The sequence below is a fragment of the Rana temporaria genome, chromosome 1 (assembly GCF_905171775.1).
Source record: "Rana temporaria chromosome 1, aRanTem1.1, whole genome shotgun sequence".
NCBI classification, from domain to species: Eukaryota; Metazoa; Chordata; class Amphibia; order Anura; family Ranidae; genus Rana; species Rana temporaria.
The window spans coordinates 259,830,981-260,119,338 of record NC_053489.1 but is presented as its reverse complement, the minus strand read 5'-3'; the positions used below and the strand labels follow the sequence as shown (position 1 = coordinate 260,119,338).

The 288,358-nt window shown below is 43.8% G+C and overlaps 1 protein-coding gene across 7 annotated transcripts; it reads left to right on the top strand.

Annotated features, from left to right (window-relative positions):
- Window positions 1-107,101: 107,101 nt before the first annotated feature.
- Window positions 107,102-271,528, top strand: SYK (spleen associated tyrosine kinase). 7 transcript variants are annotated; one of them, XM_040354927.1, is made up of 15 exons: window positions 107,102-107,438; window positions 132,070-132,134; window positions 164,867-165,317; window positions 179,065-179,225; window positions 190,405-190,543; window positions 191,611-191,710; window positions 192,995-193,044; window positions 198,558-198,626; window positions 214,632-214,707; window positions 222,420-222,603; window positions 231,931-232,140; window positions 233,542-233,731; window positions 243,133-243,273; window positions 257,018-257,130; window positions 271,173-271,528. In XM_040354927.1, exons 3-15 carry the CDS (start codon window positions 164,916-164,918, stop codon window positions 271,243-271,245), a joined length of 1,908 nt encoding a protein of 635 aa, XP_040210861.1. In that variant the 5' UTR covers window positions 107,102-107,438; window positions 132,070-132,134; window positions 164,867-164,915; the 3' UTR covers window positions 271,246-271,528. The 7 variants fall into 7 exon arrangements, with proteins under 7 accessions (XP_040210861.1, XP_040210878.1, XP_040210843.1 ...); XM_040354944.1 differs by having other exon boundaries at window positions 107,102-107,474; window positions 193,013-193,044; XM_040354909.1 differs by having other exon boundaries at window positions 107,102-107,474.
- Window positions 271,529-288,358: the final 16,830 nt, after the last annotated feature.

Genomic DNA, 288,358 nt, shown 5'->3' with positions numbered 1-288,358 from the left:
AAAATTGACGCTGCTGCTCCATCATGGCTTCAAACCGGCCGGCTGGTCAGTCAAGAACACACTCAAACAGAAAGCACTCGCAAATCCAGCACTACCTGCGACAAACGCGTGACAAACAGATACGAGCGCACAGGATGCAACTGCTAAAGCAGAAACAACCTGCTAGCCTATAGCCGAATGACAACTACGTTACCGCAAGCACACGCACTGAACCCGTGAATACACGCTGTCAAAGCCTGGAGACCGAGAAGCGCGAATCAGCTCTAACCAAACCTTCACTAACACGAGCAAACCCGTAACTAGCAAAAGAGGAACAGAGGGCGGCGCCATTAAGTTTGGTCTTCCCCTTTATAGTGACGTCGTACGTAGTTTACGTGCACGCGTTCCGGTACGACGGTAATTTGGTCCGCTGGTGTGTACAAGCCAGCGGAACCAAACTAAAATCAGCCTTGTACGCCGGAAACTGTCGGGCAGACAGTTTCCAGCGCACAGATCCGGTCGTGAGTACAAGGCCTTACGCAAACAACGTAAAATTTTCACATTTCGACACGGGAAAGAATAATATGTTTCTTCATTTTAAATGAAACATAGCAACACAGCAACACAGGTATTGTCTAGCCTATGAGAACAAATATACACACATAGCCGGATTCAGGTAGGGGCGCGTATCTTTAAGGCGGCGCAGCGTATCGTATTTACGCTACGCCGCCTTAAGTCAGAGAGGCAAGTACTGTATTCACAAAGTACTTGCCTCCTAACTTACGGTGGTGTAGCGTAAATGGGGCCGGCGTAAGCGCGCCTAATTCAAATGAGGATGAGGGGGCGTGTTTTATCATAATGGGGGATGACCCGACGTGATTGACGTTTTTTACGAACGGCGCATGTGCCTTCCGTGTACATATCCCAGTGTGCATTGCTTCAAAGTATGCCGCAAGGACGTATTGGTTTCGACGTGAACATAAATTACGTCCAGTCCTATTCACGGACGACTTACGCAAACAACGTAAAATGTTCAAATTTCGACACGGGAACGACGGCCATACTTAACATTGACTACGCCTCCTAGGGGGCAACTTTATCTTTACGCGGTGCATCTCTTACGGAAACGGCGTATCTTTACTGCGACGGGCGCACGTACGTTCGCGAATCGGCGTTTCTAGTCATTTACATATTCTACGCCGAACTCAAAGGAAGCACCACCTAGCGGCCAGCCTAAAAATTACACTTTCAGATACGACGGCGTAGGAGACTTACGCCGCTCGTATCTTAGCCTAATTTAAGCGTATCTGGTTTCTTTGAATCTGGCTAACAGTATATATACAATATTAACAAAAGTATTGGGATGCCTGCCTTTACACGCACATGAACTTTAATAGGCATCCCAGTCTTAACCTGTAGGGTTCAAAATTGAGTTGTCCCACTCTTTGCAGCTATAACAGCTTCAACTCTTCTGGGAAGACTGTCCACAAGGTTTAGGAGTGTGTCTATGGAAATGTTTGACCATTCTTCCAAGGGTGCATTTGTGAGATCAAGCACTGATGTGAATGAGAAGGCCTGGCTCCACTACAATTCATTCCAAAGGTGTTCTGTCTGGTTGAGGTCAGGACTCTGTGCAGGCCAGTCAAGTTCCTTAACCCCAAACTCGCATCTATGTCTCTATGGACCTTGCTATGTGAACTGGTTCAAATCATTTGGTGGAGGGGGGATTATGGTGTGGGGTGGTTTTTCAGGGGTTGGGCTTGCCCCCTTAGTTCCAGTGAAGGGAACTCTTAAGGCGTCAGCATACCAAGACATTTTGGACAATTTCATGCTCCCAAATTTGTGGGAACAGTTTGGGGATGGCTCCTTCCTGTTCCAACATGACTGCGCACCAGTGCATACAGCAAGGTCCAAATGACATGGATGAGATGAGTTTGGGGTGGAGGAACTGGCCTGCACAGAGTCCTGACCTCAACCCGATACAACACCTTTTGGGTACACTGCGAGCCAGGCCTTTTTCGTCCACATCAGTGCCTGACCTCACAAATTCGCTTCTGGAAGAATGGTCAAACCTTCCCATATACATACATACTCCTAAACCTTGTGGACAGACTTCTCAGAAGAGTTGAAGCTGTTATAGCTGCAAAGCTTAATCCAACTCAATACTGAACCCTACAGACTAAGACTGGAATGCCATTAATGATCAAGTGCTCACCCCATGACCCATGTGTCCCTTTACCTGTTCAGAGGCTGTCAGGCCTAGACAGCAGTTCCAATCACAATGACAAACCCAGACTAGGCACAATGGGCCTGATTCCCAAAAAAGCTGCCTAACTTAACTTTCAGCAGTTAAGTTACACTGACTTAAAATCTCTACCTAAGTGCCTGATCCACAAAGCACTTACCTAGAAATTTCAGGCCGTGTAACTTAAGTGCCGCCGTCGCAAGGCGGTCCTCCTCTCCGGGGGGCGTTTAAAATTTAAATGAGGCGCGCTCCCGCGCCGGCCGTACTGCACATGCGTGTGACGTAATTTTCCCGACGTGCAGCGCGCGAACGTAATTGACGCCGGACGGCTTTGTGGATTGCGACGGGACACTAAAGTTGCGACGGGTGAAAAAAAATATACGCGCCGGGAAAACAAATAATTATAAAAAAAAATGACAGCGTCGCTCAGCATGCATTCCTGAGAGGGAGAACTCCATGCCAATTTTCAAAGAAAAAACCGGCATGGGTTCCCCCCCCCAGGAGCATACCAGGCCCTTAGGTCTGGTATGGGTTGTAAGGAGACCCCCCCCACGCCGAAAAATCGACGTAGGGGGACCCCCTACAATCCATACCAGACCCATATCCAAAGCACGCTACCCGGCCGGTCAGGAAGGGAGTGGGGACGAGCGAGCGCCCCCCCCCTCCTGAGCCGTGCCAGGCCGCATGCCCTCAACATGGGGGGGTTGGGTGCTCTGGGGCAGGGGGGCGCACTGCGGGCCCCCCCACCCCAGAGCACCCTGTCCCCATGTTGATGAGGACAGGACCTCTTCCCGACAACCCTTGCCGTTGGTTGTCGGGGTCTGCGGGCGGGGGCTTATCGGAATCTGGGAGTCCCCTCAAATAAGGGGGCCCCCAGATACCGGCCCCCCACCCTAAGTGAATGGATATGGGGTACATCGTACCCCTACCCATTCACCTGTAGGCAAAAAGTAAAAGTTAGTAAACACACAACACAAGGGTTTTTAAAATAATGTATTATTCTGCTCCGGAGGCCCCCCCTGTCTTCTTTATTAGCTCTATTACCAGGGGGGGCTTCTTCTTCCACTCTCCGGGGGTCTTCTTCCACTCTCCGGGGGTCTTCTTCCACTCTCCGGGGGGGGTTTCTTCTTCCGCTCTCCGGGGGGGGGGGCTTCTCCGCTCTCCGGGGGTCTTCTTCTCTCTTCGCCGCTCTCCGCTGTTGACTCGGCGAACCCTGGTTCTTCTCCAGCTGTCCGGTGCCTTCTTCTTCAGCGCTGGCTGCCTGCTATCTTCGTGTGTTAGCTCAATTAGTAACAGGCAGCCAGTCTTCTGTGACGTCAGGTTCTTCTCTTCCCTTCTTCCGATGTTGACTCATCGCCTCTTGTCGCTGTAATGATGGAAGCGAGCCTTGCATCCCATTTATATAGGCATCACCGTCCCATCATGCTCCGGTAGGTACCCACGTGGTGGGTGCACGTGGGTAGGCACCCACCACGTGGGTACCTGCTGGAGCATGATTTGAGGGGACTCCCAGATTCCGATAAGCCCCCGCCCGCAGACCCCGACAACCAACGGCAAGGGTTGTCGGGAAGAGGTCCTGTCCTCATCAACATGGGGACAGGGTGCTCTGGGGTGGGGGGTGCGCCCCCCTGCCCCAGAGCACCCAACCCCCCCATGTTGAGGGCATGCGGCCTGGCACGGCTCAGGAGGGGGGGGCACTCGCTCGTCCCCACTCCCTTCCTGACCGGCCGGGTAGCGTGCTTTGGATACGGGTCTGGTATGGATTGTAGGGGGACCCCCTACGTCGATTTTTCGGCGTGGGGGGGTCTCCTTACAACCCATACCAGACCTAAGGGCCTGGTATGCTCCTGGGGGGGGAACCCATGCCGGTTTTGAATTTAAAAATTGCCGTGGAGTTCTCCCTCGGGAATGTATACCAAATGCCGTCGCTTGAATGGGCCTTTACAAGGTGTGACTAACTTTCCACATTGTAAAACCAGCCCTAATTTTGCGCAGGCAAAATCGGAACTTACGCAGAAATCACAGTGCTGGAAAGCGTTGTGGATCTGCTTAAGTCCTCATTTGCATACTCAAAGCTGCATTTCCATGAGAAATGCCCCCAGTGGCGGATGCGGTACTGCATTCTAAGATCTGACCGTGTGAGGCCCCATACACACGAGAGGATTTATCCGCAGATACGGTCCAGCGGACCGTATCCACGGATAAATCCTCTCGAGGATTTCAGCAGATTTCTATGCGATGGCGTGTACACACCATCGCATTGAAATCCGCGCTGAAAATCCTCTGGCGATGACGTGTCGCGCCGTTGCCGCTATTATGACGCGACGACGGGCGCGACGCTGTCATATAAGGAATTCCACGCATGCGTCAAATCATTACGACGCGTGCGGGGAATCCCTTTGGACGGATGGATCCGGTGAGTCTGTACAGATGAGCGGATCCATCCGTGGGATCCGATTCCAGCAGATAGATATTCTGTGCATGTCGACAAATATTTATCTGCTGGAATTCGGAAATATCCGCGGATAAATATCCGCCGGAGTGTACACACCATAGAATCTATCCACAGAAACCCATTCGATGGGATTTATCTGCGGATAGATTCTATCGTGTGTACGGGGCCTAAGTGTCTTACACATGTCAGATTTTCTGCCTAACTTTGGAAAAAGCCTTTTGAGGATCGTTTCCAAAGTTAGGCACAGACTGAACAGCAGTTAAGTCTGCGTATCTCTTTTGGGAATCAGGCCCATTGTGTTTGTAAATGCATTGCAGTGCCTAAACAGGAGAGAGGGACAAGGGAACTGGATACTCCAAAATGCAAAATAGGTACAGGATGACAGGTTTTCAAACACACATGTCTTAGGAACAACCTTTGCTGGAAGTAGGGGGCATCCAGCTTATCCAAAACGTTGTCCAACTACTTAAAGCAACCGCTAGCATAAACACCCAAAAAACACGCACACCTGGAGCATTACCTCCCAACTTTTTGAGATGGGAACGAGAGACATCTATTAGCAAAAGTATGTAAGCATAGGACACCACCCTGCCATCCCCCCTTAAAGGAAAATTATACAAAAAAAAAAATGATTACCGTATTTATCGGTGTATAACACACACCCCAAGCTTAGAAGGGAAGTTTAAGGAAAAAAAATGTTTAGGAGGGAAGTTTAAGGAAAAAAAACTTACATTTTAAATGCCCATCAATGCAGCCTTATCAGTGTCCATCTGCTGTCTTGCCCAGCATCCATCAGCAGCCTTGTCCAGCATCCATCTGCAGCCTTGTCCAGCATCCATCTGCAGCCTTGTCCAGCATCCATCTGCAGCCTTGCACAGAGTCCATCCAGCCTTATCAGTGTCCATCTGCTGTCTTGCCCAGCATCCATCAGCAGCCTTGTCCAGCATCCATCTGCAGCCTTGTCCAGCATCCATCTGCAGCCTTGTCCAGCATCCATCTGCAGCCTTGCACAGAGTCCATCCAGCCTTATCAGTGTCCATCTGCTGTCTTGCCCAGCATCCATCAGCAGCCTTGTCCAGCATACATCTGCAGCCTTGTCCAGCATCCATCTGCAGCCTTGCACAGAGTCCATCCAGCCTTTTAAGTGTCCATCTGCAGCCTTATAAATGTCCATCTGCACCTTGCCGAAATTGCAGCATTGTGTATTTTTACATTTAGCGCCTCAGCTGAGCTATACAGAGCCGTATTTCCTGTGTATTCGGCTTCTCTCGGCGGGACAGGGCGTGACTGTGAGCGTAGCCGAGCCTAGCCGAGTACACAGTACACACAGCGGCACTCAGAAACAGCAGTACGATCGGCTCAGCTCCGTATATTTCGGCGGCGCTCAGAAACAGCGGGGATCGGCGTATAACACGCACCCAAGATTTTCCCCTGATTTTTTTTTTTTTTTCTTTTTTACTATTACTATTCCTTTATATTGGGTAGTGAGTTTTATAAATGCAGCAATTTAGAATTTGGATGAAGGGTTTAGCACTGGGAAACACTACTTTATTTGAAAGACAAATTTTATATACAACTATATAAATCAGACCAAAAAAAGGGACAAATGAGGAGGAGAGAGTGACAGAAGGGGCAGTCTCTCTAAAGAGGAAGTAAATCCTCTGAAACTTTTCCTAAAAACAAATAACCCTGCAAGAGAAAGGCATAATGAGCTAGTATTGATAGCATACTAGCTCATTATGAATTACTTACCTGAGACCGAAGCTCCAGCAGTGACCCCTGTTCCTCTCCTCCGTCGCCGCCGCCATGATACCCGAGTGCTTTCCGGTATCGCTGCTCCGGCGCTGTGACTGCCCGGAGCAGCGATGACGTCACTCCAGCGCATGCGTGCGGGAGCCGTCAGAGATGGCACAATCCCACTCTCATTGCGCCTGCAATGCAGTCTTTTCTGCAAATATCTCCTTAACCGTGTAGGTTAACCACTTAACCCCCAGACCATATTGCTGGTCAAAGACCAGAGCACTTTTTGCGATTCGGCACTGCTTCGCTTTAACTGACAATTGCGCGGTCGTGCAACGTGGCTCCCTAACAAAATTGGAGTCCTTTTTTCTCCACAAATAGAGCTTTCTTTTGGTGGTATTTGATCACCTCTGCGGTTTTTAGTTTTTGGGCTATAAACAAAAATAGAGCCCAAAAATATATAAAAAAAATTTTTTTTCCTCAGTTTAGGCCGAATTATACCCCAAGGTGAATGGGGCTGTGCTGCAACAGCATTGCACATGGTAGCAACATGTTGATGCTGCATTTAGGGGGTTAAAACAGAAGTGTGGGTATGTATGTCTTTTATTCTTGACCTCTAATCCGTATGATCAGAACTGCTTTTTTAGGGCTCTGTCATAATAACATGATAGGCAGTAAAAACAATTGTAAAAAAATGAAGAGCTTATTCACATACGCTTTGCTCTCTGAAGAACAATCGACATCTGGATCATTCTTTGGATAGCATTTAACAGGCAGTGAGGAGATATATTGCCTCCTCACCACCTGCTTTAACCCCTCACCAGCACGCTGTAACCGCATGCATAGCACGCAGTTGTGGGGTGCTTGCAGAACAATGCCATTCACTTGAATGAGTTGCATTTTGGCGGGGTATATAATTCCTGCACCAGCTGAGAAGTAAAGCATTGCAATACGCTGAATGTGTACACCCCAGCTGCAGCCCCTGCAGCTAAAGGTGGTAGCAGTTGGAGAGTCATAATAGCACAGGTCATCTTTGGGATCTTACCACCTCCCAACCCCATATCTGAATGGATCCTAAGGGCCTAAGGGCTCATTCACATAGGTACTCTCTGTCTGTGTCAAAGAGTGGTTTGTTCATGAGGCTGCAGATGACTGTTATTCTATAGGGGTGCAGCGGCTCTGCAAACACAGCCACAGGTCCTAATTTGACAGGTGTGGGTGAGTGGTCCCGCATGCACATTGTCTGTGTTTGGAGCCGTAACCCTGTACCCACACACCTGTCAAATTACAACCTGTGTTCCTACAGCTCCTGCATCCCCATAGTGTAACATAAGCTACTCTGGGCAGACACACATATATACAGTATATATACATGCAAACAGGTGAGGTGCATGTCCTGTAAAGCAGATGTAGGAGACCGACAGGCATCAATCTGTCATGCAAACATATACAACAAAGTTACTGCACTCCCAATGTTTCTTTTTCCTGTACAAAGTTAAAAATGCTTTCTTTTCCATGTAACATAGAGGAAGGCACACTCTTGAACATCTCGTTGATGTGTCCCAAAATACAACTTGTATGGCAGGAAGTTCACAAGATTATTATAACTCGTACAAGAGGCATGCTGGACTACTCTCCTGCAAAATACTTATTACACCATACGTCCTTTCCCAAAAAAAAACGACTTCAAATTGCTCGCTATGTACATGGTCAATGCTATCAGACAGTGTATGCCATTCAATTGGCATTCAGACTACATTTCAATGATGAAGGAATGGTTCCAAAGACTGAACCACATAGAGGAGATTGAAGAATTGATCCATATCTCACGGGACAGGCTTTTGAATTTTACAACTACAAGGTACTGCTGGACCTTTTTCAAAACTACTTAACTCTATAACACAGTGCTTCTCAACTCCAGTCCTCGAGGCTCCCCAATAGGTCATGTTTTCAGCATTTCCCTCGGATCAAATGGCTGTAGTAGTTGCTAAGGCAGTGAACTGTCCAAAATAAAGGAAAGCCTGAAAACATGACCTGTTGGGGCGCCTTGAGGACTGGAGTTGAGAAACACTTAGCTGTAACAGGTATTGGTCCCCCATTGTTGTTGATCTCTACACCACTATGCTCTGATTACTTTGCATCATGCTTGGTTATGCTTGGTTATGTCAAGCTAGCCAGCACTTCATCAGGTGAAATAATAGTCTACAAGAATTTCAATTTAATAAAAAACGTCATGCATTTACGGCCATCCTGTCACCTTCTTCTTATTTAATTCATTCATTATAATGGATGGAGTGAAATGCAAACCACAGAAGCACTCCACTTGACCAAGGCAGCCCATACATTCATCATTTTTTTTTTTTTTTTATTAACATTCAAGTTGGATGTGGGAATACTCCCAGTGTGCTATTGTGAAGGCTCCCTGTCACAAGAATACAACGATCAGTGCGTCCAGCTATAGCCAATGCAACTGCTCGGTCGGAAAACCGGCTAAATTTCGATCCATATATGACCAGCTTAAGTAATGATATGTTTAAGAAACTTCACTGATACATTGTGTGCATGAATTAATCACCCATGCAAAAGTAGGTAAGAACAGTATCACAGTATAAAACAAAACTCACTGTTGGAACAGATACAGGTTGTAATCCCTGTTTGGTCATTCTGGGAGTAATATTTTTAATCTGTTAAACCACCTCTAATTTTTTAAGAGCCAAGATTTGATTGTTTTTTTGTTTTTTTTTGTATATTCTTTATTTTCAGCAGTTTAATTACATAACAGGGTTTACAAGAATGCAGAAGTAAAGATATCCAGTATGTAATGATAACTGGATTTTACCAAGGTGTGACAACCAGATAGGTTTAGCAAGGATACACTTACACCAGTCAAGTAATAAAGTAATAGTATTCAACATGTCCATAACAAGACCTTAAACATTCTACAAAAACTGCACTGTGATCCTAAAGTTGAATGGGTGGGAAATTAGGGGTGAGGGGCAAGAGAATGAAATAAAATATGAATGTATTGAGAAAAAGAGGAGAAAACAGGGTGGAAGAAGGAATGGAAAGAGCCCATCACCCAAAAGCTTCCTTTGTAACACCCCTCCTCTGCAGGGCTGCCAAAATTGGAGGTGAGTGGGAAGGAGGAGGCTCCCACCACACTCATGGTGGTCTCACATTCCTGAACACAAACACAAACAAATAATGTTAAGCATTCCTGAACTCTTGTCCTTTGTTCTGTAAGAAGAGAGTCAGATCTTCCATGTGGCATATCTTATTCACGTCAGTCAGCCATATGGTAATAGTGGTTGGTTGGGTCTCTTTCCATAATGCTGGCACACAGGCCCTAGCTGTGTTGAGTAGGTGTACTGTATATGGAGTGTCTTTTTTTTAATTTTTCCTAGAGAAGTCGCAGAAATGAAGGCAGTATCAGGTCCAAATCAAAAATAGAGCGACAATTTTGAAAAAAATTCAGGGCCAGATTCTTAGAGGAGATACGACGGCGTATCTCCAGATACGCCATTGTATCTCTGCGTCCGGCCGGTCGTATCTATGCGCCTGATTCATAGAATCAGTTACGCATAGATATCTGTTAGATCCGACAGGCGTAAGTCTCTTACGCCGTCGGATCGTAACTGCATTTTTAAGCTGACCGCTAGGGGCGTGTATGCTGATTTACGCGTCTAAATATGTAAATCAGCAAGATACGCAAATTCCCGAACGTACGCCCGGCCGACGCAGTACATTTACACCGTTTACGTTAGGCTTTTCCCGGTGTATAGTTTCCCCTGCTATATGGTGGCATAAGAGCGGCGTATCAATGTTAAGTATGGCCGTCGTTCCCGCAACAAAATTTGAAAATTTTGCGTCGTTTGCGTAACTCGTCCGTGAATGGGGCTGGACTTAATTTACGTCCACGTCAAAACCAATACGTCCTTGCGGCGTATTAGGAACAATGCACACTGGGAGATTTCCACGGACGGCGCATGCGCTGTTTGTGAAAAACATCAATCACGTCGGGTCACAGAAGATTGACATAAAACACGCCCCCCTGTCCCACATTTGAATTAGGCGGGCTTACGCCGGCCGATTTACGATATGCCGCCGCAACAATTTACGGAGCAAGTGCTTTGAGAATACAGCACTTGCCCGTCTAAGTTGCGGTGGCGTAACGTAAATCGGATACGTTACGCCGCCGCAAAGATACGCGCTCCTACGAGAATCTGGCCCTCAATATTTTTTACTTTTTTCTTTTTTCTTTTTTCCTTTTCCTCGTCTGTGGCTTCGCTGACTCTTTGGTGCTACAAAAAAAAAAAACCCTATTGACAAGCTTGGAATATCAGGTTTCTCTGTCTGTAGACTCTAGGAGTAGCTTGGTTAACCGTGCGTCTGCTGGCTGTTAGAAGCCAAGGGAAAAAAGAATCACATAGTGTGAAGGTTTTTAAAAGACAGACTGGTGTATTGCAACTGTTTCTTTGATAGATAAATGTATGTGAGTTTTGAATATTTCACATTCATAGGAACTGACGGTAATATTAATATATAAGAAGGAGTTTTAGTAACTCACAATGCTTATCTTTGAAGCTTATTTTCTTATGTTGAGCTTGATTTAGATGTTAAATGGGGACCAGCCTTTACTGATTTTTATCATTTTATTGGGTAGATTGTGTGATCTGTGGGGACCTGCCTATATTTATCACTGGGTTCCGGCCAACCTTCCCTTTGCCTTCCCTGCCACCTTAGCTGAGACAGCCTTACCTACCTATCTACCCTGATGGTGGTATGTGACTCACGACCTGATACATAAAGGGCTTTTTGCCTGTTATACTGTTATAATGTGGTGCCCAAGGCCTGTTACTATGGTTATTGCCCCTTCAAGTCTGTGTGCCCCGGCTGCTTTCCCTGATGATCTGCCCAAGGTTTGAGCTGCTGTGTGAATGCTAAGAGCAACACCACTGCTATTGTGGAAGCATGGGCCCCGCCTGAATGCTGTTCTCAGGCTGGAGGCCTCTCCCCCTGCGAACAGGCCTTGCTCCAACCTGCCCTGTCCTGCCCCAACCCCATGTGCTCAGTATTGCACTATCCCCTGTGAATGCAGATGGTGTCCTCTCCTGCCCGCTGCCCATTGCCCATACCGGATTCTGTGCTCTGCGGCCCACCGGCCCTTCTTCTCTTCTTCCTCTTGTCCAAGGGGGGAATCATGACATGTCATTGGACAAGCACGGAAGGAAGAGAATGATGCAGACCTACCTATTCTTACCCTGGATGAACATGATTGTTCTGAACTCATGCAGGTAGAATCCGCTCATTTGTTGTCCTGTGTGCCCTGACCCCAATGCCTTGACTCACCTTGTATGTTGATGGCTCCATGGGGTATCTGAGTTGGTAGAGAGTGAGTAAGGCCTTGCGTTCACTGCTACAGTTACAAAAGAAATATGAAGGTTCTGGGTACCACATTTAAACTGTTTTTTTTTCACATACCATACCACCCTCAAGCATAGTGTACGGTATTCCCCAAGGGCATTTATTATCCTCTTTTGAAATCTTGTTTGAAACAGTTAGGTTGTTATAATCTATGACAGTTGCAATTACAGTCTGATACTTTGAGAAATTATGTGACCGCTCTAATTAACTAATATCCGTGTACACGTTTTTTCTCGCATTTCTGATGTAGATACCGATATTCACTGTATACTCCCTGGGTGATGGTTGAGAGGTTCCTTCGAAAACATTCTCTGGAGATGAGATATGATGGACTGTGCCACCCACATCAGAATGAAACTATATATCTTTTTTCATATACGTGTGATTGGGACCACTGGGAATTTGTGGGTTGGAATATACAGTAGTTGATATATGTGTGATATAGGCTCTGATATATATACAGGTGGTTCTCCAAAAATTAGCATATTGTGATAAAGTTCATTATTTTCTGTAATGTACTGATAAACATTAGACTTTCATATATTTTAGATTCATTACACACAACTGAAGTAGTTCAAGCCTTTTTATTGTTTTAATATTGATGATTTTGGCATACAGCTCATGAAAACCCCAAATTCCTATCTCAAAAAATTAGCATATTTCATCCGACCAATAAAAGAAAAGTGTTTTTAATAAAAAAAAAGTCAACCTTCAAATAATTCTGTTCAGTTATGCACTCAATACTTGGTCGGGAATCCTTTTGCAGAAATGACTGCTTCAATGCGGCGTGGCATGGAGGCAATCAGCCCGTGGCACTGCTGAGGTGTTATGGAGGCCCAGGATGCTTTGGTAGCGGCCTTAAGCTCATCCAGAGTGTTGGGTCTTGCGTCTCTCAACTTTCTCTTCCCAATATCCCACAGATTCTCTATGGGGTTCAGGTCAGGAGAGTTGGCAGGCCAATTGAGCACAGTAATACCATGGTCAGTAAACCATTTACCAGTGGTTTTGGCACTGTGAGCAGGTGCCAGGTCGTGCTGAAAAATGAAATCTTCATCTCCATACAGCTTTTCAGCAGATGGAAGCATGAAGTGCTCCAATATCTCCTGATAGCTAGCTGCATTCACCCTGCCCTTGATAAAACACAGTGGACCAACACCAGCAGCTGACATGGCACCCCAGACCATCACTGACTGTGGGTACTTGACACTGGACTTCAGACATTTTGGCATTTCCCTCTCCCCAGTCTTCCTCCAGACTCTGGCACCTTGATTACCGAATGACATGCAAAATTTGCTTTCATCCGAAAAAAGTACTTTGGACCACTGAGCAACAGTCCAGTGTTGCTTCTCTGTAGCCCAGGTCAGGCGCTTCTGCCGCTGTTTCTGGTTCAAAAGTGGCTTGACCTGGGGAATGCGGCACCTGTAGCCCATTTCCTGCACACGCCTGTACACGGTGGCTCTGGATGTTTCTACTTCAGACTCAGTCCACTGCTTCCGCAGGTCCCCCAAGGTCTGGAATCGGTCCTTCTCCACAATCTTCCTCAGGGTCTGGTCACCTCTTCTCGTTGTGCAGCGTTTTCTGCCACACTTTTTCCTTCCCACAGACTTCCCACTGAGGTGCCTTGATACAGCACTCTGGGAACAGCCTATTCGTTCAGAAATTTCTTTCTGTGTCTTACCCTCTTGCTTGAGGGTGTCAATGATGGCCTTCTGGACAGCAATCAGGTCGGCAGTCTTACCCATGATTGCGGTTTGGAGTAATGAACCAGGCTGGGAGTTTTTAAAAGCCTCAGGAATCTTTTGCAGGTGTTTAGAGTTAATTAGTTGATTCAGATGATTAGGTTAAGAGCTTGTTTAGAGAACCTGTTTATGATATGCTAATGTTTTGAGATAGGAATTTGGGGTTTTCATGAGCTGTATGCCAAAATCATCAATATTAAAACAATAAAAAGGCTTGAACTACTTCAGTTGTGTGTAATGAATCTAAAATATATGAAAGTCTAATGTTTATCAGTACATTACAGAAAATAATGAACTTTATCACAATATGCTAATTGTTTTAGAACCACCAGTAGATGCCAGGGGGGTCCCGGATGAGTTTAAAGCAAGAGACCAAGTAACTACAGGTTTTGAGTCCCATAATCACTGTGATATATTCCATATGATAATTAGTTAATTAATGTCAGAGTGTAAAGAAGTTCTTTAATGAGAAAATTAAGTTTAATATTGCCTGTAAATGTTTATGAATATTTTAGCCTAAACAACTGAACATGTGTTGTTATATGTCATTCAAAGCACAAACATGGGATCAGAACGAAGTTTTAAGAGAAAATTATTGATTGAGATTGTGTAAAGAACTGTATAAAATTCAGATAATGGTAAACAACATGGCATTTAGTATTTAACAGAAAATCCTACAGATCTGGTTGCAAGAATTAATAATAAGTTGAGGATTGAGCAATTTTTACAAAATATTCTAAACTGGGATTTGGTTGTTAAATTAAGGTAGTAGATTGTTCTAATTTGCTTAAGGTTCCCCAGGAAAAATATTAAAATATGAAAGTTATGTTCAATCTAAATTTTTTTTTTATAAAAATAGTAAAAACAAAACAAAAACAAACAAGTGTTAAAAGTCATTGTAATCTGATATTTCTGATAAAAGTGGAGATCTTGGTTGGGAAGAAGAGTTTCTCGTGAAAATGGCCAATTCACAGTTCATTAGGCTGGAGCTACAGTAGGTGTTTGTGATATTGTGTTTTTAGCACGACAGCATCGCGCTGATTCTCGGCGACATGGTGCCGAGATCTCGCACTCACTGGAATAGTGACAGCACATCCCAGCAAGCGCGTCATAGAAGCGACGGGAGATCCGACTTGGATTCCCGCCAATTCTACACGTGTGCGGCGTTTGTTATGAATCCTGAGGGGGAAGTCCCCGCCGGATTTTAAATAAAAATCCGGCATGGGTTCCCCCCTCAGGAGCATACCGGGCCCTTAGGTCTGTTATGGGTTGTAAGGAGAGCCCCCCTACGGCAAAAAAAACGGCGTAGGGGGTCCCCCTACAATCCATACCAGACCCGTATCCAAAGCACGCTACCCGGCCGGCCAGGAAAGGAGTGGGGACGAGCGAGCGCCCCCCCCCTCCTGAGCCGTACCAGGCTGCATGCCCTCAACATGGGGGGGTTGGGTGCTCTGGGGCAGGGGGGCGCACTGCGGCCCCCCCCACCTCAGAGCACCCTGTCCCCATGTTGATGAGGACAGGGCCCCTTCCCGACAACCCTGGTCGTTGGTTGTCGGGGTATGCGGGCGGGAGTCTTATCGGAATCTGGGAGCCCCCTTTAATAAGGGGGCCCCAGATACCGGCCCCCCACCCTAAGTGAATGGATATGGGGTACATCGTACCCCTAACCATTCACCTGTAGGAAAAATGTCAAAGTTAATAAACACACCACACAAGGGTTTTTAAAATAATTTATTTTTCTGCTCCGGAGACTCCCCCTGTCTTCTTTATTAGCTCTTTTACCAGGGGGAGCTTCTTCTTTGACGTCTTCGGGTGGGTGGGGGCCGCCGTCTGGTTCTCTTCCACCGCCGGGGGGGGTCACTTTTAAAAAAGCCCCCACCCCCCGGCAGGTTTCCTCCGGCGTCTTCGGCGGGGGGCTTCTTCTTCCGCTATCCCGACGGGTCTTCTCCGCTATCCGGGGGGTCTTCTCAACTCTCCGGGGGTCTCCTTCTATGTTCGCCGCTCTCCGCTGTTGACTCGGCGCACCCCGGTTCTTCCTCTCGCTGTCCGGTGCCTTCTTCCGTGCTGTACGTCTCTTCTTCTCCTTCCATGCTGTGAGTTCTTCTTCCGTGCTGTGACGTCATGTTCTTCACTTCTCTCCTTCTCCCGATGTTGACACGTCGCCTTTCCTCGCTAAAATGACCGGCGCGCAGCTTGCATCGGACCTATATAGGCCTCACAGTCCCATCATGCTCTGTACCTACCCATGTGATACCTACCCACGTGGGTAGGTATTAAAACCCCCTCAGGATTCATAACAAACGCCGCACACGTGTAGAATTGGCGGGAATCCAAGTCGGATCTCCCGTCGCTTCTATGACGGCTCTGTCTCCATCGCGGCAAGCCAGCTCGGCGCTGGCTCCCGCGATGGGGCTCGTAGGTGGTCAATCTCGCCGAGAAAGGGAGCGAGATTGACACAATATCGCGTTCACCTACTGTAGTCTGTGAATTTCACGAGTTTGTCTTCTAAACGATCTTTTGTCGCTGCTGCAGTCAAGAAATGTTATATTATAATGTAATGTATATGATTTTTGGCAGATGTACAAACCAAATATGTTTAAAATGTTTTAAAAAAGGGTTAAAAATGAGAAAAACGATAAAATTCGATTGTAGTCACATTGTATGGTGTATGGCATATAAAGGTTGTACGATCTGTTCGAAGCAGTAAGATTCGGTTTAAATAGCCAGCAGATGTTTCTCTCTCTGGAGACCAGGGAACGAAAGGCTCTCTCTCCTCTAGCAGAGACGCAGATCAGGTTACACAGCCTGACACGCTGAATGTTAGTGTTGAAACCAGAAACCAGAGAACATGTCACGGTTAAAAAAAAGCCTAAATTACTTTTTTTTGAGAGTTCATTAAGATTTTGAAGGCAAAAATATCTGAGTGTATGTTAGTGAACTATAAAGGTTTATTATAGGGCAAATCTTCATCTAAAAGAAAGCTCTTATTAATTTAGTAGTAGTTGGTAGTTTGTTTGATATAGAGATCTCTTTCTTTCTCTCTCTCTCTCTCTCTCTCTCTCTCTCTCTCTCTCTCTCTTTCTTTCTCTCTTTCTCTCTCTCTCTTGTATATTAATGAAATATGGTGACAATCTGCATAGCTTAAGAAATGTTGTTAAAATAGTGAAATTATAGATACAATATGAACAGATGATGCAGTATGATAGAGCCAAAGTGAATCAAAAAGTCACTTTCCAGGCTTCGGATTGACGAATGTGTTTATTGGGAAGGAAAATTGTGCTTTTATAACTGGATCCATGTAGAAGAACAATGAAACTTCCCGTATGTTCGTCCATACTGAAGACTGAACCAAGGGCTGCTATGTTTGTTTAAACAGTCATGGTGTGACAAGGGCACATGTGGTTCAGTTGATCATACTGTATGATTGGTTCTGAAAATTAGTGTTATTCAATATGAATAAGTTTCTTTAGGAAATAAAATATTTAGAAGAGCCCAACCTAAATTAATGTTCTCCTGCAAAATTAAAATGCTTATGATTGAAAGTATAGTAGGAAGAAAAAAACAGTAATCTGGTGAAACTGATGCTTTATGAGATTTAATTTAGTAATGTGATAAAGAGGGTTCTAATGGGAATATAGGTTGGATTAATTATATTTGCGATGGTCAACAGAGGTTTGTTAACTATAAACAGGGATGCACTCCAAGGTTTAACTGAACAATTAGGGGCCACTGCACAAATGACTTTGTAAAACATATGGCCCTAGTTAACAAGGGGGCGCATTTACAATGTTACCTGGGAACAGTACTGATAAAATAGTCATTTTAAGGGGGGACTGTGATGGATTATACAAGAACCCCTGTATATGAACATTGCGCAAAGGACATTACATGTGCTGTGGAATGTGTTCCATGTGCCAAGTACAGACGTCACAGGGGGGCATGTAATAAGGGGCTGAATTGTATGAAACTGACCAATCTGTATGCATATGTTTTGTGATGTCATGATGTTTATAAAGCTATAGGAAATAAAGGGTTTGGCCTCTTTGATGGCTGAACACTGAATGGTGAGGTTGTAGTTTGTCTCTCAGCTCTCTGCAAGCTCCCAGGATTTGGGTCAAACGGCAGAAATGGGTTTCCCCCTGAGAATTGTGTCAGGAAATCAATCATTATCACCACCACCACCGAAGGCCCAATTCTGTTTAACAGGGGCATGTAATTACAATTTTTTTAACTATATTTAACAACTGGGAGCTGCGGTGGCTCAGCACGATTGGCACTGCGCTGACAAGCCATTCACCTCTGCAGCTAGGGGTTCGGATCCCGGTCTCGGCTACATGTGAATTGAGTTTGGTGGTCTCAGCCCGGCTCCCGGTGGGTGTGGTAAGCCTGCGCTTAGTACGCCCACCCCCTTCCCACAAAAACCACCACACTTACACGCACTCAAAATTGGGTTAACATGCACGCACTTTGACCATGCGGTCTCTAAAAAGAGAGGCGAAGGACTAACGGGGCTGGTTGAGCGGGCAAATCCTCTCACTCCCTTATAGGGAGTCCCTCTGTCCCGTTGGGCTTCAAAGCGGAGCAGGTAGGGCGGGCTGTGTGGGAGGACCCCCTCACACACCCACCATTGCCACCCGGGGCATGGAGAAAGGTGGCAGATTGCCTATGGGGGAGGCCTGCCTACTCCCAACTCCTGCAGTCTGGCTCCTCTCTCGAGTACACGCACAAAATACACTTAAAAAAAATATATATATATTTAACAGCAGGGCCCATTCCTGCACCCAACAAGTGTAACTGTGAGGGTCGACAGTGTTCTGGCACCACCAACAACCAAGGCCCAATTTTTCAGCAGAGTATATAATGCAGTCTGTATAGTATATATACTGCAGTTCAGAGTAATATAGTGCAGTTCGTATAGTATAAATACTGCAGTTCAAAGTATGTAGTGCAGTCAGTGTAGTATATATAATACAGTGCAGGGTATATAGTGCAGTGTACAATAAATAATATAGTGTATTGAAGTGGTTAAGGGGAGCCCTGTGACAGAATTAAGAAAAAAACGGCATGGGTTCCCCTGTCCATACCAGACCCTTTGGTTCGGCTCATCCCTATTCCTCATAGGCCAAAACAACCATAAATTAGGCCAGCCTAAAGTGAGCCTGAGCTTTGACTATGCACGGCAAAGCAGCAGGTTCATTTAATTTCCAGCCGCTCCACTTTTCACATATTTGTTTTCCTTTTGCTTCCCTTCTACTCTGTTTGGTCATCAGGAGTGAGATTGTTCTCTGTCTGTCTGTCCCAACTTGCAATAGCCGTGTAATGGGTCCAATTTGTGACCTATACAAGGCTAGCAACACTTTTTCCTAAGTTCTATGGCCGCATTAAATGCTTGAGTGGTGAGTCACCAAGCATCACATTGTCATGTTGCAGGAAAGGAGGAAGGGGAGTTAATCTCATGCTTCTCATACCTGGAAGTACCAGGTATTTCTTATTGCTCCCATTGACTCAGCAGAGCAGAGGGTGAGTGAAGAAAAGGTATATATGTGAAGCTAGGGAATGCAACCCCTTTTGGAGCTTGGTTAGATTGCATAAGTTGTTGCGCCACAATACATCTCTGTTTTCAGTATCTCATAATGTGCTATTATAACCAATATGACTGAATAAGATATGGGGATCCAGGTTTCAGTATCCACAGTTTCTAATATGATTTTATTATTCTCTGAATGACTAGAATAAATTCATTATTCATGAAATACTACAATGTGTCAACTTAGCTAAACCAGTGGCATTTATTTATAATAGACTAAAACAAAAACCAAAGGGCAGAGAAAACTGCCCAGCAGCGCATAACCCTGGAGGGATTGTTGTAAAGCAAAGAAAGTGTTGTATAAAATGTGAACATGTTAAAATAGGCCACACAACATCTCCTCAATCTCTGTCAACTGCCCTCTGAACAGTGATCCACTGCAACGTGCTCTTCAGAGCGCAAAATCTGTATAAATGTGTCAAGTGTGGTGGCGATGATCTTCTTGGTGGGAATGAATGGGTCTCAAGGGAATATATGGGTGGCAATGTAACAAATCATAAAAGATGATTGCAAAGGTTGCAAAGAATATCTGAGAGACAAAATATAAACAATGGGGCGGGTGGCCCAATGGACAATAAACATTGCCACTGATTATTAGCTAGAAGATGCAGCTTCAAACAGCTATGGGTGATTGCTGGGACATTGTGAAAACAAAAGGGAAAAGGCAAGCGCAACCTCCATAGTGTAATAAACAAGGTGAACAATATTTATTAATGATTAAAAATATCACAAAAGGGGAACTTGAGCAAAGCGGTAAAACTCAAAGCTGCTGCCTCTGAAGCCCGGAGCCGTTGTGGAATTCCCCTGCTTCGGCCATCAGCAGGGGGAGAAGAGCACAGGCAGTGAGGGAGCCGCTGCTGCAGGAAGAACACCCAACCAGGAATGGAAGCCAGAGCCTGAATAGTGAGGATGCCTGAGACTATTGGGAGTGCGCTGGGAGATAGGGTCACGTTACAAAGCATGTCGCTTCTTCGTCAGCCTCCAGCCTTCTTCAGATAGGCTGAAGAAGAAGCGATATGCTATGTAATGCGTCCCTATCACCCAGCAGTGTTAGGCATCCTCTCCATACAGGCTCTGGCTTCCATTCCTGGTCGGGTTGTCTTCCTGCAGCAGCAGCTCCCTCCTGCCTGTGCTCTTTTCTCCCTGCTCACGGCCAAAGCAGGGGAATTCCACAGCGGCTTTGAATTTTACCTCTTTGCACAAGCTCCTCAATTGCGAATGTGTTTTTAATCATTAATAAATATTGTTCACCTTGTTTATTACACTATGGAGGTTGCGATTGTCTTTTCCTATTTATTTATAATAAACGAATACAACTGAAAAAAACTTTATTTGGTTGTATGCACTCACAAAGGTATATTGTGTATCCTATCTTAGGATAAAGCTAATGCATTCAGCGGTGAAAAATGTATAATTCTATACAATCTAGAAAACTAGCGGTGAGAAGTTGCCCCTGGCTGTCCAAGTAGTAGAAGTCATATTAGCAGTGAGTAAGTGTTTGTAGAATTGCAGTGTCACGTAGGGAAAGCTACAGTACATATCTATCTCCAGGCATCCCTTAGGAATGTTCCTCCGCATTTTTGGAAATGTCAAGATCCTGGCACTGGTATGCATTAATTAATTCCCCTTTACTGAATGTGTTTGCAGCGTTGGTTCGATTTGCTTCACTCATCCATGATTTCTGTGTTAATGTTAAATAGTATACAAAGCACTTTGAGCTGTTTATTTCTTCAATTATAATTTTAGGATATATAAATTGTATGTGATTGTATATATCAGTCACACATAGGCATGAATGCATACAATGTATATGAAAAAAGATAAAAAAATAAAAAATGTGTTACATTAAATTATGCCTTTAGGGTTTAGATGTGGTAAAAATGCAATTCAAGGCAACAAGCGAAAGCATTTAATGAGCTATAATGCTTTCTAGTCAACTCTGCAACTGTGTTAAGGTGATAAAGTAAAATTAATTTAACTTAATCTGAATTCTGTGTAATATACATGTAGGAGCATATGTGAAATGAAGATTTTAGAATCTAGGAAACTCTAAACTTTTAGAGAAGTTGAAGTGAAGTTGGTGAAGAGGGAAGTGAAACTTTTCCCCTCTCCTGCATGCAAACCACATAGCAAAATGTTTTGTTCCAGAGTGATTTGTGCGGGTCCGACCAGCACAGAATTTGCCTGGAACAACTCCTGGCAAGGTCCTACACCTACAGTACTGCACACACTGTGGATTCAGTCATTCCTATGGTTGGTCTCCATTCCTCTGGATGGCTAGGGTTGCCATAATAGGCATGGGTGTGCCAGGTGTGCCTAGGCACACCCTAATCACTCTGTGAAGTGACTACCGAATCCTCCTACCCCTGTGTTGCACCCCTCCCCCCCCCCAACGCAGGGCTGCTGGCTCCCCTCCTTTCCCCCAGCTGCAGGGGATGTTTCAGGATTGAGAGTGGGTGAAGGGGATAATCAATATGAAATTTACCAGACCCTTCCTTTTCTAAATGAATGACTTATATAGCGCAACTCATGCGAACTGAATCGCCTCTGGGCGCTTTTTCCAGCAAGAGTCTGCTTGGCTGGTGCGGTAATTTTACCCCGTAGGATCGTGACACGCATTGGGACACACAGTCATACATATATATAAATATAGTTCCAATGCGCTACTGTGAGTAGACCAAAGTGAAAAAATAGTGTAAAAGATATATATTTAAATGAATAAATATATATATAGGATACCCGGGGCAGCTATATCTAAAAGTGTTCACGTGACACAAAGAGGGATAAAATGGTAGAAAAGTGATAAGCGCTCCAGGTATGTGCAAAATCCAACCAAAGTGTATACATAAATGAATAAACGACTAACACGGAGATAAAGTGACCAAGCTCAAAAAGTGCAGTACGTGCCAATAAATGATAATAAAAAAGTATAAAATCTGATGTGATAATTAAAGAGGATATCCAGTCCTCTAAGAGTCCATAAGCTCTGTAGGACTAACACATAGATATATAAATAGCAATATACAGATGAACAAAGTGTATATAGAACGATTTAAAGGCGAGTGAGCAAATAAATAAAAGTGCAACAGTGATGTTAATAGGACAGTCTATAGGTAGAGATGATGAGATGCATCCAAAGAAGATATCTATGTAGAAGGTGGCAGTGTGACAATCCTCATTAGTCTTGTAGTGCCCTTACCATAAAGGTGCTATATGTGCGCATATAGAGATATCCCTCCGGGTCTACGATCGTTCCTGTTCTGGGGACAGTCTGTATATGTTGTTCCAGCAGCTGTGTTCAATTAGGCTCTCCTGGACGTGTGTCTCCCGATGTCCTCCGGATCTCCGGTCACCTTTCTCCTAGGGTCACTTGTTTCCAATGTCTAGAAACTGCTGCATACCTCCATAGTGCTCTCAATTATATTGTTCAATGGATAAGACAGTGGGGTGGGGAGAGAAGAAAATAGCCTCCAATGGTGTAGTAGGATTAAGCATCCACAGGTATTTATTAGGGTTAAAAAAGCGAGTGGCACACACAGTGCTTAAATAGCAAAAACAGCGTGTAAAAACAAAGTACAGACGTGGCGTTTTGAAGTTGCCGCCTTGCGTCTGATAGCCTCCGGCTTGTGTGAGTATAATCCTCGGTCTCGACTCAGCTCCCTACGGCGTTACGTCACGCACCTCGTGACTTCATCAGGGGATTCCTATTGGCTGTCGGGCCGCTGGCTAAATACGCCCAAACCGGAAGTAAACAGTCATCCATTTTCTTGAAGTCCATGTTCATGGACATAATGTATTACATGGGTGCTGATATTGGGACGTGGCTTACAGTAAAGGTGAACACCTTAGTTTGATGATTATCATCACGTTTCATGTGTAATCCAAGTGTTAGACTGGAAATAATATTTACAGAGGAAACTAAAAGGGTACATCTTATCGCAAATGGCGATGGGCAATAAGAAAAATCAGTCATATATAATTACACACACATATCATGTTAAAATAAACATTAAAATTATAATGCTAAAGGGTTAGCTTCTAAAAAAGGGGGTGATTGGTATGATCACAGTGTTTATTAAAAAGATAGTTAATAGGGATATTAAACATGATAGGTTAAAATTAAAGCCAAATAGCGCAATAAGTGACGTAGTGTAAGTGCATCAATGTCGTGGTTTATTAACCCTCAGTGGGCCGATGGACAGACATTGGCCTTCGTTGGTGCAAATGCAACTATTGGGTTTATAGTATTAAAAATGGACTAAGTGAATGGGAAGTGGCGGTGTGGATGAGACAGAGGTCCTAGGTAGTGGATATAGCCATAGCTAAATTAACATTTCTGCACATAAGGACTATGTCTCGTTGTGCAAAAGGACTTAGCTAAAGGGTTAAGTGGTAAAAGTAGTGATGAAGGGTCAGGTACGTTTCCACTAAATGGGATCAGTAGGAGACTGTATTACCCGTATATCTACTTGATAAAAAAGTAATAATATCCATGAGTATACCTATATAAAATTGTCTCAACCGATACTCCCACAAGCCCAAGTCCATCAGGGCAATTTAAGTATCATAATGACATACATTCACATTTAGTGATGACTGAAGTCAGAGAAAGATGAAAAATAAAAATGGTAAGAAACATTTAAAAAAATTTAAAAAATTGTTTAGAAGTTATTTAAAAAGCAATTCAGGTCGAAATCCACATTCATACCTCCTGGAGTGAGTGTGTTTAAAGTATGAATCCAGCGTGATTCTTTTTGGCTAATGACTCGTATTTTATGGCTACCTCTCCAAGATGCTTTGTATTTTTCTATGCCCCAAAATTGGAGCATAGTGGCGTCCTGGTTGTGCACTTTCGCAAAATGGCGTGACACGCTATGTTTGGGGTAGCCCTTAGTAATATTACGTACATGCTCTTCCATTCTGTATTTTAATTTTCTTTTAGTCCTTCCCACATATTGCAGATTACAACTGCATTGGAGCACATAGATAACGCCCTCAGTGTGACAACCAATGAAATCCCTTATTTGGTAAGTTTGTCCTGTCGTAGTGCCATTGAAGTCTAATCGTTTTCCTTGAAATGGTTTTGAATGTCTACACGCAAAGCAATTCCTGCACGGGTAGAATCCCTTTCCGGAGAAGAAGGAAAACATTGGTTTGGGAGGAGAGGCAATGACCGATTTGACCAATAGGTCTCTTAAAGTGGGAGCTCGTTTATATATTATATTGGGTTTCTTGGGGAGGATTGTCTGCAGATCTTTATCTCCCAATAGCACATGCCAGTGCCGTTGGATGAGTTTATTGATTTCTTTATGCTGAACATTGTAGTCTAGTATAAGACTTGGTGCTCCATTATTTGGCGGTACTTTATTGGCCGTCTTATTCTCCAGCATATGTTTTCTGTCCAATTTTTGTACATTAATTACTTGTTCCTTTAGCCAGGATATATCATATCCTTTATCCTCGAATCTTTTTCCGATAAATTGGGCCTGCTCGTTATAGTCTTCCTCCTTGGTGCAATTTCTCTTTAGTCTGACTAGTTGCCCTTTCGGGATGTTGTAAAGCCAGGGTTTGTGATGGCAGCTTTCGACTGACAAATAGCTATTAGTGTCAACCGTTTTGAAGTAGGTTTTGGTAATGATTCTATTGCCTTCAAGTGATACATTCAAATCCAAAAAGTCCACCTCTTTGGTGTCTATTTTCCACACAAGTTTAATGTTTTTTTCATTTTTGTTCAAAGTTTCCATAAAATGCTCCAGACTTGCTTTATTTCCATTCCATAGAATGATAACATCATCTATATAACGTTTGTACAGGATTAGCTCTGCCGGCATATGCTCGTAAATGGCTGATTCCTCCCATTGGGCCATAAAGGCATTGGCTATGCTAGGGGCGAATTTCGCGCCCATAGCTATGCCTATGGCCTGCTTGTAGTAGATCTGGTTATGCCAGAAATAGTTAAACTTGAGGCAGAACTCCAAGCATTTGGTCAGGTACTTACGTTGTTTGCACATCATGTTGCTATATTTGCGTAACAGCCACTTGATGGCATGGCATGCATCATGATGGCCCACTATAGTGTATAGTGACGTGACGTCAGCTGTGGCAAGTAAGGTGGTGCCTTCTGCCACAGGGACACTGTCTAGGAGTTGTAGAATGTGTTTGGTGTCTTTTAAATAGGCACGCGTATTTTGTACTGGTGGTTGAATAAAGAAGTCTATATATTGGCCCATTCTAGATGTCAGTGACTCAATGCCATTAACTATTGGCCTTCCAGGGGGTTGGTCTTTGGATTTGTGTATTTTTGGCACTGTATAGATTACTGGAATTCTACAACATTCAGGTACAAGGTATTTGGCCTCTTTTTTATTCAGGATGTTTCTTTTGACACCTAGGTTCACCACCAATTTCAATTCCTTTTTATATGTATTAGTGGGGTTACCTGGTAATTTAATATACGTATCCTCATCAGATAATTGGCGATCTATTTCTCCCAAATATTGTGTTTTAGTCTGAATGACTATTGCTCCCCCTTTATCCGCGGGGCGGATGACCACATCTTTCCTTTCTGTAAGGGATTTGATTCCTTTTTTGATGTGTGCCGGGTCATATTTCTTTTTAACTGTAAGTGTTTCAAGGTCTGCCAGGACCAATTTTTTAAAAACCTCTATATGATGGTTAGGACGGTACAACAGCAAATTGAAGATATAAAGACCAAACTGGACCCCTATAAAGAGTCCAGTGATTTTCAAAAACTCTCCACGTTACTAAACAAAAACCTAGTAACCAAAGATTTGGAGGTACAACAGCGTAAAATTAAAAAATTTCAAAGAGACGTGGCGGACTACAAAACCGATCGCGTTTTTAAATGGCAATTGAAAACAGAATCGGCTCAGTCTAATTCCACACAATCAACACCAGTTAAGGAAGTCAGAATCCAAGACCCTGCTGGACTACAAATGCGACCCCCACCAAGGTGGGAGGAACAAACAGGATATAGGGATAACATGAAACCACAGTATGAACAACATAATAGTGGGCAATATACATATCATACACCTAAAAAACAATGGAAAAAACCTTTTAAGAAGCCCAACAACAAAAAACCTTACAATAATGGTCAACATAATGAAAGAAATCCAAGAGACAATAGAGGTCCTCCCCCCCCAGCACAGGAACCATACGGAGGATACTATAGAGGACCCCCTCCACTACAAATGTATGACTATTATGGTAACCCAATTAGGGGACCCCCACAGATATCTGAATATTATGGAGGGTATACTAGAACCCCCACTGCAGTCCATAATAGATTTGAACCTCTTAGAGGACAACAAGACCAGCACTATGAAGATCCGAGACCAGGTCATGAATACCATCAACAAACAGCACCACGGTCCTCTTTTTTAGACAGGGAAAGGAGAGACCATTCCCCACGAAGATCGATGCAGGACCCCCACTGCTCTCCCAGGAGACGGACACAAGAAAACTCCGTAAGAGTAAGTCCAGAAATAAGAGGGGAAACAGAGCAGGAAAGGGACAACAAAAGAAAAAGAAAAGACGAGGAGAGAACGTGGTAAACCTAACCCCCACAGAACTGACACTTGAAGAGTTAGCAGTTTTGGATAGGGGGCTTAAACATGCACCGGTCAAAAACCTTAATAAATTTGACACCTATATTGGGATCCGTAAGTACATAAGAAAGCTCAATATGAAAAAATACTTTCTTAACGATAAATTTTCACATCCCACACAGCAGCCACCAAGTAACGATTTAATACATAGTACGCTGCGTAACAACTCTACCTTTAACCCACAAGTGTCGGATAACCATCATATAGAGGTTTTTAAAAAATTGGTCCTGGCAGACCTTGAAACACTTACAGTTAAAAAGAAATATGACCCGGCACACATCAAAAAAGGAATCAAATCCCTTACAGAAAGGAAAGATGTGGTCATCCGCCCCGCGGATAAAGGGGGAGCAATAGTCATTCAGACTAAAACACAATATTTGGGAGAAATAGATCGCCAATTATCTGATGAGGATACGTATATTAAATTACCAGGTAACCCCACTAATACATATAAAAAGGAATTGAAATTGGTGGTGAACCTAGGTGTCAAAAGAAACATCCTGAATAAAAAAGAGGCCAAATACCTTGTACCTGAATGTTGTAGAATTCCAGTAATCTATACAGTGCCAAAAATACACAAATCCAAAGACCAACCCCCTGGAAGGCCAATAGTTAATGGCATTGAGTCACTGACATCTAGAATGGGCCAATATATAGACTTCTTTATTCAACCACCAGTACAAAATACGCGTGCCTATTTAAAAGACACCAAACACATTCTACAACTCCTAGACAGTGTCCCTGTGGCAGAAGGCACCACCTTACTTGCCACAGCTGACGTCACGTCACTATACACTATAGTGGGCCATCATGATGCATGCCATGCCATCAAGTGGCTGTTACGCAAATATAGCAACATGATGTGCAAACAACGTAAGTACCTGACCAAATGCTTGGAGTTCTGCCTCAAGTTTAACTATTTCTGGCATAACCAGATCTACTACAAGCAGGCCATAGGCATAGCTATGGGCGCGAAATTCGCCCCTAGCATAGCCAATGCCTTTATGGCCCAATGGGAGGAATCAGCCATTTACGAGCATATGCCGGCAGAGCTAATCCTGTACAAACGTTATATAGATGATGTTATCATTCTATGGAATGGAAATAAAGCAAGTCTGGAGCATTTTATGGAAACTTTGAACAAAAATGAAAAAAACATTAAACTTGTGTGGAAAATAGACACCAAAGAGGTGGACTTTTTGGATTTGAATGTATCACTTGAAGGCAATAGAATCATTACCAAAACCTACTTCAAAACGGTTGACACTAATAGCTATTTGTCAGTCGAAAGCTGCCATCACAAACCCTGGCTTTACAACATCCCGAAAGGGCAACTAGTCAGACTAAAGAGAAATTGCACCAAGGAGGAAGACTATAACGAGCAGGCCCAATTTATCGGAAAAAGATTCGAGGATAAAGGATATGATATATCCTGGCTAAAGGAACAAGTAATTAATGTACAAAAATTGGACAGAAAACATATGCTGGAGAATAAGACGGCCAATAAAGTACCGCCAAATAATGGAGCACCAAGTCTTATACTAGACTACAATGTTCAGCATAAAGAAATCAATAAACTCATCCAACGGCACTGGCATGTGCTATTGGGAGATAAAGATCTGCAGACAATCCTCCCCAAGAAACCCAATATAATATATAAACGAGCTCCCACTTTAAGAGACCTATTGGTCAAATCGGTCATTGCCTCTCCTCCCAAACCAATGTTTTCCTTCTTCTCCGGAAAGGGATTCTACCCGTGCAGGAATTGCTTTGCGTGTAGACATTCAAAACCATTTCAAGGAAAACGATTAGACTTCAATGGCACTACGACAGGACAAACTTACCAAATAAGGGATTTCATTGGTTGTCACACTGAGGGCGTTATCTATGTGCTCCAATGCAGTTGTAATCTGCAATATGTGGGAAGGACTAAAAGAAAATTAAAATACAGAATGGAAGAGCATGTACGTAATATTACTAAGGGCTACCCCAAACATAGCGTGTCACGCCATTTTGCGAAAGTGCACAACCAGGACGCCACTATGCTCCAATTTTGGGGCATAGAAAAATACAAAGCATCTTGGAGAGGTAGCCATAAAATACGAGTCATTAGCCAAAAAGAATCACGCTGGATTCATACTTTAAACACACTCACTCCAGGAGGTATGAATGTGGATTTCGACCTGAATTGCTTTTTAAATAACTTCTAAACAATTTTTTAAATTTTTTTAAATGTTTCTTACCATTTTTATTTTTCATCTTTCTCTGACTTCAGTCATCACTAAATGTGAATGTATGTCATTATGATACTTAAATTGCCCTGATGGACTTGGGCTTGTGGGAGTATCGGTTGAGACAATTTTATATAGGTATACTCATGGATATTATTACTTTTTTATCAAGTAGATATACGGGTAATACAGTCTCCTACTGATCCCATTTAGTGGAAACGTACCTGACCCTTCATCACTACTTTTACCACTTAACCCTTTAGCTAAGTCCTTTTGCACAACGAGACATAGTCCTTATGTGCAGAAATGTTAATTTAGCTATGGCTATATCCACTACCTAGGACCTCTGTCTCATCCACACCGCCACTTCCCATTCACTTAGTCCATTTTTAATACTATAAACCCAATAGTTGCATTTGCACCAACGAAGGCCAATGTCTGTCCATCGGCCCACTGAGGGTTAATAAACCACGACATTGATGCACTTACACTACGTCACTTATTGCGCTATTTGGCTTTAATTTTAACCTATCATGTTTAATATCCCTATTAACTATCTTTTTAATAAACACTGTGATCATACCAATCACCCCCTTTTTTAGAAGCTAACCCTTTAGCATTATAATTTTAATGTTTATTTTAACATGATATGTGTGTGTAATTATATATGACTGATTTTTCTTATTGCCCATCGCCATTTGCGATAAGATGTACCCTTTTAGTTTCCTCTGTAAATATTATTTCCAGTCTAACACTTGGATTACACATGAAACGTGATGATAATCATCAAACTAAGGTGTTCACCTTTACTGTAAGCCACGTCCCAATATCAGCACCCATGTAATACATTATGTCCATGAACATGGACTTCAAGAAAATGGATGACTGTTTACTTCCGGTTTGGGCGTATTTAGCCAGCGGCCCGACAGCCAATAGGAATCCCCTGATGAAGTCACGAGGTGCGTGACGTAACGCCGTAGGGAGCTGAGTCGAGACCGAGGATTATACTCACACAAGCCGGAGGCTATCAGACGCAAGGCGGCAACTTCAAAACGCCACGTCTGTACTTTGTTTTTACACGCTGTTTTTGCTATTTAAGCACTGTGTGTGCCACTCGCTTTTTTAACCCTAATAAATACCTGTGGATGCTTAATCCTACTACACCATTGGAGGCTATTTTCTTCTCTCCCCACCCCACTGTCTTATCCATTGAACAATATAATTGAGAGCACTATGGAGGTATGCAGCAGTTTCTAGACATTGGAAACAAGTGACCCTAGGAGAAAGGTGACCGGAGATCCGGAGGACATCGGGAGACACACGTCCAGGAGAGCCTAATTGAACACAGCTGCTGGAACAACATATACAGACTGTCCCCAGAACAGGAACGATCGTAGACCCGGAGGGATATCTCTATATGCGCACATATAGCACCTTTATGGTAAGGGCACTACAAGACTAATGAGGATTGTCACACTGCCACCTTCTACATAGATATCTTCTTTGGATGCATCTCATCATCTCTACCTATAGACTGTCCTATTAACATCACTGTTGCACTTTTATTTATTTGCTCACTCGCCTTTAAATCGTTCTATATACACTTTGTTCATCTGTATATTGCTATTTATATATCTATGTGTTAGTCCTACAGAGCTTATGGACTCTTAGAGGACTGGATATCCTCTTTAATTATCACATCAGATTTTATACTTTTTTATTATCATTTATTGGCACGTACTGCACTTTTTGAGCTTGGTCACTTTATCTCCGTGTTAGTCGTTTATTCATTTATGTATACACTTTGGTTGGATTTTGCACATACCTGGAGCGCTTACCAGTCATACATATATACTGGGCCAATTTGTACAAGATCCAATTTACCTACCAGCATGTCTTTGGAGTGTGGGAGGAAACCGGAGTACCCGGAGGAAACCCACGCATGCACAGGGAGAACATGCAAACTCCAGGCAAATGGTGTCGTGGTCGGGATTCGAACCAGCGACCCTTTTGCTGCTAGGCGAAAGTGCTACTCACTGCACCACTGTGCTCATTCATAATTTTATTTACTATGCTTCAGTGAATGAACAGGAAGCCGCTAAGCACAGAGCACTTCCCATTTATTCACTGTGCAGTAGACATGTGCATTCATTTTCGTCCGAATGCATTTTCGTCCGAAAGATCAGACATAAACAAATGCTTTATTTTCATTTTCGTTTTCGTTGCGGTCGAATGTGCCTAACCTTAACTCTATTAGTCCAATATTATTCTACATAAAGAGAAAAGATTTGACATAGAGAGAAAAGATTCGACATTATAAAGACACGAAGAAGAGTCGACATAGAGAGAAAAGATTTGACATAGAGAGAAAAGATTCGACATAGAGAGACATGAAGATTCCACATAGAGAGACATGAAGATTCCACATAGAGAGACATGAAGAGTCGAAATTCTTTATTTTATTTTTTTTAAAGATTCTATCGAATCTTCTTATTTTTTTCTTAGAACATTCGACAGACACCATAAGCCTTCAATGACAGATTCGACCTTAATTTGGATTTTCGGACGAATGCATTTTTTTAACGAAAAAGAAAATAAATAAAAACGAATTTCAAGAGTAACTAAATACATTTATTTTTCGGATGAAAACGAAATTACGAAACAAAATATTTCAGTGTGCACATGTCTACTGTGCAGTAAGGCTGCAGAGAAAGGCATGTGTGTTTGAGCTTTGGGGTGCACATCCTAATGTATAGGCTGCGCACACCTATGGTCGCCATTGATACACACTATCCGTAGGAGTGTGGCACATATGTGCAGTAGGTTCGGTGCCTGGGCAGGAGTTTTTCAGGCAGAAGCTATGCAGCACTTAACGGGTCCACACAGTAAATATAGAGTAAAAACAGTTATGTATGTGTAGCACCCTCTAGAGTGTGCTAGTAGGTAGTGTACAAGGGGGTGCTGATAAGTATTGAGCCTTACCCATAAAAAATTTAGTTAGGAAGCTGTGAATTGCAGGGTGTACTGGCCAATTTGTCTATATCCAATGGTGCAAAAATCAACTACCTATGATTTTAACTTATCTTTCTTTTTTAGGTCCAAAGTGAACATGGCAGCACCTCCAGAAAAATTCTATCTGGAAGAGCATAGGGCCATAATCAAGTTCCTGTTTCTTCAAGGGAAGAATGATGAAATGTCACAAACTTTGGGTGACAGTGGCCCTTCATATGCAACAGTTAAACGCTGGGTTGTCAATTTTGAAAGTGGCCATTTTGGTGTTGAAAGTAAGAAACCCAGTGGAAGGCCTGTTTCTTTCTCAATATCAGCCAAAAGTATTGGTACATAGTATCTGGAAACATCACGTGAGAGAGTTGGTGTCATTATCCACAAAGCTATATTTGTATATTGGATAACTGCGTCAACCCCAAATTAATATTTGTATCTGTGACAGTGAACACTGTGTACATCCATCAGTGACATGCCATCCATTAAAATTAACACATAAAAATTTGTGATTCAAATATGCACATAAAATTTATATACCCATAAAAATTATAACCAAAAGGAAAAAATTATAAATGGTATATATAAAAAGAAAAGTCCCAGTTATGTTCCTTTTCAGACATAGTTTAGTCCACGTGCTCAAGGTTCAAATCCGTGTTCATATATTCCACCAATTCGTGATTCACCACCACATTTCAAAATTTGCACCTAGTAACAAAAATCAAAACTGGATCAGTTGTTTCTTTTGTAGAAATATGCCACGGGTTTCCTAAAAGTTGTAGCAATATTCATTCCATAAATCTCCACCTTTCAAAGATCTGAAATTCTCATAGAAAACAAACAGCCATCAGTGCGCAACATTACTTTATTTTTCTTTAAAAACATAAATTAAATGTGCACATGGTATGGTGACTTTAGACCAGCACTGAGTTATTCCAGCATTCCGAGTGAAGCCTACGCTCACTGGCGTGCGGTGCAAGCCTCGGTTTTGTGCGTGTTAGGGACAGGATGTGACTTTACTCATTAGCCTCTATGCATTTCCCATCACTTATGCATCAATCACTAATTCTTATGTGTTCATTTTATGTGTTCATTTTAACTACAATGTCACTGATGGATGTACACGTATTCACTGTCACAGATACAAATTTTAATTTGGGGTTGGCGCAGTGGAAGACAGTGTAAGTACAGCAGTACTACTGGGACTTACAAGGGGGGAAAATGTCATACGTAGCTAGTTCTCCTTGAAGACAGCATTGGGCCAAGTCTTCATCCCTTCCCTGGGAGATCTCCTGCCGGGTGGGCTGGTGTGAGACAGTATGGAGGAAAGCTAACCTGAACAACTAGTGAAAGGGGCAGCTGCAGCCAGGTGGGTTGGCAGTGCCAGTAGAGGTGTTGCTGGGATCGGTAGCCACACTAGCAAGAGTGCAAGCTGATCACTGTGTTCTGCTACACAACAAGGGGCCTTGAGTTCCTGCCTGTAAAAGACCATTGCTAAATCTGACTGTGCCTGTCAGATTATTTTTCAGTGATCCAGCTGGAGGAGTGTCAAGGAGGCTATATATAGACTGTATATGGACTGTGTATAGGAAGGTGTCCCTGAAGATATTGCTAAAGTGTTGTTGCTGAAGCCAAGTGAGCATCCCATCATTTCCCATCCCCATCCAAGTTGTTAACCCTGAATAAACCTCAAAAATAAAGTCATAGACTGTTCTTTGCCTGTGAAAATTCAGTGTACCTGGCTGTGCGGGGCAGGGGATCCCAATTAAACTGTGGCTCTTTGAAAACCAACCAACTATGGCCAGCTTTATTGTGAGAATGTCCTCTTTCATCCATATGTCATTTCTAAGTTCTTAATTTTTTTATGAAAACTCCTTCACACTATAACCCTTTATATCAGGGATCTGCAATTAGCGGACCTCCAGCTGTTGCAAAACTACAAGTCCCATCATGCCTCTGCCTCTGGGTGTCATGCTTGTGGCTGTCAGAGTCTTGCTATGCCTAATGGGACTTGTAGTTCTGCAACAGCTGGAGGTCCGCTAATTGAATATCCCTGCTCTATATTAAGATCAGTTCATGGCGAAGGCATTATGCCATGAGGCTTCAGGCACTTCTACTCAACTATTATGTCACTTTAACACAGAAGTTCAATTAAGTCAGGAATATGGAAGAAGACAGGCAGATACAGTATGTATCCATCATTTCATACCATCAGGGAGGCATGTGATTGGTCCCAAATTGATACAGCCAATGTCTTTAAGAACTATCTTCAGCGTAAAGAAGAATAAGGAGTCCTGGAAGTGATGGTTTGGCCCTCATATAGCCCTGATCTCACCATCTCAATGTCTGTCTGGAATTACAGGAAGATACAGAAGACTTTGAGGAAGCCTACATCTTCAGAACATCTGTAGTTAGTTCTCCAAAATGTTTGGAACAACCTACCTGCCGAGTTCCTTCAAAAACTGTGTGTAAGTGTACCTAAAATAATTTATACTGTTTTGAAGGCCAAGGGTGGTCACACCAAATATTGATTTGATTTGGAGTTATCTTCTGTTCATTTGCTTTCCATTTTGTTCACTGATAACAATTAAGTATTAACACATCTGTAGCGCTCACCCCCGAAGGAGCTGCTGGTTATAGATTGGGATGGCGTTTTACCTCTGTGAGCGTCTAGGGGCAGCTGACGATGAGAGCAGCAATGATGGAATGTCCAAACGGCAGGTGTCTTTTCTTGTGCTTTATTTTACCCAACACAGCAAACAGTAAAACTTGAGGTAGATAGTAGAGATGTAAAATAAGGAGAAGTAGCAGATTCAGGCTCAACAGTATGGAAGCAGTCCTGCTTCCAATGACACTTTACTTTCGTCGCCACTCCAGCCGGAGTGGGTATAGTGTACCTGGACAGGCCTCTCACACCGACCTGGCAGCCAGGGTATCACTCGAAACTTTGAGAGGGACAGGCCTCTGCCACAGGCCTGGCCTCAGAACTTAGGCTATGGAGACTGTTCTCCTCAGTAAACTTCTTCTTGTCTGGATCTTTCTCAGGTAGTTTCAACTTGGTCACCGACTGACAGGTGGCTAACATCCGCCCCCTCAGTGTCCGGTACCTCAATCCCTGGTGGATTGTCTAGGCCCTGTTGGACCGCCAGCCTCTCATTGGCGCTCCTCAGACGGACTCCCCACTGAACAGCTATCTTGCTTGGGATCTCCTCAGAGTTTTGGCCCAGTCGATTACTGGAGCCCCGCCACAGCTTTAAATGTTCCGGGCCAACATGGTCCCGGAACCAGGAACACCGCGTGACACCGCGTGATGTGTGGTCATCCTGAAGGTGGGTGCCTCACCAGGAACAAGAACCCCGCCTAATGGCGTCTGCTCCAGAAGTACCCTCTCCCAGCATACCCCGCGAGGGAAAACCCCTCCCGATTGGCTGCTGGCCATAGACACCCTAGCCTGGCCTACACTGGCGCCACCTGTCGCGGCCGGGTGGTATAACACCACAGCAACAACAAAATGAGCCGACAGTACAGCCCAGCTGAAGCAGAGACCCAATTTAGACAAATCAACTGGATGAGAGCTAACTAACTCTCTCATCCCCCTTAAATTTAAGATAGCACCTGTACCTGAAAGTACACAGGCGCTACACATCTATTTCTGAAAGCATTCCTAATTTACAAAATATTTTCACACCTGCCAGGAAATTTACAGTTTTAGTACTCTATATCACCCTCACTCACACATCAGGCATGTGCCCTCACATAAATCATGCTCCCATCTAATTTCCCTCACCTTCCTACTTCTCTACACATCTGGGCATATGTCTTGTAATATTGGCCTACCTAACACCTACCCCAAAAACAGGCACACTCCTTTTTCTGGCAGCAGGCACAAATCCACACTCTTTAATTTATATTCCCTGATTCCAAGAACCAGTAACAAGTCTATGACAAACTCCCCTTTGGCCATGATCATTCTCCAATTCTTAAAGCGGAGTTCCACCCAAAAGTGGAACTTCCGCTCATCGGATTCCTCCCCCCCTCCAATGCCACAATTAGCAACTTTCGGATGTAGGGGGAACAGGATACCTGTCTTTGACAGGTATCCTGTTCCCTCTTCTGGGAGTCCGGGCCGATACCTGCGACCTATGATGTCAGCACGGGGGTTCCCTCCTCCTTCCCCGGCCGCCGGGCCGCCAGTAAGAGAGGGGATCGGGCCTCGCGCATGAGCAGTAGGGTTCCCGGTGTGAAGCCGAAAGGCTACACTGCCAGATACCCTTACCCGCAATGGCGGCGGCAGTACCTGACAGCTGATGGAAACATCAGCTGTGGGTGCCGACATCGCTGGACTCCAGGACAGGTAAGTGTCCATTTATTAAAAGCCAGCAGCTGCAGTATGTGTATGTGTTTGAAAGTGATAGGCTGAACGGTGTAACTCCATTTTTGTGGGGGGAAAAAATTGCAAATAATAAAAAAATTATATAGTGTATACAATTACAACTCAAGTCATATTGTAATTAAATGTTATTAAAAATTACCTTTTTTTAAAAAAAATGCTGTAATTTTGTGCCCCTTAAAAATCTAATGTCCTGCTTGAGTGGTTTGCTTACTGATTTTCCCAGAAGTGTGCAAGTCAGATTTTTGGCATCCCTGCAACAAAAATATAATTTTTGGTGAGTAACTCCCAAAGGGAAATCATGTCTAAAGGGATGCAGACCCTGCAAATTCCCTCATTAAAGCCCTGCAGGTGCAGCAGCTGACTGTTAATTAGAAAACCACTCCCATACAGATTCACCTAAGCACATGGACACGGACAGACAAACAAACAGCTATTCCTTCAGAATAACAAAAGGTAGGAATCTGCAACAAAGTTTGTTAAAATCATTGCAATGTACATAGATCACTCAGAGGGGAATGTTTGTTTTTTTATAGACCAAAGTGGATATACTCTTTTTTTTTTAAATTTGTATTTTATTTGAAAGACAAATACAAGACAAAGAAAACGACAATACAACTGTACTGTTTGCAACTTCACAGTAGTGAATGGTGGGCATCTTAGCGCCCCCATAGACCTAAAACAACAAACGAATAACAGTACAATTCCCACCAAGATGTAGTTCACCGGCAATGACGCCAGCGGAGGGGGGCCAAATCGGCCTCCACCAAACCTCCGCTGGCGCCCCGCCCAGCACACGCAACACTTCATGATACATGCTCTTTGCCAGGAGGGAAAAAGGATGTCCACATACCTACGTGGGCTCTCTTCACGTTTGCTAAATAATATAACCATAGGTTCAATGAGAGCAAACAAAAAAGGGAAAAAACAGCTTCTTAAACCATGCTGCCATGAGGCTACACTTAGATGAAGAGAAACTCAATGAGAGAAAAAGTTAAGTGAAATAATAGTGAGAGAGCAGTGCTAAAAGAAAGAGGGGGAAAAGAAGGGAGGGATCAGAGCATACCTGCGAGTTAGGTAGAATCCACTAAATCTGCATTGAGCCGGGTCCAGGGCCGAGCCATCCTCGTCTCAGGGCATCAAAGTGTCCCCTCCACCTGGGATCTAAGGGCTGGTTCGGCTAGTTCTAATATTGCCAGGTCTAGGCTTGAGGATACCTCCCCAGAGTCAGTCACATGCGCCACCCAAGGTGCCCAAACCACATTAAAGCAATCCAAGGTACCCTTACATGTCGCTATCCAGTGTTCAGCCTCTCTAATATCATTTACCTTGGCCACCCAGTCCTCCCTTGTCGGAACCTGCAAGCGTTTCCAGTAGATGGGGACTAAACGTTTAGCTGCGTTTTCTTGTATCTACTAATTGGGATTTGAGGGACGTGAAGGAGGAAGTGCGCTTGGGTAAGAGGGATGTCCAAGTCCAAAATCTCTTTTATTTGGAGTTTAATGTCTTCCCAAAAGGGCTTGATTCGAGGGCAGTCCCACCATATGTGTAAAAGCGTGCCTCTATGACCGCATGCTCGCCAGCACTGGTCCGACACTGAAGGATAAATACGTGCTACGTCAGCCGGCACCCTATACCAGCGCGATAAAATTTAATAATTCGTTTCTTGAGTTTTAGACTCCACAGAACTGGAGTGAGTGAGCCGGTACAGGTGTGTCAGCTGAGTTTGGGAGAATTGAAGATTTAAGTCTCTCTCCCAGACCCGTATGTGTGCGGGCTTGGGGTCTAAGGTGGCGGAGCCTAACAGGCGGTACATTTCAGAGACCAGGTGAGGGAGCTGATCATCTTCCACAAAAAAGCGTTCAAATGGTGTAAGGGATGTAATATCTCTGATAGAGTGGCCATGAATCTCAAAAAAATTGTGAAGTTGCCTATACCTCCAAAAAAGTATCTGAGAGCCAGTATGTCTGGCCTGTAAAGCTTCAAAACTGAGAAGTTTTCCGTTACTCATAAGCCTCTCGCAACTAACGTTATCTTCCTCTACCCAAGGGCCAAAAAATCCCATTTGCTCACCCAGGGGAAACCAGAGAAATCCACCCAGCGGAGCCAGTGGGGACACTGGGGGGTGGATATACTATTTAACATCTATTATCTTATTAAATACCTTGCTAACTTCACTTCTCTGATCTCTTTGCTTAGAAGACTGAGGCTTTGTAGCTTCTTCTTCCTATACAGCAGAAGGACAACAGAGCCCACACATCCATGCTTCTGTCCAGCTGTACTTCCTTGAGCCTACTGATGCTGTTAAAAGTCTTGCCTCGTCACTGTTAACCACTTTGTTCTCCTTTCTGATATATGCAGCCCTATGCATTGCTGGCACTGGAGCTGGACACACACCTAAATGGCACTGATGCCTGTATTGTACCACCAAAGATTAGTTGATGACCAAGTGCTGCCGCTAACGTTCCTGTCTCCCTAGGCTGCAGCCTATTTGGCCTAGTCTCAAGTCCAACCCCGGAAACAGCGATAGCCTAAATATCTGAAATAGCTGAAGTTTTGTTATTCTTGATAGGTTATCACAATGTTTTGTTATCCCTAATAGGGAAATGCAAATTGCAAATTTGCAATGATGACAACCACGTACAAAAACTTGGAGTAGTTATTTGAAAATTCTATTGATTTATGTTGTATTGGTGAAATGTGCTGCATACTGTACATACTGACAATTCTTATACACACACAAGCACACAAAAAAGTCTATAATAACCATAGAAATGCACAGCAGAAAAAATGCTTTGTGTATGTCCAAAGCATTAAGTAGTTCATTTCATTTCCTAAGGGGATAGTAGAGGGTTTACTCACATATTCTTTAGAGCCATTTATATATAGCTTGTGTTGGCATCAATACACGACATAGACATTTCATTGTACAACAGATGGTTTATTTTTGTATTTTTTCTCCCTCTCTCTCTTTTAAAGCTCTGAAGAAAAGTGCCCTCTGTTTATATGTTTATTATTGCAAGTTAAAAGGCTGCTGGCAGCAAGCTGCTCAAGCCTTTTCAATTAGTGCAGCTATCACATGCATTGCTCCTCTGCTATACAGTGGGCTAAATATTTTCACATTTGTTATGAAAGGTCATAAATTACGCTTGTCAGTAACTTATGTATAAATATATATGGTCATTCCTCTGGTTATTAAAAGCAGTTTTGATTGTGGAGCTTTGTGAGCTATTTTATGCCTTTTCTTTTACGAGGGCTTTGTTGTTAATGGTCTTGGACATAGTCAACAAAGTCATAACAGACATTTACTGTGAAAAAATATTAATTGAATCATTCATGTTTCCAGTATCCAATGTACAAGGATGACACTAGAAATTACTAGAACAGCAGGGCATTTTTAAATTTTTAATGATTGCATTTAAAAAAAAGAACACTAATGAACAATCTCAAGGAATCACATGCGTGAGCTGTATGAAACAGGTCATCATTTTGGAAGAGATTAGGATCAATTCACTAAAATGCAGGGGTTTATTTTATTTGGGCCTATTATTTATTAGAAAATAGTTTTTACTTTAGGTTCAAGAAACATACCAAAATATTGCATAGGCGTAGACATGTAATTTTTCAACATTAAATATTTATTTAACCAATAAAATTATGTAAATCTGTAGTTCAACTTTGAAGTATTATTTAATCCTAATATCAATGTATCATTATTCCTATATAAACCCAACCTGGCTTATGGTAACAAACTTACATAGTTTACATTTTTTCCCTCGTTCACTAAAACATGGTCTTTCATTGCAATATCCTTGCTGGAATGTGCCCATACATGTCTTAAAATTTAGCTGGTCGTTGCTGAACCACCTGAATTTTTATCCATCTGTGGGCAGCTTTACATTCACTTCCTGTACTGGGGACCACACAGAAAGTGGGAATAAGGCATACTCTATTTAACCGGATGTGGCCTTATAGTGTGTTACAAACACAAAAAAAAACATAAAATTACATAGGATGGGTCAGTTCGCCTGTTATTCGGCCCTCCCCATCCCCATCAAATGAGCTTTGATCTGCATATGATGCCAGTTAAGGAAACCTGACAAGCAGGGCTTTTTTTAGCAGGAACGTGGGGGAATGCAGTTCCGGCACCTCTAGCTCTGAATGTATGTAATGGCAAGGGTTGCTGGGGTGTAGTGGAGGGTCTATTGATGCTGGCTGCTGGGGGATCTATTGTTGCTGGAGAGGATCTATTTTTTCAGTGGAAGGGTCTATTGTTGCTGGGGAGGTCAGTTGTTGCTGGTGGGGGATCTACTATTGCTGCTAGCTGTTCAGAGTCTATTGTTGCTGAGGGTGCTCCCTTGTTGCTGGCTACAGGGGATCTATTTTACTTCCTATCATTAATAAATTACATACCAATTACTTAGCACCACAAATTGATACTTGGTTCTGTATCCATTACTGAGAGGTGGGTAGGGGGGGGACAAGGAACAGTGCTTAGAGGTGGGTAGGGGGTGGAACCAAGGAATGGTGCTCAGAGGTGGGTAGGGGGTGGAACCAAGGAATGGTTCTCGGAGGTGGGTAGGGGGTGGACAGAAGAGGTGACTCGGAAGGAGGGAGTTCCTGCACCTATTTTCTGAGAAAAAAAGCTCTGCTGACAAGTAAAATAAAGTTTTACTTTTTAATTTAAATAAAAGATGTTCCTATATAGACATGTGCAATTTTTTTCGTTACGAATACGTTTTCCGTAAATTTTCGTTATTTTAGTTGATTCGTTAACATACGAATGAACGAACGGTTTAGCGCAATTAATAACGAATAACGATATTTTCAAAATAACGAATATGGAAAACAACGAAGATACGAAAGAAGAAAGAAACGAAAACATAGAAAATACCGAACCCAAAAAAAAATAATTATTACGAAAAACAAAATGAACGAAAATGCAAACTTACTAATATTCGAAGACCGAAAAGAAAACAACCGAAATGCCGAACAAAGAATAAAAAACGAAAATCAAAACTAACGAAAAATAAATTACGAATCTTCGGAAAACGGAAATAAAAACAACGAAAATACGAAATAATGTAAATTAGCTTTCGTTAGTACTGAAATATTTCTGGACATTGACCAATAGCCATATATATATAAAAAGTATAATCAGCGCAATAAAACACACATATAGCAAGCAGCTGAACACTAGGATTCAATTAATAAAATTCCTGATAATAAATACAAGTAGGTAGTGCAGCGCTAAAAAGTCCAATATTAGAAAGTCCATAAAAGAATCTTCTCTAAAGTGACTGGTGATAAGTAAAATCATGCAGGTGCTGTAGCGTGGAATAAAGCAGAAACACCTCCACCGATGGTAGCAATGGCCGCTCACCTCACAGATATGACCCTCTGTTAGATTAGGTCATATACAGCAATCCCAGCAATCCCCTAAGGGTATCTCCAATGGCAAGGAAAATCCAGCAATGACACAAAGATCTCCAAAAGGATGGTCAGCAGTGAAGAATCCAATCTTGGAGAGATGCAGACTAGAATACTGCAATCACTGAGGAGCAAATGATATCAGCTGTGATGTATTTCAGTTATCTTGCAAACCTGGCCTGCAGGGCCCACTAACAGGCCAGGTTTGCAAGATAACTGAAATACATCACAGCTGATATCATTTGCTCCTCAGTGATTGCAGTATTCTAGTCTGCATCTCTCCAAGATTGGATGCTTCACTGCTGACCATCCTTTTGGAGATCTTTGTGTCATTGCTGGATTTTCCTTGCCATTGGAGATACCCTTAGGGGATTGCTGTATATGACCTAATCTAACAGAGGGTCATATCTGTGAGGTGAGCGGCCATTGCTACCATCGGTGGAGGTGTTTCTGCTTTATTCCACGCTACAGCACCTGCATGATTTTACTTATCACCAGTCACTTTAGAGAAGATTCTTTTATGGACTTTCTAATATTGGACTTTTTAGCGCTGCACTACCTACTTGTATTGACCAATAGCCACTGAGCGCTGTCCCTTTCCTCTGAAGAGGTTTGTTCCTTCCCCCAATGAGCTTCTTTCTCATTACCTCCTGGCTCCTTGTGTCTTTTTCTGTGTTAGACTGCAGTGCATCTAATTTCTAGATTTGTATTTGTAATCTCTGACATATTTTAGTTTTCTTCTACGTCAGACTTCATTCTAAACAGGGTGTGTGTGCTAACTAAGACAGTCAAGTCAATCACAGTAAAGTACGAATTACAAAATTACGACGAGTAGTGTGTCGAATAAACGTAAAATGTATTCTAACAGAATTACGAATGCAATAAAATCTACAAAAGTAAGTTTTTACAATCAAAGGAAATTAGACACGAAAATACGAATGATCATAAAGCAACGAAGATATATTTCTTACGAAAATACAAACGCGGCATGATGGAAAATATAATGTAAATGCGAATAGCAAAAACGAAAATTAAACCAACGTAAAAACGAAGGAACGAATAAAATCATTTTAAAAATACGAACGCGGCAGAATACAAAATATAACGAAAATACGAATCGGAAAACGGAAAAAAAAGTGTTACGAAAATATTAAAGAGTACGAATACGATAACTAACGTCTTACGAAATTACGACTCGTTACGAATCACGATAAACGAACAGAAACGAAACAGAAATAAACGAAAATTTTTGCTGTGCACATGTCTATTCCTATATAACCCCCTTATTATCCATAGTTTTCCCTAATCAGTCCTAACCGACTTCCTCTCTAAAGAAACAAACTTTTTTAAACCAACACTAATCAAAGTAGAAAAAAAGTTTCTTTGTTTTTAGCTTTGTTACATTTTAGGTCTATAGATTGCCTAAAAATTAAATTAAATTAAAAGATAATAGCACTAAATGCATTGCTTGTTCTTAAAATAAATAAATACATAAATAAAGATATACTGGGCCGGATTCAGAAAGAAGATACGATGGCGTATCTCCTGAAACGCCGTCGTATCTCTGAGTCCGGCCGTCGTATCTATGCGCCTGATTCATAGAATCAGGTTACGCATAGATATGCCTAAGATCCGACAGGTGTAAGTGACTTACATTGTCGGATCTTAGGCTGCAATTCCAGGTCGGCCGCTAGGTGGCGCTTCCGTATCTTTTACGCGTCGAATATGCAAATGAGCATTTACGCCGATTCAGAAACGAACGACCGCCCGGCACTTTTACGTCGTTTGCATTCGGCTTTTTCCGGCGGAAAGTTACCCCTGCTATCGGAGGGGTAATTGCGGCGTATCCTATGTTAAGTATGGCCGTCGTTCCGTGCCGAGTTTTGAATTTTTACTTTGTTTGCGTAAGTCGTTTGTGAATACGGCCGGACGTCCTTGCGACGTCATTTGGAGCAATGCACGCTGGGAAAATTTGCGGAACGGCGCATGCGCTGTTCGATCGGCACAGGGACGCGCCTGATTTAAATTGTACACGCCCCCTAGCCGCGGAAGTTGAATTCCACTGGGGGATTTACGATACGCCGCCGCAACTTTAGAGGCAAGTGCTTTTTGAATAAAGCACTTGCCTCAAAAAATAGCGGCGGCGTAACGTAAATCAGATAGGTTACGCGGATCTAAAGATCCGCTAACCTATCTGAATCTAGCCCTCTGTGTTTTTATTTTTTAAATGATTGTAAAGTCTTTTTTTTTTTTCAGGAGACGTTGAACAACATCCGTGTACATGAAGCCTAGACATCAAGTCATTTAAAAAATGATGGAGTATTGTGGTTGTAATACTTCCTTTGGTTTAAGTTACACAGTAACGGTGAAGAGGAAACTCACTGTATAATTCCCATGCAGCCATTCCTTACAATGTTTTGCTCTTGTGGAGTCCTGTAGACTGTAGTTAGTAGACTAATTATTACCTGTATGTTGTATATATATACCAATAATAAAGAAATGTACCTTCAGCAGCAAAGACTGGTGTGTAAACTATATGTTTTATGCCATCTGTGTCCTTTTGGGGAGCTTTCTCTTCCCCTGTCTTGTAGACAAAGCAGAAAGTGAAAGGAAATCATCAGTGTGAGGGAAATTCCCTCATAGACAGTTGCCATCAAAACTCTCTATAAGAAGATTTTCTTTGTATTTCTGTTCTGGTGACAACTCAAATGTTTGAGTCTTCTTTTGTTTCTAGTCCCAGTGACAGTAGTTACCGGGACAAAAAAAAATGAGAATGAATCTCTCAAGGGGGAACAGATCCAGTAGTAAAAACCTGGCATGGGTTCTAACCCCATCACCACTCCTTCAAATATGACAAAAAAAGTACGTTTCTGTAATTGATATACTTATGCCCTGTACACACGATCGGTTCGTCTGATGAAAATGGACCGATGGACCGTTTCCATCGGATGAACCGATCGTTTGTGGGCCCCATCGGTTATTTTCCCATCAGCGAAAAATAATAGAACCTGTTTTAAAATGTTCTTATGGTTAAAAAAACGATCGTCTGTGGGAAAATCTATCGGTCAAAAATCCATGCATGCTCAGAATCAAGTCGACGCATGCTCGGAAGCATTGAACTTAATTTTTCTCAGCACGTTGTAGTGTTTTACGTCACCGCGTTTGGACGCGATCAGATTTTTAACCGACGGTGTGTAGGCAAGACTGATGAAAGTCAGTTTCATAGGATATCTGATGAAAAAATCCATCGGTCCGTTTTCATCAGACCAACCGATCGTGTGTACAGGGCATTAAAGTGCTGTCTGTACCTATATCTAAAGCAGTGGTGGAACTATGAGGGTCACAAAGGTTGCACTTGTGACTGGGCCCTGGCGTTCCACTATCGTGGGGAGGCCCCAAGACCCAGCATCTCCCCTGCACCTTCCAGCTAGCAGTTTACTATGAAGTGGACAGGGGATGGGGGGGGCATCGTCAGCTCTGTGGTGCCCACTATACAGTATAGTGGGGAGAAAACTAACTGCTGGCTGGAGGGGCAGAGAAAGATCCGAGGCATTACGGAGCTGCTGATCTGTATGTGCAGAAGAGGTGAGGGGCCATGGGATGACTGAAGCTGCTCTTTAAATAGGTTTCTGAGATGTGCTGGGGGAGGAGGAATACAGAGGATACTGAAAGTACACTGTTGTGTGTGTTTGGAGGGGGGTACAGGTATGGTCTGGGGGTTGCAGGTGCGCTGGGGGAGGGTGTTAGGGCTGTGGGAGGTGCAAAGATGTGTGGTGGACTACACAGATGTGCTGTGAGGTACAGCAGCATGCTGGTGGTTACAGAGGCTTGCTGCGGTGTACAAAGGTGTGCTTGAAGCGATACAGATGCTGGGAAGTGCAGAAGTGTGTGTGGAGGGGGGTTACGGCGGTTTAGGGGGTGCGGAGATGTGCGACAGAGTACATAGATTTGCAGGGAGGGGGTTAAGGTGTGCTGGGGAGGGGCAGAGACATGCTGGGAGTTTTTCTGAAATGGGGGATATGGAGATGTGCTAGGGAATACAGAGAATGCTGGGAGGTGCAGAGGTGAGTGTGGCCATGGAGGGGGGTGGAGAGGTGTGCTGGGGACTGCAGAGGTGTACTGGGGGGTACAAGGCTTGCTGGGCATATGGAGGCATGCTGGGTGATAAAGAGGATTCTAGAAGGTTCAGAGGAGTGTGTGGGGTGTAGAAGTGTGCTGAGGAGATATGGCGGTATGCTGGGGGGAACCAATGATGCTGGGAGGTACAGAGGTATGTATAAAGGGGTGCAGAAATGTGCAAGGGGTACAGAGGTGTTCTAGGGACTATTGAAGAGTGCTAGGGGTACATGGTTTATTTGGGAGGTATAGAGATGTGTGGGGTGTATGGAGGCCTGCCTGGGGGGTTAGGAGGCATTCAGGGGTGTAGAAATGTGCAAAAGAGTATTGCATTAGGTGGCTCTTGCAGAACCATGCCCATTTTAAATGCCCCGCTCCTAATTATGATACATTCTCTATGTACAATGCCTGGCTCAACAAATAGTTAAAAAAAATGTATCCCTGAAAGTTTTTGGGAAACTATGCAGGAAGAGGGTCCATTGCAGAAAATCTGAAAAGGTCCTGCTGTATCACCGTAGTAAAGGGCCCCAGAACCAGTGGAAAGGGCCCCTGGGACCAGTGACAAGGGTACTTGGAGAGATGGAAAGGGCCCGGGACAAGGTCTGGGGGGCCCATCGTGGTTTCTTGCACTGGGGCCCTGAAGGTTCTAGTTACACCTCTGGTCTAGATCAATGGATAATTTACAATACTGTTACAAATGAAAACATTTGATAATTGTTTTAAACCCTTCCCGCCTAGCCCCAGCAACCCTTTAACCACGTAAGGACCGCCTCCTGCACATATACATCGGCAGAATGGCACAGGTGGGTACAGGCACATACAGGTATGTCGCTTTTAAGAGCCCAGCCGTGGGTCGTGCGCAATGCTAGCACATTATGGCTTTACCTTGCAGGTTGCAAACAAAAACAAAGTGCTTTAATACCAATTTAATATCAAAGTGGAATTCCAGTCAAAATGTTTAATTTATCCATGATTACTTTGTTAAATATCTTTAATTGAGTTATTAGTAATTTTCAGACTTGCTGATTGTCTAGTTTAAAAAGACTAATCTGAGCAATCAGCAGTCTTCTGTTTCTTTCCTACAACGGTTTGCCTGCTCAGCTGAATTTGACAGCTCTCAGGCACTTCCGGAACCCATTAAATGGTCCACCACATCCATCCCAGCCATCTGCAGAATATGCAGTTTAGCAGGGAAGCTGGTGGTAAGACATGAGCCACTACAAAGCTAGCACAGTGGCTCACCTCTCACCACCAGCTTCCCTGCTAAACTCTGCTATTCCAGCCACTTACCTGCCAAACTCTGCAGCCTTACATAGTCTCAGTGCAGGATGACAAGCCTTATCTTCCCTTACAGTTTACTAACCCTTTACTGCTAATTCAATTTCCACACTTAGATGTTTGTAGATTTGCAACCACCATTATAGTGACTTTTTATTATCCACCCACCTATTTGTTTAGCATTAAAAGACACCTATCAGCACAGTTATATAATGAGCAAAAGTTACCGGCGCAAAAAAAAACAATGACTATTAAATCCTGACTTTTTGTTGTTTTTGTTTGCTGCAATCAAGACTGCATGTCACCCTCGAGTGAAAATGCCAAAAAAAGAACAATAAATGGATTGCCCTAACCTCCAGTTTAGTGTATCCCTATTAAATACATCCACTCTGTGTATACGTGCTGATTATGGAAAGATATGGATTAAATATATGAATATATATTATGTAAACAAACATTCCCCAAGCAACTACAATTAAGTGTGCTGTGCTAGCTCACACTTTACTGTGAAAAAGTGCAAGTGCTGACTATAACAATTTGTTTTAAATTGTATACAACACAGTAAATGACAAATAACATATAATAAGTGATATGATAAATCACTCGACTTATTCCAAAAAATCCATAAACATTATATTAGAAAAAAAAAAATGTGCTCTATTATGTTGAATAGTCCCAGTGAGGCCCCGTACACACGACCGGATCTATCCGCTGGGATTGATCCGCGGATCAGTTCCAGCAGACAGATCCGGTCGTGTGAAGGCCCAAGCGGACATTTTCCAGCGGATAAAAATCCAGCCGACGGATTTTCAGCGGATAAAAATTTCTTAGCATGCTAAGAAATCTATCCGCTGGAATCTGTCCTTCGGCCTTATCCGGTCGTCTGTACAGACTCACCGGATAAGTCCGCCCGATCCCCATCCCTCGCATGCGTCGAAGTGATTCGACGCATGCGAAGGAGTATTTACCTTCCACAGTTGCGCACATCGCCGCGTCATCGTTGCGGCGACGGCGCGGCACGTCACTGCGTATGTTTTCCGCGGGGATTTTGATCTGATGGTGTGTACAAGCCATCAGATCAAAATCCGGAGGAGGAATGTCCGCTGGAAACGGTCCGGCGGACCGGTTCCAGCGGATATCCTCTCGTCTGTACGAGGCCAGCAAGAGAAAGAAACGCCCATCTTGGCGCCACATCGGCAGAACCACCATTTTCCTTGTGCAGAACGGATCGCGTGAGTGATGTCTGCCTCAATGGAGAATCCTATTGCTCCCGCTGAGTTGAGACACCCCATAACCTCACCGGGGGTGCTCTCTGTGTCCATCCAAACTGGAGTGCCCGTGACAGATACGGGCATTCTGCTGTCTACGAGAAGACAGTTTGTACTGCTGTCCTCTGGAGTTACAGAAATGTTGGGCTTGGCCTTCTATCAATGCCGGGAGCTGGCTGTTTGCCTTTTACCCTTCGCCCGATGCCAGAGATGTCGGGCATATTTGTTTGAAGTGACACCATCTGTTGGTCTCCCGAGATAGTACCGGGTTGACCGCTCCTCGGGGTCGGTTATCACGGAGGAAGAGGCCCTGGGGCCTGAATTCTTTTCGTCCAAAGGAGTGGAAAAATCGGGGACCGTGACCGCAGAACTTGTCGCCGTCCCGCCTACCCCCGAGACTGTTATGGAGGATATCCCTGCTCACACCGCTTCCGCTCGATGTGTCGTTATCGGGGTGAGACCCCTTGAGCAACCTAGTTTCGGTGGATGGAAGCTACCGCATTGCCCGGGCTTGGCAGTTCCCCCGCCTTAGGGACGAAATTACCTCCCTGCCGGAGCGGAGGATTCCTCGGATTTCGAGTTCTGGTCGTTCGGTTCCCAGATGGATGGCGGCGATCTCCCCGACTATCTTTTTGAGCCTTGGTTCCCCGAGCAGCAGGGCTTTGGGGGATTTCGGGCCTCCAAAGGGAAGAAAAAGAAGAAGCGCTCTACCCGGCGCGCACCCTGTGAGTCTGGCGTAATATGCCCACCTTGAGGAGCTGGTGAGTCTGTTGCTGTGTTTTTTTTTCTCACCGCTCCTCCAACCTGTGATGTGCCAGTCCTATGCGGGCGCCCGATGTTTGCGTTGCCAGGCCCTTTTTGTGTGACTGAGTGGGTGTGTTGCCTGGCCTACTTACTTTGAAAGAAGTTTGGACAAGGGTTTGCCCTGTTCAGTTTGTTTTTCTCCAAGTTTCCCCTTTCCCCCTACTCCACCAGATCCACATTGACATTTTTGTGAAGAACTCTTGGGAGGGGTTGGGTTCAGTCAGTTAGAGGGGGTCCTTGCCAACTTCTATGCAGCCATACTGGAAGACTCCACAAGAAAGGAACTGTTCTACCTTTTTACTTCCCCTTTGCTGCTATTTCTTGCACTTGAACTGAACTGCCGCAGTATCAGCGCACAGACCGCTGTAAAAGTGTGCTTGTAAGACCGCTGGGTGAATACGGTGTGACAGAAAGTATTGCAACAACTGCCATTTTATTCTCTATGGGTGTTAGATTGGGGGTTCTAAGTAATTTTCTAGCAAAATAAATGATGAACTTGTAAACAACAAGATTGAAAAATAGGCCCGGTCTTAACCACTTGAGACCCGCGCTGTAGAAGAAAGACGTCCACAGCGCGGCTCTCAACTGCCGGATTGATGTCCCTGGACGTCCTTTTATTTTCATTGTGCCCGGCACATCGCTGAGATGCCGAAGCGCGTGCCTGGCGGCCGCGATGTCCGCCAGGTACCCGCGATCGACAGTGACAGAGCAAGGACGGGGAGATCTGTGTGTAAACACAGAGCTCCACGTTCTGTCAGGGAGAGAGGAGACCGATGCTGTGTCCCTTGTACATAGGGACACAGATCGGTCACCTCCCCCAGTCAGTCCCCTCCCCCCACAGTAAGAATCACTCCCAGGGAATACATTTAACCCCTTCCTCGCCCCATAGTGTTAACCCCTTCCCTGACAGTCACATTTATACAGTAATCAGTGCATTACTATAGCACTGTTCGCTGTATAAATGTGAATGGTTCCAAAATAGTGTCAAAAGTGTCCGATGTGTCCGCCGCAATATCGCAGGCCTGACAAAAATCGCAGATCGACGCCATTACTATTAAAAAAATAAAAAATAAATCATAAATCTATCCCCTATTTTGTAGGCGCTATAACTTTTTCGCAAACCAATCAATAAACGCTTATTGCGATTTCTTTTTTTACCAAAGAAATATAGAAGAATACGTATCGGTCTAAACTGAGGAAAAAAAATTTTTTTTTTTTTTTTAATTGGGATATTATTATAACAAAAAGTAACAAATTTTGTGTTTTTTTCAACATTTTCTGTCTTTTTTGTTTATAATAAAAACCGCAGAGGTGATCAAATACCACCAAAAGAAATCTCTATTTGTTGGGAAAAAATGATAAAAATATAATTTGGGTACAGTGTTGTATGACCGCGCAATTGTCATTCAAAATGCGTCAGCGCTGAAAGCTGAAAATTGGTCTGGGCAGAAAGGGGGTTTAAGTGCCCAGTAATGAAGTGGTTAAAGTAGTTAATGTTCTCATGAATGAAGATACACAAGCATACTTATTGATGAGAGAGCACTGAGCGGGGAACCTATGATTAGCTCCTCCCATCCTGTATACACCCACTGGCTACACAGGTACAGTGTCACTTATGGAAATGATGTCACTAGCCTTCAGTAACCACACCCACTTGCTGCTCTTTGACCCAGAAGGGAGAGGGATTAAAGACATGTAACAGGCAACTGATACTGCAGAATATAGGTATAAAAAATTGTATTTTTTTCATTTTGAGACATACTGTAAGGCTGAACTTAGCTTGAATTGCAAGAGAGAATTTAAGTATTAGGCCCCGTACACACGACAGAGTTTCTCGGCAGAATTCACCGAGAAACTCGGTCAAAACCCGGATTCTGCCGAGAAACTCTGTCGTCTGTACAGTTTTGGATCGATGGAGCCGCCGAGGAGCTCGACGAGAAAATAGAGAACATGTTCTCTATTTTCTCGTTGTTCTATGGGAGAAGGCGGCCCGCCGAGCTCCTCGGCGGCTTCATCCCAAAACTCGACGAGGAACTCGACGTGCCAAGCACGTCGAGTTCCTCTGTCGTGTGTACGGGGCCTCAGGCTTTCCTTCCACTTTAATGTTTTAATGTTTTAAAATAGTCATTTTAATAATGTGAAGAGAATAAACACATAAGGAAAAGATGGTACTTTACAACCAAACAAAGCAAATCAATACTGTCAGCATGTTTCCTAGAGCTAGCCAAAAATGGATAAATTGTGTAATTATATTTGACTCTGTTAATGAATGCACAGCAAGCAGAACGTGTGCCAAATTGTGATAAAAAAGAATAAAAATGTGTCGTGGCTGAAAAAGCACAGTTTATTGTAAGCCTCTTAAATTATACTGCTCCTGATAATAGCAATTGCATATCAATGAACACGTGAAGGAAGCTGGCTAAAAGACTGCAGGAATACTTAGGAAAAAAAGTCTTTTGATATGAAAATAATGTCCGCCAGACAGCGAAAAAAAAAAGGCTTAGGCTTGCATGAAACTGCTTTTTCTTTTGGTGTTTAGGATCACATGTGGTACTTTACTGAGTCTTAAAAGGTCTGTTGCATGGGTAAAAAGGTCATCCTTCCTAAAAGCCATATTCAATTTTGCATAGATATTAAAAAATGTATGTATATACTTTATAGGCAGGTTGCCTACTGTGTTAATGCTAGCTAGACTAGTGGAGCTGCCCAGGTTGAGGGGGGGGGGGGGGTTTACTCTGTTATGTTCACACTTTGTAAGCTTTTGGGGTTCAGTCTCCTGTCCTGTGAAATATAAAGGGCAGAGGTTTGGATCTCAAACAACGCTGTATCCTGGCTTAGGCCAACAAGACCCAGGCCTAGGGAAGCACCTTGCAGGGGGGCAGCACGGAAAGAGTCCCCGCCGGATTGCACTACACTGTTAGTGTAGCTCCAGTCTTATGGGCGATCTGGGCTGAGAGGCAAATTAATCTAGTGCCCCCATAAAGCGTCTGCACTGCTTCTGTTATGTAAGCGGCCGGCCCTCTGCAACTGTAGGGGGGGGGCGCTACTTCTGATTTTGACTGTCCTATCATCCTGGACCACAAACCTTCCTCACTGTGCTATATGTTTTCTGCTGCACCATTGGCATGGTTATATATTCTTAGTCCTCTCCATAAAATTATCAGAAATTTGTGCTTAACGTAGAACTATAGGCAAGTAAGAGAGGGTTTTAGCCTCTGTCAGTTTATTTTTTACCATCCCTGTCCCATTGCAGAGATTTCCCTTCACTTCCTGCCCCTTAGCCAAACAGGAAGTGAGAGGAAATCTATGCAAATTAAGGGAATTCAATGCCCCCCAGGCCCTAAGAACTAGTGTCCCCACTCAAAAATGTCAGGGCGGGTCTTAAACAGCAGGGGGTGTGGCCTTGACAGAAAGGGGTGGGTCATATTTAAATTAGGGGGTGCACGAGTTTAGTCAGGCCTAGGGCAGCACAAAACCAAAATACACTACTGATCTCAAGGACATTGGGTCAGTGAACAAAAAGGACAGGATTTTACCAGACACTTGTCCTGTGATACTGAGACTTGCAGTTCTTCTATGGAGCACTGGCTTTTGGAATTCACCCAAGTTTTGAACTTCTCCCACGAGTCTTGCTAGTTATGGCCTTCAACCACAAGGACTTTACCTATATAGTTACTCTAAGGCAGCCACTATTAGCATTAGATAGGTAAAGGACATGGGGGTCTGAGTCTACAACAGCCTGTAACAGGACACATAGGGGCTGATTTACGAAATGATTGTGGCGCATCGGCGTGCGCAACAGGCGTTTTGGTATTTACGAAAATATGTGCGCCGGTAACACATCGCTATTCCCCATTTACTATTAAGCACTCGGCGCACGGGAGGAGGCGCACAGTGCGCCACTATGGACATGGCGCACGGCATCTGCAAATCGAGATTAAAAGAAGCTGGAAGTGACAATATTATGGGGTGATGTGGGGTGATGTGAGAAAGTGTAGTAACAACTGCCCAAGTAACAAATATGGCCAAAATAGAATGAGAAAGTAACTTTTTTCAGAACCAGCCGCAGCGCCTGCAAGTACGTTTAGAACTGTGGGAGGTTTATTTGTGCACTGCGCATGCGCTAGTGGCATTTGCAGCCATTCAAGTGCGCCTTTTCACTACGCCGGCAAAATCTTGATAAATATCAAGTAGCGTAACTGCATTTGCATAGGTTGAAGAGGTGCACCTGTAAACCTGCCTTTTTTTTATGCTGATCATGAAGGGAAACTCTGCGCCAAATTTTAAGTAAAAAACCGGCATGAGTTCCCCTTCAGGAGCATACCAGGCCCTTAGGTCTGGTATGGATTTTAAGGGGAACACCTATCCCGAAAAAACGGTGTGGGGGTTCCCCCAAAATCTGGAGAGGAGACCATCCCTTGCTAGAGCCTGGAGACCATTCATCGCAGGATACCGACAGCGTTGGAGTGGAGACCGAGAGTGGATTACCACCGCTTGAATCTTTTTTTTATCTTTATTTTTAATAAAGGACTTATCCCAACGGTGTCTGTGTGTTTTTTTTTTACAATTTTTTAAATTTTCTTTGTGAAAAGGTAGGGGTGCAATGTACCCCTTACTAATTCACATAGTGGGGGGAGCCGGGATCTGGGGGTCCCCTTTGTTAAAAGGGGTCTTCCAGATTCCAATAAGCCCCCCTCCCGCAGACCCCCACAACCACCGGGCAAGGGTTGTGGGGATGAGGCCCTTGTCCCCATCAACATGGTGCTTTGAGGGGTCACAGACCCCCAAATCATCCTCCCCATGTTGAGGGCATGTGGCCTGGTACGGTTCAGGAGGGGGGGGCGCTCTCTCGTCCCCCCTCTTTTCTTGCAGCCTGCCAGGTTGCGTGCTCGGATAAAGGGTCTGGAATGGATTTTTGGGGGGAACTCCACGCCATTTTTTTTTTAATTTGCAGTGGAGTTCCCCCTATAATCCAAGACCTGAAGGACCTGGTAATTGAATTTGGGGGGAACCCCATGCATTTTTTTTTTTATCAATGACTTTCAATTACTTTTTTCTGTATTTCTGGGAGCCGACAATTCATTGTAGCCGTAAGTGCTTTTAAATAACTTTTTTTCCTTCAGAAATTACATTTTGTGCAGGGACAGTTCTAAGCACGGGAAACAAGCGCTACTTTACATACTATACACCCCCCCCCCCCCAGGTACGAAATTTAAAGGAATATTTCACTTTTATTGTTTCACTTTAAGCATTATTAAAATCACTGCTCTCGGAAAAAACGTCCGTTTTTAAAACTTTTTTTGCATTGATACATATCCCCTGGGGCAGGACCCAGGTCCCCAAACACTTTTGACACTTGACAATAACTTGCATATTAACCTTTAAAATTAACACTTTTGATTTCTCCCATAGACTTTTAAAGGGTGTTCCGCAGCTTCTACTGTTTACATATTTATTATTGCATTGCGCCCGTCTGCTGTGCCAGTTCACACGCTCAATTAATGATTTATCCGAGGCACCAATTAAGGTATGAATCGGCGCAGCGCATTGTTCATAGTAAATCTGTCCCTTAGTGTTCTAGTACCATCACAGCAACAAAAGGTTAACTGCAACCAGTCATTGGTGTGGTACTTGGTAAGGTGACAAGTTCTCTGGTATCAAGGGGACCTGGTGTTACAGCTCCCTCCTTAGCTGTCTGTCTCTGCCATTCCCTGGGAGCAGACTAACATTAGGGAGAGTTATAGCCTTATCAATGGGTATGGAGAAGCAAGGGTTAAGTGAGCATGCATAAGGACCACGCTCTGTGCTCGGCAGGACCCCATTCTGCTGCTGGGAGTAAGGTGGCAGGGTGGCAGGGTGGTAGAGCAATGGACAATGCACAGACTTATTGTTTTGCTACCTGTTTAATACAACCCATCCATTGCAATGAGCTGATAAGTTTATTCAGTAGGGGAAGTAGTGAAAGACCTTGTTCTCCTGGGACAGGTTTACAGCTTGAATAGCTACAACTGCTACGACTGCTTTATTGTTGCAGTGTAGTCTGTCATTTTGAGTATTATTGTTTACAGGTTCCTTTTATACACTTATATGACCAGACTTCTTGAAGTCAAACTCATGGTCACTTCAAGGATAGCCTGTAAATGCTCTCACTGCATGGTCCATGGTCCCTGGTGTGACGAGATCCTTCCTCGCCCAGGTCCTGCTCTCCCGACACTCCTCTGCTACCAGTGAGTCAGCTTGCAGATTGCAGCGTCTGATGGTCCAGTCATCCAAGGTTCCGGGGTCCGAACTACAGCTATGTGCCATTCAGACCCATTAAGAACAAACACCAGGCAGGCTGTATGTAAGTTCAAGCAGGACTCTTTATTTTCAAATACACAGCACACTTTTATACAGAATTTGGAACATCCCACTCCCAACAACCGCTTTCCTATTGGTCAATTGTAAAGTATCCAGTCTTCACTCAAGTCCTCCTTGACCATGCAAATGAGGACTTGAAATAGTCAACAGGGATTGGTTCAATAGCTTGGATAGAAAGACTTGTGTATTGAGACAGAAGCCCCAGGGGGTAATCAATGTACATAATAACCCGGTCTACTTAATTACTACCTCTGAGAGGTTACATTGCTTTAGACAATAGAATGCTAATTCAATGCTCCTGACAGGAGGCTTCTGACCTTTAGAACAGTACAAAGGCACTTAGCATAAACACTTACATCTTCAAACGGGCTGTCTCCGACAGAAGACACCCACACCTGATAATCACAAAGGCTTTAAACAGGCTTATCACATAATGGAAATGTCTCAATATAGCTCAGTAACCACTCCATTACTCCAAGGTCCATGACATTACTTCCCCTGGGAAACAGTCCAACAGCCGCAGTGGGACCCAAACGGGTCAACTCGAGGATGTTGGAAAAGTAGTCTTAAGGTTCCAGGACTGTCCGCTGGGATGACCCATCTGCCTTCCTGTTTTGAGGTCCTGGCCCATAATCGGATGGCAAGAGGCTCACATTCAGTCCTCTCCAAAAGCCCCTGTCCCGGCTAGGTCTGTCACACATCTCCCCCTTTGGCAGGAGACTAACACTGGGAGAGACCCCAATTCCGGTACCCACCCAGTACCCCAGATAACTTGTCCCAAACAGAGCATTACTCACCCAGCCAATCTCTGCCTCTCTCAGAGAACACGCCTGCCGCTGGGGAGAGGCCTGGACTGGCCCTTCTCCCTGGAGTCCTTTCAGCCGCTGGAGAGAAGACAGGGTGGCTGGGCTCAGTTCATCATGCCGTTGGGAATATGGGCCAACTGGCCACCATTCCTGGGGTATACCAGTGGAGACTGCAGTCCCATCCACTGATGCTAGGTAAAAATCCCCCGGTGCTTGCAAAGCAAAGCCGACATCCTCCTGTCTCAGTGCCGCACCATGTTCTGGGGTTGTGTCCGTGGAGATCGGAGTCCCATCCACTACCACAGGAACCCCCTCTTCTGTTAGTTGAGAGCAGAGGCCCAGGGCACTCTGCTCTGATGCCAGCTCTTCCGCTGGGCTGCTGTGAGTGGAGACCACAGTCCCATCCACCGATATCCGCTCAAGCTGTAGTGGGGTGTAGCCGCCAGTAGCATCCTGTCCTGCTGCCAGTGATTCAGCTGGGAGTACGAGCTTTACCACCTCAGTTTGTTGCTGGGGAGGGGGGCCAACCGCCCCGGCTCCCTGGAACTCCACAGTTGGTCCCGGTGCGGGGCAGAGATGGCTAGCACTCCGCCCTGTTGCCAGCACTTCTGCTGGAGGCTCCCCAGGTTGTTCTTCCTCAGCAGAAAAGTCTATCAAATCCCCTGTCTCTACAACTGGTGTCTGGGGATAGAGGTTCACCATCTTCTGTCCATGGAACCCAGAAGATGCTATAGGTACTGAGCAGAGGTTAGCAGAGCTCGGCCCTGCGGTCAGTACTTCAGCTTTGGGAATGGCCATCTCCAGATTTTCCACTGCCGATTCACTGGCATACTGCTGGACAGGCACAATCCTCCATTCAAAATCATCCCATGCAGAAACCGGATCATCAAGGTCAGTCAGCGCTTGCTGCATCCGCCATAAGACCTCCGGGTCCATAGCTACAGGGGCAGGTTGGCAAAGCCCACTGTTACTCTGCCACATTGCCGATTCTTCAGCCAGGATTTCATCACTGTCAGCTGATATTTCCTCAAAGTTCCATGTAAAGGGAACCTCACCCTGCTGCTGAGCGAAGTCTAGCAGCTGTTTGTAGGCGATTTCCAGTTCCCATTCCTGAGCGGCCAGGAATTCCAAATCTTCCTGTAACCAGTGCACTTCCGGGACATTCAGTCTTCGCTCTCTGTGCTCCATTATTTCCTCCCAACGCCACTCCCGATCGCTCCCAAAGTTGGGATCCCTGGACATCCTCCAATACAACAATCCCAGGCCATCATAGCCAAAGCCTTCCGTGGGGCTGTCATCCGCTGACCACGGGCACTCTTGGACTACATACCACCGGAGGGCTCTGTAGCTCTCGTCCAACCGCATCTCTGCCCGGATCAGCCTGCTTAACTCTGCTGTCAACTCCTGCTTCGGTTGTTCCCCTAATAACAGCATTCTTACTTCATACTGTGACCAGTACCTTACATGGATGGAGGGGAGAGCTTTTCCCTGGTGTCGCTGCTCACGGGCTAGCGCTTCTTTCCAGAGTTCGCAGCGGATCGAATCAGACCATCCAAGGAGGACCTCCTCTGATACTGGTCCTCTGCGCTGTATCTGCTTCTCTCGCAACCTCCTGCTGAATTCCTCTTCCATGGTTACTGGTATCTGTACCTCTCCTCTTCTTTCCTTTGGTGCTGCTTCTTTAGGCGTTGTCACCGATCGCCGTATTTCTGCAATTCTCAGCTCCTGTTGCCGCTCTCGTTCTCTCTGTTGTCGCTCTCGTTCTCTCTCATCCTGCCGCTGGAGGTCTCTAATGGTATTCTGTATGGCGGTCTCTGATGGGTTCGCACCATATAATGCCAACCGCTGTTGAACTCGCTGCTGGAACAAGTCTTCAACTGACCGGGGTCCTGCATCACCATCCCTCTGATCCATCTCGGCTAGCGCAATGATCAGGGTGGCCTTGTTCTTCCCACCGGTCCCTCCACGGCTCTCAAGCAAGTCTTTTAGCATGGTTCTCCTGCAGGCTGCATAGCTGGTCATTCATGGTGGTGGTTTGGAGTTGTCCCAGTAACTGGAGAGCAAATCCCACCGCTGCCAACCAATGTGACGAGATCCTTCCTCGCCCAGGTCCTGCTCTCCCGACACTCCCCTGCTACCAGTGAGTCAGCTTGCAGATTGCAGCGTCTGATGGTCCAGTCATCCAAGGTTCCGGGGTCCGAACTACAGCTATGTGCCATTCAGACCCATTAAGAACAAACACCAGGCAGGCTGTATGTAAGTTCAAGCAGGACTCTTTATTTTCAAATACACAGCACACTTTTATACAGAATTTGGAACATCCCACTCCCAACAACCGCTTTCCTATTGGTCAATTGTAAAGTATCCAGTCTTCACTCAAGTCCTCCTTGACCATGCAAATGAGGACTTGAAATAGTCAACAGGGATTGGTTCAATAGCTTGGATAGAAAGACTTGTGTATTGAGACAGAAGCCCCAGGGGGTAATCAATGTACATAATAACCCGGTCTACTTAATTACTACCTCTGAGAGGTTACATTGCTTTAGACAATAGAATGCTAATTCAATGCTCCTGACAGGAGGCTTCTGACCTTTAGAACAGTACAAAGGCACTTAGCATAAACACTTACATCTTCAGACGGGCTGTCTCCGACAGAAGACACCCACACCTGATAATCACAAAGGCTTTAAACAGGCTTATCACATAATGGAAATGTCTCAATATAGCTCAGTAACCACTCCATTACTCCAAGGTCCATGACACCTGGGATCTAAATTAACATTGGTGATCAACTGAAAAACAAAAGTCCACTCATTATAAAGGTATGTTACAGCTTAATAGGTGTCTATTTTAAAATGTTATAACTAAAATATTTATGTTTTTATGTTACTGGAAAATAATAATAGATATAAATGTAAATACATATTTCAATAGTAGCTGATTGCTCCTTCCTTTAGAACAGATGTCAGTTTACTTTTGTACAGAAAAGATTACAGAAAAGTTTACAGAAAAGATGTCAGTTTACTTTTTTTTTACAATTTTATTAAAACTACTTAATTAGTAAGCAATAAAAATATAACAATCACTATTTTCATTCATGTGACTGTAATTTTCAACTCTCACTGGCTGTGATTGTGGAAAATAGTTGTAATTTTAACAAATAATTGCCAATAATTCTTACTGAATAGACCTTAAAGCCTGTTATTGATGGCTGACTTACATTGATGTAGATGTGAGCATGAAAGTAATTGCATGCACATAAGCTTTAGCACTTAAAAATGTCTTGAGTACTCCCCATGGAAGCTATAGACCTTTTTTGTTAACATACTGTATTCAAACAGTGCCTACAGAAAAGGGTGATATACCTGTACTTACATAGTTACATAGTAGGTGAGATTGAAAAAAGACACAAGTCTATCAAGTCCAACCTATGTGTGTGATTATATGTCAGTATTACCTTGTATAGCCCTGTATCTTGTGGTCGTTTAAGTGCTTATCTAATAGTTTCTTGAAACCATAGAAGCCCCCCCCCCTCCGAGACCACAGCCTGTGGAAGGGAATTCCACATCCTTGCCGCTCTTACAGTAAAGAACCCTCGACGTAGAGTTAAACCTTTTTTCTTCTTACTTTAATGAGTGCCCACGTGTCTTGTTAAACTCCCTTCCACAAAAAAGTTTTATCCGTATTGTGGGGTATGGTATCTGTAAATTAAAATCATATCCCCTCTCAAGCGTCTCTTAAATAACAGTGTCAATTTGCTGTCCCCTCAAAATAACTTAACACAGCCATTAATGTCTAAACCTCTGGTAACAAAAGTGAGTATACCCCTAAGTGAAAATTTCCAAATTGGGCCCAATTTGACATTTCCCTCCCCAGTTGTGTTACAAGGTCTCAGGTGAGAATGGGGAGCAGGTGTGTTAAATGTGGTGTTATTGCTCTCACACTCTCATACTGGTCACTGGAAGTTCAACATGGCACCTCATAGCAAAGAACTCTCTGAGAATCTGAAAAAAAGAATTGTTGCTCTACATAAAGATGGCCTAGGCTAAAAGAAAATTGCCAATACCCTGAAATTGAACTGCAGAATGGTGGTCAAGACCTTACAGGACAGGTTTCACTCAGAACCTGATCGACCAAAGAAGTTGAGTGCACATGCTTAGAGTCATTTCCAGAGGTTGATTTGGGAAATAAACGTATGAGTGCTGCCAGCATTGCTGCAGAGATTGAAGGGGGGGGGGGGGGTCAGCCTGTCAGTGCTCAGACCATACACCGCACACTGCATCAAATTGGTCTATATGGCTGTCATCCCAGAAAGAAGCCTCTTCTAAATATGCACAAAAAAGCCCACAAACAGTTTGCTGAAGACAAGCAGACTAAGGACATAGATTACTAAAACCATCTCCTGTCTGATGAGACCAAGATAAACTTATTTGGTTCAGATGGTGTCAAGCCTGTTTGGTGGCAAGCAGGTGAAGAGTACAAAGACATGTGTGTCTTGCCTACTGTTTTCAGTGTTGTCACATGAAAAGATATCATAAAATATTTACAAAAATGTGAGAGGTGTACTCACTTTTGTGAGATACTGTGTATACCACTACTTCAGTTTCATGAGAATAGAATCAGGTGTTCCCGTTCAAGTACCATCGATTAGAATCTCCTTATGGCATATACCGGTGAACCTGCTTAAAGCAACACTTTTCCGCCGACTCCTTCAATTTTACAATGGGGAAAGCTTTTCTGTATTGTTTCCTCAGAAATTGGCCAACATTTGTACAGTGTTTGGCCAAATATATATAAACCTAATTTATAATTCTTAAACCTACACCATGCTGTGTATAATAGCACAAATTTGAAAATACAAAAATTGAAATTGAAAATATTTTATATATAGACCCCAATGGCACGTTGCTGCTGCATAAATGTGTTACAAATTATATTTGTAAGTATAAACATAGTTAAATAAAATGCCACAAATGAAATCCTGTGTAAAATAAATCTCAGTGAAATAAACCATGTGACACAGTGTAACCAAAATGTGTCAGATGATCTAATCCATGAGTCTTTGAGCAATCCACAAGTAAAAAATCAACACAAAAAATCCAAAGAGATTCTAGTGAGCCAATCCTTAATCCAGTGCTCAGTGCCTTCACCACCCTCCAGATAGACACTCATTACTATGATATGCCTCTCTCGATATTAGTAATTATTTATTTTTTTACTTCTGCAATTGTCCATTAGACAATTATTATTTACTTTTTTCTTTCTGTATATCTGCCAGATAGTTATATAAAACAAAATATTCCCAATAGTGTGATATAATCAAAATATATTATATTTAATAAAAATAAATGCACTTAAAGGGTCACTAAAGGAATTTCTTTTTAGCTAAATAGCTTCCTTTACCTTACTGCAGTCCTGGTTTCATGTCCTCATTGTTAGTTTTTGCTCTGATGTTGCTGTAATTCTTCTCTGTTCTGGACACTTCCTGGTTGTCTGTTTCCTGATGAAAAAAGTCATGGGAGCTTCTCTCTGTGGTCACTAACATGCTCGCCCCCGTCCTTTGGACTACAGCAATGCGTCAGGCTAGCTCTCTACGTGATCCAGAGACTTCAAGGAGGTGTGAGCAGTGTGTGCCTAAAACCCCACAGCGCCTCCTCCCTTTGTTGCTGCTGGCTTCTATGGCTCTGTATGGCTGTGTGGGTGGGTTTCAAAGCATGAATATTAATCGTTGGGCGGTATAGTGGGAGGTATAGTGGGCGGTTTATTCCAAAACTGTGAACGAGCTATCATGCCTGTTTTTTCAAACTGAGCATGCGCGATGCGCAAAGGATACTGGGAAATGTAGTTCAATGCACTACGGCGACGTCAATCACACGAACGAGCGCAGAGATACAGGAAATGAAAAGAAGAAACAAAACTCGAAACCACAGGTAGATTAGATGATAGAATTAAATAACTTTTTAAGCGGTTTTAAAAGGAATGATTAAACTATTCTGTCTGTATTCATTGCAGACAGACATTTTAGCCAAAAATTTTTTTTCCTTTACAACTCCTTTAAGCCGGCCAAGAGATACAAACCATGTACGGCAGGCTGAATGTATCCAAATTGATTGATTGTGCAACTTGGGTACAACCAGCCTGCCAGATTTTACATGCAATTATTGCAAGCTGTTATAGCCACTAACAATAATCACTGTCTTCTCCTAATGTTCCAATGCCCCCCCCCCCCACTAGGAGAACACAATAGATTGACAGGAGGTGTCCCTTGTCAACACTGTCTGTGTTGATAGGGGAATCAAGCAAGGTCGTCTATGGCCGGCTTTACATAAGAAAGGTAAATACAGAGCTTCTCACTGAATACCGCTCAGCCGATAGTGTGAGATGACTGTAATCCATTTGCATAGTATATAGCCAGCCACTCTGCAAGAGCTCATCTCCTAAAATCTCCTTAACCTCCCTGGCGGTAAACCCGAGCGTGACTCGGGGTTGGTTTTTCATGTTAGGATCGGTAACCCCGAGTCACGCTCGGGGTGGACGTGCAGAGTGTGCAGCGGCGCGGCTTACCTTCTCGCTGGATCCACAGGCAAGTTACTCACCTTGTCTCTGGATCCAGCGATGCCACCCCGCTGTGTGAGCGAGCGGGACCTTCTCGCTCGATTCACAGTCTCCCCATGTGCCGCCGATCTCTGTTCCCTGCGACGTTACGACGCACGGGAGCGGAGAACAGCGCCAAATTCAAAAAAGTAAACAAACACTTTACATACAGTATACTGTAATCTTATAGATTACAGTACTGTATGTAAAAAATACACACCCCCCTTGTCCCTAGTGGTCTGCCCAGTGCCCTACATGTACTTTTATAAAAATAAAAAATGAAATTTCTGCCTAAAAACTGTAGATTGTCCAAAAGTGTCCCTTTATGTCAAAAATGGTTTTAGATCAGTTAGAAAACAGCGATAATAAATTATAATCACTTGCAGAATTGTGTGATAGCGATTTGTGGGGAAATTCGTCATAAAAAAAAAAAAATAATGACAGTGACAATTCTGCAACTGAGCACATTTCAGTGATTTTGAGTTGATTACATTATTGAATAATTTTTATTAAAATTATATTATTATTTGTTATAATTATTTATAATTATTTATTATATTATAATTTATAATTTTGTTTTAAAAAAAAAATCATACCCGGGATGCCTACAAGACTCTTGCTTGGTCAGATTTAAGTGAGTTATTTCTAAAAATTACAGGCCAACAGTATAAAACGCCAAATTTCCTTGCAAAATAATTGTACCGCTTTTGGTACGTAATTCCAGACAGAATCATACCGCCAGGGAGGTTAAATCAGCAAGTAGCCAACACCACTAGCTCTACCCCTATAGATTTCATCAACACAAATTTTGTCAAGAGGATCCCCTTGGTGTTTATGGGAGAAATAATAAGCCAAACCAACTGTGAAAGATGCTGGTGGAAATTGTATGGTTTGGAGTTACTTTGTTCAGGACCTGTTGAGCTTACAGGCAAGTAAACTGGAAATCCTTCAATATGATTAGCAAATTTACCAAGCAAAGCTCAAAAAGAAAACATGGAGGATTATCAAGTGGCCTAGTAATGCCTTGATTTGAATATCATTGAAATGCTGTGTGGGGATATAAAGGGTTCATTCAAAAAACCCACAAACATCTTGCAACTGGAGACATTTTGCATGGAGAAAAGGTAAAAAATGTAACCAAGCCAAAGTCAAGCAGGTATCTAAAATGCCTAAAAAGTAATTTTGTGTAAAGGAGGCAATATCAGTTAGGCTGTACTTATTTTGCCACAGTACACAATTATATCAGTTAATATCTCTGTTGAATAAATAATTAGAATTACTTTTTTCCTTATGTTTTATTCACGTCACATGTACTGCTTTTATCTGTAGTCTTTCTTTAATTTAAGATCTAGGCCCAGATTCTCAAAGACTTACGACGGCGTATCTCCAGATACGCCGTCGTAAGTCCGAATGGCCGCCGTCGTATCTATGCGCCTGATTCATAGAATCAGTTACGCATAGATTTGGCCAAGATACGAGCGGCGTAAGTCTGCTACGCCGTCGTATCTTGGGGTGCATATTTACGCTGGCCGCTAGGAGTCGCTTCCGTTGATTTCCGCGTCGAATATGTAAATAAGCAAGTTACGCCCATTCTCGAACGTACGTTCGCCCGTCGCAATTAGTTACGCCATTTACGTAAGATATACGCCGGCGTAAAGATAAAGCTGGTCTCTAGGTGGAGCAGCCCATGCAAGGGACGTCGGAACAAGTGTATCTTTTTACGCCGTTTACGTAAGTCGTACGTGACTGGGGCTGTGCATAGTTACGTTCACGTCACAGGCATTGAGCCGGCGTATCTATGGGCGTAAATACGACGTGATACTGAGCACGCGCGCGCATGCACCGTTCGTTTGGCCATGCATCTACATGGGGTCACGCTTAATTTAAATACAACATGCCCACGACCTGCCTACTTTGAATTACGCGCGCTTACGCTGGCCGATTTACGCTACGCCGCCGTAACTTAGGACGCAAGTGCTTTGTGAATACAGCACTTGCCTCTCTAAGTAGCGGCGGCGTAGCATAAATAAGATACGCTACGCCCGCACAACGTTATGCCGCCCTACGTGAATCTAGGCCCTAATGTTTGTCTGTTCAAAAATGCTTTTAAAGTCAACAGTTTTCATGGGAATAGTTTTTAACATCTGCATATGTATCAACTGTATCTATTATCAATAATATATCACTTTTTGATTACATATATCCATATGTTTACAAATACAGGTATGTCAAGTGCCACTATACCTTTAAAACCAACGCACTCACTGATGCTTTGGTACACAGACAGAGCGGTGGTCTGCCAATGTAATCAAGGCAGATTGTCATTCTGTCAGTACAAAAGGCATAGATACTATAGTCTCTGCTAAGCAGGGGCGCCAATCCATGCCTTCCCCTAGTACAATCACCTCCCCCACAGTAGTAAAGCGCTGGTCAGGCACACATTTAACCCTTTGATCGCCCCTGGTGTAAATCCTTTCCAGCTAGTGTCATTAGTACAGTGATAGTGCATATTTTTTTAGTACTGATCACTGTATTAGTGTCACTGGCCACCAAAAATTGTCAGTCAGTGACTGTCAGTGACTGTCCGCCGCAATATCGCAGTCTTGCTGTAAGTCGCTGATCACCGATATACACTTTTTGGGATTTTCTTTTAACCAAGAATTTGTAGCAGAATACACATTGATTTTTTTCTTCAATATCGCAAAAAATAGTCTGGTCATGAAGAGGCGTAAATCTAAAAAGTCAAGTGGATAATTATCAATCAGGTTCTGCACCTGCAGGGCCTTGAAGAGGAACGTGGCAGGGTCTACCTTTATGTAGACATGATTTCCTTTTCGGAGTACCTCACCAAAAATGTAATTTTTGTTGCAGAGGATGCCAAAAATCTGACTTGTATCTGTTGTATCAGACTTCTGGGAAACTCAATAAGCCAATCACAGAAGCAGAAAATTACATTTTCAGGGGGTGTTCTGTACACCATGAGAACACCTCCTGGTAGCCATATTGCTTTGCATTTTACAGAAAATTACAGAGCTTCATAGTTACATAGCTGCAGATTGAAAAGGAAAGGTAACTTTCAATTACAATATGACTTGAGTCGCAATTGTATACGCTTTATATTCTGTATTTATTTTTTATTTGCTATTTTTTTCCCAGGAAAGTGGAGTTAACATTTAAGTAAAGAAAGTATGCTGTATATACAAAACACACTACATTTCCTTTAACAATACATTAACAGTTTTTCTGGATTTTATTAAATTTAGGGTCTAAAAGGCTTTTTTGACGAACAGCTAAGTGCAAAGTACAGTGACCCATAGCAATCATTCAGCTTTTAGCTTTCACTAATTTGACAATGACTGCTTGATATGGGTTGCTGCACTCTGTATACTTTCATTGCTCTTTGCATTGCCTTATTGAGTAAGCAGCCCCTGAAGCTAGGCATGCACAGTATGACCTTTTATCTGATTCAATGAAAAAATCTGATATTTGGTTGTTTTCCAAACAACTACAAATCACTGTATACATGCAGAGTTCAATTTCAGTCTACCCGGGATTCATTTTTTTCTCATCCTTTTCCAAGCAGACAGATTTTATATCTTATCTAAATTTTCCCGATTATGCTCTTGCAAACTGGGAGTCTTTTTATAGCTGCTGAGTTGATTGCCATTTACATGTATTATCTGAGTCATCTAAGGCTTTCCAACAGCAGAAATGTTCTAGTAGGATAAAAAAAAACTTTGTCAACCTCACAAATTCTTAAAAGTTGTAATTTCTGTAATTTTAAGTAGTGCTTAAACTGTCAAGACATATTGCTGTCAAACATTGTGGGAATGTTATAGGGGCAGAGTAATCAAGCACTATAATCCTATAACTGACATAATTTTGCCCCTTATGGTAAATGCTTCATTACAGTGTAATAATGTGCTTGTTCTATCAAACCTGATATTCTAAAGCATCAAAACGATGACCTTACTTTCTTATTTTATATGACTTTGGCATGGCTCAATTACAGTCATGCTTGAAGGAGACTTCATAATTTTATTTTATATGCCAGGTGACTCTATAAGAATGTCATGCAGGGACTGTATATAGTGTGGGCTGACCTTAAACAATAAGGCCTCGTACACACGACCGAGTTTCTCGGCAAAAACCAGCAAGGAACTTGCTGTGATTTTTTTTTTTGCTGAGGAAACCGGTCGTGTGTACATTTTTCGACGAGGAAACTGTTGAGGATCCCGTTGAGCCAAAAAGAGAGCATGTCTTCTTTTTCCTCGATGGGAATGGAGAAACTTGCCTTGTCGAGTTCCTCGACAGCCTAACAAGGAACTCGACGAGGAAAACTATGTGTTTCGCCCGTCGAGTTACTCGGTCGTGTGTACGAGGCTTCAGATTGTGTTCACAATATGACAGTCGTACAACTGTGGATTCGATTTTGCCCTACGACTTCATGTATGACTTCCATGAGCGGGATTCCGACTTTGATCCCGACAATACCAGGCCCTTTGAGTCTGGTATGAATCTTGAGAGGAAACCACAAGCCAAAATAAAAACTGTGTGGGGTTCCCCCCAAGACCTTGATCCCAACAATATCAGACCCTTCGGTCTGGTATGGATTTTAAAGGGAACCCCCACACCAAAATAAAAAACGGCTTGGGGTCCCCCTCAAAATCCATACCAGACCCATATCTGAGCACACAGCCCGGCAGGTCAGCAAAGGGGGGGTGAGCAAGTGAACCCCCCCTGGACCATACAAGGCCACATGCCCTCAACATGGTGGGGGTGGGTGATTTGGGGCAGGGTCATTAATTGGCCCCTGGAGTCACATGATCCCTGAAGGACGGCGTCCGGACACCGCTTCCTTTTCTTCTCTCTGTGACACAGCGGAGATCCCGCCCTCCCCTCCTTGCTTTGACTGACGCGGCGGCGCCATTGAGCTGGCTCGGCTGCTTCCATCCAGGATCTTCCCCGCTGCCCTACATCTCCGTCGCGAGGAGGTATCCCGCTCCCATCGGCCTCTCGTTTTGTATTTGGGTGAACAGCAATATCCCTCCCTGCATGCGAACAGTACCACCGTTTGCTCCCAGCGTGGATGTCACCCCTCCACTGCCTGTTTCCATCTCCTTGCATTGTGGCGTGTAAGCGGCTGCTGAGGTATCGTATCACCTCCCCATACCACTGTATGCACACTATTTGGAAGTACTCTCCACCATCTTCCCAGAGTGATTTTTGGTTTCCACCTTACCATCATCGTACAACTTCTGTGCATGTATTGTGGACTGTTCATCAGATTTTATCTGTCCATTAGTTTTTTGCTACTTTGCTGCTATTTTATAGTTCATGTATATGTTTTCTTGCTCTTTAATATTTGAAAGACTATAAAGTGATATCCACATTACCTCTGTGCGCTGTATTCTTTGTTTTACTGTTTTATTGCCCATGTCTCCTAGTGGTTGACAGCTGCACGGAAGGTTTTTCGTATTACTTTTACAACACAGAACACTGTGTATTACTGTTTCCATGGTGTAGCGCTACCAGTGGGATTTTTCTTGGGATACATTGTACACCTACCTATTCACCTCAAAAAAGCATAAAAAGAAATAAAACCAGCACACAGTTTTTGACAAAGTCTTTTATTAAAGCAGATTTCTTCTCCCTCCGGTGATGTCTTCATCCTCTGGTTCTTCTCACTGCGTTGGTGTCTTCTTCCTCTGCCAGTTAATCCTCTATTCCTCTGGTTCTTCTTCTCTTAGCTGTCTTCTTCCTCTGCCAGTTCTTCTCCGCTAGCTCTGGCTGTAAATGTTAGCTCCAGCATGTGCCTTCACTTATATAGCCATGGGGTGTGGCCATCCGGTAACATCATCCGGAGACTCTGCCCCCTTGTGACGTCACCACCCATGGCTATATATGTGAGGAAGTCCGGGCAGAGGAAGAAGACAGCAGTGAGAAGAAGAACCGGAGGAAGGGAGGAAGAACCAGCAGAGCAAGTCATCAGTGCAGCGAGAACAACTGGAGGAATACGCCAAATAAGTTTAAAATCGAAGTGCATTGTGTTGTCACATCTGTGCTTTGTAGTCTGTTAAATAGCATGTGCAGTGGGGTGCATTTGGGTACCATTCAAAAAAAGGAACTACAATACAGTACACAAAGGTTTTTTCTTTGGATAGTAATAAAAATTACATTTTTTGTCCAACTCTCAGTGGCTAGCTATGAGGCTGAGACAACTGCTGGTCCAAGCCTAAAAAAAACCTCTTTACTTTGCAAAGTTAATGTTCATTTAGCTTAGTAAATAAGGTGAACATGTGGTCACCTCAAGCATCCAATCTTATTTAGTAAACTATGTGCACATGCACTTTGTAAAGTGAACATTCATCTTGTTAACTGAACAGCCCCTACTATTAGGAAAATTAACCCCATTATCAAAAACATACAAATCCCACAAATCCATGCATTGGACTACATTTATATTTCAATGATTTTTATTGAGAAATTTTCACATAATCAAAAAGTAAATGTAGCGGCCTGCTACTTTTTAGCCGGCGCTGCTTTAAATTTAGAGGGTAGTCTGAGAGTTATGGAAAAAGGTGGAGTTGCGCTAACAAATATGATAAAGGTGTTTATCCCGTAAAAAAGGAAAATCCAGTGATGAAGAAAAAAAAATTTTTCTCAAAAAACTGAAGAGTCTTATGCCGCATACACACCATCGCTTTCTGCGATGGAAAAAAACGTCATTTTCAAAAACGTCAATTTAATTGACCGTGTGTGGGCAAAAACGTCGTTTTATGTCTTCTAAAAAACGACAGAAAAAAATTGAAGCATGCTTCAATTTTATGTGTCGTTTTTGGCCGACGTCGTTTTCTGTGTTCTAAACATTGACCGTGTGTACGTAAAAACGTCGATTTAAGCCCGCGCATGCTCAGAAGCAAGTTAGGAGACGGCAGCGCTCATTCATGTAAAACGACTGTTCAGAATGGAATCAGCACATTCGTTAAGGTGTTTTTCAGCTTATAGACAAGAAAAGAAAGCGCTTCTTTAACCCCTGCTTTTAACTGCTACCCAGAAATGGACGTTTGTTGCGGCTGATCTTGTTACATAGTTATGACAAGCTTTTAATTAGTTTCTTTCTTGTTTGATAATGTTTATGTTTGTGTTCTGTTATTTAGTTGTATCTTCCATCTTAAACATTTTAAATATATATATTGGTCCACCTTTTTTTTTTGTTTTTTAATTTTTGTCACCAATTTGATTAGTAATCTCTATTTTGTTTTTATTTAGGAGTGTGTGAAGTGTCTGCAACAACCTAATTTTTTAGTTAACTCACCCACAAGCATGTTTTTTTACCTTGTTAATGTTTGCATTATTTATTTTGTAATGGGTCTGCCCACTCAATACTGATCTCTCAAATCTACAATAAAGAAACATGTTGAAATTTGGCTGAAAAATTAATATTTATTTTAGTCTTCATAAAAATTTCAAAAAAAAAAGTGGCAACCCAAAAACACAACATAATAAAAACAAAGATGCCAAGGTAGGCAGCACTTTAGAGCATGCTTGATTTTTTCTGAAAACAAGGGTCCCCGAAGCCACAAATACAGCCTGTGAGTCCACATAAAAATTCCATCAGGGGCACCGTATTATTTCTTCGCCCTTTTCTTCCCAGCAGCCTTCCCTGCAGTCTTCCCTGCAGCCTTCCCGGTAGCCCGAGTCCTTGGGGGCTGGGTTCCTGGAGGAGATGAGGTGGCAGGAGCCATAGCAGCCTCATGAGGTGGAGAAGCAGGAGCAGGTGGAGGAGCAGGAGCAGGTGCAGGAGCAGGAGCAGGAGCAGGAGCAGGAGCAGGAGCAGGAGGAGCAGCAAGGACAGGAGGAGCAATCCGCACAATGTGGGTGTCGTCATCGAGCTGCCCCAGGGATGCCATGGTTATGGCTTGGAAGATGAGGAGTTCGCAGCGCACACGCTGGCTCTGCTCCAGATTGTACATCTTGGCTGCAATGAGCGCTGCGAACCCCTCAACTTCACTGGGTGGCTCTCGGATGGCTGCAGTAGCTTGGCGAAGCAGGCCCTGGGTCTCCTCCTCCATTTGTCGCATACTCCTGAGCCGTTTATTGGGATTGCGGAATGGAGGGATCCGGGAGATGGTATCCCGCCGGCGTGCCTCCTGGGTCCCACTGGGGCCTGCCACCTCCTGGCTCCCAGTGGGCTCTGCCACCTCCTGCCTTGCAGTTGGCCCTGGCTCCTCCTGGCTCCCTGTGGGCCCTGTCTCTTCCTGGCTCCCTGTGGGCCCTGGCTCTTCCTGGCTCCCTGTGGGCCCTGGCTCTTCCTGGCTTGGGTCTGCCTGTGTATCAAAAAAAGGAACATATGTTATTTGTGTTTGTCATTAATCACACACATTTTTACAATCATGAGTGATGCAAATTGAATGTCAATATATATTACACACAGGGTCGCCATCCTTAATTATGTGGCCCCTTAAACACCTTCAGACATGGTCCCCCTGGAATTATGTGGGTTGTTGCATGCCTAATTTAGTAAATAAGTGGCCTTTTCCCCAAAAATTAATTTATTCAATTTAGTGTCAACTAGATAGTACTCAAAAAGGGTGTCTTCCATCTGGGACCCCTTGCATGTGTATTGCGTTACTCCCCCCTACTGGCCTATCTGAAAATGCCACCCACTCCTTCATCAACATTATTAATTTGCCCATTTTGACCCCATCATGTTTTCCCACTACTGACTATTGATCCTATCCCTAAACTTACGAGATTCACATAGAATTTAGAACAATAGTAACATACATTTACCATTATTACTATACTTGTCATATACTAACTAAATTCATACAAAAAACACATACCATTCTCCATGGCTCACAATTGGGGTCCTCCAGGAACTCTTCCTCTTCCTCCGAGCTTGCCTGCTCTTGTCTGCAGGGAACACTGGAGGATTGGCTGCTGGGAAGCTGGGAGCTACCTCTTGGGGGAAGGGTAGACATGGATGTCCTGGTCTCAATGTGGTCGTCCAGGAACTGCAGCTGACTATAGTACCACAGGGTTGGTTTGTATATGGAGTCAGCTGCAGCCCCAGACCTCATTGAGGCCAGGACTTGGACCCGTTGGGCCCTGTAGGTGCCCCTGATGGAATTGATTTTGCTTTTCACAGTGGCTGTTGTGGCGTTGGGGACCCTTGTTTTCACAAAAACAAGCATGCTCTGTCTAGCTTTCTCCCTGGCATCTTTGTTTTTATTTATTGTGCTTTTGGTTTGCCACAGAACTGGATGTTCCTTCCATTTTTGGATGAATTCTGTCAGGAACTCCGCATCCTTGAAGGCATCCATTCTTTCTGCACATGAAACAGAAGCCAAAACATAATGTAATTAAAGGCACTAGCTTACTTCCCCTAACTAGCCCACAAACTCATTCCCTATTCACTATAATAAAGTCGGAATAAAAAACTTACGTCTCGTCGTTAGGAAAGATCGTGATTTACGCCTTCTTCCACAGACTATGCACGCCGTTTACAAACACGTCCCATCCCTTTTACACTACGCACGCGTGACGCTCCGCACGACACCCCGCCCCTGACGTTCGGTATCGTCCTTTCCACGCCCCTTCTCTGTCGTTTGGTGAGTGAGAAAAGATGGACAACATGGAGGTGTATTCTAGCTCAAGCCAGGAGGCAGGCCAGGCCCAACCACGCCGCAGATTCCGGTGCAGAGCCTCCAATATGAGTTTTCAGGAAATGGTGGAGATGGTCACCATATTGAGGAGGGAGGACTATGATGCCAAGCATGGCCCCTACATGCATCCCAATAAAGTAAAAGCCCAAATTATGGAGAAGGTCATCCGTAGGCTCCAGCGGAAGTTTGGGAAAACCAGGAGCAGAGAGCACCTGCGCAAAAGGTGGTCGGATTTAAAAAAAAGGGAACCCCACCAACTTTACAGAATTAATAGGGTGATTCGAAGAAGAAGTAAGTTTTTTCCATGTGTATTTAATTATTTTGGTGTGTTCTTTGTGCCATTTTTTTTTTTTGCCAGGTTGACCATAAAATGAATATTATGAATGTGGACGCATGATGCAGTCGTCGTAGTCGTCGTTCATTCGGTGACTTTCAATAATCCAAGACCATATTAATGAGAAATGGCATCATGCCTAGTTTGCATGTGCAAAGGGGAGTTGAAGCACTGTATCTGAACAAAAATCGTAAATTTATGAATTGTGGGCGAATGAACGACGACTCCTATGACCAATTAGTCGACACAAATATGAAAGTTGTGAAATTTTTGGGGCTTAAAAAAAAGGTGTATTCAATTCTGGAATAGATGGAAATGTGTTTCAGCTTATTTTAGAAGAAACGTAAATACCTTGAGATTCACAAAAAGGAGCGTTTGCTACTCCTTTTTTTATTGAACATGTGTACTCAGTAGCACAATTGTTTGTCACAATCACAACCTATGTTGGGTCACACACAGGGGTGAGCAGATCCAGGGGAGACTTGTTTAGCTTACATATCTAAAATTAAAAATTGGGTTAACAGATTTGACATTACTTTGTGAATGGATTAAATACTGGTCTATTTTCTTGATAATTGTTTAAAAATCAACAATAGTGACCTTTTGTTTATCATTTATTAATTTTTGGGTGTCATTTCATGCCGCTCGTAATGGTTGAACCTCATGTTTTCCCTTTCTTCAATCTTGTAGGGCACAATGAAGCAGAAAGGCAGGAGGCACAAGCCAATCAAGCCACACCCCCGAGGGATGTAGAGGAAGAGGAACCTGCCTCAACATCCGGTAAAGTAACATCTACCACATTTTCTGTGAATATAGATATAGGCATACAATCTTTTAACACATGTTTTGGTTCCACATTTCAGGAGGAAATCGGGCTGGTCAGGGACTGGACACGTATAGTGCCCAGCTCCTCATCGGCGAGGTTCTCACCTGCAGGGCCCAAGTCGAGGACATACGTCTGGCCTGCCGTGAAATACGCCACAAAGCAAAGACGCTGGAACGGCAGCTTAAAAATTTTATTAATGTTTTGGGGAGGGTTTAATTGTTTGTGTATTTTCTTTTTTCCTTGAATTTGAAAAAAAAAAAAAAAAAATTATATTTTGTACTAATCAAAAAAGACCAAAAAAAAAAAAAAAAAAATTATATTTTGTACTAATCAAAAAAGACCAAAAAAAAAAATAACTAAATTATATTTTGTACTAATCAAAAAAGACCAAAAAAAAAATAACTAAATTATATTTTGTACTAATCAAAAAAGACCAAAAAAAAAAAATAAAAAAATTATATTTTGTACTAATCAAAAAAGACCAAAAAAAAAAAAAAAAAATGATTTGTTGTACTAATCAAAAATAAAAAAGTAACAAATAAATAACATTTTGGACTCCAAACAATTTGTGTGTAGTTATTGGTATCAATGCAGACTCATTCAATTACTCAGGCATATTTGTAGAGTTATTAAGATTTCACACTCATGGGAATTTAGGACATCCCAAACACATGGCTGGATGAGAACCTAGGAAAAAGAAACATTACCCCCCAAAACTTAAAAATAACTAAAATCAAACAAATAAAGACTGTTTCATCAAACAAAAAGTAAAGTTAATTATTTATTCAAGATCAGGCATTGCAATGGCCCCCCTCCCCATAAAATAGTCCACATAGGATTGACGCACTGCACGTGCGGTTTGGGGGGCCAAGCCTCTATGGCTAGCCTGATGTCCCGGCTCCGGAGCCACAAGATCAGCCTCATCAGGCAATACCGTCAGGTAAGTTTGAGAATTTCGTTTCAAAAAATTGTGCAAAATGCAACAAGATAGGATGATGTAATTCCACTTGTATTCCGCCATGTTTATTGCTGTTAAAAACAATCTGAATCGGCTGGCCATGATTCCAAAGGCATTCTCTACCACACGTCTTGCTCTGGCCAGCCGATAATTAAAAACCCTCCTCTCATGGGTGAGGGTGCGTACGGGAAATGGCCTCATGAGGTGGGGACCCAAACCAAAAGCCTCATCTGCTACAAACACGAAGGGCAGACCCTCTTCGTTCTCCTCCGCAGGTGGCAATCCTAGGTCCTCCAACCGAAGCCGTTGGGCAAACTCCGTCTCCGCAAACACACCGCCGTCCGACATCCGGCCATTTTTCCCAACATCCACGTACAAGAACTCGTAATTTGCAGAGACCACCGCCATCAAAACAACGCTGTGGAACCCCTTGTAATTGAAGAAATGGGATCCACTATGGGGTGGGGGCACAATGCGGATGTGCTTGCCATCAATGGCTCCTCCGCAGTTCGGAAAGTTCCAACGCTGGGAGAAGTCCGCTGCCACAGTCTGCCATTCCTGTGGCGTGGTGGGGAATTGGATAGAAAGAAAATAAAAAATACATTAAAACCAAGATATTGAACAGAATATAGCTAAAATTACAAGGGATCCCACCAACAATTCCACAAAAAAGGTTAGTATTAAAAAATAACATGTGAACACTTAAGCATATTAATCACCCCCCTCTGATGTTGAAAAAATATATTTAGGGGGAGTGGGGCTCAAGATGAGTTTCTCACATGAGAAACAACCCCCCAAAAAAAATCTAACTAAGAAAAATAATTATTAGTATGTAGTTCAAAAATCTAGGGGGGGGGTTTGGACAATGGAGGCCACAAATAAACGGGGATATAGGGACACACAAAATGCAGCACTACAATGGAGGCCACAAATAAACGGGGATATAGGGACTATGCTAGGTGGGTTTGGCCACAACATAGAATGATGGACAGGTTGGCTAAATTAAATAAACATGTAGGACTTTACTAATTGTGTAGAACAGCATACATAGAGACAAAGTGAGCATTCTGAGCATATTAGAAAAGTTTTTTTTTTTTTTTTTTTTGGGACATAGTTTGACCATTGAAAGAACACCACTTACCTTAACATAGTCCTCCTGAAGAACCTGAATGATGGCCGAACAGGTCTCAGGGATTATGAGGCCCAGAGCCTGGGGGGAGATGCCCGTCGAGAACTTCAAGTCCTGCAGACTTCTCCCTGTTGCAAGGTAGCGCAACGTAGCAACTAGCCTCTGCTCAGCAGTGATGGCTTCCCGCATAACGGTGTCCTGCCTGGTGATATATGGCGACACCAAAGCCAAAAGCTGCTGAAATACGGGGTCAGACATCCTAAGAAAATTCCTGAAATCATCAGGGTTATTTTCTCGGATCTCCCGCAGCAGAGGCATATGAGAGAACTGGTCCCTGCGTAGCAACCAGTTCTTGGTCCACAACCTCCTCCTCACCCTGTTCATGGACCGTCGCTGGGATGCAGCACACATCCTAACAACAAGCACAGCACGATCTCGGCGACGAGTTCGTACCCGCAACATGGCTAGAAAACGGTCGTCAAATCAGATCAGACTAAAAATTACGCCCTGAAGTAAAGAATGGCCTTTGAAGAACGACCTGCTAAACAGCACCGTGCACACAAAACGTAATGCCTAAACAAATACGTCCTTAGTACAAGCACTGTATCACAGATCCGACAACAAATAGACAAACTGTACGACAGAAAACGAAATTTAAAGCACAGTCACTGAAAATCACGAATCGTATCTCACCAAACTTTTACTAACACGCAGCAACACGATATCAGCAAAAGAGGCCGTCTTCCGCATGGAAACGACCCTTTATAGTGACGTCGTGCGTGATTGACGGAACTGCGCTGTGCTAGAGCGTTGTGAAAATGCGATGGTGTGTATGCTACGTCGTTGTTCAAATTGAAGTTTGAAAAATGACGTTTTTTTAAAGCACATAAAGCGTCGCATTTTTCCATCGCAGAAAGCGATGGTGTGTACGCGGCATTAGGGTAAAAATGTGATGACTGAAATCATAAAATCATAAAGTCATTTCTGTGAACGATCAAGTACATAAACAACTTGTTCAGAAATGGTGAAGATCTGGAATGAAGACAAACAATGGACATGGATCCCAACTTTCTGGTATTGATGACCCTTACCAGATAAATAGATCCTTATGGATCAGGCCAAGCAAGTAGCCACACACCTGGACTGCACAGGGGATCAGAATCTTTAGGATCTTCCCAATGGTTCTCCAGCAGAGTGTCCAAGAAAAAAACAAATAGGCAGAAATAGTGTGATACTGTATGGAACACTTATAGGTAATTATCACCCAGTGACTGGCAGACCAACAGTGTAACAAAAAAGACCACCACCACAGCACACACTGCTCCTTACCAGAGCCCTAGGAATGGCTAACGCAAACAGCAAATGAAGTGTGTGCAGCAGGAGAGGGACTCGTCAGATCGATCCTCAAGCAGATATTCAGGTGGTAAATACGCATGTGGAAGAGAACTCACAATAGTGTGACATCATTTAGGGATTTTATGAATAAAAAAGTAATGCACTTACAGCATGGATGAAAACAATCAGCATAAAACAGTTCCGGCCGGTAATGGAACGAATTCCTCACTCGCGGTGACGTCAGCACGCCTCCTCCCAACGTTTCGTCCAATCAGACTTGTTCACGGGGTATCATACCCCGTGAACAAGTCTGATTGGACGAAACGTTGGGAGGAGGCGTGCTGACGTCACCGCGAGTGAGGAATTCGTTCCATTACCGGCCGGAACTGTTTTATGCTGATTGTTTTCATCCATGCTGTAAGTGCATTACTTTTTTATTCATTAAATCCCTAAATGATGTCACACTATTGTGAGTTCTCTTCCACATGTGTATTTACCACCTGAATATCTGCTTGAGGATCGATCTGACGAGTCCCTCTCCTGCTGCACACACTTCATTTGCTGTTTGCGTTAGCCATTCCTAGGGCTCTGGTAAGGAGCAGTGTGTGCTGTGGTGGTGGTCTTTTTTGTTACACTGTTGGTCTGCCAGTCACTGGGTGATAATTACCTATAAGTGTTCCATACAATATCACACTATTTCTGCCTATTTGTTTTTTTCTTGGACACTCTGCTGGAGAACCATTGGGAAGATCCTAAAGATTCTGATCCCCTGTGCAGTCCAGGTGTGTGGCTGCTTGCTTGGCCTGATCCATAAGGATCTATTTATCTGGTAAGGGTCATCAATACCAGAAAGTTGGGATCCATGTCCATTGTTTGTCTTCATTCCAGATCTTCACCATTTCTGAACAAGTTGTTTATGTACTTGATCGTTCACAGAAATGACTTCATGATTTTATGATTTCAGTCATCACATTTTTACCCTAAGACTCTTCAGTTTTTTGAGAAAAAATGTTTTTTCTTCATCACTGGATTTTCCTTTTTTACGGGATAAACACCTTTATCATATTTGTTAGCGCAACTCCACCTTTTTCCATTGTTCACTTTTGTTTGTATAAACATTTCAGTTTGCAGCTGTATATATTTTCACTTGATAAGCGCACTTTTTTTCCCTTTTGATAGTCTGAGAGTTAGTTGGCTCAGACTGTATGATTTTTCACAAAATTTGGGCTTAGAGTGGTCCTGAGCTGTCCGTCCTGAGGAAGGAAGCCACTCGATGAAGAACCTGTCTTGGAGAGCATCGAGCAAGAGGCTGGTATCTCAGGAGAGGCCTAGAACTTCATCGAAGGATGCACTATTACTGAAAGGCTGGATGATGATCGCCTGTCAGTTCTAATTTTATCAGAAGTTCTTTGGGAGAGACCTGGGTGCTTAATTCTGTGCTGAGAGGATTTTGGACTTTACCAAGTTTCCGTGCGACACCCTGGCTGCTAGGCTAGTGAGAGAGGAATATCCAGGTGCACAATACCCGCTCTGGCTAGAGTGGCGACGAAAGCAGCGTTGCTGGAAGCAGGAGTGTTTCCGAACAAAAGTTATACAACTGAACCTATTACCCTTCCAGCTCTTCAACTACTATTTTTATTCTTCTACCAAGTTTGGTAAATAAGCATAGAAAAAGAAGTCTAAAGCGTGGACATTGAACTTTTTATCAACTCTCATCTGATACCCTAGACGGTGAAGAAATAGGTAACATGCCGCCCAAAACAATCCAGCAGCACCTTCAGGGGGTGGTGCTACATAAATAAAACATTATGACAATCAAAGGTATTACAATACAGAGTGAACAGGACATACATTTATTAACCTCCTTGGCGGTATTTTCGAGTGTGGCTCTGGGTGAATTTTCAGTACCAAAAGCGGTAACCCCGAGTCACACTCGGGATCGCATCGCAGGATCCATGTACAGCTCTTACTTACCTTGTCCCCTGGATCCTGCGATGTCTCCCTGCTGTGTCTGCGAGCCGAGTCTCCGCTCGATTCACAGTGCCAAGCTCCGTTCCCTGCGAGTGTTGCGACGCGCGGGGATGGAGCACGGCGCTAAAGTGAAAAACACAGTATACAATCTTACAGATTACATTACTGTATCAAATAATTACACACCCCCTTTGTCCCTAGTGGTCTGCCCAGTGTCCTACATGCAGTTTTATATTATAAATACTGTTCTTTCTGCCTGGAAACTGGAGATTGTCCATAGCAACCAAAAAGCGTCCGTTTACGTCAAAAGTGCTTTTAGACCAGCTAAAAAACAGCGATAATAAATTAAAACCACTTACAGAATTGAGCAATTTGTGGGGAAATTCGTCATCAAACACTGAAAGTAATGACAGCGACAATTCTGCAACTGAGCAAATTTCGCCCGGGCGCCACCCCCCCCCCCCTACTGTAGTCATAAAAAAAAACGGGGCCTTTAAGAATTTATATTTTTCCTAAAATGTCGTTTTTACTCTTTACTAGCTGCAGTAATGGGGGCCGTCTATAGAGGGCGCTGCAGCGCCACCCCCTCTAGCAAATAACATACATTCATGCATTGTATTGCACGAATGTATGTTATTGTTGGTTGCCAGCTGCCTGGTCTATTCAGATAACCGGACATAGGGCGCCGATTACCTGAATAACGGCAGCTGGTTGGCTGAGCGGAAGTGCCTATCAGAGCCAGCTGCTCTGATAGGCTTTCCAAGAACAGCCCTCGTCTCCCGGAAGTCTATTCTCGGAACGCACGGTGTGTGCGTTCCTTGGATAAGACTGACAGGCGTCTCAGCCAATCAGGTAATCTGATTCTGGTAATCAGGTTACCGATTGGCTGAAGCGTCATCGAGGGCGGGACGAGGGACATCGAGGGACAGTAGAAGCACGCCTGGGCTGACCCCAGAAAGGTAAGTGCCATGGTGTAATCTCCTTTTCCTAGCTGCTGTTCATATGTGGAATGAATTGGATACTTGCTAGATGGTATGGACAGCAACCAGCCACGAGACTTGCGGGTCCCTCTGCTCTGCTGGGACTTATAGTGCTGTGGTATGTTCTGGATCTGATGGGACTTGTAGTGCTGTGGTATGTTCTGGATCTGATGGGACTTTGTAGTGCTGTGGACATTTAGATTATGTCTCTGCTGGGACTTGTAGTGCTGTGGTCATCTATGTTCTGTCTCTGCTGGGACTTGTAGTGCTGTGGTCATCTATGTTCTGGCTCTGGTGGGACTTGTAGTGCTGTGGTATGTTCTGGCTCTGCTTAGACTTGTAATGCTGTGGTCATCTATGTTCTGACTCTGCTGGGACTTGTAGTGCTGTGGTATGTTTTGGCTCTGCTTGGACTTGTAGTGCTGTGGACATCTATGCTCTGGCTCTGCTGGGACTTGTAGTGCTGTGGTCATCTATGTTCTGGCTCTGCTGGGGCTTGTAGTGCTGTGGTCATCTATGTTCTGGCTCTGCTGGGACTTGTAGTGCTGTGGTATGTTCTGGCTCTGCTTGGACTTGTAGTTCTGTGGTCATCTATGCTCTGGCTCTGCTGGGACTTGTAGTGTTGTGGTATGTTCTGGCTCTGCTGGGACTTGTAGTGCTGTGGCATGTTCTGGCTCTCTTGGGAGTTGTAGTGCTGTGGACATCTATGCTCTAGCTCTGCTGGGACTTGTAGTGCTGTGGACATCTATGCTCTAGCTCTGCTGGGACTTGTAGTGCTGTGGACATCTATGCTCTAGCTCTGATTGGACTTGTAGTGCTGTGGACATCTATGCTCTAGCTCTGCTGGGACTTGTAGTGCTGTGGTCATCTATGTTCTGGCTCTGCTGGGACTTGTAGTGCTGTGGACATCTATGCTCTGCCTCTGCTGGGACTTGTAGTGCTGTGGACATCTATGCTCTGCCTATGGCTCTGCTGGGACTTGTAGCTCTGTGGACATCTATGTTCTGGGCCTTGTGGTGCTGCCAATGCACAGTGACTGCATTTGATAGCACGGTACAGTGGTGCGAATTGATGGCACAGTGGCTGCATTTGATGGGCACAGTGAGGCTGCAATTTTTTTCTTTCTTATGTTTGCGCCCCCCCCCCAAAAAAAAATTGAGCACCAGCCGCCACTGTCCACCACCTATGGCTCAGACCCTTTGGTGCCTGCTCACCAAAATCACTTGTAAACACAGAAGTCCGGTTTTTGTGTTTACAAGTGACAGCTCTGCACTCTGCGCCATATTCTGAGTAAAGTTACGATGGAGTATCTCAGGATACTCCATCGTATCTCTCTTTTTTGGCCAGTGTATCTATGCGAGTGATTCTTAGAATCATTTTCGCATAGATACACTGAAGATCCGACATGTGTAAGTCACTTACACTGTCGGATCCTAAATGTAATTACTCCGCCGGCCGCTAGGTGGCGTTTACGTTCAGGTCTCATTTGCTTATGCAAATGAGCCTGATACGCCGATTCCCGAACGAATTTGCGTTGCGTAACCGTCGCTTACGTCGTTTGCGTAAGCGTAAACTTACCCCTGCTATATGAGGGGTAAGTTTACGCAAGTCCCACGTAGGCCATGTTAAGTATGGTGTCGGGTCCGCGTCGTGTTTTCCCGTCGGGTACGTTGTTTCACTAAGTCGTTCTTGAATACGACTTTACGTCAATGACGCACACGTCGGCGTCATTGACGTTTTACACCGAGAACTGGAGCATGCGCACTGGGCTATTTTAAGCCTGGCGCATGCGCAGTTCGTTAGAATCGGGGGCGCGCATAATTTAAATACAAGCCGCCTCCTTGGATATACGCGTGGATACGCCGGGCCATTTACACTCCGCCGCCCCAAACTACGGAGCAAGTGTTTGGGGAATACAGCACTTGCTCCTGTAGGTTGGGGCGGCGGAGTGTAAATGGCTTACGCGCCGCCCGCCTAGAATCTTAGAGAATATGGCCCTCTGTGTGTAGCCACCTGAACTCTGCACTCTGTACGTAATGCAATCCTGGTATTTTTTTTTGGGGGGGGGGGGGGGGGGGGGACGAAAAAAAAAAAATCGCAGCCTCACTGTGCCCATCAAATGCAGCCACTGTGCCATCAATTCGCACCACTGTGCCATGCCATCAAACGCAGCCACTGTGCCATGCCATCAAACGCAGCCACTGCCATGCCATCAAACGCAGCCACTGTGCCATGCCATCAAACGCAGCCACTGCCATGCCATCAAACGCAGCCACTGTGCCATGCCATCAAATGCAGTCACTGTGCCATGCCATCAAACGCAGCCACTGCCATGCCATCAAACGCAGCCACTGCCATGCCATCAAACGCAACCACTGTGCCATCAATTGTCACCACTATGCCATGCCATAAAATGCAGCCACTGTGCCATGCCATAAAATGCAGCCACTGTGCCATGCCATCAAACGCAGCCACTGCCATGCCATCAAACGCAGCCACTGTGCCATGCCATCAAACGCAGCCACTGCCATGCCATCAAACGCAGCCACTGTGCCATGCCATCAAACGCAGCCACTGCCATGCCATCAAACGCAGCCACTGTGCCATGCCATCAAACGCAGCCACTGCCATGCCATCAAATGCAACCACTGTGCCATCAATTGTCACCACTGTGCCATGCCATAAAATGCAGCCACTGTGCCATGCCATAAAATGCAGCCACTGTGCCATGCCATCAAACGCAGCCACTGTGCCATGCCATCAAACGCAGTCACTGTGCCATGCCATCAAACGCAGCCACTGCCATGCCATCAAACGCAGCCACTGTGCCATGCCATCAAACGCAGCCACTGCCATGCCATCAAACGCAACCACTGTGCCATTAATTGTCACCACTGTGCCATGCCATCAAATGCAGCCACTGTGCCATGCCATAAAATGCAGCCACTGTGCCATGCCATCAAACACAGCCACTGTGCCATCAATTGTCACCACTGTGCCATGCCATCAAACGCAGCCACTGTGCCATCAATTGTCACCACTGTGCCATGCCATCAAACGCAGCCACTGTGCCATCAATTGTCACCACTGTGCCATGCCATCAAACACAGCCACTGTGCCATGCCATCAAACACAGCCACTGTGCCCTTTAATTGTCGCCACTGAGCCCATTTATGCCGCTGTGCCAATTGTCCCCACTGTGTCACTGTCCAGACATCCATCCACCTCGGAGCTTTATATTATAACCTGCTGGGACTTGTAGTTCTCCATTGTCTCCTGGGGCTCAGGGGCATGCAATCCACCATCTTTGTTCAGTTTTTCTCACTGCTGGGACTTGTAGTCCCATAGATGGTGGATTGCATGCACCTGAGCCCCAGGAGACGATGGAGAACTACAAGTCCCAGCAGGTTATACATACAGTAAGGCTCTGAGGTGAATGGGTGTGGATTGCATGCACCTGAGCCCCAGGAGAAGATGGGGAACTACAAGTCCCAGCAGGTTATACTATAAGGCTCCGAGGTGGATGGGTGTCCGGACATCCATCCACCTCGGAGCCTTATATTATAACCTGCTGGGACTTGTAGTTCTCCATCTTCTCCTGGGCTCAGGTGCATGCAATCCACACCCATCCACCTCAGAGCCTTATTGTATGTATAACCTGCTGGGACTTGTAGTTCTCCAATCTCCATCTTCTCCATGAGCCCCAGGAGAAGATGGAGAACTACAAGTCCCAGCAGTCTTACTAAAATTACAGCCTCCGAGGTGGATGGGTGGGGGGATCAGGCAGTCCACTGCTGATTTTGAGTCGATTTAAAAAGAGGCGATGGGATGAGGCCATGCCGCAATGGCATGGCTTACCTTCCCAGCTCCGCTGGGGCAGTGTAAACGACAGGGCTTTCCCACGTGACTTCACTTTCGGTTTTCGTCTGTAACAACAATAGTAATGCTCCCGGCGCCCATAGTGGATACAGACGCACAGGAAGCTATTCATAATACATAATACACTCTTCAAATGTGCTTTAAAATGTTTTTTCGTTTTTATGAACAAGAAAATAATGACGTTATGCTGTGGGGCTGGTATGAAATTATTTCCAGGGCTGGTTTTCATTCCCAGTCCGGCCCTGCCTGTGTGCCGCCGATCTCCATTCCCTGCGATGTTACGACGCACGGGGGAGGAGAACGGCGCCAAATTCAAAAAAGGAAATAAACACATTACATACAGTATACTGTAATCCTGGAGATTACAGTACTGTATGTAAAAAATACACACCCCCTTTGTCCCTAGCGGTCTGCCCAGTGTCCTGCATGTACTTTTGTATAATAAAAACTGTTCTTTCTGCCTGCAAACTGGAGATTGTCCATAGCAACCAAAAAGTGTCCCTTTATGTCAAAAGTGGTTTTAGAGCAGCTAGAAAACAGCGATAATAAATTAGAATCACTTGCAGAATTGAGCGATAGCGATTTGTGGGGAAATTCGTCATAAAAAAATAAAAGTAATGACAGCGACAATTCTGCAACTGAGCAAATAATAATTTTTATTATAATTATAGTATTATTTGTTATAATTTTTTATATATATTTATTATATTATAATTTATGATTTTGTTTTTCAAACTTTATCATACCCGAGATGTCTACTAGACTCTTGTTTGGACAGATTTAAGTGAGTTATTCCTAAGAATTACAGGCCTACAATAAAAAACACCAAATTTCCATGCAAAATAATGGTACCACTTTCAGCACCTAAAACCAGAAAGAATCATACCGCCAGGGAGTTTAAAGGGGTTGTAAAGGTAAAAAATGTTTTCCATAAATAGCTTCCTTTACCTTAGTGCAGTCCTCCTTCACTTACCTCATCCTTCGATTTTGCTTTTAAATGTCCTTATTTCTTCTGTCTGTAACTCCACACAGTAATGCGAGGCTCTCTCCCTGGTGTGGAGAAAGCCTCTTGAGGGGGGAGGGGGCAAGCAGGAGTGCCAGGACGCCCACTAACACACAGCTCCTTTCTCTATCTGCAAAGTAGAGAGTGTCCTGACTTGGTTGCTCGCCCCCTCAAGAGGCTTTCTTCACACCAGGGAGAAAGCCTCGCACTAGGGTGTGTAGTTACAGACAGAAGAACAGGAAGTGAGGATTTCTCAGAAGAAATGAGGACATTTAAAAGCAAAATCGAAGGATGAGGTAAGTGAAGGAGGACTGCACTAAGGTAAAGGAAGCTATTTAGGGGGAAACCCTAAATAGCTTCCCCTTTAACTACTTGCCAACCAGCCGCCGTCATTTTACGGCAGCAGGTCGGCTCCCCTGCACGAGAGCCCGTAGCTATACGTCGGCTCTCGCGCAGGCCACTAGGGGCGCACGCGCCCCCCGCTTGCCCCCAACTCCCGTGCGCGTGTCCGGCAGGCACGATCACCGCCGGGCACACGCGATCGCTCATTTCAGAGTGGGGACCGGGAGCTGTGTGTGTAAACACACCCCTCCGGTCCTGTCAGGGAGAGAAATGCTGATCTTCTGTTCATACAATGTATGAACAGAAGATCGGTCATTTCCCCTAGTGAGGCCATCCCCCTACACACCCAGAGAACATACTTAACCCCTTCCCCGCCCCCTAGTGTTAACCCCTTCACTGCCAGTGGCATTTTTATAGTAATCCAATGCATTTTTATAGCACTGATCGCTATAAAAATGTCAATGGTCCCAAAAATGTGTCAAAAGTGTCCGAAGTGTCCGCCATAATGTCCGCCATCGCAAAGTGTCCGCCATCGCAGTACCGAAAAAAATCGATGATCGCCGCCATTACTAGTAAAAAAAAAATAATAATAAAAATGCCATCAAAATGCCCCCTATTTTGTAAACGCTATAACTTTTGCGCAAACCAATCTATAAACGCTTATTGCGATTTTTTTTACGAAAAATATGTAGAAGAATACGTATTGGCCTAAACCGAGGAAAACATTTTTTTTTTAATATATTTTTGGGAGATATTTATTATAGCAAAAAGTAAAAAATATAATTTTTTTTCAAAATTGTCGCTCTATTTTTGTTAATAGCGCAAAAACTAAAAACCGCAGAGGTGATCAAATACCACCAAAAGAAAGCTCTATTTGTGGGTAAAAAGGACGCCAATTTTGTTTGGGAGCCACGTCGCACTATCGCGCAATTGTCAGTTAAAGCGACGCAGTGCTGAATCGCAAAAAGTGCTCTGGTCTTTGACCAGCAATATGGTCCGGGGGTTAAGTGGTTAATCAGCCCCAGTACATCTCCAAAAAACATAGTTATTGTTCACTGTAAAGCATACAGTATAACCTTCTAGCCTCGGCAGCCTACATACAACAGACTTCTTTTTGCTCATTTATGCCATCTAGTGTATAAAATGTGGGATGTCGTAGGACATTTGCTTCACTGAGCTGTAAATCCTTCCTCTGCCTTCACCTAGCACGCATATTTGCTATCTTATTCACGCTAGAGCAACCTCACCTTTGGTGCTTGTGAAATGTGAACACATTTATTATAACTATAACCCACTGAGAATTTTTATTAGCACAAGTTGAATTTTTATTTCTATCAAAAATCTTGTTTTTAGTCCACAGAACATTTTGTCACATGCACAATAAATTAACAGTTTTTTTTTAGTATTGTGCATTTAAGTCAGTTCACAAAGGTTCTTGTATGGGATATAACTTCTAAGGATAGTGCTTAATGCTGGAAGGTTATAAATGTGAGGTTCAATGAAACGTGTATTAAGTAAAGCAAAGAAAAAGATATAAAGAGATAAAGGGCCATATCCTCAAAAGGGATACGCCGGCGTAAGCCGTCGTATCCCTGGTTCTAACTTTGGAACTGATCCACAGAATCGGTTTTCCAAAGTTAGGCAGAAGATCCGACATCTGTAAGGGACTTACACTGCCGCATCTTAGGATGCAGTACCGCATCCGCCGCTGGGGGCATTTCGAGTCGAAATGCCGCTTCTGGTATGCAAATTAGCACTTAGGGCGATCCACAAAGCTTTTCAGCTTCGTTTTTTCGCCGTAAGTTTTAGTTTGCAAGTGTAAAATTAGGGCTGCTTTTACAAAGTGTAAAGTTAGTAACACCATGTAAAAGCACATTCAAGCGACGGCATTTGGTATGCATTCCTGAGGGAGAACTCCACGGCAATTTGTAAAATCAAAACCGGCATGGGTTCCCCCCCAGGAGCATACCAGGCCCTTAGGTCTGGTATGGGTTGTAAGGAGACCCCCCTACGCCGAAAAATCGACGTAGGGGGTCCCCCTACAATCCATACCAGACCCGTATCCAAAGCACGCTACCTGGCCGGTCAGGAATGGAAGTGGGGACGAGCGAGCGCCCCCCCCCTCCTGAGCCGTGCCAGGCCGCATGCCCTCAACATGGGGGGGTTGGGTGCTCTGGGGCAGGGGGGCGCACTGCGGGCCCCCCCACCCCAGAGCACCCTGTCCCCATGTTGATGAGGACAGGACCTCTTCCCGACAACCCTTGCCGTTGGTTGTCGGGGTCTGCGGGCGGGGGGCTTATCGGAATCTGGGAGTCCCCTCAAATAAGGGGGCCCCCAGATACCGGCCCCCCACCCTAAGTGAATGGATATGGGGTACATCGTACCCCTACCCATTCACCTGGAGGCAAAAAGTTAAAGTTATTAAACACACAACACAAGGGTTTTTAAAATAATTTATTAGTCTGCTCCGGAGGCCCCCCCTGTCTTCTTTATTAGCTCTAATACCAGGGGGGCTTCTTCTTCCACTCTCCGGGGGGGCTTCTTCTTCCGCTCTCCAGGGGTCTTCTCCGCTCTCCGGGGGGGTTTCTTCTTCCACTCTCCGGGGGGGGGTCTTCTCCGCTCTCCGGGGGTCTTCTTCTATCTTCGCCGCTCTCCGCTGTTGACTCGGCGCACCCCGGTTCTTCTGCAGCTGTCCGGTGCCTTCTTCTTCAGCGCTGGCTGCCTGCTATCTTCATGTGTTAGCTCAATTACTAACAGGCAGCCAGCGCGGTCTTCTGTGACGTCACCTTCTTCTCTTCTGTTCTTCTCCCCTCTTCCGATGTTGACACATCGCCTCTTGTCACTGCAATGATGGAAGCGCGCCTTGCATCCCATTTATATAGGCCTCCCCGTCCCATCATGCTCCGGTAGGTACCCACGTGGTGGGTGCACGTGGGTAGGCACCCACCACGTGGGTACCTGCCGGAGCATGATGGGACGGTGAGGCCTATATAAATGGGATGCAAGGTGCGCTTCCATCATTGCAGTGACAAGAGGCGACGTGTCAACATCGGAAGAGGGGAGAAGAACAGAAGAGAAGAAGGTGACGTCACAGAAGACCGCGCTGGCTGCCTGTTAGTAATTGAGCTAACACACGAAGATAGCAGGCAGCCAGCGCTGAAGAAGAAGGCACCGGACAGCTGCAGAAGAACCGGGGTGCGCCGAGTCAACAGCGGAGAGCGGCGAAGATAGAAGAAGACCCCCGGAGAGCGGAGAAGACCCCCCCCGGAGAGCGGAAGAAGAAACCCCCCCGGAGAGCGGAAGAAGAAACCCCCCCCGGAGAGCGGAAAAGACCCCCGGAGAGCGGAAGAAGAAGCCCCCCCCGGAGAGTGGAAGAAGAAGCCCCCCCTGGTATTAGAGCTAATAAAGAAGACAGGGGGGGCCTCCGGAGCAGATTAATAAATTATTTTAAAAACCCTTGTGTTGTGTGTTTAATAACTTTAACTTTTTGCCTCCAGGTGAATGGGTAGGGGTACGATGTACCCCATATCCATTCACTAAGGGTGGGGGGCCGGTATCTGGGGGCCCCCTTATTTGAGGGGACTCCCAGATTCCGATAAGCCCCCCGCCCGCAGACCCCGACAACCAACGGCAAGGGTTGTCGGGAAGAGGTCCTGTCCTCATCAACATGGGGACAGGGTGCTCTGGGGTGGGGGGGCCCGCAGTGCGCCCCCCTGCCCCAGAGCACCCAACCCCCCCATGTTGAGGGCATGCGGCCTGGCACGGCTCAGGAGGGGGGGGGGGGGCGCTCGCTCGTCCCCACTCCCTTTCCTGACCGGCCGGGTAGCGTGCTTTGTCGATTTTTCGGCGTAGGGGGGTCTCCTTACAACCCATACCAGGCCTAAGGGCCTGGTATGCTCCTGGGGGGGGGAACCCATGCCGGTTTTTTCTTTGAAAATTGGCATGGAGTTCTCCCTCTCAGGAATGCATGCCGAGCGACGCTGTCAATTTTTTTTATAATTATTTGTTTTCCCGGCGCGTATATTTTTTTCACCCGTCGCAACTTTAGTGTCCCGTCGCAATCCACAAAGCCCGGCGTAAATTACGTTCGCGCGCTGCACGTCGGGAAAATTACGTCACACGCATGCGCAGTACGGCCGGCGCAGGAGCGCGCCTCATTTAAATTTTAAACGCCCCCCGGAGAGGAGGAACGCCTTGCGACGGAGGCACTTAAGTTACACGGCGTGTAATTTCTAGGTAAGTGCTTTGTGGATCAGGCACTTAGGTAGAAATTTTAAGTCAGTGTAACTTAACTGCTGAAAGTTAAGTTACGCCGCCTGGCTGAGGATTTGGCCCAAAATTCCTATTTACAAGAAATAGTTAAATAGTTTGATAGGTAAATACCTATGTTTCATAATAATTCCAAACCTACCTACAATAAATGTTATGGTGAAAAAATGATGATGAGATAAAACAAAGCCAACTACAGTACCTTAGCCTAGTGATTTGCCATACATTAGTCATTCTTTTTTTCATTCAACCAGCGGGTTCAAGGATTTTTTTTATAGAAAAACAATGACCTGATTCCACCAATCACATATACCATGTACTGTAGATGGGGAAATCCTCCTGCTCAGCTATTGTGTTCTGTTGGTGGAAGGTTGTCAAGATGGGAGCGGCAGAAGAATTAACCTGGGCTGGTAAAAATCGTCTATCTATCTATCTATCTATCTATCTATCTATCTATCTATCTATCTATCTATCTATCTATGGGCCATATTCTGAGTAAGGATACGATGGAGTATCTCAGGATACTCCATCGTATCTCTCTTTTTTGGCCCGTGTATCTATGCGACTGATTCTTAGAATCATTTTCGCATAGATACACTTAAGATCCGCCATGTGTAAGTCACTTACACTGTCGGATCTTAAATGTAATTACTCCGCCCGCCGCTAGATGGCGTTTACGTTCAGGTCTCATTTGTTTATGCAAATGAGCCTGATACGCCGATTCCCGAACGAATTCGCGTCGCGTAACCGTCGCTAACGTCGTTTGCGTAAGCGTAAACTTACCCCTGCTATATGAGGGGTAAGTTTACGCAAGTCCCACGTAGGCCATGTTAAGTATGGCGTCGGGTCCGCGTTGTGTTTTTCCGTCGGCTATGTCGTTTCCCTAAGTCGTTCTTGAATACGACTTTACGTCAATGACGCACACGTCGGCGTCATTGACGTTTCACGCCGAGAACTGGAGCATGCGCACTGGGCTATTTTAAGCCCGGCGCATGCGCAGTTTGTTAGAATCGGGGGCGCGCTTAATTTAAATAGAAGCCGCCCCCTTGGAGATACACGTGGCTACGCCGGGCCATTTACACTCCGCCGCCCCAAACTACGGAGCAAGTGTTTGGGGAATACAGCACTTGCTCCTGTAGGTTGGGGCGGCGGAGTGTAAATGGCTTACGCGCCGCCCACGGGAAATCTAGGAGAATATGGCCCTATGTATTTATTTATTCAACTATCTCCCTATTTATCTACCTATATAACATTTAGATTTCAGAAAACATTTATTATGCCTGCAGTGCCTTAGAAATCACTCAGCCTTAGGCACATCATGTACGTAATCCTCAATTTCAGATACAAGTGGGATGAGAAAAAGACCCTACGCAAGAATGCTTACAATACCACTTTCAGGAGACTAAAGGCTATGGCAAAATAGGATGGATGGAATACATTTCCATCAATTTTCTTTTGGGATAGGTGCTATTTTACAAAAAAAATCCTGTTTTATTGATCCTAACCTGTCTTAGAACATTAATAGGCAAAATACCTATACAGGAACAAGCTGCCTTTGCTTGAATGTTCGACTGGCCCATTCTTCATACCTGTAGCATTCACCCCTGAGGAGCTGCTGGCAAATAGTGGGTTATCCTACATTTTTTCAGCCACCCTGAGGGTTAACCAAACAACACAATAACAAATCAATGGGGATAATTAGACTTTATCAAAACTGATGTAGCACGGGGGCGCATGCGCGAGGCTCGTGATGGAAGACGTGTCCTTCTAGAGCTCTGCACTCCCCGCCACTACATCGGGATCTAACTGACGAACTGGACCGTCCAGCAACCCCATTTTTTCTGGCAATCCCCTCTGGTACACACCCAGCGCCTCCTGGGATGGTCCTGACCGGCCATCGAAGCAAAACGAAGCCTAAACCCATCAAGGAGGCTCTGGCCCGCGCCTCTTCCAAGATGGCGGCGAGGGCCTTAGCTAAGCAGCTCGCGGCCTCCCCGGACAGATCCATCCGAGCTGATAGCGAGGATGAGGAGGACATTGAAGCACACATCGGCGAATCCTCCACTCTACCGCCCTCAGGTATGTCCCAAGGAGACCTTTTTAAATATATGGAAGCCATGCTTCACAAAGCACTTAAAGCCACCTCGGATCAGATCACTAATAGGCTGTCCCGGGAAATCAGGGAGCTTGGTCAGCGTACAGCAGACCTGGAGACCCGGGTAGACGACATTGAGCTGACCCTCCAGGAACAGGCCCAAGAGCAGGCAGCTCTCCGCGAGGAGAATGCCACGCTTTTCTCCCGTTTAGAAGATGCCGAAAATCGCTCCCGCAGGTCCAATTTGCGTATACGCAGCATCCCTGAAACCATTGATGACCTGCAATCCTTCTCCACGGCCTTGTTCCAAGAGCTTGCACCCTCCATCCCAATTGAGCGCCTGGAGTTTGATAGGATCCACAGAGCCCTTACACATCGCCAGCAAGATGGCCCCCCGCGGGACATTATCATAAAGCTACACTTCTTTCGCACGAAAGAACATTTGCTTGCTGCTGCACGGAACAAAGACACCCTACTGTTCCAGGGTCATACTTACCAGCTTTTCTCTGACCTGGCCCCCCTTATTATCGCTAGGAGACGGGCGATGAAACCCCAGCTGCAAATTCTCATTCAACATCATTTGAAGTATACTTGGCGATTCCCCTTCGCTCTGCAATTCTCCTACCAGGGCCAGCAACATTCCTGCACGTCGCCTGAATCCTTGCAGCGCCTTTTGGAATCCCTCCACCTTGCCATCCCTGCACAATCATTAGAGACTAACTTGCCTCGCACCCCAGCCCGTGATGCAACCCATCCGTACTCCTTCACCCCAAGAAGGGCACAACAGGGTCCCTCCTCTGTTCGCAAAGGGACCCCTGCTCGCTCCCATAGGGATGGAGCTCCTGACCGTCAATTGTATTCGCCTCGCTGAAGAGGCCTGTTTAACTTTATTTTTTCTTGCAGGTCTCTCCTCTTTTGTTCATGTTTTCTTCCCCAGTGCCGGGCTGAACTTTTGGGCTGAAGCTTACTGTTACGCACTGCCCCACCTGAGGAAGACTTGTCTAACAAAGCTCGGAGAGACTGTCCGCCCTGGTTCTCCACTTTCCCGGAGGGAGACAACTGCAACCCTGTGAAGTCCATAGAGGTTGCTAAGGTCCAGTCCTTTATTCCTTGTTGTTTTCATTATCTGTTTTTTTTTTCCTTTTTTGCTACTCAAGTATATTTTCATTTTTTATTTAGTTTTAAGTCAATCTGCCTCGGGCCTCAGCCCTTTATGGCCCGTGGCAGTAAAGGCGCTCCTATGCACCTACCAACCAGGTTTATTTTTATGCTAAACGTATGCACTTTGTATGTTTAATGCCTAATTACACCCCCAAGGGTATAGTTTCATTTTTTACAGTTGCTAGTGGTTGTTTAGCTCACCCATGATTGTCTCTCGATTTCTATCATGCACCTTGGGGGGTACCCCCCCCCCCCGGGTTTATGACTCAGGAATGCTGTTCCCCCTTCTTCCCCTCCCTACCCTTCCCATTTATCCCTTAACTCCCCCCGGTCATCTTCCTGTCCCCACGGCACTATACCCGCCCTTCCTCCCCCTACCCCAGCATGTCCTTTGGTTTTCACCCCTGAGAGAGTGGGTTACTTTGACATCCGGGTTTAGGACCCGGTGCTTATCTTCTGAAATATAACGGTATACGCACTATAAATGGTAGTTATATGCACCACCGGTTTGGTTCGAAAATTATTATTTTTTCTTCTGTTACCATATTCATTTTTAGGAATGTGCTTGATTTACAATTACAGTTTGTTGATCTTTTTAAATTGTCGCGTAATAAGTAACCTTAATATTTCCCATCTGTGGCGGGGAGCGGTCATTGCTCCCCCTTTCTACGGTGCACCCACACCCGTGCTAGCTGGCTGGCCGGTGGTTGGTGCACTATTTGGTCGGGCGACAGAGTTTGACTCTCACCCTTCCTTATGCTCTTTTGTTTGCCCTACGAACCCTTCCCTTCCCTCTCTTCCTCCTTCTTGCCTGGCCTTTCCACTCTTTCTTTCCTCTTTTCTCTTTGTCGGCGTGGTTGTGGACCCCTGGCGTGGTCCCAAAATATTCCTTTTTTTAGCCTTAGATGGCCCCCTTGAATTTTCTTTCCCTAAATGTTAAGGGCCTGAACTCTCCTAATAAGAGAGTGAAGGCGTTTCAAACATTTGCCTCCTTGAAAGCAGACATAGTGGCCCTCCAGGAAACCCATTTCTCTGAACGCAATACTCCAAAATATTTCAGCCCTAAATATCCTCAGGTGTTTACTGCCTCGGCTAGTACAAAACACAGAGGTGTTCTAATTGCCTTACACCATTCTGTTCCCTTTACAGTGACCTCAGAAATAAAAGACCCTGAAGGCCGCTACATTATATTAGTGGGCCTGCTTCAAGAAGTTGAGGCTACTCTTGTCTCCTACTACGCCCCGAACACCAACCCAATCCCCTTTTTTTCACACCTGTTCCAGGTCTTACGCTCTCATTGCAAGGGCACTCTGTTTTTGTGCGGTGACTCAAATTTAATACTACAACCCCATATGGACAAATCTCCTTATGCTCCTGATCAGTACTCTCCCTCTCTACGCTTTCGGAAACTTCTCCAACAGGCTTCCTTACTCGATTCATGGCGGGAATGTAATCCGACTAAGAAAAACTACACATTCTATTCTTACCCCCATAAATCATTCTTTAGGATTGACCCTATCTTTGTATCGGTCTCCTCCTCTCCTATTTTGCTTAGCTCCACCATTCAGCCTATTACCTGGTCGGACCACTGTGCAGTGTTAACCTCAGTCTCGTCCTTAATTCCACGCTCTAGAGATCGTACTTGGTGTATGAATGAAGCCCACCTCACTAACCAGTCCTATTGCTTTGATATCCAAATTGCCCTGACAGACTATCTTAAACACAACTCCACACCTGATATTTCCCCAGTCCTTCTTTGGGAAGCGCATAAACCGGTAATTAGGGGTAAATGTATCTCGGTGTCGACTCATTTGAATCGCGACAAGAAACTACTGTTGGCCAAGCGAGAACATGACTTTCACCAATGTTTCCTTCGGTTTCAATCCTCCCCTTCTGAACCCCACAGGATATCTATGGAACGAGCTAAAGTAGAACTGGACCTGTTGTTGGCCGAATCAGCAGATAAGGCCATCCACAGGTCTGCCCACACCATCTATACTAAGGCCAACAAGCCTGACACCTTCCTGGCATTGCGCCTCCGTCGTCCGGATAGAGCTCATGTTCCCATCCGGCTTCGTGTAGACAAAAATTCATTCACCAGCAATCCTGTTAAAGTCTTGGCAATTTTCCGTCGGAAGTTAGAGGAGTTATATAAGGCCCAGTCTTCATTCTCCCCAGTTGAAGCAGAAGCTCTATTCCAAGATGTCCCCCTACCAGCTTTATCTGACTCCAATCGTGAGCTCCTGGAAAAGTCCATAACGGTAGAGGAGGTCATTTCGGCCATCAAAACTCTTAAGCCCCATAAGAGACCTGGCCCAGATGGGCTTTCGAGCAATTACTACAAGAAATTTGTTGTTACCCTAGCCCCACTCCTTTCCAAATCCTTCAATGCCATCCTGCAGCAGCATTCGTTTGGTCGAGACACATTGACAGCCATTATAGCCATGATACCCAAACCCAATTCAGATAATACCCTGTGGTCCAATTTTAGACCGATCTCGCTGCTCAACTTGGATATTAAAATTCTAGCCAAGATCATGGCCTTACGCCTCAATCCCATCATAGGGGGTATGGTACACAAAGACCAGGTGGGTTTTATTCCCCGCCGGCAGGCTAGTGATAACATTCGTAGGGTAGTCCTACTCCAACATATTGCCAGAAGCCGTAAAATCCCCATGCACCTGCTGTCTCTCGACATCAGGAAGGCATTTGACACAGTCTCATGGCCCTACCTAAATATTATACTTACCCGATGGGGCTTTGGTCCACATTTTTTGCAATGGATGGGCTCTCTTTATAGTCACCCGCAGGCATATGTTAAATATTCTGGATTTCGTTCTGATAGTTTCCAGATTGGTAGGGGCACTAGGCAAGGCTGTCCCCTATCCCCCTTGCTCTTTGCCTTGGCGATAGAGCCACTAGCTGCTTTGATTAGGTCCAGCCCCGAAATTAAAGGTCTAGAAATTGCTTCTACCTCCCACAGGATCTGTCTATTTGCAGATGACGCCCTTTTATTTGTAACTTCCCCGTCTAACCCTTCCAAACTTATTACAAATTCTTGATAAATTTGCTAAAATCTCTGGCCTAGAAGTAAATCAATCCAAATCGCGGGCCCTCAATGTGTCTCTTCCTGCCGATGAGGTTGCTCATCTCCAAGAATATTTCCCCTTAACTTGGTCCGCTGTTTCCCTACCATACCTAGGTATAAACCTGACCAGTGACCCAGCTTCTCTTTTTCGGTCTAATTATCTCCCCATGCTGACCCAGTTATCGTCTCTGTTAGACTCATGGAAACCATTATGTGTGTCGTGGCTGGGTAGAGTTGCTGCTGTCAAGATGTCCCTACTTCCTAAGTTACTTTATCTTTATAGAGTCCTCCCGATAGCTGTCCCGTCCTACTATCACAGGGTTATCCAATCTCGTGTGTTCCGATACATATGGGGCCCCATTAAACCTAGGGTTTCTAGATCTATCCTCCTCCGTAATAGACTTAATGGGGGACTTGGGATTCCCAATTTTCTTCGTTATTATCAGGCCTCTCAGCTTGCCCAGATCACCTTGCTTCACGCGTCTACTGAAATTCCTATATGGGTCGGCTTAGAGGCCATAGATATTTCTCCTCTATTGGTCCACAATTTGCTGTGGTTACCCCCGTCGGTCCGCACTTTTGTTACGAATCCGATCACACGTCACTCACTCAAGATATGGGACTCTTTACGTACCCCTTTCTACTTAGTCTCCACCCACGCCCCTTTGCTCTCATTTTTTGGCCACCCACATTTTTATCCTGCTTACACGGAACCGGAATCCTTCCGGTTTTGGTCCCAGGCTGGGCTACACCGGATTTGTGATATAGCAAATAAAACCACCCTGAAGACTTTTCTGGAGCTCCAGGCCCAGGTTAAATTACCCTCTGTTGAACACTTCCGCTACCTCCAAATAATCCACTTCACTCACACAGTGGTAGGTGTCTGTTCCTCATTTGATAGTATGTCCTTCTACGAGAATATATGTAACTCGGACCCACACGCCCCTGGTATTATTTCACGCTATCTATAGCCATCTCACGGCCCCTTCCTCTGATCTCCCCCTATACGCCGCACAGTGGTCCAAAGATTTGCAAGTAACGTTGGCACCGGAGGACTGGGCGGACATTTGGGCCCGCACTAAGACCTCCACTCAAAATGTGGTGGCCTTGGAGGCCAACTACAAAGTCCTCATGCGGTGGTACCTGGTCCCAGCCAGGATAGTTAAATTCTCACCTGCGTACTCACCATTATGTTTTGGAGGCTGTGGAGAGAGGGGTACTCATGAGCACATCTGGTGGTCATGCCCCATTGTAAAACAATTTTGGATGCTGATATTTTGTATGGCCTCGACTCTCTTACACGACACCCTCCTCCCTGATCCATCTTTGGCCTTGCTAAATTATAATACTGGTGACTACACCAGAGCTCAGGCTCGCCTCCTACTGCAACTAACCACGGCTGCTAAACAAACAATAGCTAAGGCCTGGAAAACCCCTAAACTCCATGTAGCCGAGGTAAAACACAGGGTGACCCAGGCAATGATCCATAGTAAGACTGAAGCAGTTGTTTTGGACAGAGTCCCACAACATGATAAGGTATGGTCTCCGTGGGTGGAATATTTTCTCCCTCCTGATTTTGATGCCACCTTCCCTACCCCGTGATCACCGTGATGATCTCACAACTTGACTCAATGACCCCTAGGAGGTTCACCCGTCCACGCCGACATTCTTTACTTCTTCTCTTCATTTTTTCCTCTTTTCTTCTTTCTTCCTTCTACCTCTTACTCCCACATTTCTCCTTCCCCGCCCTCATCTCTTAGGGCTCCTCTCCTCCCAAATTGAAACACTTTGTAATCACATAAGAGGGCGACGCGGAGTCGTGCGGCCCTTCATTAGCCTTTGGTTCTCTAATTTGGAACCTACAGAGTACGGATTATTGTTTTACACCACCTTTGGAAAGGAAACGTTTTCTATGTTATTTTGGTTTTATTTGTCCCTAATTATTATGTTCCCAATAGCCTCCGCTATAATATAATTTCCCAATATGTTGCACTTGATCTTAAGCCATGTAAACCCGGATAATTTTTTCCGGTACTGTTTGTAAACGCTGTAATCAAAATGTACCATTGTATCTCCGCTATTGTTTTATGCGGAAACGTTTATTTTTTACTCTGTACTCTTTATTTTTCAATAAAATATTTGAACAGAAAACTGATGTAGCACTAACCCCCGAAGGAGCTGCTGAATATTTCGGGCAGCATGTTACATCTATGCAGAGCTTTTTTTCTCAGAAAATAGGTGCAGGAACTCAACCCACGACCCCGTTCAGATTTCACAAACAGTAGAAGGGTCTTAAAGGGGCATTAAATACCAGTATTGCATTACATACAGAGTGCAAAGTTCAGGAGGGTTACACACAGAGTACAGAGCTGTCACTTGTAAACACAGAAACCAGACTTCTGTGTTTACAAGTGATTGTGGTGAGTGGGCACCAAAGGGTCTGAGCCAGAGGTGGTGGAACTGAGTTCCCCCAAGTTCCCCCTGAAAAAAAGCCCTGCATCTATGTCTTCGCCATCCAGGGTAGTAGAAGAGAGTTGAGAAAGTTCAAAGTCCACACTTTACACTTCTTTTTCTAAGATTTATTTTCAGAACTTGGTAAGGAAAGAAGAAGTGGTTGATGGGGTGGAAGGGTAAACAAGCAGATAGGTTCAGGTGCATAATCTCAGTTCGGAAACACTCCTGCTTCCAGCAAACAGTTCTCGTCGCCACTCTGGCCAGAGTGGGCACTGCTCACTCGGATAGGTCCCTCTCACTGGCCTAGCAGCCGGAATGGCACACGGAGTAAAGTTCAGTCTCTGCCACAGACCTTCCTTTACGATAAGACACTTTCACAGGATTCAGCACCCGGATCTCTCCAGATTCTAGTAGACATCTTGGTTATGAAATTATAAATAAACAAATAATAATATAACTATAATAGAAATTATTCGATAATGTAATCAACTCAAAATCACTGAAATTTGCTTAGTTGTAGAATTGTCGCTGTCATTACTTTTGTGTTTTTATGACGAATTTCCCCACAAATCGCTATCGCTCAATTCTGCAAGTGATTATAATTTATTATCGCTGTTTTCTAGCTGGTCTAAAACCACTTTTGACTTAAAGGGACACTTTTTGGTTGCTATGGACAATCTACAGTTTGCAGGCAGAAAGAACAGTTTTTATTATATAAAAGTGCATGTAGGACACTGGGTAGACCACTAGGGACAAAGGGTGTGTGTATTTTTTACATACAGTACTGTAATCTGTAAGATTACAGTATACTGTATGTATTGTGTTTATTTACTTTTTTTAATTTGGCGCCGTTCTCCTCCCCGTGCGTCGTAACGTCGCAGGGAACATAGCTCGGCGGCACACAGGGACACTGTGAATCGAGCGAGGAGACACCGCTCGATCACACAATGGAGAGGCATCGCAGGATCCAGGGACAAGGTAAGTAAACCATGCCTGTGGCTGCTGCGAGGCGATCCCGAGTCTGGCTCGGGGTTACCGCTTTTGGTACTGAAATTCCACCCCGAGTCAGACTCGGGAATACCGCCAGGGGGGTTAAGTACTCCTCCCCAGCATGCACAGCGGGACGATCACCCCCACTGATTGGCTGCCGAGGGGGACACCCAATACACCCTGACTCTGCTGCTGCCACCCTTGGCCTGGAGTGGTAATAACACCCCCAGGCGAACATTGGTGGTTACTTCCAGCACAGCCATGGCTAAAACAGAGGCAAAATGTTGTCAAAATTACACATGTCCGAGTCAACTAACACTCAGACCCCCTCTAAATTTAAAGCAGCACCTGCCCAATAGCAGCAGTTTGCGACACTGATAAAGTCCTAAAGTCCTTAAGTCCTAAAGAAAAGGGGTGCCAACTGGATTGACAATATTACCATATACTGTAGTTGTTCTAAAACACAGCAATACATTTGTTTATTGTATTATAGTTGTCAATAATACACATGTAGCAACCAAAACAAGGTATGAATACTTCTATTTCGTTATGTAGTCCTTAACTTCTTAAACTGCTTTGTTTTATATGCAATCTTTTTAACACTTATATATATATTTGTTTTAGAATTGGCCCTAAATTATCAGTAAACCCTTAAGCCTCATACACATGGTACAATTGCTGGAAGGGGATTGTCTGTTGACAGACTGTTGTCCTAAATTCTTACCGTCAGTACGCTCCTTTTGACAATTGTTGTCCAACTTTCAGCCAACAAATGTTGGATGACAGGCTAGTAAATTTTTGGCGGACAGCGGCTCCACTTCTGATTTTCGCATGGTCAGTACACAAATCCGTCACACAAAAGTCGAAAGTACAAACACACATGCTCGGAATGACTGCTCACCAAACATGAAATTAGCAGAAGGGACCCAAAGGGTGTCGATCAAGAGCTGAAATTCCTCGTAGTACGTCACTACATTCATGTTTGTGGCACGACAATTGTGTAACGTTAGTATGCAAGACAAGATCCTGGCACACGCCCTTTTGCCAAAAATCAGACGCTCGGTTGGCCAACAATCGTACCGTGTGTATGAAGCTTTACTTACATTGTACATTGTATGAATTTATATATACCTAATCATGTTGTTATTATATGCATTATGACATACATCTATCTGCCTTTTATGTTCCCCCCATTTATGCATTAAAAAAAAAAAAAAAAAAAAATATCAAATTTTAATGAAAAGTAAAAAGCAAAGAAAAGAAAAAGGGAAAACAAGGCAGGAAATCAACTGGCAATATGTATTTGGTCCTGTATCTCTTCTCAATGTTTAAATTTAGAATTCACATTTGAAAATTATGGTCTGAACAGATGGATGTTCTTCAGCAGATTGGGCTCTTGAACAGAATGGATCTGAATGAAAGAAAATCTCAAGTTTTAATAGGCACAGGCAAACAATTTAACCACACATGGAAATTCTTGAAGCATTACAGAAGATGAACCATTCTGCCTCCAAACTGTCACTTACTGAACTAGACTGCTGCTGTCAAATGCTGAATAAAAATAGACAAACATTTCAGGATGTTCATAATAAAAAAAGTCTTCTTATTCGCAAATCAGAATTTAAATGCATAGCAAAAACAATGTTCAAGGCAAGAATATGACCATATGCACTGTGGTCTGGATAGTACAAGGGGCACCTCCAGTAAACAACTTGCATGTTAAAGGTTTCCAGCCTTGTGAAGTCTATCTGTTGTTAAGGTGTGCAACACCTCATATGTATGGCATGTATGTAAAAGGCCTGGTTGAAGCAGTGACTTAGTAGTTGCCTTTGTCTGAGTACTTCTTAGTTGAGTGTACAGATAGATGCCAAAAAGGGACCCATCTAAATATGGGGCAAGAGGATTGCTTAGGAATGCAACAGTACACTTAATTACTTAAGGCCTTGTACTCACGAGCAGACATGTCCGATGAAACCAGTCCGCGGACCGTTTTCATCGGACATGTCTGCCCGGGGACTTCTGTTCGATGGCTGTACACACCATCGAACAGAAGTCCGCGCGTAAACAATACGCGGGGCGTGTCCGCGCCGTCGCCGCGACGATGACGCGGCGATGACACGGCGACGTGGGCGGGCCTGCCTTTTAAATGCTTCCACGCATGCGTCAAAGTCATTTGACGCATGCGAGGGACGGCGGGCGCTCGGACATGTACGGTAGGTCTGTACAGACGACCGTACATGTCCGGGCGCACACCTGTCCGATCCGCCCGAAAATGGTCCGCTCGTGCCTACACACGGCCAAACATGTCTGCTGAAACTGGTCCGCGGACCAGTTTCTACAGACATGTTCGGTCGTGTGTACGGGGCCTAAAGGTAATTTTAGGGAACACAGGTGCAACATATTACCCATTTTTTGCAAAATTTTAAAAGACGAGGTTGAGTAAATAGATATCCAACATGTCAAGCCAGCTTATCTTTATTTTTTTGCAGAAAGAAAGTAAGCTGCAGGGCACCGAGATGGTTTCCGTACACCAACAGACCCATGGAAAGCCATGCATCTTTTCTTCTAATTTTAGTGAGTGGCCACCTGTCTTATTAAACTTGCTTCAACAAAAAAAGTTTTATTCCTATTGTGGGGTCACCAGTATGGTATTTGTTAATTGAAATCATATCTTCTCTCAAGCCTCTATTCTCCAGGGAGAATAAGTTCAGTGCTTGCAACCTTTCTTCTCAACTAATATCCTCCAGACCCTTTATTAGCTTTGTTGCCCTTCTTTATACTCGTTCCATTTCCAGTACATCCTTCCTGAGGACTGTTGCCCAGAACTGGACAGCATACTCCAGGTGAGGCCAGACCAAAATCTTGTAAAGTAGGAGAATTATCATTTTATCTCTGGAGTTAATCCCCTTTTTAATGCATGCCAATATTCTGTTTGCTTTGTTAGCAGCAGCTTGGAATTGCACGCTATTGATGCTTACAGGGCTGGTGCAAGGAGTTTTGACACCCTAGGCGAAACCTAATTTTGCGCCCCCCCCCCCCCCCAAGCACGCACGCTCTGCCCCTCACTAAAAATTTTGCGGCGCCCATTTCTTCAGCCGTGGTCCACAGGCTTGCACATGTGCCTCTGGACCCGGCCCGAAGACAAATCGTGGATGGCACTAGCTCACTTCCTCACGCCAGTCGTGGTCCACAGTCCACTGTGTAACTGCCTGTCTGTACAAGCAGACAGATACACTGACAATGCTTTACAGGTTCTTACTAGAAACAATAATAAATGCACATTTTTGTATCTGCAAAAAGATCTGGATTTATTTTATTTTTTTTACAAAAGGTGGACTTGAACTGTTAGGGCACTTTCACACTGGTGCGTTTTTGCGGTAAAAATTGCGCTATTAAAATGCTCATAAAACGCTCCCCATGCCCCTCTCCATTGAAATGAATTAAAAACAGCTGTAAAAACGGAGCGTTAAAATCGCGGTAAGAAACAGCGATTTTACATCGTTTTTACGCGTTTTTAATTAATTTCAATGGATAGGGGCATGGGGAGCGTTTTAATAGCGCTATTTTTACCGCGAAAACGCGGCAAAAATGCACCAGTGTGGAAGGGCCCTAACACCTCAAATGGCCCCAATTCCTGTATTTTCAGGTCTGATCATCACCCCCTCTGTACCCCCCTGCACATCTGTTCCCCCCACACACATCTGCTACCCCTCTGTACCCCCTGCACATCTGTTCCCCCCACACACATCTGCTACCCCTCTGTACCCCCTGCACATCTGTTCCCCCCACACACATCTGCTACCCCTCTGTACCCCCTGCACATCTGCCCCCCCCACACACATCTGCTACCCCTCTGTACCCCCTGCACATCTGCCCCCCCCACACACATCTGCTACCCCTCTGTACCCCCTGCACATCTGCCCCCCCCACACACATCTGCTACCGCTCTGTACCCCCCTGCAATCTGTTCCCCCCACACACATCTGCTACCCCTCTGTACCCCCCTGCACACCTGTCCCCCCCATACACATATCTGTCCATCCGTCCCCCACACACACATATCAGTACCCCCCTGCACGTCTGTCCCCCACCCCACACATATGAGTACCCCCCCCTACACGTCTCCCCCCCCCACACACACATATATAAGTACCCCCCTGCACGTCTACCCCACCCCCACACACATCAGTACCCCCCCTGCACGTCTTTTCCCCCCACACACACACACATATATCAGTACCCCCCTGCACGTCTCCCCCCCCCCACACACACACACACATATCAGTACCCCCCTGCACGTCTCCCCCCCCCCCCACACACACACACACATCAGTACCCCCCTGCACGTCTCCCCCCCCCACACATACCATTACCCCCCCTGCACATACCATTACCCCCCTGCACATCTGTCCCCCCCCCTCCACACACATACCATTACCCCCTGCATGTCTCCCCCCCCCCACACACACACAACACACATCAGTACCCCCTGCAAGTCTGTCCCCCCCCCACACACATATCAGTACCCCCATGCACGTCTGCCCCCCCCCCACACACACACACACACACACATATCAGTACCCCCCTGCACGTCTCCCCCCCACACATACCATTACCCCCCCCTGCACATACCATTACCCCCCTGCACATCTGTCCCCCCCCCCCCACACACACATACCATTACCCCCTGCACGTCTCCCCCCCCCCCCCACACACACACACATCAGTACCCCCTGCAAGTCTGTCCCCCCCACACACACACACATCAGTACCCCCATGCACGTCTGCCCCCCCACACACACATATCAGTACCCCCATGCACGTCTGCCCCCCCCACACACACACATCAGTACCCCCATGCACGTCTGCCCCCCCACACACACACACATCAGTACCCCCTTGCACGTCTGCCCCCCCCACACACACACATCAGTACCCCCTTGCACGTCTGCCCCCCCCCCACACACACACACACAAATCAGTACCCCCTGCATGTGGCCCCCCCCCACACACACATATCTGTCCCCCCCTGCATATAGCAGTACCCCCTTGCACGTCTGTGTCCCCCCACACACATCAGTACCCCCTCTGTACACAGTGCAATGTGCTATTCACTAAAAGCAGTCAATATTTAATTTTTTGTGACTGGAGTGCTGCCTGTAGTGTTGCCACTATACCTGAGCCAGAGGTGGGGGATTACTTTACTCCGGTCTCCAGGAGAGTTGTGCTGCGCCTGTCTGTCCTTGCACACTAGATCCCGGGTGCCCAGGAGAAGGGGGGGGGAGCGGATATCGCGGCAAGCCCTCTGTAGTTAGTGCATGCAGGGCTTCCATCTCATCCTCCTCCACCGATCATGCGGCACTTCCGGCCGGCTCTCTCCCCACATCTCCTCACTGTCGGCGCTACTAGGGCGGCACTGCAGGTTGGGGATAGAGCGGTCCGTCCAGGATGTCACAGGCGCAACCGCCCCCTAGCCTGGCGGCTGGCGCCAATGCGCCATAAGGCATGTATTTAAAAAAAATGCCGGTACTTGAGGTATTTAAATAATTTGAATCCCCAGCAAGTGGCTGGGGATCCGGATTTTGCCGCTCCCCCTACCCTGGCGCTCTAGGCAGCCGCCTGACCCGCCTATTGCTAGCGCCGGCCCTGGATGCTTAGCCTATCATCTACTAGGACCCCCAGGTCCTTTCCCATCCTAGATTCCCCCAGAGGTTCACCCCCCAATGTATAGATGTCATTCATATTTTTGCCACCCAAATGCATTATTTAAAAAATTTACACATTAAACCTCATATGCCATGTAGTTGCCCACCACATTAATTTGTTCAGATCTTCCTGCAAGGTTTCCACATCCTGTGGATAAGTTATTGCCCTGCTTAGCTTAGTGTCATCCGCAAATACAGAGATTGAGCTGTTTACCCCATCCTCCAGTTCGTTTATGAACAAATTAAACATGATTGGTCCCAGCACAGAACCCTGGGGGACCCCCCTTCCCACCCATTCCGAGTATTCCCCATTTATCACCACCCTCTGAACTTTGATTTCAGTAAAATGCTTGCTTATAGCAAAGAACTGAATTGCTATAAGCAAGCATAATGCCTATAAAAAAAACTATTCTGATCACTTCCCGAGAGTAGTGCAATGTTACTATGGTAACATTATATTGCTCTGGTCAAAGTGTGTTAAAAAAAAAATTCATTTTATTTTTTGTCATACCAGTCAGTGTCCCTGATCTCCACCACACTAGTTATATGATGATGATGTACTGCACTGGTGACAGTATGTAAGAAAATTTGTTTACTTTACCATTTTCTCCAAAAAATTATGACAAAAAATGACAACTTTAAAAAACTCGCCATGCCCCTTACTAAATACTTTGGACTGTCTATGTTCCAAAAATAGGTCATTTGGGGGATATCTGTACTGTCCTGACATGTTTGGGCCTCAAGAAATTAAATAGGCTGTCAGTACATCAGGATTGATCAATTTTCAGATTAATACCATAGTTTGTGGACACTATAACTTTCCTACAGACAAAATAATATTCACTAATTTGGGTTATTTTCACCAAAGAAATGCAGAAATCATTTTGCCTAACTTTATGAAAAAAATATATAATTTATTTGCAAAATGTTATGACAGAAACTAAAAAAGCAAAAAACAAAACATGTTTCTTTTTTAATTTTCAGTCTTTTTTATAGCAAAAAATAAAAATAAAAACAGTGGTGATTAAATACCATCAAAAGAAAGCTTTAACTGTATGAAAATAATGATTACAAAAATGAATTTGGGTACAGTGTTGTATGACTGCATATCAATTGATTTTGTATTATTGTCATTCAAAATGTGACAAAGCTGAAAGTTAATTGCAGTTGTAAACCACATGTTGTCATTATTACCTACAGGTAAGCCTATAATAAGGCTTACCTGTAGGTAAAATAAATATCTCCTGAACATGCATCGTTTAGGAGATATTCACCCTGTATGTAGCTTTTCCTCCAGGCCAAACAGGAAGTGGGTCCTGAGACCCGATTGGCCAATTGAGTCTCAGGACCCGCTTCCTGATAGGTCAGGAGGAAAATCAGGAAGACAATTGAAATCCATGCATCCAATAGCCTGCATGTAGATTAGGGGCTGGGTGCATGGATTAGGGGAGCGGCCCTTATGGACGGGCCGCCACTGCTAGCAACTGTCATTAAATGGCACTCCACCTTAAAGGTTAATTGCACTATTAAGAGAGTGAGAACACAGAAAACTCAAAAAATGGACAGGAACATGATCAGGAATTATGACAGGGAGATCTTGCTGTTAGAGTTTTACAGACATATAAACAGTGAGTGGCTGACTCTTCTGAATAGGCTCAGCCTATAATTAAAGAATCACTTTTAGGTGGATTGCCACTTTAAGATGTTAATATGTTCAGGGCTAAATTTGAACTTCCCTTTGTCACATTGAACTATACGGACTTTCTGGAATCGTGCCATTATCTGGTTACTATTTATTAGTTACTCATAAAACAAAAATGTGGGCGTGTCTAGAAATGTACTCTGGCTTCTATGCTGAATGAACATTCGGTGTAATAGAGAGGCATGGAAAGTGTCAGGAAAGCAAACTGCAGATGGGAAGAGGAGCATATCTGTTATGGGGAGACAGAGAAGCATTGCTTGTGAACTGAAAGAAGAAAGGTACTGTACGAGCGCAACAGGAAATACAGTAAAGTCACTATGCGCAGCAACAACATTCCGAGCAAAGCAATAGGATGTGCCTGAAGTTTCTGGTTTCAACATGAAGCAACTTATTTCCTCTGTTTACCAGCATTGTGCCAGTCAACCATGCCCTGACTTCTCTCTCTGGGAGCACATCTGCTGTTTAGGTATGCATGTGAACATGTGAACCACAGCGTAAAACGGTATGACACCTTGTTTCCTTTCCTTACTATCGCTTCCCTTCTATTCTATCTTCTATTCTATCTGATCTACTATACCACAGCCTTGTGCCATATGCATTGCAAGGGGTAGAGCGTCACCTGTAAAAGTATATTATCCTAAAGCAACCTATCAGCAGAGCGTCACATGTAAAACTACAGTACTTTAACTTGGAAACAAATATATCAGAATGTTTTTTTTTTTTTTTGTTCTTAACTGGAAAAAATAACAGCTGATGTGGAAAATACAAGAACTCCAATACTTTTTAATGTTGTATAGAGTGAGTTAAAAAAAAAAAGCGGGGTTTAATGAGTTGGATCCTTTTTATTTTTTTACTTTTTTTTTTCTGCATATCTATGTATATTTTTTCCAAGCATCCATTTAAATTAACTTACTATTGATTGACTTACTACCTCTGCTGAAAGTCTGTTCCAAACATCAACTACTATTTGGATAAATTAATACTTTGAGTTATTTATGAACTTTCCTCCTTCTAGTTTGGGTCATGCCCCAGTGTTCTTGATCTTAGCTTCATATTGAAAATACTGTTCTCTTGTTCCTTATTCACAATCTTAAAGGGGTTGTAAACAGAGGCGTCCCTAGGGGGGGACCAGAGGGGGCCCTGACCCCCCCAACATCATGCTGTGCCCCACCATGTGCCCCCCCCAAAAAAAAAAAAAAAATATTTTTTTATTTTTTTTATTTTGCGATTTTTGTATTTTGCTCCCCGAGAGGGAGAGCGTCCCCAGTCAGCTCTGCGGGGGATTCCTCCCCCTCCCTGTGCTCGCCGACACTGCATAATGCGAGCGCTCACACAACCAGATATTCTAGCCTGGGCCGTGTTTAAGTGTGTGCACTGCAGACTGCAGTACACTGTAATCACTGAACTACATTATCTCCATCCCTTCTCTCCCCCCATCTGTCTCCCTCCCCCTCTCCTGTTCTTTCAAAACATTCACAATTTACTTTCACTTTCAGTTAGGCAGGTAATATACGGTGCAAATTTCTTTCCTGCATCCACAGATTGCAGGAAAGAAACTTGCATGATTCCCCCATCAACACAGACAGTGCTGACAGGGGAATATCCCTCCTGCCCAGCAATTATATTCTCCCGACAAACAGTGATTATCACTAGTGACTTTACAGCAACCACTAGTGATAATTATAAGAGAATCTGCTCATTAATGGTTCAAATCTCAGCCAGTTTCTACTGAGATTTAAACTGTCTATGGCTGGTCTTAGCTCTTAGGCAGCCCATACATTGATTAGCACTGTGGAGTGTCGGCTTCCTGGCGTGATCGGGCATGTGGGATTTCAAACACACCCGAGCCCATCTCTATTGGTTGTAGACAGTTGAGCTCCCTGCAGGTTGCTTAGCAGCAGTGGACCCTTCTCTGACATGCTGATCGGGATGCAATCCAGGTGATGCTCCCAGTCAAATCCTAGTCATAAATATCAGTGATTTTATTGATCAAAGCCCACACTTTACAGGCATAGAGCCCACACTTTACAGGCATAGAGCCCACATGGCTGCTGATCATACGGTTGATTATATTTATGTGGTTGTACTCTTGATGCTAATAAATACTGTGTTTATTAGATCTGACTGGGAGCATCACCTGGATCACATGCCGATCAGCATGTCAACAGAGAAGGTTATACAGCATTACTGCTGCTAGGTGACCAGCTGGGGGCTCGGCTCTCTATAACCAATAGTGCCAGCCTTCCCCTGCATGCACCCATAATGTCACCAGCACTAGGTCCTAATAGACTGCCATCGCTGCCAAGGAGCAGGGACAGGACAGCTGGGGATCCCCACTGTGGCAGAACACCAGGGCCCGGTGGCAAGACAACCTTTGCAACCCTGATATTTCTCCCACTGCTTTGGACCCTTATATTTTCTTGGTGTGCTGGTGACATATATCTCTTGTTTTCTGCCACCCTGGGGGGGCCCCAGTATAGTAGGAAGGGAGCTCACTGCAGAACATGTGAAAGGGCCCATAGTGGGATCGTAGTAAAGGGCCCCAGGATATATATATATATATATATATATATATATATATATATATATATATATATATATATATATATATATATATATATATATATATATATAAATAAAATTAATTGCATTTTATAGTTGGCCCCCCTACTTTTGTCCCTGTCCCCCCATGTGCCCCCCCTAAATATGAAATCTGGAGACGCCACTGGTTGTAAAGCCTCATGTTTTTCCCCCTAAATGGGTTGTAAAGAGAAACAGAAGGGAGATCCCCTAGTGGACTTTAAAGGCACCAAGATATATGAACTCAAAGAGTAAGGTATAAATATAATTTAATCTGCGTATACCAAAAAGTTTGTTTATACATTAAAATAGAATCGTATATGGAAAAGTTATAAAACCACATGAGAACAATGATAAAATGAAGCAAAAAAGTATACGGGAGATGATTGTCCAATTATAAACCCGACGTTTCGGAGAATTGTCTCTCTTTCCTCAGGGGAAAACGGACGGATCAGCCCGTGATCTACAACATGTACATAAAGTAGGGCTGTGCGTTAAACGCGATATTAACGGCGTTAACGCAAACCCATGTTAACGCCGTCAATATTTTTGTCGCGCGATTAACGCAGGAGCCCTCGGGTGGACATGCAGAGTGTGCAGCGGCGCGGCGCGGCCTACCTTTTCGCTGGATTCACAGACAAGTTACTCACCTTGTCCCTGGATCCAGCGATGCCACCCCGCTGTGTGATCGAGCGGGTCCTCCTTGCTTGGCGGGTCCTCCTCGCTTGGCGGGTCCTCCTCGCTCGGCGGGTCCTCGCTCGATTCACAGTGCCTGTGTGACGCCGAGCTCCGTTCCCTGCGACGCTACGACGCACGGGAGCGGAGAACGGCGCCAAATTTAAAAAAGTAAACAAACACAATGCATATAGTATACTGTAATCTTATAGATGACAGTACTGTATGTAAAAAATACACACCCCCCTTGTCCCTAGTGGTCTGCCCAGTGTCCTACATGTTCTTTTATAAAATAAAAACTATTCTTTCTGCCTGAAAAACTGTAGATTGTCCAAAAGTGTCCCTTTATGTCAAAAATGGTTTTAGATCAGCTAGAAAACAGCGATAATAAATTATAATCACTTGCAGAATTGTGCGATATTTGTGGGGAAATTCGTCATAAATTAGAGCGATTAATCGTGAGTTAACTATGACATTAATGCGATTAATCGCGATTAAAAAATTTAATCGTTTGACAGCACTAACATAAAGCATTAGCATATGCAGATATAATGCAAAGTAAATAAGGTTGGTAAATACAACAAATTTAATCATCGCAATACTCACAACTTAGTACATGTTCTCCATATATAACCTTCCATATAACGTGTTAAAAACAAAGAAATAAGCAATGTAGCTCCCTGGAGTTGCTGGTGAATTCGGAAAAATGGGTATATAGCAGTGATGGCGAACCTTGGCACTCCATATGTTTTGGAACTACATTTCCCATGATGCTCACCTACACCACAGAATGCATGAGCATCATGGGAAATGTAGTTCCAAAACATCTGGAGTGCCAAGGTTCGCCATCACTGGTATATAGGATTCAATTGGTGCTAGATGTCTGCTGGCATTTCTCATTCACCCATGCTGGAGTCGACACCACCAAAACCTGTAATTTGATGTAATAAATTCAATATAAAAAATTTGCTGACTTTCTAGTGACATTTTTTTCAATTTTAGAGGCAGACTGCCTGCAGCTGAATACAAATGGATATATGTTGGTAGCTAATAGCCATTGAATCCTGAAAAAACATGTGCGATGCAATGCTTGGTTCCACGACTAAGTGACTAGGATCTATGACTAAGTGACGTGTGGTGTCACGATACGCGCCAGGAAGTAGGAGGGTTGCTGGTGACATCATCCGCTCGCGGCCGCAGAGCGGAGACATTCTGTTTACACGCTGTACACGCTGGATATACAGCTCTGTCTGTAAGTGTTACATGTTTCTGTTTTAAATAAATTACATATGATTTTACACTATGGAGGCTTCCCTATTTCTCTGTTTGAGAGCCATCACTGGGATCCTGTGAGTCGTTTCTTTTGGGATTACTAACAGCAGGCTGGCTGTGGGATACTCCTGTATCAGCAATATTTTAGGCTTTATACAGTACAAGCCTCTTTAAGGTAAGGGGCTTGTGGAAACATTTATATCTACACTGCGGATTGCCTGGCGTTTATATTTGCAAGCACGTGTGCACACTTATCATTTTGCACTGAAGCAGTTTCTGCGGATTTGGATTTTCAGTGGAGCACTTATGCACTTTGATCATTTATGATTGATATTTTGCTTTATTCTGCACGATTGTGCACTGGACACGATTTTTAATTTTATTTTATGACACAAAATATATTTTGTTGTTGTTTAATCCCATGGTGGATTTTATGGGACACCTTCACTGCAGACATTTTATGGACTGTATTGCGTTCACTTATGCATGTTTAATTATTTATTTTTAAGTAACCATTGCATACAATAATTTATTGAATTTTATTCACTGTGTCTGTCACATATCATTGCACTATTGCACTTTTAATGGATGGAGCACTTTAGTGATTGTTTATTTTCGCATATTTATATATGTTTTATGGAGTAATTATTGCTAAGCATTATTTGAACACTTCAGGAATATTTTTACTGTGTATACTTCATCAACACTGTGCTTATGTTGGCACGTTTAGTTGAATAGGGACTATCTTATTATTATTTCACTCCCATCTTCCTCCACATTATTTTTATTGATGTTGGATGGTTTATACATCTGGAGTGGAACACCTTTAGACATATAGGAAGTGGTGGACTTTATCTTTAAGACATTTTTATCTGGTTGCACTATTTCTACTTTTTTATCATTAGGTATTGTTATTATCTAGTTTTAGTCATTAATTGCAAGCGCCATTACACCCCCTTATTTTTATTCTGTTATCAGTGTGAGAACACTACTAGTTGTGGCTGCTGCTTGTTAGTTATATATACTTTATTTAGTCTAGGTTTATGTACCCTGGTCAGGTTGGTTTTGCGCATTAGTTCCCCCCATTTTTATATATGTCGGATTTTAGGCGCTGAAAGCGGTACAATTATTTTGCATGGAAATTTGGCATTTTATATTGTAGGACTGTAATTCTTAGGAATAACTCACTTAAATCTGTCCAAACAAGAGTCTAGTAGACATCCCTGGTATGATAAAGTTTGAAACACAAAATCATAAATTATAATATAATAAATAACTTTAAATAATTATAACAAATAATAATATAATAATAATAAAAATTATTCAATAATGTAATCAAATCAAAAACACTGAAATTTGCTCAGTTGCAGAATTATCGCTGTCATTACTTTCAGGCCTCGTACACACGATCGAGTTTCTCTGCAAAAACCAGTTGTAACTTGCTGGGATTTTTTTTTTTTGCCGAGGAAACCGGTCGTGTGTGCATTTCTCGACGAGGAAACTGTCGAGGATCCTGTCGAGCCAAAAAGAGAGCATGTCTTCTTTTTCCTCGACGGGAATGGAGAAACTTGCCTTGTCGAGTTCCTCGACAGCCTAACAAGGAACTCGATGAGGAAAACGATGTGTTTCGCCCGTCGAGTTCCTCGGTCGTGTGTACGAGGCTTTAGTGTTTGATGCCGAATTTTCCCACAAATCGCTATCGCTCAATTCTGCAAGTGATTATAATTTATTATCGCTGTTTTCTAGCTGCTCTAAAACCACTTTTGACATAAAGGGACACTTTTTGGTTGCTATGGACAATCTCCAGTTTCCAAGCAGAAAGAACAGTTTTTATTATATAAAAGTACATGTAGGACACTTGGCAGACCACTAGGGACAAAGGGGGTGTGTATTTATTTCATACAGTACTGTAATCTGTAAGATTACAGTATACTGTATGTGTACTGTGTTTAAACTTTTTTGAATTTGGCGACGATCTCCGGCCCCCGTGCATCATAACGTTGCAGGGAACGGAGCTTGGCGGCACTCGGCATTGTGAATCGAGCGAGGAGGACACAGCTCGATCACACAGCAGGGACACATTGCAGGATCCAGGGGACAAGGTAAGTAATTCCTTGCCTGTATCCTGCGATGCAATCCCGAGTCTGGCTCAGGGTTACCGCTATTGGTGCTGAAATTCCACCCCGAGCCAGACTCGGCAATACCGCTCAGCATGTTAAGCTAATACATTCTTGGTTCACTTACCTTTTCCTTGGATTTCCCTTCTAAATGTTTTTTTTTCTTTGTCTGAATTTCTCACTTCCTGCTACTCCTCAGTAAGCTTCCCATCATCATCTGTGCGGTGTTTAGTCAGCCAAAACAGCTTACTGAGGAGGAACAGGAAGTGAGAAATTCAGACAAAGAAAACAAAGAAAAAAAACATTTAGAAGGGAAATCTAAGGAAAAGGTAAGTGAACCAACAATGCACTAGCTTAAAGGAACCTAATTAGAAAATAAAATACTAACCTTTTTTCAGCTTTTAGCACTGATGCATTTTGAATGACAATTGCGCGGTCATACAACACTGTGCCCAAATTAAATTTCTATATTTTTTTCCCCACAAATAGAACTTTCTTTTGGTGGTATTTAATCACCACTGCAGGTTTTATTTTTTGTTAAAAACATTTAAAAGACCAAATTTTTAAAACATTTTTTTTGTTTTTATATTTTGTTATAAAATTTTGCAAACAGGTAATTTTTCTCCTTCATTGATGTATGCTGATGAGGCTGCACTGATGGGCACCGATAGGCTGGACTGATGGGCACTGATGGGATGCACTGATGGGCACCGATGAGCTGCATTGATGGGCACCGATAAGGCGGCACTGGTGGGCACTGAAAGGCGGCACTGGTGTGCACTGACAGTGAGAGGTGGCACTGATTGGTGGCACTGAAGGGCATTGATAGGTGGCACTGGTGGGCACTGAGAAGTGGCACTAATAGGTGGCCAATAAAGGTGGTTCTAATAGGTGACAGTGATGGGCATTGATAGGTAGCAGTGATGGGCATTGATGGGTGGCAGTGATGGGCACTGATGGGTGGCAATAATGGGCACAGATTGGCACTGGTAGGTTACACTGATAGGCAGCACTGCTAGGTGGAACTGATGAGGCACTGATTAGCACCACTGGTGGGCATTGATAGGTGGACCTTGTGGGCATTGATAGGTGGCACTCATGGGCACTTTGGGCACTGGCAGGTGGCAATGGCAGGTGGCACTGGCAGGAGGTCTTGATTGGCACATATGAGGCAGAATTGCTTCTTCCTCTTCGGGACCGATGTCCATTGCAGCTAAGCCGATTATTTGCTTTTTTTTCTCCTCCTGCTATCAGCGGGAGGAGGAAAAAAAAGATTACCAAGCTTTTGTTTACATCACGTGATCATTGGCTGACAGGTGATCACGTGGTAAGGGGCCGGGATCGGATCTGTGATTACCCGAGTCTCAGTGACCCTGCAGGGGGCGCGGGGGCGAGCAAAGGGGAGGACGTTTATTGACGGCCTTCCGGCAATTCAGGTCCACGCTGTGGCCATGTTTCGGCTATAGTGCGGATCTCAAGTGGTTAAGGGCTGTTTCACACCACAAAAACGTTCCTGATACGTATCTGCATGCACGTTTTTAATGCATTCAAGCAGCGCATGCAGATACGTTTCCAGAAGCATTCCAGATGCTTTTTTCCTGTTTTTTCCCCACTGTACTGGGATCCAGTGCATTTTGGTGCTTTTTTTTAGGCGTTCTAGGCGCGATTTTGATTCGTTTTACCACATTCCAGTACAGTTCAGTGCAGGAATAATGCAGCATGTTCTACTTATTTTCTGGAACTGGAACTTTTATTTTTTTCTGGAACCTTGAAACTGATATGATATATGCTATTGGAACCAAATAACCTACTTTCCAATGCGTTTTTTGATGCAGAAAAAATAAATGCACTGGACTGCGTGTGGTGTGAACTCTCCTTAAAGGATAAGTTCACTTTTAAAAAAAATAAAAAAAATAAATACACATCTTTTTGCAGGTAAAATAAATGTCCATCTATTATTTTTTTACTCCGAGCCTGGAAAGCACTGCGCTCGCGATCAGCAGATCCCTGGTGCCATGCAGGATTCCTGCAGACTTGTCAGTGTATCTGTCTGCTCATACATTGTATGGCCAGACAGACAATATTGACAGGAAGAGACAGTGAACTACCACAGTGCTCAACAGCACCATGTTAGTTCAATGAGAACTACAAGCCAAAAGTCGCAAAGGCTATCAGTACTTGTAGTTTCCCATTCACAGAACTTTGTGGATGAATGAAATGGCCAGGCAGACTGAACCCCGCACCTCCATATTATATTCAAATGGTGACAGCGGGCACCCAGAGAAGATCCCTGCTCGCCGTCACTGGGAATGGGGGAGAGGCTGCAGCTGCTGAAACATGTTACATGTTCCACCCTAAATACGGGTGGAACATGTAACATGTTCCAAAAGGTGAACTTATCCATTAAAGGAAAAAAAAATCCATATGTCCAGCCTAAAGCTTGGCACACACATTACAATCTAGATGTTTAAGCTCTTTTAGCTCTACCAGCAACTATACCATATGTAGTATACAGTAAATGCCTATATATTTGGATACAAATTGAATACAAAATTTAGGTAGGTTCACTTATTACATAATCTTGGTAAATCTAAAGCCTCATACACACGATCAGACTTCCATCGGAATTTTCCGTGGATTTTGCCCTGAATGGGCGTTGGTCGTGAACTGGGTATGCATGCACACAGCAGGACATTTTCAGCCAACTTTCACCAAATCACATGTTTTTTTCAGCTCTCTACCGCCACCCTGTGGGCAACTTCTGCTATTGTTGTCTGATGTTTAACATTGGTTCTGAGCATGCGTGTTTGTACTTTGTACTTTAGTCCAATGGACTTGTGTACACACGATCAGATTAGCCTCCAGAAAGTTTGTCAGTTTGCACAGCGAACATTTGTCCGATGAAAAAGTGAAAAAAGTTTGTCTGATGGAACGTACACACAGTCGGATTGTCCGATCATACAGGTCCATCGGACATTTGTTGTCAAAAAGTCAGATCGTGTGTTCGGGCCTTTTGATTGTAAAATGTATGGTAAGATTAAGATTCTTTTTAATATTAATTATTAATAAAGCATTATTTATTTCTAATGCAGCGTACACACGACCGTTTTTCGCGATGTGAAAATTACATTTTCTTTTAGCCCAGGTTCACACTGGGTACGATTTGAGATGCGATTTCACATGTCAAATCGCATCTCAAATCGGCGGCATTTGCCGGCAATTGTCGGCAATGGCACTGTCCTAATCAGTGCGACGCCGCATCTGCGGTGCTGCACCGATTTCAAAAAGTAGTTCCTGTACTACTTTTTGCCTTTTCGGGCCACGATTTACATTGAACACTGCACAGATGTCTCTTAAATCGCGGCAAAATCGCAGCCGCGAAATCGCGGTAAAATCGCGATTTTACCGCGATTTTGAATTCGCAGCAGTGTGAACCTAGCCTGAATGTCATTAAAAACGATCGTGTGTGGGCTCCAGAGCATTTTTTGCCACGTTAAAAATGGGCATTAAAAATTTAGAACATGCTCTAAATTTTTGCGCATGCTCAGAAGCAAGTTATGAGACGGGAGCAATCGCTCTGGTAAAACTAGTGTTCGTAATGGAGATAGCACATTCATCACGCTGGAACAGACTGAAAAGCGCGAATCGCCTCTCCCCAAAGTTTTACTAACACAAAATCAGCAAAAGTAGCCCCAAGGGTGACGCCATCCAAATGGTACTTCCCCTTTATAGTGCCGTCGTACGTGTTGTACGTCACTGCGCTTTGCCAGAGCATTTTTTTCACTATCGTGTGTAGGCAAGGCCGGCTTAACAATAATCAGGTTGTAAAAAAACTTTGTTTTTTCAACACCATTAAAAATGGTCGTGTGTACGTGGCATAAGAGTTAAAGCTGCAAAATCACCCCTTCAATCCTGCCCCAATACACATACTAAAACTATGGCATAGCTGCAATTAGGAAAACTTGCAAACATGATTTTGTGTTCATCAGCCATGCTCTGCACCTTTTTTCTTATTACGAAAGACATTTCTGGCACTCCCATGGTTTTGAAATTTCAGATGATGTGCAAGACATGGTAACTCATCAAACGAAAGCATTACTAGCAACTGTATATACGCCTACATTGAACTAGCACCTTTCCAACTAATATCCATGTTCATAAAATGAAGATGTTTGCGTTTGCCTGGAGCTTTTATTTCACAAGCAAAACTAAAACTCTGCTACCTAGCTGCTACAATAAATGAACATTGTTCCATTACTAGCTATTTTAGGAATGGAACATGTGAGCAATGGTAATTTCTCATATTCAGCGATATGTATTTGGTTATTTGAACAACATTTTTTTTTTACTATATTTAAGAATGACCACAGCAATCATTTCCTCCCCTTCATAGCAAGCCTGGCAAGCTCTTCACTGAGTGTGTGTAACGCCCAAACATCTATTGAATCAGAAAGAAAAGTTGGAGACACATGATCTCAACAAACGTTGGCATATTCCTTAATGCTTGCCTATCTTGGTAAGAGGCCTCTTTATAATAATAATAATAATAATAATAATAATAATAATAATAATGTATTTCCAACTTCAAGGAGACCCTGTCATATCACAAAAATAATTACAGCCAGCTACACCTGCCAAATATTTACCTCCCCGACAGGCAGCAAGTAAAATCTTTACTGTCTTCTGCTGTCTCTGGGTGCTGCTGCTATTCAATGCTTCTGATTGTATCTCTTATCATGTTGCCTATTGGGCACCCTGGTTCCTCAGCTAGCCACAGTATTATGTAGTGAAGCAGCAGCCAGCAGGTGGAATCACTGCATCCAGTGGGGGGGTATCCTATCTGTCACACCCAGAAATGTTGGATAGCAGCGGTGTGTGGAGTCCATAAAGACAGAGAACATTTCATTCTCTGCCACCAGAGAACTTAGGGCCAGATTCACAGTGAGAGTACGCCGGCGTATCTACTGATACGCCGGCGTACTTTAAAATTTGCCGCATCGTATCTTTATTTTGAATTCTCAAACAAAGATACAACGGCATTTGGCTAAGATCCGACAGGCGTACGGCTTTGTACGCCTTCGGTTCTTAGGATGCAATACTTCGGCGCCCGCTGGGTGGAGTTTGCGTCGTTTTCCGCGTTGGGTATGCTAATTAGCTGTTTACGGCGATCCACGAAGCTACGCGCGCTCGTCGCATTCTCTTACTGTACGTAGTTTTTTCCCGTCGTAAAGTTACGCATGCTATTTCAATGGCTTATATTTAGACTAGCCATGTTAAAGAATGGCCGTCGTTCCCGCGTCGAATTTTGAATTTTTTTTTTTTTTGCGTAAGTCGTACGGGAATAGGAAAGGACGTAACGCACGTCGCCATTCAAAAAATTACGTCAGTGCGACGTCATTTCGAGCAAAGCGCGGCGGGAAATTACAAAACGGAGCATGCTACACGCCCCATTTGAATTAGGCGGGCTTGCGCCGGACGGATTTACGTTACGCCGCCGCAAGTTTACAGGCAAGTGCTTTGTGAATCAAGCACTTGCGCTGAAAACTTGCGGCGGTGTAACGTAAATGGGATACGTTACGCCGCCGGAGTTCTACGTGAATCTGGCCCTTAGCTTCTACTAATGCAGAAGGAAGCAAATTATTATTATTTTTTTTACAGACTTGACGCAATCTGTTTAAAGGGAAATTACAGTGGATTTCTAGACTTTGTTTTATTCATTAAATCCAGGGCTAAAACAAAATAATAAGATTTACTAAAAATGGTGCACCCAGAAACTGGTGCAGCTGTGCATAGCAACCAATCGGCTTCTAACGTCAGCTTGCTCAATTAAAGGGTCAAAAACATTTTTTAGCTAAATAGCTTCCTTTACCGTACTGCAGTCCTGGTTTCATGTCCTCATTGTTCGTTTTTGCTCTGATGTTGCTGTAATCCTTCTCTGTTCTGGACACTTCCTGGTTGTCTGTTTCCTGATGACCACAGCACTGGGAGATTATAGTTTCATTTTCCAAACCATCACTGCTCTATGGCTCTGTACATGCACAGAGGCAGGATAACATGCAAAAACGAAACGACAGGTACATTATATGATTGATTTTTATCTATTTTTTAATCAATTTTAAAAGGAATCAGTTAACTATTATGTCTCCATACCCTGTAAACAGCCATTTCAGCAAAAAAAAAAGATTTCCTTTACAACTCCTTTAAGCTTTGTCAATAAAACCTGGAAGCTGATTGGTTACTATGCACAGCTGCATCAGTCTGTGTGCACCAGTTTTAGTAAAGCTACCACAATGTGCCTTTATATTCTGGTGAATTGGAAAAAAAAATCAAAATAATAATTTGCAATATTCCATGTTAGCATGTGAATGTCTTGGCTCCTTTCAAGTGTTTACCCATTAATTTTTAACTTTGGTGTTAAAAAAAGCCTTTTGTTTACAGAGGGCGGTATCTCAGGTTGAAATTTAGGATTACAAAAGATTGAATCTGAGTGACTCACCATGCAGTATAATGTTCTGCTGCAACCCCCCCCCCCCCCTTTAGAAAGTTGATAAAGCTTGGTGAGCCATGTGTCATGGGTGCACTTTTTAGAAATGTGTTTTTGTAAAAACAAGGAAAAGCCTAATATTTAAAAAATATATATAAAATTTACGCAAACTATTCTCTTCTTTTAAAGCAACTCTTTCTCTGTATGATTTTTGTAACTAGAAACACTGGGTAAAAATTAGAAAGTGAATTCTAATCACGATGTACCCTGGATTATTTTGGTTTGAAATTAATGGCAGAGTCACATTTAAAACCTTGCTAACTCTTCTATCGCAAAAATATGTTTTAATGTCATTTTAAATAAAAAAAATGTAAGTTGGCAATTTATAACTTTTTAAATGGATGTTTTAAAGTGTTATTTTTTTTTACCCTTTTTGCTTTATATGTATGTAATTTTTGACATGAAAAAGGATTCCCAGAGCATTTGTTTTCTTTTAGACCATTTGGGGCTGATTTACTAGAGGCACATAGACTATTCACTTTGCAAGGGAAGTAAATTACCCCCAAGTTATATTTAGCTATATCGATGGAGAGACGTGGGGAGAAGAGTGAGGCCTCGTACACACGACCGTTTTCCTCGACAGAATCCATCAAGAAACTTGGTGGCAGAGCATTTTTGCTGAGGAAAACGGTCGTGTGTATGTTTTTCATCGAAAAAACTGTCGAGGAACTCAACGAGAAAAAAAGAGAACAAGTTCTCTTTTTCCTCGACGGGAGTCTCAATATCCTTGTCGTGTTCCTTGTCGGGCTGGTTTTCGACGAGAAACATGTTTGTGTGTATGCTAAGAAACCCGCGCATGCTCAGAATAAAGTATGAGATGGGAGCGCACCTTCGGTAAAAGTAACGTTTGTAATGGAGATAGCACATTTGTCACGCTGTAACAGTCTGAAAAGTGCAAATCGTCTCTTACCAAACTTTTACTTAACACGCAGTAACATGAGATTAGCAAAAGCAGCCCCAAGGGTTGTGCCAGTGGAATCGAACTTCCCCTGCCGTTGTATTTGTTGTACGTCACCGCGTTTGAGAACAAGGAGACTTGGTCTTGACAGTGTGTACGCAAAGAAAGCTTGTCAAGTTTCTCCACAAGCCTGAAAAGGAACTTGTCGAGGAAAACGATGTTTCATTTACGAGTTCCTCGGTCGTGTGTACGAGGCCTCACTGTTCTGACTTATAAAAGTTATGTATGCAAATTTAAGCTTAAGATGTTGAGCTCTGTTTACATGCTTTTTAGAGCTGGAAATAAAGAGAACTTAGAAAACACATGAAAAAGGAAACTTACCTACTGACTGAATTAAATAATACATCAATGCGATATTCCATTTTTACTTGATTAAAAAAAAAAATAGTGGCTCAACGATGTTAAGGTCAGGAGACTGAGATGGCCACTCCAGAACCTTCACTTTATTCTGCTGTAGCCAATGACAGGTCGACTTGGCCTTGTGTATTTTTTGATCATTGTCATGTTGGAATGTCCAAGTACGTCCTATGAGCTGCTTCCTGGCTGATGAATGCAAATGTTCCTCCTGTATTTTTTGATAACATACTGCATTCATCTTGCCATCAATTTTGACCTAATTTTCTGTGCCTTTGTAGCTCACACATCCCCAAAACATCAGCGATCCACCTCTGTGTTTCACAGTAGGAATGGTGTACCTTTCATCATAGGTCTTGTTGACTCCTCTCCAAATGTAGTGTTTATGGTTGTGGCCAAAAAGCATTTTGGTCTCATCACTCCAAATGACTTAGTGCCAGAAGTTTTGAGGCTTGTCTCTGTGCTGTTTGGCGTATTGTAAGTGGGATACTTTGCGTAGTAATGGCTTTCTTCTGGCGACTCAACCATGCAGCCCATGTTTCTTTAAGTGCCTCCTTAGAGCCGGTTCACAGGGGGGCCCCAGATCCCAGCCCCCCACCTGGTGGTAGAAAAAATGTCAATAAAAAAACACTACACAGGTTTTTAAAGTCGTTTATTAGGCAGCTCCGGAGGTCTTTTTCCGACTTCGGGGCCCTTTCGACTTCTCCCGGTCTTCTGTGTCGAGAAGAAGGCGACACAGAAGACCGGGCTCCCCGCTGGTGAAAGAGCTGAAAAAAGACAGCGGTGGTGCCCGGCAGAAGAGAAAAAGAACCCGGAGAGCGGGAGAAGAGAGCGGAGAAGTCGGAAGAAGACCCCCCGAAGTCGGAAGAAGGGAGAAGACCGGGCCGCCACTGGTCAAAAGAGCTGAAAGAAGACAACGGTTGTGCCCGGCAGAAGGGAGAAGTCGGAAGACCCCCGAAGTCGGAAGAAGACCCTCGGAGCTGCCTGATAAACTTCTTTAAAAACCTGTGTAGTGTTTTTTTATTGACATTTTTCTACTACCAGGTGAATTGGTGGGGGTACGATGTACCCCATACTCATTCACATAGGGTGGGGGTGCCGGGATCTCGGGCCCCCTTATTAAAGGGCGCTCCCAGATTTCGATAAGCCCCCCGCCGGCAGACCCCGACAACCAACGGCCAGGGTTGTTGGGAAGAGGCCCTTGTCCCCATCAACATGGGGACAAGGTGCTTTTGGGTGGGGGGCCACAGGGCGCCCCCTGCCCCAAAGCACCCCCCATGTTGAGGGCATGCTGCCTGGTACGGCTCAGGTCATCCCCACCCCCATTCCTGACCGACCGTCCGGTATGCATGCTGGGATAAGGGTCTGGTATGTATTTGGGGGAACCCCATGCCGTTTTTTCAGCATAGGGGGTTCCCCTTGAAATCCATACCAGACCTAGGGGCCTGGTATGCTCCTAGAGGGAAACCCATGCTGGTTTTTTATTTAAAATTTGGCGTGGAGTTTCTCTGTGGGAGGAAGCAGCCTGCCTTAGAACAGGTTCACCCTGGGGCGACTTCCTGTAAAGTTGCCTCACTGTGAACGGGGATCCGACTTGGGAGCGACTTCCATTGAAATCAATGGGTACAGGTCGCCTACAAGTCGGATTGAAGTAGTACAGGAACCTTTTCTGAAGTCGGAGCGACTTCAGTAGTGTACATTAAGATGGCTCCATTCACTTACATTCATTTTCTTGACCGCGCGACTTGGGGCGACCTGGGGCGACTTGAAGATGGATCCCAGGTCGCCCCAGTGTGAACCGGCTCTTATTGTGCATCTTGAAACAACCACACCAAATGTTTTCAGAGAGTCCTGTATTTCACCTGAAGTTATTTGGGTGTTTTTCCTTGCATCCCGAACAATTTTTCTGGCAGTTGTAGCTGAAATTCTAGTTGGTCTATCAGACTTTGGTTTGGTTTCAACAGAACCCCTCATTTTCCACTTCTTGGTTAGAGTTTGAACACTGCTTATTGGCATTCTCAATTCCTTGGATATTTTTTTATATCCCTTTCCTGTTTTATACAGTTCAACTACTTATCCTTTGACAATTCTTTTGCTTTCCCCATGACTCAGAATCCAGAAACATCAGTGCAGCACTGGATGAAAGATGCAAGGGCCTGTCAGAAGCTCAGAAACTTTTATACACACACACACTTAATACAAGAAAACAGAGGATGGGTACCTTTAATAGCAATTCAAACCCCCTTGTGTTAACCTCCCTGGCGGTATGATTCTTTCAGAAAAAAGGTGCTGAAAACAGTACCATTATTTGCAAGGAAATTTGGTGATTTGTACTGTAGGCCTGTAATTCTTAGGAATAACTCACTTAAATCTGACCAAACACGAGTCTTGTAGGCATCCCGGGTATGAATTTTTTTTAAAAACAAAATTATAAATTATAATATAATAAATAATTATAAATAATTATAACAAATAATAATATAATTATAATAAAAATTATTCAATAATGTAATCAACTCAAAATCACTGAAATTTGCTCAGTTGCAGAATTTTCTCTGTCATTACTTTTATTTTTTTATGACGAATTTCCCCACAAATCGCTATCACACAATTCTGCAAGTGATTATAATTTATTATCGCTGTTTTCTAGCTGCTCTAAAACCATTTTTGACATAAAAATACACTTTTGGTTGCTATGGACAATCTACAGTTTGCAGGCAGAAACAACAGTTTTTATTATATAAAAGTACATGTAGGGCACTGGGCAGACCACTAGGGACAAGGGGGGTGTGTATTTTTTACATACAGTACTGTAATCTATAAGATTACAGTATACTGTATGTAATGTGTTTGTTTACGTTTTTGAATTTGGCACCGTTCTCCGCTCCCGTGCGTCGTAACGTCGCAGGGAACGGAGATCGGCGGCACAGGAGGACGCTGTGTGAATCGAGCGAGGTCCCGCTCGCTCACACAGCGCGGTGGCATCGCTGGATCAAGGGACAAGGTAAGTAAGACAAGGCCAAAATCACCAGGGTATGTAAACTTTTGATCAGGCTCATTTGGGCAGTTTCTGTTGCCATTATGATTTAAAAAGAGTAAACACAGTTGATTAATAATAAATGGCTTCAGCCAAACACTAACCATGAGTGAAAGAAATGTTTTTGTGTTATCATTCATATTCTCTGAAAAATGGCCAATAAATCATAAATTCTGCCAGGGTATGTAAAATTATGAGAACAACTGTACATGGGGCTGCATGGGAGTTGCACTGATAAGATGACTGTTAACCACATTTTTTTTTCAGCTCATGTTTGTACATTTTATAATTAGCTGTTTAAAAGAAAAAAGAACAACTATACGAGTACATTAACTGTGACAGCTGTCATATTGTAGTGGACTAACAGGAAACTACCCTGAGACAAGAAGGTCTAAAAATATGTATTATGGCTGTCCTGCATTGTGACCTAATGGTCACATGATAGCCAATAACCACAAATTGAAGTAGCATTTTTTTTATTCTACTGAAAATGCAGAAATGCATTTAAATGGGCTAGTCAGCAAATGACACACTGTAAGTATAATCATTTGCAATAGCCTCATACCTGTTTCCCCATATGAGATGCAGAAGCAGAAAAACAAGTTATGCAACATAGACTTGAAAAAGTAATCCTTTAATTAAACTCTAATTATTGCTTTTCATGTTTAATCCTTCTGAGTCTTCAATGTCATTTATTAAATAGATACCAACATATAAATCTGCAAATTAAACTACCAAGAGCCACTGGTAAGTGTTTAATAAATAACTATGATTTCATTCAAACTACCGTATATACTCGAGTATAAGCCGAGTTTTTCAGTCCTTTTTTTGGGGCTGAAAATACCCATCTCGGCTTATACCCGAGTCAGTGTACCTTGGGCGTCCATTTTTTAAAACTTGCGGCTTCCTCCTGGTCCCGTCCCGTTCTGTGATAGGCGTTTGACAGTTTTACGCCTATCACAGACCTTCTCTTGTCCGAGGATGAAAGAACGTCCGTTATGGCGGAACACTGAACACAGTGGCCCAGATTCTCAAAAGAGATACGATGGCGCATCTCCAGATACGCCGTCGTATCTCTGCGTAGCGCCGTCGTATCTATGCGACTGATTCTTAGAATCAGTTACGCATAGATATTCATTAGATTCCCCCGGGTGATTTACGCTACGCCGCCGCAACTTTACAGGCAAGTGCTTTGTGAATAAAGCACTTGCCTGAAAAACTTGCTGCAGCGTAACGTAAATGAGATACGTTACGCCCGCACAATTTTGCGCCCATCTACGTGAATCTGGGCCAGTGTCTGCTGGGAAACTGAGCCTGAGGATGAAAAAATGTCCGTGATAGGCGGAACACTGAACACAGTGTCAAACGCCTATCACGGAACGGGACTGGACCAGGAGGAAGCCACGAGTTTTAAAAAATGGACGACCGCAGCGCAGCCTGTCAAGAATTTCAGGTACGCTGCAATGTGCACAGTGAGGTTGTAATGAGCACAGTGAGGTAATGGGCACAGTGAAATTGCAATGGGCACAGTGAGGATGGGCACAGTGAGGTAATGGGCACAGTTAGGTAATGGGCACAGTGATGTTGTAATGGGCACAGGGAGGTTGTAATGGGCACAGTGAGGATGGGCACAGTGAGGTTGCAAGGGCACAGTGAGGTTGGGCAAAGTAAGGCGTGCAAATGGGCACAGTGAGACGTTCCAATGGGCATTGTTGACCCTCTTTTCCACTTACAGTAGCTGCTGCATTCTCACCCTAGGCTTATACTCGAGTCAATACGTTTTCCCATTTTTTGTGGTAAAATTAGGTGCCTCGGCTTATACTTAGGTCGGCTTATACTCGAGTATATACAGTAGTAACAAGGGACACTTTTCAAAGTGGCTAGTTACTCATTGGGATGAGATCCCTTGAATATTATAACTGTTAAAGCAAGCCTTACCAGATGGTACCTCTTCGTTCAGTGTCCTTCTCTTCAAAGCAATGCCAAAGTGCGTTCAAACAGCCTTTAGAAAGTTAGTGTATCTGTAGGTGGAAATATCCCTTCAAAAAGGAGAACATGAAACATAAACTTAACATCAGACACCCTACATTTTATAAGAATTATTTTAAACTCTGGGAAAAGATTTTGTTGGACATTTGCAATATAAATGCCTATACACACGATCAAATTTTCTGACAACAACGGTCCGACGGATGTGTTTTATCGGACAATCCGACCATCTGTATGCTCCATCGGACAATTGTTGTCGGAATTTCCACGGACAAATGGTCGCTATGCATGCTCTTAAACTTTCTGACATTAAATGTGTTACGTCGGCTCATCCGATCATGTGTACACAAGTCCATCGGACTAAAATCCAAAGTACAAATACACATGCTCAGAACATGCTAGGTGCTGAAAGCGGTACCATTATTTTGCAAGGAAATTTGGCGTTTTACATTGTAGGCCTGTAATTCTTAGGAATAACTCACTTAAATCTGTCCAAACAAGAGTCTAGTAGACATCTCGGGTATGAAAAAGTTTGAAAAACAAAATCATAAATTATAATATAATAAATAATTATAAATAATTATAACAAATAATAATATAATTATAATAAAAATTATTCAATAATGTAATCTACTCAAAATCACTGAAATTTGCTCAGTTGCAGAATTGTCGCTGTCATTACTTTTATTTTTTTTATGACGAATTTCCCCACAAATCGCTATCGCTCAATTCTGCAAGTGATTATCATTTATTATCGCTGTTTTCTAGCTGGTCTAAAACCACTTTTGACATAAAGGGACACTTTTTGGTTGCTATGGACAATCTCCAGTTTGCAGGCAGAAAGAACAGTTTTTATTATATAAAAGTGCATGCAGGACACTGGGTAGACCACTAGGGACAAAGGGTGTGTGTATTTTTTTACATACAGTACTGTAATCTGTAAGGTTACAGTATACTGTATGTATTGTGTTTATTTACTTTTTTGAATTTTGCGCCGTTCTCCGCCCCCGTGTGTCGTAACGTCGCAGGGAACGGAGCTTGGCGGCACACAGGGACTGTGAATCGAGTCAGGAGACACCGCTTGATCACACAGCGCGGTGGCATCGCAGGATCCAGGGACAAGGTAAGCAAACCCCGCCTGTGGCTGCTGCGAGGCGATCCCGAGTCTGACTCAGGGTTACCGCTTTTGGTAATGAAATACCACCCCCGAGCCAGACTCGGGAATACCGCCAGGGGAGTTAATGGGGTTTGAATTCAGCACATGAACTTTAGTACCGAATCCAATAGTGCTCATGCCTTACATAGTGCCATGGATGAGGAAGGGAAGACAGCAGCCTATGGGATGCAGATGGAGGCCATGCTGGCTGAAAGGTACGTATTTATTTAGAGAAAGGGAGGGTAGAAATTTAAAGGGGGTGATGCATTTTAAAACTTGTAGTTTACTGAGTGATACAGATAGCAAGCTCTGTGCTGACCTATTGTGGAAAGATCATGTTTAAACATTTTCAAAGCAGGCACTGCAGGAGCTCAATTAAAAATAAATAAATAGTGGGCATAATCTATTTAAGCTTAATGGTGATTTTAGCAACTTTAATCACTAGGTTTACAATTATGTATCTATACACACATAGAGCTCTGAACCAAAAGATTTCTGTGTCTGTGTGGGCGGAACCTAATGGGTATTCAAAGACATTAGTCCCTAACAGGTTTGCTCCTCTTGTAAATTACACAAGGATGGATAGGCAAATCCTTAACCAGTTTAGAGCCTGGTATTGCCTATAGAATCTGCCCACTGTCTCCTATCATTTAGCGAGTGAACCTGATGTCGAACTAGTAACTCATCTTCCCCATTAGGCACCACCCACTGTCAGAGTGGGAAGCAGACAGTGCCCTTAACCAGTGCCGGGGTTGTAGGGGTTATGGCAGCTCAGAATTTATCATTTGCTACACAGCATAGAAAAACATGCACTCTGTCTGTCTATATGAGCCAACTTGAATTTGGTCTTAATTACCTTGAGATTCTTTATCTATAAACCTTAGGAAATTATTTTTGAATTGAGCACCTCCTTGCCCCAATGGTTTCCAAAACAGTCTCTTGACAGTTTGGCTTGAAGAGGAGCACCGCACACTTTCTCGCAGAGGCCTTGCATAATACTATGGTCCAAATGCAATTTTATTCAAAGCTCAGCTCAAGTTTAACAATTTTTCTCAGATTTTTTAGGAAAATTATCAAGGTTTGTTGCACATTGCAACCACTGGCAAAAAGTAAGGAATCACCACTCTTGAAAAATGTTAATTCAGATTTGTTTAATTGTGTAGAAACTAATCACAGACATGCCTCAAAACAATTTTCATGTACAATTCCAACCTTCTGGCTTTTAGAAACACTTTAAAAATAAATAAATAAGAAAACTCTAGTCAATTGCAACTGTTTTTGCAGATCAAGCAGAGGAAAAAAATATGAAATCACTAAATTCTGAGGAAAATATTATGGAATCATGAAACAAAAAAAAAAAAAAACACTACACTAGTACTTTGCTGCACCACCTCTGGCTTTTATAACAGCTTGAATTCTTTGAGGCATGGATTTAACTATCGACAAACAGTATTCTTCATCAATCCGGCTCCAAATTGCAGTTGCCAGATCAGCCTTGCAGGTTGGAGCCTTGTCATGGGTCATTTTCTTTCATTTCCACTATAGATTTTCAATTGGATTGAGGTCTGGATTATTTGCAAGCCATGTCATTGACATTATGAGGTTGATTTACTAAAGACTAATCCACTCTGCACTACAAGTGCACTACAAGTGCACTGCAATATTTCCCAAGAAGTGTATAGAAGAATAATGGAGATTTTTTTTTTGTTTGTTTTTTTAAAGTGGAACTTTACCCATAACAACCTGATAAATAATATTCTTTATCAAGGAACATACATTCCACATTAACCTCCCAGTACCATTAACGGTATCCCCGAACCAGACTCTGGATCGCATCGCAGTGTCCAGGCAGTTACTTACCTTGTCCCCTCGATCCTGCGATGCCTCCCCACTGTGTGAGCAAGCTGTCTCCTAGCTCGATTCACACAGCGCCCGTGTGTCGTCAAGCTCCGTTCCCTGCGACGCTAAGAAACACGGGGGCGGAGATCGGCGCCAAATTCAAAAAAGTAAAAACACATTACATACAGTATACTGTAATCTTACAGATTACAGTACTGTATAAAATAATTACACATCCCTTTTGTCCCTAGTGGTCTGTCCAGTGACCTGCATGCACTTTTATATAATAAAAACTGTTCTTTCTGCCTGGAAAAAGGAGATTGTCCATAGCAACCAAAATGTGTCCCTTTATGTCCAAAGTGGTTTTAGACCAGCTAGAAAACAGCGATAATAAATTTGAATCATTTGCAGAATTGAGCGATAACGATTTGTGGGGAAATTCGTCATCAAACATCAAAGTAATGACAGCGACAATTCTGCAGCTGGGCAAATTTCAGTGTTTTTGATTTGATTACATTATTGAATCATTTTTATTATTATTATATTATTATTTGTTATAATAAATAACTATAAATAATTATATTATAATTAATGATTTCGTGTTTCAAACTTTATCATACCCGGAATGTCTACTAGACTCTTGTTTGGACAGATTTAAGTGAGTTATTTTTAAGAATTACAGGTCTACAATATAAAACGCCAAATTTCCATGCAAAACAATTGTACTACTTTCAGCATCAAAAACCTGACATAATCATACCACCAGGGAGGTTAATAATTATGCTACCAAAATTTGTGTATGCTGTAAATTGCCTCCAGCATTGCTCCTGTTTCTTCTTGCTGGAGGCTGCCATTTTGCTGATGCCCAGAGCCCCAAAACAGCAGTATATCGTAAAGTGGAACTAAAAGCATCAATTTAATGGTTTTAAAAAACTGTTTCATTCCTGGCATGTTGGTATTGCTAACTGTCAGATTTGGTTGTGTTCTCAACCAAACTGTCGAACCATCAAATGGCTGGTGTCATAACTGATTACATGTGCAGCACCATGGCAGCTGCAGATAAAACAGAAACAGCTTCCTTGAGGATGGGAGGGTTTAATTCTGCTTTAAGGCTGTCAACAGATCAGCCTCTACAAACTCAGCAGTGCCTAAAAATGGAAAGCAACTGAGCATGTGCAGAGCAGGGTGACACGTATTCCTGGATTTTAAACAGTATAGACACTTATTTTTAATGTTTTATATAGCTATACCTGCAATAGGGGCCAGCCTGAAGCAATCTAGCAGAACTTAATTTTCTGACTAAAGTTCCACTTTAACCACATGCTGACTGCCCGCCGTCGTTTGTCGGCGGCAGAATGGCTCTCCTGCACAAATTGCCGTAGCTGTACAGCGACTTCTTTAAGGGGTATTGGGGGCACGCCATGATGTCCGCCGGGCACCCGTGATTGCTCGTGACAGAGCAGGAACGTGGATCTGTGTGTGTGTAAACACACAAATCCATGTCCTGTCAGGGGAGAGGAGACAGATTGTGTGTTTCTAGTATATAGGAACACCGATTGGTCTCCTCCCCAAGTCAGTCCCATCCCCCCCACAGTTAGAACACATTTAACCCCTTGACCGCCCCCTAGTGTTAACCCCTTCCCTGCCAGCGTAATTTATACAGTAATTAGTTGCTATTTATAGCACTGATCGCTGTATAAATGTCAAAAGTTTCAAAAAAGTGTCCAATTTGTCTGCTGCAATGTCGCAGTCCCAATGAAAATCGCAATACTAGTAAAAAAAAAAATGCCATAAATATATCCCCTATTTTGTAGACGCTATAACTTTTGCGCAAACCAATCAATATACACTTATTGCAATTTTTTTTACCAAAAATATGTAGAAGATTACATATCATCCTAAACTGTGGTAAACATTTTTTTTTAATTGCGATATGTATTTTAGCAAAAAGTAAAAAATATTGTGTTTTTTTTTTTAAATTTACGCCACTTCTTTGTTTATAGCGCAAAAAATAAAAACTGCAGAGGTGGTCAAATACCACCAAAAGACAGCTCTATTTGTGTAAAGAAAAGGACGTAGATTTTGTTTGAGTACAACCTTGTACGTCCACGCAATTGTCAGTTAAATCGCCTCAGTGCCTTATCAAAAAAAATGGCCTGGTCAGGAAGGGGGTAAATTATTTTGGGGCTGAAGTGGTTAAGTTCATGTTTATATCAGTATGGCTCATAAAACAAACAATGCTAACAGAGTATAAATTGCGTCACTATGTCAGTGTTCAGTGTCGACGTTCATGTAACATGCTTACTCTGCAATGCAATCCTTATATGATAGCAAAGTACGGAGAATGTAAAAGGAAGTAATGTGGCAAAGAGACGTTAAGGAAGTCCCTGCATGTGAGATGAGAAAATGAGGAAGCAGCCAGTCAGTTCCAGTCGATAGGTTTCTACTGTGCACTGCTGCGCCTGTTTTATGATCGCTTAGAATATTTCTTTTTTTATGAATGCTAAAAAGCCGCTATTTTTTGAGAGCCTCTAGACATGGATTTCTATAAAATTATGTTTCTAAACCTGTCCTAGATTTCAGAAGAAAAACCAACCCCTCAAGACTGAATTAAGGTCCAACCAACAGTGAGCTGTAACCAGTAAGTAAGGACATTTCTTGTTATAGTTGTGTATTTATGTGCATATTAGGCCAAAGGACATCGTGTGGCAATTCAGAACCTTGTATTACAAATTTAAAACATCCAAAAGGTTTTCTATTTTGTGATGCACATACATCTTTTTATTTTAAATAGGTGTTATTAGAATTAAATACACTGTGATTATGGATTTGTGAATTTACTATTTACCTAATGTATTTATATAAATAAACCGATCTAAACCGATTTGGAATGTAGACAGCTATGTACTTGAAAACAGTTATATAGTGTTGTGGCAACCAAGGGCAATCGAATGTGGCAACATATTTTTAGGTTGCAAGACAAGCTGAGATGACTTAGTGAGGGTTCATTATGAAAAAAAGGTGTGATGGGCCCTTTTGAACACTTTTCTGTTCACTGTGGCCATTTTTAATATCTGCAGGCTACTGTTTAACCTTTCAGAGGATTTGTCCTCATTACACTGACAAAAATGAACACCTCTCACCTTTTAAAAATGTCTTAGACACTGCACATTTTGCACAAGCTTTATTTAACCACTTGCCAACCAGCCATCGCAGTTTTACTGTGGCAGCATGGCACGGCTGGGCAAAACTTTATGTTACGTCGCATCCCCCTGTGGCCGCGATCGCTCTTGACACATTGAGAAGCGGGATCTGTGTGTGTAAAACACACAGATCCCAGTTTTTTCATCGGAGAAATGAACAGTGATCTGTCATTTCCCCTAGAAAAAGCATCCCCCCTTCAATTAGAACACAGAGAGGGAACACAGTTAACCCCTTGATCGCCCCCTAGTGTTAACCCCTTCCCTGCCAGTGAAATTTTTACAGTAATCAGTGCATTTTTTCAGCACTGATCTCTGTAAAATTGTCAATGGTCCCAAAAATGCGTCAAAAGTGTCCGATCTGTCCGCCATAATGTCGCAGTCCCCATAAAAATCTCAGATCGCCCCCATTACTAGTAAAAAAAAATAAATAATAGAAATCCCCTATTTTGTAGATGCTATAACTTTTTGCACAAACCAATTAATATACGCTTATTGCGATTTTTTTTACCAAAAATATGTAAAAGAATACATATCGGCCTAAACTGAGGAAAATTTATTTATTTATTTTTTAAATGTGGGATATTTATTTTAGCAAAAAGTAAAAGATATTGGGAATTATTTACAAAAGGCAAAGTGCACTTGAAATTTCACTGAAAGTGCACATGAAAGTGCAGTCGCTGTAAATCTGAGGGGTAGATCTGAAATGAGGGGAAGCTCTGCTCATTTTATTATTCGATCATGTGCAAGCTAAAATGCTGTTTTTTTTTTTTTCCTTGCATGTCCCCCTCGGATCTACAAGTGCACTTTCAGTGCAATTTCAAGTGCATTTTGTACTTGTAGTTTGCACTTGTAGTGCAAAGTGGTTTTGCCTTTTGTAAATAACCCCCATTGTGTTTTTTTAAAAATTGTTGCTGTTCTTTTGTTTATAGCACAAACAAATAAAAATCGCAGAGGTAATCAAATACCGCCAAAAGAAAACTGGGAAAAAAAGGACGCAAATTTTGTTTGGGTACATTGTGACCGCGCAATTGCCAAATTGTAAAAAGTGCTCTGGTCAGGAAGAGGGTAACATTTTCCAGGGCTGAAGTGGTTAAAAACAAACAACTACCAAGGCCTGTATTGCTATAAAAATCTACTTATGATAAATGTATAATATAAAGTATTTTTAGATTTCATTTATTTGGCAAATTTCCTTTAATGAATGTCCCACTTAAATAACTGAACTCGGTTTTCAACCCCCCCCCCCCCCCCCTCCTTCTGTGTCCCACTTCCCTACTGTTTTGCAATTAGAATTGTTAATTATATGTAAGCAGAAATGAGGACATGTTTAGCCAAATTTTCGTAGCAATAGTTTTCAAAAATGTTTTTCACATTTAAGCGATACTGTTGTCCGATGTTACCTCAAAAAAAGTGTTGGGTGACTAACTTTGAGTGAGGAGCGATGCCTCTGCCTGAGGGAGTCATGCTTGTATCTGTATTCTTGCAATGCCTCATGGGTAATGCATTGCTCACCAATGAATAGAATATTATTTTGCTATTCCCATTTGCACAACTGTTCAGAATGATATTTGCTTAAAGGTGAGTCATGACAATGGGTGTATTATTTATTTCATATAATGCTATCTATCCATTAGGCCCTGAAGCTGGTGACACCATAATGATTTGGCAGTAATATATCATTATGCTGTAACCATGATCTATACTCACTGTTCTTTTATACAGTAGTATTATGTAGTCCAGATAGATTGTAATGTTCTAACATTCATTTAGATAAAATTGTAGTCTGGGCTCCCTTCAGCTTCATAATCTTGTGACTAGTTAGTTGTACATAATTTATTTTGTAAGTTGTGCATATTACCTTTAAAATATATGATAAGCACGTCCTGTCTAAAAACTAGCTCCAACCAAAAATGTAAAACAAATAGGGAGACACCTTCAATATGGCCTTTTCCATTATGAAAAATCTCACCACTGGAGACTTTAAAAGATATAAGGCATAAAGATTGGGTTCAACCTACTGATGCCCAAACCCCATAATTATAATTTGTGTGCAGATTCTCTCGTTTTTATTCTAGCTGATATTATATATTTAGATATTTTTTTTTTTATTATTTGTATGCATCTGTGTTGCAGGAACATGTAGTGGTTGGAATTTTGACCCAAAGGTTGTAAGATTATAACTGCATTTGTGTTACGAGTTTATGTGGTGCAGCTGTAATGCAAGTTTAGTGTATTGTGTATTTCGTACTCTTTGTATCAGGTATATTTCATTGCATGCGTACCTCTATAAAAAAAATGATGGAGAATATGTGCTGCCTTCTTTGACCAATCGGTTTTGCTTCCTTACCAAATGATATGCATTGCACCAGCAAAAGTCATGACCACTGTTTTCTGTACTGCTTTTAGTCTGGCCTTTTAGTGCTCACACAGACAGTAGTCTTAAAGGAGACCCATGAAAATTACACACAGTTAATGGTATACAGGCATACTTTACCCCACTTTTAAGTGCACAATGGGGTTTATTTACTAAAGCTGGAAAGTGCAAAATCAGGCTCACTTCTGCATAGAAACCAATGAGCTTCTAACTCCAGAATGCAGACGTGAGCCTGATTTTGCACTTTCCAGCTTTAGTAAATCAACCCGATTGTGTACTTAAAAGTGGGGTATGCCTGTACTGAATATGGTAAAAATATACTTACCAATGTCTATTTTTTTTTTTTTTCTGAGTGCCTCATTTTAAATAAAAAAATAAAAAATTAACATAATATTTTAGATATGTATAAGAAAAAGAAACCTGAGTGCAAAAACATGAAAATGTTAGGGAACCTTCTGGAATTCATGTCAAACAAAACCAAAGAAAATTCTTAATATACAAAGAAAAAGAGCCGCTGCTCCAGGTGTATGATGATAACCTGAGGTGGAATATCTTGAGTGACAGCCCCGGCCCGCCTCCACATGATGATCCATCATGATGATTAAGCACAAGATGTATGTGTGAAACGCGTCTACGTGACCTCTTGTTGGTGTCTTTGGTGTTATCACTTTGAGCAATAAAAGGCAATTGGAATTTCTGGATGAGCAGCCATTTCTTTTTTACAAAGAAAATTCCCAGCTCAACATATCGACCAGCGTGCAACCGTCTAACTGTATTATCCCGTCTAACTGTATTACCTTTAAAAACAGGATTTTAGTTTGGACACATTTGCAAATACATGTGTAAGCTGCAGAGCCACTTCACAGCACCCCAGTATTATCTGCAGTCCTAACTCTACATTTTTAGAGCCTCCATAGTGGAAGCACATGCATTATAATAGATAGGCAGAGGGCAGGTGATCCTGGAAAAAGCCCACCCCTTCTTAAAGGCACAGGGGCGCACTGGACACCCAACATATAGCACAATCACAGCAAAGATTACTGCTAAGGCCAGTTATAGGCGGGGAAGCGGTTTGTACTATGGGAAAACTGATGAGGGGGCGCACTGTACACCTTTGCTGCCATTGTGCTAAATGCTGGGTGTCCGGTGCCTCCTGTGCCTTTAAGGAGGCAGCTGCACCTGGCACAGTGTGGAAAAGCAGAAGAGTGAGGTGAGCATGCAGAATAACTATCCACCGACTTCTGTTGTCACTAAATCCTCCCATAAATGGAGCTGAAGCTGCCTCCGGATCCATGGCCTGCCTCCAGGAAAAGAGAAACCCACCCTCTCCCTTGCTTAAGTCCAGTCAGCCCCCCCTCCCCCCTCCGGATCTGTACTGGCATAGTAAGGCCGGGTACACACGGTCGGACGAAACCGATGACAATGGACCGAGGTTCAGTTTCATCGGTCCAAACCGATGGTGTGTATAGCCCATCGGTCTGTTTTCCTTCGGTCCAAAATTTTAAAACGTGCTTCTAAATCGAACCGATGGACCGCTGCCCGATCGGTCCAAACCGATGGTTAGTACAGAAAAGCATCGCTTCAAAACCCGCGCATGCTCAGAATCAAGTCGACCATCAGGTCACTTCAGCGGTGAACCAATGGAAATGGCCCGTTGGACCATTCTCATCGGTTTGGAACAACCGTGTGTACGCGGCCTAAGAGTGTCAGTATAAGGTAAGCTGCAATATTTTAGTTTCTTGGGGAGTTATTACCACTTGTATGCTCTGCCCCTAGACTAAATGAGCAGCTAATCCATGCAGTATAGGGGGCAACTGCAAGGGTGGTCTTTTTTTATTTTCCTCGAGTTGAGATTTAAACCTTTATAAATAAAAAGAAAGTCAGAGAAGACATTTTGGTTAGACAGGTACAGAAATGGGTGGTTTTATGTATCTATGTGAGTGTTTGATGTATCTGTGTGTATATATGTAGGTGTGAAATGCCTCATAGCGGTACTGCTGTGCACTAAACTGTATGCTCTCATCTCTGCATTCTGCAGTATACCTTCTCTGCATATTGTATATTACATACACCTTACTCCTGCACTCTGTAATTTATCTGCTCCTGACTTCTGTACTCTGTACATTCGTTTGTGACCCTCCTGACACTTTCACTTTGTAATTTACCCATTCCTGACCTCTGAACTCTATATGTATGATGCAGTATAGTCATGGTCATAGTCATGCCAGGAAAAAGGACATCTAGAGCCCAGGACGAACATGTCTAACTGCACCCCCCCACAAGATGTAATGTATGAGTCTTATGTGTGTATGAGTGTATAAGTGTATGAGCCTTATGTGTCAGCAAAGATCCAACCCCCCCCCCTCCCCCAAAAACAAAAACAAAAAAAGCTGAGCACTAATTGGCATGCCTAAATTCCCCCTCCTCCCAGTACAAATCCTGACCCCCTCCCATCACCCAAATCCCCCAGCACAAAAGCCCCCCCCCCCCCCGGGTAGCATAAAGTGGTTGTAAAGGGTTTACAACCACTTTCATGGCTGTGTTTCAACCTACATAATAAAATTGATATTCATTGACCTCTGCTTGGTATAATTGGGTAATCATACACCTGACACAAAAATGTGATATATGTGATATATTGCAGATTACCAATCTTTAGATATAATGACTGCATTTGTTTTATTTTTTTAAGCTTTTTGAATTTGTGCTTTGTTTTTACTCCTCCTCCATACAGGCCAGTGTAAATGCACGGTAAAAGCATGGCAAATGTATGATAAATACATAGCAATATCAATATACCCTTGCCTTTACATTATAGCCCCTGCAGCTCTGTCCCCCCATTCACATTACAGCCTATGCAGCTCTGTTTCCCCCCCACCCATTCAGGTTACAGCCCCTGCAGCTCTGTCCCCCATCCTCATTCAAATTACAGCCCCTGCAGCTCTGCCCCCTACTCATTAACATTACAGCTCTGGATGGAGGGCGGCAGCTGCTGGAGTTAACGTTTCAAGGACCGCCATGCATTCTAGCAACCAATCATCGACTGGTTAACTTCAAAAGTTAACTCTGGCAGCCCTCCATCCTAAGCAGCTGTGCCTCCTGGTGATCTTGCCTGCCTCTTCGCTCTGCTGTGATTCTCACAACAGTGACGGCGGCTGAGGCAAAAAACTGGCTCCTAAATGGCAAGACCGCAGTTGGCTGAATGGGACAGTGTCCAGGTCCTGCCCGCTGGCTGCCTTTTAGGAATGCCTAGTGTATGGTGTATTTCCTGAACTCGGAAGTTTTGCATTCAGGAAAATATGTCATATGCATGTGTAGTACAAAGTGGATTTGCCTTTAGTAAATAGACTTCATTGTGTATTACCATTCCTTATTACTTCCAGGACACAGGGAGCTACATTCTCGTACCATTTTTTTGTGTAGTTTAGCAGGGAAAAGAACATGCTTGGCAAGCTTCTGCGCGTGGGAGACGTGTTTAAGTCTTATACTACAAAGAGCTGGTGAGGGCGAATCAGAAAAAAAAATTAAATACGTTCTATATAAGTTATAACAACTTCTCAGACCCTTGCATGTCCCGAAAGTGTGCAGCAGGTTGCCCATCAGGCCACAACCTCTCCAACACTGGTTAAAATCGGAACCCAAGAATTTTGCTAATTTCAATGAAGTGAGTACAAATAATTTTTTGGGTGATAACTCCTGAGAATGAACCAGGAGGTTTTGAGGTTGCATTTTATTGCATGGATTCATTGTGATGGATTTATTAAGATGTTAGTCATCTTCCCATCTTAATAGATGTCACCATTTAAAAAAGTTATTTTAGAGTAATGCCTTTAGTTTAGGGTTAATATAAGTAGGAAAGTGCCAGTCTAAGAATGGTACAGAAAGTTGTGGGTGTCCCATTGATGTACAAAGTAGACTAATCTTGAATATGAAAATTATTGGGTCCAGAAACCCCACAGACTTTCACACACACTATTGTCACTCCTCAGGATACGTGGTGGCCTAGGATTTCTTGACTCCCTGAAATACCACAGAGCAATCGGCCTAACACGGGTTTTAGACTGGTACACACGGGTTTTAGACTGGTGCATTCATGACGGGCGTAAACATTGGGTGTAATTAGATGAAGGACCTCTCCCCGTCCCATAATGTGGAATACCCTGGCTTAGAGAAGCTCTCCCGTCAACTATCAAATTCCATCCTATGTTGGGCTACACAGCCCAGCTTCTACTAACTGAAGTTTTCTTTCAGCTAATGTAATCACTCATGACTCTTTTTAGACTTTTGTACGAAATGGCCAATCCCACCTTGACTCCTTCTTATTTCTTTCTGGATTCAAGTCCTCAGTGGACATTCAGGGTATGGTTGACCATTCTTTAACCTTCTGGAAAGGACCCTATACAGCTAAGGCATTTCCTATTCAGAATGGGGAAGCTTTTCTATCCACTCTCTCCCTTAACTGTTTATGACAATCTCTGTACCTCTAGGACTCTGATTAGACGTGGTTTATCAACATATTACAAACTGCTTTCATTGTCCCTTCATAAAAGTTTCCCTCAAATGTCTTCCCTGTGCTGGCAGTGTCACTCTCAGGAAGGCACATACCTTCACATATTTTGATGTTGCTCAGTTCTGTGGCCTTTCAGGGCCAAGGTGAGGGATCTGGTGCATAAACTTACTGATATGCAACTAGGAGAGTATTCAATGGCCTACCTGCTCCACCTGGCCCCCTTGTCATCCTAGCGGTATTAATGATCTCTTATAAAGCACTTACAGTACTTACCTCTGCCAATGGTAAGAGGCACAGTTACTTAGACTGTCTCCTACTCTCTCCTATTATTGCAGATACCTGGAATGTGGCAGGCATACCCTTTACTTACATGAAAAGCCCCTTCTGACTTTCTGGAATCAAGATAGTTGGTTTTTGATTGTTGTCATATAGGTTACACTGTAATCGCTTTTTGAATCCTTTTGTAGTCTGTTTGGTATTTAATTCTATAACCTTTTCTTGGTTACTTTACTGTTATACAATGTGTATTTTTGTATATGCTGCAATCCTTTCTCTTTCCTTTCTTTGTATTTGTGAAAACATAAATTAAACAGTTTTAAAAAGAAAAATTCCTGTTTAGGTAGGAAAATGTTTGAATAAAAAAAAAAAAAAAACAGAATAATGGTAATTTCTCTTGGTCAGAATTTGTATACCTTGCTGTAAACGTTTAGCTATAGGTGATGAGATTTTATTCACACTTTATAAAAGTGTTTCCTGTGCCTTTAGTGTGGCTTGCGTTGTATGGTAGCAGAGTATAAATGTGTATATATTTGTTATTCATATAGGAAAAGTGAAGTAAGTGAAGATCTCCCTTTTGGTATCTTATTTTGTTCTATAAATCATCAGTGTTTGCCATTTAATCTAACACTGTAGTAGTTATCTTTCATATCAGGAAATCCCATACCACTCGTTTGCTTATGTTTGAAAATAATTTTGTGTGAGCATCTACAGTACCTTGCCATACAAATGATCTAAACATGTAGTTGAGGGATGTAAAAAAGGGTGAGTTATTTATGCGTAAGGCCCTGAAATAATGTAGGATATTTAGCAAAATAACATTTTAAAGGATATCAGAATGCCTGACCAAAAGATGTAAAATGTTCTGAGCCCTTTAAGATTAATTTGAGGGTTTTATCTTTAAAAAGAGCGGCTGTAAGGGTGATCCCCAAGTAAGAAAACATATCAGGATTCCACATACATAGCAAGATATGTTACAAGTGAGTTTTAGTGTCTTGATCTACTTTCATGCAAAGAATTAAAGATGAGCAAACCTGGCAAAGTCTACTAAACCGTAAAATAGCACTGAACCCCATTAATGACTGAAACTGAAACTGAGCTAAAACTTTTTTTGTTTCTGGCCTTTTCCAAGGCTAATTTCTAAGCTTTTGTTAGAAAAAGGGAATTGATAGCCGGGCATTGCAGCATGAGACATTTACCAATGCGATAAAAAACAAACAAAAAAAAAACATGCCATTTAGTGGGGAGAGAGTATTTAACCTCTTTATGACTGCCCAACACATATGTGAGGCAGCAGAAAGGGGGAGGACATTAACCTCCCTGGCAGTATGATTCTTTCAGATTTTAGGTGCTGAAAGCGGTACAATTATTTTGCATGGAAATTTGGCATTTTATATTGTAGGCCTGCAATTCTTAGGAATAACTCACTCAAATCTGTCCAAACAAGAGTCTAGTAGACATTCCGGGTATAAAAAATTTGAAACACAAAATCATAAATTATAATATAATAAATCCCTCTGTCCACCCCATGGTCCCCCTGTCCACCTCACGGTCCCCCTGTCCACCCCACGGTCCCCCTGTCCATCCCACGGTCCCTCTGTCCACCCCACGGTCCCTCTGTCCACCCCACGGTCCCCCTGTCCATCCCACGGTCCCTCTGTCCACTTCACGGTCCCCCTGTCCATCCCATGGTCCCCCTGTCCATCCCACGGTCCCCCTGTCCATCCCATCGTCCCCCTGTCCACCCCACTGCCTCCCCCTGTGCATCCCGCTGGTGTGGGGTCCTTACATCTTTCAAAGTGCCCCACCACCAAGGTGGTATAGCAGTGGATGACAGACTATCAGGACGTGGTATTGCACTCCTCTTTTTCCTCCTCTCTCCACTAACTACCCCCCACCATACACTCCACCCTCCTCTCCTGTACATACTACCCACCTCCATACACTCCACACTCCTCTCCTGTACATACTACCCACCTCCATACACTCTGCACTCCTCTCCTGTACATATTACCCCCCGCCATACACTCCGCACTCCTCTACTGTACATATTACACACCGCCATACACTCCTCTCTTGTACATATTACCCACCACCATACACTCTGCATTCCTTATTTAACATTACCACATTCTGCACCATATAAGTAATCTCAGACTCTCTTTAACAACACCCCCTGTAAGCCAGTATTTAGCGCAATTTAAGACATGTCCACTGTTCACCACGACACGCTTTGCTCTCCATATTGTTGTTCTTCTTGATGCCTAGGGCCCACTTTTGATCTTGCACACAGGCCCGCTGATTTTATATGCCCCTGCTTTTTTTTTTGGGAGGGGGGGGGTGGGTGTCCCTGAATGGCAGTTTGGAAATGTGGTCACCCTAATCATCCCTGCTGGCTGATGTCTGTATGTAACAGTCACTGCCGGGGTAATGTCCGGTCGCCGCTGGCAAATACAGCTGTGTACTTTGCAACTAGGAGCCTGGGAGAAATGAGCAGGGAGGGAACTAGCGTCGCGGAGTAACACAGCCTGTAGCCGCATTTTCCGATGCAGAATCTGTATCGCCGGCTGCAGGTGCCGGCGGAGTGATCTAAATCTGCACTCCGCCCCCCCTCTGACCTTGTAGCCTGGTTAGCGGCAACGGCAGGCGAGTGGCTTTAGGCAGCCTGTTTTGTTTAAGGTGAGCAAGTGTGAGAGAGAAGGGCACTGTGGATGGTCTGTGGACAAATGATCATGTAAAAAAGAAGAATAAAAAAAAATGGCCAACTAATTGATAAACCTACCTCACCCTGACTTGTCACTAACTAAATATATATATATATATATATATATATATATATATATATATATAATTTATACTTCTATATGCTGTACCGCTGCCCCTCTCATCCAGCCTGGTGCTATGTTTCCATCGGCTACTAGAACTTCTGACTTCACCTCCCAGCTCCCCCTGACTCCTTGGTTTCAAGTAACTGCTGCAGGACCACCCAGCCTCTCCGCACTGACACTGATCACCCCCCCCCCAGCACTGCCTCTGAGACCATACCCCCCAGCACTGCCACTGAGCCCATCAACCTCCAGAACTGACATTGATCATCCCCCAGCACTGCCACTGAGCCCATCAACCCCCCAGCACTGCCACTGATATTCCCCTCAGTGTGGCCGCTGACCCCGTTACCCCCCCCCACCACAACTGCCACTGATCCCATTAACCCCCTGCACTGCCACTGATTACTCCCCTCCAGCACTGCCACTGATCCCCATCCCTCCAGAACTGCCACTGAACCCATTCCCCTCCCCCCACCACCACTGCCAATTGATCCCATCTCCCCTCTCTCATCCCCACTTTCTCCTTCTGACCGGATCTGCCAAGAGATGTCAAATGTATTGAAAAATTAAAAATTGTTTTAACACATTTCAAAATGTTTGTTTACATTTATTTAAAATAGTGTATGTCTGTGTGTATATGTATAAGTATATATATACACACACACACAGACACATACCCACAAGCGTGTGTGTTTGAGTTTTGGGGTGCACACCCTAATCCATTAGGCTGCGCATGCCTATGCCTGTGGAATTATGTATGAATGATCCTATTGGAATGTATATATGTGATTTTATTTTCTTATACCTCTTAAAGCGGTTGTATAGTCCCCTAAATCATTTTTTTTTTTGTTTTGGTCACCTGTAAGGCAAAAGGCATAATGAGCTAGCATGCTAGTATGCACCGCATTATGAAACACTTACCTTAGAACGAGGCATTGGTAACTTACCTGGTCAACACCGAGGTAGCTGAGAGTGGCATGCACACGGGAGACTCTCCGGTAAGGTCCGGCGTTTGCCGAGCCTTCAGCCGAGAATCCTGTGCGCATGCGCCGCTGCAGTCAGCGGATCATTGCATCGTAAAGGTTTAGGAGATATTTTTTTTACCTACAGGTAAGCCTTATTATAGGCTTACCTGTTGGTCAAAGTGAAAAAAATGACTATACAACCGCTTTAACATGTGCATATTTCCAATCCTCACAATAAATTCATGTTATATATACATTAACCTATATATCTCAGATTTTTTGAAACCCCTATATGCACGAAATTTGTGTAGTGCATGAAAATATTAGTTGTCGATCTTAGGATCAAATGAGTAATTTGTACCCCTTTCAATTCAATTCTTATTATATCTATTTGTACTGTGTGCATGCGTGATTTCTGTTTTTCAAGCACGTTCATGTCCTGAGCCCTATAGGGTGTTATTAAAAGTTATGGATAAAACAATTAATGTCTATTTCAACATTTAGACCTGCAAGCATCATAGTACGCTAACTATGATTAAAATAAATTCATGCTGTGAGACCGCCTGTTGGTTCTTTGTGCCTCGGCAATGGTTCTCTGCTTTGTCTACTGCACAAACCTTCAAATGAGTTGGATTCCTATTATGGTACTTATTGAAGTGTTCTGAGAAGCTATGATGTTTAAAGCCCTTTCTGATGTTATGCCTATGTACTGCAACCCGTACGTACATTCCAACAGGTAATTACTGTGCGTTATGTGATACGTGCTGCTCCTTTTTTTTTTACTATCTGCCGGTTTTCTCTACCTGCTTTGCAGGGAGAAGAAACAGGCGTATCATTGTTTATGTTTTTGTAAACACAGAATTCTGTGTGTGATTGGCCACAGCCGATCAGCTAATTTCATACAAAGTCATTGGCTGAAATCAGCTGCCAAACTCATGATGTGACAAATCAGAAGAAAGGCCACATATAAAACCAACATTGAGCTAGATTTAGCATTGTTTTACGTTGGCGTATCTATAGATACGCCGCGTAAGTAGAAAGATGCGCCGTCGTATCTATGCATGCCATTCTGGCAGCTAGATACGCCTGAATTATAGCTTCCTCCGACCGACGTAAGTGTTAGTACACTGTCGTATCTAGGGTGCATATTTACGCTGGCCGCTAGGGGCGCTTCCGTAGATTTACGCGTAGAATATGTAAATGACCTGGATACGCCGATTCACAAACGTACTTGCGCCAGCTTCGCCGTTTATGTAAGGCTTACGTCCGGTGTAACGTTACCCCTGCTATATGAGGCGCAGCTAATGTTAAAGTATGGACGTCGGAACAGCCGCCAAATTTTACGTCGTTTACGTAAGTGGTACGTGAATGGGGCTGTGCGTAGGTTACGTTTACGTCGAAAGCATTGAGCCGACGTATCTTAGGGAGTATATGCGACGTGACTCAGAGCATGCACGCGCATGCGCCGTTCGTTCGTGAAAATATTTACATGGGGTCACGGCTAATTTATATACAACACGCCCACTACCTTAGACATTTAAATTAGGCGGGCTTACGCCTGCCTATTTACACTACGCCGGCGCAACATACGGCGCCAGATCTTGCAGAATACCGTTCTGGGCTCCCTGATTTACGCCGGCGTAGCGCATATGAGATGCGCTACGCCGGCCAAAAGGTACGCCGAGCTACGTAAAACTTGCTCTATATGTTTACTTTTGCAGCTGCCAATGCATTCCTACCATTCAGAATTTAAATGTATGCTTTCGAAAGAGCTGATAAAGTTAGATATTCTAAGACCCATCTTTTATAATTGTGTGTTAATTTACTGTTATTTTCATTCAATTTTGTCTACTATATGTTCTTGTGCCTTTGTTCATAATAGTTAAAGTAATATTCACACAATAGAAATCAGCCTTAACGGTATATAGATAACTGGACCTAGATTTTTACCCCCTCATAAAGGGACTCTTCCTTTAACACAACAGTACTGAGCAAAAGGTTCACTTATGCCGCGTACACATCATCATTTTTCGGGGGGAAAAATTAAGTTTTTTTTAAATGTCATTAAAAACGATCGTGTGTGGACTTCAGAGCATTTTTCGGGTTCTGAAAAACGGGCAAAAAAAAATTCAAACATGCTCTATTTTTTAACAACGTCGTTAACGTTGTCATTTTTCGGGTTGTAAAAAATGGTCGTGTGTGGGCTTTAACGACGTGAAAAATCCGCGCATGCTCAGAAGCAAGTGTAGAGCTCACCCCTGAAGGAGCCGCTGGTTGACTTTGGGATCGGCCTGCTAAGTTACCCTGGCGGTGTCTAGGGGTGCAATTGTGAGAACAGTGATAGTGAGCGAAAGGTCCAGACAGCCAATAAAAGGGTTTTCAATGCTTTATTGTCCAGGCCAAACCCGGCCAACATCAACACGTATTGGGAAGGTCAAGGTTGATGAAGGAAAGAGAAGAGAACCTTGCGGTATCAGGCCTGGATGTTGGATGGAGCAATCAATACTGCTCTGTATAGTACCAATTTTTTGTAACACGTCGCCACTCTGCTCGGAGTGGGTAAAGTGCCCCCGGACAGACCCCTATAATAGGCCTGGCAGCCGAAGCGTCACTCTGAACTAGCTGGGAGGAACGGGTCTCTCTCACCGACCCGGCTCTAGGGCCTCTGCCACAGGCCAGTTTCAATAAAGGACTTAGGTGAATAAAGAGAGCGAATCCTCCCAGTTGACTTTTCCTATATAATGAATGAATGAATGAAAGACTTATATAGCGCGGCACATGCGAACTGAATCGCCTCTGGGCGCTTGCTGTTCCTGTCTCTTGACATCAGAAGAGCAGAGTTTTGATCCGTCCTCTGAATGCCAGGTGGTTTTCCTCCAACCGAATGCTGGTTGGTAAAGCATTCCATAGTCTAGGACCTTGGAAAGCAAACCTTCTTTCTCCTTTGGACTTGTATCTTGCTTTAGGTACCTTGACCAGATTTTGGTCGGTGGATCGCAGAACGCGATTGGAATTATGGAGTTCTATCTTGTCGCAAAGATATTGCGGAGCCTTCCCATGGATGCACTTATGCGTCAGACAGAGTGCTTTGAATGCAATTCTGTCCTTTACTGGCAACCAGTGAAGGGTTCTCAACGAAGGTGAGATTGATTCCCATGGTTTTTTCCCAGTCACAAGTCTGGCAGCCGTATTTTGAACGACTTGCAGCCGAGAGATTTGGTACTTTGGGAGTCCGAGGTAAAGGGCATTTGCATAGTCCAGTCTGGAGTTCACAATTGTTCCCACCACGACTGCTACGTCTTCTTTGGGAATAAATGGAATAAGTCTGCGTAGTAGGCGCAACAGATGGTGAGATCCGCTGACTACTGACCCTATTTGTGCATCCATTGTCATGTAGGTGTCGAAGATGACCCCGAGACTTTTGACTTTGGAGCTAGGGGTGATGATTTGGCCCAGAATGGGCGGGGGTGTCCAGGTTGGTGCCAGTTGACTCTTGCGGCTGGCGTGAAACATGAGAAGTTCTGTTTTAGAGCTATTGAGTTTAAGATAACTCTTAGTCATCCAGTTTTCTATCAAAGAGAGACATTTCTCTAAACTGAGATGATGATCCTTTTTGTTGCAGATGCGGAAATACAATTGCGTATCGTCTGCATATGAGTGATAAAGTAGTTCTTGGCTACTGATGATTTCAAAGAGAGGGCGAAGATAGATGTTGAAAAGCACCGGCGACAGGGGGGACCCTTGGGGGACTCCACATGACACTGTGCGTTTTTCAGACGTGAAAGATCCCAATTTCACTGTTTGTGATCGGTTTTCTAGAAAGGAGGAAAACCATGGTAAATCACCTTCTGCGACTCTGGCTACCTCAGCTAGCCGCGTCAGTAACAGTTTATGGTCTACCGTGTCAAAGGCTGCGCTTAGGTCCAGCAGAACCAGGAGACAGGATTCTCCTTCGTCTGCGGCCTCAAGAGCGTCGTCCCATATTTTAAGTAATGCTGTTTCCGTCCCGGGACGGAAACCTGATTGAAATGGATCGAGTAGATTATGGGTATTTAGATGCTGTTGCAGCTGTTGTACCACTACTTTCTCCATTACCTTGGAGAGAACATTTAGGCCTGTTATGGGACGGCGATGGGTTGGGTCCTTAGGGTCTAGGGTAGTTTTTTTTCAAGATGGGCTGGATTGTGCCCTCTTTCAGCAGGGAGGGCACTGTGCCTTCCTTAAATGACTGGTTTATAAGCTGCGTGATAGGTGGTGCCAGGATGTCGGCACATTCCTTCAGCAGTTTAGTAGGGATAATATCATTAGGTGCAGTGCTGTTTCGCAAAGTACCAATGATAGTTTTTGTGGCATCGATGGAAGTGGGTTCCAGAGTGAACATTGTTGACTGTGGAAAGTTTTCGTGGGTGTTGTATGGTTGATTGGGGGGGGTTGAAGGGGGTATTGTTTTGCAGAATGCTTTCCCGGATTCCCTCAATTTTGTTGATGAAGAAATCCGATAATTCATCGCAAAATTCTTGGGAATCTGAATTGGGGGCTTCAAGACATCCTGGATTCATGGTCTGGGTGACCATCTTGAAGAGTTCGCGGGGGCGGTTTAAGGCGCTGTTGATAGCCATAGAAAAATGATGTTTCTTGGCTTTGAAGATTTATTTATGGTATTTTCTTGTTATTGCCTTGTAGATGAAGAGGTTTTCCTCTGAAGCGCTTCTTTTCCAGGCGGCTTCCGCCCTTCTGCGCTCTTGCTTCAGTAGCGACAGCTGGTTGTTGAACCAGCCTGACTTGTTTTTCCGGATGCGGGCTTTGCGTTTCGGTGCTACTAAGTCGGCTGACTGTAGTAGGGCTGCATTTATGGCATCCAGTGTATCTGAGGCTGTTTGGTGTGGAGGAATTGTTTTGATTTCACTTCCCAAGGTAGATTTGAAGAGTTCCGAATGGAGCTTCTTCTGAGATCTAGCCCAGTGTATTGTCACCAGCTTGGGTGCTTTTATCAATGGGGGAGTTTTGGAAATTGTGAATTTGATTGCATGGTGATCTGTCCATGGCAATGGTTCATTTTCCAAAATACTTATTTTCAGATTTTTTGGAAAATTAGGTCGAGCGTGTGACCTGAAGCATGTGTGGGTTCACATACTAGTTGCTGTAGCCCTAATCCTTCCAGATGGTCAATACAGGCGTCAGCAACGGGATCCTGTGAGGAGTTGGCCCAGAGATTGAAATCCCCGAGCAGCAAAAGGTGTTTGCTGTTAAGGGTATAAGTGGAGATAAACTCTGTCAATAATGGTAGAAGCTGCGATTTTGGCCCGGGTGGCCTATAGCAGAGGAGAATGTGAGCCGTCTCCTGGGGGTTTGTTTGCAGTTGAAGAGTAAGGGTTTCCATGAATGGAAGAGGATTTTGAAGGACCGGCTTAGTGATTGTAAGGTGAATCTTGTGGATCACTGCCAGGCCTCCTCCTCTTTGCCCTATTCTATTTTCCGTTATAATACGATAGTTCTCTGGCACCAGTTCTCCGAGAATGGTGTTACAGTCGGCAGAAAGCCAGCTTTCTGTAATAAAGAGGCAGTCTAGATCGTATTGTAGTATGAAATCGTGAATTTCTAATCGGTGTTTTACTGCCGATCTTGTGGTGATCAGAGCATATGATATGTGCTTAAGCTGGGATGAATGGCTAAAACTTTTGATAGTCGATCGTCGATCGATTCTCAAAAGTTGCTCTGTTATTAAGGCTTTTTTGGTGATGGTTGGTAATACTGTGGCGAATCGCCTCAGACCCCAAATAGTTTCTGCAGAGTATTGCTGATTGGCCATAGTCGCCAGTCGCTGGGGGGGGGGGGGGGGGAAGTGTTTGAGTGACGATGGAGCGAAGATCCACTGAATCCTCTCTCCTGGGCCCTATATAGGAAAAATGAATTCCCAAGTTTATCAAGACATTTTGCAGGAGAACTTAAGGCCATCTGTCCACCAGCTGAAGCTCAACAGAAGATGGGTGTTGCAACAGGACAACGACCCAAAGCATAGAAGTAAATCAACAACAGAATGGCTTAAACAGAAGAAAATACGCCTTCTGAAGTGGCCCAGTGACCTCAAGAAAGCGATTCACACCAGACATCGCAAGAATCTTGCTGAACTGAAACAGTTCTGTAAAGAGGAATGGTCAAGAATTACTCCTGACCGTTGTGCACGTCTGATCTGCAACTACAGGAAAACGTTTGGTTGAAGTTATGCTGCCAAAGTAGGTTCAACCAGTTATTAAATCCAAGGGTTCACATACTTTGAAACAACTGCACTGTGAATGTTTACACGGTGTGTTCAATAAAAACATGGGTCTTCAAACTATGGCCCTCCAGTTGTTCAGGAACTACAATTCCCATCATGTCTGTGAATGTTAGTGTGTTACAATCAGGACCGGACTGGGAATAAAAACCAGCCCTGGAAAAAATGTCATACCAGCCCCACAGCATTATTATACTAGCGTAACAGCATAGCGTCATTATTTTCTTGTTCATCAAAAGAAAAACCATACATTTTAAAGCACATATAATAAGTGTATTATATATAGATAAGACAGATATAAAAGCACAAAGGGCTTTATATTTATAAAAGCAAATTTCAGTTAAAAGTGGTAAAAGTGGTCAATCATCAAGGGGGACCCCAGGAACTCAGAACGTGGGGGGGGGGACCATCTTCCACAGAAAGAATACACTAAGAAAAGGGGGGTGGGTTACTGATATAAGGGGGAAACCTTTATATCAGTGCCCCCTTACGTTATTGTATTGACTTCCCCCTTACATCAGTGACCCCCCTCAGACTGGCCTAGCAGTGCTGTCACTGACCTCCTCTCAGGTGCACCGTGCAGGGCTCAGTCAGACGGCTACAGCTCGTTGGCTCTAGTTTTATCCTATATAGTCTCCTCTCCACAGTCCACACACATTTGACTTCTCCCATGTCCCCCATCCCGGCGGTGATCCCACTCTTGACTCCTCTCCAGACTCCCTCAGAGACTGCAGACATGATACAGGAGATGGTCAGAGGCTGCAGACATGATACAAGAGCTCAATGCAGCCTCATCAGTGCCCATCAAATTCAGCCTCACTGTGCTCATCAAATGCAGCTTTACAGTGCCCACCATTGCAGCCTCGCTGTGCCCATCATTGCAGCCTCACTGTGCCCATAAATGCAGCTTTACTGTGCCCATCATTGCAGCCTCACTGTGCCCATCATTGCAGCCTCACTGTGCCCATCATTGCAGTCTAACTGTGCCCATGAATGCAGTCTCACTGTGCCCACGAATGTAGCCTCACTGTGCCCATCATTGCAGGGGGGCTGGAGATCACTAAGGGGGCTAAGAGTGTGGGGGTAAAGAGCACTGGGGGGATCTTGAGAGCACTTGGGGGGAGAAAGAACAGGGAAGAAGAGCACGGGGGCTGGAGAGCACTGGGGGGTACAGAGAGCCGGGGACAGGGGTGGACAGCACGGGGGGGGCAGGGGTGGACAGCATGGGGGGGACAGGGGTGGAGACCACTGGGGGGGACAGGGGTGGACAGCATGGGGGGGCAGGGGTAGACAGCACGGGGGGGAAACAGGGGTAGACAGCACTGGGGGGGGACAAGGGTGGAGAGCACTGGGGGGACAAGGGTGGAGAGCACTGGGGGGGATAGGGGTGGAGAGCACTGGGGGGGGACAGGGGTGGAGGGCACTGGGGGGGGCAAGGGTGGAGAGCACTGGGGGAGGGGACAAGGGTGGAGAGCACTGGGGGGGACAGGGGTGGAGGGCACTGGGGGGAGGACAGGGGTGGAGAGCACTGGGGGGACAGGGGTGGAGAGCACTGGGGGGGACTGGAGAGTGTGGTGGGGGAGGCGAACACTGGGGGGGAACACTTGGGGGGGGCTGCATATAGAGGAAATGAGCTGCCTATATTCCTCCATACAGCCGCGGAATGCTTGATTCTCCTCCTCTCCCTCCTGCTAGCGATCAGCGGCTGTATGGAGGAATATAGGCAGCTCATTTCTTCTATATGCAGCCACCCTGCCGAATCCGATCCTCCTCCTATTAGGCACATAGGGCGGGCTGTACCGGCATTTATGATCACTGACTGAGCTGGCTGGCCTGGCTGGGTCTGTGTTCGGAGGTGACGCTGTAACACGGTCCCGCCCCTCTAGACCGGCTTGTGTGATAGGCTGAACACTGATTCTATATACTATCACATGAGCCGGTCTAGGGGGCGGGACCATGTTACAGCATCACAGCCAAACAGACCGAGCCAGCCAGCTCCGTAATAATACACAGGAGCAGGAGCGAGGGGACAGAGAGCACTGCAGCCCCACAACTGAAACCGGCCACAGAACAGGCAGCCTACCGGGAGATCTCCCGATCTCCCGGTAGGCCAGTCTGGCCCTGGTTACAATGCCTCATGGGATGTGTAGTTCTACAACAGCTGGAGGGCCGTTGTTTGAGGATCCCTGAATAAAAACATGGTAACATTTAATTATTTGTGTGTTATTAGTTTAAGCAGACTGTGATTGTCTAACGTTGTGACTTAGATGAAGATCAGATCACATTTTATGACCAATTTGTGCAGAAATCCGTATCATTCCGAAAGGGTTCACATACTTTTTATTGCAACTGTATATATAAATATATATATACAATATTACCAAAAGTAAGCGCAAGAACTACCTTTTATTTTATAACGAAAATACTTTATCATGTCTGCAGATTGCGATCACATGACTGGCCAGCTTTATCCTTTCCTCCTCTTAGAGATGCAGCTGAGATTCCTCTGCTGATGTCTCGAGGGGAGAAGGAGGGGAGGAGGAAAGAAGGAAAGAAGCTGGCTGGTCATGTGATCGCAATCTTGGCTCTTAAATAAGGTATTTACAGCATTTATATTTATTTTTGTACAGGAGGACAGTGCAGGGAAGGGAGGATCTTTGCAAACAAGATCAAGCAGCCTGTTTACACAATGCAGGGGATTAACGCAGTTCCCTTTGCAGGACTAGAGCAGCCTCGAGCTGCCAATCCTTCACTAAGCGGCGATGCCCAGCTCGAGTCACTGTCAGGGGCAGGCGAACCTTAGTAATCCTTTATGTTACTTCCCGCTTCCTGTATATGGATTCATCGGGGAGTGTGCGGGTATTCCGTCACTTCCTCGATGCCGCAATGTGTCCTGGGAGCTTTTGTCATTGTTCCCAGGAGACATTGCGGAGGTCTGCCGTTAGTTATCGCTGGATTTAGAAAGAACTTGCTTAACCACTTCCATACCGGGCACATATACCCCCCTCCTGACCAGGTGAAATTTCAGCTTCCGGCACTGCGTCGCTTTAACTGACAATTGCGCTGTCGTGCGAGGTGGCTCCCAAACAAAATTGGCGTCCTTTTTTCCCCACAAATAGAGCTTTCTTTTGGTGGTATTTGATCACCTCTGCGGTTTTTATTTTGTGCGCTATAAAACAAAAAAAGCAACAATTTTGAAAAAAAAATTCAATATTTTTTACTTGTTGCTATAATAAATAGCCAAATTTTTTTTTTCCAAAAATTTTTTTCTCAGTTTAGGTCGATACGTATTCTTCTACATATTTTTGGTAAAAAAAAAAAAATAATAAAAAAAAAAAAATCGCAATAAGCGCTTACAAAATATGGGACAGAATTATTATTATTATTATTATTTTTTTTTTTTTTTTTTTTTTACTAGTAATGGCGGCGATCTGCGATTTTTTTATTGGGACTGCGACATTATGGCGGACACATCAGACACTTTTGACACATTTTTGGTGCCATTCACATTTATACTGCGATCAGTGCTATAAATATGCACCAATTACTGTATAAATGTGACTGGCATTGAAGGGGTTAACACTAGGGGGTGAGGAAGGGGTTAAATGTGTAGCCTGGGTGTGTTCTAACTGTGGGGGGAGGGGGGTGACTGGGGGAGGTAACCGATCTGTGTCCCTATGTACAAGAGACACAGATCGGTCTCCTCTGTCCCCTGACAGGATGTGGAGCTCTATGTTTACACACAGAGCTCCACGTCCCTGCTCTGTCACTGCTGATCGTGGGTGCCTGGCGGACATCGCGACCGCCAGGATCGCGCATTGGCATCTCGGGGACGCGCTCGCGCGCCCCCCAGTGGCCGGAGGAATCCAGGACGTCAATTGACATCCTGTTGAGTTTCCAGAGCCACTGTGAAGCCGTCATTTTACATGCGGCCGGTATTCTAGTGGTTAAAGTTCTTTCTAAATCCTGCGATAACTCGCAGCAGACCTCCGCAATGTCTCCTAGGAACAATGACAAAAGCTCCCAGGAGACATTGCGGCATCGAAGAAGTGACGGAATACCCGCACACTACCCGATGAATCCATATAAAGGAAGTGGCCAGTAACATAAAGGATTACTAAGGTTCAGTGGATCGAAAAAAAAATAAAACATGCGGTTTAGTAATTATGCATATGAGCGTATAATTTTTTTTTTTTTGGTGGGGGAGTGGATCTTGGGTGGGAGTTCCCACACTTTTTTCCCCAGGACTTGACCCCTGACTAACACACAAAGACCCCATTCACACCTAAGCGACAAAACGCCCGACGCGGGACGCTTCTGTCGCTAGAGGTGAGAATTCCCATTGCCGTCTATGGAGATGGTTCACATCTCATAGACGCGCAACGCCTGTCGCCTGAAAAAAAGTCCCGGACCCTTTTTTTCAAGCGACACGCGCGTTTTCCCATAGACAGCAATGGGAATACTTTAGAAAAAAAAAAAAAAAAAAAAGAAACATTTGTAATCGCGGCAAATCTGCCGCTACACGCGTACGCGGCTGTCGCTTAGGTGTGAATGCAGCCAAAGAGGTGCAGCTAGGCCTTAACAAAATTAGGATAGATAAAGTTCCTTGCCTAGATGGCTTTATTCCAATGTGCTGAAAGAACTTTCAAGTGGGGCCTGGATTACCTTCTATTTGGAGGAAATACCCGCACACAGTATGTAGGTTACTGGTGCCTTTTATATAAACTAAGAACAGTTTGTTGGCAGCAACAGATAAACTGAACCATGGTATGACAGGGAGAGTGGCTAGCGGACTCCGTATGGTTCCGGGTTTGCCAGGTGGAAGGCAGCATGAAGCGCAGTGCTGTCGATGGTGTGTGATGTCACCGGGAAGCAGGGAACACGTGTTATAATACTGTACTTAGAGGTGCTTTTCTGTTTGTTCTTATACTTCTGTTTGCAGGAGTAGTCTCCCTTCTTGTCATAGGCTGAGGTTGTTTCTGCAGTCTGTATTGGCTACACACCTCCACACCTCTTACAGAGTAAGGAGCCTTCCCTGAGCTATCCCTCCTTGAATGGAACCTGACCCTGTGCTAATCACTGCCCCTCACAAGCGGGTTCCTCTCCCTACCGCACACTTGCCAGAAGCATGTCAAAATGATGTGGGGTCCCTTATTTAAAAGGTTCCCTCACCCAAGATGTCTGCCAAATTTTCCTAAATGCAGGGCAAAATAAAAGAGTCACTTAGCTCCGGGCCCTCCCCCCCCCCCAAAACAAAATCCTAACATTTCCTTATCTGTGGCGCTTCAGAAAAATAAAACCCTACGTAAACTCTAAACTTTCAAAACTCATATGCTCACCCATGCCTGAAAGTGCTGGGTGTTTTTTTTTTGTCATTTCCAATGACTGAATAGAGTGGCATAGGAAAAAGGAAAGGTAAGTGTATGCTGCTGGGGAAGAGGGGTGTCTTATGTCGCGTACACACGATCATTTTTCGGGTTGTAAAAAAACAAAGTTTTTCAGGTTCTAGAAAAAACGATTTTTTTTTCAACTCAAATCATTAAAACGGCCTTGCCTACACACAATCATCGTATGTGCATCCATGGACCCCGCCAGCGTGGCCCACCTGGCCAAAGCTGACAGCTGCATCGAACCTCATCCTGTTCCACTGGGTCCCATGACTTGTTGAGAGGATCCCAGTCTGGGATCGGGCGTCCGGACCACTGACAGGTATGCTTGCTGTCATCTGGGGCCCTGATGATAGCAATCCATCCTGGCCCTGAGGCAGCAAAGCAGACCCAAACCATGATGCCCCCACCACCATACTTCACAGTTGGGATGAGGTTTTGATATTGGTGTTCTGTGCCTCTGTTCTCCACACATAGTATTGTGTGTTTCTTCCAAACAACTCAACTTTGGTTTCATCTGTCCACAGAATATTTTGCCAGTACTGCTGTGGAACATCCAGGTGCTCTTGTGCAAACTGTAAACGTGCAGCATGTTTTTTTTGGACAGCAGTGGCTTCCTCTGTGGTATCCTCCCGTCCAATACATTCTTGTTTAGTGTTTTACATATCGTAGATTCGCTAACAGGGATGTTAGCATATGCCAGAGACTTTTGTAAGTCTTTAGCTGACACTCTAGGATTCTTCTTCACCTCATTGAGTAGTCTGTGCTGTGCTCTTGCAGTCATCTTTACAGGACGGCCACTCCTAGGGAGAGTAGCAGCAGTGCTGAACTTTCTTCATTTATAGACAATTTGTCTTACCGTGGACTGATGAACAGCAAGGCTTTTGGAGATACTTTTATAACCCTTTCCAGCTTTATGCAAGTCAACAATTCTTAATAGTAGGTCTTCTGAGAGCTTTTTCGTGCGAGGCATCATTCACATCAGGCAATGCTTCTTGTGAAAAGCAAACCCAGAACTGGTGTGTGTTTTTTATAGGGCAGAGCAGCTGTAACCAACACCTCCAATCTCATCTCATTGATTGGAGTCGGGTGTCAACCAACAGGAGTCCAATTAGCTCTTGGAGATGTCATTAGTCTAGGGGTTCATGTGCTTTTTCCACCTGCACTGTGATTGTTTACATGGTGTGTTCAATAAAAACATGGTAACATTAATTTTTTTGTGTGTTATTAGTTTAAGCAGACTGTGATTGTCTATTGTTGTGACTTAGATGAAGATCAGATCACATTTTATGACCAATTTGTGCAGAAATCCATATCATTCCAAAAGGGTTCACATACTTTTTATTGCAATATATAGTATATATAGTATTTGCAGGTGTCCAAATATATAGTATTTGGACACCTGCATTTAAACACACATGAACTTTATTGCCATCCCAGTCTTAGTCCGTAGGGTTCATTATTGAGTTAAAACAGAAAAATACAAGGGTGGGACTTTGAATGAAACATGCATCCCAGGAGAAAACACAGAACAATAGAATATGGCAGATATCTAATCCGATAGAAGCAAAAACATTACATGAGAGCATTGCATGACATCAATTGACAATCAGTTTTTTAATCGCATAAAAAATATAACAAAAACAATAATGACATACAGTAACACACCTAGTATATTAGTCAAAAATTGAATAGTACATAATTCTTTAACAATCAATTGTATTAGAGTATAGTAACATCTTTGGTTCATATACTGTATAAAAACAGTAAAAAAGAGGGAGGCCAATTCGTTGAAACGTGTCTCCATGGTAAAAAAAAATACTAAATTTACATAAGCTGGCACAGTCCACTTAGTATAGGGACTGGTTAGTAGTAATGGTATTACCATATATATGCAAAAGGGTGTCTAATTGGCTCACAGTAAGCATATTTGGTACATTTTGTAAAAAATTATTGAACAAAACCAGTTCCCTTAAAATAAATCTCCATAATAATTATGACCGGGATTGGTTGGTAAATTCCAATCGATGTATGAGGTAGTAGGTGATGCAGTAGCAGTATGTATGTAAGGAGGCATCTTATTGGCTCAACGCGTTTCATGGCTACTGTCACTCTTCAGGAGCAGATATGAAGTAGGAGTCTATAAAAATCAAAGCAATAAGATTTAGGGTAGATAGGTAAACTGAATCTGTGTATGGGGAAGGAGGGAAAAATAGAGTAATTAAAATTCCTAAAGTAACTTACAGGTATGCCTGTGGCTATGGGTATAGGCGTAGAAGGTGGGGGGCACGGTCGGAAGAACAACAGCCCACGGGAGCTGAGGTGGATTGCCCCACCATGCAGGCTGGAAAGCCGGTAAAAAGTTGGGGTTCCTAAAAAGGGACCTCCATGGATAGAGTTCAAGTTGCCGGGGATAGAGGTGCTCGGCTAATGCCCGGCGCCTCATGTAAAGTCCCAACCTTTTTAGTTTTCCATATTCATTATTGAGTTAGCCCACCCTTTGCACCTATAATAGCAATAGCTTCAACTCTTCTAGGAAGACTGTCCACAGTGTTTAGGAGTGTGTCTATGGGAATGTTTGACCATTCTTCCGGAAGAACATTTGTGAGGTCAGACACTGATGTGAACGAGAAGGCCTGGCTCGCAGTCTCCACTCTTATTCATCCCTAAGGTCTTGAGGTCAGGACTCTGTGCAGGCCAGTCAAGTTCCTCCACCCCAAACTCACTCATTCATGTCTCTTATGGACCTTGCTTTGTACACTGGTGTGCAGTCATGTTGAGACAGGAAGGGACCGTCTCCTAACTGTTCCCACAAAGTTAAGAGCATGAAATTGTCTTGGTATGCTGACGCCTTAGGTGTTCCCCTCACTGGAAATAAGGGGAATATCTCAACCCCTGAAAAACAATCCAACATCATTATCCCCCCTAAACCAAATGATTTGGATCAGTGCAAGATTCAAAAAGACATGGATGAGTGAGTTTGGGGTGGAGGAACTAGACTGGCCTGCACAGAGTCCTGACCTTAACCCAATAAAACATCTTTGGGTTGAATTAGAGCAGAGACTGCGAGCCAGCCCTTCTCGTCCAACATCAGTGCCTGACCTCACAAAAGTGCTTCTGGAAGAATGGTCAAACGAGAAGAAACATGGAGGATTACTCAAAGAGGGTAACCAATGGTCGGACTTTAAAGGCGAAACAACAATAGAATTTTGACCAGAAATATTTATTACAAAAAATAGTTTTACAAAAAATACAAAAAAATCGACAATGTTCAAGAATAAAAAACCATACAAGATATTCAAAAGTATGAGTTGGGTCCCTTGTTCGTCTACGCGTTTCGCTGTATCTTGATGATCAAATCATCAAGATACAGCATCGGGTGGCCAATAACGCCAAACAGGCTAATAACACAGACTTTGGTCCGTATAGGAAATAGATGCAGTCTACAGGGTTTTGTGAGTAGATGTGTAAAGTGTGACCCCCCGGGAGACAGCTTCACGCTTCACACTTTACATGTCTACTCACAAAACCCTGTAGACTGCATCTATTTCCTATGCGGACCAAAATCTGTGTTATTAGCCTGTTTGGCGTTATTGGCCACCCGATGCTGTATCTCGATAATTTAATGACCAGATAAGCTTTTGTGTTGGACATCCTCCCCCGTCAAGCGCTCTTTGTCACTGACTAAAATTATGGATTTTGTATGCGTGCAGCGTCTCCCGTTTATTGGATAATCCCTACCAAGGGAATTCGTCTGCCCTATATAAAATATATAGAATATATACTCTTTTTCACCAACTTGCAGAGCCTGTGATATATCTTCATATATTATTCCCACTATATCTCCTATGGAACCTTTTCTGCCTCCATAGAGCCTCTGACATTTGGATACATGTACCCATACCAGATTTTGTCCACTTTAACCACTTGCCTACTGGGCACTTTCACCCCCTTCCTGCCCAGACCAATTTTCAGCTTTCAGCGCTGTCACACTTTGAATGACAATTGCGCGGTCATGCAACACGGTACCCAAATGAAATTTTTATCATTTTTTTTCCCACAAATAGAGCTCTCTTTTGGTGGTATTTGATCACCTATGCGGTATTTATTTCTTGCGCTATAAACAAAAGAATAGGGACAAGTTTAAAAAAAAAACACAATATTTTTTATTTTTAGCTATAATAAATATCCATTTTTTTTAAAGCAAATTTTTTCCACAGTTTAGGCCGAAACGTATTCTTCTACATAATTTTGGTAAAAAAAAAATCGCAATAAGTGTATATTGATTGGTTTGCGTAAATTTTATAGCGTCTACAAAATTGGGGATAGATCGATAGCTTTTTTATTATTATGTTTTTTTTTACTAGTAATGGCGGCGATCTGATCGGACACTTTTGACACATTTTTGGGACCATTCACATTTATACAGCGATCCCTGCTATAAAATTGCATAGATTACTGTATAAATGTGATTGGCAGGGAAAGGGTTAACACTAGGGGGCGAGGAAGGGGTTAATGTATTCCCTAATTAGTGATTCTTACTGTGGGGGAGGGGAGTGACTGGGGGAGGTGAGCAATGGTTGTCCCTATATACAAGGGACACACCATCAGTCTCCTCTCTCTGACAGGACGTAAATCTGTGTGTTTACACACACAGATCCACTTTACTGCTCAGTTACTGAGCAATCGTGGGTTGCCCGGCGGCCATCACGGCCACCGGGCATGCGCACCGGGTCCTCAGTGACGCGCCCCCTAGTGGTTTTTAAAGGCGCAACATCATATGATGTCCACCCAGGATAACAGAGTCTTCCTCCCGCCGTTTTTTGACGGCGGGTGGTTGACAAGTGGTTAAGATAGTGAGATTTGTTCTCTGTTTTGTACTCTCTTGTTGTCCGTCCTGAAGAAGCCTCACAGCGAAACTCGTAGACGCACAAGGCACCCGACTCATACTTTTGAATATCTTGTATGTTTTTTTATTCTTGAACATTGTAAAAAAAAAAAATTTTTTGGAAAACATTTTTTTGTATTTTTGGAACAAATATTTCTGGTCAAAATTCTATTGTTTAAAAGTCAACCCGCGCAATAGGGTCTGTAGTCAGCGGATCCCATCATCTGCTGCGCCTACTACGCCGTCTCACCCCTTTTATCCCGAAAAGGACATTGCAGTCGTGGTGGAAACAATCATCAATTCCAGACTAGACTACGCAAATGCCAAATCACTCATCTGCAAGTTGTTCAAAACACGGCCGCTCAATTAGTGACTGGCAAAAAATCATGGGAATCAATCTCACCTTCACTGAGATCCCTTCATTGGTTGCCAGTAAAAGACAGAATCACTTTCAAGGCACTCTGCCTAACGCATAAGTGTATTCATGGAAACGCCCCCCAATATCTATGCAAAAAAAAAAAAAAGCCCATAACCCAAATCGCATTCTGCGATCCACAAATCAAAACCTACTCCAAATACCCAAAGCCAGATACAAGTCCAAAGGAGATCGAAGATTTGCAGTCCAAGGACCTCGGCTGTGGAATGCGCTACCAACTACCATCCGACTAGAGTCGGACCACTTGGCCTTCAGGAGAAAGATTAAAACCCATCTCTTCTGAGGTCAAGAGGTTGCCTTACCCATCGAATGGAAACAGCGCCCAGAGGCGATTCAGTTCGCATGTGTTGCGCTTTACAAGTTTTTCACTCACTCACTCACTCACTCACTCAAACATTCCCAAGCCCTTTTTAAAGGAATTTTTCCAGCACTGAGCACTTTAATCATCATCAACTGCACAAGGACTTTGCAATATAAAAAGGAACTATTTGTGGTGATCTTTTTTCTATCTAGAGTTATTGCATCACATTTATGTGCATATTCTGGACTTTATTTATTGCTTTTTTGCACTTTTGCATTTATTTGCACATTTTGAATTTTGCACACACTTTTTGCTTTTTTTACACTGAATTTATGATTCTGTATATATTTTTTCACATTATTTACTGGGAGCAGTATTATATGTGAGCAGTATTATCAATTTAGTGCTATTCCGAAAAATAAGGCAACAGAATCAAGTAAGATTTTTTTTTTTAAACTGGAAATTCCCCATAACTGTCCTTTAACAAAGAAATTATAGACACCAAAAAAAAAAAAAAAACATCTATAAGAGCAGTATCTTCCCAGAAGCAATGTTTAAACATTGACATGCAGTAGACAGGAAGTAGCTGCCAATGTCCTTTTTAGCAGCCCACACAACAGTAGAGTGCTGGTTTACATACTTCACAGCAGTGCTGTACAAGAAACCATGGCCACAGGAAATGGACTTATTACAGAATTGCTTTTTGTGGTTTGGTAACCTGTAGACCTAGACAGAAAGATGATTTCCCAATATGCTTCTCATCATGAGCATGTATACTGTACACTAAAATATAAAGTTGCATTACGTGCCTGTAAAAGAAAATATTTAAAGTGTACCCAAAGTAATTTTTTATAGTTTGCAAAGGAGAACTATAGCCAAAGCTCTTTTGGCTATACTTCTCCTATGCACCATAGGAGTGCAGAATAACTGCACTCCTGTGACCAGTTTTTAGACAACAGCGGGCCAAAGTACACTCCCTAAATGCAAGAGAAATGTGCTGCTGTGTAGAAAACTCTCGGGGGAGGCATGTTTTTGCATGCGTGGAACTGCATTGTGCCGCAGCATTAGGGCTCAAGTCCTGCGGGAACGCGTGGGAACGGAGTTCCTGCACTTTTTTCACAGCAGGAACTCAGTTCCCTTTGCAAGACTAGAGCAGCCGAGAGCAGCCGAGCCGCCTGAGCCAATCATTCACTAAGCGGCGATGCCCAGCTCAAGTCACTGTCAAGGGCAGGCGAACCTTAGTAATCCTTTATGTTACTGGCCGCTTCCTGTATATGGATTCATCAGGTAGTGTGTGGGTATTCCGTCACTTCCTCGATGCCGCAATGTCTCCTGGGAGCTTTTGTCATTGTTCCCAGGAGACATTGCGGAGGTCTGCCGCGATTTATCGCGTGATTTAGAAAGAACTTCCTTCTTTCTAAATCCCGCGATAACTCGCGCCCGACCTCCGCAATGTCTCCCGGGAACAATGACAAAAGCTCCCAGGAGACATTGCGGCATCGAGGAAGTGACGGAATACCCACACACTACCCGATGAATCCATATACAGGAAGCGGCCAGTAACATAAAAAAATACTATGGTTCAGTGGATCGAAAAAAAAAAACATGCGGTTTAGTAATTATGCATATGAGCGAATAATTTATTTTTTTTGCTGGGGGAGTTCATCTTGGGTGGGAGTTCCCACACTTTTTTCCCCAGGACTTGACCCCTGCGCAGCACCATGTGATTCCATGCGGTGCAATTTTCAAAAAGGGTCCTGGACTTCTTTCTTCGTGTTAATTCAGGTAGGGCAGCTTACTAAAATGATACTGTGAGCGTTTTCGTGAGTCAATAGTATGAACATTCTACTCTTTGTTTGAAATTACTCCTAAAAAAGTGCACTTCCTGGTATGTGAATGTGCCGAGGCACTCCTGTGCCCACAGCTTTATGGATGTATATCTGCAGTGTGCTATCTACAGCACTACTGCCTCTAACTGCTAGCCTCAAGAAACTTGGAGTTAGATTTGGTGATGTAATGGGGAAAAATCAGCTGCAGACAGATCACAGGTAATGCTGGTGACAAGTCCTTTGCCTCTACGACCTGCCTTTTTTGGGTAAACATTGTAGAATTCAGAAATATTATACAGTATAGCTATTGATTTAGCTTGTTTCCGATATCCCGGGCAACAGTAATGAAGAATGAACTTTAGAATCTGGGAGCATGGTATGTTAAAATACAATGTAAACATACATTGGGTGTCAGTGAGAAGAATGCCCCTTACATTGGTGATCACTGGTAACTTGTTAATTACTCAAGGAACCCTGTGGTTAAGCATGGCTGTCCTAGGCATGTCTGCAGTTTCTGGCCATCTCCTGTAACATGTCTGCAGTCTCTGACCATCTCTTGTATCCTGCCCGTAGTCTCTGACCATCTCTTGCATCCTGTCCGCAGTCTCTGACCATCTCCTGTATCCTGTCCACAGTCTCTTACTGACTCTTGTATCCTGTCTGCAGTCTCTGACCATCTCTTGTATCATGTCCACAGTTTCTGAGCAACTCCAGAGGTGGAGCTCTAATAAGGAACAGGTGGAGCCAAAAGTAAGGGGTGGGGTTTACAGATGAATATGTGGATCTTAAACATGAATGTGTGGGGCAAAATTACATGGGGAGGATGCCAGGTTTTAGTCTTGCTAGAGCAGCACAAAACTAAAATACAACACTGGCTGTGGCATGTAAGAAGCCATCTGCATCACTAATTAACACATATAGCATAACTAATAATTTCATAGCAGGCATCAGTGATGGAGACTGCACGTTTATCATCTGTGGTCATACTAGGTTTCCATGGATCATCATGACACTACTGCAGATCACATGTTTTTTAGCATTACATTTCCAGTCAAGTTGTGAGCATGTTTGCCTCTATCTTCTTCTTAGACTGAGGCACTAAATCTCACTTGTATAAACAACCAGTACAGAGCTCAAGGGAAAATATGTAAAAAATAAAATAAAAATATGTCTCTGTGAGGGGATAAAAACAAAATCATAAATAACATAGAAATGCTGAAACTCAATAATATACAAGTCTCATGATAAGCAGCATAATAATAATCATATCAAAATAAATCATACATTTGTAAGTAACAAATAAGGTGACATTAAAGTTCAAATAATAATGATATACTGTAAATCAAAACTTATAAGTACATTCAGTGTCAGTGATAACCGAATGAGGAAACTCCATAAAAGTGTCCATCAGTTGAAATTCAGAAAGCCATAGGGAAAAAAGGCCCACATGCTGTAAAGAAACAGTGCTTCGTGGATAGTCAAGGTGACCCCTCTCATTGTCATGCAAGGCTTACCAGATTTCATGTGACCCTCACCAAGCACTTTTTATAAAACAGGGAGAAAGGATAATCTTCACACAATCAGTTACTTCATAATGCCAAAGATATTATAATAACCAAGCAAAACACTCCTCCACAGCTTGTTGAAAACTTCTCAGCACCACCAGTGGCTCTGGGATGAACAGAGGAGCACTGATCATTACCAGCTCTTCCTGGTTCTCCAGGTTCTTTCTTGCCAGCTGATGAAGTGAATTTTTTATTCGCATGAGCACAGAGTTTTTTTTTTTTTACTACATTCTACTTGGTTCGCTTTGTTCTTCTATATCTTTCAATCACCTACTGTCTTTCTGGTCAGCATGAAGCACAGTTCTTCCTGTCAGTGGTGTCAAAAAGCACACAAGTGTTAAGTGACAATAGCTGCTGCACTGTACAGTGCCTCAGAAGGAAAAATAAATCACTAGGAATATACAATATCAGTATTTTAAACATCATAGAAGTTTAAGAAGCAGAAAACAAACAGTAATCATCAAAATAGTATGTTTTAATATAATGTAATATTCCACCCTACACTGGTTTTAAATTTGTTCTTCTTTGATTGCACAGGTTGCTGGACACACTTGTTGCTATCAGGTTGTGAATATTGCTTGGTACTATGGCTGACGGTACAAATCAGTTACCCTACTTCTTTGGAAACATAACACGTGAAGAAGCTGAAGATTACCTAAAGCAAAATGGACTGAGTGATGGATTATATTTATTGCGTCAAAGCCGAAGCTATCTTGGAGGCTACGCTCTTTCAGTGGCCCATGGACGAAGGTATTACCACTATACAATTGAAAGAGAATTAAGTGGAACATATGCAATTTCTGGTGGCATTTCTCATAACTCTCCCATTGAGCTTATCAATTATCATGTTCATGAAAATAGTGGACTTGTCTGCTTGTTGAAGAAACCTTGCAGTCGCCCCCCTGGTGTTCAGCCCAAAATAGGACCCTTTGAAGACCTCAAAGAGAATCTCATCAGAGACTATGTGCGACAAACATGGAATTTACAGGTAAAGATCTATTTATACTCTTTCATTTATTATGCAGTATGAGGATTATGTAATATGAAGAGCAACAAACAATCTTGAGCAGTAACCCACAGCAACCAATTAAATGTTATTTTTTTTGTCATAGCTTTAACCAATCAGAACAAGGAAATATGGTTGTTTATATTTTCCTTTTGGTATTATTAGTTGCCTTAAAGGTATCTGGACATTTTAATTCTAATGCTGGATACACACGATCGTGATTTTCCGTCGGAAAAAACCTTGGATGGTTTTTCCAACAGAATTCCGCTCAAGCTTGGCTTGCATACACACGGTCACACAAAAGTTCTCTGAACTTTCGTCCATCAAGAACGCAGTGACGTACAACACTACGACGAGCCGAGAAAATTTAATTCAGTACTTCAGAGCATGTGGCAAATTGTTTCCTGAGCATGTATCAGAAATTTGCACGTCGGAATTGCTACAGACGATCGGATTTTCCGATAGGATTTTTTTCTGTCGGAAAATCTGAGAACCAGCTCTCAATCTTTTGTTGGCGGAAATTCCAACAGCAAAAGTCCGATGGAGCATACACACTGTCGGATTTTCCATTCAAAAGCTCACATCTGACTTTTGCTGACGGAATTTTCCGATCGTGTGTACGGGGCATTACGGTATATTATCTGCGCCTATTTCAAATAGCAACTTTTGTCATCTATTTGTGTTCTTTTTTTCTGATAGAGTAAAGAGGGCTAGAACCCCAATCAATTTATGATTGCTCTCTGTTGCTCCATTGGGAAAATGTTACTGCACTTCCTGTCCTGGTGACAGGGGATCAGTGAGACAGGAAGACATGAGAAAACCCACAATGGAGTAAAAAGTCCTGATAGTCTCTCAGCCTTTAGTACCAAGCTGTGTAAGCCACACAATCCTATATACTGTACTTCCATATAACACAAGCTACATGGTTCTACGTAATCCTAACCAATATGGCCATGTTACCTGAAATGTGCTATGTTAGCTAAGCCAGATATGCAGTATTAAACCCACAACAGTAAAATCAGACTGTATTATGTAGTACAGTAAAGCATGCTTGTTATACTCACTTTGGAACCTACAGTAAGGGGTTAATCCTGTGCATTGTGTTAAAAAGGCTGGTTGATCCTGTCTTTTCTGATCCTCCCCTTCCATAATCCCCAATCCATCTCCCGATAAGACAGAGCTTTGGGGGCACTCTGCACATGCTCAGTTCAGGTTGGTATTGCTAGAGAGTTTTTTTTTCTTGGGAGGGTTTGTGTGCTCTGCACAAGGCCAATCAGCACTGTTCAGACAGAGGGTCATGGGCCATGCAGCCTCATAGGACAGTCATTGCAGAATGAAAATACCTCCTACAAGCTTTAATTAGACACTGGTATAAGTCACAAGACTGCTATATACTGCTGATCAGAAAAGGTATTTAGCAGTTTAGATTTATGCCACGTACACACGATCGGTTCATCCGATGAAAACGGACCGATGGATTTTTTCATCAGATATCCGATGAAGCTGACTTTCATCAGTCTTGCCTACACACCATCAGTTAAAAATCTTTTCGTGTCAGAACGCGGTGACGTAAAACACTGCGACGTGCTGAGAAAAATTAAGTTCAATGCTTCCGAGCATGCGTCGACTTGATTCTGAGAATGCGTGGATTTTTAACTGATGGACTTGCCCACAGACGATCGGTTTTATAACCATCAGATAATTTTAAAACAGGTTCTCAGTTTTTTCACCGATGGGACAAAAAATGATGGGGCCCACACACGATCGGTTCGTCCGATGAAAGCGGTCCATCGGACCGTTTTCATCAGAAGAACCGATCGTGTGTACGCGGCATTAGTAAAAAATCTGCATTTCCATGTTCTGTGTACGGTGGGAGACGAGATATAGTGAATGCAGGGGTTTAGTAACTCTTTAAAGGTGAAGTACAGCCAAAGCTTGTTTGGCTGTACTTCTCCTATGGATCACAGGAGTGCAGTTCGTTTGCCACTCCTGTGACCCATTTTCAGCAGAGAGCAGGCTGACGTCCACTCTCTCTTGACTACACAGAAGTATGTCCATGCTCTGCGTCATCACGACCACGGAGTCTGAATCCGCCAGATCCATGGACCGACACCCAGCTCAGGCTCTCAGCAAGTCACTAAGAGCCAATGAGCGAGGAGGGGGCAGAGCAGAGAGCTGTTACTGACAGTCTACAGCTCTCTGCTCATGGAGCCCTAAGAACTGAGCAATCGGCGATGTTCGATCTCTCAATTTTCAGTGTAGAGGTGCCGGGGGACATCCACCTAGGCAAGTATGAATCCTAAAAAAAAACAAAAAGAACATTTTTCTCTTTTAAGCTGAACAATGCCATGTTGCATGACCAATGTCATGATTTATCAGCCACACTCTGCCATTTGCTGAAACCAAAATATTGTTAAATGGCCTAAAGAAGATAAGAGTCTTCCCAGGGTTACTAAAGCCTAAAGCAAGCTTACTCAGAACCCATTTGCTTCACTCCCTTCACCCATTGGTCAGATAGAATATTTTTATGCTTTTCTCCAAAAGCATCTTACACTGTTTGTTTTCTGTAAATTGGTTTATTGGAGAGTGTGCATGCGCGGGACTTCCGGGAAGACGGTGTGACCGGGAGCTCCAACCCACTCCGGCTTGCCGCATGTCGGGAGATCAAACCAAAAGGGAGGTGATCCGCCAGCTCAGCTTCGGTCAGCTTGTCCCATAGCCTTTCAAGATGGCGACTGCAGCTTCTCCATGCGGAAAACATGGGAGAAACAGATTTAATTGAATATCCTCCTCCAACACACCAGGCAATAAGCAACCTTCTAGCAACACCTGTGAGTACTCAGTACAGCCACGCTGTATCCCCAGCCTCCACTGAATCACTCCTGTGCAATGATGGAGGAACTTCTATACACTTCCATGATTATCACTCCCCTCGGTTAGACAGGCTCACAACATGATTCTCCTTTGCCTCAAGGCCACCTCCCAAACATGGCCCAGTTACTTAACAGATTCTCTGAAATGCTAGCTGCAGGACTGGCACATAATGCTACACAAATCACCTCCTCAATTAAAGCAGACCTGTACAGCCTGGGTATTCGGATGGGTGCCATTGAACAATCCGTAGACCACATTACTGCATGAGCTAACCAGAATATGTCCTGTATACAAACGCTTCAAGACCAATTTGACATCGCTCTTATCAAAATCGATGATTTTGAAAATAGGAGCAGGCGTTACAATTTACGTATCAGAAGATTACCTGAATCGGTTCTGGACGTCCAGAATCTTTTATAAAGGACTTCATAACTGACATCTCCAATCACAGTCTTGAACTAGACAGAGCCCACAGAGCACTACAACCTCCCCCCCCCCCCCCCGCCAAGATGGGCTGCCAAGGGACATAAAACCCCACTTTTATGCAGTGAAGGAAGAAATAATGAGGAAATCCAGGGACACTGATAATCTCACTATACAAGGACTTAAAGCTCAAATTTTTGCAAACCTGTCCCCACCACGATCCAGAGGCGAAGATCTCTCAAACCTCTCTTGGGGATCTTATCCCAAAAAGCGGTGAAATACCAGTGGTCCTTTCACTTGCGCATGTGGTTCCAGTACCGTAATAAATCTTATAGAATTACAAGCTTCCAGGAGGATGAAAGACTGTTCCTCCAGCTCGGATTTATCTCCCAAGAATTACCACTCCAACTAGCAACCAATCGTCCAAGCTCCTCCAAAGACTCCAGGAAGCAGTCTAACTCTAACTCCATCCCTTCGTGATTGGACCCTCTGCTGATGGACCCAATAGGGATCGTTGTTGGTACTTCCTTGGATGGTCAAACCTCGTGACGGTGTAGTGTACCTTCCTACACTTCCTCTGTACTCCTGTCTAGCCCATAGTGCAATTTCCTTTTTTCCTTACCCTGTCCCAGTAATCCCCAGTTTGCCCTCTTGAGTTAAGTTACTTCTACAAATTACATTTCATCTTTGTTGTTTTTTTGCCCTTTGGACACGCAGTGGCGACCAGGCTGATTGGTGCTGTTGGCTGTACTGTATAGCATTGCCCTGTGGGGTAACCCTCAGATGCCAAGTCCTCGTCTTCAGGTGTGGACTAATACACAGTACCCCCCTTTTTTTGTATTACATCCTTTCAAATGCATTTGTTTTGCATGGTCAGTTTATGTGCATCTTGATAACATGTTTTATCTATGGTTTACTTCTGTTTCCCCTATCCATATGTAGCACACCCCCCCTTGGGGACTGCTAAGAATTACCTGCTTATCTGCACGGCCATGACCAAGTAAACCTTCCAACCCACCTGATACTCTGGGTTTAGACACCATGTTAACACTATAAAGGAAGAATCAAAAAACTCAGTAGTATAAGGTTCTAAAAAATGTTACTTGAACCCAAATTGAACAAGATATTTCAGAAAAGGAAGGAATAGATCCACTGAGCTGGGATAACAGCACCAACTCAGCAAACAGATCTCTCCTCAAGACACAACAATGGTTAAACGATGTATAACGCTATATACACAAGTGTACACTATATTGTAACACCTTGGTTTGAGAGTAACTTGGTTTGAGAGCGCTTTGGAAGACAAGCAAAATTGCCTGCATACCCTGGATGCCTGCATACTTAGATGTGCCTTTTTTAATCATCAACCATGTGAGTTGCTAAATGTTGTACCTTCATTAAATGTAACCATATTGCTACACTTTGAGACACCTCTCTTCTCTTTTATACTCTGTAACTACTGCTGGCTTTTGCTTCTAATCCCCTTGTGGAGGCTTCCATTTGTGGATGGACATTTTATGATTACACAACATATCACATTGAAATAATCTTTTTATATGGATTATAAACTGAAGGCAGTGGCGGCTGGTGCTCAAATTTTTTGATGGGGCGCAAACAAACGAAAAAAAAACACATCAATTGCAGCCTCACTGTGCCCATCAAACGCAGCCACTGTGCCCATCAATTGCTGTCACTGTGCCCATCAAACGCAGCCACTGTGCCCATCATACGCAACCACTGTGCCCATCAAACACAGCCACTGTGCCTTAAAATTGTCGCCACTGTGCCATAAAATTGTCACCACTGTGCCATGCCATCAAACGCAGCCACTGTGCCCATCAATTGTCGCCACTGTGCCATGCCATCAAACGCATCCACTGTTCCATCAATTGTCGCCACTGTGCCCATCAATTGTCGCCACTGTACCATGCCATCAATTGTCGCCACTGTGCCATGCCATTGTCGCCACTGTGCCATGCCATTGTCGCCACTGTGCCCATCATTTGTCGCCACTGTGCCATACCAAATGCAGCCACTGTGCCATCAATTGTCGTCACTGTGCCATGCCATTGTCGCCACTGTGCCATGCGAAACGCAGCCACTGTGCCATCAATTGTCGCCACTGTGCCATCAATTGTTGCCACTGTGCCATCAATTGTTGCCACTGTGCCATGCCGTTGTCGCCACTGTGCCCATCAATTGTCGCCACTGTGCCATGCCAAACGCAGCCACTGTGCCATGCCATTGTCGCCACTGTGCCCATCAATTGTCACCACTGTGCCATGCCAAACGCAGCCACTGTGCCATGCCATTGTCACCACTGTGCCCATCAATTGTCGCCACTGTGCCATGCCATTGTCGCCACTGTGCCATGCCAAATGCAGCCATTGTGCTATGCCATTGTCGCCACTGTGCCCATCAATTGCCGCCAGTTTGTCCCGTAAAATGCTGCCAGATTGCCCCTTAAAATGCCGCCAGATTGCCCCAAAATACCGCCAGATTGCCCCCGCCCCCCCCCCCACCCGGCATTTACCATTCTCGGTCAGCCATCCTCCTCCACGATCCCTCAATGTCTTCTTCAGCCAATCAGGTTACAGGTAACCAGATCCGGATCCGGTGAACCTGATTGGTTGAGATGCGTGTCAGTGTTAACCAGGGAACGCACATCCCGTGCGTCCCCTGGTTAACTATTTTGAAGCCGATTACAGCCCAGGCAGCCCACAAAGCTGCCTGGGATGAGCAGTCTTTCAGGCACAGATACCAAATCCAGTGAAATAGTGACAAACAGTGCAGTGTTTTTTTGTGATATATACAAGTCTATATAAAGGTGCTGTACTGTGTTCCAAAAAAACAAGGAACAAAAAGCTAGCCGTGTCTCGGCATTAACTATACAATATTTACAGATCCTAATTACCAGGCCGAGTAAGCCTATAGCTTGTCAGCTTCCACATACACAGCTTAAAAGAGAAGTATGTTTTTTTTAAATTTCCTATCCATACTTACCTCTGTGAATGCAGCATCAGACTGATGCCGCAGCTGTGCCCTGGAAACTCTGCACTAAGAACCGAGCCACTGAACACCGCCGATGGCTCGGTTCGCACTCCTTCCCGAGCAGAGCGATGCTGACTGTCAGTCAGCATCGCTTCTGCTCTACTTTTCAGCGTTCATTGGAGGGGCGGGGAGAGGCTGTCTCAGCGGCTCGCTGAGATGCTGGACTGCCATCAATCTGGGCAGCTGGAGGATCCAGACATGGAAGTCGGGATGACGTGCTGCCCAGACTGATGGAAGTGACGTCGGTGGAGAGCGGACTTCAGACCGCTCTCCCCTGAAAACGGGCCACAGGAGTGCAAAATGAATTGCACTCCTGTGACCCATAGGAGAAGCTCAGCCTAAAAAGCTCAGGCTGGACTTCTACTTTAATAGTTTATACCAACCTGTTGCACTCCTAGACAGAAGTTGTCTAAGGTTCCCAAGCCAAGAGCACTGGCTGTCTGTCTCAAGTGAGTTTAAATTAGCCTGGGGGAGAGGACCAAGACCCGAACTGGATCATGGATCAGAGATCCCTGAATGTGTATAAGAGGAGCCTGGGAGACTTATAAACCCGAACAGGACTTTCCCCAGCTCTCTCTGGGACGCTCTGCTACATATCCTCCCCCCTTGTTTCAACCCCAGGGTTCATCCTCCTATTTAGTCTTCTTCTTTTGGGCCATCCATTTCAGGGGAGCATGGTCAGTTATTAAATCAAACTGGCGCCCTAACAAATAGTACCTTAGCGCATCTACGGCCCACTTTATGGCTAAACATTCCTTTTCAATGACTGCATTGTGTGTACCTGTGACAATACCACCTCGATACCTACATTTTGGTCTGAACCAAAAAGTCTTTGAAAAAATATTGGCTGTGCACAAAGAGCCTTTTCAGGACTTGGAAATATTCCTCTGCTACTGGGGACCATTTCACCATTACAGGGTATTTCCCTTTCGTAAGGTCTGTCAGTGTGGCAGCTACAAATGCAAAATTCGGGATAAACCTTTTATAATACCCCACAATCCCAAGAGAGGCCCTGACCTGCTTCTTGTTTGCAGGACCTGGCCACTCCTGGATGACTTCCAATTTATTCACTTGTGGTTTAACCACTTGCCGCCCGCCAATGACATATTGACGTCGGCAAAGTGGTTGTAGAATCCTGACTGGACGTCATATGACGTCCTCAGGATTTTGAGCCGCTGCGCGCCCCCGGGGGCGCGCATCGCGGCGATCGTTGTTGCAGGGTGTCAGTCTGACACCCCGCAACACCGATCAAGGTAATGGATGCAAAAAAAAAAAGGTATGCCACCCTAGACCACCAGGGATGAGAAGGACACAAAAAATGGATGCCAATCAGTGCCGCAATGGATGCCAATCAGTGCCCACAATGGGCATCACTGATTGGCAGGCATTGTTTGGCACTGATTGGCATCCATTAGTACAACACATATGATAGCGCCCATCTATGCCCATCCATGCCGCCTATCAGTGCCCATCCATGCCGCCTATCAGTGCCCATCCATGCTGCCTATCAGTGCCCATCCATGCCACCTATCAGTGCCCATCCGTGCCGCCTATCCGTGCCCATCCGTGCTGCCTATCTGTGCCCATCCGTGCCGCCTATCCATGCCATCTATCTGTGCTTATCTGTGCCACCTATCCGTGCCCATCCCTGCCGCCTATTTATGCCCATCCATGCCGCCTATCCGTGCCGCCTATCAGTGCCCATCCGTGCCGCCCATCAGTGCCGCATATTAGTGCCCATCAATGCAACCACATCAGTGCCACCTCATCGGTGCCCATCAGTGCCACCTTATCAGTGCCCATCAGTGCAGTACCATCAGTGCCCATCAGTGAAGGAGAAAACGTACTTATTTACAATGTTTTATAACAGAAACAAAAAAAATTTGGTCATTTTTTTATTTTTTTTGCAGGAAATAAATATCCCAAATACCAAATACCAAATACCACAAAAAGAAAGCTCTATTTGTGGGTACAAAATGATAAAAAATTTGTTTGGGTACAGTGTTGTATGACCGCGCAATTGTCATTCAAAGTGCAACAGTGCTGAAAGCTAAAAATTGGTCTGAGCGGGAAGGTGTATAAGTGCCCTGTATGAAAGTGGTTAATGACTCCATGGCCAATAGTGTAGCCCAAATACCTGGCTTCCTCTAAACCAATGCCACATTTTTTTGGATTCGCCGTAAAACCTATTTTAAAGAGGGAATCATCAAGACACGGGGCAAGTGAGACTCCCAGTCAGTGCTATGTACCACTATATCATCCAGATAGGCTGCTGCATACTGTCAGTGAGGTCTTAGGGTCCTGTACGTGGCCCTCTGAAATGTTGCAGGGGCATTTTGCAACCCAAAACGGCATTTTCTTATACTGAAATTAACCCTCTGGCATCACAAACGCAGTCTTTTCTTTGGTGCTACCATTTAGGGGTATTTGCCAAAAACCTTTTGTCAAGTCCAAAGTGGTCATATAGCGGGCTTTGCCAAGTCGGTCTATAAGTTCGTCTACCCTGAACATTGGGTATGTGTCAAACATTGTCACATTGTCTTAAGCTTCCTGAAATCATTACAGAACCTCCAAGTGCCACTAGTGGGACTAAAACGATGGGGCTAGACCAGTCACTATTGGATTCCTCAATGACATCTAGATCCAACATCCTTTTTAACTTCATCACTGATGTTCTTTCTTCTAGCTCCGGGAATTCGGTACAGTTTGAGCTTGACACGGACCCCAGGTTCAATAACAATATCATGCTGAACTGCTGAAGTTGTGTCAGGTAACTAAAAATGTCTCTCTATTCCTTACCAGGAACTCTATAGCTTCCTGTTTTTGGGAATACGACAGGATGTCTGTAATCGTGACCTCAGGGATCAGAGGGGACTCAGCACCCTTAGGCTTCACCGAGAGGGACCTTGCCGTTAATGTCAGTCTATCCTTCCAGGGCTTTAACAGGTTTATGTGGTAAATCTGTTCGAGCTTCCTTTTACCTGGTTGATATTAGGGGTGCAACGGATCAAAAAACTCACGGATCGGATCCTTCCTCGGATCAGAGTCACGGATCGGATCATTTTTCGGATCAGAAAAAAAAAGACTAATCTTGTTACACCCACCTGAGTTTTATATTTCACAGTTGTTTTCAACACAAAACAGAGCTTATGTGCTTAAATACAGTATATGTAAATCTGACGGACGGTTTACGTGTTAAATTTTAAAAGCCGCAGCAAACCTGCTGACCTTACATGCTTGCTAATGTGAAAGGACACCTCTGATTTTCACATTTAACTAAATGTGCAATGTGAAAATCAGAGGTGTTCTGTCACATTAGCAAGCATGTAAGGTTTGCTGCTGCTTTTAAAATTTAACATGTAAATAGTCCGTTGGATTTCTAAATACTGTATTTAAACATATAAGCTCCGTTTTGTGTTGAAAATAACTGTGAAATCTAAAACTCTGTTGGGTGAAACAAGATGTCCGCTTGCCCCCTTCTCACTATCATTACTGTGCAGGAGTGTGGGGTGGAGCAAGATAGCGGCGCCGAAACGTCACTTCCTGACGAGACAGCCGCCGCCGGGTGTACCAAGATGGCCGCCGCTCCAGAGCTAGGCTGGAGCCAGGGACTTTCCTATGGCCGAGGCTGCGGAGCGCTCCGCGGATCGCGTGGTGTGCCGATCCAAACAGGGTGACCCGTTCGGATCACGGATCGGTGACGCTCCGTTGCACCACTAGTTGATATACTTTGTAATTGACCTCCCCAACTTTTTCAATTACTTTGAAGGGACCCTGCCACTTAGCCAGGAACTAACACCAGGACCCTCTCACCAGGTGAGAAAACACAGAGTTGGGCCTCCCTGTTGTATATTCTCTATTGGGCTGCTTAGGCCTGCAGTTAGTGTTCTTTTACCATTGACATGATTGCTGCAATCCTGTCCTGCATTTGAGTGATATGCTCAATTACATTTTTGCGGGGCATCTGCTTCCCCTCCCAGGTTTCCTTGGCTATGTCTAAGATTCCCAGAGGGTGTCTCCCATAAAGCAACTCAAATTGAGAGTACCCCGTAGAGACTGGGGAACCCCCCTGATGGCAAACATCAAGTATGGAATCAGGAAGTCTCAGTTTTTCCCATCTTTGTCAACAACCTTTTTTAACATGCTCTTTAATGTTTTATTGAAGCATTCCACCAAACCATCAATTTGAGGATGGTACACTGAGGTTCGCAATTGTGTCACCTTAAATAACTTGCATAACTCCCTAGTTACTTGTGACATAAATGGGGTGCCCTGATCTGTAATGAGACTTCCTTAGGGATCCCAACCCAACTGAACACCATGAACAGCTCTTTGGTAATGTTCTCAGCAGATGCAGTGCATAAGGGAACTGCCTCGGGATAACGGGTAGCGTAATCCATAATTAAAGAAAATGCTCATGACCCCGGGCAGACTTAGGGAGTGGTTCCACCAGGTTCATGGCAATCCTCTCAAAGGGCACTTCAATAATGGGTAAGGGCACTAAAGGACTTCAGAAGTGGGGTAGTGGGGCTGGCATTTGACACACAGGACAGGATTGACAATAATTCTCAATATCTTTCTGTATCCTGGGCCAGTAAAACCTGTGCAACACTCTTTCTGTCGTTTTCTCAATCCCTAAATTACCTCCTAGCAAGTGCCCATGGGCAGGTTCCAACACCACCCATCTGTATGGCTTAGGGATCACCAACTGTTCAACAATTTCATCATTCTTTTTACATACACAATAAATCCTCATTGCTGCTGAAATAAGAAAAACAGGGCCTGTCCCGTGGTTCGACAGGTACATCATTAATTACTTCTACATTTTCCCAGGCCCTGGCAAGGGTACCAAAGATTTCCTTTTGCACATTAAGGTCAGCAAACTCTAATGTAGTCTCAGAGTCAGCAGACCTTCACAGGCTCCTACAGTTCCCCCTCCATAACCAAGAAGGGAAAACCTAGAGAACCCTGAGATGAGTCCCCTGAACCCACATTGTCGGACAGGAGTTCTGGCTCGGCCACTGAGCCAGTTACTGCGACTGGCCGGGATAATCTCACAGTTCCCAAAACTTATGGAAATTCCTACAAATAATGGCCTTGTGTACAAGTGGGGCACAAGTCCGACCGGATGGGTCACGTACCTAAGTCAGTTTTAAAGTTAGCAGTGGCTATAGCATTCTCCCGAGTATCCCCATGTACACAGATCACAGCGACTTTTTTAGCATGAAAATTTACAATTTAACCATCTCAGCTTTAACCAAAGTCACTAGACTTCTAGAGTCCAGCAATGCCATAATAGGCTTATAATTCACAGTCATTTGGCACATGTGTTTTCCTACACTTGGCACTGCAGCGCATGAAACAGCAACATAGACTGCTTTCTATAACATACATCACACTGCATGGGTTCATCTGTCAATGGACAGTTTGCTGCCACATGTCCCAGTCCATGGCAACGGAAACACCTGATGTGCTCCAGTTTGGTTTGCTGACAGGCAGTGGCTTCCCTTGTTTGGGATGCCAAACTTCAGTCCTGGTAACAAAAATGCTCCCCCCTATCTCTCTGCCATGCTTACCACCCACTTCCCCTGGAACAGTCTTACCTGTTGTCTGGGGAGACCGTGGCTTTGGGTGGAAAGTCTGTGCGGCTGTAGGGGTGGTGACCAGGCTCTCTGCAGCAAAGTATCTCTCCACAAGTTCCACCAAGTTGTTTGCCGACTTGGGGTCTCCTTGACTTACCCACTTCTGCAGGGGAACTGGTAGTGACCTCAGGAATCGATCCATGGCCACACGCTCCATTATTTGTGGCCCAGACAGGGAATCTGGTTGTAATGATTTCCACACCAGGTGGATTAGTTCAAACATCTGCGTACTTGGGGGCCTTTCATCTTGGAAGAACTAGCTGTGGACCCGATGTGCGCGAAGTGCCAAGGTGACACCTAGTCGCGACAATATTTCCTGCTTGACCTTTTCATAGTCTTCTGCTTCTGCCGACTCCAGATCATAGTAGGCCTTCTGCGACTCTCCAGAAAGCAAGGGAGCAACCAGTCCTGCCCACTGGGTTTTAGGCCAACCTTCCCTCTCAGCCTCTGGATCATTATCTGCAGTCATCTTGGAAAGAAATCAACCCCCATGGATGACTGAGGGCTTGTCTCATCATTAATTTTAGAAGGTGACCACTGTGCTAGCGTCTCCACAACCTTCGTCAAGGTTTTTCTATCCGCTTTTGTTCAAACAGCCTCTGCAATTGCTCCTGTATAATAGCGTTAGTTGGCTGTTGTGCAGCGTTGGATAACACCATTTGTTTGAGGATTTCCTCCATGTTTAGTCACTTTAGGTACTGGCCCTTTAAGTAGTAACTTACTACTGCTGGTCGCAGCCTCCACCATATGTAACCATATGTAACCTGGGGGACAGGCAGCAGGTACAAAGCTCCCTGGGATGAGCAGATACCAAATCCAGTGAGGTAGTGACAAACAGTGCAATGTTTATTTGTGATACATACAAGTCTATATACAGGTGCTGTACGGTGTTCCAAAAAAAACAAAAATAGCCAAACAAAAACCTAGCCGTGTCTCAGCACTAACTATACAATATTTACAGATCCTAACTACTAGGCTGAGCAAGCCTGCAGCTTGTCAGCTTCCAAATACACAGCTTATTAGCTTTTACCAACCTGTTGCTCTCCTAGACAGAAGTTGTCTGAGGTTCCCAGGCCAAGAGCACTGGCTGACCGCGCTGTAACTGTCATTTAGCTAGCATGGTCAGAAAGTGGTTCAATTTTGGATAGAGCAAGGGAGGGTTATAACCCCTGTCGTTTTTTTTTTATTATTATTTTTTTTGCTATCTATGTCCTATTGGGGAGATTTCCCCTCACTTTCTGTCCCATAACCAAACAGGAATTGAGAGGAAATCGCTCCAAATTGAAAGAATCACCAGAGTCACCAGAAATACTGTTCCCATTCGAAGATTTCCCCTCTATGACTGTTTTGGTGCCAATCCAAAATTTGGGATTTTCTTTTAATTTCACTTTTGATGATAATGGTAAAAAGAACAAATAGAGGATGAATCTCCCTAATGGGGGAACAGACAGTAATAAAAAACTGTCAGGGGTTCTACTCCATCTCCACTCTATGCAGAACAAAAAAAAAAAAAAACGTTTTGTTTTAGTTACATTTTAAGCAAAAAATACAATATAACATCATTAAATAAAACATAAATTGTTGCCTTTTTTTTGGTGCATGAGAATGTTACCTCTTCTTCATTTCAGAAGGTTATAAGTTATGCTTGTATAATTTTATACAGTATATAAGCAATATTTTTTGAAAAAATATGTATGTAAAAGGAACTCCTTTTATTGTTTCTTTGTATTTACTTATAGGGTGAAGCACTTGAACTAGCCATTATTAGCCAAAAACCTCAGCTAGAAAAGCTAATTGCCACAACTGCTCATGAACGAATGCCTTGGTTCCACGGAACTATCTCACGTGAGGAATCTGAACAGCTACTGCTCAATGGAGTAAAGACAAATGGAACCTTTTTGTAAGTAGTGATCTGCTCTACATTCATATTGAAAAGTTTTAATAAATGATACCAATTGTTGTGTGAAGGAATTCTCATCTTTCTTTAACACCCATGGTTGATATAAAATGCATAGGTCATGTGATGAAGACACGATACCCATTGTATGTGTTGATGGGCTGTAAGCCATATGTTTAGTAAGCATCTCTTTAACCAGACTTTGTATACACGTTTCCATGTCCATCTCAAGGACGAATGGAGGTGTTATCTACTAGTGTGTTTATTAATATTGTAAGAATTACAGCTTTGTTTATCATAGAGAAGTCTTGAACTTGTCACACAATTGGTAGCATTTGCAGACGTTTTATTTTCCCTTCTGAAATACAGCATCAGCACATTTCCCTAGTAACTTCAGTAGAAAAACATTGTGATATCCACTTTAAACACTTAAAGCATGGGGGTGAAGAGTGGGATTGGTAATAAAGTTAGCAGTTCCTCCGCCCAGAACAGGACCTCTGTGAACAGAGTAGATTCCTTTTCTGGGACATTAACCAGTAACCTAATCTATGTAATTGTTCAGAGAAGAACTGCTGCAGCCAGCATGTAAAATTAACCTTAAATATATAGATGCACACCATTTTGGGAATAACTTTTATATAATAAAAGAACAATAATTGTACATTCATCCAATGTACAAACAGGTAATATCAGCAGAGGGCCCAACATAAGTCCTGGTGGAATGTGCACATAACCCAAGGTATAATGTATATGTTATGTACTGGAACGTACCTTGTAGCCAGAGCCTAGTGTGCAGGAGGAGGCCTCTCTTACAGCCCCGGCTCTGGAGCTGCTGGAGTTGGGACAGCAAGCTCGGGAGCACGGCGAGGTAGGAGTGCCTGGTGATGATAGCAGCTCGGCACGGTTGGTGGTCCTTCGGGACGGTGGTTGCAGGAGACAGTGTCTCTGGAGCTGGGACAGGCACTGGATAGCAGAAGCTGGTGAAGCAAACCGGGTAAGCAGATAATCAGGTGGGTTAAGCAAGCGTAGTCAGATTCAGGCACAGGGTCTGGTAACAGTGGGCAGGAGAGCAGAGCGGAGTCAGAGCAAGCCAGGGGTCGGAGTGGAGAGGGTCGGATGGTCAGACGGAGCCGGGTCGGTTTGAGGTAACAGGTTACAACAGGTCACAGATTTCACTGATACAACGCTGCAGATCAGACAGCAAAGTGTCACTGCAGCTGCTAGCTTTTTAAAGGCTGAGTGGCGCCAATCGCGCATCAACGAGCACGTGCGCGTTCCCGCCATCGTGCACGTGCGCGTGTAGTAGGCACATGCTCGCGCATACGCGCGCGCACATTTGGCGCGCATATGCGCGCATTTGGCACATATCCGTGTGCATGTGAGGCGCGCCTGCGCACATGAATAGGTGACTGGTTTTGATTCTGACCATTAGTATGTGTGCGCATGCGTGCACGCCGGAGCCTATTGGCAGGTCCCTGACAGTATATATGTATTAATAAAGATACTTCCACTTACAGATGAATGTTGCAGAAAAGTCCACATGTAAGGGCTCCTGAGGATGATCACAAAGTGGCATCCTTCTTTGTGTTGTAGACCTGAAGACAAGATCAGCAGTGATGGGGAGATCTTCCAACCATTTTACAACCAAACTGGATCACAGCTTCTCACCAACAGGAACTGTGGTGCGATACTGGAACTCAGAATAAGCATATCTACTCTGTGTCTTAGTTGCTAGTAGCTTCCAAGCTGTCATGCAACTGGACCTCTGACTACCAGAAGTGGCCATCAGATGCTTAACTTGGCTCTACTCTATGATGATTTTTGAGCCCTGAGCTAAAACTAGCTATAAAATCCCAGACCAGAAGGGACAGGGTTAACTAAAATAACTGGAGCTGCATAAATACTCTATTGCAATAATCAGGTTCACCTTCTAACATTTCGCAAGGGGACCACTACACACACACTGTATCACAGATTTAGTTATCTGGTGTAGAGTGCATGTGAGATAGTAACAATAGGACAGAAATATGTCTGTCTGTCTGTCACAAGGATTCAGATACACACTCAAGAAACTATAGGCAACTGCAGTTAAACTATTAGAACACAAGAATACTTACCTAATAGTCTCTACTTCTGGTCTGGGTGAAATACAGCAGCAGCCCTTGTGTTTATAAGGAAACGTGTGAAAATTCCCCTTTATAAACATCACAGTCCTCCAGTTGGGGTTTCTGACCCAGCTAGTAGGGACAGGAAGTACTTGTTTATGACCAACTAACTGTGGTAATTAACAAGCAAAACATATTTACAAATATGAACAGTAGAGGGCAGCAGATTCCTACACAATGAAATATAAGGTAGTAGTTTCTCACATAAGGTTTCTGTAAGTAATTTTGTAAAATATATACAAATATATTCTTGATAATGCCTAATCCAGCGTTATGTAATTTTGGGGAATGTTATTTTTTCTTGACAAGTAGTTAAAAATACACATTGCTCAGCAGTCAGTTTATTTATAAAAATGCTGCGTTAGGCAGATGCTGAATAATGCATTGCATATTCTTTAGCTACACTGCTAGAGTACATTTCAAAGTCTATGAAACATTAATTTGATCTTTGCCTATTTACTGTTCAGCGTTTTGCCAGCACAGAATGATTTGTTATTTTAACCTAAGAAAATGTTCATGGCTTCAAGAAAGAAATTATTACTACTTAGGTCTTAGCTGAAAAATCAATACTGACAGTAACACTGGATTGTAGGAGAATAAATACTTTTTACAAATAAAGTTTGTGAAAAGACAACCTTGTTTTAGGTGTTATAGTGGCTTCCTGTTCTGTCATTCTTGCTTCCCTGTTCTGCCAATGTTCTGTTATGAATTCCTCTGCCGTGTTATGTTGGTTCTTCTGCAATGCAGTTATATTTCCCTGGCTGTGAAAGATTTCCTGTAAATGTCTATAGGCCCATAATTGACTATAAATAATAGAAACCACAAAAAGAATAGAAACAAAGATGTATCTGCTGGGACCTTAGAACATGAAAACACAGTCCTCATGGCGCTAGCAATGCTTCACCCAACCTAATTCTAACTTCTAATTGTAACTTCTCTTTGCTAGATAGGATCATTTTGAGAACAGCTGTGCTGATTTTATTTATTATGTTGTAACCTGTAATTCATCGTGCTTTACTTTAATTAAGTACAGCATTAAGACACCATGCAGAACTATGTGTGTTTTCGGATGAAAACTGTAGTAAATGAAAATTGCACGATCTGGTATTATACAAGAACAATTTTTCGTGTTTGTCCCTTCAGATCATTTTGGACAAAAGCTGTATAGTAACGATCAGATAATCGTACGATCGATTAGAAAGCAGTATTTTTTATACGATTTTCTGATCGTGTGTACGGGCCTTTAAAGATGTTATAGTTTAGCTTTATCGACCCTTCATACAAATTAGATTTGCTGGAGTTTATTGTACGTATTATTGTATCTCTACTGTCTTTGATAGAATTGAGAGAAATAATGTTCATTCTACATTGATCTAAATTTCGGTTAGGCTGGTTTCACATGAGTGTGAATTGGATGTAGGTTTCCACATCTACATTACAGGAGATTGTGACCGGCTCTCAATGGAGCTTGTCCACATATCTCAAGAGCGGCTGCGGAGTGAATTGCACAGAGGACCCGTGCATCTGTTGCTCCGTTGCAGGTCCGAATTCAGGCAAAAATTTGGGCCCGATTAGTCCCTGAAATGGAACATTTGGTTTTAGGTTTAATACTGCTTTTGGATCAGTATGAGATCAGTTTGCAGTTGCATTATGTAAAATAACACAAAGGTACAGTATGGATAACATACTAAACAATGGTAAATGTATGGCAAACACCTTTGTATACTAGTAGCCATAAATACTTTTACACATTTATGCAAGTTTTTTTTTTTTTTTATATTCCTAGCCATACAAGTTAAAAGCAAGTAAAAATAACATTTAGATGGGACTAAGTTTAAATTCTTGTGGGTTCATCCCCTTTTCTGACCTGACCCAAAAATATATTCTACATAACCATCTTGCAGCATGTGGGAAAGGCCTTGCCATCTCTCTTAGCTGCTGTGAGTTTGAAAATGCCCGTGTTAAAATAAAATGTCAAAAAAAGTGACACATACTGCTGGGTAACAGTACAATATGCTACTAATGCATTGAGGACAAGCAACGTGAGTAGAAGTGAAGGCTCTGAGTAGTGCTGCAGCACTGAGCTTAGCTCTATTTATCATAAAGAAAAACTTAAACATGCTCCTCTAGTGGTCTGAAAAATATGTTTTCCCAGGTAGGCTTCATGTACATGGGACGTTGTTCAACCTCTCCTTGACATCTAAAACAGTAACACTGATCCGTGCATTGTACTAGTAAAAACAGCTCCCCCACTACACTGAATCACAATTTAACCACTTGCTTACTGGGCACATATACCCCCTTCCTGCCCAGGTGAAATTTCAGCTTCCGGCACTGCGTCGCTTTAACTGACAATTGCGCAGTCGTGCGACGTGGCTCCCAAACAAAATTTACGTCCTTTTTTCCCCACAAATAGAGCTTTCTTTTGGTGGTATTTGATCACCTCTGCGGTTTTTATTTTTTGCGCTATAAACAAAAAAAAAGCGACAATTTAAAAAAACAATTCAATATGTTTTACTTGTTGCTATAATAAATAGCCAAATAAAAAATAAAAAAAAATGCTTTTTTTCCTCAATCTAGGCCAATACGTATTCTTCTACATATTTTTAGTAAAAAAAAATAAAAAAATCGCAATAAGCGACTGGTTTGCGCAAAAGTTATAGCGCCTACAAAATAGGGGACAGAATTATTATTATTTTTTTTACTAGTAATGGCGGCGATCTGCGATCTGTGTCCCTATGTACAAGGGACACAGATCGGTCTCCTCTCTCCTTGACAGGACGTGGATCTGTGTGTTTACACACACAGATCCACATCCTTGTCTCTGTAACCGCCAATCGCGGGTGCCTGGCGGACATCGCGGCCGCCAGGCACGCGCATCGGCATCTCAGTGATGCGGCGGGCACGCGCTGCCGGCGGCAGCGCTTGCGCGCCCCCCCCAGTGGCTGGAGGCCGTATATAGACGGCCTCCCGGAAATTTTGATCCACCCTGCGGCCGTATAAAGTCGTACAGCACACATTTAACCATATGATGTTAACTCCTTCCCAGCTAGTGTCATTAATACAGTGACAGTGCACATTTTTAGCGCTGATCACTATATTAGTGTCACAGGTCCCCAAAAAAGTGTAAAAAATGTCAATTAGGTGTCCGAGTTGTCCCCTGCAATATCACAGTCCGGCTATACGTCGCTGATCGCCGCCATTACTAGTAAAAAATAACTAAATACTGTAAATAAATACAAATTACATAAATTTATACTGTACCATAGTTTGTAGACACTATGGGGTAGATCCACAAAAGAATTACGCTGGTGTATCTCATGATACGCCGCATAATTTCAAATTTTGCGCGTCGTATCTTTGTTTTGTATCCACAAAACAAGATACAACGGCATCTCGGATGGATCCGACAGGCGTACGTCTTAGTACGCCGTCGGATCTAAGATGCAATTTTTCGGCGGCCGCTAGGTGGCGTTTCCGTCGAATTCCGCGTCGAGTATGCAAATTAGCTAGGTACGGCGATCGACGAACGTACGTCCGGCCGGCGCATTTTTTTACGTCGTTTGCGTTCGGCTTTTTCCGGCATATAGTTAAAGCTACTGTTATGAGGCGTACTCAATGTTAAGTATGGCCGTCGTTCCCACGTAGAAATTTGAAATTTTTACGTTGTTTGCGTAAGTCGTTCGCGAATAGGGATTTGCGTAGAATGACGTCACCGTCGGAAATATTGGCTTGTTCCGGGTTAATTTCAAGCATGCGCACTCGGATACCCCCACGGACGGTGCATGCCCAGTTAAAAAAAAACGTTGTTTACTTCTGGTCACGACGTATTTACATAAAACACGCCCCCATCACAGAGATTTAAATGCTGCGCCATTACGCCGCCAAAGATACACTACGCCGCCGTAACTTTCGGCGCGGATTCTTTGTGGATTTGAAAAAAAAAAAGTAAGTTACGGCGGCGTAGTGTATCTTAGATACGCTAAGCCCGGCGCATAAATGCGCCGCTGTACGTGGATCTACCCCTATAACTTTTGCGCAAACCAATCATTATATGCTTATTGGGATTTTTTTTACTGAAAACATGTAGCAGAATACATATTGGCCTAAATTAATGAAGAAATTACTTATTATTTAGAGCAGAAAGTAAAAAAATATTGTTTTCAAAATTGACACTCTTTTTATGTTTTAAGCGCAAAATATAAAAACTGCAGAGGTGATTAAATACCACCAAAACAAAGCTTTATTTGTGGGGGGAAAAAAGCACATACATTTTTGTTGGGGTACAGTGTCGCACAACCGCGCAATTGTCAGTTAAAATAACACAATGCCATATGGCAAAAAATGGCCTGGTCAGGAGGGGTGCAGGGGGGGTAAATATTCCGGAGGTAAAGTGGTTAAGTGAAACAAATACTGCAAATGCATGTCACCCCTTTTTCATAATGCTGCATGTGTTTATAACAGACAGACTATACAATACCATGATATGTTTGTTCTCTGAACAGTCTGTGGTTTTTAAGCATGAAAGATATTTGCATGTCACTTCCTGCACTGACCAGTGTTTATTAAGACACTGTTTATCTATGAAAAAGAGTGTGAATATGTTCATAGGCCTAAAGTGGAACTGAGCATAAAAAAATTAAAAAAAAGTTGTAGATTTACTTCCCATATATGCTACTCAACAGAAGAATGCAGTACTGTGCCTGTACAGGAATACTTCACAGAATTCTACTTGCTTCGTGTACATGAGCCCTGAGCTGCCATGTTGGCCTGCTAGAAACTGGAGCTGGCAAAGTCTGTGTGTACGTGCAGGACTATTTTTACAAAATTATTTTTTTGTCATGAGAATGCAGGCCACACATTTTTTCAGCGCCCAAAAGCTGCTCCAAAGATGCTGCTTGCAAGACTCAGTGTGAAAGGGTCCATTGAGATGCATGGAGAGCGTTTTATGAGTGTAGCACTATTTTTAACGCTAAAACGCTGTAAAAACGATTCAGTGTGAAAGGGGTCTAAGTGTTGAGCAAACCCTTAACCTGTACGCAGCCAATACAAAATCCCACAGATATAACAGGCACAGTTTTCAGAGAACAAGAATGTTATAGTAAGCTTAATCTGTTCCCCACAGAGGTTACTATAATGGCATCTAAAAGGATGTTAAACAACCCAACTTCTGAAGTGTAATTTTGCCCCGAGAAGCCAAAAATTCCTCATAGTCTGAGCAAGGTCCCAGTTTTCATCACTGCAGCAGGTACTGTATGTCCTATACTATGGGCCCTTTCACACGGGCGGCCCGTTCAGGTCTGCCTGACAATTTTTTTTGCGGACCTGAATGGGCGTTCCGTGCTCCTCTATGGAGCCACGGATGTCAGCGGTGACATGCCCGCTGACATCCGACCCGCTCCGATCCGCCAAAGTGTGACGGAGGAAAAACCTACTTTTACATCCGTCTGGCGGATCGGATCGGGTGAACATGGACAGACGGTCAGTGTTCATCCGATCCCCCCATTGGGGAGAGCGGAGAAAAGACAGGGCGGTCCCCACACTTTTCCCGTCCACATAACTTTCTATTAATGTGCTTTGATTTAGGAATTTGAGAATATCCAACTTCTTTTGCAATCGCCATTTGAGGCGTACTTTTAAATTTCCCGCGTCGTATCTTTGTTTTGAATCCTCAAAACAAGATACGACGGCATCTGGGTTAGATCCGACAGGCGTATGTCTTCGTACGCCTTCGGATCTTAGTTGCAATTCTTCCGCGTCCGCTGGGTGGCGTTCCCGTCGTAATCTGCGTCGAGTATGCAAATTAGCTATTTCCGACGATCCACAAACGTACGAGCGGCCGTCGCATTCTTTTACGTCGTTTCCGTTCGGATTTTTTCGGCGTATAGTTAAAGCTGCTATCTGGTGGCGTACGCAATGTTAAGTATGGCCGTCGTTCCCGTGTCGAATTTGAAAAATGTTATTTCGTTTGAGTAAGTCATCCGTGAATGGGGCTGGACGCCATTTACGTTCACGTCAAAACCAATGACGTCCTTGCGACGTCGTTCAGAGCAATGCACCCTGGGAGTTTTGACAGACGGGGCATGCGCAGTTCTTTCGGCGCGGGGATGTGCTTCATTTAAATGAAACATGCCCCCTACTCGTCGCATTTGAATTCCGCGCCCTTACGCCACGAGAGATACACTACGCCGCCGTAACTTACGGCGCAAATTCTTTCTGGATTCAAAGATTTGCCAAGTAAGTTACAGCAGCGTAGCGTATCTCTGATACGCTGCGCGGGTGCAGATCTTTGTGAATCTGCCCCAAAGAGTCCATTTTTAGTGGGACACTTTGAGCCTAGAATATTGCACCTTTTCACAATATTCAAATTTTCTGAGATTGTGGATTTGGGGTTTTCATGAGCTGTAAGCCATAGTCATCACAATTATGACAAATCACGGCTTGAACTATTTTGCTTTGCATGTAATGAGTCTATCTCATATATTAGTTTTACCTTTTAAGTTGCGTTAGTGAAATAAATGAACTTTTGCACGATATTCAAATTTTTTGATTTTCACCTGTAGAATGGCTCAACACTTTTGCCCTGCCTAGGATCTTGTCGGTCTGAATTTATCTCTGCAAGAAATTTGAATTTGTATATATTGTGTCACTGGCGCTCATCTATAATTATTATGAAAATATGGAAATAGTGATCTGCTGCAGTTTTAGTGAACACCTCTAAAAAGAAGTTAGGAATTGTGAAGAAATATTTTTTATATGTGTGTACATATATTACTGCGCTGATTCTGTACAAAAATAAAAATATACACCTGCAGCTCTTATACTAAATCTATTGAATAAATAAATAACACGCCTCGTGATTGAGCTGTTTAACGTTCGGAAGTGTCGCGTGACGTAGTTCCGTACGTATGGGTTACCCAAAAGCCTCTACGCGTTACCCATACGTGCATGCGTCATCAGGAAGCTGTGGGTACCATCTTTATGTTGGTATTTATACCGTTACCTTAGCCAATTATGTCATTTGTTATTCCCGGAAGTTCCTATACCGCCATTTTCGCTATGGGTTACTTTTCCATTACACTCGTTTTCCCCAATGATTATTGAGCGGTGATGCTGGACAGACTTTACAATATATTAAATTAGTTTATTAAAAAGTGTATATATCTCTCTGCGATTAGAATTTTTTTAGATTTGGAGATTTTTAAAGTAGGAAATGAACTGCATACTAGAACGCACTTCAAAGATACAGATCGAAATGGCTATATCCCATATAGCAGCTGCCATCACCCACAATGGAAGCAGGCCATACCAAAAGGGCAATTTATCAGGATCAGACGCAATTGCAGTTCCATAGAGGATTAATGTGAACTTTACTTTCTGGCATCATCAAAAACTTCACATTCTCAACAGTTTTTTTTTTTATTGGCTTAGAGACTAAAAAGATCTAAAAACTCAGCTGTAAAAAATCATCTACAGGGATACATACTGATCATTTATCTCTAATTTTAATGAAGGATGTGGATGTTTGGATTCCATGTACATATTTGGTTCTTTTGCTCTAAGATATACAAGCAAAATAAATATATTAATTTTATCAGTATGCTTGCTGGTATAAATAACCCCTTATCTCTAACTGATTGAGTAAAAATTCTTGTAAATTGGATTTTAATTCTCTGCATATACAGTATGTCTATTATATGTTGCAAACCTAAACCAGGAGCAGACAACCTGAACCAGTGTAGAAATCAGCAATCAAAGATCACCAGGGTGTAGCTCACTTTTAGGAGATAACCTAGCAAGGCCCCATTAAAGAGTAAGGTTCCAAGAAAACTTAGAAAATGTAATTATATAAAAATATGGTAAAAATAAAAGTGCACCCTTCCTTTTTAGCTTTAGTAAGAAACATGACATTCTCTTTCATTCACATTTTTTCATGTCTGCAGAGTAATTTGTCAACCTAATTTCAATGGAAGTGTTATGTATAGAGTGCAGGGGTCAGGAGCATGTTATGTACAGAGTGCAGGTGTCAGGAGTATGTTATGTACCAAGTGTAGGGGTCAGTGGTGTGTAACATACATAGTGTAGGAATCAAGTAGTATGTAATGCACAGAGTACAGGGGTCAAGATTGTGTAATATACAGGAGTCAGGAGTGTGTTATATACAGGAGTACAAGCTTACAAGTATGTAGTATACATAGTGCAGAGGTCAGGAGTAAAAGTAACATGTAATCTACATGCTAGGTGTCAGTAGTATGTAATCTACATACAGTGTATACTCAATACAAACTTTTTTTTTACCAAAAAGTAGAGGTTCCTGTAATTAAAGTAAAATTGTAAAAGTAGAATGCAAGAATAAACTAAACTTAAAAATGGCTGCAGGGGAGAGGAGGGACTGCTGACAAAAGATGGACCATAATAAGCCTATGGATGACATTACATCTCCCAGGCATTGCCAACCATTGCCGAGCACTCTATCCTCTCCCTTGTAGCCAGCTCTGGATGACACAGGGAAGATCACATGACCGGACTGGAGTTGCCTGAAAATAGATAAGTATAAAGATCTTTCTTACACAGGTTAGTCAGAATAGGTGTGAGGAGAGGGCAGTTTTAAGATTAGTTAGATTATTTTAGAATTCTACTTTTATATTTCTATCACATGACAAGTGGATGTTGATTTGTTGATATAACTCTGTGTTTGTTCTCATTTTCCCTATTCCATTTGAATCTGCCCTCTGATGTAGAGTTGAACCTTACTGAAGCTGTTGAATTGTCAAGGAGAATAATGCCTATCCTTTCAGGTCTATTAGCACTCCGCAAGTGCCATTATGTCTTAAAGGACAAACTTAAATTCTAGATTTACCTACACAGGTCTCAGCATGTAAAATACAAAGGGAGATAAGAAAAGGGACATTAGATACTGTGTTTCTGCAACCATTACAGAAGCGTACATTACCAAGTTGTGTAACTGTATGGAACATTTAGTCCACTAAGCATTCATTTTGTTTTTATTATTTTAGAATACGAGAGCGAGACAATAATGGATCATATGCTCTGTGTTTGCTGAATGATAGAAAGATTTCACATTATCGGATTGACCGGGACAAGACTGGAAAATTGTCAATACCAGAAGGAAAGAAATTTGATACTTTATGGCAGGTAAATATCTTTACCTATATTACAGTCTTTCATTTTTTATTATCCTTAAAAATGGGAAAATATATTGGGCAATAGAGACATCAAGAAATTATTGAGATGTAAAATGAGTATGAAAGTTGTAATCAAATCACTTACAGAGAAGAAACACCAAGAGGTTTGGGGGGAACTTGAATCCTGAATTTGTACGGCTGAATGTGAAGGGACAGGGTGTAAGGTAAATTATGAAGAAAGGGAGGAAGATGAACTTTCAAGTCGTTTATTAAAGCAATTATTAGTGGTAGAGTTGAATATGTAAGAGTGGAAAAGATTGCTCCAAAATATAAAATAAAACAGTGAGGATGATTACATTCTGTAGCTAATCATAATGGGAAGGAATAGATTTTTGGATTTAAAACAGCGTTTCTCAACCATGGTTCTGTGGAACACTAGTATTCATCCAAAATTTGATAGAGGTTGCATGAGCTATGAACTATGGTGGATATTGATCTCACACCTACACTGACCCTCAATGTAAGAGGGCACTTTTCCACTGACATTCAGTCTAAGATGTCACTTTTACGCTGACCAGCAATGTTGGGGGTGTTATATCCTCTGAGTTGTGAGAGACACAAGACTCTAGTCTGGAACAACTGATGTTTATTTTAGTACTCGCTGTACACTGCAACATACATCTCAGGACAGGTATATCTTATTATGCTGCCTTACATGTGCTCTAACATGGCTACTATGCCCCTTGACCATTGTCATCACTCCTGGGTGGAGCCAGCCTTAAAGTGACAGTACATGTGGAACCCTTCAAGTATAACAGAGGGTCACTTTTTCAATAGACCACAATGTAAGAGGGCACTATTCCACATGCCACTAGTTTAAGAGGACACTACAATTTCACAGTCTGTGGGGATGATTTATAGGCCAATAGACTGTACACTTTGCAAGTGCAATTGCACTCTTCTCCTTAGTAAAGTAATGTGGTAAAGCTTCACTTTGCAGAGAATACTCAATCAGGTGCAAGGAAAAAACAAACAAACATTTATTACACTTTTTATAGAACAATTTTTTTTTTCCAGTTGGTCGAGCATTATTCCTACAAACCCGATGGACTTATCAGAGCACTAACAAACCCATGCCCACATTCTGCTGCCTTCAACAGTATGAGTGGTGGTACAGGTAAGTAAAAGCAAGTTTGACTATTTATGTATTTTTTTTCTTTTTTTTTGTAGACCTTCGAGGTGTAGGTTATAGACAGCAGCCAGTGCAATACAATTATTCAGTCTGTGTTCTGTTCCGTTCCTAATGTCAGAACAGATGTAGTTATATCCAAAAGCCTGGCTGTAGATAACTAATTATTTTTGGTGTCTAGCTTACAGTTACAGGAAATGTATTTCTCTTTGTAATTGAGCAAATGGATTAGTGCCATGGAAATCGAAAAAAACATATTTTTTTTGGTCCTTGGGGAAAATGCTGACTGACAGTGAGTGTTTGTGGCCATTCCCCTAGTTATCAAGGTTCATGCACACAGAGCAACTTGGGCCCTTGTTACCAACATCCAGTAGGGATGTTGGTACAAATTCTGTTGAAATGCTGCCTTTTTTTCTTTATAAGTCACTACACCTCAGAAGAGACATAATAAAAAAAAAGGGATACAGGCCAATGACAAGTAATACTCAGATAAAGAAAGCAGTTAACATCCCTGGTCAAGTACTGTATGTAAATGAGAATAATGTCCCACTGGTTGTCACCTATAATCCATGCCTAAAAGTTCTAAGAACGATCACAAAAGCACTCCAGCACCTGTATTAAAGATTACAAGACATATTAACACAGTTGCCTATCTTGGCATATTGACAAGCACCCAAATTAAAACAGCAAATTCTATGGCAGATATCTGAATAGCCTGGTATAAAATACCGCAGAAGCAAGCATGTAAAATCTAAAGGATGCATAAAAGATACTTTTAAGATGCCTATACAATAACAACTTGTATATATCACCCAACCCAGTTTATGTAACAGAAATGTCATTTATTGTCCACATACTGTATGTCCTCCAAAGCAAGGAAATTAGGCACTGAATAATTACAAGGTTCAGTGTCTTTCTAGGCCATAATGCTTTGCAGACTGCTTCACATATAAGGCATTTATTTATTATAAATATTCAGTGAAATGCGTGTAAAAAGAGGTAATAAAGAAATTATGTTTCATACTCATATATAGCACATTGAACAACATTGTACAAGTTCTCTAAATTGCACTATATTAGCAGCTGTCTGTGAGTTACAACCCACATTTTGCTATATTTAATAAATCTCTAACTTGTACTACATTGCACATTTTCAACCATTGATGAGTTGCAGCTCTGATTATGTAAACAATTAAAACATTTTTGCACTATGTAAAGTAAAATACTGGGGCTCAGGCGGATTAACTACTTTATACATCTGTTTTATCCAAGGTATGTTTCCCTTTCCAGAACGTCCTGGACTTCCGAATGTTCCTACAGGGGTAAGGTGCTTTAGAAATCCTCTTAAATGTATTTATATAGAAGAAAAAAAACACTACCAGTGGATATTTAATTATAAAGTTCTTGGCTCTGAATGCCTATTTGACAGTTTATGTCTAAAGATATAAAAGAAGTCACATTGCAGGCTTTTTTCTGTCTTCCATAAGCTATCGGAATAAGTAGGTCAACTTTACACACTTGGAAACCAGTCACTAAAATTACATCATTCTATTTAAATTCACATTTATTGTTTCTTAAATAAGGATTTTATTATCCACCATTAATAATGTGTGAATCACTATAAACTTATAAAGGTAAAATGAAATAAAGATCTCTTCTTCCGATGCTAAAATGGATTTTTCACTTAAACTGGCAATTCACGTCACTGTGCTTATGCATGAATAGTTGGGGAAAATGGTGTATTAGTCCTGGCAAGTACATGACATGGAGGTTATTTAATAACATAACGAAAAGAACACTGTGTAACAGTCTATGACAACCAAACAAAATTCTGCTTTCTGTCCAAACTGCTGATTGGCTGTCATAGATTATTGCAAAACGTTGCTCTTTAAACTGGTTTATTAAATTAAATCAAATTCTGATACTTAGAAAGTAGAAATATGAAATCCAGTAATGATGGTCAGCATGCTTTTTAAACCAACACCATTTCAAAGCTAGAGTATAGAACTACCATCTTTGAATGTACCAGATACATACCTTTTACCACTGATTGTGTTGGTAAGACAATAAGTATTTAGCAGGCTAAGAACAAAATGCGACCTGCTATTCACTAGACATGTGCACACTGAAATATTTTCGTTTTCGTCCGAAAAATGTATTAATTTAGTTACTCCCATAATTCGTTTTTATCTATTTCATTGGAAATTGCATTCGTCCGAAAATCCGAACAAATTAAGGTTGAATCTGTCATTGAAGGCTTATGGTGTCTGACTGTCTGTTGAATGTTCAAAGAAGATTCGACGGAGCAGCGAAACTGTACAACGCTGCAATCATACTTTTTCGGTCGAATGTTCCGCCTACAAGCTATAGTAGAATTCTAATGTTGTATGACACTAGTAATAATTATATTTATTAATTATTATTACTAGTCAACCAACAATAGAATTTTTCTATAGCCTATGGGCCAAGCATTTGACCGGAAATTTATGATTGCAGCGTCATACAGTTTAGCTGCTCCGTCGAATCTTCTTAGAACTATCAATAGACACCATAATCCTTCATTGACAGATTCAAAGTTTTTCGATGCTTTGTCGAATCTTTGTCGTTCATGTTGAATTGTCAAGTTAGTTCTAGCTATTCTACTGCTCCTCCTCTTTGGTTACAATCAGCCAATAACATTCATCATCATCATTATTTTTATTTTACTTCCCCCACCCAATTCCAGCAGCGATCTTTTCTCTCTATAATGTCGAATCTTTTCTCTCTATAATGTCAAATCTTTTCTGTCTATAATGTCGAATCTTTTCTCTCTATGTAGAATAATCTTGGACTAATAGAGTTAAGGTTAGGCACATTCGACCAACGAAAACGAAAATAAAGCATTTATTTATGTCGTATCTTTCGGTTTTTCGTATTCTGTGCGTTAGTTTTCGTTTGTTAAAACAATAAAGAAAATACCTGAAATTCGGACGAAAATGCGTTCGGACAAAAACGAATGCACATGTCTACTATTCACTAATATATACAGAAGTTTCAGAAAATTAGCAGACATGTATTTAAAACAGGCCATTTATTGGAGAGCAGTTTTTCAAACACACTTTTGTCATTTTTGGGCCTATTTCATAAAAGAGCTACGATTATTTATACTATAAATCCAATCATGTGAAAATAAAATTCCTGATCATATTAATGTGCAGATCAAATAAGTAAACATGAATTTTCTTTTTACGTGATTGATTAATATAGTGAATATTCACACAATTTATTGAATGAAGATTCTCAGCCTTATTGCCTAGCAATTGCAAGTTCAAAATCCACTAACTGTAATTTTTTTTATCATATGCCTATTTGACAACTACCATAGGGCAGTAACCTTAACAGAAAAATTTTAAAAAAAATACCATGTATCATAATGTATGCAAAGTTGCAGACACTAGCTCATACTATGGCCCGGATTCACAACGCACTTACGCCGACGTATCTCGAGATACGCCGCGTAACTGTAACTATGCGCCATGCCCACAAGCTGAGATACGCCTAAAAATAGGCTTCCTACGACCGACGTAACTTGCCTACGCCGTCGTATTGTGGGCGCATATTTACAATGGGTGCATTTGCCGCTCCCATTGATTTTCTATGCACATATGCAAATGAGGGAGATACGCCGGTACTTGCGCCCGGCGCATAATATACGCGGTTTAAAGTTATTTCCCATATATGAGGCGCAACCCATGCAAAGGTATGGACCAGGGAACTCAAGCCGTCGTATTTTACGCTGTTTACGTTGTACGTGAATATGGCTGGGCGTAGGTTACGTTCACGCCGTAGGCAGTGATCCGTCGTATCTTAGGCATTCGTTCCGATGTGATTCTGAGCATGCGCACTGGGATGCGTCCACGGGACGGCGCATGCGCCGTTCGTTATTCGTATCTTTATGGCGCTCGGCCCATCATTTGCATGGGGTCACGCCTCATTAGCATGGCTCGCGCCCACTTCCACCTACCTTGGATTACGCTGAGGAAACCCAGCGCAGTTTGGGAGGCAAGTGCTTTGTGAATTCTGTGCTTGCCTCTCTGCGCTGCGTCGGCGTAGCGTATATTAGATACGTTACGGCGGCATAAATATGCGCCGATGTATGTGAATCCGGGCCTATGTGTGTAACTTTGTTATTATGTAACGGTGTAATTAAGCACTTATTGGATCAAAATCACAAAGCTGTTTATCTATTAAAAAAAGAATGCTGATGTTGATGCTTTTAGAAGCCAATCAGTTATTGTCTTTAATTGTATTTTCTGAGCATTCAGATCATTTAAGTAAAGGCACATCAACGCACATATTTATCATGCACCACTTCATGCATTTTAATATGTATCTGCCACCAGCCACCATTGCTCATTGTTTCCATAACTGATTAAATATCATAATGTGCGCAACTGAAGATGAGCAAGTCAGCCATGGTTAGTTTAATGACTTGAGTCACTAAACCATCTGGTCGCTATGAAGGTTAATATGAGGTCAACAATACCAGAGCACACACAAGCTCTAAATATTTATTAATGTATTACAATGACGTAAAATGACCTACAGGTCTGCATTAATAATTGCTTTCTGTTTACTAAAATAACAAAAAAGGGCAGAAGGCAGGTAACAAAAATGAGACCTTCCTATTGCTGTTTTTTTTTATCAATATGTGCAGATGTGATAAGAAGTAGCATCTTAGTACGTAAAGAGGTTGAATTATATTATGGACCTTTTTACATTAGAACATAACTGTGAGAGTGATGATGTATTATGTACATGCATCAAAAAGTTTATTTAACTTAGGGTGTGTATAGATCAGGGGTCTCTAAACAAAGGGCCAGTTTACTCCAGATTAGTGCCAGTGGGAGTAGAAAATGAACAGTGCCCGATCGTTGGTGTCAGTGCAAGGAATAGGTCCCCATTGTTGGTGTCAGTGGGAGCAATAGTGCCCCATCGTTGGTGTCAAAGTAAGAAATTCTGCCCCATCGCTGGTGTCAGTGGGAGAAATTCTGCCCCGTTGTTGGTGACAGTGGGAGAAATTATGCCCTTTCGTTGGTGTCAGTGGGAGGAGTAGTGGCCCATTGTTGGTATCAATGGAAGGAATTATGCCCCATCATTGGTGTCAATGGAAGGAATTGTGCCCTACCGTTGGTGTCAGTTGGATGAATTGTGCCCTTTTGATGGTGTCAGTGGGAGCAATAATGCCCCATTGTTGGTGTTAGTGACAGAAATTATGCCCCATTTTTTTCGCAGCTGAAGTAATAGTACCCCAAGGGCCGGATAAAAGCAAGCAAATGACCGCATCCGGCCCCCGGGCCACAGTTTGTAGACCTCTGCCATAGATGATCAGTTGTTTCACCAAAATCATCGGCAATAAAACATAAGTCTTTCTTTGCTTGAACGATGTACCACAAAACCATAATCTGCTCCCTGACTCAACAAACTTTGTATATTGATCACACATGTTCTAAAAGTGTGTCAAATTTTTAAACAGGATGTCTACTCATTTGCAAGCAAAAATCTTGATTTTTTTCTAATTGACCTTCATTTAGGATTGGGTATTTAAAGTGAACACAGCTTTTTCATATTTACCAAGATAAGTGCTATACTCTTTTTATAAATCAATCCTAATGAGGGCTTCTGAAGCTCAGAAGGTTCAATATCACCTCATTGATCCACATGATGCCTTATGGCCCATACACACGATCCAAATATTGAACGAAAAATGTAGTCCGAGCAAGAATCGTACGATAATCGGATCGCTAGTACAGGGCTTCCGTGAGCCAATCATGACAGTTCAATGACAGTTTCAAATTTTCCTTGTACGATACCAGATCGTACGATTTCCGTTTAGTCAGTACAGTTGTCGTCCGAAAATACAACACAAATATAGTACAACACATGACATCACTTCCGTTTTTTTCTGTCGTACAAGAATTTTCGTGACTTTAGTACCCTATTCAATTTCTACTTGCGACTAGTTAACGAAAAAAGTTGGACGATCTGTTGTCTGATTTTCGGATCGTGTGTACGTGGCATTAATCTCTTGCATTGTATGCTTTTATCCAGCCACCCTTACTTATTAACACCACTGTACTGACCTGTGTTCTTATCAACAGTTGACAGAATTTAAAAGCAATATAGTTAGTATAGCTACGACACAACACCCCCACCTCTCACAAACATACACACAACTACAGTTACTGCAAGTAGTTACTATATATAGGTAAGGGAAATAATAGTACAGTCAAAGAAAAGGAGATTCTGCATCACACATCTAGCAGATACTTCTAGCAAAAAAAGTCACCCATATCTGACTGTTATTATTATTATTATTATTATACAGGATTTATATAGCGCCAACAGTTTGCACAGCGCTTTACATCAGGGTAGACAGTACAGTCACAATACAAATCAATACAGGAGGGATCATAGGGCCCTGCTCGTTAGAGCTTACAATCTAGAAGGGAGGGTCAAGTTGAACAAAGGGTAGTTAGCTGTGGGGGATGATCATATGGACTCAAATGAAAATACAGTTGTTAAGTGTGGGTAGGGTAGGCTTCTCTGAAGAGGAGGGTTTTCAGGGATCCTCTAAAAGCTAATAGAGAAGGAGATAGACGGAGAGATTGGGGTAAGGAGTTCCATAGGCTTGGAGAGGCTCTGGAAAAGTCCTGGACTACAATGTTAACCCTAAAAAATCTATTGTTTTATCTCTTGTCTGTACATCGCCTTTAGATAGCGATAACATTGCATGTTGTGAAAACTTTTTTCTCATAGCCCATTTACTGACATTTAACGACATTGTGGTTTCTAGAATTGGTCAGCAGGTGGAATAATCGCAAGATTCAAATCCTACTCCTTTCCCAAGGCTGGCAGCAAAAAGGTGCACAGAACACGCTCTTCCAAAGCTTTGTTAATTGTTGGCAGGCTTTTGGCTGCTTTGGGCGTACAGCTTACATTAAAGTAGCATTGCGGGTTTCACATTCCTATTCTTTTGTGAATGGCATAAAGATTTAATTTAACATATAAAATAGGGACCATTTCTAGAAAAAGGTATTAAGAAGCACAATAGTTCCACATTAGTGCTTTAAAGTTCTTTGCATTTGATTATCTCCTAGTGTTAATGCTTTCTATGTAACTTTTTAGCTGCAGTGCTTTCACTAAACCAGTCCTGAAGTCACCAGTATTATCCTCATATTCATTACCTTGACCATGACCACATCATCACCTCAAGCTGCCATGATACCATTCTCTGTGCTGTGCAGTTCTGAATGGGTTATTGCCAATACTACAAGTAATATAGCAACAGGGGATGATGAATTAGCTACTTCTACTAAAGACTAATTGAAAACTATAGACCATGTAGAAAACGAGAAAGCCAAAGTAAAGGTTCCATTTAGAGCAGCACATGGAGAACAAAACCTCAGAACGCAATGTAATTCAGTCTTTTATTTCACGGGCCAGCAATGCTGCTTTAATTGTCCTAATCTTGTGATGAACTTCTAAATCCTGCCAGCTTTGCATTTGTGACTCCCTAACATTTGGCTTAGAAAAGTATAATACAGCAAAATAAAGGTGTGTTTTTGTTTTCAGTATAATTAATGCAATTCTAAAACATGACTAATTGTGGATTAGTCAGACAAACGTAAGTATTAAATGCAAATGTGAAAATGCATGGTTTGTATTTGAAATTTGAGTGTAGTCGAATCTGAGGATCCCACTTTAATTAAAGAGTACCTCGTTTAAGCTTAAAGGGGTTGTAAAGGTAAAAAATTTTCCCCCTAAATAGCTTCCTTTACCTTAGTGCAGTCCTCCTTCACTTACCTCATCCTTCCATTTTGCTTTTAAATGTCCTTATTTCTTCTGAGAAACCCTCACTTCCTGTTTCTGTCTGTAACTCCACACAGTAATGCAAGGCTTTCTTCCTGGTGTGGAGAAAGCCTCTTGAGGGGTGAGGGGGCGAGCAGGAGTTTTTTTTAGGATGCCCACTAACACACAGCTCCTTTCTCTATCTGCAAAATAGAGAGCATCCTGACCCTCCTGCTCGCCCCCTCCCCCTCAAGAGGCTTTCTCCAAACCAGGGAGAGAGCCTTGCATTACTGTGTGGAGTTACAGACAGAAGAACAGGAAGTGAGGATTTCTCAGAAGAAATAAGGACATTTAAAAGCAAAATCGAAGGATGAGGTAAGTAAAGGAGGACTGCACTGAGGTAAAGGAAGCTATTTAGGGAAGCAAATTTTTACCTTTACAACCCCTTTAAAGAGAACCTCGGTTGAGCTTAAACACCTACGGATTTACTTGATATTTTTTTTAAGTTACGTGTATGCTCTCTTGGTCAGAGAAGAAGTGTCTAATAAATTGACTGCCTAAAACTACTGCTGATAACAGACATTCAAAACATGGTCTAAGGAATCTGCTGTCAGGATTTTATAAAAGAATAAAATGTACGTTTATTTTTTTAATTGACAGTTTTTACTTGCCTTGCCTGCTAGAGAGTATGTGATCTCTCATCTCAAGCAGTAGACCGATCAATCTCAATGGAAACGTACAGTCTAGCACTGGGCTGACATTTTTATTTTTGGCACAAGGATGAGTTTATCAAATTTGTTGCCCTATAAAACATACATTTGCAGTCTTATTGTTAATATAGCTAACACTTTTTACTCTGACAGGCAGAGAATGCAAGTAAAAAACAACACTCACTCCTATCCTGTGAAAGAAAGCTCTACACGTATACACTTAAAGTGGTTTAAAAGGCTTAAGGTTTTTTAACTTCATGCATTATGTGCATGAAGATAACAAAAAAAATTGGTGTGCAGCGGCCTCCCCAGTCCCCCCTAATAATCACCTGCGCCTCCTCTCGATCCAGTGATGTGCACAAGAGCTGAGCTTCTCCGGGGGTCTCTCACTCCTCATTTGCTGGAACAGCAGTGGGAGCCATTGGCTCTTGCTACTGTCAATCACAGTCAGTGAGTCAATGAGGAAAGAGCTGGGGGCCACAGCTCTGTGTGTCTTATGGGCGCAGAGAGCGGGGTCAGGAGCGAGCACACACCATTGCCCCCAGAGCAAGCAGGTTGCTATTGGGGGGAACTAGCTGTAGAGAAGGAGAAAGAAGCGCCGATGGGTTACCCAAAAACAGGAGGATCGGGCTGCTCTGTGCAATACCACTGCACAAAGCAGGCAAACATGACATGTTTGTTATTTTAAAAAAGTGAACCTTTGAAGAGGAACTGCAGTCTGCTCACATACTTTGTAATAAAAACATCTTTGCCATTCTGAAGCTTCCCTCCAACAACTTTGCATATTATTTTATATATATTGTGATTCTATACTTGCCACATATGCTGCAGAAATCTCCCTCCACTAAGTCTGGCTGCAACCATTTTAACTGTGGGCAGCTGAAGCTGCTGACTGTTCACCTGGATTTACACCGAGGCACACCTCCAGCTCTGCAGCTCTCATTGGCCCTCTTTTGACGCACCCCCCCCCCCTCACTTCCTGGAAAACTTTCACAAGAGTGAGAGAGCTGTGCATGATGTCATAAGCCTAGGCTTTTTTCCAGACAAAAAACAGGAAGTGGGCTGTATACGGTATTTACTGGCAGAAAAAAATGTTTTACTATCCAAAGTCAAAACAACAAGGACAGAAGATTTAATAGATGGACAGGTGAAAAAAATGACTGAAGTCCGCCTTTAATGTCACTTTAACCACTTCCCGCCTAAGGACGTCATTTGATGTCCTGGACTTTCAGTGGGGATATCTGAAAGATGCCTGCAGCTACAGGCATCATTCAGATATCCATCTCTTCAGCCGGTGATCCTGTGCACCATAAGAATGATCATAGCGGCAGTTCCGCCGTTTGATCGTTCTTATAGGCGACAGGAGGGGACGACCCCCCTCCCGCCGCCATCCGGTGCTTCTCCGGGCTCTCCCATGCCTTCGGAGACCCGGAGAAACGATCTGCCAGCGCAGGATGGAAGGCATAGAGATGACTGGTGACCAGATGGTCACCAGTCATCTCTATGATCGTACCGGAATGTAAACAAAGCCGCAATCGCGGCTGTAAGCATGAAATCGTGAATTTTTTTTCACGATCAGACGCTTTCCAGCCTGGAGGAGAGATGTGGGGTCTTATTGACCCTGTATCTCTCCATAAAGAGTACCTGTCACAAACTATTCCTATTACAAGGGATGTTTACATTCCTTGTAAGAGAAATAAAAGTGATCAAATTTTTTTTTTTTTTTTTAAAAGTGTCAAAATAAAATAAATGAACTAAAATAAAAAATAAAATAATAAAAATATTTTTTTAAACGACCCTATCCCTGGTAGCTCGCGCTCAGAAGCGAACACACATGAAAGTCCCACCCACATTTGTAAACGCCGTTCAAACCACACATGTGAGGTATCGCCGCGTGCGTTAGAGCGCCAGCAACAATTCTAGCACTAGACCCCCTCTGTAACTCTAAAATGGTAACCTGTAAAAAAAAAAATAAGCGACGCCTATGAAGATTTTTAAGTACTGAAGTTTGGCGCCATTCCATGAGTGTGCGCAATTTTAAAGCGTGACATGTTGGGTATCTATTTACTCGGCGTAACTTCATCTTTCACATTACACAAAAAAATTGGGCTAACTTTACTGTTTTGTTATTTTTTAATTCATGAAAAATTATTGCGCAAATACCGTGCGAGATAAAAAGTTGCGATGACCGCCATTTTATTCCCATGGGTGTCTGCTAAAAAAAACATATATAGTGTTTGGGGGTTCTGAGTAATATTCTAGCAAAAAAAATATGATTTTTGCATGTAGGAGAGCAGTGCCAAAATAGGCCCGGTATGGAAGTGGTTAAGACTAAATATTAACTAAAAGGTTCTCTTTATGTTTGAAGAGTCCTTTATGTTTAAGTTGTTACATGTAAAAACATTCTACATCTGAGATATTCCCTATTCAGTAAAAAATAATTACATTTGGTTTAAAACCTTGCATCCAATTTAATATTTTTGTTTAATTGGATATTTTAATTACTGTAGATGTAACCTGCCATTGATCATACATGTACATGAGAAATACAGTTTCCCGAGTTGATTAATGTCTGATTTAAAAAAAAGGTAATCAGAGTTTGCATCATATCAATTTTTAAATATGTATTCATCAAAAAGTTTGCCATTCAGATACACAGCCAACTTAATACTTTGCTGCATTTGATGGATAGCATTAGTAGCTAAAGTAAAAAGTAGTACATCTTGTACTGGGTAAATGACCCATCTGTAAATGTAACCATTGCAATGCAACCTTTGCAACTAAGCTGCAAAAGGAGTATGCAGAGATAATGCTCTTATTGATGACTGCATAATGATTTATCCAAGTAACAGAAGCTTCTGACAAGTATATTAGTCATTTTTCCAATATTATCCAGATGAAGAAATGTATCAAGAGTATTGTCTAGTTCTATTAAAATTCCAGCATTCTTATCCAACTACAGAAATGGAGTGTTTATTGACATTTCCTTCATACACAAAAATGAGAACAGTGAGCTTTATTGGCAGTGGCCCAGTCCAGACTTATTTGTGTACTGCTATGAAAGTATAGTTGGAAGCATTCACGTAATGACATGATTAAGTCTAAAGGGCCAGATCCACAAAAGAGATACGCCGACTTAACTGCTGTTCAGTCTGTGTGTAACTTTGGAAACGATCCTCAAAAGGCTTTTTCCAAAGTTAGGCAGAAGATCCGGCATGTGTAATTGAATTACACTGCCGAATCTTAGGATGCAGTACCGCATCCGCCGCTGGGGGCATTTCGAGTCGAAATGCCGTTTCTAGTATGCAAATTAGCACTTAAGCGATCCACAAAGCTTTCCAGCTTCGTTTTTTCGCCGTAAGTGTTATTTTGCAAGTGTAAAATTAGGGCTGGTTCTACAAAGTGTAAACTAGTCACACCTTGTAAAAGCCCATTCCAGCGACGGCATTTGGTATGCATTCCCGAGGGAGAACTCCACGGCAATTTGTAAAAACAAAACCGGCATGGGTTCCCCCCCAGGAGCATACCAGGCCCTTAGGTCTGGTATGGGTTGTAAGGGGACCCCCCCTACGCCGAAAAATCGACGTAGGGGGTCCCCCTACAATCCATACCAGACCCGTATCCAAAGCACGCTACCCGGCCGGTCAGGAAGGGAGTGGGGACGAGCGAGCGCCCCCCCCCCTCCTGAGCCGTGCCAGGCCGCATGCCCTCAACATGGGGGGGTTGGGTGCTCTGGGGCAGGGGGGCGCACTGCGGGCCCCCCCACCTCAGAGCACCCTGTCCCCATGTTGATGAGGACAGGACCTCTTCCCGACAACCCTTGCCATTGGTTGTCGGGGTCTGCGGGCGGGGGCTTATCGGAATCTGGGAGTCCCCTCAAATAAGGGGGCCCCCAGATACCGGCCCCCCACCCTAAGTGAATGGATATGGGGTACATCGTACCCCTATCCATTCACCTGTAGGCAAAAAGTTAGTTAGTAAACACACAACACAAGGCTTTTTAAAATAATTTATTATTCTGCTCCGGAGGCCCCCCCTGTCTTCGTTATTAGCTCAATTACCAGGGGGGCTTCTTCTTCCACTCTCCGGGGGTCTTCTCCGCTCTCCGGGGGGGGTTTCTTCTTCCGCTCTCCGGGGGGGGGGCTTCTCCGGACTCCGGGGGTGTTCTTCCATCTTCTCCCCTCTTCCGCTGTTGACTCGGCGAACCCCGGTTCTTCTGCAGATGTCCGGTGCCTTCTTCTTCAGCGCTGGCTGCCTGCTATCTTTGTGTGTTAGCTCAATTTCTAACAGGCAGCCAGCGCGGTCTTCTGTGACGTCAGGGTCTTCTCTTCTGTTCTTCTCCCCTCTTCCGATGTTGACTCGTCGCATCTTGTCGCTGTAATGATGGAAGCGCGCCTTGCATCCCATTTATATAGGCATCACCGTCCCATCATGCTCCGGCAGGTACCCACGTGGATAGCAGGCAGCCAGCGCTGAAGAAGAAGGCACCGGACATCTGCAGAAGAACCGGGGTTCGCCGAGTCAACAGCGGAAGAGGGGAGAAGATGGAAGAACACCCCCGGAGTCCGGAGAAGCCCCCCCCCGGAGAGCGGAAGAAGAAACCCCCCCCGGAGAGCGGAGAAGACCCCCGGAGAGTGGAAGAAGAAGCCCCCCCTGGTAATTGAGCTAATAACGAAGACAGGGGGGGCCTCCGGAGCAGAATAATAAATTATTTTAAAAAGCCTTGTGTTGTGTGTTTACTAACTAACTTTTTGCCTACAGGTGAATGGATAGGGGTACGATGTACCCCATATCCATTCACTTAGGGTGGGGGGCCGGTATCTGGGGGCCCCCTTATTTGAGGGGACTCCCAGATTCCGATAAGCCCCCGCCCGCAGACCCCGACAACCAATGGCAAGGGTTGTCGGGAAGAGGTCCTGTCCTCATCAACATGGGGACAGGGTGCTCTGAGGTGGGGGGGCCCGCAGTGCGCCCCCCTGCCCCAGAGCACCCAACCCCCCCATGTTGAGGGCATGCGGCCTGGCACGGCTCAGGAGGGGGGGGGGGCGCTCGCTAGTCCCCACTCCCTTCCTGACCGGCCGGGTAGCGTGCTTTGGATACGGGTCTGGTATGGATTGTAGGGGGACCCCCTACGTCGATTTTTCGGCGTAGGGGGGTCTCCTTACAACCCATACCAGACCTAAGGGCCTGGTATGCTCCTGGGGGGTGAACCCATGCCGGTTTTTTCTTTGAAAATTGGCATGGAGTTCTCCCTCTCAGGAATGCATGCCGAGCGACGTTGTAATTTTTTTTTTTTTTTCCCCGACGCAACTTTAAGCCGTCGCGATCCTCAAAACTCGGCGTAACGTAACTTCGCGCATGCGCAGTACGGCCGGCGCGGGAGCGCGCCTCATTTAAATGGGACTCGCCCCATTTGAATAGGAACGCCTTGCGCCGGAGGAATTTTAGTTACACAGCCTGAAATTTCTAGATAAGTGCTTTGTGGATCAGGCACTTAGGTAGAAACTTTAAGGCAGTGTAACTTAAATGGGATTTTTTAAGTTACGCCAGGTTTTTGTGGATCTGGCCCAAAATTCCTTCAATCTGTCTTTAGAAAGAATAATCTGCAAGCACATAAATGTACCACCTACTGAAATGAGTACATATAGGGGTTGATTTACTAAAGACAAATAGACTGTGCAAGGTGTAGTTGCATTCTGCAAGTAGAGTTGCTCCAGAGTTTAGTAAATTAATTAAAGCTTCACTTTGCAAAGAATACCCAATCACATGCAAGAAAAATAAAAAATAAATGCATTTTTACTTGCACATGTTTGAATGGAAGCCAGCAGAGCTTGTGCTCATTTACTATGTTTTGGAGCAACTGGACTTGCAAAGTGCAGAGTGCAACTGCACTTTGTGAAGTGCACAGTCGATTTGCCTTTAGTAAATCAACCTCAGTGTTTTTATTCTCTAATATCCTCTATTATTATTTAACCACTAGAGGGCCGCGCTATAGACGAAAGATGTCCACAGCGCGGCTCTCAAGTGCTGGGTGGACGTCCCTGGACGTCCTGCTATTTATATTCCCCGCGCGCCCCGCTTAGATGCCGAAGCGCTGCCTGGCGGCCACGATGTCCGCCAGGTACCCGTGATCGGCGCTGACAGCAGTGATGTGGAGCTCTGTGTGTAAACACAGAGCTCCATGTCATGTCAGGGGAGAGGAGACCGTTGCCGTGTCCCTTGTACATCGGGACACAGCATCGGTCACCTCCCCCAGTCAGTCCCCCTTCACAAACAGTTATAACACACCCAGGGAATACATTTAACACCTTCCTCACCCCCTAGTGTTAACCCCTTCCCTGCCAGTCACATTTATACAGTAATTAGTGCATTTTTATAGCACTGATCGCTGTATAAATGTGAATGGTCCCAAAATTGTGTCAAAAGTGTCCAAAACGTCGCAATATCGCAGGCCTGACAAAAAAATCGCAGATCGCCTCCATTACTGATAAAAAAAAAAAATCTATCCCCTATATCAGGGATATGCAATTAGCGTCGGCTGCTGGGCGACCGACGCCATCCCTGGAGGAGAGTGCCCCCACCTCACCTGTAGAGGAAGTAGAGGAGGAGCAGGTCACTATGGAGGAAGGTTTCTTCATAGTGGAGGAGGCCCCCATACCAGTACCCTCCCAAACCTCCTCCCCCATCAGTGATAGCCCCTCAAGGGCCACCCCCCATCAGGGATAGCCCCTCAAGGGCCACCCCATCCAGCCGGCCCCAAGCCTCTCCTGCCCCAAGTAAGGCTACATGCAAAACAAAGGGTGTTCCGGAGGCATTGGAGAAGAATTTGGCGAGGGACCAGGCCCGGCAAACCAGCCATATGGGTGCCTTAGTGGGGGACCTGCACCGTGTGGCAGAGATACTGGCCTCCTCGGCCCAGACCCAGGCTGCCTGTACCCTAGCTGTGCAGCAGGCCCTCACCCAGCAGGCGGATCAGAATTTCGCCATCAATGACAGCCTGCAGGATGTGGTTGGAAACGGCACAGCAATTGTGACCTGTCTGGGGGAACTGCAGGCCACCACATCAGGCCTTGTAACGGAGGTCCGGAGCCTGGCAGAGGCAGTCCAGGCCAATACGGCTGCCATGCAGGTGGAGGGGAGGAGCCTGGCAGCTGCCGTACAAGAGGAGGGGAGGCAGACAAGGCGCCACCTGCGCAACACCACCACCCGCCAGCTGCGGATGCAGGCAGTGACAAATACTTTCCTCCAACGCATAGCCCTGGCATTGGAGGGCAGGCAGGCAGCCAGGGAGAGACCAGGGGATGTACCTCTACCAGACAACCCCCCCACCTGAGGCTCCCCCCAGGCAACTGCGGCCCAGGTGCCTAGGCACCAGGCGCAGCCCACGACAGGGCAGATGATTTATTTTTTGGTTTTCTTTTATGCTCAAGTGATGAGTTTTTGGTTTTATTTGTATACTCAGGTGATGAGTGTTTATTTTTATTTAAACTCAGGTTATGAGTTGTCTTTTTTTTTCTAATTCCTGCACACTGGGAGTAGTGCAGGCTACAGTGTGACTGGTTTTTAAATGTGGGGGTGACATTCCTGCCGGCAAAGGGGTGTCACCCTTGGTCGTTGTGGAGAAGTGATCCCCACGTCCGTGTGAATGTGGTATGAATGGACAGCGACATAATTGGGACCTTGGCGTGGCGTTGCTGCTCCCAAGTCCTGCATGGTGGACTTGGGCTAATCCAATGTGATGTGGATGTGGTGTGTGTGAGCTAGGGACCACAGTGGTGTGCATGTGTGCATGAAGCCTACCACGATGCATCTCCTGACTGCTGTTCCCTCAGCAGATGGGGTATCCTCGGTTAGGGGGGGACTTTGGGGTTCGGGGGTCAGGTCATCACATATGTCAATCTCCAGGCCCTTTCTCATAGCGTAGTTGTGCAGCACGCAACATGCACCGATGATCTGGCACACAAAGTTTGGGGAATACAACAGGGTCCCCCCGGACTTATCCAGGCATCGGAAACGGGACTTCAGGATGCCAAATGTGCGTTCCACCACTGCACGGGTACGTATGTGTGCAGCATTGTATTTTCTCTCTCCTCTGGTTTCGGGATTCCGGAATTGAGTCAGGAGATGGGGTCCAAGTGCATATGCAGAGTCACCTGGAAGGGAAAAGACAGGAGGATGTTAGTCGTGCATGTGCCCCTCGTGATGTCTGCATCATGGGGTCGGACAGTAATGCCTGACTCCCATGTCACTCACCAACCAGCCAGCTGTTCCCGTACACGTTCTGTTCGAATTCTGTTGGGATGTTGCTTTGACGGTATATGTAGCTGTCATGGCTGGCCCCTGGGTGTTTGGCACGGACGTGCCATATGAGGCATTGGGCATCGGCTATCACCTGTACGTTGATGGAATGCCAATGCTTCCGATTGCAGTATATGTGCTCTGTGGCTTGGGGGGGCCGTAGTGCCACATGTGTGCAATCAATGGCCCCCACGGTGCGTGGGAATCCGGCAATTCTGAAGAAATCCGCCATTGCCTTCTGCCGCAGATGCTCATGGGTGGGTTTGATGATGTGGTGGGACATGCGTCTGAGGATTGCAGGGACAACCTGGTCCACGCATCTGCTCATGGTGGATTGTGACATCCCAGACACGACTCCACTTGTATGCTGAAAAGATCCACTTGCGAGGAAATGCAGTGTTGCCAGTACCTTGACCAGTGGCTGCACTGCATGTACGCGTTGTGTCTTGCTGGTGATGTCATAATGCAGGGTTGTGGCTATTTCCAGGATGGCATCAGGGCTGAATCTGAAGATGCGATACACCTCCGAATCACCCATGCCAAAGACGTCTATGCGCGTGCGGTATATCCTCTCCCGTGCCCTCCTACGTGCCCGTAGACGCAGTAGTGCTATGACCATGGCTGCCCCTGGCATGTTGGCATACAGATGTGTTGTCCTGCAAGTGTGGTTGCTCAGCTCGTCCGTAATAGTGCTGCTGTAGCTGCTCTCCAGCTGACCTGTGCAACTCTGGTGCAAAGTTACCCCTGCTTTATGATCGGTAACTTTACGCTGGACGATGCACTTACGCACACCGCGCGTAGCCTGCGCCGGCCAAACGTAAGTTTCTGAATCGCCGTATTTCACTCATTTGCATATTTGAATAGGAAATCAATGGGAGCGCCAGATGCGTCCAGCGTAAATATGCGCCTACAATACGCCGGCGTAGGAAATTTACGTCGGTCGGAAGAAGCCTGTTTTCAGGCGTATCTTGTGTTCTGGGTACGAGGCACAGATACGACGGCGCTAATTTACACTTACGCGGCGCATATCGAGATACGTCGGCGTAAGTGCTTTCTGAATCCGGGCCATTGTTTTTTTTTCAAAATTTTTCCCACAAATAGAGCTTTTGCGCTATGAACAAAAAAAGACAGAAAATTTTGAAAAAAAAACAATGGCCCGGATTCAGAAAGCACTTACGCCGACGTATCTCGATATGCGCCGCGTAAGTGTAAATTAGCGCCGTCTATGGAGGAAGGTTTCTTCATAGTGGAGGAGGCCCCCATACCAGTACCCTCCCAAACCTCCTCCCCCATCAGTGATAGCCCCTCAAGGGCCACCCCCCATCAGGGATAGCCCCTCAAGGGCCACCCCATCCAGCCGGCCCCAAGCCTCTCCTGCCCCAAGTAAGGCTACATGCAAAACAAAGGGTGTTCCGGAGGCATTGGAGAAGAATTTGGCGAGGGACCAGGCCCGGCAAACCAGCCATATGGGTGCCTTAGTGGGGGACCTGCACCGTGTGGCAGAGATACTGGCCTCCTCGGCCCAGACCCAGGCTGCCTGTACCCTAGCTGTGCAGCAGGCCCTCACCCAGCAGGCGGATCAGAATTTCGCCATCAATGACAGCCTGCAGGATGTGGTTGGAAACGGCACAGCAATTGTGACCTGTCTGGGGGAACTGCAGGCCACCACATCAGGCCTTGTAACGGAGGTCCGGAGCCTGGCAGAGGCAGTCCAGGCCAATACGGCTGCCATGCAGGTGGAGGGGAGGAGCCTGGCAGCTGCCGTACAAGAGGAGGGGAGGCAGACAAGGCGCCACCTGCGCAACACCACCACCCGCCAGCTGCGGATGCAGGCAGTGACAAATACTTTCCTCCAACGCATAGCCCTGGCATTGGAGGGCAGGCAGGCAGCCAGGGAGAGACCAGGGGATGTACCTCTACCAGACAACCCCCCCACCTGAGGCTCCCCCCAGGCAACTGCGGCCCGGGTGCCTAGGCACCAGGCGCAGCCCACGACAGGGCAGATGATTTATTTTTTGGTTTTCTTTTATGCTCAAGTGATGAGTTTTTGGTTTTATTTGTATACTCAGGTGATGAGTGTTTATTTTTATTTAAACTCAGGTTATGAGTTGTCTTTTTTTTTCTAATTCCTGCACACTGGGAGTAGTGCAGGCTACAGTGTGACTGGTTTTTAAATGTGGGGGTGACATTCCTGCCGGCAAAGGGGTGTCACCCTTGGTCGTTGTGGAGAAGTGATCCCCACGTCCGTGTGAATGTGGTATGAATGGACAGCGACATAATTGGGACCTTGGCGTGGCGTTGCTGCTCCCAAGTCCTGCATGGTGGACTTGGGCTAATCCAATGTGATGTGGATGTGGTGTGTGTGAGCTAGGGACCACAGTGGTGTGCATGCGTGCATGAAGCCTACCACGATGCATCTCCTGACTGCTGTTCCCTCAGCAGATGGGGTATCCTCGGTTAGGGGGGGACTTTGGGGTTCGGGGGTCAGGTCATCACATATGTCAATCTCCAGGCCCTTTCTCATAGCGTAGTTGTGCAGCACGCAACATGCACCGATGATCTGGCACACAAAGTTTGGGGAATACAACAGGGTCCCCCCGGACTTATCCAGGCATCGGAAACGGGACTTCAGGATGCCAAATGTGCGTTCCACCACTGCACGGGTACGTATGTGTGCAGCATTGTATTTTCTCTCTCCTCTGGTTTCGGGATTCCGGAATTGAGTCAGGAGATGGGGTCCAAGTGCATATGCAGAGTCACCTGGAAGGGAAAAGACAGGAGGATGTTAGTCGTGCATGTGCCCCTCGTGATGTCTGCATCATGGGGTCGGACAGTAATGCCTGACTCCCATGTCACTCACCAACCAGCCAGCTGTTCCCGTACACGTTCTGTTCGAATTCTGTTGGGATGTTGCTTTGACGGTATATGTAGCTGTCATGGCTGGCCCCTGGGTGTTTGGCACGGACGTGCCATATGAGGCATTGGGCATCGGCTATCACCTGTACGTTGATGGAATGCCAATGCTTCCGATTGCAGTATATGTGCTCTGTGGCTTGGGGGGGCCGTAGTGCCACATGTGTGCAATCAATGGCCCCCACGGTGCGTGGGAATCCGGCAATTCTGAAGAAATCCGCCATTGCCTTCTGCCGCAGATGCTCATGGGTGGGTTTGATGATGTGGTGGGACATGCGTCTGAGGATTGCAGGGACAACCTGGTCCACGCATCTGCTCATGGTGGATTGTGACATCCCAGACACGACTCCACTTGTACGCTGAAAAGATCCACTTGCGAGGAAATGCAGTGTTGCCAGTACCTTGACCAGTGGCTGCACTGCATGTACGCGTTGTGTCTTGCTGGTGATGTCATAATGCAGGGTTGTGGCTATTTCCAGGATGGCATCAGGGCTGAATCTGAAGATGCGATACACCTCCGAATCACCCATGCCAAAGACGTCTATGCGCGTGCGGTATATCCTCTCCCGTGCCCTCCTACGTGCCCGTAGACGCAGTAGTGCTATGACCATGGCTGCCCCTGGCATGTTGGCATACAGATGTGTTGTCCTGCAAGTGTGGTTGCTCAGCTCGTCCGTAATAGTGCTGCTGTAGCTGCTCTCCAGCTGACCTGTGCAACTCTGGTGCAAAGTTACCCCTGCTTTATGATCGGTAACTTTACGCTGGACGATGCACTTACGCACACCGCGCGTAGCCTGCGCCGGCCAAACGTAAGTTTCTGAATCGCCGTATTTCACTCATTTGCATATTTGAATAGGAAATCAATGGGAGCGCCAGATGCGTCCAGCGTAAATATGCGCCTACAATACGCCGGCGTAGGAAATTTACGTCGGTCGGAAGAAGCCTGTTTTCAGGCGTATCTTGTGTTCTGGGTACGAGGCACAGATACGACGGCGCTAATTTACACTTACGCGGCGCATATCGAGATACGTCGGCGTAAGTGCTTTCTGAATCCGGGCCATTGTTTTTTTTTCAAAATTTTCTGTCTTTTTTTGTTCATAGCGCAAAAAATAAAAATCACAGAGATGATCAAATACCACCAAAAGAAAGCTCTATTTGTGGGAAAAAAATGATAAAAATATAATTTGGGTACAGTGTTGTATGCGTCAGCGCTGAAAGCTGAAAATTGGTCTGGGCACGAAGGGGGTTTAAGTGCCCAGTAATGAAGTGGTTAAACTACTTCTAATGCAAAGGGAATTTTTAAGCACATGATTAGAGCCTGAGAAAAAAAACAATTGAAGCAAACTAAACCCCAAGAGTGTTAAAACATAGGGAAAACAATGCTAACCCTATTTAAAGAGGAGCTCCAGGCGCCTGCAGAAAAATACAAATACTGTAGCTGCTGACTCTTAATATTTGGACACCTACCTGTCCAGGAATCCAGCTTCACCCGAGCAGAATTTTCAATTGCCGCCTTCATCTCCACTAAGGGAAACCGGCAATGAAGCCGACTGCACATGCGCAAAGTAAGCTGCACTCTCTGATTGAGCCGGCTGCGGTGAACTGGGGGCCGAACTGTCAAAACCAGGTACCTGGTCCCCCTCAAAAGGTGCTAAATGCAGCAGCCGAGAGGGTGGGGGAGGAGGCAGATGAGCAGAGCTTCTTCTTTTAAATACCAGTGCCAGTTCTGGTATAATATTTCTTCCTGGGAATCTGAAAACCATGTAAAATAGGATACAAAGCACATTGTACCAATTGATGCAGAAAACAAATGAAGAATATGGGATTGGAAAATGGAAAATGCCCATAGTTGACAACATTGCATAACAATATTCATAAACACCCTTTTTTTTTTTTGTGTGTGTGCATCCAGCAAATCATTGTAGGCGCAGAATGCACTTTAACTAGGGGTGGGGCATTCATTTAAAATGGGTGTGGCTGCAAAAAAGGCACATCTTTATCCTATACTGCATATACAGGAAGATATATCGCAACAATGACAGAAACACAGCCAAGACATTAGTAGTTCATTAGTACAAAGCTGTATGGTACTGTGCAAACGTTTTAGGCAGATGTGAAGAAATGCTGTAAAAAGTAAGAATGCTTTCAAAAATATATATTTTCATTTGCAAAAATATATATTTTCATTTACAAAATGCAAAGTGAGCGATCAGAAGAAAAGTATTACAATCAAATTATTATTTGGTTTAGTGCAAGAAACAGGAGTATTATATAACAACATAGAGTATATAGTGCAGGGGACAGGAGTATATTGTACATCATGGTATATACAGTGTGAAGGACAGGACTATAATGTACTATATAGCATACAGAGTTCAGGACCATGATGTACAACAAAGGATATATACCGTATAATGTACAACATGGAGAATGCATTTTGGTGGTTAGGGTATAACGTACAGCATATATTGCAGGAGTCAGGGGTATAAAATACAGTGTAGTGCAGGAGTTAGCTCTCAGCTTTTCCTCTTTCTCATCACTTCTTTCACTGCTTCCTCTATTAAGCACTGCTTTAGTGCCAGACCATGGTCAGTTTCTCCCTCTAACGAGGCACTATCCTGCTTCCCACCACACACAAGCACAGATTGAGCAATGTGCTGAATTGCCTTGGAGTGGGAGAAGGCTCTGAACTTCCTCTGGATTTGCTTATGAATGAGCTGTCATGGAATTTGTATATTAATGAGTTGTGGGTACAATGTAACAGGGTTGGGCTGCTGGGCAGAGGTATTTATTCACACAGTTTCTTAACCTAGCATTTTATCATACATTATAAAATACCATAAACATTTCCAAACACCTCGAAAATGCTTGTACATCTAGAGTAGAACGTTATTCAGCTTAAGGGAAACCAATATTCAAGTGGAAGCGCCTGTGTTTTATTGGATAAGGCTCATTGAGATACTTAAAATTCTATTGGTTTGCATAAGTTTTCCATGCACTCTTTAGTGAATGAGCTAATGGCTTTTAAACTGTTATCACAGTCATAAAGTAGCTCTTACTGGCCTAAAATGTCTAAAGATATATGCAGTTATCCTCCTACTGTTCTCAAGTTTAAGTCGTTACTGAGTAAAATTATCTGTTTTCTGTAATCATTACAGCAAAGTTTGGCTGTTCGTCATGGAAGCGTTTCTTCAATAAATCCATATGTTTCAAGACCAAAACCAGGTGAAAGAGGTAAGCTAGACAAATGTGTTATTTAAAAAAATAAAATATACATGTGAAAAATAATAATCATCCCTATAATAGTTAAACAGTCGGAAGCAGAGATGATTAAAAAGACACAAGAGGTGATGCAACTAGTAGTGAAAGCATTCACATTGTTATGTATATTGAATGATTTCCACATAACTCTTAGGCCGCGTACACACGGTCGCTCCAAACCGATGAGAATGGTGCGATGGGCCATTTCCATCGGTTCACCGCTGAAGTGGCCTGATGGTCTGAAGTGCGTACACACCATCGTTCCAAAAACCGAACGGGTCAGAACGCGGTGACGTCAAACACACAACGTGCTGAATAAAACGAAGTTCAATGCTTCCAAAAATGCGTCGACTTGATTCTGAGCATGCGCGGGCTTTGAACCGATGCTTTCTGTACTAACCATCGGTTCGATTTTGAAGCATGTTTTAAAATTTTGGACCGAAGGACAACAGACCGATGGGCTATACACACGGTCGGTTTGGACCGATTTTGAAGCATGTTTTAAAATTTTGGACCGAAGGACAACAGACCGATGGGCTATACACACGGTCGGTTTGGACCGATGAAACTGAACCTTGGTCCATTCTCATCGGTTTTGTCCGACCGTGTGTACGCAGCCTTAGTGGTACTATAAAAGTCAAAAGTCATATTCTATCAGTATTATATGTTTTCTTAACACATACAGTATCTCACAAAAGTGAGTACACCCCTCGCATTTTTGTAAATATTTTATTATATCTTTTCATGTGACAACATTGAAGAAATTACACTTTGCTACAATGTAAAGTAGTGAGTGTACAGCTTGTATAACAGTGTAAATTTGCTGTCCCCTCAAACTAACTCAACACACAGCCATTAATGTCTACACTGCTGGTAACAAAAATACGTACACCCCTAAGTGAAAATTTCCAAATTGGGCCCAATTAGTAATTTTCCCTCCCCGGTGTCATGTGCCTCGTTAGTGTTAGAAGGTCTCAGGTGTGAATGGGGAACTGGTGTTTAATTTGGTGTTATCACTCTCACTCACTGGTCACTGGAAGTTCAACATGGCACCTCATGGCAAAGAACTCTGTGAGGATCTGAAAAAAAGAATTGTTGCTCTACATAAAGATGGCCTAGGCTATAAGAAGATTGCTAAGACCCTGAAACTGAGCTGCAGCATGGTGGCCAAAACTATACAGCAGTTTAACAGCACAGGTTCCACTCAGAATAGGCCTCGCCATTGTCGACCAAAGAAGTTGAGTGCACATGCTCTGCATCATATCCAAAGGTTGTCTTTGGGGAATAGACATATGAGTGCTGCCAGCATTACTGCAGAGGTTGAAGGGGTGAGGGGTCAGCCTGTCAGTGCTCAGACCATACGCCGCACACTGCATCAAATTGGTCTGCATGGCTGTCATCCCAAAGGGAACCAACTTCCAAAGTTGATGCACAATAAAGCCTGCAAACAGTTTGCTGAACACAAGCAGACTAAGGACATGGATTACTGGAACCATGTCCTATAATCTGATGATTGAGAAGAATGGGTGTAGATCGCGCTGGACTGACTCTATCAGTCAGTGTTGTGGATTGGTAGGGTGTGGGCAAAAGTCTGTGCCCGATTTGGAAAAAGGTGGTGATGAGCCCTGTTATGGGCTTGAGCTGCTACCTTGGTGTGCGTCCTTATGGTTGACTCCGTGGATAATGTGTAATTTGCTCCCTCTGAACACACAGCCAGTGCTGAGGACTTCTAACTGTCCAGATCCATGTGCCAAAGGCACCCTCCAACAGAATCATTCCACAACAGTTTTTACTAGCAGCCCCGAAACACGTTGGCCTCTTTTTACTGCTGAAACTTCAAATAAAATACAAATTATTTACCTCTTTGATCACCGGGCGGTCCTTTATCCTCATTTATTCTACATTACCTGTGGTCTGATGAGACCAAGATAAGCTTATTTAGTTCATATGGTGTCAAGCGTGTGTGGCGGCAACCAAGTGAGGAGTACAAAGGCAAGTTTGTCTTGTCTACAGTCAAGCATGGTGGTGGGAGTATCATGGTCTGATGCTGCAAGTGTGCTGCCAGCACTGGGAGCTACAGTTCATTGAGAGAACCATAAATGCCAACATGTACTGTGACATACTGAAGCAGAGCATGATCCCCCATTCTTCGGAGACTGGGCCGCAGGGCAGTATTCCAACATGATAACGACACCCCAAACACACCTGCAAGACGACAACTGCCTTGCTAAAGAAGCTGAGGGTAAAGGTGATGGACTGGCCAAGCATGTCTCCAGACCTAAACCCTATTGAGCATATGTGGGGCATCCTCAAACAGAAGGTGGAAAAGGGCAAGGGCTCTAACATCCACCAGCTCAGTGGTGTCATAATGGAGCAGTGGAAGAGGACTCCAGTGGCAACCTGTGAAGCTCTGGTGAACTTCATGCCCATGAGGGTTAAGGCAGTGCTTGAAAATAATGGAGGCCACACAAAATATTGACTCTTTTGGCCCAATGTGGACATTTTAGACATTATTGGCTGTGTGTTGAGTTACTTTGAGGGGACAGCAAATTTACACTGTCATACAAGCTGTACACTCACTACTTTACATTGTAGCAAAGTGTCATGTCTTCAGTGTTGTCACATTAAAAGATGTAATAAAATATTTTACAAAAATGTGAGGGGTGTACTCACGTTTGTGAGATACTGTATATGTTTTATTTGCTAGTAAGAAAGTAGATACTGATTTTCAGTGATTTCAAAAGCTAGGAAAACAATCTTATGCCTCGTACACACGACTGTTTTTCTCTGCAGGAAAAAAAACAAAGTTTTCCTTTCAAGCCTGCCTTGCATATACACGTTCAGGCCAAATACCGCACGTCCAAAGCACGGTGACGTACAACACATACTATGGGACTATAAAGGGGAAGTTCCATTCAAACGGAGCCACCCTTTGGACTGCTTTTGCTGATCCTCATGTTAGTAAAAGTTTGGTGAGAGACGATTTGCGCTTTTCATATGCTGCATTAAACGATGCAATAATTTGCAGCGTGACGAATGTGATATCTCCATTACGAAACGCTAGTTTTACCAGAAAGAGCTCTCCCGTCTCATACTTGATTCTGAGCATTAATGTTTTTTTCCCCTCGGAAAAGCATACACACGACTGGTTTTCCAGACAGGAAAAAGTCCGCCGGGAATCCCGACGGGGAAAAAGAAAGCTGGTTCTCTCTTTTTTTCCTGCAGTTTTCTCATTGGGAAAACTGCGATGGAGCATACACACAGCCGGTTTTCCCGGCCAAAAGCTCTCATGGCAGTTTTCCCAAAGGGAAAACCGGTCGTGTGTACGAGGCATTACAGATTAGTTTATGGGGACAATTGCATCTATGCTGCAGTAAGTGTTTCCAAAGTTTTGTTTTAGGTCCGAAGTGAACATAACCATCTAAGAGCACATAAACATCCATTCATGATCCAATAAACATCTAAGGGCACATAAACCTCCATTCATGATCCAACCCCTATCAGGCATTTCTGTCATATGTCAACATCATAAAATGTAATGTTAGACTCAGCCAATTGTTTTTGCTTAAAGAAACACTAAAGGCAAAGTTTTTTTTTTAAATAACAAACGTGTTATATTTACCTCCACTGTGCAACTCGTTTTGCACAGAGTGTCTTCTGGGGTCCCTCGGCGGCTGTTTCGGCTCGTCCTTGCAAAAGCTTTCCACCTTCACGCGCCGCGTCATCCGCTGTGATTAAAAGCAGCACCAGCCAATGGCTGCTCTGCTATCAATCCATCCAGCCTAGCCAATCAACGGCCAGGCTGGGAAACCCGAAGAGGATCCCGTGGACACGCGCGGGACTTTCGAGGTGTCAGGTAAGTAAAGCGGGGGGGGCGGTACCGTCGGATGTTTTTTCACCTTAATGCATAGGATGCATTAAGGTGAAAAAACATTTACCTTTACAACCCCTTTAAGACAATTGAATAAGAATCAGAACAGCTTCTTATTATTATTAGTTACAGTTCATCAATGAGCAAAACTGTTTCTGATATTAGATGCTGTTTCTGGGGAACCAAACCCAGAGGAGAAAAAGCAATAAAATCATAATCAAGGCGAAAGCGCCACCTGCCTTCAAATATCAAGTAGTTGCAACTATAATAATTAGAGCTTGGTGTGCTTCCCCAAAAATACAAAATTCAGTCAATAGAAAAATATATACAGCAAAAAAACAAAACAAAGTAACACTTGAAAATATATCCATATACAGTATATAGATAGATAGCTGCCACTCTATCACAGATTATAAGTACAGTACTACAGATGGACACAAACAAGGTGAAGTAAATGATGTAATTATTTCTCGAATAGTACTTCAAAAACATCCAGATAATAGATGTGACTACAGGACAGGATCCATGCTTCGGTATAGATGATGTAGTGTGTTGTTAAAAGGATAAACACTGCATGCAGATTATAAAGTCAATCCAACAAGGGAATATAATTCACAGTATTGGAGACATGGGTCATCTTCATAGTAAGCCCCAAGGGCTATAATCAAAGCCTAAGCTTGGTATATTTCCTTTATAGACTGCACGCTCTTAAGGCAGTCCTCCAATAAAGTAAATTCACACTAAAGATGCTGAAGTGATACTAATGCCGCGTACACACGACCGTTTTTCGGGTTGTAAAAAATGACGTTTTTAATGGTCTAGAAAAAACAAAGTTTTTTTCAACCCGATCATTAAAACGGCCTTGCCTACACACGATCGTGAAAAAAAAATGCTCTAGCAAAGCGAGGTGACGTACAACACGTATGACGGCACTATAAAGGGGAAGTTCCATTCGGATGGCGCCACCATTGGGGCTGCTTTTACTGATTCCTTGTTGTTAGTAAAAGACGATTCGCACTTTTCAGTCTGTTACAGCGTGTTGAATGTGCTATCTCCATTACGAACGCTAGTTTTACCAGAACGAGCTCTCCCGTCTCATAACGTTTTTTTTCACGTCGTTAAAGCCCACACACGAGCATGTTCGAATGCCCATTTTTTACATTGTGAAAAATGCTCTGGAGCCCACGTTTTTAATGACATTAAAAAAAAACGTCATTTTTTACAACCCAAAAAACGGTCGCGTGTATGCGGCATAAGGCCTGGTTCACACCTATGCCTTTTTAGTGCGTTTTCAGTTTTGCAGAAACCCACTACAGTCCATTTAACATGGATTCCTATGGATCATGTTCACAACTTTGTGTTTTCCAGCAGTGCATTTTTTTTTGGACAGGGTCAGGGACTTTTTTTCCCGCAGCAGGTTGAGTTTTAGGTTACATAGGCCCGGATTCACAGAGAACGGGCGCACATTACGCCGCCGTAGCGCATCTCAATGTACGCTACGCCGACGCAGCGCAGAGAGGCAAGCATGGAATTCACAAAGCCAAAGCTGCCAAAACTGCGCTGGGCTTTGAAGGCGTAAGTTGGCGTAGGTGGAAGTGGGCGTGAGCCATGCAAACCCATGCAAATGAGGCGTGACCCCATGCAAATGATGGTTTGAGAGCCAGACAAGTACGTTGAACGAACTGCGCATGCGTCGTGTTGTGGACGCATCCCCATCGGAACAACTACCTAAGATATGCCAGATCACTGCCTACGCCATGAACGTAATCTACGCCCATCCAGACACACGTCCAACGTAAACTACGTAAAAACCGCCGGCTTCTGCTCCCTGATGCAGACCTTTACATGTCTGCTGCTGAGTTACACCTCCTTTATGGGGCTTAACTTTACGCCGGACGTACAACTTACGCGCACCTCTCGTAGCCTGCGTCGGGCGGGCGTAGGTTCGTGAATCGCTGTATTTTCCTCATTTGCATATTTGTATGGCTAATCAATGGCAACGCCACCATGCGGCCAGCATAAATGTGCGCCCACCCTATGCCGGCGTAGGCAAGTTAGGTCTGCGGGATTAAGACTGTTTTTAGGCGGATCTTAGTTTGTGGGTACGGCGCACAGATATGACGGCGCATATTTGCAATTACGCGGCGTATCTGGAGATACGTTGGCGCAAGTGCTTTGTGAATCCGGGCCATAGACTTTAATTAAAATGCCTCTATAGGGATCACAGACAGCAATACAAATCTGACTGATCTATTCAATGGCAAAAAAAAGGTTTTGGCTGGAGTTGGGCTTTAAATGCCTTGTCATAATATTTTTATGTAATCTATACAATATATACTTTATATGCAATGTATATACACGCATCGGCTACTTTAATAAGTACACCTGTTCAATTGCTTGGTAGCACAAATAACTAATCAGCCAATCACATGGCAGCAACTTAATGCATTTAGGCAACTGGACGTGGTGAAGCCAACTTGCTGAAGTTCAAACCAAGCATCAGAATGGGCAAGAAAGGGGATTTAAGTGACTTTGAATGTGGCATGGTTGTTGGTGACAGATGGGCTGGTCTCAGGCCCCATACACACGATAGAATCCATCCGCTGAAAAATCCCAGCAAATGGGTTTCAGCGGATAGATCCTATGGTGTGTACACTCCAGCGGATCTGTTTCCGCGGATATTTCTCCCCTGGGATGGATTCCAGCAGATCGAATATTTGCTGACATGCCAAACAAATCCATCTGCTGGAATCCATCCCAACGGATGGATCCGCTGGTCTGTATAGACTCACCGGATCCATCCGTCCGAAGGGATCCCCCGCATGTGTCGTAATGATTCGACGCATGCGTGGAATTCCTTATATGACAGCGTCGCGCACGTCGCCGCGTCATAATCGCGGCGACGGCGCGACACGTCATCGCCAGAGGATTTCGGCGCGGATTTCAATGCGATGGTGTGTACACTCCATCGCATAGAAATCCGCGGAAATCCTCGAGAGGATTTATCCGTGGAAACGGTCCGCTGGACCGTATCCGCGGATAAATCCTCCCGTGTGTATGGGGCCTCAGTATTTCAAAAACTGCTGATCTACTTGGATTTTCACACACAACCATCTCTAGGGTTTACAGAAATTGGTCTGAAAAAGAGAAAATATCCAGTGAGTGGCAGTTGTGTGGATAAAACTGCCTGTGGATGTCAGAGGTCAGAGGAGAATGGGCAGACTGGTTTAAGATGATAGAAAGGCAAGAGTATCTCAAATAACCACTTGTTACAACCAAGGTATGCAGAATACCATCTCTAAATGAACAGGACAATGAGGTCACTGTACTCCAATGGCCTCCACAGTCACCAGATCTCAATCCAATAGAGCACCTTTGGGATGTGGTGGAATGGGTGATTTGTATCATGTATGTGCAGCCCACAAATCTGCAGCAACTGTGTGATGCTTTTATGTCACTATGGACCAAATATTTCAGAATCATTTACAGTATATGTATATCTATTTGAATTTTTTTTTCCTATTGGGGTTTGTTGCCTATAAAGTATTCATGTTAACAGTTGGCCATTGCACTGTTGTATTGCAGCATGCATGTAATACTAAAAAGTATTCAACCTTTCAAGTTGATGTGTTTGAGCTCCATTTGGTGAAAATGATTACAATAATTCAATGTGAAATGACAAAAGATTGTTATATTTAAACTTTAACATTTTTCAAAACAGCAACTGAGAAACCCATAGAATATATGAAATAATATGATTACGAAAAGCCATGAAATAATTGTTAAGTTATTTCAGCTCTGTCTTTTATGCCAGTTTCAGAAAGTTCCATGTATTCCATGCCAATGGACACAGATGTGTATCGAGGAATATATGAAGATCCTGATGAGCTAAGAACTCAAACTCTTAAAATAAAGCGAGAACAACTCCTATTAGCTGATATTGAATTGGGTTCTGGCAATTTTGGGACTGTGAAAAAAGGAATCTTTAAAACATCAAAGTAAGTGCACTGGACTTTCTACTTTTCTCCTGCAATTAAATGTCTGCTTTCAATCACATAGCTTTAGGTTTTATGCACTGTATCTCTCTCTCACATAGCCTTAAAGTGGTAGTAAAGGCAGATGGTTTTGTATTCCCCCTGCAGTGCCCCCCCCCCCAAGTACAAACCTACTCTCTCCAGCTGCTGTGAATCAGAGCCAGTGACTGGGCAGTGGGGGGTGGGGCCAAGCCCTGCTCTGTGTTACATGCCTGATGAAGGGGTCCTGCAAGGCTCTAAAACATTGCTATTTGCGGTAATGATGTGATAGTTGAATAAAGCTTTGGACCGTTCTGGAGATCGATAGTGTGCTGGTGGGCTTGGGAGCAAGCACACATGAGTGCCCCCATAGCAAGTGGCTTACTATGGTGGCACTCTGTGGGGGGTGGAGCCATAAGCACTGGCGGGGGACACCATAAGAGGAGGATCGGGGCTGCTCTGTGCAAAATCATTGCGCAAAGAAGGTAAGTATGACATTTTTGTTATTTAAAAAAAATAAAAAATAAGCTTTACAATCACTTTGAACAAGATGCCACCCATGTCACCCAAGCATTCCTATTTATGGCTTACACTGGGCCATAAGACAATAGAGGGGCAGTCAGATCATGGTTATGCTTCCAAATGTTTTGTTATGCCTATGAATAGTTTTACAATGTTTAACATTATAAACTTTTGGGTTATAATCGCACTGTTTTTCAGAGCCAACTCCAAAATGTATTTAAGTGGAATTAAGCTTATTTATTTTTTTTAAATGCTGACCGGTATGGTTTTTATGACAGAAGAGACCCTGGCTTCTTTTGTCATAATTGCTTTTCACTGCCAATCAGTGGTAATGTACACTGAGCCACGCATGTACAGCTCTAAGTACAATCACAGCACCGTTCTATGCCACGATAAAGTAACTCTCGTGCACATCCGCAAGAGTGACATCATTTAAGCGACTAAACAGAGCGAACCTGGAAAGAAGAAGGAGAAGATGGAAGCACCCAGGACCAGCGGAATCACTGACACTGTAGCAATGTAATGCATTGTTTGACAGGTAAGTAGGCCATAACATGCTAATATGCTGTGCATACTAGCATATTATGGCATAATATATATAAAGCAGAGTTAAATTCAGCTTTAAATTATGTTTGTCAGAGCAAAACCAGGAATGGTGTGAAAACATAGCAACACTTTCAGGCTGACAGTACTAAGCTTCTGCCTTTCAGTTAGCAGCATTGTTGTTGGCCAGTTATGCGTGTTCCTTTAGTTGGGCTGCCTATCAGGTCTGTAAATGCCTCCTGCAGATTTGATATGTAGTACAATGGCCAGATGAAGGAGTGCACACAGCATGCTGACAACACTGCTGCCAATTGAAAATTCCTTGGATCCTGACTTATGCTAACTTACTTGCTCAGACACCAGTGATTTCACGGGGCTACCTCCCAGGAAAGCCGGGTACTCAAAATCCAACAAGAATGTGATCCAGACAGTTTGAAGCTATAACTATGACATATATAACTCTTTTTACAGGTTCCCTTCTACAAGTTTAATGCTACAGCCTAGAAATTGACCAATTTATGGAAAGCCATGGCAATATAGGGTACTGAAAAATAAATATACAGTATATCTCTTTTGGTGGGGAGGGAGAGTGAGGTAGAGGAAAACTTATATTATGTTAAAAATATAAGATGGGTGACAGGATTAGCCCTGCCTGGTCATACATTTTTGCCCCCCCCCCCCCTTTCACCTGCCCCTTTTTTTTTTCTTTCCTTTATTGAACCCAGAGTAATGTGGAGCAGTGAATATGCACACTGAGATAGAATGGGCCACATCCATCCCAGCACCCCAAGTGGGAGCAAACTGTGCCAGGGTTTGGACTAACAATCCGACCAGGGTGATTAATCAAACACTTCAATACTAACAAACAAAGGGCCATTAATAGAAAAGTGGAAGAGTAATAACAAAGCATGAACCCAAAGCATGAACCCAAGAATGGATGTATTAATGCACCATTTGTATTAATAAACAGGATTACGTTAAAAAGGTCTGTAGAGGCCTTAGGGTGTTTCAACCAAGGCCCCCAGAATTTTAGGAAGGAGGAGGATTTAAACTCTTTAAGATTAAGGAGTTTTTCAGATTGGCATTGGCATTCAATTATGCTATTATGTCTTCTACAGCCATGTACACACGATCGGACATTCCGACAACAAAACAGTGGATTTTTTTTGACGGAAAACTTGTGTTGCATAAACACGGTCACACAAGTGTTGTAGAAAATTCCGGACGTCAATAACGCGGTCACGTACCGCACTACAATGAGCTGAGAAAAATGAAGTTCAAAGATTCTGAGCATGCGTCAAATTGATTCCAAGCATGCGTAGGATTTTTGTGCGTCGGAATTGGCTACAGACGATCGGAACTTTTGTTGTAGGAAAAATTGAGAAACAACTCTGAAAAATTTGTTGTCGGAAATTCCGATAGCAAATGTCCGATGGAGCCTACACACGGTCAGACTATCCGACCAAAAGTTCACATCGAACATTTGTTGCCGGAAATTCCGACCGTGTGTACGTGGCATTAGTTGGGGGGAGAGGGGGATTTCCAATGACTTGTAATAGCTACTCTAGCTGCGTACAGAATGTAAGCTGTATGGAGCAGTGATTCTGTATGGAGCAGGATAGTCCTATGTTTAGTAGTGTTAGTTCTGGGTTGAGAGCAACGTTATTCCTCGTAATTAGGTCAACTACCTTCTTCCAGAATGGTTGGATATGAACATACTTCCACAATATATGATATAGACTCCCTATCTGTGTACACATCCTCCAGCATAGATTAGAGGTAGCAGGAATTTTTTTGACAATCTATAAGGGGTCAAGTACCACTTGCGATACATTTTTGGAAAAACATCCCAATGGTCAATGCAAGCAGTGGCTCTGTAACTGATATGGATAGCCTTACTCCATTGTTCAACAGTAAAGGTTTTGGCTAGTTCCCTTTCCCATAACATGTTTTTTAGTCTTGTCTGGACTAACGGTTAGCACTGAGTAGAAAAAGGAAATACCTTGTGTATTTTTTTATATTTTTCCTTTAAGATAATTCCAAATTGAACTTCTATGTTGTCTTTATAACACGCATATAACTTAGTGGTGAATTTGATTAATCCTATAGACATCTTGGGGTAATACGTTTCTTTTAATATTGTCCAGGAAGATTAAATGTCTTGCTAACCAAAAATAATGGAATAAGCCATTCATATGTCCTCCCGAATGTCTATATAGCAGGTGTTATTATCTGTGTGCTGTAGATAGAGAAGCTCCTGCTAAGCTTCTAAGGATTCAGCCACAGTTGGGTGAGATAATTTACATATAGTAGGTGACATAAGAGATGCTACCATAAGTGCTATCAGTATCAGATCATGGTAAAGTGATCTCTTTATAGTTACCCACAGTTTATCCTGCAATACTTTAGCCCAATGTTGAATTTGGTCAAGAAGGGAGGCTCTATAGTAAGCTTTCAGATCTGGGAGAACACTGTTTTGTCTATGTTTGGTTAGGGAGGCAAATGCTATTCTGAGCTTATGGCCTTGCCAAAGAAAATTCCGGACTATGGAGTTGCATTTAGCAAAGAAGGAAAGTGGAAAATAAATTGGAAGTGTTCTAAAAACATACAGAATTTTTAGGAGGGCTTGCATTTTAAAAGCCACACAGGATAATCGATTCCTACTTATATGGTTCAGGTCTTTGGTTATTTTACGTAAGAGAATTGGGTAGTTAGCTTCATATAATTTTTTAGTGGAAAAATAAGTTGAATTCCCGAATATGTGATAGAGGGAGAGTCCCAGTTGAATTGGATTTTTTTTTAGGTAAAGAATTGTTTTAGAAGAGATTCCCATGGAGAGGACATGGCATTTACTATTGTTAATGTTGTAGTGTGACATGTGTCCGAATTCATCTATTAGGGCCTGCACACAGGTAAGCGATGACTTGGGCAAAAAGAGATAAACTAATATCATCTGTAAAGAGCCCTATTTTGTGCTCATATTCCCCAATGCATAGGCCCTTTATTGATGGACTGGCGAAGTAGATAAACTTTAATTTAAATTTAAGTAGCACTTGGGAGAGGTACCCCCAGTGTACCCTGTCAGATGCCTTCTAGGCATCCAAGGCAAGGAGCTGGGAAGGTGTTTTACTTTATTCTGTGTAGTGGATTCGATTAATCATCCTCCTAGTCCCATCTAGAGCCTGTGTTCTTTTTACAGACCTAACTTGTTGTGGTCCTATGAGACAGGCATTACATCAAGAAGTCTATTAGCCAATATTTTAGAATCATTTTTTAAGTCGCATTCAATAGAGAAATTAGCTTAAAGTTTTGTGGTTGATGGGGTTCCTTACCCGGCATAGGGAGGGCAATTATTACAGCTTCAAGCATTTCCTTGGAAAATTGTTCCAGCTTGGCAGCTTTATTAAAAACATTCACAAGGAGTGGGCCTACGATAGATGAGAAGGTTTTATAATATTCTGAGGAAAGCCCATCTATGTCTGAAGAATTATTTTATGCGAGTGCAGTAATACCCTTAAGCACCTCTTGTAGGTCAATAGGCAGGGCCGGATTCCAGACAAGGCCAACAAGGCCAGGCCTCGGGGCGGCAGTGGGTGCAGGGGCGGCACTGTGGCTGAGAGGAGAGCACACTTTCACTTTCATTTCGGGAGTTCCCCCTGTCATGCGGATGGTGAGAGGAGATAAAACAGAGGGAAGAGGAGGTGAGATGGTTCTCGGCAGGAGCACCCCCCCTCCCGGTTCTCAATGTCGTTTTGTCATTTTTGGCAGCAGCACCCCCTAATGCTCAATGTCATTTTTGGCAGCAACACCCCCCAGGTTCTCAGTGTCATTTTCGGCGTACCAATCCCAGTCCCCCACCCCCCCTCCGCTTCTCAATGCATCTCAGTATCCTGCCGAAAAAGTCCCCCGGAGGATAATGTCCCCCCTGTACTGTGTAGACGAGGGCGGCATTGAAGGACCCGGCCTTGGGGCAGCAAAGGAAGTAAATCCGGGCCTGTCAATAGGTCTATTAATCTGAGATAGGGCAGATGGATCTATTGATTGGAGGTTAATGCTGTTCAGGAAGGATGAAATATCTTCTAGTTTAGGGAGTGGAGTGAGTGAGTCGTCCTTTAAATTATAGGGAGAGGCGTAATAGTCACAGAAAGTTTGTGCTATGTCGTGTGGGTTTATAGTTACTTTTCATGTGCTATGTTGTGTTATTTTTTCTATTCTCATTTTGGCTTGTCTCTGTTTAAGTTGTGCAGCCAGTCTCTTCCCTACTTTGTTTTTCTGAGAGTAAGATGTTAGCTGTAATCTTTTAAAACATTTCTACCGGTCAGCTATGAGAATAGATTTAACTAGCTCCTCTCTGATAGTTCTAAGTTTAGATTTTTGCAAACCTTCTAAGTGTGCAATTTCTGTTAGCAGTGAGGATATGCTTTGGTTTTTCTTCCTTTTCTCCCTGGCAGCGAGTTGGATCAATTCCCCTCTTATAAAAACGTTGTGAGTACACCAAAAATTAAAGACACCGCTAGAGCCATTAGTATTAAAACAGAAAAACGTCCCTAAGTGTGTCTTTAAGTACTTTGCATATACAAGATTAGACAAAATAAACGTATTGTTCCTCCATAAGGATGTATGAGTTCCAGATCGGCCGTCAATATCCAGTCAAATTGGCAAGTGGTCCAATGGATGTTGGCCAAGGTTACCTTTTATAAAAACGACTTATCTGTGTGTGTTAGAGAAGAAGGAGTAGACCCACTCCGAAGTATGCAGGCACCTCCAGGGGTCATTTAGATCTTCCTGAAAGAAAAAAGAGTTAAGGCCTGTCTTTTTTTTGTTCTGGGCTGTGGAGTCCATTGCAGGGTCCATAGGTGCATTGAAATCCCCACACCACAGATAGCCTATTTGGATTTTGGAAGTTTTCCTCAACAATAGTCACTGGTGGACATTAGGAGAATATAAAGACAGAAAGGTGTAAGTTGTAAGTTGTATTGTTAATCTCAGCAACCAAAATGATGAATCTTCCTTCAGGATTAATTAATGAGTCCAGTAGGTTAAATGAGACTGTATCCTTGATTGCTACCAATACTCCACTTTTATTCTTCTGGTGGTTGGAGTGGAATACATGAGGACATTGTTTGTGTGTGCAACGTGCGGGGGGGTTGAAGACAGAAAAGTGTGTCAGAAAAGATGTCACTGCATTAGTTAAGTGCCTTCTTCCAGAGAGCCCTGCGTTTGTAAAGGCTATTGAGCCTTTTGGCTTTTATCAATATCAATTTAAGTACCATAACAAGACAGAAGAGTATAGTGATATTCTGATAGGACCTTAATCACATTAGCTTGGATGAGTGGAAGCATATTTTTGAACCGGTTATGGATATTCCATAGTAATAGAATGAACAAGCTCATAAAACAGAAGGTTAACCCAAACAAAAGAAAGTGGCGAGTTGGAATCCAACTCGAGAATACAGGTGTGTCCTGTACACAACATGAGGGAGAAAAAAACAGCCAGACAGGATTCTATGTTGAAGCCAGGAGGGCTGCATTGTGACTTAAAAGAGATTCTGAGGCTGCAGATTGTAGACAGAAGAGTAAGTAGAGTAAGCAAGGTTGCCTTCAGGGTAACAGATCGTAAGAGACTAAGGGTGTCATGTGTTAGGACTTGTACGCCACGGTGCAGATCAGCGTTGTTGGGAAGAACTATCAGATTTGTCCTCCGGGAAAAGGTCCCAACTCCTCAGTAGGTCAAGGCCCTCGTCCAGATTAGGAACAATGTGTGACTTGTTGTTCCTTTTGATGGATAATTTGGTGGGGAATTTCCATTTGTATGAATTATTATTATTTCAGAGTATTTTAGTGACAGCAATTACATTTTTAAGAGCTTGGATTGTCGCTTGAGAGAGGACGGTATATAGGGTGATCCCTACATAAGGCTCAGGGAGGGAGTTTCTTCTGCAGGCAAATTGGATGAGTTGATCTTTTACATGGTAGTAATAAATCCTCGCTATGACATCCCTGGGACTCATTCTGGTACAAATGACTGTTTAGGGAGCCTTTGAGCTCTGTGAATAACCAGTTCCTGGGGCTAACAGAGAGGAGTAGTTCAGCTATAATTTTTTGTATAAAGAGGCGAAGGTCTGTGGCAGGGACGGACTCTGCTATTCCTTGGAATCTGACATTGTCTTGGTGGGAATGGTCTTCTAAGGCCACCATTTTAATTTTGGTATGTCGGATGTCTTCCACAGAATCATCATGAGCATCAGCCGCTTCACTGTGCGCCCAAACATAGTCTCCCATTCTATTTTCAATATGATCCATCCTGTCCCCCAGGGCTTCTATTTCCACCCTGGTTTGTTTCATGAATGAGGCAATATCCGGTTGCAGAACCCCCCCCCTCAAAGAAATCAGCATGTCTTTAAGAATTGTGTCTAAAATAGGTTGCAGTGCTGCGAGAAATGTTTTAAGTTGTTCGTCAAAACCTGAAGGGTCAGATATAGAGTCTGTGTCAGATTGTGTGGCACTGACATTTTCCTTGCCAGCGTCCGGTCTTCTTTTCTGCTTCACTGGGCTATTTGAGGTGGATGTACACAGCTCTCCTTCTGCCTCAGGTGAGTATGCAACTGTGCTCTGTGTTACTCATGTCCCTGCAGCAGCCTCTGCTATGCCTCTTTGTGTCCTGCCTGTCATGCCGGCGCCATCTTGGAATTTCTGGGCCACCACCAGAGATAAGAAATCGATCAGTTTGCAAGGCCCATCTCTGTTTTTCCTCTTCACCATTAGCTTTCAGCGGCTTTCCAGGTGTCAGGCTAGCTGTGGGGATGATAAAAAGCAGTCCCCCGTCATTTAGAGACGCTGTATGGATCCCACTGTGCCGAAGCTCGGCTTCTATGCAGCCATATCATCCGGCTGCAGGCAACCTGGGGCCCGCTAGCTGTTGTGGAACTACATTTCCCATGAGGCATTACAAGGCTGGCAGTTACAATTACTTCCAGAGGCATGATGGGACTTGTAGTTCTGCAATAGCTGGAGGGCCCCAGGTTGCCTACCCCTGCCCTAGACTATAGTTGGGAGAAAGATCACAAGAGGTACCTATGCTTTTAAGAGGATTTCCCCCATTTCTCGCTTGTCCCTTGCCTCCTTTTTTGGTGAAGAAACGTGATATATATAGATGTAAGGATATGCATCCAGGAGATACACCCTGTATTTTATATTTATTATAGGTTTGCAATTATATATATATATATATATATATATATATATATATATATATATATATATATATATATATATATATATATTGTTGCACATGTGAAATTTTCTTGGGTTATTATGGTTGTTTTTTTTTTTCTTTATTGTTGATTCAGACATATTATCTGGATTTTTGATTGTCTTGTTGTTATGTCCTTTTTTATTGAAAAAAAATAATTGAAACATGCTGGAATAGCAACTACATAAATAACAACTACAGTAAAACCTTGGTTTGAGAGTAACTTGGTTTGAGAGCGTTTTGCAAGACAAGCAAAATGTTTTAATACATTTTGCCTTGATATACAAGCGATGTCTTGATATAAGAGTAGTGTTATGTCACAACTGAGTATAAAAAAGAAGAGAGGAGCCTCTAATGCCGCGTACACACGATCGGTCAAACCGATGAGAACGGTCTGATGGACCGTTTTCATCGGTTAACCGATGAAGCTGACTGATGGTCAGTCATGCCTACACACACCATCAGTTAAAAAAACGATTGTGTCAGAACACGGTGACGTAAAACACAACGGCGTGCTGAAAAAAACGAAGTTCAATGCTTCCAAGCATGCGTCGACTTGATTCTGAGCATGCCTGGATTTTTAACCGATGGACGTGCCTACAAACGTTTTTTTTCTATCGGTTAGGTATCCATCGGTTAAACAAGATTGCTTTTTTTTAACCTATGGATAAATAACCAATGGGGCCCACACGCGATCGGTTTGGTCCGATGAAAACGGTCCATCAGACCGTTCTCATCGGTTTGACCGATCGTGTGTACGCGGCATAAGTGTAGCAATATGGTTACATTTAAGGAAGGTACAACATTTAGCAACTTATTGCTACACTTGGAGGTGCCCGCCTTCTCTTTTATACCCTGTAAAAAAAATGCTTTGGTATACAAGTGCTTTGGTTTACAAGCATGTTTCTGGAACGAATTATGCTTGCAAACCAAGGTTTTACTGTACATAAATGTGGAAGCCTAGCATCCCAACTTAACAGTATTCCAATTAACAGATCTGAAAAGAAAGTTGCTGTGAAGATTCTTAAAAATGAAAACAACGACCCTTCCAGCCAGGAGGAGCTGCTGACTGAAGCAAGGGTGATGCAACAGTTGGATAACCCATACATTGTCAGAATGATCGGGGTTTGTGAGGCGGAGTCTTGGATGCTGGTTATGGAACTTGCAGAACTAGGACCATTAAATAAGTTTCTAATTAAGAACAGGTACTGAAGTTTTTTTCTGTAATAGCATTCTTTTAACATAAAGATAGTATACAAATATATTTTCTAAGAGTGTGTTTTATATTTCTAATTAATTAGTTGTACTGTCAATATGAAATTTTGTATGGCAATTGCATTCATGTATGTTTCCAGTATCATATATTTCAATCAATAATACATTTATAGGGAGGCTATCAATCAGCATATTTCCTTTCATTAAATTTAGTATAAGGTACTAAAAAAGTATATCTTAACCCAATAACACAAGAACAGGGGATGGGGGGCTAGGTGGAGTTCCTGCTCCTATTCTCATGACAAAAAAATGATCAAAGATTTATAGATGATAGATAGATAGATAGATAGATAGATAGATAGATAGATAGATAGATAGATAGATAGATAGATAGATAGATAGGTAGATAGATACTATGGGCCAGATTCTCGTAGAATCCGCGGCGGCGTAGCATAAGCCATTTACACTACGCCGCCGAAAATTACTGGAGCAAGTGCCGTATTCTCCAAGCACTTGCTCCGTAATTTGCGGCGGCGTAGTGTAAATGGCCCGGCGTAAGGCCGCGTAATTCAAAGGGGGCGGCTTGTATTTAAATTAAGCGCGCCCCCGCGCCGATAGAACTGCGCATGCGCCGGGCGGAAAAATAGCCCAGTGCACATGGTCCAGCTCACGACGAAAAACATCAATGACGCCGACGTGAGCGTCATTGACGTAAAGTCGTATTCGCGGACGACTTAGGAAAATTACGTAAACGGACGCCATACTTAACATGGCATACGACGGACCTTCGTAAACTTACCCCTCATATAGCAGGAACAAGTTTACGCTTACGGCGTCGTCCGTGCGTACGTTCCGGAATCTCGCGTAAATAGCTAATTTGCATAGACGACAGGGAAGACGATGAGGCGACACCTAGCGGCGGGAAAAAAAATTGCATTTAAGATCTGACAGCGTAAGAGCCTTACGCCTGTCAGATCTAAGGGATATCTATGCGTAACTGATTCTAAGAATCAGTCGCATAGATACGACGGCCCAGATTAGGACTTACGACGGCGCAAATGGCGTTGCGCCGTCGTAAGCCCTTTGAGAATCTGGGCCTATATATGGTATGGTTCTATAAATGGTATTCTATAACATCAATTTTATTATCAAGTTGAAGACGCATTATCTGAAATTGCACGGTGTATACTTTTATTATAAAATAAATTCTATCCTCTGAAAAAAAGCCTTGTTATAAATAAAATTATTTGTTATGATTTTGTTATACAGTACGCACATGGAAAAACTTCTGTCTCTACTAACTATAAATGTAGTACAAAATGTCTTTACTAGAAAACATGACTGACCGATATATACTGATGTATAATTGAGGTTTTAATCCTATTTGTCAGGGATGTCTCCGAGAAGAACGTAACAGAACTTGTTCATCAAGTTTGCATGGGAATGAAGTATCTGGAAGAAAAAAATTTTGTCCACAGAGATTTGGCGGCCAGAAATGTGCTTTTGGTGACTCAGCATTATGCCAAAATCAGTGATTTTGGGCTTTCCAAAGCAATTCAGTCTGATGAAAACTATTATAAAGTAAGTGTTCTCCATGTTTGGACATCATCATATTAACAAATGAACACAAACCACCTCCCACCTGACTATATTGTTATTATCCCAGATGGACATCATATGACGTCCTTCCACTCACGCATCTTGAAGGGCCATGCAGCGGTGGAATCTGTGACCCTCTGTGTACACCAGAGACAGCAGGACACAGATTGCTGTACTGGGCCACTGTGCATGGCCCTGGTATGATGTGATCACATGTCAGTTGTAAACAATGGCTTTCATTCATAGCTATTGTGTACTATTGTGAGGATCTCTGTAATTGGTCACAGTGATCACATGGTACAGGGCCAATTACAGCGGACCTGTACCAGGTGATAACTGTAACCAGTCACAGCTATTACAATTGTACACAATGGCACATGAATGGATACAGTGTAAGAATGATAGCTTATACAGTGCTTATACAGTGATCATCATAGTGTAAAAAAACATTCTGACCTAGTGTAGTACGGTGTCACTATTGTACTGTTCTGGTGACGGTATGTAAAAAACTATAAAAAAAAATGATATATATTGTATACATAATGTCATCACTTAGTGTCCCTGATCACCACCTCACCAATCATATGGTGACGCTGTTATGCTCTGTTGACAGTATGTATGGCTTTTGGGTCACGCATTTTTTTTTTTTTTACTGTTCATTCTAATGTGTTTATTTTTTTGGTGAGTAAACTGGATTATTAAATGTTAGGGCCAAATCTACTGTTAGCAAAGTCAAACCATTTATAGTCCTGATTCACTGAACTGCAAAATCCAAAATCCAATTTGAATGTGCAAATTGCTCTTCCCATATTGTTTGTGCATAAAAGCAAAATAGTCACAAAACAGATGTCAGTAACCAGAATATTTGCTGGTGGCACTGAGCCCTCAGACTTAAAGTGGACCTTCAGTCATTTTTTCATCTTTCCATCTATTACATTTTCTGCCCTTGTTTTAACTTTGGATAGTAAAATATTTTTTGTGCCAGTAAATACCTTATACAGCCAACTTCTTGTTTCTTGTCTGGTAAAGGGCCTAGGCTTATGACATCATGCACAGCTCTTTCTCTCTTGCAAGGAAGGGAGGGGGTGAGTCATAAGGGGGCCAATGAGAGCTACAGAGCTGGAAGTGTGCCTCTGCGTGTCTGTGTAAATCTAGGAAGTGAACAGTCAGCAGCTTCAAGGGGTTGTAAAGGTAAACATTTTTTTCCCTAAATAGCTTCCTTTACCTTAGTGCAGTCCTCCTTCACTTACCTCAGTTTTCGATTTTGCTTTTAAATGTCCTTATTTCTTCTAAAAAATCCTCACTTCCTGTTCTTCTGTCTGTAACTCCACACAGTAATGCGAGGCTTTCTTCCTGGTGTGGAGAAAGACTCTTGAGGAGGGAGGAGGCGAGCAGGAGTGTCAGGACGCCCACAAACACACAGCTCCTTTCTCTATCTGCAAAGTAGAGAGCGTCCTGACCCTCCTGCTCGCCCCCTCCCCCCTCAAGAGGCTTTCTCCACACCAGGGAGAAAGCCTCGCATTACGGTGTGTAGTTAGACAGAAGAACAGGAAGTGAGGATTTCTCAGAAGAAAATAAGGACATTTAAAAGCAAAATCGAAGATTGAGGTAAGTGAAGGAAGACTGCACTAAGGTAAAGGAAGCTATTTAGGGATTTTTGTTTTACCTTTACAACCCCTTCCAGCTGCCTACAGTTAAAATGGATGCAGTCAGACTTAGTGGAGACAGATTTCTGCAGCATATTTGACAAGTACAGAATCACAGTATATATAAAATAATATGCAAAGTGGTTGGAGGGAAGCTTCAGAATGGCAAAGATGTTTTTTTTACAAAGTACCGGTATGTGAGCAGACTGCAGTTCCTCTTTAAATAGTGTACTTCCAGTGTTCACCAGCAGATGTTTTCCAGCAGCCAGCTGGTCCCAGTGATTAGTTACTACTTGATGCTGGCTTATGTTGGGAAGCTGCTTAAAGGATAAGTTCACTTTAAAAAATAAATTAAAAAAATGCAATAATAAAGAACTACAAGTCGACAGCCAATAAGGTTGTCAGGGCTTGTTGTTCATTCATGGCCAGCCTTAGTAAATCACCCCACAGTCCTTGTATATTTTGGATTGGTTACTTTTTGAGCTTGCTACTTTTTCTGGCTCGTCATCCTGACCTGCCTTGTTTCCTGTATTCCTACCAGACCATGCTCTATCAGATTCTCCTGATTGCCTCTATTTGTGTAGTTAGTAGTGTTGAGCAGAATATGCCATATTCGATTTCGCGATATATCTCGAATATATATTCGAATATTCGAGATATATTCGCTAAATTCGAATATTCGTGATATTTTATCGAAATTAAATGATTGCGATTTTTCGCTATTGCGAATGCGAAAATAATTGCGATTTTTTGATAACTGCGGTAGGAGCACTCTGATTGGCTCAGAATATTCGTGATATTTTATCGAAATATCGCAACATGCGAATGCGATATTTATTGCGCAATTTCGAGAAATGCTGGAGGAGCGCTCTGATTGGCTCAGAATATTCGTGATATTTTATCGAAATATCGCAACATGCGAATGCGATATTTACTGCGCAATTTCGACAAATGCTGTAGGAGCACTCTGATTGGCTCAGAATATTCGTGATATTTTACAATACAAAATAATTGCGAATATTCGGCAAATGCGGAAGGAGCACTCTGATTGGCTCAGAATATTCTTGATATTTTACAATACAAAATAATTGCGAATATTCGGCAAATGCGGAAGGAGCACTCTGATTGGCTCAGAATATTCTTGATATTTTACAATACAAAATAATTGCGAATATTCGGCAAATGCAGAAGGAGCACTCTGATTGGCTCAGAATATTCGTGATATTTTACAATAGAAAATAAAAAGTGTTTTGCATTGGTGGTGATTCTTTACTCTATCCATCTGTCACAGCCGTTTGTCAATCAAACACCTTGAAGATTGAACACGTTCATGCTGCATGCTTTGGACTTTTTTTCACTTCACATATCAAAGACATTTTTATGAAAGATTATTTTTCTATTATTGGGACTATATTTCCTTATATATTTGTTTTACTGTGTATTTCACAAGTTATTTGCGCTTGCTTATTTTATAATTTGCCCACATGTCTTGTCACTAGACATATTTTTTATTCTTGTAGAGCGACTCCATTTTCTGTCTTGTATTAATTTATGTTGTATAACATTTTTGAGTTGCTGCTGTATTCTCCCCTTTTTTTAAGGTATGCGCAATTTTTTCCTTCTTACAAAAAAAAATAATATCAAACATACAAATATTCATAACAGAAACATACACAAAGCCCCCCCTTTTGCATCAGAGACAATCAGAGTTCTCCTACCACAGTTATCGAAAATTCGCAATCATTTTCGCATTCGCAATAGCGAAAAATCGCAATTTTTTTTTTTTCAATTTGGCAACATAAAAGGATCGCCTCAGCTTAGCTACTCGGCCCAGGGTCTCTAATCATACCAGCAATGCTTTTAGACGTCGATAGGATGTGATCTGTATTAAAAATCAAATTGAAAAAATGCGAATATTCGGAATTGCGAATATTCACCGTGAAATTCGAAATATAGCGCGATTTCTCGAATATGCTATATTCGAGTCGAATATTCGCAATGCGAATATTCGTGAGCAACACTAGTAGTTAGTTAAGTAGTTAGCTAGTTTTTTACTTTTCATGCATGCTCACTGGGTTGTGTATAGGGTGCTGTATTTATGTTTTGTGTCACGTATTTTCTTGTGTTTATAATAAACTGCACTTCTTCACTTAGGCTTTCATCTGGTTTCCGCTGTGTGGTTTTTACATATCTGGTCTTACTAGCACTGCAAGATACCAGCATGTGGTATCCTGGCAATAGATGACCATAATAACATTTTAAAGACGTTTTAAACTGGTAAAAGTTTTTAGGTTCAGTAAATTTTGCTCACCAAACAGATATTTCACATATGTCCATGCTGCAAACTTCACCTTATGTAGCTTTAAATACATCAAATACTACAAAATATTATTGTATTAAGTTGCACATATATTTAGGAGAGTTTTTAATGACAAATTGTAAAATTACCAATGATCCAGCATAAACACTTCCATTAACATCACTATTAGGATCAATTGTCCTTGTCAGAACATTAATATCACATTCTTTAAAGTGTTTGTTACCCCAACATTTAATATTCGTGACATGTGCCTGCTGTACCATGTGCTTGTATGAGAAAGTAACCTGCTCTCTTTCTATTGCTTCCTGTGTGGGAAATCCCTGTCCCTGATGAACCTGCCAGTCACTCTGCTTTTCTATTAAAAATTGACCACACTAGGCATGAGACAACAATGTGTTCAGTTCTCTAGCCGTGCTGGGAACACAGCCTACTCTGCTGCAATGATCAGACTTGTCTTGGCACACCTTCCCTGCACAGCCTTTCACTGGGAAGCTCAGTATGCTGCTGCTTCTCCTCCTCCAGCTCTTATGCAGCTGAGAACAGAGGGAATGTGATTATTTAGAAAAAAGGGTTTTATCATTTTTTTAAGTCTAATCTACACAAATGTTTTTTGTCTTTCATTTATATTTTAAACTGAATGGGTTGTTTTACTTGTTATACAAGGAGATCATTTACAATCATTTTAGGTAATTAAACTAAGTTGTCTCAACTTTACACTTTAAAGGCATAATACCTAGTTAAAATGTTTAGGTATTAGTGTAGTTATATACCCTGTTCTGTTTGTTTGCCTTATCTTGTAATGATGGGCTCACATGTTGTGGCTGCAGTTTGTAATGTCATGGATGATCAATTCTGATGATCTGCTGATCGATTCTAGACATGTGCAGAATGGAAAAGTTTGTTTAGTTTCAAATAGATTTGTTATGTTTCTAATTTTGTTTCATTGATTCATTTAGTTTAGTTTCGAATTTGGATCAGTCGAAAAATTGTTGACCAATTCAAATTCTGTGTGAATAGCTGAGAGCTGAAATGTAAACAAAAGAATGCTGGCAGTAGAATAGTCAGAAAAAAACAGTGTGGGGTCCCCCCCAAAATCCATGCCAGACCCTTATCCGAGCATTCAGCCCAGAAGGTCAGGAAAGGGGGGGGGCGAGCAAACGCCCCATCCTGAACCATACCAGTCCATATGCCCTCAACATAGGGGGGTGCTTTGGGGCTTCCGACCACCCCAAAGCACCTTGTCTCCATGTTGATGGGAAGAAGGGCCTCTTCCACACAACCCTGGTGGTGGTTGTGGGGGTCTGCGGGTGAGGGGCTTATCGGAATCTGCAAGTCCCCTTTAACAAGGGGCCAGTCCACCCCCACCCCCATGTGAATGAGTATGGGGTTCATAGTACCCCTAGCCATTCACAAGTTTTTGACAATTGCCCCAGTCGGTAATGTCACAAGGTGGGGTGATTATTCGCTGATGACTCTGCGGATGACTCCACCCCTTACCTATTTAATAAAGGTGGCGTACGATTAATTCTATACTCACTCACATGGGGGGGTCTGGGATCTGGGGGCACCCTTGTTAAAAGATGCTTCCAGATTCCGATAAGCACCCCCTGCCCACAGACCCCCACAACCACCGCTCAGGATTGTGAGGGAGGAAGAGGCCTTTGTCCCCATACAACCGACTGAGCAACCAGCTTTCTGAGAATAGCCTTCTTGATCCCCTTCAGTCTGGATTCCGTCCTCAACACAGAAACTGCTCTCCTAAAACTAACAAACGTTCTACTAATTGCCAAAACCAATGGACGCTATTCTGTACTCTTGGAACTTTCTGCTGGCTTTGATATGGTTGACCACCCCTCCTCCTACAAAAACTCCATGCCATTGGTCTCTGTGACTGTACTCTTCGCTGGTTCTCTTCCTACTTATCCAACCACACCTTTAGCATTACTTACAACTCTACTGCCTCTTCGTCTCTTCTTTTCTCTGTTGGGGTCCCCCAAAGTTCTGTTCTTGGGCCTCTCCTAGTTTCAATCTACATCTCCTCCCTGGGTCAGCAGACAGCCTCCCATGGCTTCAAAAAACCATCCCTACGCTGACAACACCCAAAACTCCTGCTCTCTAGCTCCCTCTTCACCTCCTCCTTTGCTCGCCTCCAGGATTTTTCTGAAGCCTCTTCAACCTGTCCGATTATCTCCCACTCTATTAGCTTTTAGACGATCCCTCTTCAGAGAAGCCTATCCTACCCACACCTAGCAACTGCATTTTCATTTTCTCCTTCAGTTCATCCCCCACAGTTATTACCCTTTGTTTCACTTGACCCTCCCTTCTAGATTGTAAGCTCTAATGAGCAGGGCCCTCTCCATTCCTCCTGTATTGTAACTGTACTGTATGCCCTCATGTTTTAAAGCACTTTGCAAACTGTTAGTGCTATATAAATACTGTATAATAATAACATTCAACATGGGGACAAGGTCCTTTGCCCCCCACCCCAAAGCACTCCTCCATGTTGAGGGCATGTGGCCTGGTATGGTTCAGGAGGGGGAGGCTTGCTTATCCCCCCCTTACCTGACCTACCGGGCTGTATGCTCAGATAAGGGTCTGGCATGGATTCTGGGGGGGACCCCACGCCGTTTTGTTTTTTATTTTGGCATGGGGTTTCTCTTAGAATCCATACCAGACCCAAAGGGCTTGGTATGGATTTGGGGGGACCCCACGCTGTCTTTTTTCCTGACTTTTCTATTTCCATTTAAATTTACATTTACATTTTAAAAAAATTTAAATTTTAAATTTACATTTTAGCTTTCAGTGGGGAAGCCTGCTGGCAGTTGATGAGTCATCGGTTGTTAAAGTCGCTGTAACCAGCTGCTCTTCCCAGTCCCTAACAACCAGCTATTCTTCACACAGAGTTCGAATCAATAATTTTTAAACTAATCCAAACTTGAATCCTTCCAAAAATGTGGAATTCGCTAGAAGACCAATAAACAAAATTCATTACTATTTCATTTAGAGATTCGGATACATATGAATCTCCAATTAAAGCGGAGGTTCACCCTCAAAATTAACTTTTTAGCTAACCTATCTCCAGCCTTAATAAAGGCTTGTAGCGTTGTCATTTTTTTTTAAATGTGTACACTTACCTGTCTTCAGCCTCACTTTTGGGTCTTCTTCCTTGCGGGGAGTGGGCGTGTTGCTCCTTTTCCTCGACGGGGAGCTCTGCGCAATGTCTCCTGGGAGTGAGTGTTGATCCTCCCAGGAGACGATTGACGTGCGGGTAAAGCGCGTCATCGGCTTCCGAAAATATCCGAAAATATCCGACGGGGACTCGGCTCTTTATGGCGCTATACGGAGCCTGCGCCTGCCGTGTAGAGCTGACTGCGCAGGCGCCGTAAAGTGTCGAGTCCCCCTCAGATATTTTCGGAAGGCGATGACGCGCTTTACCCGCATGTCAATCATCTATGCCTCGTCTTAGGAATGCCTACTCCCCGGGGGAGCGAGAACCGGAAGCCCGGTGAAAACAACCTTGAGACCGTAAGTACCATGGATAAAAAAAAAAATCCAGCATACTGTAGATGTCAGCAGTATGCTGAATGTAACGGTCTATTGATGTTTTAGAGTGAACCCCCGCTTTAACTAAATATTTGGCCGAATTTGTATTCGGACATAAACGAATTACAAATATCTAATCGATTCCCATATATTCATTTATGTGTTTATCTAGACCAGTAAGGGCAAACCTTGGCACCCCAGATGTTTTGGAACTACACTTCCCATGATGCTCATGCTATATCCCAGTATAGTTGAGCATCATGGGTAATGTAGTTCCAAAACATTTGGGGTACCAAGGTTCGCCATCACTGATCTAGACTGTCCCTATTCACTAAAGGGACAGGCAATTCTTGATCTGGGTCACAACGCGTCCAGTCAATGCCACATAATTTCTCTATGTTGCCTCACAAATGTGGGAGTGCTAAAGTGATGAAACATATCTCTTCCTTTCATTACTGTTCCTGCTTGTGGGTGTGTCAGATCTAAATACTGTTTAGTTCTCACCTGTAGAACAATAGACTTCAAGACTCAGCAGGGGCGGCCCGTGTATTAGGGGCACATGGGCACTGCACCCTCTATCCTCGCCATTCCCCTCTATGAATAATGGATAGATTTATGCATAACATGAATATAGGCATGGCCGACGCTGCCACCCCCTATTCAGGCGTACTGCCTCTTTTCAGATGCTGGGTGCCTGAATTACAGTGGCAGGGGTATATTTTTGAAGCACCTGATTAGAGCCATAGGCTCCAATAGGCTTCAAAATAGGGTGGACTCGGAGCGCAGAGCATTGTGCTCGGAGTCTACCCAGATGTGTTAGAAAAGCAAATGAATATTTGCTTTCCTAACACTGAATCGTCTCTCTGCCAATCAGGAAGCGTGAGTCTGTTACCCGTTTCCCGATTGGCTGAAAAGTTAGGAGATCCTATTGGACACCTAGGAGGAGGGGAGGAGACACACGCTGGAAGCCGCCATGATCTCAGAAGGGAAGACACTGCAAGATGCCTGCTGCAGCCTGCCCGGTGATCCCTGATGTGCCCACCGAATGGGTAAGTGCCTGTGGACCGGCAAACAGCAATTGGTCTGACCCAATCGGACTCTCCATTCACCTCCACGGAGCAGCAGATGTAAACGGACTTGTGTTCATTTACACCCGCCTACCTCCAATTCAATCTGTGAAAAAAAAAATACAGAAGGGGCTCCGTCCCTTTCTGTCTGAGCATATGGGAGGTCCCATCGAGTAGAGTGAGTTGTGTCTGTGTCTGCTCTGAATATGCAGAGTGGACATGGATCTGTCATCTACCTGTTCCGCTCATTGTGGCCCACGACCGGTTACCAAGTCACTTAAGTGGCCCTCGCTCTTCAAAAGGTTGGGCACCCCTGCTCTAGGCTGTACATACAAAAGAGCAAATGGCACATATAAAACTACATGATCAATGCACATCTTATGCAGATGACAAACACAAGGTGCAGATACGAAGGTTTATAATTCCTTTAATTGATGAATAAGCCACAAAAAGGTACATGTGCACTCAGCTCCTGCTAATTTATACACAATTATTTTCTTCACTTACATTTTGCGTATGCAAAGAAATTATGTATGATGCTGTTGGCATGATTAACATTAGGGAATCATAATTTCACTGAAAAAAAAAGTATGGAAAAGCAGACTAAAATAGGATAGATGTTAGCTGAGACTCGAATGAAGTACTGTATATTGTGTCCTGCAATATTAAGTAATAGCTGCATCTATCTACTAAATTAACATATTGGTTTTGAGAGCTCCCTAATGTGGTTAAATGACAAACCATTGTGTTACCTATTGGTTTAACCATTGTACCCATAATAAATGGTCAGCTGTCTTGTCTTTTCAGGCAAAAAATTGTGGAAAATGGCCCATCAAGTGGTATGCACCAGAATGTATATACTTCTTAAAATTTTCAAGCAAAAGTGATGTATGGAGTTTTGGAGTACTTATGTGGGAGGCATATTCCTATGGTCAAAAGCCATATAAAGTAAGTCATGAAGATTATTTTTTTTGTAACTTGGTATAAAAAAAACTTTGACATATAACTTAACATTATATTAGCACAGCGGGGTAATCCACAAAGATCCGGCGTAACGTAAATTTTACCATTTAAGTTACACTGCCTTAAAATTTCTACCTAAGTGCCCGATCCACAAAGCACTTACCTAGAAATTTTGGGCTGTGTAACTTAAATTCCGCCGGCGCAAGGCGTTCCTCTTTTCATGGGGGCGATTCCCATTTAAATTAGGCGCGCTCCCGCGCCGGCCGTACTGCACATGCTCGTGACGTCATTTTCCCGACGTGCATAGCGCGAAATTACGTTACGCCAAGCTTTGTGGATTGCGAAGGGTCAATAAAGTTACGTCGGGAAAAAAAAAAGATACGGCGGAAAAAAAAATTACAAAACAAAAAAAACATTGCGTCGCTGGACAGAAGGGTCTGTTTTTACAAGGTGTAAACAGTTTACACTTTGTAAAAGCAGCCCTAATTTTGCGTTTGCAAACTAAAACTTACGGAGAAAAAACGAAGAGTAAAAGCTTCGTGGATCTCCGTAAGTGCTAATTTGCATACCCGAGGCGGCATTTCGACACAAAATGCCCCCAGCGGCAGATGCGGTACTGCATCCTAAGATCCGGCAGTGTAAGTCCCTTACACATGTCGGATCTTCTGCCTAACTATGGAAAACTGATTCTGTGGATCAGTTCCATAGTTAGAAACAGGGATACGACGGCGTAACAGCAGTTACGCCGGTGATCTGCCGTGCTTGTTCCAGGTATCATGTAAGTTCCAGCGCATGCGCGAACTGATGCGCTGAGATGGTTCCAGCTATCGGGAAAGTTCCTTCAAGCACTGCGCAGGTGCAAACTTGCTGACGGAAATCCCTGAACGGCGGCCGGCATCCAGGGCGACGTGGATTTAGAGGAAAGTGGCCAGTCGGCCACACGTCCTCGCTGCGCTCGGACGGCTCGCTTCGCTCGCTCGGCCTCCTGGCTCTTTTTTTAACATCCTCCAATCCACGGGGATGTTAAAGAATGAGCCTGGATGCCGGGCGAGGTTCGGAGATTTCCGTCGGGAAGTTTGCGCCTGCGCAGTCAGTGAAGGAACTTCCCCCATAGGGGAACATTGAGGACAAGTCACCGGCGTATCCCTTTTGAGGATCTGGCCCAGCAAGTCCAGCTGAAAACAAGCAAAAACAAAATAATTTCCTTAAAACAACCCTGTCGCTATAATCAAGAAATTTAATTAAAGCCTCGTACACACGGTTTGATTTTCGAAAAGGGATTGTCTGATATTCTCAAATATCACTTTTAGGTGGATCTACCTAAAAAAAATCCCCTTTAAGAGCATTGGGCGGAAGTGACATTTGACGTCTCTTCTGTCATCCATTGTTATGGAGCCGAGTGGGGGCCATCTCTCCCTCACTCGGCATCCAGTCTCACCGGAGGACCCGTTTGTCTCCATCACTACCAACGGCTCCAGTAAGAGGTGGAGGCGACCAGAAGCACGGCAGGAGGGGGGCACCATTCCAGCCACCAACAAAAGTGATCAGTCACACGTTGTTTAAGAGGATACCTAGTTATGGTAGCTATCTGCTGTCATAACAATGGTATTGCACATCAAAGTACCGACGTATAACGATGGCGACTGGGCATTAAGTGGGTAAAACGTCACTTATGGAGATTTTTGGGCACCATACAGTAGTTTTTGGCGATATTGTAGGCGCACAAAATATTAAGACTTGCAATGTTTGGTATCTATTTACTTGATGTGACCTCATCTTTTATATTTGAACCAAAAATTAGTATTATATTCTGTGTTTTTGCTCTAAAATTATTTTTATTATATTCTTTCCTGCAAATGTGTTTAATAAACAGTTGTGCAAATATCATGTGACATCAAAATGTGCAACTATCACCTTTTTTTTCTACAGGGCCTCTGCTTTCAGAAAATATGTATAGCCAGATTCACGTACGGCGGCTTAAAGTTATGCGGGCGTAGCGTATGTAATTTACGTTACACCGCCGCAAGTTAGAGAGGCAAGTGCTGTATTCACAAAGCACTTGCGTCCTAAGTTACGGGGGCGCAGCGTAAATGTGCCGGCGTAAGCGCGCCTAATTAAAATTTTGAAGAGGTGGGCATGTTTTATGTAAATAAAGCATGACCCCACGTAAATGACATTTTAAACGAACGGCGCATGCGCCGTCCGTGGACGCATCCCAGTGCGCATGCTCCAAGTTACGCGGCAAAGACTTATTGGTTTCGACGTGAACGTAAATTACGCCCAGCCCCATTCACGGACGACTTACGCAAACGACGTAAAAATTGAAAAATTTGATGCGGTTCCGACGTCCATACTTAACATTGGCTGCACCATATTTTTGGTCGTTTATCTTTACGCCTGAAAACGCCTTACGTAAACGGCGTATCTTTACTGCGACGGCCGTGCGTACGTTCGTGAATAGGCGTATCTCGCTGATTTACATATTCCAAGCGTAAATCAGCGTACACGCCCCTAGCGGCCAGCGTAAATAGACAGCTAAGATATGACGGTGTAGGATGACTTACGCCGCTCGTATCTTAGCAACATTTAAGCGTATCTCAGTTTGAGAATACACTTAAATATACAACGGCGCAGATTTGGAGTTACGACGCATATCTACTGATACGTCGTTATATCTCTACCTGAATCTGGCTAATACTGTTCTGGCAGTTTAAGTAATTTTATTACCAACAGCTAAGATTTTTATGTATGCAAAAAATAAAAGAAATGTTCTGGAGCCGAACTGGTTACAGAGTATGTAAACCCTAATAATGAACTTCCCCTATTTCGCTGCGCTCGGACGGCTCGCTTCGCTCGCTCGGCCTCCTGGCTCTTTTTTTAACATCCTCCAATCCACGGGGATGTTAAAGAATGAGCCTGGATGCCGGGCGAGGTTCGGAGATTTCCGTCGGGAAGTTTGCGCCTGCGCAGTCAGTGAAGGAACTTCCCCCATAGGGGAACATTGAGGACAAGTCACCGGCGTATCCCTTTTGAGGATCTGGCCCAGCAAGTCCAGCTGAAAACAAGCAAAAACAAAATAATTTCCTTAAAACAACCCTGTCGCTATAATCAAGAAATTTAATTAAAGCCTCGTACACACGGTTTGATTTTCGAAAAGGGATTGTCTGATATTCTCAAATATCACTTTTAGGTGGATCTACCTAAAAAAAATCCCCTTTAAGAGCATTGGGCGGAAGTGACATTTGACGTCTCTTCTGTCATCCATTGTTATGGAGCCGAGTGGGGGCCATCTCTCCCTCACTCGGCATCCAGTCTCACCGGAGGACCCGTTTGTCTCCATCACTACCAACGGCTCCAGTAAGAGGTGGAGGCGACCAGAAGCACGGCAGGAGGGGGGCACCATTCCAGCCACCAACAAAAGTGATCAGTCACACGTTGTTTAAGAGGATACCTAGTTATGGTAGCTATCTGCTGTCATAACAATGGTATTGCACATCAAAGTACCGACGTATAACGATGGCGACTGGGCATTAAGTGGGTAAAACGTCACTTATGGAGATTTTTGGGCACCATACAGTAGTTTTTGGCGATATTGTAGGCGCACAAAATATTAAGACTTGCAATGTTTGGTATCTATTTACTTGATGTGACCTCATCTTTTATATTTGAACCAAAAATTAGTATTATATTCTGTGTTTTTGCTCTAAAATTATTTTTATTATATTCTTTCCTGCAAATGTGTTTAATAAACAGTTGTGCAAATATCATGTGACATCAAAATGTGCAACTATCACCTTTTTTTTCTACAGGGCCTCTGCTTTCAGAAAATATGTATAGCCAGATTCACGTACGGCGGCTTAAAGTTATGCGGGCGTAGCGTATGTAATTTACGTTACACCGCCGCAAGTTAGAGAGGCAAGTGCTGTATTCACAAAGCACTTGCGTCCTAAGTTACGGGGGCGCAGCGTAAATGTGCCGGCGTAAGCGCGCCTAATTAAAATTTTGAAGAGGTGGGCATGTTTTATGTAAATAAAGCATGACCCCACGTAAATGACATTTTGAACGAACGGCGCATGCGCCGTCCGTGGACGCATCCCAGTGCGCATGCTCCAAATTACGCGGCAAAGACTTATTGGTTTCGACGTGAACGTAAATTACGCCCAGCCCCATTCACGGACGACTTACGCAAACGACGTAAAAATTGAAAAATTTGATGCGGTTCCGACGTCCATACTTAACATTGGCTGCACCATATTTTTGGTCGTTTATCTTTACGCCTGAAAACGCCTTACGTAAACGGCGTATCTTTACTGCGACGGCCGTGCGTACGTTCGTGAATAGGCGTATCTCGCTGATTTACATATTCCAAGCGTAAATCAGCGTACACGCCCCTAGCGGCCAGCGTAAATAGACAGCTAAGATATGACGGTGTAGGATGACTTACGCCGCTCGTATCTTAGCAACATTTAAGCGTATCTCAGTTTGAGAATACACTTAAATATACAACGGCGCAGATTTGGAGTTACGACGCGTATCTACTGATACGCCGTCATCATAGTTGCCAACATTTGAAAAAAAATTCCAGGGACACTTTGCAGCACAGCTATTAATTAATTACCACACTCACTTCCCCGAAGCTCCACCCACTCCGCAGTATGTACAGGAGAGGAGGAGTGCAGAGGGTATGATGGGGGGAGTGTGTACAGGAGAGGAGGAGGAGTGCAGAGGGTATGATGGGGGCAGTGTGTACAGGAGAGGAGGAGGAGTTCAGAGGGTATGATGGGGGCAGTGTGTACAGGAGAGGAGGAGGAGTGCAGAGGGTATGATGGGGGCAGTGTGTACAGGAGAGGAGGAGGAGTGCAGAGGGTATGATGGGGGCAGTGTGTACAGGAGAGGAGGAGGAGTGCAGAGGGTATGATGGGGGCAGTGTGTACAGGAGAGGAGGAGGAGTGCAGAGGGTATGATGGGGGCAGTGTGTACAGAAGAGGAGGAGGAGGAGTGCAGAGGGTATGATGGGGGCAGTGTGTACAGGAGAGGAGGAGGAGTGCAGAGGGTATGATGGGGGCAGTGTGTACAGGAGAGGAGGAGGAGTGCAAAGGGTATGATGGGGGCAGTGTGTACAGGAGAGGAGGAGGAGTGCAGAGGGTATGATGGGGGCAGTGTGTACAGGAGAGGAGGAGGAGTGCAGAGGGTATGATGGGGGCAGTGTGTACAGGAGAGGAGGAGGAGTGCAGAGGGTATGATGGGGGCAGTGTGTACAGGAGAGGAGGAGGAGTGCAGAGGGTATGATGGGGGCAGTGTGTACAGGAGAGGAGGAGGAGTGCAGAGGGTATGATGGGGGCAGTGTGTACAGAAGAGGAGGAGGAGGAGTGCAGAGGGTATGATGGGGGCAGTGTGTACAGAAGAGGAGGAGGAGGAGTGCAGAGGGTATGATGGGGGCAGTGTGTACAGAAGAGGAGGAGGAGGAGTGCAGAGGGTATGATGGGGGCAGTGTGTACAGAAGAGGAGGAGGAGGAGTGCAGAGGGTATGATGGGGGCAGTGTGTACAGAAGAGGAGGAGGAGGAGTGCAGAGGGTATGATGGGGGCAGTGTGTACAGGAGAGGAGGAGGAGTGCAGAGGGTATGATGGGGGCAGTGTGTACAGGAGAGGAGGAGGAGTGCAGAGGGTATGATGGGGGCAGTGTGTACAGGAGAGGAGGAGGAGTGCAGAGGGTATGATGGGGGCAGTGTGTACAGGAGAGGAGGAGGAGTGCAGAGGGTATGATGGGGGCAGTGTGTACAGGAGAGGAGGAGGAGTGCAGAGGGTATGATGGGGGCAGTGTGTACAGGAGAGGAGGAGGAGTGCAGAGGGTATGATGGGGGCAGTGTGTACAGAAGAGGAGGAGGAGGAGTGCAGAGGGTATGATGGGGGCAGTGTGTACAGGAGAGGAGGAGGAGTGCAGAGGGTATGATGGGGGCAGTGTGTACAGGAGAGGAGGAGGAGTGCAGAGGGTATGATGGGGGCAGTGTGTACAGAAGAGGAGGAGGAAGAGTGCAGAGGGTATGATGGGGGCAGTGTGTACAGGAGAGGAGGAGGAGTGCAGAGGGTATGATGGGGGCAGTGTGTACAGGAGAGGAGGAGGAGTGCAAAGGGTATGATGGGGGCAGTGTGTACAGGAGAGGAGGTGGAGTGCAGAGGGTATGATGGGGGCAGTGTGTACAGGAGAGGAGGAGGAGTGCAGAGGGTATGATGGGGGCAGTGTGTACAGGAGAGGAGGAGGAGTGCAGAGGGTATGATGGGGGCAGTGTGTACAGGAGAGGAGGAGGAGTGCAGAGGGTATGATGGGGGCAGTGTGTACAGGAGAGGCGGAGGAGTGCAGAGGGTATGATGGGGGCAGTGTGTACAGGAGAGGAGGAGGAGTGCAGAGGGTATGATGGGGGCAGTGTGTACAGGAGAGGAGGAGGAGTGCAGAGGGTATGATGGGGGCAGTGTGTACAGGAGAGGCGGAGGAGTGCAGAGGGTATGATGGGGGCAGTGTGTACAGGAGAGGAGGAGGAGTGCAGAGGGTATGATGGGGGCAGTGTGTACAGGAGAGGCGGAGGAGTGCAGAGGGTATGATGGGGGCAGTGTGTACAGGAGAGGAAGAGGAGTGCAGAGGGTATGATGGGGGCAGTGTGTACAGGAGAGGAGGAGGAGTGCAAAGGGTATGATGGGGGCAGTGTGTACAGGAGAGGAGGAGGAGTGCAGAGGGTATGATGGGGGCAGTGTGTACAGGAGAGGAGGAGGAGTGCAGAGGGTATGATGGGGGCAGTGTGTACAGGAGAGGAGGAGGAGTGCAGAGGGTATGATGGGGGCAGTGTGTACAGGAGAGGAGGAGGAGTGCAGAGGGTATGATGGGGGCAGTGTGTACAGAAGAGGAGGAGGAGGAGTGCAGAGGGTATGATGGGGGCAGTGTGTACAGAAGAGGAGGAGGAGGAGTGCAGAGGGTATGATGGGGGCAGTGTGTACAGAAGAGGAGGAGGAGGAGTGCAGAGGGTATGATGGGGGCAGTGTGTACAGAAGAGGAGGAGGAGGAGTGCAGAGGGTATGATTGGGGCAGTGTGTACAGGAGAGGAGGAGGAGTGCAGAGGGTATGATGGGGGCAGTGTGTACAGGAGAGGAGGAGGAGTGCAGAGGGTATGATGGGGGCAGTGTGTACAGGAGAGGAGGAGGAGTGCAGAGGGTATGATGGGGGCAGTGTGTACAGGAGAGGAGGAGGAGTGCAGAGGGTATGATGGGGGCAGTGTGTACAGGAGAGGAGGAGGAGTGCAGAGGGTATGATGGGGGCAGTGTGTACAGGAGAGGCGGAGGAGTGCAGAGGGTATGATGGGGGCAGTGTGTACAGGAGAGGAGGAGGAGTGCAGAGGGTATGATGGGGGCAGTGTGTACAGGAGAGGAGGAGGAGTGCAGAGGGTATGATGGGGGCAGTGTGTACAGGAGAGGAGGAGGAGTGCAGAGGGTATGATGGGGGCAGTGTGTACAGGAGAGGCGGAGGAGTGCAGAGGGTATGATGGGGGCAGTGTGTACAGGAGAGGAGGAGGAGTGCAGAGGGTATGATGGGGGCTGTGTGTACAGGAGAGGAGGAGTGCAGAGGGTATGATGGGGGCAGTGTGTACAGGAGAGGAGGAGTGCAGAGGGTATGATGGGGCAGTATGTACAGGAGAGGAGGAGTGCAGAGGGTATGATGGGGGCAGTGTGTACAGGAGAGGAGGAGGAGTGCAGAGGGTATGATGGGGGCAGTATGTACAGGAGAGGAGGAGTGCAGAGGGTATGATGGGGCAGTGTGTACAGGAGAGGAGGAGGAGTGCAGAGGGTATGCTGGGGCAGTATGTACAGGAGAGGAGGAGTGCAGAGGGTATGATGGGGCAGTGTGTACAGGAGAGGAGGAGGAGTGAAGAGGGTATGCTGGGGCAGTATGTACAGGAGAGGAGGAGTGCAGAGGGTATGCTGGGGCAGTATGTACAGGAGAGGAGGAGTGCAGAGGGTATGCTGGGGCAGTATGTACAGGAGAGGAGGAGTGCAGAGGGTATGCTGGGGCAGTATGTACAGGAGAGGAGGAGTGCAGAGGGTATGCTGGGGCAGTATGTACAGGAGAGGAGGAGTGCAGAGGGTATGCTGGGGCAGTATGTACAGGAGAGGAGGAGGAGGAGTGCAGAGGGTATGCTGGGGCAGTATGTACAGGAGAGGAGGAGTGCAGAGGGTATGCTGGGGCAGTATGTACAGGAGAGGAGGAGTGCAGAGGGTATGCTGGGGCAGTATGTACAGGAGAGGAGGAGGAGTGCAGAGGGTATGCTGGGGCAGTATGTACAGGAGAGGAGGAGGAGTGCAGAGGGTATGCTGGGGCAGTATGTACAGGAGAGGAGGAGGAGTGCAGAGGGTATGATGGGCACAGTTAGTACGGGAGAGGAGTTTGGAGGGTATGGCGGTGGCAGTATGGAGAGGGATTTCTTGTGGTGTCTATGGGGTAATCAGGAAGTGATGTTGGGAAGATAAGGGAAGGTAAGTGACCATGGAATGATGTCCCTCAGCGGGGGGGGGGGGGGTATTTCGCTCGGAGTGATGTCTGTATGATGTGATCTGGGGTGATGCAAGCTGGGGGCAGTATGTACAGGAGAGGGGGACTGAGAAGTGGTCAGATAGCGATGTATATATTAAAAAAAAACTCATCCACTAAAAACATTTAAAACAATGAATCATACAACAGTACTAGATGTAAGTACAGATCTATGTAATCCAGTTTATAGCACTCTGCATACAATCCAATTGCTCAGACTAGATAATGTGGGGTCATTTATAGCCATTCATGTAACCTTGTGTAACCGTGTGTAAGTGGTGAGTTCACACTTCTGATTGCACAGACTCAGAACCTGTATACATGTACAATCAGAGGTGTGAACTCACCACATACACACACAGGTTACATGAATGGCTATAAATGACTCCACATTATCTAGTCTGAGCAATTGGATTGGATGATGTTTGCACAGACTGTTCATGCTTAGAAGTGATCTGTCAAAATGTGTTTGGGCTGCAGACCTCAGCCCCCTCCCCCTCACTATCTCCTTTGATCCTTCTCCTAAGAAAAAATCTCCTTGAAAGTTTGTACTACTATCCACCCTAGGAAACTTCTCCCAGAAAAGTTCAGCTCACTCACCTCCTCCCTTCCTCTGGCCAGCCGACAGGAGCTACAGTGAGCTCCGCCTCCCAGGTCTCACAGCACACCGCACTGCTGATTGGAGGGGAGGCTGAGTCACAGATAACAAGGACCCCGCACAGTACGAGACTGGAGGGAGGGGAGGGGACAGAAAGGAGCTTTGCATCCCAAACACACAGCGCAGGCTCAGGTCCCTGCCGAGACCCAGAAGCCGCACCTGCCTTCCCCAATAGCCGGGACAAGTCCCGGCAGGCTAAATTAGCTGGGACTAGGTCCCAAATAACGGGACTGTCCCTTTAAAAACGGGACAGTTGGCAAGTATGCGTCATATCTCTACCTGAATCTGGCTAATACTGTTCTGGGAGTTTAAGTAATTTTATTACCAACAGCTAAGATTTTTATGTATGCAAAAAATAAAAGAAATGTTCTGGAGCCGAACTGGTTACAGAGTATGTAAACCCTAATAATGAACTTCCCCTATTTGGTCCCATTACAAAAAATAAATAAAATACCTGTCAGAAATCCAGTAAACTGAAAGCTCAAGTAATATTATCAGCTCTGTTGAGTTTTCCTCTGTGGACTACATCCACCCTTATCCTATCCTTAGTCCTAACACACTTTTTTGCCTAAGGGTGACTATGATGCTCTTCCATACATACAGTATGGTGAATGAGCTTTGTCACTCTAGGACGGGGCTTATCTTACTTGTGGGGTAATTTGATGAAAACAAAGGAAAGAAAACAAATTTTTACTCCTGTCCTCTTCAGGTGCACATACTGGCCTTCCTTTCACTCTCCTGTCACTACTTTAAAGCCCTTCAAACCTTTAATTTACATCAGTTAAATACTGTTTGTTCCAGGTGCATTATGACAAAAAACGTCCAATGTACTGCAGTTTAAAAAACAGCCACCACTTGCCAGCAGCTGCAGAGGGGGGCCCTTGCTCTCTGTGTAGAAGCTAATATCTCTCTGCAGATATCTGACATGCCCCCTTGCTGAGTCTGACCTAGAGCACTGCAATCAATAAAGCTCATGCTCCCTGTTGACTGGGGAGCTCTAGCTCTGACCCTTCAGGGAGCAAGTTGGACCTCTGTAGAGGGACTGCTGCTTCCCCATAGGGAGCAATGGACCTTTCCTGCAGCATGCTAGCAGGGCACAGTCATTCCTTTTCAGGCTACGGCTGATTTTTATAGATAACGGCCTGTCTGGCTTTACACACCTTTTATTTTTATGCATCCGGTTTGTATTAAGCTGATTTGTTCAGTTTGGCTTTAAGGTCAGGGGTTAAAGTGAGCTTGTAGTGTGCCTATAGAGGGCAATTAAATCTGTCAGGAGCAAACACACTTAATCAATTGTGTAGTAGAGATCGATTGCTAAACAGAAGCCAGACAAGAATAATAAATGATGCTACAGCTGTCAATTTCACTGTGCTGCATTCAGAACAGCCAAAAAGAAAATCGGACGTGCACTAATTCTTCTAATTGCACAGCAGTTCGTTGATGTGCATGTTGATGCGCTGCAACACGTGTATGTTGGAAGTGTTTTGGGTCAATGTGATGGGGTACCATTGGTAATGAATGGCACTGTAACACACTAATCCATGTAACATGTTAACATACATTGCAATAATGCACAAAAGTGTGGTGATTCGGTGCTTAATCGTGGTAGTTCATAGTCCAATACAACGCACAGAATCCTGCAGAAAACATACCAGCTAGCCAGCAAAATGAAAAAAAGCCTAAATTGTTTGAACAGCTTGCGTTTGGTTTACGTTGAACACATTGGCAAATATATGTGAAGCCACACTGCCACGGCAAGGCCCCTCTGTACAGTGCAGTCCCTAACTCTACTCTAGCATTGTATCCAGATTGTGACATACATGGCAAGAGATACATTGCGAGACTAAACTAGTTTAAAACATGTATTAAAGAATGTATGCATGTATTTGCAATCATATATAAAATCACCTTCCTTTTAGTCAGTTCAATGCACACCTGCCAAATGAAAATACCTGCCTCTAACCTCCTCTCACAGCTGATCTAATGCACATCTGCCAAATGAAAGTACCGACATCCATCGGTCCCTCATAGCCTGTCCAACGCACGCCTGCAAAATAGACTACCGGCCTCCAACTCCCACTTACAGCTGGTCCAATGCATGCTTACAAAAGAGTCTACCGGCCTCTAACCCCCCCTCCCAGCCGGTCCATGGCACACCTGCAGAAAAGACTACATGCCTCTAACCTCCCCTTAAAGACGGTCCAACGCACACCTGCAAAAAAAATACTACCGACCTCCAACCTCCCCTCATAGCTGGTCCAATGTATCCCTGCAGAATAGATTTAAACCTGCAGCAAAGACTAACAGGCTCCAACCTCCCTTCATAGCCGGTCCAAGGTACGCATGCAAAAAAAAAACTACCCGCTTCTAACCTCCCTTCACAGCTGGTCCAACACAAACTTGCAGAAAAGACTACCGGCCTACAATCTCCTCTCACAGCCGGTCCAACACATGTCTGCAGAAAGGGCTACTAGCTTCCAACCTCCCCTAACAACCAGTCTAATGCTTGCCTGCCAAAATAAAGTATTGGCCTCCAGCCTCCCCTCACAGACGATCAAACGCACACCTGCAAAAGAGACTACCAGCATCCACCCTCCCCTCACAGCCAGTCCAACGCACGCCTGCAAAATAGACTACTGGCCTCCAACCTCTCCTCACACCTGGTCCAAAACATGCCTGCAAAATAGGCTACCAAACTCCTTTAGCAGCTGGTCCAATGCAAACATGCAAAAAACACTATCAACCTCTAACCTCCCCCAACAGCTAGTCCAATGCATGCTTGCAAAAAAGACTGCTGGCTCCAACCTCCCCTCACATCTGGCCCAATGCACGCCTGTGAAAGTGTCTACCAGCCTCCCACCACCCCTCACAGCTGGTCCAAGGCACACCTGCAGAAAAGACTACAGGCCTCTAACCACCTCTCAAAGATAGTCCAACGCACATCTGCAAAAAAATATTACCAACCTACAACCTCCCCTCACAGCCGGTCCAACACTCACTTGCAGAAAAGACTACTGGCCTATAATCTCCCCTCACAGCTGTTCCTATGCATGCCTGCCAAAAAAAAATACAGACCTCCGACCTCCCCTCGCAGTCAGTCCAATGTATGCCCCAAAAAAAGAACTACCGGCCTCCAACCTCCTTTCACAGTCGGTCCAACGTACGCCTGCAAAATAGACTACTGGCCTCCAACCTCCCCTCATAGCTGGTCCAATGTACAGTATCTCACAAAACTAAGTACACCCCTGACATTTTTGTAAATATTTTATTATATCTTTTCATGTGACAACACTGAAGAAATTACACTTTGCTACAAGGTAAAGCAGTGAGTGTATAGCTTGATAACAGTGTAAATTTGCTGTCCCCTCAAAATAACTCAATTAATTCTAAACCGCTGTGAGTACACCGCTAAGTGAAAATGTCCAAATTGGGCCCAAAGTGTCAATATTTTGTGTGGCCACTAACTTTTTCCAGCACTGCCTTAATTCTCTTGGGTATGGAGTTTACCAGAGCTTCACTGGTTGCCACTGGATTTCTCTTTTACTCCTCTATGGCGACATCATGGAGCTGGTGGATGTTAGAGACCTTGCGCTCCCCCACCTTCCATTTGAGGATGCCCCACAGATGCTCAATAGGGTTTAGGTCTGGAGACATGCTTGGCCAGTCCATCACCTTTACCTTTAGCTTCTTTAACAATGCAGTGGTTGTCTTGGAGGTGTGTCTGGGGTCGTTATCATGTTGGAATACTGCCCTGCGGCCCAGTCTCCAAAGGAAGGGGATTATGCTCTGCTTCAATATGTCACAGTACATGTTGGCATTCATGGTTCCCTCAATGAGATGTATCTCCCCAGTGCTGGCAGCACTCATGCAGACTCAGACCATGACACTCCCACCACCATGCATGACTGTAGGCAAGACAAACTTGTCTTTGTACACTTCACCTGGTTGCCGCGACACACGCTTGACCAAACCAAATAAGTTTACCCTACAGACTGTTAATCAAATGATCATTTATTCAAAAGCAGACATGGTCTTGCAACATAGCTATATAGTATATCTACTCTGAGGAGGTGCAGTTATTAGCTAGTGGTAATAATAAAGGATACAGTGAAATTTATGTGGAGTGTCTTATACTCACTTTTAATAAAGGACTGATCACTGCTCTACGTCAGATGAGGGCAGTGGGGGGATCTGGAAAGTACAAAATCTGGTGCAACTCTGCAAAGAAACCAATCAGCTTCTAGGATTTATTGTAACTTTTGATTGAACAAGCTGACTTAAGAAGCTGATTGGCGACCATACACAACTGCACCAGAATCTGAGTGCTCCAGTGTTTCCCTCAGTATGGAAATGTTTTTTTAAAGCAACCAGTTGGACCTAGGTGCCATTTTAGAATATGTTTGCTGAGTATCTATTTTCATTATATGCAGGTTCAATTAAAAGGTCATAAATACGATATACTATTTAGTGTGTATAACTTCTAAAATATAATTTGTAGGGAATGAAAGGTGGAGAAGTGACTCAGATGATTGAAACTGGAAAACGTTTGGATAGTCCGCCCAGGTGTCCACCTGAATTATATGAAATAATGAAATTATGCTGGACATACAAGTGAGTATTGAGCTTTTATCTTTCATTCTAAAGAATTAGATGAGACTGGAATTTCTGGTGCATTATTTCCAAAGACAGGTGGGTTGACAAGCAAATGTCTGTGCAGTATAGAATTAATTTATTAGCTTCCTGTCTTAATCTTTAATGTAAATTAATCTTTAATGTTCCCCTGCAAAATTTCCTGTGCTGAGGGAATGGAAATCTACATTCAAGCATTGGCAGATAGGAACCGACATTATGTGCGTTTGCTAGCTGTCAAATCTGACTGTCAATGTCAAATATAAGCCTTATATTAAGCAATCCAAAACAAGAAAAAAGGGGGACAAAAACTAATAATAATACAAATATTAAGGGTACCACATCTTAAATTGAATAGACTGTATGTAACTGTATGTAAAGAAGCCCTAAGACCCCATGTACACGGAACGCTGCTAAGCTGCTAAACTTTCGGAGGCAGTTTTTTCAACTGCTCCTGAACTCATTCAATGTTATCCTATGTGAAAATGTACACAGTCTAATTTTTAGACAGTTGCGTTTAACAGCGTTTCTTTGAAAGCAAAAAAAAATGGATTCAGACGCAAACAATTTGCATGTTTCAGATGCCAAATGCGACTAAACCCGCCTAAACGCGGTAACCAGCGTTTAGCCGCGTTTTGGTTTGTAGCTGTTTTTAGTTTTTGTCCATTTAAAATTAATTTCTTTTAAACACTTCCAAACCATAAAGGTGGCAAAACGCAGCATTTAAACGCGCCAAAACGGACGTTTTAAACGTGGGTTACTATCTGTCAAGTTTAATCATTTAGCAGTTGTAAAAACGTCCCGTGTACATGGATAAAATAATAAAGATAAAACACTTGGTAACTGCTGTTCCACATACATATATAAACTTAGGGGTAGATCCACAAAGAAAGTACGCCTGCGTATCTATTGATACGCCGGCGTAATTTCAAAATTCCCGCATCGTATCTATGTTTTGAATCCTCAAAACAAGATATGACGGCATCTGGGTTAGATCCGACAGGCGTACGTCTTCGTACGCCTTTGGATCTTAGATGCAATTTTTCGACGTCCGCTAGGTGGCGTTCCCGTCGTAATCCGCGTCGAGTATGCAAATGAGCTATTTTAGATGATCCACGAACGTACGAGCGGCCGTCGCATTTTTTTACGTCGTTTCCCTTTGGCTTTTTCCAGCGTATAGTTAAAGCTGCTATCTGGTGGCGTACTCAATGTTAAGTATGGCCGTTGTTCCCGCATATAATTTTAAAAATTTTACGTTGTTTGCGTAAGTCGTCCATGAATGGGGATGGATGCCATTTACGTACACGTCGAAAACAATGACGTCCTTGCAACGTCATTTGGAGCAATGCACCCTGGAAATTTTGACGGACGGGGCATGCGCAGTTCGTTCGGCGCGGGGACGCGCTTCATTTAAATGAAACACGCCCCCTACCCGCCCAAATTGAATTCCGTGCCCTTACGCCGCGAGAGATACACTACGCCGCCGTAACTTACGGCGCAAATTCTTTCAGGATTCAAAGGAAAGAAAAGTAAGTTACAGCGGCGTAGCGCATCTCACATACTCTGCGCCCACGCAGATGTATGTGGATCTGCCCCTTAGTCTATATCAATACACCCCAGATATCTTAGTACTCATATTTAACTACATTAATTAATTCAGAGTACATTAAAACCTTGCTTTGAGAGCATTTTGCAAGACAAGTAAAATTTGTAAATACATTTTGACTTGATATACAAGCGATGTCTTGATATAAGAGTAGCGTCATGTCACAACCAGTGGCGGCTGGTGCTCTACATTTTTGGGGGGGCGCAAACAAATAATGCAAAAAAAACATCAATTGTAGCCACTGTACCCATAAATTGCTGCCACTGTGCCATCAAACGCAGCCACCGCATCCCCTTGCAATGCATGAATCTACCTATGGTGAGAGAGACGTGACAGAAGAAGGGGGGCGGCGCTTCTGCACCCTTTATGGATGCACCACCACTGGTCACAACTGAGTATAAAAGAGAAGAGAGGCCTTTAAGTGTAGCAATATGGTTACATTTAATGTAGGTACAACTTTTAGCAACTCACATGGTTGATGATTAAAACAGGCACATCTAAGTATGCAGGCATCCGGGGTAATAGACTGTCCTCCGCACCGCCATCAACGTCGTCCCTTCCACGTTGCGCTCCACAAGTGCTTCAAGCCTCGCTTTCAGATCACTCTACTGCAGGGTAGTCTTCCAGGTCACAACTGCAGACTAATAGTGAGAGCCGGAGGTGAGAGACGGCGGTGCGGGGGATGGTCTATGTGGGCAGCTTTACACCAGATGCCTGTGCCATGTGCCTCTTTTAACCATCAACCATATGAGTTGCTAAATGTTGTACCTTCATTAAATGTAACTGTAACGGCTACCCAGCTAGGGAGAGGGTCTCAGCCGTTGGAGAAGTCCTTTTCCCTGGCAAGCTGCGATATGCAAGTACCGCCGGTATCCCCGTCCAATAGATCCAGAGAGAGAGAGAGAATTCCCCTTCCCGAACGAGACAAGGCTACGTTGAAGGGTCAAACAAGACTGTCTTTTATTGCACATTTCACCTCGCTTTTTATATGGTTACAAACTTACATGAACAATGACACTCTCTCCGCCCCCCCCCTTCACACACATACTTTGAAATAATGACATCTCCTTGAATCAATCAGTCTCTAGACGTTCGGCTCCAACCTTATATTTAACATGACTTGATCAGACAATAGAATTCAATTAACCTTTAAAACAATTATACACTCCCACATAACAGCCTCCGTATGTTGAGGGGATTAACTACACAAAGGAGAGTCCATTAGCTATGCAAAGGGAATATTAGCATTCAGCAGTGAAAAAGTCCCTTGTATAATTAACCCTTTGAGCTCAGAATACAATGTGGTAAATCCAATTGTAACGAGCCATGCAGTTCTTTGTAGACCTCACTGTAGGAGTATTATAGGATGTCCCGGCAGAATAGTTCATGAGTCTGTTACAGTAACCATATTGCTACACTTAGAGGCTCCTCTCTTCTCTTTCATAATCTGTAGCTCCTCCTGGATTTTGCTTCTAATCCCCTTGTGGAGGCTTTCATTTTTGTGGATGGACATTTTATGGTTACACAACCTGATCACATTGCTATAATCTTTTTATATGGATTATAAACTGAAGGATTTATGAATAAATGATTGTGGGACGAATAATTTAAGTTTTTATTATTTCTTATGGGGAAATTTGCTTTGATATACAAGTGCTTTGGATTACAAGCATGTTTCTGGAACAAATTATGCTCGCAATCCAAGGTTTTACTGTACTTCTTTTGATTATTTGATTCAATTATGTATCGTGATATCCAAAATACCCCAACACCTTTTTCAAGTCAACGCCCTCTTCTTAAGGAATAATTGGGGGACAGTAATCTGCAATGCAAATCACAATATATTTGTAACATATTGGGGAGAGAGTGCACAATCTGGTGCAGCTGTGCATTGTAACCAATCAGCTTCCAGCTTTTTTTTTTTTTTTGTCAAAGCTTAATTGAACAAGTTGAAGTTACAATCTGATTGGCTACTATGCACAGCTACACCGGATTTTGCACTCTCCGATTTGAGTAAATCAAACCCATAGGGCCAGATTCACAGAAGAAGTACGCCGGAGTATCTACTAATACGACGGCTTTTGGCTTCGATCCGACAGGCGTATGGCTTCGTACGCCTTCGGATCGTAGGTGTAATACTTCGGCGCCCGCTGGGTGGAGTTTGCGTCGTTTTCCGCGTCGGGTATGCTAATTAGCTTTTTCCGGCGATTCACAAAGGTACGCGCGGCCGTCGCATTCTCTTATGTCGTCGCTTGTCGGCTTTTCCCGGCGTATAGTTAAGGCTGCTATTTCGTGGCGTATAGATAGACCTGCCATGTTAAAGTATGGCCGTCGTTCCCGCGTCGAATTTTGAATTTTTTTTTTTGCGTAAGTCGTCCGTGAATAGGAAAGGACGTAACTCACGTCTACGTTCAAAAAATGACGTTGGTGCGATGTCATTTCGCGCTAAGCACGGCGGGAAATTTCAAAACGGAGCATGCGCAGTAGGTTCGGCGCGGGAACGCGCCTAATTTAAATGATCCACGCCCCCTACCCGGATCATTTGAATTGTGAATCAAGCACTTGCCCGTAAAACTTGCGGCGGTATAACGTAAATGCGATACGTTACGCCGCCGCATATGTACCTGAATCTGGCCCATAGTGTCAAAGAATAGCATACAATTATGTATAGGGTCAACAGAAACCATGCAGTATTTTATCTCATGCAATATTCAGTGGGATGGAGAAAAATGGAGAAGAATTAGAACCCTGGTCAGTTTTTCTTGCTAATAAAGAGGTAAAATTGTTTAAACTGTAGAAACATGTCAACTCACTAAAATAGTGCGGTCCCTGCAGCATACAGTATGTATTAGTACAAAAGATATACAGTAATTCACAGGACACACGTGGTGTATCAAAAACAACAAGTTAAATTAAGTAAATACTAAATATCTTTATAAATGTCAAATATTGAATACAAATTGTATCAAAATACATATATAAATATCCTTCCACCAATAAAAAAGTCAACGTTGTGTTTTTTATTGGTGGTATTTATATATGTGTGTGATTTGTAATACTATTTTCATTCAGTATTTGACATTTATAAAGATATTTTGTATTTATTTAACCACTTCAGCCCTGGACCATTTTGCTGGTCAATGACCGGGCCACTTTTTGCGATTCGGCACTGCGTCGCTTTAACTGACAATTGCGCGGTCGTGCGACATTACTCCCAAACAATATTGACGTCCTTTTTTCCCCACAAATAGAGCTTTCTTTTGGTGGTATTTGATCACCTCTGCGGTTTTTATTTTTTGCGCTATAAACAAAAATAGAGAGACAATTTTGAAAAAATAATAATATTTTTTTACTTTTTTCTATAATAAATATCCCTCAAAAATATATAAAAAAAATATTTTTTTCCGCAGTTTAAGCCGATACGTATTCTTCTACATATTTTTCTTAAAAAAATCGCAATAAACGCTTATTGATTATCTTTCGCAAAAGTTATAACGTCTACAAAATAGGGGATAGTTTTATGGCATTTTTATTAATATATATTTTTTTACTAGTAATGGCGGCGATCTGTGATATTTTCTGTTCAAATTTTTTATTGAGTACAAAGAGCACAGAGTAATGTAACGGACAATTTTGGTTGGAACAATAATTTTGGTTGGAACAATAGCGATCTGTGATTTTTATCGGTACTGCAATGGCGGACAAATCGGACACTTTTGACACATTTTTGGGACCATTGGCATTTTTATAGCGATCTGTGCAATAAAAATGCATTGATTACTGTAAAAATGTCACTGGCAGGGAAGGGGTTAACACTAGGGGGCGATCAAGGGGTTAAGTATGTTTCCTCATTGTGTTCTAACTGAAGGGGGGGGTGGGACTGATTAGGGGAAATGACATATCGCTGTTCATACATTGTATGAACAGACGATCAGTCATTTCTCCCCCTGAAAGGACCGGGAGCTCTGTAACGAGCGGTCGCGGGTGCCCGGCAGTGATCGCGCCCGCCGGGCACTCGCACCGGCACCAGGGGCGAGCAGGGGGTGCGAAGCAAAATCACGTTATATTACGTGATTTTGCGCAGCCGAGCCGACCTGCCGCCGTAAAACAGTAGTGGGCGGTCGACAAGCGGTTAAAGTATGAATAAAAAATAATAATTTTTGGTTGTTTTGAATAGCGTGGAGATATATTAGAACAACATTAGGTTTTACTACTGTCTGTGTCCTCGTTAGGGAGATTCACCCCTCTATTCGTCCTGTTTACCATTATCATTAAAAGTAGAATGAAAACAGGGTTTATGACACGGAGAACGACGAATTTTAACCTACGTAGATTGTATACAAATATACATACTCATCATGCACATGAGGGATCTAGGACGGTGCCCTCCCTAGTTATAGAGAAGGACTTTGATACTATCGAATGGCCTTTTCGATGGAAAATACTTAAGACGGTTGGGTTTTCCATTGATATTTATTAATTGGATCCAAACCATTTACAATAAACCTATGTCAGCAGTCAAACTGGGAGGAAGACTTTCAGATTTATTTCAGCTACACAGAGGAACGAGACAAGGTTGTCCTCTGTCTCTGGCTCTTTTTGCGTTAGCGATAGAGCCAGTCAGTGGCAGAGGCACTAAGGCCCCGTACACATGAGGGGATCTCCGCTGGAAACGGTCCGCCGGACCGTTTTCAGCGGAGATTTCTCCTCCGGATTTGGATCCGATGGCTTGTACACACCATCGGATCAAAATCCGTGCGGAATTCATCCGCGGTGACGTGTCGCGCCGTCGCCGCGACGATGACGCGGCGACGTGCGCGACGCTGGAAGGTAAGTACTTCCACGCATGCGTCGAATCATTACGACGCATGCGAGGGAGGGGAGCGGATGGATTGATCCGGTGAGTCTGTACAGACCACCGGATCAATCCACTGGACTGGATTCCAGCAGATAGATTTTGTAGCATGCTACAAAATTTTTATCCACCGATAATCCGTCGGCTGGATTTTTATCCGCCGAGATTTGTCCGCTAGGGCGTACACACGACCGGATCTATCCGCTGGGATTGATCCGCTGATCAGTTCCAGCAGATAGATCCGGTCTAAGGATTTCCCCAAATATCCAAGGATTACGCGTAGGGGGGCTAGAAGAGAGAGTGGCCCTCTATGCCGATGATATGCTTTTTTTTTTTAAGGGATGCAGGTCCATCACTGGAGGGAGCTCTAGAATTACTAAATACTTTCTCAGTATTTACAGGGCTTAAAGTAAACTGGGGTAAGTCCATACTATTTCCCATAGATCAAGGAGCACGAGAAACAGCGGCTATAAATATACCATTAAAATTTGTAACAAAATTTAAATATCTTGGCATAATAATATCTCGATGGGCTGAAGAATTTCGAATGCTAAATTTAGACCCAGTAATACAGGAGTTCAAGAAAAAGCTAAGGGTCTGGGAGGCATTACCCCTATCTTTGCTGGGACGCATACATTTAATAAAAATAAAGATTCTTCCCAAACTTCTGTATGTATTTAGAAACGCTCCAATGGTTGTGTGAAACTTTTTTTTTTACAGCTCCAGGGCATTTTTTTACATTTATATGGAAAAATAAACCATCTAGCATTAAATTAACCACACTAATGAGACCGACGATACAGGGGGGACTGGCTTTACCAGACCTGTATGGATACTATCTAGCGGCACAGTTAGTAGTAGTGAAGGGATGGTTAACCCGGATAAATATAACTCTGTTACGATGCTGGAGGCTGCAGTAGTGGGCTCAGTGGAAGCACTCCAAGCACTGCCATTTTGTGGGTTTAAATCCAGGTATGAACTGAACCCCTCGATGAGAACAACAGTTAAGATATGGAGAGTGGGGCTAGCAAAAGAGGGACACTTGGATACTAGTTTATCTTCAAATACTCCATTATGGAGGAATCCAGGGCTCCCACACTTGGATTCCATTTTGGATCCCAGGGCATGGACTAAATTTGGGTTTAAAAAATGATCCCAGGTAATAAAGGAAGATAAAATTATCTCATTTGCAGAAATAAAGCAAGGCTGGAAAATACCGGAGAGTTAAATATTCCAATATAGGCAGCCAGTGTCGGCCAAAGACATTGTGCTGCCTGGGACCAAAAATGAAATGCTGCCCCCCCAAGAAAAAAAATCACGCCAACCAAAAGGCCCCCACATTCATTATTTTATATCATGATAACTAAAGGGGACCCGTCATGGCTCTATACATGTATAAAGGAGTATAAAGAGGACCTGTCATTGCTCTATACATGTATAGGAGTATAAAGAGGACCTGTCATGGCTCTATACATGTATATAGAGGACCTGTCATTACTCTTTACATGTAAAGGAATATCAAGAGGACCTGTCATGGCTCTATAAATGTATATAGGACTATAAACAGTACTTGACATGGCTCTATACATGTATAAAGGAGTATAACGAGGGCCTTTCGTGGCTCTATAGATGTATAAAGAGAACCTGTTATGGCTCTATACATGTATAAAGAAGTATAAAGAGGACCTGTCATGGCTCTATAAATGTATATAGGAGTATAAAGAGGACCTGTCATGGCTCTATACATGTATAAAGGAGTATAACAAGGGCCTGTCATGGCTCTATAGATGTATAAAGAGGGCCTGTCATGGCTCTATACATGCATATAGGCGTATAAAAGGACCTGCCATGGGCTCTATACATGTATCCAGGAGTATAAAGGGACCTGTGAATTGCCGGCGGCCACAATGTCTTTTGCGCAAACTAATCAATGTACGCTAATTGTGGGGTTTTTTTGGTACCAAAAATATGTAGAAGAATACATATTAGCCTAAACTGAAAAAAAAAGTTTATTTTTCTAAATTTAGGGGATATTTATTATAGCAAAAAGTTAAAAAATATATATATTTATAGCACAAAAAATAAAAACCGCAGAGGTGATTAAATATCACCAAAAGAAAGCTCTATTTGTGGGGAAAAAAGGACATCAATTTTATTTGGGTAGCGGAGCTGGCGGAACGGGCTGGCGGGCATCAGTATGCTGCCCCCCTAAAAGTGCTGCCTGGTACCCATGGTACCCAGGGCCGTTTGAAGGAATTTGGGGGCCCCAAGCAAATTGGACATGGAGGCCCCCCAACCCTCTCCGCACGCAAAGCCTACAAGAACCACAGCATAGATACTAAGCGGTCACAAATATGTCATCTGCCTGCTCTTCTCTGGACCCATGTGAAAGGGGCTTAAGGCTTCATTCACATGTGCAGCTGGGGGATGGTAAAACCAGGACCTTGAGCCTGCTAGTCTGTCCGCTCAGAGCTGTACCAATGCCATGGCAAAAATTAAATAGCATGTCACATTAGGTGGGCGTTACCAACCAATGCAAGTCTAAGGGGGAGTGCCGCAACTGCCCCACAACCGAATGCAATGCATGTGATTGCAGCACACTAGTGTGGCATTTACGGGGTTAAATCAAGCAGTGAGAAAGTGACATAACACCTCACCACCTGCCAAATGCCCTATGAAGAATGATTCAAAGTGGATTGCTTTTCACGGGATACTGCACATGCGAATGAGCCCCTAGAGGGGAATTTCCCTCACTTTATGAGTTCCTTTCACTTCCTGTTGCATCCTTGTGACAGGAAGTAAATGGAAATGTTCCCAACAGTACACAGACTAAGGATGAGCTCTGGCGTGTTCGCATAGAACACGTGCAGAGCCCGCTAGGAAGTGTGCACGGCGCTGCGCTAATAACAGCCAGGAAGACATTTCACGATCCCTGCAGCCGAGCATTGGGACAATGTCTCCCTGGCTGTGATTAGCACAGCGCCGTGCACACTTCCTGGCGGGCTCTGCACGTGTAGCATGCGAACACGCCAGAGCTCATCCTTAACACAGACATAGCCTGTCTATGCCAATTGTACTTGCGCTCTGCACATGTGCCTATCAGCCCCATAACATAACCAGCACTGTGTCCTAATGTTCTGCCATAGAGACAGAGACCAGCGCTGTCAATTACAGGGGTAGGACCGAAACCCTGATTGTTCAGCCATTGGTGAAAAGTGGGAGAATTCTCCCATCCACTTGGAGGGAACTGGATCATATATATATTTTTACTGGTGTACTGATTAAAAAAAAAAAACAATCAAAGTATTTGCTGCATAAAAGTTCTAAATTGAACAACAAGGGGGGTGATAGATAGAGGAGGGAATGAGATAGGGACAGTTCACTGAACAAAGTGTAAATGTGTAAATGCAGAGTGTTAAGTACAGTTCACTGAACAAAGTGTAAATGCAAGTGTAAAGTGTAAATGCAGAGCTCACTCATTGGATGGACGAGGCTGGTGGCTCAGACATCATACACACAGCTTGGAATGTGTAGCAGCCAGGACTGCAGTTCTTCATATCTCCCGCGCAAATCTCTCCCTCTCTCTCCTGCACACAGCTGTACATCGTGATAGGTGAGACAGGAGGAGGAGGAGCTGTGGTGTCTCATGTTCAATGCTGGGAGGGGGGGAGTGAACTCGCTGGGCTGTGTGAGAGGATTTTCAGAGACACTCACTCCACTCAGCTGCAGCCACCGGCCCGTAATGTGCAGACTGATTCTCCTGTCCTACGGATGGGAGAATCAGTCTGTTCTCTCGATCTGTCAGTGACCGGACTTCCCCGACCCTGCAAAGCGGGGACAAACTTCCTCTGGGGACGTCTGGTCAGCCTAACGCTACAGGCTGCAGCACTTATAGCAAGTGGCTGCTGGGGGCCCCTGGCCAGCTCGGGGGCCCCCAGCAGTTGCTTGCTTTGCCTGTCCTGTTCCGACAGGCCTGATGGTACCACCCGGTCCCATCATAGGGCCGGCCCTGTAGGCAGCTTCTACATGCTCTATCTGCTCAGTTTCCTGAGGGTATTCCACAATTAATGGAATCAGATTTAGAACAAACGGTCAGAAAAAAATGCGAAAGAAATTCAATTTTAGTTTTGTATACACATTTATCAAAAACAACATCATCAGATATGAGTAAACTGTGGGAACGTTGGAGAAGAGATGTCCCAGAATTAGTAGAGGAGAACTGGGAGGAGATTTGGAGAACTCCATACCAGATATTAGTGCCGCTCAGAGATAGGGTGATACAATTTAAGATAAAGCATAGGAGCTACTACACACTGTACAAACTGCATAGGATATTCCCATCAAATTCCCCAAATTGCTGGAGATGTGTTGACATCCCGGGAAAGTTTATTCGTATATTTTGGTCCTATCCGAGGATAGTGAAATTCTGGAGGGAGGTGTTGAGAGTAATTGCCATAACAACAGTTTCATTAGATCAAAATGCAGAGATCGGCCTATTAGGATTGATAGGAAAGGGCATCGTCTCTACAGCAAAAAGAACACAGGTGGGCTTACTGCTTTTCTATGCAAGAAAGACGATAGTGTTAAATTGGAAGAAGGCGGAGGCTCCCTCATTGGTCCATTGGAAAAACGTAGTAAATAGTAACATACCACAATATACAGTAGGTAACCGCGATATTGTGTCAATCTCGCTCCCTTTCTCGGCGAGATTTACCACCTACGAGCCCCATCGCGGGAGCCAGCGCCGAGCTGGCTTGCCATGATGGAGACAAAGCCGTCATAGAAGCGACGGGAGATCCGACTTGGATTCCCGCCAATTCTAGCTGCGGCGTTTGGTATGAATCCTGAGAGGGAGAACTCCCATGCCAAATTTTAAATAAAAACCGACATGGGTTCCCCCCCCCCAGGAGCATACCAGGCCCTTAGGTCTGGTATGGGTTGTAGGGAGACTCCCCTACGCCAAAAAAACGACGTGGGGGTCCCCCCTCAATCCATACCAGACCTGTATCCAAAGCACGCTACCCAGCCGGCCAGGAAAGGAGTGGGGACGAGTGAGCGCCCCCCCTCCTGAGCCGTACCAGGCCGCATGCCCTCAACATGGGGGGGTTGGGTGCTCTGGGGCAGGGGGGCGCACTGCGGGGCCCCCCCACCCCAAAGCACCCTGTCCCCATGTTGATAAGGACAGGGCCTTTTCCTGACAACCCTAGCCGTTGGTTGTCGGGGTCTGCGGGCGGGGGCTTATCGTAATCTGGGAGACTCCTTTAATAAGGGGGCCCCCAGATACCAGCCCCTCACCCTAGGTGAATGAATATGGGGTACATCGTACCCCTACCCATTCACCTGGAGGCAAAGTGTAAAAGAAAAAAAACACACAACACAGGGTTTTTAAAGTAATTTATTAGTCAGCTCTGGGGGCCCCCCTGTCTTCTTTAGCTCTTTTAGCAGGAGGGGCCTTCTTCTTACGCTCTCCGGGGGTCTTCTTACGCTCACCGGGGGTCTTCTTCCGCTCTCCGGGGGTCTTCTCCCATCTTCTCCGCTGTCATCTCGGCCCCGGTTCTTCTCCCGCTCGCTCTCCGGTGTCTTCTTCTTCAGGGCTGGCCGCCGCTATCTTCGTGTGTAAGTTCGATTACTAGCAGCGGCCAGCCCGCTCTTCTTCTGTCTTCTGTCCTTCTTCCCATGTTGACACAACGCTTCTTCCCGCTGTTATGCCGGGTGTCCGGTGCGCGATGATTTATATAGGCCTCTTTTATGATGTCACAGTCCCATCATGCTCCGGTACCTACCCACGCGGTACCTACCCACGTGGGTAGGTACCGGAGCATGATGGGATTGTGACATCATAAGAGAGGCCTATATAAATCATCGCGCCCCGGACACCCGGCATAACAGCGGGAAGAAGCGTCGTGTCAACATGGGAAGAAGGACAGAAGACAGAAGAAGAGCGGGCTGGCCGCTGCTAGTAATCGAGCTAACACAAGAAGATAGCGGCGGCCAGCCCTGAAGAACAAGGCACCGGAGAGCGAGCAGGAGAAGAACCGGGGCTGAGATGACAGCGGAGAGATGGGAGAAGACCCCCGGTGAGCGAAAGAAGACCCCCAGAGAGCGGAAGAAGACCCCCGGAGAGCGAAAGAAGAAGGCCCCCCTGCTAAAAGAGCTAAAGAAGACAGGGGGGGGCCCCGGAGCTGACTAATAAATTACTTTAAAAACCCTGTGTTGTGTGTTTTTTTTTTCTTTTACACTTTGTCTCCAGGTGAATGGGTAGGGGTACGATGTACCCCATATTCATTAACCTAGGGTGGGGGCCAGTATCTGGGGGCCCCCTTATTAAAGGGGTCTCCCAGATTCCGATAAGCCCCCGCCCGCAGACCCCGACAACCAACGGCTAGGGTTGTTGGGAAAAGGCCCTGTCCTTATCAACATGGGGACAGGGTGCTCTGGGGTGGGGGGGCCCCCGCAGTGCGCCCCCTGCCCCAGAGCACCCAACCCCCCATGTTGAGGGCATGCGGCCTGGTACGGCTCAGGATGGGGGGGGACGCTCGCCCATCCCCACTCCCTTCCTGGCCGGCCGGGTAGCGTGCTTTGGATACGGGTCTGGTATGGATTGTGGGGGGACCCCCACGTAGGTTTTTCGGCATAGGGGGGTCTCCCTACAACCCATACCAGACCTAAGGGCCTGGTATGCTCCTGGGGGGAACCCATGTCGGTTTTTTATTTAAAATTTGGCGTGGGAGTTCTCCCTCTCAGGATTCATACCAAACGCCGCAGCTAGAATTGGTGGGAATCCAAGTCGGATCCCCGTCGCTTCTATGACACGCTTGCTGGAATGTGCTTTGTCTATTCCAGCGAGTACGAGATGTCGGCACCCTGTCGCTGAGAATCAGCGCGATGCTGTCGTGCTGGAAACACATTCTCGGCAACAGGTACTGTAGAGAGACATACTGCAATAGAGGACATGAGGAAAAATATGAAAGAATATGGGCAAGCTGGATAGAGAATCCTATAATGGCCTAAGGACAGAGAGGATACAGAAAGGGGGAAAACCACACCAATAGAATAAGGGGTTAAGGGGAAGAATAAATGTATGTTTGGTATCTGTTCTTATTATAGAAATTATTAATGAAATTTACTGAAGCTCCTGCGAGAGCGGATGATGAAAGTTGTGAATGTATATTGTATATTGGAAAACAAATAAAGAGATTTATAAAAAAAAAAAAAAAAAAATGAAAAGAAAATCCCCAAATTTGGGTTGTCCCCAGAAAAGTAAGAAGGGAAATCCTCCAATGGGGACACTAGTTCTGGTGACTTGAGGGTTCACAAGGAATTCCCTTAATTTGCAGGGATTCCCTCTCACTTACTGTTTGGCTTCTTTTCTCCGCAATAGGACACAAATGGTAAAAAATAATGTTGCTGGGGTTATAACCCTTCCTTACTCTATCCAAAATGAAAACAAAAAATCCTATACAGTAGTTCTAATTTATCAATAAATGTATGACTAATCATATTACAATTGATTAGTTTCTCTGTAATACTTTCACTTGACAAAGTTTTATTTCTTTTTTTCAGATTTGAAGAACGCCCTAAATTTGCCACGGTTGAACTTAAACTCCGCAACTATTACTACGATATTGCCCAGTAAATGTCATCTGCAATAGTTTTTTTTGTTTGTTTGTTTGTTCTTTTGTTTTTTTAGTAAATTGATGCAGTTTCAACAACAGATCATTTCTTTTTGGTTTATTTTAAAATGTCAATTTCATTTGTGCACATTTTCTGTATGTTGTGTATATGCCTTGCTGTTTGGTACGTCTTTGCTATTCGGGATTTGTTAACAAAGCCTTCTTGCAAATAACACAGGGTATTTGGTAAATATTTCTTTTTGTTTTTTATTAAGTCACTTAAAATAAAGATATTGGAAAACTGAATGTGCTTTACTTGTACTCAAAATTTTATGAATTATGCCTATTAAACCTATTATTCAAGTTTGCCACATAAATCACTTGTCATATACATCTTCTCAGCCTGCTTTACAAGAGAAGAAGCCAGCAAATCTTTATTGCTACATACGAGTTAATTAAAAAAAGAAAGCGTTTCGGCAGTATAGCCTTGATCACAGCATATGATTATCCTGTGATCAAGGCTATACCATTGAAACGCATTTCCTTTTTTTAACTTACTCGTACATAGTAATAATGATATTGACATGGATTTTGGAGTTGCTGGCTCGTTCTCTTGTTAAAGCGGGGGTTCACCCTAATAACAAATTTCTAACATTACATCCAGCTTTCTAATGACATTTACATTATGCAGGTCTTTTTTTTTTTCCGTACATACCTTTATATTGTGATTTTCTCCAGGGCTTCTGGGTTCTGATTACTGCGGGATTGGGCATTCCTATCCCTGGGTTAGATGATTGACGTCTGGTGATGTCGCACAAGGCGCCTCACCAGATTTCTGTAAATAGCCGAGCTGCGAGTCGGCGCTATACGGCGACTGTGCCTGCCGTGTAGAGCTGACTGCGCAGGCGCCGTATAGCGCCGACTCGCAGCTCGGCTATTTACGGAAATCTGGTGACGCGCCTTGTGCGACATCACTAACCCAGAGATAGGAACGCCCAGTCCCGCAGTAATCAGAACCCGGAAGCCCTGGAGAAAATCACAATATAACGGTATGAACGGAGAAAAAAAAAGATCTGCATAATGTAAATGTCGTTAGGAAGCTGGATGTAATGTTAGAAATTTGTTTTTAGGGTGAACCCCCGCTTTAAGTATTACGTATCATGGATGGAGGCCATTTGAGCTAGAGCACCTGTTGTTGGACCTGTTGTTGGACTCCTATAGTTTGTTGCCTTCAACATTTTTGGTCTTTTGCCTGTAGCCCATCAGAGAAAGTTAGGCCAAAGAGTTAGGCATGATATGGAACCTCTATTGTTCATAAAGCACTGTAACCTTTATCTTTAATGCAACACAAAATAGGGATGTTTTTCAATAATGCAAATACACACCAGATCTGCAATAGAAGGAATTTAAAATAATCCTGACATTACGTGTTTTTCACTAATCCTCCCCCTAAAGCAGGCTATAATGGTATTTGGGCCAATTTTATTTGTTTTAGAATGAAAGAACTAAGTTGGATTTTTAAGTCTTGGAGTGTACGGAAAACAGCGTGTAAAAAGATAAGCAACAATTTGTAACTATTCATTTTTTAAGTTATGCTATGTGAAAAGTAACATGTAAAAAATATAAAGTAGGTAAAGAAATAACAATTGCAACTTCATATCTAACTATATTTCACCCAATACCACAATGTATATAGCATGAAGTGTAATTTACCCTAAGGTATTTTTATTGTGTGATCTTTATGGAGTCTCTAGACTAATCTATCAATACATAAAATGTTCTGCCTTGATTATACAAAAGTTGCACTGAAAAGTCAACTTCCTGATGACGTGTTAGACGAAATGTACGTCGAGGCGGTACTTGGTCACATTTATACCTCACTTCTGGTTCCGCTGGCTCTCCGCTGTTGCAGGTGGAACGCACGCCAGTCTCCGACGGACGGATGGGACACACATCTATTCATACCATGCCTTCCAGCTTCAGTGCCGTGCTATGGCACTTCTAATCGTAAGCAGCCAGTTGGCTTTTTATCTGTATCTTGTACTTTACATTAAACGGGATTACACTATTTTTGGTTCCCATCCTTTTGCTCACATATCTCGCTCTGAGCCACTAGTGGGGAGAAGGGCTGTATCATCTCTACTTATTTAGCAAGTGTCATCTTGCTCAAAGTGCATTTGACTTTTTTTTTAAATAAAGGGGTAAACATCCTGTGGTAAGCGGCCATCTATTTATTGAGCACATCGTGTGTTATTCTACAGATGGTGAAGGTGTCATTTCAAGATTGTCACTGGATTTTTATCTGTGGGCTGTTTTTTGGAAGTCTGTTAAGAAATCTTTACCACAACCAATTCATTGATTATATGGACTTTGAATAATTTGGTTTATGTTATTTTGCTTTATCTCAAGCACATTTTTGGTTCATATAATTCACATTTATTCTCTTGAGATGTTCATTAACTCATGGTAGATGTAGTTGTTTCATCTGGGTATAGCGCATCTACATTTTTCACTTCAATACATACAGCTTTCACATGTGGATAGGCATTCGCCTGTTCTCCACTTTATTCGTAGGGTTTAGTAATTAATTAAATTTATCTACCATATTCTTTAGAGCCCCCACATTTATATATCTTTGATTACAGTGTTTATTAACCTTTGTCAATATTGTTTAAATGAAACAGTTAAGGGTAATACAATGTTGTAGAACTGCAATTGAAACCATGCCACATAATTAAAAGAGACGTGCAAGATACAAAAAATAAGCAAACATTCATGCCCACCTAGATGGTTGCAGCATCAATCTGATGCTGCAGCTTTTCCCCACTGGCTCTACACTGAGCACTGAGGGTTCAAAAACCTCTGATAGCACTGTTCTCTGGTCCACTCTCAGCACAGAGCACTGATTGTCAGTCACCACTGTGTGCTCTGCCCATCCAAGCGCTGGACCATGGAGGAAGCAGGAGCGGCTGTCTCAGGGTCTCAGTGGTAAGCTCAGTGGTCCAACATTATTATCGGGATCCCTACAATGCCTGGACTGTCTCTGTGACATCAGCCGACAGCAGGCTTTGGCTGAATCACAGATCCCAAGAAGTACTCTTTCCTTCATACTAAATTAATGGAACACGATTTAAAAATTAACTCCCTTAGCTTCAGAATCTGGTCTTTTGCAATTTTCACTACTCACAAAGTCTGTAAAATATCTAATATCTGCATACCTTACATATGCTTTCAAACTGGACTTGCATTATCAAAAATTAGCAAATAAAAAGAAATGAAATTAGCAATCTATACAACACTGATGACATAACCTCTTTGTAACATCTCTATTCTGCCACAGACAGTTTAAGAATGTCCTCCTTGATGCATTTCACCCCATAATTGCTCCTTTGCACATACATCTATGGGAATACAAAGCAACTTTAAGCAGGTCAGATAAAACTTGGCATATGCAAATAAGAAGACAAACGAGTGTAACGATAAAAAATGACAGAAGGAGGCCACCTGCAGGTCAAATTCACCTGCAATACAATCTGGATGTTCTCAGAAGAGTCTAAAATTGATGTCGCAAACTGAAAGACAATTGTCAACAAAGGCCATAAAATGAAAATTCAGCGATAGTGCCAGCACTCAAACAAAGAAGATAAAAAGGGCCTTTCACATAGAGTATACTTTTTACCTATCACATGAGTTGTTCCATTACAATAATCTCTTGTGTACTGTCTATATACACACTTGGTGAGATTTATCAGTTTGACAGATTTTGCAACAAATTTACTACTATGTTACAACTACATTCACAAACTCCTCCAACAGTTGCTCTAAAATGACCAAAAGAAGAAAGAAGATCACTGCTAGTAAGGATTGGAGCTGCTGCCAATAGAGGAAAAACACACCACCCTCTAGTGAAAATTAAAATAATAATTGCAGTACTAATAAAAAAACGCACAAAATAAATAATAATGTGTAATGCAAAAAAATATTGAATCAGTCCAAAATCTGTGTAACCAGTTAATAGTCCATATAATAGGAATATGGTAGAAATGGCCACTCACCAGACACAAGAAACAACTCGCATGTAAATCACAATCAAGGTGCTATAGTGGATCTTCTGAAGGAGCCCACTTTTGCTGATGAAGTGTTGGACCTCATTTCCTCCATAAAATAAAATGTATCACTTTATGTATTATGGCCCGGATTCAGAAAGAGTTTACGTCGGCGTATCTATTGATACGCCGCGTAAATTCTAGGATGCGCCGGCGTATCTTCTTTCTGTATTCAGAAAGCAAGATACGCCGAAATTTGGCTAAGATACGACTGACGTAAGTCTCTTACGCCGTCGTATCTTAGTTGCATATTTACGCTGGCCGCTAGGTGGCGCTTCCGGAGATTTCCGCGTAGATTATGTAAATTAGGTAGATACGCCAATTCAGAAACGTACGTCCGCCCGGCGCATTTTTTTACGTTGTTTACGTAAGGCTTTTTCCGGCGTAAAGTTACACCTGCTATATGAGGCGTGAGAAAAGAGAAAATTACCCCTAGGGGCTTTGTGCTGCAGCAAGGAATAGAAATGTACCAAAAAATGTATAAAAGTATAAATTTATTTAAATATGTTGTACGGAAAAAGCCCCAAACAGTAGGGACTCAAGATATGAACTTGGTAAAAAACATAAGTCATACATGGCAAATAAAAACACAAGGTAGAACAAGTACAGACATAGCATAACAGTACTGTAAGTATGCAAATACTATGGGCGAAAAACACCCCTACGCGTTTCGACCTTTTATAAGTAGCGGTCTTCTTCAGGGAGTATTAGTTAGACGCTGCCATAGGTTCTGTAAGATAGAAAATACATACAAAGAGATACATATAGATAAGTGGGACATAATAACAGAAGAACACAAAGAGGGCCCGCCACCCACAGCCATATAGGTAGATGGCAGGATGTGGGTAAACCTCCTACAAAAGTGGACTAGTGTATAAAATCCCACTGCCACTCACCCAAGACGTCCAATGGAAGGCGTAGACCCGGACCAGATGAACCACTGCCGCACCATCAAACTCTCCCGGGGGGTGCCAGAGGGGTGGAAAAAGGGGAGAGGAGCTCCCCTGGGTCAGTGTGGAAAAGGACTCCGAATTCAGGTGCACCACCAAGAGAGGTACCGCCCGGGCCTACGAGAGGTCACCAGATAGCGCGCCAAAGCCGCGGGCCGGAGGGGGGGGGGGGCGGCAGGCAGACATGCTTCCCAGTCTTATACATATACATGTATTTACATTACAGGGTCTTCACCGCAACCTCAGGAGGGGAGCGCTCCCCCGCACCCCAACTTACCCATCCCGGTGTACACGGTGGTGCCGGGCCCCCCTGTGACTTAGCCAGGCGCGTGTGCCCGTCCCCACCTGCTTGGCCCTGATCCGCCATCCCCGGCCCCGTTGCCCCCCCCCCCTGTGCTCCTTCCCCGCCTCGGTTTGCCCTCCTCCCCCCCCCCTTTTTGCCTGCCGCCCCCCCCCCTCCGGCCCGCGGCTTTGGCGCGCTATCTGGTGACCTCTCGTAGGCCCGGGCGGTACCTCTCTTGGTGGTGCACCTGAATTCGGAGTCCTTTTCCACACTGACCCAGGGGAGCTCCTCTCCCCTTTTTCCACCCCTCTGGCACCCCCCGGGAGAGTTTGATGGTGCGGCAGTGGTTCATCTGGTCCGGGTCTACGCCTTCCATTGGACGTCTTGGGTGAGTGGCAGTGGGATTTTATACACTAGTCCACTTTTGTAGGAGGTTTACCCACATCCTGCCATCTACCTATATGGCTGTGGGTGGCGGGCCCTCTTTGTGTTCTTCTGTTATTATGTCCCACTTATCTATATGTATCTCTTTGTATGTATTTTCTATCTTACAGAACCTATGGCAGCGTCTAACTAATACTCCCTGAAGAAGACCGCTACTTATAAAAGGTCGAAACGCGTAGGGGTGTTTTTCGCCCATAGTATTTGCATACTTACAGTACTGTTATGCTATGTCTGTACTTGTTCTACCTTGTGTTTTTATTTGCCATGTATGACTTATGTTTTTTACCAAGTTCATATCTTGAGTCCCTACTGTTTGGGGCTTTTTCCGTACAACATATTTAAATAAATTTATACTTTTATACATTTTTTGGTACATTTCTATTCCTTGCTGCAGCACAAAGCCCCTAGGGGTAATTTTCTCTTTTCTCAAGGCATATCAGGGGTGTGCAGCATTCTTTATCCATGGGTTCCAATACCCTTTCCTTGCTAAAATTTATTTGGGTGGCTAAACACCCGTTCCCCAGGGTTCATACCCATGGACTCAGGACATGAGCTTTAGGTCTGTTGTATTTATTTATGCATTTGGTTTTTTGATTCAATTGTTTTTTGACACACCATTGATAATCTGTTCAACATGAGTATCCAAAGACCAACAAACTTGTTACTGGTTCTCCTTCCATTACTTTTAACAGGGCCATGTCCTTAAAAGACAAGCCAGTGCAGAGCGAATTTAAAGGGGCCACCACAAAGAAACACTGTCCCGCATTTGGAAACCTTTCCATGCGGCCAGTAGTCGCATTGTCCCCTTATGCGTAAGGAGAAATCCTTCCCATTACCCAATGGTGTGATGTTTTTTCCACACCATTTCGCTAACTGCCAGACCCACGGAGTTGTCTACCCAATATCATGTGAATGCAACGCATTCTACGTTGGCAAGACTAAACAAGAATTTTGATGTCGTGCAGCCAGGCACGAATATAACATGCAAACTGTAAACCGATACCTGCCCCTTGGCAGGCATGTGGTTTTTAAACACAATTATAAAATGCCTAAAACCATCTTCGCCGCCATTGATCGAGTTCATATACCGATCAGGGGCGGCGATTGGAACAAAGCCCTCCCCCAGCGTGAGCAAAGGTGGATTTTCATACTCCATGCCACGGTGTACCCAGGCCTGAACGAATCCATCTCCTTTGCTCCCTCCCCGAAAGGGGTTTACATCCGGGAAAACCGACTTAATCTAGGACGCAGGAGAGTTATGGCCGCCCTGTATGGCGACCTACCTCTCATCCTACATGTCTGCGTCCTGTGTCCTTCCCGGTTTGTTTTTTGAAGGTTTTTTGTTTCCATCAGTAGATGGCTGTTTTTTCCCCTTTTGGATCCCCTTTCCAAGTGTGTATGTTTATTTACAATATGCTCAGCTCTCCAATTTAGTTATGATTTTATTATCATTTCTTTGTTCTGTTCTCATATACATTATTTTGTTTGTTTCAGACTAATATTTCCATTTGGTATATTAATTTCTTACACGATTCAAATGTACTTTGCATCTGTTTCTGATGCGGAGCATTTACCCAAATATGATCGCACAGCAATCTGCATTTAACATATACTTTAATAATATTTTTCCAGATTTTTACCACCCCCCATGGACGTCCAATTCTTGGATTTTGGGCCTGGACCGTCACCACATCCGCATCCTTCCATCATCAATTTTCCCCTGGGGGCTCCATGGGTGCACATGGTTCGGTAGCCAGCAGGAGATTTTTCCTTCCCTGGGCCTCACGGCAGGCGGGGACTCTGCACATATCCGGGCTGGCCCCGGCTCTTGTGCTTTCTCTGATGGCCTTCTTCCCGCTGGCCACTGGGGGGAGTTTCTGCGCCTGCCGGCGGCGTCCCAGGTCCCTAGCGACCAGCACACGCCCTTGCCGAGCGCGCGGGGTCGCGATGGCGTCATGGCGCCGACGCCTCGCGTGACCGCGCGCGGCTTACACCACCTGCGTGCCTGCGCATTGCCGTCCATGGACGAGGAGGATGGAGTTGGTACACCGGGGACCTAACGGTCCCTTCTGGAACGCCGGGGAGGCCACCACTTGCCGCCTCATGGCGGCCTGGGCGCGCTGTATTACTGCGGGTGGGTGTGGGTGGGGGGGCGGCGGTCTGGCCGTGTGGGGGGGTGGGTGTGGCGTTCTCGTAGATGGGGGGGGTTTCCCTGTGGGGTGGGGGGGTGTGTGTAGTGGGGGGGATCTTCGGCGATGTTTACATCTGCCACAGCGGTGGGTGTGGTTCCCGGGCAGGGTTGGGTCCATCCGGGCCTGCCCCCTACTGCATCATAGGGTGGGGTCGCTACAGGTGTAGAGGGAGTGCACTCCCTCACCTGTTCAAGATATACCTTATATAAGCAGCCAGCCTTATTGGGACAAATTTAGATCCCACGGCGACTGGGTTTGGTGGTTATGACAGATTTTGGCTGCAGGAAGGTAAGTGGGAGCCTTGGCTCTCTTTTCCATTTCCAGCAAACCTGCCATCCACCCCGGTATCCCCATTATTATCTTACTCTTCTACTTCGTTTACTTTTCAACAGACGTCAGCACCTCCTTCAATAGGTGTCTCAACATCCCTCCTTAACAGGAAGGCTACAGCTTCAACCATTTTACCATCTGACCATCTTACCTCTGTGAGCTTTACAGATAGCACAGGTATTTTTTCACCTTTTCATTTGTTTCCATACTAGCCCCTTTTCCCCTGCATTTTCTTTTTCCACCCTCCTCTTATTCACCTGTTTTTATAATTTCACTCACCTGCACACACACCCATAGATCACTCATACACTTATAGTCACATGATTATTATCAGCATTTTCATCATTATTTTTATTTTCATTTGTTTTCCTTTATCTTCTCTTTTTCACTGCAACATTCCCCATATTTCCCGTTCCCCTTTCATCCTTTTTCCCTTCTCCCCTTGTTGTTTTCCATTTTTCTTTTGCTGTCCTACCTCACACTGCTGCTCTACCACATCCCTTTTACATACACTTCCACATTTCTCACTAGACCACACACTGCATTCTTCATTTCTATTCATTCATTCCTTTATTCAGTCACTTACACACCCTCTTTGTTTTGTTTTATGTACCTTTACCATGCTCATTATTTTTGGTTTGTTTTCACTCTGTGTCCTATTGTTGTTTTGTTGTTTCCCCTCATTCCCACATCTTTTTCTCCCCTGTGCATCTCCCTCACGCAATTTCCATGCCTACACATCAGGCTTCTTGTTCAGCCTGGTGTGTACTCATATATTTACCATTTTTATTCTCTAGACATGCTTCCCAGTCTTATACATATACATGTATTTACATTACAGGGTCTTCACCGCAACCTCAGGAGGGGAGCGCTCCCCCGCACCCCAACTTACCCATCCCGGTGTACACGGTGGTGCCGGGCCCCCCTGTGACTTAGCCAGGCGCGTGTGCCCGTCCCCACCTGCTTGGCCCTGATCCGCCATCCCCGGCCCCGTTGCCCCCCCCCCCCCCTGTGCTCCTTCCCCGCCTCGGTTTGCCCTCCTCCCCCCCCCTTTTTGCCTGCCGCCCCCCCCCCTCCGGCCCGCGGCTTTGGCGCGCTATCTGGTGACCTCTCGTAGGCCCGGTCGGTACCTCTCTTGGTGGTGCACCTGAATTCGGAGTCCTTTTCCACACTGACCCAGGGGAGCTCCTCTCCCCTTTTTCCACCCCTCTGGCACCCCCCGGGAGAGTTTGATGGTGCGGCAGTGGTTCATCTGGTCCGGGTCTACGCCTTCCATTGGACGTCTTGGGTGAGTGGCAGTGGGATTTTATACACTAGTCCACTTTTGTAGGAGGTTTACCCACATCCTGCCATCTACCTATATGGCTGTGGGTGGCGGGCCCTCTTTGTGTTCTTCTGTTATTATGTCCCACTTATCTATATGTATCTCTTTGTATGTATTTTCTATCTTACAGAACCTATGGCAGCGTCTAACTAATACTCCCTGAAGAAGACCGCTACTTATAAAAGGTCGAAACGCGTAGGGGTGTTTTTCGCCCATAGTATTTGCATACTTACAGTACTGTTATGCTATGTCTGTACTTGTTCTACCTTGTGTTTTTATTTGCCATGTATGACTTATGTTTTTTACCAAGTTCATATCTTGAGTCCCTACTGTTTGGGGCTTTTTCCGTACAACATATTTAAATAAATTTATACTTTTATACATTTTTTGGTACATTTCTATTCCTTGCTGCAGCACAAAGCCCCTAGGGGTAATTTTCTCTTTTCTCAAGACATATCAGGGGTGTGCAGCATTCTTTATCCATGGGTTCCAATACCCTTTCCTTGCTAAAAGCTATATGAGGCGTAGCCAATGTTAAGTATGGACATCGGGCCAGCGTCAAATTTTGCGTCGTTTACGTTGTTTGCGTAAGTCGTTCGCGAATAGGGCTTTGCGTAAGTTACGTTCACGCTGAAACCAATGAGGCATTGCGGCGTAAATTGGAGCATGCGCACTGGGATACGTCCACGGACGGCGCATGCGCCGTTTATTAGAAACGTCATTTACATGGGGTCACACTTAATTTACATAAAACACGCCCACATCTTCCATATTTGAATTAGGCGGGCTTACGCCGGCCCTTTCACGCTAAGCCGCCGTAACTTCGGGCGCATAATCTTTCTGAATACTATACTCGCCTCTCAAAGTTACGGCGGCGTAGTGTATAGGAGATGCGCTACGCCCACCTAAAGATACACAATTGTATCTGAATCCGGGCCAATGTTTATATTGTTTATTTTAATAAACTTCACTTCAGACTTTGTGAAAGGAGACACAGTCTATTCTGAATCTAATGGTGTCACTAATTTGTTTGAGAAATGTCCCTTACAGAATTTTAGATCTTCTGAAACATTTACAGTATTTTTTGCTGTACCGTTGTTGCTATCATAGAACTCAAAATGTTGAAATTATTTTTTCTTGAAGTGTATTTCTGGGCAAAATTGAAAAAATGTATCAGTACATCTCTGCAATACATGTACATGTACATGTTCCTGTCTTTTATCCCTTAAAGGGGTTGCAAAGTCATTCTATGCATTAAGGTAAAAAACCTTCTGGGTGACATTTTACGCATTGCCTAAAGCGCATAAACATCAGTCAAGACCGCCTGGCAACCATATTCTAAAACAGAAAATGCAAATATATAGACTTTACTCTAAGGCCATATGAATATAGGTTGTCATCTTATATCGAAGACACCCTTGATTTTGTCAACTAATTGGGAGTGGTTCTGACAGATTATGTATGGCTGTCCAATCTAGACATAGAAGCTTTCTATAGCAATATTGAACACAATCTGGGTATCAAGGCATGTGATTACATTTTAAAGATTTGAGGTACGGTGTTCCAAGCACACACAGAGTTAACTTTAAAGCTCCTGCACTTTGTGTGCCCTATTTGATGGCAAGGTGTACAAACATAGAAGGGGGACTGCAATGGGGCAACATTTTTGTTGGGCTATATGAGATAGATACGCCGATTCAGAAACGTACGTCCGCCCGGCGCATTGATTTACGTTGTTTACGTAAGGCTTTTTCCGGCGTAAAGTTACCCCTGCTATATGAGGCGTAGCCAATGTTAAGTATGGAAGTCAGGCCAGCGTTGAATTTTGCGTTGTTTACGTCATTTGCGTAAGTCGTCCGTGAATGGGGCTGGGCGTAGGTTATGTTCATGTCGACTAAGCATTGAGCGGGCGTAATTAACTTTGAAAATTCGACGTGATACTGAGCATGCGTGCGCATGCGCCGTTCAATAAGAGCGTCATTTACGTGGGGTCACGAACATTTAAATACAACACGCCCCCTACCAGCCTAGTTTGAATTAGGCGGGCTTACGCCGTGTCAGATACACTACGCCACCGTAACTTAGAGCGCAAGTTGTTTCTGAATACGGGACCTGCCGCTCTAAGTTACGGCGGCGTAGTGTATCTAAAATACGCTACGCTCGCCTAAAGATAGGCAGATCTTTCTGAATCAGGGCCAATATCTTCATCTTAGGTCAAGGATCGAGGGAGTATTTTCATTATTTAGTGAAACGACTTAACACCAAGGATATTGTTTTTTTTTTTACCAGTGAAATTCATAAAGACAGCATACATTTCTTGGATCTTGGAATCACAAAAGAATTGGGTGGTACAATTGAAACAATAATATATCAGAAAACCACTTCTACTAACAGTTTGCTCCATTGGGATAGTCATCACTAGGTATGAGCCGAACACCTCCCCGTTCGGTTCGCACCAGAACCTGCGAACAGAGCAAAAGATTGTGTGAACTTTAGAACCCTGTTAAAGTCTATGGGACTCGAACGTTTGAAATCTAAAGTGCTAATTTTAAAAGCTAATATGCAAGTTATTGTCCTAAAAAGTATTTGGGGACCCGGGTCCTGCCCCAGGGAACATGTATCAATGCAAAAAAAGTTTTAAAAACTGAAGTTTTTTCGGGAGCAGTGATTTTAATAATGCTTGAAGGGTCTGGAATTGATATTTGGGGGGAACCCCACGTCTTTTTTTTAAATTTGACGCAGGGTTCCCCTTAATATCCAATCCTAGACACTTGAAAGGCCTGAAAATTTAATTTGGGGGGACCCCCACGCATTTTTTTTTTTTATGAATGACTTTTTTCTTTATTGCCGGGAGCCGACAATTCATTATAGCCGTGATTGGTTTTAAATGACTTTTTTTCCTTCAGAAATGACACTTTGTGCAGGGACAGTTCTAAGCACGGGAAACAAGTGCTACTTTACAGGCATACTATACACTCCCCCTAGGTCCTCACCTCGTTTCTGAACGTCCACTCAGAAGCAGAGAGTGCCTGCCCGGTCGTATATGTACAGTAGCCGGGTGGGAAGTGGTTAAAGAATTCTTTATTTAAAAATAAGGGGTATTTTTAAACATTCTAAAATAGGGTACCTTCAACTTTTTTTTACAACAACAAAAAAAAAAGCTATACAGGTAGCAGCCCCATGGTGGGTCTAATGGATTCTAACTTATGACCAAGTGCACCGAAGTGCAGGTGGCTAACCACTTCACCATGCAGGACTGCCCAAACACATTGAGAAATTTATAGACTAAGTGAACGTTTAACTGTCAGATTGCTGCTGCTGCTGCTGCAATTGATTCTGTTTTTTTCTATAGGGGGCCTATCCAATCAGCATAACTTGTTGCTGTTCTTAGGGACATACTAAAAGGAATGATGAAATGCCCATAGACTTTAACAGGGAGATGGAATGCCCATAGAGAATAATGGTACTAAGTGGAATGCCCATAGAGAATAATGGTAAAATTAAAAGTTTATTTGCGACAGGGTCTTTAGACATATCAAATTTATTTTTTGCAAACCTACTTTTAAATATCATTGGCCGTGTTTAATGTTGAGATTAGGTGGGATTATTATTTATTTTTTTATGCCATAAAAAGGTGAATGACAGAAGGGAATGTCCATAGAGTATAATGGGAAGAAAAATATAAACTAATTTGCACACAGATCTTGGAGACATAATGACTTCATATTTCCCACAGGTGTTCCTCATGTACAGTAGCAGATTGTAAGATTGAGATTATTTGGGATTACTGCTGTTTTCTATGGATCGACAGATAATTAATAGAAAGGAATGTCCATGGAGTATAATGGGAAGCAAGATGTGACCTGGAGTCAGAACCATTGGTCATATCAGATCAATCTTTAGCTGACATACTCTCTATGTTCAGGGATGATGTCCAAACTTGACATTAAGAGAGATTATTATTGTGTTCTATGGAATGACAAACATAGGACAAAATGGAATGCCCATAGAGAATAATGGGAAGCAAGATGTCACCTGGAGTCAGAACCATTGGTCATATCAGATCGATCTTTAGCAGACATACTCTCTATGTTCAGGAATGATGTCCAAACTTGACGTTAAGAGGGATTATTATTGTTTTCTATGGCCTGACAAACATAAGGCTGAGTATGCTTGGGTATTGCTGGGTATGGCTGAGTGTGGTTGGGATGCCTGAGCATGGATGGGTGGATGAGTGCTGCAATGGGCACATAGCAGCGCTGTGGGAACTACAGATGCAGCCCACAGTGCTGCTGCACCCGATCTCTCCCCTCTCCGCTTATACTGTGCCGTTCGGTACAGAGAGGGGAGAGAGAGGAACCGGACGTGATGCCGGTTTGTTTACAACTGATTGCTTCCTCATTTTTTCGGCGCGATCACGTGGTGAACGGCTGCTGTCAGCGGCCATTTACCGTGATACGTGATGCGCCGGGTCCGGTCAGGGATACTCCTGTGTGTGCGCCTGCGATTCTAGGAGAACGTCATAGAAGGCCGTCCCTGAGTTATCGAGCCACGCTGTAGCCTTCATTTGGCAATAGCATGGTTGTTAAAGGGTTAAATCAAGGTTGGACACTTATGCAGTTTAGCCAGTATACTTCTTTTAAGATTGCATCCAATGGGGACCTCCTCAATTTTGCAACGAACACACATCGAAAAAATTGAACATACAATCCCAATCTTTGCAATATTCTCTCTAATTGATAAATTAGTATAAATTGAAGGTAATCTGAGATCAGCGACTGCACAGTTTCGACAATAACGTGTTCTTCCTCAAGCAGCATGTGTGCTTGATGAAGTACATTGTTATGTTCGAAACTGTGCATTCGCTTATCTCAGATTACCTGTAATGTATATGATTATTTGAAGTAAAGAGAATATTGCATCTTCAATCTTTATACTAGGGATGAGCCGAACAATCGCACCAGAACCTGCGAACAGAGCAAAAGTTTGTGTGAAATTTAGAACCCTGTTAAAGTCTATGGGACTCGAACGTTTGAAATCTAAAGTGCTAATTTTAAAGGCTAATATGCAAGTTATTGTCCTAAAAAGTATTTGGGGACCCGGGTACTTTTTAGGACAATAGATTTCAAACGTTTGAGTCCCATAGACTTTAACTGGGTTCTAAAGTACACACGAACTTGCCGTGAACACCCCAAATTGTTTGCTGTTCGGCGAACAGGCAATGTTCGAGTCGAACATGAGTTCGACTCGAACTCAAAGCTCATGCCTAGTCATCACCCCACCCCTCTAAAAAAAAAGGCATCCCCATGGGACAATTAATGAGGGCAAGGAGAAATTGCTCCTCAGAAGGAGCCTTTATAGCAGAAAGTGCACAACTTTTTGAGCGTTTTAGAAAGAGGGGCTATAAGGCAACAGATGTTAAGAGACCCGTCGATAAGGTAAATAGCATCCCCAAGTAGAGGAAGAAAAAGTAAGAAGGAGGTATGTAAAATCATCGGGACATACTAGACAATCAGGCAAAATCGTTAACATCATTAAAAGATAATGGCACACCCTCTTGGATGATAAAGATCTGTCCAATATACAGTATTTTAAAAAAGTGAGTAGACCCCTAACATTTTTGGAAATATTTGATGATATCTTTTCATGTGATAACACTGAAGAAATTATACTTTTCTACAATGTAAAGTAGTGAGTGTACAGCTTGTATAAAGTCCTGTACACACGGCCGGGAATCCTGTCAGGAAAAATACATTGGTTTTTCTGATGGGATTCCTGGAAAGCTTGCCGCACATACAGATGCCCATTCAAAAGAACCGCCGTTCTTTTGAATGGCAAGAACCCGGTGACGTCATCGACTACGACGAGCCGATGCTCGTCGCATTTGATGCCGTCGCCGCCATCTTGCTACACCCTACACTATCCTTGTATGCTACCGCGCATGCGTCAAAGTCTCATTGAGCATGCGCGGGTTTACCTGGGGACATGTTAGCATACTGACAAATAGTTTTCTTGGCAGGAAATTTTTCTCGTCGGGATTCCCGGCAGTTTTCTTGATGAGAAAGCATACACACACACGGTTTTCACTGCAAAAAGCTCTTCCAGCAGCTTTCTTGCTGAGAAAACCAGTTGTGTGTACGAGGCTTAACAGTGTAAATTTGCTGCATGCTCAAAATAACTAAACACAGCCCATTAATGTCTAAACTGCTGGCAACAAAAGTAAGTACACCCCTATGTGAAAATGTCCAAATTTGGCCCAATTAGCCATTTTCTCTTCTCAATATCATGTGACTTGTTAGTGCTACAAGGTCTTAGGTGTAAATGGGTAGCAGGTATGTTAAATGTGGTGTTATAGCTCTCACTATCTTACACTGGTCACTGGAAGTTCAACATGGAATGTCATGGCAAAGAACTCTCTGAGGATCTGAAAAAAATGTTTTTGCTCTACATAATGTAGGCCTTGGCTATAAGAAGATTTCCAAGGCCCTGAAATTGAGCTGCATCATGGTGGCCAAGACCATACAGCGGTTTAACAGGACAGGTTCCACTCGGAACAGGCCTCACCTTGGTCGACCAAAGAAGTTGAGTGCACGTTCTCATCGTCATATGCAGAGATTGTCTTTGGGAAATAGACGTATGAGTGCTGCCAGCATTGCTGCAGAGGTTGAAGGGGTAGGGGGTCATCATGTCAGTGCTCAGACCATACGCCGCTCATTGTATCAAATTGGTCTGCATTGCTGTCATCCCAGAAGGAAGCCTCTTCTAAAGATGATGCACAAGAAAACCCGCAAACAGTTTGCTGAACACAAGCAGACTAAGGACATGGATTACTGTAACCATGTCCTGTGGTCTGATGAGACCAAGATAAACTTATTTGGTTCGGATGGTGTCAAGTGTGTGTGGGGAGTACAAAGACAAGTGTGTCTTGCCTACAGTCAAGCATGGTGGTGGGAATGTCATGGTCTGGGCTGCATAAGTGCTGCCAGCACTGGGGAGCTACATTTCATTGAGGGAACCATAAATGCCAACATGTACTGTGACAATTGAAGCCGAGCACGATCCTTTCCTTTGGGAGACTGGGCGGCTGGGCAGTATTCCAACATGATAACGACCCAAAACACACCTCCAAGACGACCACTGCCTTGCAAAATAGGTTGAGGGTAAAGGTGATGGATTAGTCAAGCATGTCTCCATGACTTAAACCCTATTCAGCATCTGTGGGGCATCCTCAAAGGGAAGGCGGAGGAGCACAAGGTCCCTAACATCCACCAGCAACGTGATGTCGTCGTGGAGGAGTGGAAGAAGACTCCAGTGGCAACCTGTGTAGCTCTGGTGAACACCATGTCCAAGACAGTTAAAGCAGTGCTGGAAAATAATGGTGGCCACACAAAATATTAACACTTTGGACCCAATTTGGACATTTTTACTTAGGAGTGTACTCACTTTTGTTGCCAGTGGTTTAGACATTAATGACTGTGTGTTGAGTTATTTTGAGGGGACAGCAAAA

What these genes read in the sequence shown, in the direction of transcription:
- SYK (XM_040354927.1), top strand. Translation starts at nt 164,916, where the DNA reads ATGGCTGACGGTACAAATCAGTTACCCTACTTCTTTGGAAACATAACA. An exon ending in AAGACAAATGGAACCTTTTT is followed by an intron (nt 179,226 to 190,404) that starts GTAAGTAGTGAT and finishes TTATTATTTTAG; the next exon opens with AATACGAGAGCGAGACAATA. An exon ending in AAATTATGCTGGACATACAA is followed by an intron (nt 257,131 to 271,172) that starts GTGAGTATTGAG and finishes TCTTTTTTTCAG; the next exon opens with ATTTGAAGAACGCCCTAAAT.